At 46.8% G+C, this 218,979-nt stretch overlaps 4 protein-coding genes and 3 non-coding genes across 22 annotated transcripts; 4 read left to right on the top strand and 3 right to left on the bottom strand.

The window, feature by feature from the left end:
* Positions 1–2,301: 2,301 nt before the first annotated feature.
* LOC120223287 lies at positions 2,302–2,408 on the bottom strand. The gene has a single exon (XR_005526263.1). It is a non-coding gene; the product is annotated as a U6 spliceosomal RNA (small nuclear RNA).
* Positions 2,409–52,547: 50,139 nt separating this feature from the next.
* ANKRD13A (ankyrin repeat domain 13A) lies at positions 52,548–89,381 on the bottom strand. Of its 2 annotated transcripts, XM_039241180.1 has the most exons (15): positions 89,034–89,381; positions 77,301–77,433; positions 76,381–76,505; positions 73,670–73,715; positions 72,381–72,524; positions 71,143–71,332; positions 67,257–67,323; positions 65,799–65,880; positions 64,875–64,936; positions 64,072–64,202; positions 63,410–63,567; positions 62,637–62,750; positions 60,552–60,712; positions 55,288–55,355; positions 52,548–54,580 (listed from the first exon to the last, which is right to left on the bottom strand). In XM_039241180.1, the coding sequence occupies exons 1-15, from the start codon at positions 89,127–89,129 to the stop codon at positions 54,385–54,387; spliced, it is 1,773 nt and encodes a 590-aa protein (XP_039097111.1). In that variant the 5' UTR covers positions 89,130–89,381; the 3' UTR covers positions 52,548–54,384. The 2 variants fall into 2 exon arrangements, with proteins under 2 accessions (XP_039097111.1, XP_039097184.1); XM_039241253.1 differs by lacking the exon at positions 77,301–77,433 and having other exon boundaries at positions 89,034–89,116.
* LOC120223533 lies at positions 71,826–71,888 on the top strand. Its single transcript, XR_005526329.1, has one exon. It is a non-coding gene; the product is annotated as a U7 small nuclear RNA (small nuclear RNA).
* Positions 89,382–92,464: 3,083 nt separating the features above from the next.
* GIT2 (GIT ArfGAP 2) lies at positions 92,465–144,080 on the top strand. 14 transcript variants are annotated; one of them, XM_039243781.1, is made up of 20 exons: positions 92,465–92,640; positions 96,548–96,681; positions 98,209–98,321; positions 99,177–99,282; positions 101,267–101,353; positions 101,463–101,593; positions 104,033–104,127; positions 111,065–111,110; positions 112,228–112,276; positions 116,315–116,387; positions 116,640–116,737; positions 117,760–117,871; positions 121,860–122,002; positions 124,274–124,423; positions 128,113–128,361; positions 130,051–130,140; positions 134,319–134,401; positions 134,940–135,128; positions 140,031–140,094; positions 140,784–144,080. In XM_039243781.1, exons 1-20 carry the CDS (start codon positions 92,589–92,591, stop codon positions 140,994–140,996), a joined length of 2,277 nt encoding a protein of 758 aa, XP_039099712.1. In that variant the 5' UTR covers positions 92,465–92,588; the 3' UTR covers positions 140,997–144,080. The 14 variants fall into 14 exon arrangements, with proteins under 14 accessions (XP_039099712.1, XP_039099785.1, XP_039099631.1 ...); XM_039243854.1 differs by having other exon boundaries at positions 112,225–112,276; positions 124,274–124,378; XM_039243700.1 differs by having other exon boundaries at positions 112,225–112,276.
* LOC120223582 lies at positions 118,089–118,150 on the top strand. The gene has a single exon (XR_005526345.1). It is a non-coding gene; the product is annotated as a U7 small nuclear RNA (small nuclear RNA).
* Positions 144,081–152,848: 8,768 nt separating the features above from the next.
* On the bottom strand, positions 152,849–168,418 carry LOC120244680 (trichoplein keratin filament binding). 2 transcript variants are annotated; one of them, XM_039251398.1, is made up of 13 exons: positions 168,298–168,418; positions 166,313–166,506; positions 165,153–165,363; positions 164,505–164,561; positions 162,781–162,849; positions 161,930–162,103; positions 160,700–160,812; positions 160,487–160,553; positions 159,385–159,557; positions 158,453–158,534; positions 156,032–156,217; positions 155,321–155,464; positions 152,849–154,180 (listed from the first exon to the last, which is right to left on the bottom strand). In XM_039251398.1, exons 2-13 carry the CDS (start codon positions 166,504–166,506, stop codon positions 154,148–154,150), a joined length of 1,503 nt encoding a protein of 500 aa, XP_039107329.1. In that variant the 5' UTR covers positions 168,298–168,418; the 3' UTR covers positions 152,849–154,147. The 2 variants fall into 2 exon arrangements, with proteins under 2 accessions (XP_039107329.1, XP_039107410.1); XM_039251479.1 differs by lacking the exon at positions 155,321–155,464.
* A 19,139-nt stretch (positions 168,419–187,557) lies between these two features.
* On the top strand, positions 187,558–209,948 carry LOC120222140 (glycolipid transfer protein). Its single transcript, XM_039219875.1, has 5 exons — positions 187,558–187,795; positions 203,192–203,250; positions 204,224–204,357; positions 206,948–207,098; positions 208,752–209,948. The coding sequence occupies exons 1-5, from the start codon at positions 187,693–187,695 to the stop codon at positions 208,932–208,934; spliced, it is 630 nt and encodes a 209-aa protein (XP_039075806.1). The 5' UTR covers positions 187,558–187,692; the 3' UTR covers positions 208,935–209,948.
* Positions 209,949–218,979: the final 9,031 nt, after the last annotated feature.

Genomic DNA, 218,979 nt, shown 5'->3' with positions numbered 1-218,979 from the left:
TCCATGGCGGCTAGTCCCACAAAATCATCCTTGGGGGCCCCATGAGGCTGCGGTGCCAGTTGGTACCAGCCCTGGACCATACGGCCCCTTTTTTTCTGCTTAGGACCTTGCTGAGAATCATCTGGTCGCTGGGGGCACTCCTGATGGCACAAAGCACACTGATTCCTGCCTAGTTTCCATCTAGGGTGAGACCTTCCTCCTTGCTGCTCTCCTTTCTGGATTTGGCCCTTTCCCTGCGGGGTTTTCTTCTGGGGGTGTCTTGACTGCTCCGCCAAAGCAGCAGCTAATAAATCTGCCTGTTTTTGCATCTTTCGGCGTTCTTCCTTCCGTGCTGCCTGGTCACGGTTAATGAACACCTGGGTTGCTACTTCTAGCAATTGACTGATATTCATGCCAGTGAAACCTTCTAGTTTTTACAGCTTGCGCCGAGTATCTCCCTGGGCCTGGCCTACGAAAGCCGCATTAATCATCCACTCATCTGCTGGTTGGCGGGGTTTCTTCAGGTTCTCCTGTCTGTATGGGCTTTTTAACCTCTGGCCGGTATTTGGAGGAAGCCGTGAGGCGAACCAGGATTACTTTACAGCTCTCTTCAATACAGACTTTTAGCCAAGGAGGTCGGGACAGGACCAGGTCTTGCCAACAGTCAATATAAGGAAATTGGTCAGGGTGGCCTGGGTCCCCTGCAATGACTCTGAACACTCGGCCAACTAGTTCCTTCTCAAGTGAGTCCTCAGAGGGCCAGCCCACCCCATAGGATGGCCAGTCAATTTCACAGAATGTCCGGAGCTTTTCAGGAGTTAATTTTACACCATAATTTCCTGAATATCCCTTTTTGAAATTCCTCAACATACACTCTAGGGGAGTCGGTTTACTCTGCTTTCCACCCATTTCCTCTCCCTAACAGATTACTTTCACGCACAAGAAAGGGTTGATCAGGGATGTAGGGGGACCAGTTTGGAAAGGACGCACACCCGCTTTGTCCGTTTCCGGCCGCTCTCCTCTCAGAGATATTTCAGGCTCCTCTTAGCATTGGCGGGTTCAGTTTCAATCCCTGACCCGGATCAGACTCCCAAGGAAGTCTGACGCCGCCTTAAGCCGTATGAGGTCGCCACGGAACCGCGGATCGGGACTCAACACTTGCTTCGGCCCTTGGTCAGGTCGAAGCCTTCCCGTTGTCCGTCTCAGTCAGCCCATCGCCCTACATCTGGGTAAAAGCCCATCACAGGGGCATCTAGGTGGCTCAGTCAGTTAAGTGTTCGACTTCAGCTCAGGTCATGATCTCACAGCTTGTGTTTCAACCCCAGCATCCACTCTGTAGTCACAGCTTGGAGCCTGGAGCCTGCTTTGGATTCTGTGTCTCCCTCTCTCTCTGCCCCTTCTCTGCTCATGCTGTGTCTCTCTCTCAAAAATAAATAAACATTTTTTAAAAAGTGTTTTTTTAAATAGTAACTAAGAGCTACTTAGCACTGATCAGAGGCAGCTAAGAGCCATATATCTAATTATGGAGCCTGCTGGGGTCCTTGTATCCCTGGTTTCCATGGGTGGCAATTTTTTATACTTTTTTTTAAAGATTTTTTTTTTGAGGGGGAGGGGAGGAGAGAGAGAGGGAGACAGAGGATTCCAAGTAGGCACTGTTCTCACAGCAGAGAGTCCGACCCAGGGCTTGAACTCATGAACCATGAAATGACAATCTGAGCCTAAATCAGACACAACCGACAGAGCCACACAGGCGCCCCTAACAATTTTATTTTTTAAGTAATCTCTACACTCAACGCGTGGCTCAAACTCACAACCCTGAGATCAAAAGTTGCACTCTCCACCAACTGAGCCAGCCAGGCTCCCTGAGAAATTTGTTATACTTTTATGAATACTGATCTTTTGCCAATTTGGTGCATTCATTGTAAATATTTTCTCCTACTCATACTTTCTTTTACTCATACGTTGTAAATATTTTCCCTTGCTTCTTTTTTTTTTTCCTTCTGGGGTGTCTTTTTTTTTTTTTTAGTGTTTATTTATTTTTGATAGGGAGAAAGAGAGAGAGAGAGCATATGCGCGCAAGCGGAGGAGGGGCAGAGAGACAGAGGGAGACACAGAATCCAAAGCAGGCTCCAAGGCACTAAGCTGTCAGCACAGAGCCCCTACTGGGCTCTAACCCACAAACCATGACATCATGACCTGAGCTGAAGTCTGACAGCTTAGCCACTAAGCCACTCAGGCGGGTTTTTTGTTTTTTGGTTTTTTTTTTTTTTTTTTACAAATAGTTTATTGTCAAATTAGTTTCTACATAACACTCAGTGCTCAAAAAATATGGAACGCTTCACGAATTTGCGTGTCATCCTTGCGCAGGGGCCATGCTAATCTTCTCTGTATCGTTCCAATTTTAGTATATGTGTTGCCGAAGCGAGCACTGTTTTTTGGTTTTTTTTTAAGTAAACTCTACCTTCAATGTGGTGCTTGAACTCAGGATCCTGAGAGCAAAAATCACATGCTCTACCGACTAAGCCAGCCAGGTGCCACAGGGTGTCTTTTGAAGCATAGATTTTAAATTGTAATGTAGGTGACTGTCAATCTTTTCCTTTATGATCTGGGCATTTTGTGTCTTATTTAAGAACTCTGCCCCTACCCCCAAGTTCATAAAGTATTCTATAGTTTCTACTGAAAGATTTCCCACATGTAGGTATTTAATCTACTTGGATTAGTTGTTATGTGTGAAAGGAGATAAGGATTCGATTTTATTCAAATTGCATGTGGGTAGACTGATCCTGCATCATTTATTTAATAGTCCATTCTTTCCCCATTACCCAATCATGTAACATCTCCAAAGTTTCCCTATCTTTTTCCATTAAAGGCAATTTTTACTTTTCAACAAGCCCAGTAATATCTTTCCATCCATGATATAACATATCAATGCTCAAAGAGAATTCTATTTGTGACTTTTGCTTCTAGTGTTATATCTATTTTTCATAATCCAGTTTCCATAATTAAATATCAAACCACAATATATCTTACATTTATAAAATGGAATCTGCATTGCCCATGCAATAACAATAAAAGTCTGCCTTTTTACCTCCAATGTTATGAACATCTTTCTGTGCCATTAAACATTCTTCATTCTTCTACAGTATCCATTTTAATGCCTCCTAGAATCCCAGCATCTGGATCTATCCTCATTTATTTGACAAATCTCATGCTACTGGATGTTTAGAATGCTTCCAATTTTTCAGCGCTGAAAAAAAAAATCCTCATAGATAATCTTTGCTCATATCCATGATTATTTCTTTAGAATAAATCCCTAAGAGTGAATCTCTCCAAAGTGTGCAAAAAAATGTAAGGCTTCTGAACCATATTGGTACTTGCCTTTTCTCGAAAGACCATATCAGTCTACACAGGTATGAGTGCCCCTTCCTCACTCCTCTGCCTTGCATCCTTGAAGCCAGCAGGCAGAGACCGAACAGGAGACCACCCAATGCTTACCACATAAATCTCCTTCATGCAGGCTTTGTGTCTCATGATTAATGATCTGTAGCTGCTGCTGACTCCATTTCTTCCCTTTTTTTTTGTTGAACATACCCTCAAATAACCTCAGAGACTTTTATTTTTTTTTTTTATTATTATTTTTTAATGTTTTATTTATTTCTAGGAGAGAGAGAGACAGCGTGAGCAGGGGAGGGTCAGAGTGAGAGGGAGTCATAGACTGAAACAGGCTCCAGGCTCTGAGCTGGCAGTCAGCACAGAGCCCGATGCGGGGCTCGAACCCACGAACCGCTAGATCATGACCCGAGCGAAAGTCGGACGCTCAACCGACTAAGCCACCCAGGCGCCCCTCAAAGAGACTTTTAAACAGACTTGTGCATGTAGTTTCCATGGGGTGAAATCCTTGATCAGTTGTATCTTCTGACTCTCATGGGGGCTTGGTTTCCTATGTGCTTTACAATTTTTAACTGTGAACTCATCTTTAGTGGGAAATTTTTCTTTGGGATTCCCAGGGGCCAAGATCAGGGAAGCTCATGGCACAGCCTTGATATTTAAATTTCTCCCCATGAATCTTTTACCCCCTGTGGTTTGGGGTGGCCAACTTGCCTTCCAGCCATGTGCTTAAGCCAGTGGGTAGAGCTTTCCAGTGCCCCTTTCACAGATGGAAAGCCCTTTATGTTTCCCTGCTTTGGGCTTTACTAGCTCCTGTTCTGTGGATGCAATTCTGCTCTCCAGGCATTGGCATTATGACTTTCTAGGTATATGTAGTTCTGATACCACAGGGACCGTATGGCTCATTTCGTTTGCTCATCCTTTCTGACACCTGGGATTCTCTTTTCCTTTATGTTTATTTTTGATCCAAGCTATGTATTTGAAGCGTTTGATGTTATACTTTGTCCAGCATTCCTATGTGCTTGGAGTGTGGAAAGGGTTCTGATGCCAACTCAGCCACTATGTTGGTCAGCAGTCTCTGAGCTCTTCCTACACCCTTAGGGCTGATTTGATGTTCTTTGATGATGATCAGAAGATGGAGAGCAGTGGAAGCAACACTCACTGCACCTGTTAAGAAGTCAACACAGGTAGAACACGTGAGACTGCATGGATTCACATATACATGGCTTTTTTGCCAGAGTCACAGCCATATTCTTGGGGAAAAAAAAGAAGGATGCCCCATGCCAGGAAATCCTCAAGTTCCTGGTTCAGTGCATCCCTTTTTATCCACAATCCCATAAACAACAACAACAATTATTATAGCAATGATCATAAACACATTGCATGGTTGACCCTTTTAATCGTGAGATAGAAACTATTGTTATCCCTATTTTACAAACGAACAGGCTGGAACAGAGGAGCATCACATAGCTATGAAATGGGAGGGATGGCATTTGAACCCCAGATCTCAGAGTCCTGAATTCTATGACACAGGTTTGATCTTTTCCTTGACTTCTGCATAACATCTTCCCCAATTCCACTCAAAATACTTTCCCTTGGGTTGTCCTTGGCATTCAGTCTATTCTTTATCATTAAGACTTTTCATCTAATTCTACCAATACAATACATTCTATTTCTAGCAACGAGAGCGTACTCAACCACTCCTCTCCTCCTACCCCCTCTCTTTCTCTCTCCCTCACACAGAACTACTTAGAAGGTACATTTACCAATTAACTCAATGCATTCTCCCCTTTGTAATACATTAATTCCCCCTGTGAGCAGTACCACCATCAAGCTCTCTGCAGCAGCTCGGTGAACCCCAGCAGGCTAGTTATCAGGCAGAATTTCCAGGTGTGCTGTGTCCTGGCTACGCTTGCCATGCGTTCTACAAAGAAGTACAGACGCCATGCCACTCAACCATGTCTGTACAGTGGAATTGCAAGGGGAGGTTTAAAAAGATACAGATGCCTTGGCACCATCCCTACAATTCTGGCTCATTTACTCTCTGTGTGGCCCAGGCATTAGGAGTTTGAAAGTCTTTCCAGGTGGTTGTACTGTGCATCCAGGGCTGAGAAAACTAAGATGAAGCAAGTTATCCCCCAGGACTGTGTCATGATTGCTCTGTAGTTGGACTTGGGCAGACATCTCACCCTTTTTGACCTACCTTTATGACCTTAGGACTTGAGGGTGCACAGAATTATCTGGAGGACTTATTAAAACACAGATTTCTGGGTCCTGCTGCCCAGAGTTTCTGGCTTAGTAGGCCTGGGGTGGAGCTCAAAAATATGCATTTCTAACAAGTTCCGGTTGATGGTGATGCTGCTGATCCAAGGAGCATCCTTCGAGACTACGGTCTTAGAACTATTCTTGCTTGTTTAATGCCCTCTATAAGTGCCGTTCGCTGCAATGGCTCTGGATGCCATGCCTGCCTGTTCCGGTTTCCCCATGTGTCCTTCAAGTCTGACTCAAGTCTTCCCCTTGATCGGGTCTTCCTGATGGCCCAGCCAGTGGCACCTCATCCCTTTCCCACATGCCAGGGCTCCTTCTCTATGACACTCATAGTGGTTGGTAGTCACAGGTCATAGACTTTAGAGCTGAAAAGAGTCTCAGCATCCAACAGTTTAGAACTTTACCTTTGAGCTGAAGAATTCTTTTTCATTCACACGAACTCCTACTCCAAGTGGCAATATTTAAAATACATAGAAAGGGTGGGACTAGGAGACTAGAAACCCCACCATATGTACCTCTTTTTCTCCTTTGGGGTCTTGAGGCACTTTGGGGAGCATAATTTGGAGACCACCTATAGTTCAAACCTTTGCTTTGTGGGTGATGAAACAGGGTCAGAAGGGGTAAATGACAGGCCCATGCATTCATTCATTCCATACGGTTGGTCACCAACTCTATGCCAGGCATGGTGGCAGGTCCTGCAGATGGTGCACAGGGCAGACAAGCCTCAGCCCCCATGAGCTCTCTTCCAGCTGGGGAGACAGAGAGTGAGCAAGTAAACATACAACAGTCATAGGCTGTGATAAGAACTAAGGGGGATCCCACCATATGCTAGAGTCACACAAGTTCAAGAGGGTCTTTGTGAAATGACCTTCACTCTGAGTCCTGAAGGATGAGAAAGAACCAAGCTTTGAGCCTTGTTTGTGGGTCATAGAGACCAGCCTGGACTCTCTTCTCCAGGGGATGGGAAAACCAGTGAGGGGTTAACGCAGGGGAATGACCCGACCCCGATCTTGTTCCTCCTATCACTTGTCTCCTTTGAGACACGATGGGTCGCAACCTCTGTATTTCTCATGACATCCATGCAGAGTCAGTCCTGAAAATATGTGCATTGATGGCTGATCGCCTGAAGTCCACAAGGATTTAAAGTCGTCCTGTGTGCAGCTTCCCAACTTCTAGACCAGTTACCTCTTAACCAGTCTTGGGGTTTTAATCCTTTCAGGTGTCTGAGCAAAGCTACAGGGCTTTCCTTGGAAAATATTCCCATGCACACATGCGTACTGTGTTTTGCATAGTAAGAAGTGCCCCGAAGGCCATCTCAGGACCTAGCCCTCTGCTGTAGAAATGACGTCATGATACCTTTCCTTTAAGACCCCCGATTTGGCTGGATATCACTGCTATTCTGGTCTAGAATCAGATTATTTTCATGTTTTTAAGCCCCAATTTTCCTGCCTATTAGATGGATTAGTGCATATGTCACAGGTGACTTTAAGAATTAAATGACATAATATGGAAAGGTGGCTGGTATACAGATGCCCAGTAGATACTAATTACTTTCTCTTCCTCCTTGGCAAGGAAGACAGTAGCTCTTTGGGAGGCAGGGTCCTACAGTTGTTAAGAACCTGGCTCTGGTGGGTACGTAGATGGGAATTTAATCCTAGTTCTCTCTCCTATTTGGTTTTCTCCTCCATAGAGTGGGGATAAATGGGTAAAAACCCAGGAGCCCCTGGGTAAGTCAGTTGGTTAAGCATCTGACTTCAGCTCAGGTCATGATCTCACAGTTCGTGGGTTTGAGCCCTGCGTCGGGCTCTGTGCTGACAGCTTGGGGCCTGGAGCCTATCTTTGGATTCTGTGTCTCCCTCTGTCTCTGACCCTCCCCTGCTCACACTGTCTCTCTCTTTCTCAAAAATAAATTTTTTAAAAAAACATTAAAACATTTTTTATTTTTTTTTAAATTCTTTTTTTTTCTTTTTTATTTATTTCTGAGAGAGAGAGAGACAGTGTGAGCAGGGGAGGGTCAGAGAGAGAGGGAGACACAGACTCTGAAATAGGCGCCAGGCTCTGAGCTGGCAGTCAGCACAGAGCCCGACGCGGGGCTCGAACCCACGAACCGCGAGATCATGACCTAAGCGAAAGTCGGACGCTCAACCGACTAAGCCACCCAGGCGCCCCTAAAACATTTTTTAAATGTAAAAACCCTTCATAAAGTGCTGGTGCCTGGCAAGGACTTTGATAATCAGTCTGATCATTTTGACAATGACAATGGTACTAATATTGTTTTCTCTCTACGACTCCATGCCTCCTTGGGTGAGGAATACCCAGATGGGTGAGACGAATTAAAAACACAGACTCGATTCTAAGGAGGTTAGAATACAAGAGCTGTTCGTCTACGGAAAACTAGAGTGCTGCCCCACGGGAATCACCTTGGCTAAAGACAATACAATGCTTGTGAAATCCATGTCCCTTGGACAAATCTGCCAACTTTCTGAACCCAGCAAGCCAGCGCGGAGAATGACAGTTCTTGGAGATGGAACTCAGGCGTTGGAGACGGAGCCGCTTTTCTCTGGGAACCCTGGGTAACGTGAAAACACCGCAACCCCGAGGGAGAACAGAAAGACCAATGAAATGAGGCCAATGCATAATGCAGGAGCTCGCTTTCTCCCCAACTTAATTCTATTTTGTTAAGTAATGATGGAATAAAAATTCAGGATGGTGGAAGATGAGATTCGCAGCTCTATTTGATCAAATGCCTATGGCTGTGGCTTCCAGCCAAACAGGTCGCTTCATAAACAGATAAATAAATCAGACATCAGCGGGAAATGAAAAGCCATGGCTGAGGATAAAACGAGACAGAAAATCATTCCTATTCCATGATGCTCATCTGGGGCATCGCACCCAGGCTGCAGTGGGAACTCCAAAGTGGCTGACAGAAGATTATTATGGAGTGGGGGATTCAACCCTAGATTTGGAGGATGCAGGCCAATCTTAGGGTGTACCATCTGCCTGAGCCAAGGCCATTCCAGGGAACTCTGAAAAGCTAGCAACTGACCCTCCAACATTAATGCCCCATCTGTGGGATTAACTGGGCTGCGTGGATAATAATTTATGGGGAATCATTAACCTAATGATATTGCTTCTCTGTAAACTGCTTAGTCTGTCTCAAAAGTGGATTTCATAAATCTAGGTGGAAAATTCTGGGTGACTCATGAAGGCTCATTAGTGGGGTGGGGATGGGTCACCAGATGGGAGCACTCTATACTCCCATCCAGCCCACAGTTGAAAAGTGCAGGCTGGAAAATAGGTTGTTGGTTTTCCTTGCCTTGAGCTTTAGATCCCATGTATACCCTGCTCTGAAGATTCTGGAAAAGGAGAAAAGGTAACATTCCCAGTATAGGAAATTCCTGGGCTGCAAAAATCATATCTTTCCTCATCTAGAAAAGAATCAGTGTCCTTTAAACAAGTCAGCTTCTGCATCTGCTATGTGCCAGATTGTAAGATTCACTACTTTGGACAGAGGTGTCAGAGAAGGCTCTACAATTAAGAGACTGAATGATGAGATGAAGCTGGCATGCAAGAGCTGGAAGGAAGGGCACTTAGGGGTAGAAAGGATAGCAAGGTGAGTGCAAAGGCCCTGAGGTCAGAGCAAATTTGACCTGTTTGGAGAACAGAGAATTTATTACCACAATTGCAGGGGGCAAGTCTATTTATTCCCATTTGAGAGTTGAGAAAACTGAGACCCAAGGAGATCAAGCAGATAATTCCCATCCACCCTAGAAGATGGGATTTGTAGGAAGTGTTGATGGATGCCCATCTGTGCCTGTACTCACTAAGTTCTGGGTTCAGCAAACTATGGCTCGTGGGTTAATTCAGGCTTTCACCTGTTCTTGTAAATAAAGTTTTATCAGAACCCAGCCATTCACTGACATATTGTCTATGGCTGTCCCATGCTGCATTGGCAGAGTTGAGTTGTCCTAACAGAAACCTTGTGGCCCAGAAAGCCTCAGATACTTTCTCTCTGTTCCTTTACAGATAAAGTTTTCACGACCCTGTGGGAGACAATGTCTCTCTTCTCTGTCTCTCCCTTTGCCTTTTGTGGAAGAAGACGACAAGTCACATGACTTGGGAATATGTGTCATCCCGTCCACTGTGTGGATCATAAAAGGAGGAAACCAGAGAATTTCTTCCACAAGCAAGTACACAGGTCTGAGGGAAAGAATGTCCCTTTCAAGTGAGCAGTAGGTACTGATGTCCATGGAGAAGCGTGTGACTTTTGGACCCCCGGGATTCTTTCTGTCACAGACAATACAGGGACGGCCACTTCGGATTATGAAAACTTGACATGACTGGAGCCATTTTGAAATGGAGTCAGAGAGGCCGTGGTAGAGAACCGGCCTTACCGGCCTTGTTGGAACTGCTCCAGCAACTCTGGGCAGAACAACTGTTTTGAGAGCCAGTGTCAGGAAAAGTCAATGGGACAGTGAACATCCTGATCATAAGGCTGTCGGCTGTGGGCTTTCTGAAGCCAGAGCAGGGAACTCACACACTCCAGGGAGCGTCTTACTTGTTAACAGCAGGAGGAGAGTCAGTCACTGTGTGACCCGGAGCAGCTCAGCCCTTTAGGATCCACTGACAGTTGTTTCCCTCTTAACTCATGAAGTCACAGACCCTTTTCCTCTTCCTCATAAAAACCTCTAGCCTCCCCACTCCAAGTGGGAGCACCGTTTGGGGATCTACCTGAGTCGGGGCTCCTGAATTAAAAGAGATGCTCATTTGCTTCTAATCTGAGATCATACCGTATGAGCAAGGCGGCCCTCGGGTGAAGAAAGCCAGAGGGAGCCTCCGTCGAAGTGGCCACGCCTATGTGTCCCAGCGAGCTGGGGGACACTCGTCGCATCTTGGCGTTTCCCCTGTGATTGCCAGGGGTGGGTTCACATTGCAGAGCAGCCTACCTCCTCTCCTTCCCGAGCCGGGGCGGGGGGGGAGGGGGGGGTGGGATGGCCAAGTGGTGATGTCTTTCCTCTGGCGAAGCCTTACTAGGGGCTTCCTCCTGCGTCTCCTGCTGGTGTTACAGTGTCACGTGGGGAAGAGGAAGTCACAGAATTCAGAGGAAGCCCGCCTGGGTTTAAGCCCTAACTCTGCTGCGGGGGAGCCATCAGATTCGAGCAAGCCACCAACTCTTCTGAGAGTCAGTTTCTTCGTGGACAGGGTAGAGATGATAGCATGTGTCTTGTGGGGTGTTACTAAGATTAAGATGAAAAAACATAACACGAGCCACTGGCTAGATGAAATCCCTACTCTCAATTTTGAAACGGGGACTAAGGACTATATTTCCCGATCTCCCTTGCAGCTGGACATCACATGAGTATGTTATGGCCAATGAGACCTAAGAGGCACTGGTGCCTTAAATTCTGAGAAAACACCTTCTTCTTCTTCTTCTTCTTCTTCTTCTTCTTCTTCTTCTTCTTCTTCTTCTTCTTCTTCTTCTCTTCTTCTTTACTCATGTCCACATTTAATATTTTAAAATCAGGCTATGAAACAGTGGACACCATATGATCCCACTTTTGCAATCAAAAACATGTTTTAATGTATAATATATAAACAATGAAAAAGATAAAGATCAAAATGAGGTGGTTCTTCTGGTCTATGGATGAGAGATGAAGTCTTCCTTTATTCTTAGTTCCCAGTGGTATTTAAATTTTTTCTATAATGAACGCACATTTCTTTCTTTTTTTTCTTTTGACTAACAAAAACTCAAAATTTCTTATGGACCAAACACAGTACAAACAAGATTTAAAGACAAGGAGTCAGATTGAGAGAAAATATTTGTGGTGTGCATAACTATGAATGTTATACAGCATTAAGAATATAAATAAAATCCCACAATCAGTAAGAAAAATGAATTACATGACTTAAGGATAAGAATAAGCCGTTCACAAGATCTGGAAATTGAATGCCTAATAAACATAAATTGGTAAGTCTCATCAGTGATCAAAAATACAACATAAAAATGAGACACTGCTTTTCTCAAAATATATTGGCCAAAATTTTAAAGGTTGACAAGATCAAATATTTATTTATTTATTTTTGAATGGTATGGTTACTTTATTATTTTTTTAACATAATTTATTGCCACATTGGCTAACATACAGTTTGTACAGTGTGCTCTTGGTTTTGAGGTAGATTCCTGTGATTTGTCGCTTGCATACAACACCCAGTGCTCATCCCTCTAGATGCCCATCACCCATTTTCCCCTCTTCCCCACTCCCCCATCAACCCTCAGCTGGTTCTCTGTATTTAAGAGTCTCTTGTGGTTTGCCTCCCTCCCTCTCTGTAAATATTTTTCCCCCTTCTCTGCCCCCATGGTCTTCTGTTAAGTTTCTCAAATTCCACATATGAGTGAAAACATGATACCTGTCTTTCTCTGACAGACTTATTTCACTCAGCATAACACCCTCCAGTTCCAACCACATTGCTGAAAATGGCAGGACTTCATTCATTCTCATTGCCATGTAGTAGTCCATTGTATATATAAACCACATCTTCTTGATCCATTCATCAGTTGATGCACATTTAGGCCTTTCCATGATTTGGCTATTGTTGAAAGCGTTGCTATAAAGAGAGCACAGGGACAGGGGCAGAGGGAAGGAGAGAGAATGTTGAGCAGGCTCCAAGCTCCGCGCAGAGCACAGAGCTCCATGGGGGACTCCATCTCACAACCCTGGGATCATGACCTAGCTAAAATCAGCACTCAGATGCTTAACAGACTGACCCACCCAGCTGCCCCCTCCTCCTGCCCATTATAAAACCCAGCACAATTCCCACTTCTTCACATGTCACAAGACATTTCAGCTTCTGTGTTTCTTACATTCAGCTACTGTATTCATCCCCTACTCTATGGGAACCTTTAATTTTTTTTATTATGATGACATACACATAATAACTATGCTTTTAATCATTCACAAGCATATAATGGCATTAAGTACCTTCACATGCTGTATACCCATTACTACTCTCCACACACAAAACTTTTTCATCCTAGCCAACGTAACCTCTGTACCCAGGAAGAAATAACTCCACCCCCCTCCAATGTTTCAAGCTCTTCTAAGCTCTGCCTCTACAAATTTGCATTTTCTAAGTACCTCGTGGAAGTGGAATCATACAAGATTGATCTTTCTGTGTTTGCTTGATCACACAGAGCAAAATATATTTTCAAGCCCCATCCATGTGGTGGCATATTTCTAAATTGAATTCCTCTTTATAGCTGAATGGTATTTCAACGTGTGTATATAACACATTTAATGTGTCCATTCATCATTGGACAGACACTGGGGCTATTTCTGCTTTCTGGGTAATGTAATGCTGCTAGGGACACTGGTGTATGGTCTCCTGTAGAATACTGTCATGGTGATACACGACATTATGCATTTGTCAAAACTCATAGAATGTCAAAGCACAAAGAGAGAATTTTAATGTAAGCTGCCATCTTTTAACAAAGGTGTATCAATATTTTTTGCTAATTATAACAACTGTACCACACTGGTGTAGAATGTTATTAATTGGAGAAACTCTATGCGAACTTTCTGTAATATCTGTTCAACTCTTTTTTTTTTTTAATTTTTTTTTTTAATGTTTTATTTATTTCTAGGAGAGAGAGAGAGAGAGAGACAGCGTGAGCAGGGAGGGTCAGAGAGAGAGGGAGTCACAGACTGAAACAGGCTCCAGGCTCCGAGCTGGCAGTCGGCACAGAGCCCGACACGGGGCTCGAACCCACGAACCGCGAGATCATGACCTAAGCGAAAGTCGGACGCCTAACCGACTAAGCCACCCAGGCGCCCCAATATCTGTTCAACTCTTATTGTTGTAACCCCCTGAGCCGAGATCAGTGAACAAAATACAGGAACACAGATTGGCGTCACACACTTCTTTATTCAGCCCTGGACATGCTTGGGGAGCACCCAAATCAAGCAACCCCGAATAGCAGCAGGGGAGAGATTATATTCTTGAGCTTATCACGCTTGACTAGATTCCCAGGCATCTGCATGACTGGACCTGTTTCTTTTTTTTTTTTTTTAAATATTTTTATTTTTTTATTTCTAGGATAGAGAGAGACAGCGTGAACAGGGGAGGGTCAGAGAGAGAGGGAGACACAGACTCTGAAACAGGCTCCAGGCTCTGAGCTGGCAGTCAGCACAGAGCCCGACGCGGGGCTCGAACCCACCAACCGCGAGATCATGACCTAAGCGAAAGTCGGACGCTTAACCGACTAAGCCACCCAGGCACCCCTGGACCTGTTTCTTTAAGACACAAATATTGTCTATGTGGCAAGTAGGCTATAGAGGCAGACGGCACAGTTATTGTGCTTACCTCTGGCTTCCTGCCGAACTTTCTGGTGCAATTCTTGAGAAACTTACTTGCAAGGATGAGGCTAGCTTGCTGTGCACACAGTGTTCTAATCTTCTAGTTCTGTATGTACTGGCCAAAGGTTATAGACAGGGGAGGGAGCTATAACATTCCCCCCTTTTCTTGTGAATAAGTCAAATCATGGACTCATAATTTTTAAATAGCTCCTTACCCAGGGCTGTAGCTAGTCTCATTTGCCTAATGTAGTGTAGTAACCAGTTAAGAATGCAGGGACCCCAAGTGAGCATGAGCAGGAGTATAATCAGGGGTCCAGCCACAGCAATGAGTAGGGTAGTCGGCCAGAGGGACCAATTAAACATTCTATGATACCATGATTCAGAAGTAGCTCTCATGCATTCTCTTTCATCCAAATTTTTCTGAACTAAGCACAAGCCTTTTTTTTTTTTTTTTTTTTTTTGATAACTCCTGAGTTATTAGTATAAAACAGCAGGTTTCCCCTAGGGCAATACATAGTCCATCTTGTTGCAGGTATAGTAAGTCAAGGTCATGTCTGTTCTGGAAAATGACTCTGAAAGGGAGTTACCTATTTTACCAGTTGACCAATGGTGTCTTTTAGAGTGTACAGGTCCTGATCTATCTGGTGGCTGAGTTCTTTCAAGCCAAGTTCACCTCGGATGAGGGCCAATGTGTCAATGGATGCTGAGCCGGCAACGCAATCCCACAAGCAGTGGGATGAGGACAGAGGTTCCTCGTCGGGTTTGGTGACCTTGTGAGGCAAAGTGTAACCTTCCTTCAGGCACATTGTAGAGGAATACCTGGGGCAAGACAAAAACTAAAATACAAATGTTAGTTTCACCCATGTCAAAGCTGCCCAATGAGGTGCATCGAGTAAGGCCATTGTCATAAGCAAGCCGGTGCTGTTGGGTGTCTAATAATACAGACTTGCATTGCCTGGGACAACAATGGTCTGGTTGTAGTTTTCTAGATACCCAGAGGTGTCCCACGAAGTGCTTGATGAGACCAAACAGGCCCCAGTCCCCTGGACATCCCTGAGAGTGAGATGGTGGGGAGTCCCATTTGGATCCTGTATTATTTTTATTGGCTGTTAGGTTCTAGGAAAACCCCATTCCTATATAATAGGGGGGTTTGGGATTTAGGCATAGCCAGAAATCTTGTCCAAGATCAGATGAGCTGGCGTTGATAGCACGATGGACAGTCAGCAGTCAGGGGATCAATTATTCGGGGTACAAGGGGAGAGGGTCTCCCACACATGATTTTAAAAGAGGTAATGCTATTACAATAAGGGGTACACGAACTCATAGTAAGACAAAGGAGAGTAATTCTATCCTAGTTCCACCAGTTCCTAACTTTAACTTAGTTAGGGTCTCTTTTAGGGTCTGATTCATCCTCTCAACCTGCCCAGAGCCCTGGGGCCGGTAGGCACAATGTAATTTCTAATTAACTTTTAGCTTTTCTGCCAATTGTTGGGTCACCTGTGCTACAAATGCAAGCCCATTATCTGACCCTATGGTTTTAGGTAGTCCATATCTTGGTAGTATCTCTTGTAGTAATTTTTTAGTTACAGTGCTGGCTTTTTCAGTTCGGGTGGGGTATGCTTTAACCCAACCCGAGAAAGTATTTATGAAGATTAGGAGGTACTTATAGTTGCATGTGGGAGGCTTGACTTCGGTGAAATCGACTTCCCAATGTTCACCTGGTTGGGTGTCTCAGCTCCGGTGCCCTTCTTCTTTCAGAGCAGTCCTTCCTGGATTGACCTTTGAACAGGTCTGAGAGCTGGAAGCTTTGTGGTCGGCTGTAGATTTCTCTCCTGGAAAAAAGAAATGAGGTCCCAGGGCTTGGAGCATCTTGGTTCGGACTAAATGAGTGGCTCAGTGGAAGTGCTTGAGTAGGGATGCGTACTAAGGCTCGTGGGAGTCCAGCCTGTCCTATGGAGAGGGACCATCATCCACCTTTTCCCTGGGTCCTCCCCTGGAGCAGTAGAGATCACAGTCCTCAGGAGTTTAGGTGGGCTTCTGGGGTAGCTCTGGCAGAGTGAGGGATTTAGCAACTAGGATGTCCTTTCTTTTTGTTGCTTCCTTAGCAGCGTAGTCTGCTCAATGGTTTCCTTTTGTCTCATTGTGTTCCCCTTTCTGATGTGCTTTGCAATGTACTATTGCAAAAGCTTTAGGCATCCAAACTGCTTCCAGCAGGGCTAAAATTTCTTCCTTGTTCTTGATGTCCTTTCCTCCAGAGGTTAGTAACCCTCGTTCCTTATAGATTGCCCCATGAACATTAGCAGTAGTAAATGCATATCGGCTGTCAGTCTAAATGGTAATAGTCTTTCCTTGCTCCATTCGCAGGGCCTGAGTCAGAGTAATGAGTTCAGCTTTTTGGGCTGAGGTCCCCCAGGGAAGGGCAGTACTCCAAAGAGTCTCATTTTAGTGACTATGGCTGCCCCTGCATAGTGGACCCCATTGTCAACAAAGCTACTATTGTCTGTAAACAAAACCAAGTCTGGATTCTTAAGGGGAGTATTCTTGAGGAAAGGGCGACTGGAGTGGAGGGCCTCTAGGACCTCTGGGCAGTGATGTGCTGGAGTGGATTCATCGGGGGTCCGGCAGCATTGATGCAGGTGGCCTTAGAGAAGAACAACCGGGGTTGGTCTAACACCAGTGCCTGATACTGGGTAATTCTGGAGTTGGTCATCCACGTTCCGATGCCCCCCGGTGTAAGGTCTCAACTGCATGGGGGGCAGTGACTTGTAGCTGTTGTCCAAATGTTAGCTTATCAGCTTTCTTATGAGGAGGGTGGTGGCTGCAATGGCCCAGTGACAAGGGGGCCAACCTCCGGTAGCAGGATCAAGTCTCTTAGATAGTTAGGCCATTGGCCTCCTCAAAGGGCCTAGGGTTTGGGTAAGGATTCCCTTAGCCATTCCTCAAGATTCATTAACAAACAGTTGGAAGGGCTTGTTTAAGAAAGCTAAGGTGGGAGTTGAGATGAGGGCCTGTTTCAGGGAGTCAAAGTCCTGTTGTTCAGGGGGGCCCCAGATGAGGGACCCATTTCTCCCAGTAGCTGAATATAGGGGCTTGGCAATTTCTGCAAAACCTGGAATCCAGAGGCGGCAGTATTCTGCTGCCCCTAGGAACTCTCAAACCTGCCTCCTGGTAGATGGGACAGGAATACCAGTGATTGCAGCAATGCGAGAGTTCGAAAGAGTTCTTTTTCCTCCTTCTAAATTATACCCCAGGTAGGTAACAGAGGGGGCGCACAGCTGCGCTTTCTTATCAGATACCCGGTAGCCAAGCTTGGCCAAAGTCTCAGGTAAGTCTTTTGTAGCTGTTAGACATTCCTCCTGGTTGTCAGAGGCAAGGAGGAGGTCGTCTACATATTGTAGCAGGGTGCAAGTGGGCCATTTCTGACGGAAAAAGGTCAGGTCTAAGTTTAGTGCTTCATTAAAAAGAGTGGGAGAGTTTTTAAACCCTTGTGGCAGACGTGTCCAAGTCAATTGTCCAAAAAATCCTCCCTTTGGGTCAGTCCAAAAGCAAAGATGGGCGGACTCATGGGGCCAAGGGCATGCAGAAGCATGCATCCTTGAGATCTAGCACAGTGCGTTCAGATGGTAAGAGACTAAGGAGGGTGTAAGGATTGGGCATAGCCGGGTGGATGGTTTCAACCCACTTATTGACCTCAGGAAGGTCCTGTGCTGCTCTATAGTCCTTAGTTCCTGGGTTCATGACAGGGAGCAAAGGTGTGTTCCAAGGAGACTGGCATGGAACCAAAACACCAGCTTCCCATAGTTTCTGGATATGCAGCTGAATCCCCTCCCATGCTTCCTTAGACAGGGCACTGCCACATGTTTGCTGCAGTAGCGGTGGCTAAGATTGTCACTATTACCAGAGCGAGGTGACTAGCCAGTCCAGGTGGGTTAGTCTCTGCCCACACTAGGAATTTCTTGTTGCAATGTAGTAAGGATATGGCTTTGGTATTCAGACAATGCTTCTGTTAGGAGTAGGTATTCCTGGGAGAGAGAATAGGAAACAGCCAGGATAGGAGCCGGCCCAGAAGGGTGAAACTCAACCTGGGGAGTCTTGGTGGCAGAGGAGACAGTTGCCTGTAATTTCTGAAGCAAATCATGTCCCAATAGAGGGGCTGGGCATTCAGGAATGACTAAGAAAGAGTGGGTAACAATACCCTTTCCCAGGTCCACGGTTCTTTCAGTAGTTCATGGGTACTTTTTAAGGGTCCCTATTGCCCCTACAATAGTAGATTTGTTTTGGAGAGAGGCCCATTCGCCCTCAGCAGCACAGAATGTGTTGCTTCTGTGTCGATGAGAAAGCGGACAGAACGGCCCCCTATCTTCAAAGGTTATCCTGGGCTCCGAGGGGGCCAATAAGGAGCCCAGACCCCCTCAGTCATCTTCATCAGTGACGAGGATCTTTTTAAGGCCTTCCTTGTTGGAATTTGGCCGCTCAGGACATTCACTTTTCCAATGTCCTTCTTTCTTGCAGTAGGCATGCTGGTTTTTTCCTAAGGGGGTCTACTTTCCCTGGCCTTGCTGATTAGGGTGTCAGGATGGGCTCCAGTCCTTTTGTCCTGTTCTGTTGTGCTTTTCCTCTTGCGTGGCTGCTACCATAATTTTGGCCATACCTTTTGTATCATCTGGTGTCTCTCAGTTATTAAACATCTTTTGAGTAATATCTAACAATTGTGAGAGATTCATGCCAGCAAATCCTTCCAATTTTTGCAGTTTTCTGTGTATATCTGGGGCTGCCTGAGTAGCAAAGGCAACATTAATTGTTGCCTGATTTTCAGGGGCCTCGGGATCGATCGGGGTATAAACCCAGTAGGCCTCCTGTAAGCGTTCTAGGAACGTGCCTGGAGATTCCTGTGGGCCTTGAATAACTTCTGTCACCTTGGATAAGTTAGTGGGCTGACAGGCAGCCATACGGATCCCTCCAATTAGAATCTGGTGGTACTGGTCTAATGCCGCACCACCTGGCCCGGTATTGGGGTCCCAGGTGGGACGCTCTGAGGGAAATGTATCCTCAATTTGCTGACGGGTTTCCTCAATTGACCTCCCACCCGTAGCTATTTTTTGGGCCTCTGCCCGAATTCTGCCTCTTTCCTCAGCGGTGAACAAAGTCACCAAGAGCTGTTGGCAATTATCCCATGTGGGGCGATGTATCTGAAAAATGCTCTCTAGCAATCCTGTGAGAGCCTGTAGCTTTTCAAAGAAAGGGGGATTCTGTGCCTTCCTATTGTATAAATCAGATGTATAAAAGGAGACATAGACCATGAAGGGTCTATGCCCAGTTCTTTTGACAGGGCTGCTGCAAGAGAAGGACCAGGCTGCAGCCGATGGGGAGGGAGGTGAGGTAGAGCTGTCCGGGGATGCAACGGACTGCTGGGGACCTTAAGAGTTTCTGCATAGGTGTGTGGAGGAGATAGAGGGCCCTCCCCATTACCCGATGTTCTAGGGTTATATGGGAGAGGCACGTCAGAATCTTCAGGAGGGGATTGTAACATGCTGGGGAACGGCACGGGGATTTCAAGGGAGTTCCCACAATCAACACTCTGGGACTTGCCAAGAGTGCACATTGTTTTAGCCAAGGGGGGAGATTGTTGAACTAGGTTCAGCCATTGGTCAATGTAGGGGAGCTGATCAGGGAGACCAGGATTATCTGTCACAACATCCTGTACCATGTATAGGTCAAAAGACCCAAATGACAGCCATCTGACCTCAAAACAGGGCCATTCCAATTCATAAAACATTCTCAATTTTCCTGGAGTTAATTTTACACCATAATCAACACTTTCCACAAATCCTTCCTTGAAATGCCTGAGCATACAACCCAAGGGGGTCTGTTTTTTTCAATGGCCCACCCCCCATTGCAAGCACTAAACACAGACACTCAAAACACAGACAAACGGCCACAGACCAGACCACAGTTAGCAGAAACCAGAAACCAGGGGCTCAGAGGACGTCCCTCTCCTTGCCGTGGACAAGGGAGTTCAGGCTGCGTCCAGCCCTCCCTCCATCCTTTTGAGTACTCAACAGGAATACCTGGTCCTCAATGAGCGGTCGTCCAAGGAGAGCCAGCAACAGGAAGGGTGTCCAGGTGCACCAGTCCAAGCTCGGTCACTGCATGCCTCACCGGACCCGGGCCCTGGAACATCTCAGGGTGGCCACACCCTAGACCCAGTCAGAGCACAGCGGCTGGGCTGGGAGTGGCTACCAGGATGTTCACACTCAGGACTTTCCTGAGGATCTCACGGGGGCCTCCAAATATTGTAGTCCCCTGAGCCGAGATCGGTGAACAAAATACAGGAACACAGATTGGCGTCACACACTTCTTTATTCAGCACTGAGCATGCTTGGGAAGCACCCAAATCAAGCAGCCCCAAATAGCAGCAGGGGAGAGATTATATTCTTTTTTTTTTTTTTTAATATTTTTATTTATTTCTAGGAGAGAGAGAGAGACAGCACGATCAGGGGAGGGTCAGAGAGAGAGGGAGATACAGACTCTGAAATAGGCTCCAGGCTCTGAGCTGGCAGTCAGCACAGAGCCTGACACGGGGCTCGAACCCACAAACCGCGAGATCATGACCTAAGCGAAAGTCGGACGCCCAACCGACTAAGCCACCCAGGCGCCCCGAGAGATTATATTCTTGAGCTTATCAGGCTTGCCTAGCTTCCCAGGCATCTACATGACTGGACCTGTTTCTTCAAGTTACAAATATTGTCTATGTGGCAAGTAGGCTACAGAGGCAGAAAGTGCAGTTATTGTGCTAACCTCTGGCTTCCTGCTGAACTTTCTGGTGCAATTCTTGAGAAACTTACTTGCAAGGATGAGGCTAGCTTGCTGTGCACACAGTGTTCTAATCTTCTAGCTCTGTATGTACTGGCCAAAGTACATATAAACAGGGGAGGGGGCTATAACATTATGTTCATCTAAACCTCCCGTTCTAATAACATAAAAACAGGGAGGGGACAAAACATAAAAGATTTTTAAATATAGAGAACAGAGGGTTGCTGGAGGGATTGTGGCGGGGGTGGGGGGGGAAGGGCTACATGGGTAAGGGGAATTAAGGAATCTACTTCTGAAGTCATTGTGGCACCATATGCTAACTTGAATATAAATTAAACAATAAATAAATATTTTTTTAATTTTTAACATTAAAAAATAAACCTCCTTTATAAATAACGTCTATTAATTTTTTAAGGTTTTTTAAAATGTTTTTTTAAATTTATTTCTGAGAAAGAGAGAGAGAGAGAGAGAGCATGAGCAGGGGAGGGTCAGAAGGAGAGGGAGATACAGAATCTTAAACAGGCTCCAGGCTCTGAGCTGGCTGTCAGCACAGAGCTGATGTGGGGCTCAAACCCACCAACCATGAGATCATGACCTGAGCTGAAGTCGGACACTTAACCAACTGAACCACCCAGGTGCCCTGTCTATTAATTTTTTTAATCTGGAAACACTGTCTCAGAAAGATATATTTCAGCCAATGTTCAAAAATCAACTAAAAGTCTATACATCAACTAGAAATGTTGTTTACCATTAAACATGCACCCAACCTTGATTTACAAATGTAGCTTGACTTCTGTATAGTTATCTCACAACTGACTGACTTGATCATTTACGGTTGCATACAGAAGAATATGGCTTAGCATTTTTGCACTTTTCTCTTAAATACGAGACACTGACTAAAGTAGAATCATTATCCTTGAATGAACTGAGTCCATTTCCACCATACCTTCAATGGGGTCATTTATAAGGTACCCCCTGTTGTTTGCCAGATGTGGAGTTTTCTGAACCACTGCTTGATGCCAGCTGATAATCTTGACCTCAGGTGAACATATCTTCTAATCCTTAAAATGAGATCCTGGGAAATGCCTGACACTAGAACTGTTGACCTCTTGCTGCAGAAGACCATAGGAAAATTAGTGATGATGTATTCAAAACTCAATCTTTTGATTCCATTATTTACCAGCTGAGCAGCAGAGCTTCTTGAATCCAAGTTGGACTTCTAGAGATCTTGCAGTTGGGTGTGCCCTTAGAACACTCAACAGACAGGTCCTGTGAGCAAATACCTTTATTTCACTGAAGTATTATAGAAACACAAATAGCAAAGTACATTGGCCATGACTGATGGCCAGGGTCCAAACTCCAGTTAGAAGCTACATGTACCTGAAAAAGTTACATAGACCCCTCTGTGTCTCTTTTCCCTGTTCTGAGATATGGACGTGTAAATATGGCCTACTTATTAGTATGATGCTGTGAGGCTAAAAATGATTAAACACAAGTAAAGCCTTAAGATAAATAAATGACTGGTGGGGTGCCTGGGTGGCTTAGTCGGTTAAGCATCCGACTTTCACTTGGGTCATGATCTCGCGGTTCGTGGGTTCGAGCCCCGCGTCGGGCTCTGTGCTGACTGCCAGCTCAGAGCCTGGAGCCTGTTTCAGTCTGTGACTCCCTCTCTCTCTGACCCTCCCCTGCTCACACTGTCTCTCTCTCTCTCTCCTAGAAATAAATAAAACATTAAAAAAAAAAAGAAAAAAGAAAAATAAATGACTGGTGTTTCATAACTGTCTTAAATGTTCTATCACAGAATAATCATAAGAATGACATAGATATTTGGTAGTGGTTGAATCCAGAGATGGGATTTGGATGGATCCACAGCAAGGGAGGATGGAAGCTTAGTATTAGCCTTTGTGTGGGAATGATGCTTCACAGCTGAGAGAGAATATCTGTGATCTGTGATTCCCATGTCAGCCCTATTGAGTTGTGTGGGGGCACAGCAGGGCCTGTAACCCATATTTTAAAGTGGAAGCCCTGAAATTTAGAGAGAATAAGTGACTCTCCACGAGCCACCATACTGAAGAGTGGGGGGCCAGGGACAAGAACGTAGTTGGCTTTCTGGGGCGGGAGATCCCTGGATGCCTGGGTGCTGCTCAGGACACCTGAGCTCATGCTCTGCACCCCTGAACCAGAGCTCCCTCAGTCTCTTTCTAAATCCTCCTACCCTAAGGTCTCTGCGGGAGACCATTGATGCTCTGGACAAGGCGCCTGAGCCAAGAGGAAGTCCAAATCCTAACAGCCTCCCAACTTAGGTTTCAATCCTTGACCCAAAACAGGATGTAGTAGCCCCCAAGTAAAGCCCCTCTGAAGGATGAGGGGAAGCCCAACTATTGCCATCACCCCTAGTGCTTATATAACCCCTGTCTCAGATGGAGCCCTCCTGGTGACCAGCTGACCACCCTCAGTGACCAGTGCCTGTTTGGCTCCCAAGATAACTCAGAACCCAGGACATTCCGAATGAAAACACCTGTGTAGAGAGTACCTGAGCTAGAACCAGATTTTCTGGGTCCCCAGCAGGGTGGGCCCAGCACTCCTGACTTAGCCCAGTGCCCTACTTGGACCATTCATGGTTTCTCGACACTATTCACTGGTGCTGTGGATAGAAATGAAGACCAGATGATAATAAGTAAAGGTGATTTATTCAGAACTTGCTAGAGCAAGAGAGTCAGCCAACATCACTTGCATTTGGGCCAACTCAAATGTGTACAGAAGAGTAGGGAAACTTTGTAGAGGCAGAAGAGAAGGATTCGGGTATGCAGGAGGCTAGTGGCATAAGGACACTACAGAGAGTGGTCTAGAAGCAACAATTCCATGTATTGTTACAAGTGCATCTTTTGTTTTATCTACTGGTCTTAAGTTGCAAGTGGGGACAAAACTCAGGGACACTCCCAGGTATAAATCAAGTCCTAGCCATTTGGGCCAGTCATTACAGAGGTTACGATTTAGCTTCCTTGGCTGGTTGCTTGAGATAGTGATCTGAATTTCTACAAGTTTGACTTCTAAAGAATGGGTTGGAAACTGTAGAAAATGGTTGGTTTCCTGGGCTGGTTGCTGCAGACCTCAGGTCAGAGTCCTATTTTTATATACGGTCAGGCCACCGTCCATTTGTATCTTCCATTCTCAGTCCCCCACTTTGGTCACTATCTCACTTGTGAGAGGTTGGCCCATTCAGAGAAAACCTGAGATTCCACACTTTGCTGTTGGACACTGTCAACCATCTTCACTGTCACCTGCCTTGGAAGATCTTGACCATTTTGTTCTCATCATGGCAGTCATCTGATGAGAGAACATTTTATATAAAAACATTTAAGACTCCAGATAGAAATGCAATGAACCAGCATCATAACCACAATGAAACAGGTAGACAAAGAAACAAACAAGAGCAATTAACATTCCATACTAGGTTCTTCAATGCCAGGAACTCCAATTGCCCAACCCAGGCCAAGAGAACAAATCCCGTAAGCCAAACAGCTTCCTCTTAAGGCACTTCATAGCCTGTTCTGCCTACCCTTCTTTATTGGTCCAAGCACAAAAAGTGTTAGCAATGACACAGATACCACAAAGACCAGCCAGCAGGAAATCTAGGGCAATGTCACTGTCCATTACTATGCATGCCAGTGGGTTGAGAATGATATGTATTCCCACTAGGGTGTCGATTGTATTATCAGTAACTTTTGCCAAAAGTAGGGATAGGTTTCTTTTTTTGTTTTAATGTTTATTGATATTTGAGAAAGAGGTAGAGCACATGAGGGTGAGGCTTGGCCCCAACATCTTGGGGGGAAGCTGCTCACTATTCATCACCATTTGCTTGTTGTTTTATTTAATGCCTATTCCCTTAATGGTGAAGTATGACGGAGCAAGGACTCTGGGATCACTGTGGTTTCGGGCCTGGCTTGTGCCCCACATAAGGAGGAACAGGAGCAGGATTGAAATTATTACTGATGCCAAACTCAGTGTAGAAATTTGGGGTCTTCCCCAGGAATTAGGGGTGTGAGAGAAGGTACTAGGGATTTGGGGTTAAAGGGCCCCGTCTCAGTGATTCCTCCACATCTCCATAGGCTGGGCCAGGCCCTCCATAATTCATCACTTCCTCCAGCCTTCTTTTCTCAGAGACCAATTAGATGCTACTAGGATTCCTTCTCTTTAATCAGGATTGGTCCCATGCCCTGAAGCTAATGAAACAGCCTCCTCAGAGGTGAGGTCTATCATGAACCAAAATCATTATTCACAGAATCATGATGATTCTGAAAACATATTTCCCTTCCAGAATCCTGTGAGCACACAGGATTTTAGGTCAAGAAGGAAAAGTTGCTTCTGAGTGACAGCCCCCTGCCATACAGTTTACAGCCTCCCCCTCCGCCACCCTGAGAAGTGGTACCTAAAACTAAAAAATACATTGTCATGTTGTCATGTCTGAACTCACTAGAAAAAGAGGAAAATTAAGAAATCAACATTTCTATCTCAGGCAAAAACAGAGAAGCTCAACATAGAAATAGAACAAAACAATTCTTCTCCTGTCCTCTCCCTTTGCTCCTTCACTATCCCTAGGAGGTCACAGAGTTACTGTCCGTCCATTGTTGGAGCTGCTCTGGAATTATCAAGCAATCACTGTTGACATGGATACGGGGCAAGACTGTATGGTAGTGACTGGGTCATGAGCATGGACTGAGCTGCTGCTGGGCCATCCTCCTTGGAGGAAAGCAAACAAGAGGAAGAAAAAAGAAGGAGAAACAGCCTTTGAATTTCTACCGTAAGGCAACCCAATCAGTGTGAAAGAGTCAGTCTATACATAGGCAGACTGAATACACACTGGGGGATGCAGTGGTAGAGTTCCAACCCTCTCCCTACCCATTGTGATGTCTCTTCATTTGTCCTGCCAGGAGGAAGCTCCTTCAACTGGCCACCCAAATGGGAGATGATTAGGAGGACACAGAGTGACTTCCAGCGCTTGGCAGTGTACCTCATGAATCACTCAGAGAGCTCTGCCTGCCTTGGACAAGAGAACAATGTAGGTGGATGAGGTTGCTTAAAAAGTATGCAGTTGGCTTTGATGAGCTACCCTTCTTTCTGGAAGGGGATGCCAAGAAGAGGAAAAGAAAAGAAAGGAGAAACAGAGTTGTGGCTTTGCCATCAAAGGCAACCTCAAGTAGCGTGAAATAGTTGATCCACAAATGGAACCAAGGGCACGCTACGATTCGAATGACAGGGTCCCATTGCTCACACTGCTTGCTGTGAAGCCCCGCGTTGCTACCTTCTTGACGTTGTCTATCCACGTGGATCTGTGGATCCACACACACTGCCATCTGTTTTGTAAGGTTTTGCATTTGATTTTAACCTTTTTGTTGATGAGCTCAGTTCAATGCTAGGCAGTTATTCTGTTTTAATGAGTCTATAATTCTATTGTATTTTTCCATCCATCAGTTGTTATCAGGATAATCCATTATGGGAGATATTTAAATACTGGAATTACACCTTTGAAAGCTAGCCATGGTTATGAAGAGGAGTGAGAGGTACAGGCTTCCAATTATCGAATGAATAAGTCATGGGGATGAAAGGTCTAGCATAGGAAATACAGTCAATGGTATCGTCATGGCACCACATGGTGACACACGGTAGTTACACTTGAGGTGAGCGCAGCATGAACACATAGACCTAAATCACTATACTGTACACCTGAAATTGTTCTTCAAAGAATAGATGTCGCCAAGGAAACCAATCTGTACTGATGACCCACTCTTCCAGGTGGCTCACTTGTGCCTGGAGCAGGACTCAGTCATCACTCTTTTTTTATTTTTTAATTTTTAATGTTTATTTTTGAGAGAGAGAGAGAGAGACAGAGCATGAGTGGGGGAGAGGCAGAGAGAGAGAGGGAGACACAGAATCCAAAGCAGACTCCAGGCTCTGAGCTGTCAGCACAGAGCCTGACATGGGGCTCGAACCTACCAACCATGAGATCATGACCTGAGCTGAAGCCAGACGCTTAACTGACTGAGCCACCCAGGAGCCCCTCAGTCATCAGTCTTTTATCACAGACCTACCAGGTCATTCTGCTCTGCACTCAGGACTGAGGGACACAGGCAGGTAAAATGCCAAAAGTCAGATAATTTCTGCCTTTAATGGAGAATCAATGGTGATACCAATGATCTCTGAGTCTTTAGTGAGAAAGGGGGTTGTAGGGATAGGTCCTTACCCTGGAATTTCAGGATCTGTGGGTTTATCAAGAGAGTAGTTCTCGGGTAGAGCTCCAGATCCTCGATCTTGAAAAACCAACTTCTCCCTCTACCAACCAGGGAGAATTTGGGTCCACAGGAGACATTTGGCAAACTCTGGATACATTTAAGTTTGTCAAAGGTGGGGAAGGCGCCACTGGCATTTGGCAGGTGGAGGCCAGGGATGCCGCTAAACATTTTGCAAGGCACCCTGCAGCTCCTCACAAGACTTATCTTGCCCCAGACGTCAACAGCGCCCAGGTTAAGAAATCCTGTCTTAACCCATGTCTATTAACTCTTATTACGAAAAATGAGGATTCCTTCTGATCTCTTTTAACCCAATATTTTTTTAAAAATATTTTTATTTATTTCTAGGAGAGAGAGAGAGACAGCGTGAGCAGGGGAGGATCAGAGAGTGAGGGAGACACAGACTCTGAAACAGGCTCCAGGCTCTGAGCTGGCAGTCAGCACAGAGCCCAACGCGGGGCTCGAACCCACGAACCGCGAGATCGTGACCCAAGCGAAAGTCGGACGCTTAACCGACTAAGCCACCCAGGCGCCCCTCTTTTAACCCAATATTAAAGGGTCTATATCTGTCTATAAGTAATTAGACGCAGACCACACTGACGTAATTTAAATTTAAATATAAATTTAAATTTTATAAAAAGTAATGAGGGGGTGCCTGGCTGTCTCGTTCAGTGGAGTGTGTGACTCGTGATCTCAGGGTCTTAAATTTGAGCCCCAAATTGGGTGCAGAGATTACTTAAAAGTAAAATTTTTAAAAATATGTATTTATTTTTGAGACAGAGACAGAGTGTAAGTGGGGGAGGGGCAGAGAGAGAGGGAGACACAGAATCCCAAGCAGTTTCCAGGCTCTGAGCTGTCAGCACAGAGCTGATGCAGGGCTTAACCTCATAAAACAAGAGATCATGAGCTAAGGCATAGTTGGACGCTTAACTGACTGAGCCACCCAGGAGCCCCGTTAAAAATAAAATCTTTGAGGGGCGCCTGGGTGGCTTAGTCGGTTAAGCAACCGACTTTCGCTTAGGTCATGATCTCGCGGTTCGTGGGTTCGAGCCCCGCGTCGGGCTCTGTGCTGACTGCCAGCTCAAAGCCTGGAGCCTGTTTCAGTCTGTGACTCCCTCTCTCTCTGACCTTCCCCTGCTCACGCTGTCTCTCTCTCCTAGAAATAAATAAAATATTTTTAAAAAATAATAAAAAAAATAAAATCTTTGAACAAATGTAACAAAAAGTGTTTCCAGAAGTGTTCTCTAAGAGTTTACTCTGTGGACACCAGGTATTTCTCCCCGTGATTGCAAATATGTAGTTTCAAGGATTTGTGAAGCCAACTGGAACATGTCCAAAATCACCTGAAACTGGACAATAACATTTCTGGTTTGAGAATTTTGCTAGAGGGTGTAATAGAAATGAGGCAACTTGTATTGCAATAAATCATATCCGGCATCTTTTATCCAAACTAAAATTCATAGTCAGATGAAAATCATTACTGAGTAGCCATGTCACATAATTTCCACCCCTTGTTAACCCTAATAAAGCGTATGAGTTTTGAATCTGTTGGTGGCTGACAAAGGTGTGAACCCAGAGCATTGATAGTCCGTTTAGAAGGATGTCCCTCAGAGTCAAATACAACCACCATTTCTCAATATTGGCATTGTATGAGGTTCATGTTTGCTTTCTTTTGTTCAGCTCAAGTTTGGAAGCATGTGAAAATGTACAAGAAGCATGAGAATTGTAGACTTTACTTCTGAGATAGGAAATTACAAATAATTTTTAGATAATATTTCCCCTTCTTGATGTTGTGCCACAACTCAGGTCAATTTCCTTTGCTTTATTCTTTTTATAGTGTACAATCAAGTTTTATCCCTTCGATTATGTTCTATTGCTTTATATCCCATGCCTGGATAACCAGGAAAGTATAGAGAGAATGAAAGTCAGGAGGCAATGTATAGGAAATCTGATGCATTTCAAAGGGTTGGATAAAATCATTTATCAATCCAATAGTAACTATTTGTTATCTACTTTTTGCTGGATATTCCTTGTATTTGATATCCAAAATCAAGACAACAGGCCCAGCTCTCTTCTAAATTTGTCTCATTAAAGAAAATTTAAGACCACACCCATCCAAATAAAAATAATAACAGATTCTATTGGAAGCTTTGATGAATTGTCCTGGGAGAGCAAAGTAAGGGCTAAATTTGTCTTGGGACAAAAAGGAACATACCCTACAGGTAGGAACAATCGAGGGGACATTGGGTGTAGCGGAGTTTTCCCATGTCATTAAAGATGGATCAAAGTTACCCAGAAAATAGGAAGGCTGAACATGTACCTATGAATTGAAACGGCTACAATTTTTAATAGTCTTGTGAAGAAACAGGTCGTGATAACCTCCTGGTTATCAAGGGACAGAAATGTTTACTGAACTGAACAATTGCAGGATAAGGTGGGTCCTTGCCCTCTGGTGAGCATTTCAGAAGGTAAGAGTGGACACCTTAAGCCTGCATGAGGACAGGGAACAGGGAAGTGCTTCCATCGTCTTTGACATAGCTCCACCTAGCGGGCAGCTGTGTTTACTACCACTTCATTCACCAAACCTTGTTTCGTGTGTCTGCCAAAGAACAAAAACTACAATCCGTCCGGTTTTCTACATTTGAAGAAAAAAGACCCAAACTAAGTGAGACACACACACACACACACACACACACACACACACACACAAAACTCCTCAAATTTCATTGAGGGTCACTAATAAGGATATTTAAAATATTTATAATTTATGAATTGTTATCACCTTCCCGTATTTTGAATCTCAAATCTGTTTAAAATATGCTTTGTAGTTTTCGATACACCTATAATTTTATATTTTACTGTGCAGTAAGATGTGATGAGTGTAAGAGATTTCTACTTTCTAGCCATTGAGTGGCAATGAAATCAAAGCGAAGAATCTATCTTCTAAGATTGGAACTAAGCACAGCCAAATCCCATGCTCCCTCAGCTTGGTACCCCATGATTCCTCAAATATAAGTTCTGTAATCCTCCTATATGCGCAAACATATGGTAGCTGTTCTCTGCCTGACTTATTTCGTTCAGCATAACACCCTCAAGTTCCATCCATGTTGCTACACATGGCCAGATTTCATTCTTTCTCATTGCCATGTAGTATTCCATTGTATAGATAAACGTTTGTGGGCAGACTTCTTAACCTGATGCCCCGACTCATGACATCCAAACCTATAGAAGTGGTCAAAATTGTACAGACCATGCTGTGGCAGAGTACCTTCCTACACTTCCCCCTTCCAGAGCAGATGCACAAAGCTTCAGCCACCATCATTGAACCAGCAGGTGAGTCAGACAACACTTTGCAGTTTACATCTGGGTTGGTTGTGGCCCTGGATGTTGAGGCAACCCTGGAACACGTGCAGGATCCTCAGAACACCCTGAAGATCCAGGTCTTATATCTAGATGGCCAGGCTCAGATGATTTATCCTAAGCTGGCAGATTTCCGGAATCCTGGCCCAGGGCGTCACCGGCTTATCACTCAGGTGTACCTCTCGCACACTGCCTGGACAGAACCGTGCCAGGTGGAAGTCAGGCTGCTGCTGGCCTACAACTCCAATTCCCACCTTCCAAAGTCCCCCTGGATTGAGGGTGGTCAGGTGTCACCCCAGGTGGAGACCAGCATTGAGGGCACCATCCCCTTCAGCAAGTCTGTGAAAGTTTATATAATACCCAAACCTGCAAGGCGCTGAGGCACAAGCAGTTTTTAGAGCTGAGGCTGGAAGGCCCTTCTTAGGTAGCAGAGTGAGCCAGAAGCCTAGAGCACTTCACCTGGAAATGGCATAAAGGTGTAAGGAGGACGTGACCCTTTTAGTCTTGTCTGGTATCAAATACAGGATAAGTTATTTTGCATTAAAAATCCAAAAACCTTCAAATCTACACCTCCTCCTTCCCTGTCCCCCCATTCTTCCAATAAAGTTGAGAAAAAAATATTAGTGAAGGGTATTAATTGGTAAACCTGAAGATTTTAATTTTTAAAAAATGAGTCAAAGTGAAATGGGAATTTTATGACACATTGTGTGATTTACTGATGAAGCACTTTTTTTAAACAGATATATATGGAGTATTGCATATACAGAGTAATATTAATGAAATTAAATATACAGGTCTAGTTTCGTCTACAAGACAAGGAAAAATTATATTTATTAACCTCAGGTAGTTCTTCATATTTATCAATACTCAAATTCAAAATTTCTGAAACTACTGCTCCTTTTGAAATTTTGGTTCAATGTGGAATAAAAACATATGTGGCAATCTTTTGTCATCAGTAAATCTCACTTCTCCCAGAATGAAATTAAAATATAATCATGGGGCTCCTGTGTGGCTCAGTCGGTTAAGTATCTGACTTCAGCTCAGGTCATGATCTCACAGTTTGGGTTTGAGCCCTGCGTTGGGCTCTGTGCTGACAGCTCAGAGCCTGGAGCCTGCTTCAGATTCTGTGTCTTCCCTTCTCTCTGCCCCTCCCTTGCTTATGCTCTGTCTTTCTCTGTTTCTCAATAATAAATAAATGTTAAAAAAAATTTTTTTAGGGGCGCCTGGGTGTCTCAGTAGGTTAAGTGTCTGACTTCAGCTCAGGTCATGATCTCATGGTTCATGGATTCGAGCCCCACGTTGGGCTCTGTGCTGACAGCTAGCTCAGAGCCTGAAGCCTGTTTCAGATTCTGTACCTCCCTCTCTCTCTGACCCTCCCCTGCTCATGCTGCCTCTCTCTCTTTCAGAAATAAATAAAACATTAAAAATTTTTTAATTAAAAAATTAAAAACATATATAATAAGATGATAAAAGAGGTAGGTCCTGGAATGGTAGGCTGGCAAGAAAATGCTTTAACATAGGGAGCCCCTTCTGAATCAATCTCATTTCAGAACTGAAACCAGAGAAGAATCCTGTAGAGGAGGTGTCCAATCTTATGCAACCTCTTTGTTACTTACTGGTCAGGGTTCTTCAAAAGGCAACTATGAGACAGCAAAGTCCAGGGAATGAAATATTTTATGAATACAGCAAACATTACTGAGGCCAACTCAATTCCAAACACAGTGTATGCCTCTAGGGACGCTGGGTACACCTGGGCTCTCTGCTCTAGGAGCTGTGGGCGGGACTAGATTTGTCAATACCCAGGCTGGAGAGAAGACCTATTCTTCCTTTTCCTTTTTTTTTTTTAATTTATTTTTTTATTTTGAGAGACAGAGACAGAGTGAGTGGGGGAGGGGCAGAGAGAGAGGGAGAGGGGCAGAGAGAGAGGGAGACACAGAATCCGAAGCAGGCTCCAGGCTCTGAGCTAGCCGTCAGCACAGAGCCCGACGTGGGGTTTGAACCCATGAACTGTGAGATCATGACCTGAGCCGAAGTCAGATGCTTAACCTACTGAGCCACCCAGGTGCCCCCATTCTTCCTTTTCCTTAATCAGATCATGGCTTGGACTGTTCTACGAGATGCTGAATTGAGTTTCCCCCATTGACTGATTCGACCTCTCAGCTGCTGCTATGGGTCAGAGTGAGGGCCAGGCTAGAGCAGTTCTGCGAGCTGGGAGGCTCTCAGTCGAGACTGGCAATCACGGGCAGGAATAGAATGGGACCCACCTATGTCTACTACAGCTTGTCTGGGAGTTACATTAAACATGGTAAACGGAAACAAGTCAAAAATTCATTGTAATTGACAAAATGGCACCACTTCAGCATGTGTTGATTTCAAAAATACATTGTTTTAAAAATCTCAACAGGAGAATTTATTTTTCTTCTGTCTTCAGAATCAGTGTGCATTTTACACTCAGAGCACAGCTCAATTCAGAGGAGCTGAATTCCAGGAGCTCAATTGCCATATGTGGTTGGTGGCTACAATATTGGACGCCCCAGGTCTGGTTCATTTTACCAGCTCAGGTCAAAGCTGAATGGCCAATTGAGTCTTTTATTCTAATTAGCATCTCAAATATCAGATCAGCACCAAGAGTCCCTTATATTTATATTTGTAGTGTATGTCTTTTCCTAGTATAGGGATGACACATAGTAAGTATATGACATGTCTATGAAAGCAAAGAGGATAAAACTCCATGCACTCCTGTTGATTTAGGCCAGTAGGAAACTCTAATATCATGCTCATTTTCCACAGAGACTAGGTATGGCTGAATATTTTAAAGAAGGATGTAGATGTCTCATCTACCTCAGTTTTCTGTTGCACTGACAATGTCTCATTTAACTCCTTCTGATCTAGAGTTAGGTGTGTCCTTCAGTCCCCAGTTCAGGGGGAAAGTTGATACATTATGGTCTCGAGGAAAAGACAAGCACTTGTCGCAGCCCCTGAGGAAATACTGAACATCCAGCAAATGTAAATATCAGGATAATTTCTTCAACTATCCTTTCCCCCTGCCCTGCCCTCTCCCTGGGCAAGAGCCTTTCCACACAAACTGCAAAACAAAGAGAATGAAGCAAATGAACTCACGTTTGCTTCCTGCTAGTTGAAAATAAGTGTCTGGTGACAGATTCCAAATGGTTTACTTGTTGTTGGTGTTGATTCCGGAGTCCTAATATCAACTTTGAAACAGCATCGTTGGGGGGGCGGGGGGGAGGGAATGAAGGTTCATTTTCACAGAAAACTCCCTGGCCAGAAACATAAGTCTCTGGAATACATTATGACTTGGCATCATCAAACAAACGAAATATATAACTTTAGAAGTGCTCAGAGTAGGCTGTACTCAAATTGATGGAGGGCAAAAGCTGCCAGAGTTGATGGTTTTAAAATGAGACTGTTCGCAGGGCACCTGGGTGGCTTGGTTAAGCATCCACCTCTTGATTTCAGCTCAGGTCATGATCTCACAGTTTGTGAGTTCGAGCATGACATCAGGCTGACAGTGCAGAGCCCACTTGGGATACTCTGTCTCCCCCTCTCTCTCTGCCCCTTTCCTACTTGCTCACACGCTCTCTCTCTCTCAAAATATAAATTAAAAAAAGCATAAAAAAAATAAAGATAAATAAAATGAGATTGTTCACAGAAGTAAATTTTACCCTGTCTCGGGACACAACAGCATACACATGACTGTGTTTAAGGAAAATTTTTAAAAGGCAACCTTCATTAACAACAGAAGGGGCAGGCTGTCCGGGAGAAGTCCCTTGCTTTTTTGCTCCTAATGTAGCTGCAAAATGTATGCTAAGTTTTTTGGACGTCAGTCCCCTGTCGTCTCTGACACTCCACTTATGCTGGAGTTTTAACATTTTTGAACTGTAATCTTCAATGCCCAGTAAGAAAAATAGTCAAAAAGGACACGAAGGCCATATCAGGGATTCCCATTTCACGACAACGTGCACTGAGATAGGCTGCCCAAGTCAGAGGGAGGAGATGGGAATGCAGACGGTTGTGTCTTGTTCCAGCTGATGCGACAGGTCAAGTATCCAGACAGCCATTCCCTCTGCTAAGATAACTGGAGTACTTCTTCAACTCGGGCTTCTCCAGGGTCCAGCATGTTGGTGGACCTTTCATCCTTTTGGGTGAAAGTCACAGTCACCCAACTCAACAAATAAGCCAAAGCAAAAAAGTGAAATTGACTGGCTAAAGTGACTGCATGACTGTAAATGAATTTTGCAAAATCTAGCAAAGTGACTGCAAAATCTAGCCCAGCGGTCCCAGGCTAGAGGCTCAATTGTCATCGTACTTCCACCATGTCCCACGATCATCTCAGATCTCTCTTTTCTTGCATGTTGGCTTCATCATCTCAACAGCAGATTCCCACAGTGGCCTTTAATAGCTTAGGGGGAGAAAAAAAAGGCTTGGCTGTAATTCCCATTCGTCTAGCTCAGAGTCACGCTCAGGATTGGGACCCAATCACTATAGCCAGAGGGATGGATGATGCTGATTGGTCAAATCTGGTCATGTGTTCACGGGGGGCACGATGTAGGAGATGCATTACCCCATAAACCTGGTAGGATGGGTGATTTCCCTCCCTGTCTCCTCCCCACCCCCGCACCCGCTATAACAGGAAGAAGGGGAATAGATATTGGGCAGGCAAAACCAGAATTCATTTTATCAACACCGTGGGATGTCTGGAGCCTTCTTTAACATCTCCCGTTATTCTCCTGATGTTCACTTCTTGCTCACAACTTCTCCCCATATGCTTTCCTGTTACCCTGGGAGATTGCCTCAACACTCCTAAGGTTGCCGTCATATCTTTAGCCCGAGTCACCCCAAACATGGACACACACCCCCTCCTTTATTCCCCCAAACGCCCGTATTATGCATTATTGTGCATGACCCCCTGCTATGGTCTGAATGTTTGTGTCCCCTAAATCCATAGATTGAAATCCCAACCCCCAATATGATGGCATCAGGAGGTGGGGCGTTGGGAGGTGATTAGGTCATGAAGGTGGAGCCCTCACAAATGGGATTATAAAAGATCCCATGGAGCTACCTTGCCCCTTCCACCACGACAAAGCAAGAAGGCACCAGGTATGAACAGGAAAAGGTGTCTTAGGAGGGGCGCCTGGGTGGCTTAGTCGGTTAAGCGTCCGACTTTCGCTTAGGTCATGATCTCGCGGTTTGTGGGTTTGAGCCCCGCGTCGGGCTCTGTGCTGACTGCCAGCTCAGAGCCTGGAGCCTGTTTGACTGTGACTCCCTCTCTCTCTGACCCTCCCCTGCTCACGCTCTCTCTCTCTCTCTCTCTCCTAGAAATAAATAAAACATTAAAAAAAAAAAAAAAAAGATGTCTCAGGAGATAATGACCATGTTGCTTCCAGCGGGTCTTAAGGGTTAACTTACTTCAACTGAACACACTCCTTACTTGATAACCTAAGACCCAAAATTTGTAACAAACAATTTACTTGCTTTGAGATTTGAGATTTGGCCTTGAGGAGTGAAGAATCAGAGCTTGCCGGGCCACAGAGGCCAGCAAGTCTATTTGAAGCCGCCTTGTCTTTCTTATTAGCCTCACAATTTTTTTAGCAAAATATTTTTCTTTTGTTTAGGTCACACAAATGTGTATCTGTAGCCCATGCCCTCCTTTGCACAAAGAACAGAGTACTCATGCACATTATGAAACAAGAATGAGACCCCAGGGTGCCTGTGTGGCCCAGCTAAGCACCCAACTTCAGCTTGGGTCATGATCTCACAGTTCATGGGTTCAAGCTTCACATCAGGCTCTGTGCTAACAGCTTGGAGCCTGGAGCCTGCTTCAGATTCTGTGTCTCCTTCTCTCTCTGCCCCTCCTCTGCTTACACTCTATCTCTAAAATAAAATAGCAAACATTAAAAAAAAAAAAAAAAGGAGACCCCCCCTTGCTCAACCCCCAAGCACTGAAATAACATTTGTAGCTGGCATCAAGTCTGTATTGATGAAGTAATGTTGCAGACCACTGCACTCCCTTTGCTTATTAACTACCCTAAACCCCTTTTTAATCTTTTTAGGTTTATTTATTTATTTTGAGAGAGAGCAAGTTGTGTGTGTGGGGGGGACGGGGGGGAGTAGCAGAGAGAGAGGGAGAGAGAGAATCCCAAGTAGGCTCTGTGCTGTCAGCATAGAACCCAACACAGGGCTTGACCCCACAAACCATGAGATAATGACCTGAGCAGAGCTCAGGAGTCAGACGCTTAACTGACTGAGCCACCAGGCATGCCACTTAAACCCCTTTAAAAATGCCTGGGCCATGGGGTGCCTGGATAGCTCAGCTGATCTCAGCCCAGGTCTTGATCTCAGGGTTGTGAGTTCAAGTCCTGTGTTTGGCTCCATGCTGGGTATGGAGCCTACTCAAAAAAAAAAAAAAAAAATGTCTGGGCCAGGCAGAAAGCTCAGAGTTGGCTTTTGGACAGGAGTCCACCTTCTCACCTGGTTGCCGGCTTCCTGAATAAACCTCAAATTCCTTTCCAATCAAAACTCATCTCTTGGGCAATGATGAATGATGATCTTTTGAGTGATGAGAGGTCAAACTTGGGTTCAGCAACAACACAGCCTGCTCAACACAGAACCATGAGCAATAATTTTTGTTGTTTATAAACTCCCTAGTGCATAGTATTCTGTCATAGCAGCCCAGGGGAGACTAAAACTTTGGGCAAAGGATGCCTTTGGAGCCCATCACAGGAAACACCCAAATACCAGATAGCACCAACTGTCCGTCTTTGTGAGCTTTCTGATGCCAGAAGGCTAGAGTTGGCTTCTTCCCAGCCCAGCCATTCTCCCACTTGTATCATGCTCTCATCTCAAGGCCTCCACCATGTATATTTTGGGTGTCAGGTGAAAATCAGAAACTAAGATGATTTTACTACTCAAGCAATTTAGTTTCTTTTGTCTTCAATTCTCCATTCCAGACTATGCTCTGGGCTTTGCCTTTTATAACCATAAAGGCCACCAAAGTATTCTCCTAAACCACAGTCACAAAACACCCCTTTCCTAAGTTAAAACTGGCACCTCCCATATCCTGGCTATTGTAAATAATGCTGCAATAAACATAGGGGTACATATTTCTTTTTGAATTAGATACATGCACCCCTATGTTTATTGCAGTGTTATTTACAGTAACCAAGCTATGGAAGCAGCCCAAATGTCCACTGATTGATGAATGGACAAAGATGTGATACACACACAGACACACACACACACAGACACACACACACACAGTATCTATATATACATAAATATATTTGTATCTATTTGTATACACAATATATACACATAGTATCTATAGATACATATAGTATCTATATATACATAAATAATGGAAAATTACTTGGCCATAAAAAAGAATGAAATCTTGCCATTTGCAACATGGATGGATCTAAAGATTATAATGCTAAGTGAAATAAGCCAGTCAGAGAAAGACAACTACCATATGGGTTCACTTATATGTGGCACTTAAGAAACAAAACAAATGAACAAAGAAAAGAAGAGACAAGCAAAACACCAGACTCTTAAATATAGGGAACAAACTGGTAGGCACCAGAGGGGAGGTGGGTGAAGTGATGGGTGAAACAGATGAAGGGTATTAAGAGTACACTTACTGGGGCACCTGGGTGGCTCAGTCAGTTGGGTGTCTGACTTCAGCTCAGGTCATGATCTCACCGTTTGTGGGTTTGAGCCCCACATCGGGCTCTGTGCTGATAGCTCAGAACCTGGAGCCTGCTTCAGATTCTGTCTCCCTCTCTCTCTGCCCCCTGCTGCTCTCATTGTGTCAATCTCTCTTTCTTAAAAATAAAAATAAACATTAAAAATTTTTAAAAATGGAGTACACTTACCACAATGAACACTGAGTATAGAATTGTTGAATTGTTATATTATACACTGAAACTAATACAACACTCTATGTTAATTACACTGGAATTTCAAAATAAATGTAAATTTTTAACAAACCGGTGCCTCTCAATGCAAATCAAAACCACAATGATCTACCACTTTAGACCTACTAGGGTGGATATAATTTTTTATATAATATAAAAAAAAACAGAAAATAGCAAGTGTTGGCAATGATATGGAGAAATTGGAACCCTCCTGCATTTCTGGGGGGGATGTAAAATGATGCAGCTCTTATAGAAAGCAGTTTGGCAGTTTCTCAAAAAGCTAAATATAGAACTAATCATTTGATCTAGCAATCGCATATACCTAGGAGAGATATATACAAATGGAAAGCAGGGACTCAAACATACATTTGTATAATAATGTTCATAGCAGGATTATTCACAATAGCCAAAAGGTGGAAACAACCCAAGTGTCCAATAATGAATGAATGGATACACAAAAGGTAGACAGATAAAGAAAGAAAGAAAGAAAGAAAGAAAGAAAGAAAGAAAGAAAGAAAGAAAGAAAGAAAAAGAAATATATATATTGGAGGGGCGGCGCCTGGCTGGCTCAGTCAGAACAGCACATGACTCTTGATCTCGGTGTCCTGAGTCTGAGTACCATGGTGGGTGTAGAGACTGCTTAAATAAAGAAAACTTTAAAAAAGAAATATAGGGGCGCCTGGGTAGCTCAGTTGGTTAAGCGTCTGCCTTCGGCTCAGGTCATGATCTCACGGTTCATGGGTTTGAGTCCTGTGTTGGGCTCTGTGCTGACAGCCAGCTCAGAGCCTGGAACCTGTTTCAGATTCTGTATCTCCCTCTCTCTTTGACCCTCCCCTGTTCACTCTCTCTCTCTCAGAAATAAATAAAACATTAAAAAAATTTTAAAAGAAATATATATAATAGAATATTATTCAGCCACAAAAAGGAATGAAATTTTGAAATATGTGATCATTTGAATAGACCTTGAGAACATTATGCTTAGTGAAATAAGCCAGACACAAAAGGACAAATATTAGATGATTCCACTTACATGAGGTACCCAGTATGGCTAAATTCATAGGAAAAGAAAGTAGAGGTTATCTGGAATTTAAAAACAGTAGAGGTAATTCTGTTACTGATAACAGAAGAGAGGTTACCAGTGACTGGGGAGGGGAGAAGGGAGAGTTATTGTCTAATGGGTAGAGAGTTTTAATGGAGGTTGACGAACAGGTTTGGTATATACATAGTGGTGATGGTTATACAACATTATTAATGTATTTAATGCCACTGAATTATACATCTATGAATGGTAAAAATGACAGATATTATGTATCTTTAATCACAATACTAATTAATTAGCTGATTGATTATTGGCAACTCCCTAAATTTTGTCATTTTTGCTTTTGTTTATGTTTCTTTTTTTTTATATTTTTATTTATATCTAGGAGAGAGAGAGACAGACAGACAGACAGACAGACAGCGTGAGCAGGGGAGGGTCAGAGAGAGAGGGAGTCACAGACTGAAAAGGCTCCAGGCTCTGAGCTGGCAGTCAGCACAGAGCCCGTCGCGGGGCTCGAACCCACGAACTGTGAGATCATGACCTAAGCGAAAGTCGGACGCTTAACCGACTAAGCCACCCAGGCGCCCCGCTTTTGTTTATGTTTCTATGGGTAAAAATCTATAAATGGAAATGTATTACTAGAAACATAGGGACTTGGATATCACAGATTAATTCTATGGTCTATGATCATACAATATTTATTACACATCCATTTACTAAGTGCCTACTGCATGCAAAGCACCCACCAGGTTAGGAACTTGGGAAGGAAAGGTATAAAAATGAATGAGTTTCAGGTTATGCTCTGAATGTAGAGTTGTCAGATTTAGTAAATAAAAATACAGGAGTCCCAGTAATGTTCAAGTTGCAGGTAAACCACAAATACGACAGCCCATGCAATATTAGGGATGTGCTTTTACTAAATGATATTCATTGTTTATGTGAAATTAAAATTTAACTGAATGTCCTACAGCCCTGATGGAGGAAGTTTACAGTCCAGTTAGATGTTCACAAATCACCAGAGTATAAAGTACAATGAGCTGAGCATCAAAAGGTCAATTTGGAGGTAGAAATTATTATATTTAATTGCAAATGGTCAGCTGTTTTAGTCCTGTACAAATATATGTGATGTAACTAAGTGGAGAAAACAGGCTATTTTCAGTATTTTTATTGTTTTTTCTCCTCTCCTCACCTTTTTGCTTACTCAACATTATTGCTCCACATCCAGTCAATAAACCTTTGGAGAAAACTTTTCTGTTCAAGGGACTGTTCCAGGCACCAAAGGCAGAGTGGTGAACAGACTAGACGTTGCCCTGCCTTCATGGAGTTCACGGTTTAGGGGGAAGACAGGCAGCGATGGGAATAAATGAAAGAAGAAAATCGCTTAAGAGAGTGATGACAACTGGGCCTCCTGGGTGGCTCGTCGGTTAAGCGACGGACTTTGGCTCAGGTCACGACCTCTGGTTCCTAAGTTCAAGCCCCGTGTCAAGCTCTGTGCTGACAACTCAGAGCCAGGAGTCTGCTTCGGATTCTGTGTCTCCCTCTCTCTCTGCCCCTCAACCTGTGCACTCTGTCTCTCTTTCTCTCTCTCTCTCAAAAATAAATAAATAATCATTAAAAAGGATAGCAATGACAACTATACAGAAGAGAAGACAGGCTTGAAGAAGAGTGAGTGTGGAGGCTGTGTTGGGGGCTCCAGAAAGGGCACTCTGAGGAATGAACATTTGGGCAGAGGTCTCAATGGTGGACAGTTGCCTGCCATGCACATCACAGGGAAAAGCAGTACAGGCAAAGGGAACAAAAAGGAAGTCAAATTGCCCGGGGCATAATTACACACAATACGTTCTCAGTAAACAATTTTTTGTTTTTCTCATTCCTTTTTTTGAAGGGAGTGTAAGTTTAAATTGAAATGGTTAAACCATAGGCAGCCAAAGAAAGAAGACCAAGCGAGGAATTCCAATAACCCACAAACTGTTAGACTACAATGATTTTTAGGGTCCATTTAATTTTTAAAAATAATTTTTTAAGTTTATTTATTTTGAGAGAGAGAGATAAAGTATGGGTGGGGAAGGGAGAGAGAGAGAATCCCAAGCAGGCTCCGTGCTGTCAGTTTCTGTGTCTCTCGAACCATGAGATCATGACCTGAGCTGAAACCAGGAGTCAGATGCTTCACCGAATGAGCCACCCAGGCCCCCCAGGGTCCATTTTAAACCTACTTTTCCAAGACATATTTTCGAGAATAGTAACAGTCAACATCTCAATCACTTAAAATGTACGATGTCAGTTGCATGTATTATCTCATTCAATCTTCTAGCAACTCAGAAGCGAACTCTCTTTTTATCTCATCCCTATATCTCAAGCGCTGAGATCCAGAGAGATGATCTAGTGGAAAACAAGACTGGAATTGGAAGCGTTGTCACTATGCTGTACCACCTCTTTCTACTTTTAAAGACATCAGGAACCCATGGATATTAGGATGGGCTAATTGACCTTTCATAAAAAATGAGTCAGTTCCCTGATCTTGCCTAAAGAGAAGCTTTTTCTTTCCTTCTTTCAGGCAGAGATTTGTTGCATGCCCTATATTCCAGTAGTTCCCAGAGCAGATATCTACAAAGGAAATCTACCACCTTAATGGCAATACACCTTGCTGATGCCTAAACTCAAAATTATTTTTGTTATTATTTCTTCTTATGGTATCTATCACAATTTTGAATTATAAAACCTCTGTATGATTGGTGAATATCTGCCTTTCTAACTAATGTGAAAATTACATGAGGTCAGGCGAGTGAGAGGCACCTATTATTGTTTTTTTTTTTTTTTTTTTTTAAGTAAATGAAGACACTCCCCTTTGGGATCTCCTGAATTTGGACTGTTAAGCTTAAGAATAAAATAATCAGATATTTTACCAGCAAAAATGAGTTTATTTGGGATTAACAGAGAATTGCAATTCAGGATATGCAAGCTATGGCAAGACCATAGACAAGTCCAACAAACAAAGAAGAGGAACTTATTTCATGGCCAAGAGGAACAAAGTTGGGAGGGAGTTATTTTGAAGGAAAGTCCATTGGAGAAAAGCAAGAATTTAGGTTGGTGCCAGTTTCTCATTGTCTGGGTTGCAAAGGGTAGTCAATTTCTTGTGGGAGATGCAATGTACATCTTTTCTTGCTGGGGCCAGGAATTGATGAGTCTTTCCCCTTGAGGATTCTTCTGTTGGGTCTGTAATTGACAGTTCTTCCTATAAGTAACATTGAGTGGTGTGCCTCTCCCTTCTAGCATGCGGAGTCCATTTTAACAAGGTCTCTCTTTATTAATTTTCACAGGATAGGACCAAAGAGAGTTAGCAGAATGCTTTTCCATCTCTTTGCAGCCCACATCCATTGTAAGGTAAACAGTGTAACCCCCACTACAAATCAAGCCTTAAAAATGAGGCCAGGCAGTGCCTGCAGTGGTAAAGCCACCCCACCTACAAAGCCAAACACTTAACTAAGCTCTGTGTCCCCATTTATTCATCAAGCATTCACCGAAGGTACCATGTTACTATTCGAGGCTCTGGGACAGAGCGGCGAGCAAGAATGAAACCGCTGCTTTCAGGGACCTGACATCCCAGGAGGGATAGCAGATACTCAGAAAATAATAAAATGTACACTGAATGTATAAGATAAGTGGTGATGAGTTAAGAGGGATGGGGGTGAGACAGGGAACAAGGTAAGGGAGTGTATGTATGTTGAGGGAGTGGGAGAGTTGCAATTTTAGAAAAGCATGTCCAGGTAAGGACTTCTTGAGAAGGTGGCAATCGTCAGATGACAATACAGTGTCTATTTCTTGGACCTGTAACGAAGATCGAAAAAGAAAATGCACAGATTCGTTAAAACAACAACAACAACAACAACCAAAAACAAAAAAACCTTCGATAGACCCACAACGGACCCAGGAGACCTCTATGGAAAGAGGCCCGCGTGGAGCGCACAAAAAAGGGGAACGTTGGTCACGGCGGAACGGTGATCGAGGTGGAATTGCCCCAGACGGACCTGTGATCCCTCTGAAAATTGGCCTCGGGCGGAAACGTTCGCCAAGCAGTTATGCTAATCCCATAGGAACCCCTTACGACAGAGCGACGCTTCGCCCTGGATGTATGGTTACCCTGGCAACGACGCGCGCCGGGTGGGGAGGGAGCAGGGGCGGAAGGAGGCGCGCGGGCGGGGACGGAGGCGAGGCTGGCGGCGGAAGTGAGCGCTCCGCCGCCGCGAGCCTGGGAAAGATGCTGCGTCGTGTGTGGCGGTGGCTGTGCTTCGGAGTGGGCAGCCTCCTGGCGGGGCAGGCGGAGGCCCCGAGCCCCGTGGAGCCGCCGGAGCGGAGCCGGCCGTACGCCGTGCTGCGTGGGCAGAACCTGGGTGAGCGGCAGAGGGCCGGCGGGGACGAGGGAGGGCGGGTGTGCAGGTGCAGCCCTCTGGAAAGGCTCGGCGCCTGGCAGCGTATCCAGTACGCTCTCCTTGTGTGCTGGTTGCGTGAATGGCCTGGAAGTCGGGCCCCCACTTCTCTGGCTGCGCAGGCCCAGGCTAGGCAACAAGGGTGGCTTAATGAGGAAGATAAGGAGGATTGCAGCCCTGTTTTACGGACCAAAGTGAAACTCAAAGAGATGAAGTTAACTGCCCACGTTTACACAGCTAGGGTAGCGGTATTGGAAGCCAGTAGTGATATCCCCCTGCATTTCTAACGTTCTCGTTATGCCCCTTCACTCTTAGGAAAAGACCCAAATTAGTATCTGTTTTCCGCTAACCTAAAGAAATCCGAAGAGGATTTTTCCCTTTTATGGAAAAAAAAAATGCAAAAAGTGAAAATAGCGTGGGGCGCCTGGGTGGCGCAGTCGGTTAAGCGGTGGACTTCGGCTCAGGTCATGATCTGAAGGTTCGTGGTTTCGAGCCTTGCGTCGGGCTCTTTGCTGACAGCTCAGAGACTGGAGCTGCTTCGGATTCTGTGTCTCCCTCTCTCTCTGATCCCCCACTCCCCCCCTCACACTGTGTCTCTCTCTCAAAAAAATGAATAAATGTTTTCAAAATTTTAAGAAAAAGGGGCGCCTGGGTGGCTTAGTCGGTTAAGCGTCCGACTTTCGCTTAGGTCATGATCTGGCGGTTCGTGGGTTCGAGCCCCGCGTCGGGCTCTGTGCTGACTGCCAGCTCAGAGCCCGGAGCCTATTTCAGAGTCTGTATCTCCCTCTCTCTCTGACCCTCCCCTGCTCACGCTCTCTCTCTCTCTCTCTCCTAGAAATAAAAATATTTAAAAATTTTTTTTAAGAAAGAGAAGAAGAAAATAGCATTCGGCAGATTTTCTGCAATACACACCTCTGAGCAACGAAAGTGGCACCACCAAACTCCCTCCCTGGAACTACGCCCCGCATTTTAGCATCAAGCCGTTAGAGCTTTGAGATGTGTCTTGAGGTATCAGAAAAGCCTTAAGACATGTTATTTTTGGGGACTGGGAAGTTCAGAAATGATTCCGTGTAAATTAATGGTAATTGCTTTTTCACTTCGCACCATTTCTACTTACTGAAGATTTCATAGGCATACTGCCTTCAGAGATCAGAGAGCAGGAGAAACCCGTACTAGAACCTAGGTTTTGTGGAGCTTGAAACCTACCTTTTGGGAGGAGCTCTAAAAGACACGTGTACACACACACACACACATACATACATACATACATACATACTTACATACTCATGGTGTGTCTGGCTTTGAAAGGGGTCCTGGAGCTTAAAGCCTGGCCGACTTCTTCAAAGTCTTCCTTTTCCACCATACCTCATTGATGCATCTGATGCCACAATGAATCATTTTTGGATTATCTTGACTCCACATGAACTCCTATTGAACCACTTACTGTGTACCTAGCACTCTGCCGAGTGATTTCCATGTGCTCTGCTCTGTGGCTTAATCCTTTAGGAAAGAGTTTCTCCATCTTGGTACTACAGACATGTTGGGACCAGATGCTTTTTGGTGGGGCTTGGGGGAGGCGAGGTACACTATCCTGAGCACTATTAGGAGGGCCGGGGGCGGGGGGGAGGGGGACTCAGTCAGTTAAGCACCTGACTTCTGCTCAGGTCATGATCTCATGGTTCATGAGTTTGAGCCCCGCGTCTGGGCTCTCTGCTGACAGGGTGGAGCCTGCCTGGGATTCTCTCTCTCCCCTCCTCTCTCTTGGCCCCTCCCCCACTTGTACACTTGCTCTCTCGTTCACTCTCAAAATAAATTTAAAAATATTAAAAATTAAAAAACAACATTAGAAAAAAAAGATGTTGAATGGCATCCCCAGCCTCTGCCCACTAGATGCTAGCTGCTAGAGCACACCCGGCTCCCAATGAGAATAATGAGAATATCTGTGGACATTACCAGATGGCAACGAGGGCAAAACTCCCCTGGTTGAGAAGCACTTCTGTAGAACAGTACTGTTCAGAGAGTGGTCTGCAGACTACTTATCCACAAAGAGAGGACTATGGAAATTAAGTTTTAAGGGATTTAAAAATTTGACGTTGTTGCAGCATCCAAGCAAGTAGAGACCTGGTGTCCCTGAGTTGTAATGCTTTGCAGGTCAAGGGAGCTGCTAATTAATCATGCACATAGTAATGGACTGGAACAGGCTAAAAGTTAACAAAACTAGTCCTTTACCACAGATGGTCTGAGAAACACTCCCCTAAACAGTCCTGTGCAGTGGGAATTTTCGTCTCCCATCTTTTCAGAGGAGGAGACAGACACAGAGAGATTGTGTAACTTCTGTAAGATCACACAGCCTGTCCATGATCTACATTGGGATTCCCATCTGGGAACCAAGTCTGACCCCAAACCCAGATTCTTGACCACTGTGCTGTGTTGTCTGTTTGAGGCATAATAACGGTTTTCATTTACCATGTGCATGTTATACGTTCACACTGTCGTTGAGTGCTTTTCATAGGCTACCAGAGTTAGGTTTCAAGAACTCTGGTGGGGTGGGTTTTATTTGCCACATTTGATAGATGTAGGAAATGAAGCTCGCCAATGGGAAGTAGACCATAAGAACGGACCTCAATAGCCCTAGATTCTGCCTCAGCCTGCCATTCAAGTGGCTAATACCACATGTAAAGTGTGAGAGACGTAAAGAGATGAAGAAGAGAATTTGTCAGGCCCCAAATGGATCGCCGTCCAAATGGATATCGTGTAACTAACAGTTCATAATTTTAAAACCGTTTTTGAGATCCTAGTCTCCACTTCCGGTTTTTACCCAGAGCGCTTCCAACATGTAAAATGCAAGAAAATGGCTTAAATAGGATAAGGCAACCTTGGGTTCAGTTGCAGTCAGAATCTTAGAAATTCATGGAAGTCAGGACTTTGAAAATAAGGGCAGGTATTTAGGAAACAAGGCTTGTTTTGGAGATATGACGTTAAGCTTGTATAAGTTGTAGGTTGTCTTTGTCACCTGTGTCTTTTCTTCCCCTTACACACACATACACACACACACATACACACATACACACAGTTTTTAAATAATAACTGGGTTTAGTGCGGGAGCATTTTTGTAGGGGTCACAAAATAAATATTTTATTTAAATAAAACTGTGGTCAAATCTTGTTTTTCAGTAGCCACACTGGAGAACAACCACGGTCAGGCTCCCAACTGGAGCCTGGCATGGGCCCACGTACTTAAAAACAAATGTATGTTTGCTCGGTGAAGGTGACATTCTGAACTCTCCAAAGAGCTCTAAGGTAGTCTGATGGGATTGCCTTTCCCTTCCTTGGGTTGCTGGTTATGTTCTTTTTTTTTTTTTTTTTTTTAATTTTTCTTTATTTAGAGAGAGAGCAAGAACATGACGGAGGGGCAGAGAGAGAGAGGGAGAGAGAGAGAATCCCAAGCAGGCTTTGCACTGTCCCCACAGAGCCTGACCCAGGGCTCGATCCCACAAACCATGAGATTGAGACCTGAGCTGAAACCAAGAATTGGACACTTAACCAACTGAGCCACCCAGGCGCCCTGGGTTATGTTAAAGCCCGTTCTTATGTCTAGTACTGCACCGATGCTCAACCCAAGTGATGAGTTGGAGGCGCCATTTCTCACCTGAACTCTTGGAGGTTTTAGATGTGAAATTTATTCTCCAGAATGTAATAGGCTTGTGAAGTTAGTTCATTCCTTCTTGGCTCAGAGGGCATCGTCAAGACTCATCTAGATTGAAATGCTTCACTCTTTTTTTCAATCCCCCAGTTTTTATGAATGGCTTTAATGTGGTTGGGGGGCACCTGGGTGGCTCAGTTGGTTAAGCGTCAACTTCAGCTCAGGTCATGATCTCATGGTTTATGAGTTCGAGCCCCACATTGGGCTCTCGGCTGTCAGCACTGAGCCTGCTTCAGATCCTCTGTCTGCCCTCCCCTCTGCCCCCACCCCCGCACCTTCCCTACCCTTACCATCTCTCTCTCTCTCTCTCTCTCTCAAAAATAAATAAACATTTAAAAAAAGTGAGGAGCACCTGGGTGGCTCAGTCAGTTAAGTGACGGACTTTGTCTCAGGTCATGATCTCATGGTTCGTGAGTTTGAGCTCAGAGCCTGGAGCCTGCTTCGGGTTCTGTGTCTCCCTCACTCTCTGCCCCTCTCCTGCTTGCGCTCATGCGCACGCGCGCACTCTCTCTCTGTCTCTCTCTCTCTCTCAAAAATAAAAAAAACATTAGAAAATTTTTTAATTAAAAATGTGGTTGGGCTCTCTGCTTCTGTTCTTGTGCGCTGTACTCAGATAGTTCTGCGTACAGCGGCCAGAGGGATCTATTTTCCCAACTGAATCAGATCATGTCATTCTTTGTGTGCGGTCCTCCAAGTCACCGCAGATCCCCTGTTGCCTTCGTGGTCCACAAAGCGCTGCATGAACTGACTCCAGCCTTCCTCTCGCTTCGTTTCCTGCTTGTTTTCCTCCCTCCTCAGCATGCTTGGCTTCTTCTGCTCATTGGCTTTCTGGGGTTGTCTGGCCCGCAGGGCCTTCCTTTGCTAGCCCTCGGGGCCGCAGTGCTCTCCCTGCAGGTCTTTGCATGGCCGGCTCCTTCCTTCATCAGGTCACCTTCTCAGGTGCTCTCCCTCCTTCCCTCCCTGCTGTTACCCAGCCTCCCCATCACTATCACATTCCTTCAGGCTACGTGAAATGCTCTTATTTACAGTTTCTGCCCCCCATGCGCTGAAACATCCCAAGAGAGAATCTGTTGGTGGCTGTTCCCACACCCCCGGCGCAGTGCCTGGCACTGAGTGGCACTGAATGGCATTTGATAAATTGTCAGCGAACGGATGAGCCACAGAACCTGGAGCGGCCGTTAGGAGGTAACCTGTTTTCCTTTTGCAGTGTTGATGGGAACCATTTTCAGCATCCTGCTGGTGACCGTGATCCTGCTGGCGTTTTGCGTCTATAAACCCATTCGGCGTCGGTGACGGCCGAGCAAACCAGTTCTTCCACGAGTATTTGGGAAAAGAGCAAATTGTGTTGCACGTGGGTCATTGGAGAAGTGGGAATCAGAACCTTCCTGCTTGGAGATGACCTTCGGTCTGGACAGTGGGTAAAATGTGAAATGATAGAGAAAAAACAACTGGCAGTTATTTTTTTTCCTAACACTGTAATGCAAATAATTGGGTCTGCTGCTCAGTGTTTGTTTTTGTATCTGGCTGCACTCACGCTTGTCACAAGGAAGACCTGAAGCTCCAGGTGTCCGTGTGAAGATGGGGAACAGTGACTATGTGAACAGTGTAAAAACCACACGGGAAAGGACTGAATGTTTGAAAATATTCATGAGAAGTAGACTTAATGTGTAGACATTCCCTCCTTAAGAGCCATTTGGTCACAGTAGGGTTAAGAATCACATATGTTTTTAATAATACTGAGCTGGCCTAGAATGCTCTGGTTGCAAAGCCGTGTCCGCTGGGGGGAACGTCGGCTCCTCATGCGGCATCCGGCTCTGCACACACATGCCCTCGTTCAGGTCAGGGTCACATCACATAGGCCCATGACCTCACGCACCCTTCGGCTGGGAGGCTTGGAGTCAGGCTGGGAAGGTTGCTGGTTGGCCTCCCTGAACAAGAGCTCCATCCCACCCCACACATGGATCTCCCTTGGGCTGCACTTAAGTCCTTCTAGGCAGTGGCAGCTTTTCAGATTTGGAACCTAAAAGAAACTCGGCAGGAAGTCTTTAGCCCTGGGTGAGGAGGTTCTTAACCAACAAGCGTGTGTTCATTGTAGGAGGCAGAGTGGCGGGCGGGTGTGTTTGCACAAATTTAATTTTAACCTCGGAAACGCTGCTGTTTTGCACTGCTGAACTGGATTTTTTTTCCTCCTGAAATACTTGTGTACTACAAAGTGGTTGTCAGTATTTATTTTAAGGGTGCTAAGTTTAATTTTTTTGTTATTAAATTGAAATGCTTATCTTGTACTTCCGTTCAGTCACAGCACTGATGTTTTTTAATGATCCGCACTAAATGTGAAATAGCTAACGTGGGATACTGTAACTGTTTGACTTAAGGATTTTGTTTGTAACCCTGACATTGAGCCATGAAATGTTCACTATTCTGTGCTTTTGAGCAAAGCGTCAATTAAAATTAAAGAAAAAAATCTCACATGCTGTTTTCCTCCTAGTAATGATTTCCTAAGCGTCTAAAATGCTGGTGGGTGTTTGATTCCGATCTACTCAGGGAAGCACCGAGTAGGTACTTTTAGGTGAATTGTAAGTTTATATGTGAAATAAGACAGCTGCCCCAAGCGAAGGTATTATCTCAGAAGACTGGGCCGGAAGTAATCTCTCAGGCTGGGCCAGGGGTCAGAAAGACCTGGACTCATGTCCCAGCTCTAATTACAAACAGGCTTAACGTCTCCAGAGCCTCAGTTTTTTTCATCTGTAAAGTGATGTATACACACTTTATCTTCTTATAAATTATGGGGAAGATCAAATGCTGTGAAACCAGTGTAAGTAAAGGCGGGGTCACCACATTTGGCCTGTGCCATAAAAGACCGTGGTGATTGATTGACTGCAGTGGGGAGGAGGGCATGAGATTCTGAGACTGGCACTGACAGTGAAGTCCCAGGAGTGCACATCCCCACCTTGTCTGGAACGCTGTGTTTTGATACGCTATTTTGATGCCTAAAAATGCATAACTAATTTTTGGATTTTAAAGGGAAATAGTAAAAAGTTGGTAGGCCCAGGGTCCCTGGGGGGCTCAGGTGGTTAAGCGTCCGACTCTTGATCTCGGCTCCGGTCGTGATCTCACGGTTCGTGGGTTTGAGCCCCATGTTGGGCTCTGCACTGGCGGCACAGAGCCTGCTTGGGATTCTGTCTCTCCCTGTCTGCCCCTTCTCTGCTTGCACATTCTGTCTCTAAAATTAAAAAAAAAAACAACAGGAAGGCCTGTAAGTCTGGTAACTTGCTGTTTGCTCAGTTATCACCAGCCAGGTTACAGTAGGATCATGTTCCAGCTTTCTGAAACAATCTTGCAATAGTTCTCCCATATACAAACCCAAAACCCAGCCTGCACCTTCATTCCCACATTACCGTCTGTTCAGTGTGAGACTGCAGGCTAAAGTCAGACAAAAAATAATCTTTATAGAAAGAGGCTTTTTACAGAGAGGAGGAAGAATACAAACCTCAATTCTGGGGGGGAGTGAATTTTACTGAAAACATTTATGCATCAGAGACTAACCACTAGTCCTTTCAAGTGGAATTACTTTCTTTACCTCCATCTCTGGGAATACGGGGTGGGGCAGTAGCCCAGACCTCCAAATTGAACGGTGCCCTAAACACCTACTGTATACTCAGACGAATATTCTCTTCCTTTATATTAATCATAAAAATGATTTCTCTTAGTAAGCATTAATCTTAATTTCCTTTCTTTAAACATTTTTTGTTCATTTTTGAGAGCAAGTGAGCACGAGTGGGGAGGGGCCAAGAGAGAGGGAGACCCCGAATCCTCCAGGCTCTGAGCTGTCAGCACAGAGCCCGACATGGAGCTCAAACCCACGAACCATGAGATCATGACCTGAGCTGACGTTGGACGCTTAGCTGAGCCACCCGGGCACCCCTAATCTTAACTTCCTTTAAAATGGAGATGAAGAAATCTGCAAGCACTGCTTGGGACTTAGGGGCTCTGGAAGTCTTAGGGGTATATTACATTTTTTCTGGCTGGCCCTCAGTCTTAAGTCCACACATTTCCAGACACAGCCGGTCCTGTGTGGACTCTGAGGCCCTTCCCGGCACTGCAAATAGTCCCGTGGAGATGCTGTCATGCACTTGGTCTCTGACGCCTTCTGGGTTCAGCAGGAAAGTGGTTACGGTAGCCTCTGTCTCCTGTCATAACTTACAACTTAGCTTCCCTGACCGATCCCTCACGTTATACGTGGTGGCTGAGCGTGCTCCCGGAGCAGTGTCGAGACCTTTGTGGTCCTCAGTTCTAGCACTGTCTTACAGGCCGAAGCTGCTCAGCTGGGCCCTCTAAGCTTTACTGAACCTAGAGGTAAAGAAACCCTTAGTTTTCTAATTAAATAACCCACAGTTACTGCATCTCTTGACTGACGACGACTGAGTTTTCTTTGTGCTGTCCTCCCACTTTGCCCCCACACTGGCTCAGTATTATTTTACCCCTAAAAGCAGAGCAGCTCCCTCACATCTTCTGGGAAACAGCAAAGCCTTGTTTCTGGAACCCAAACATTTTTTTACTGGTCGCTGCCCTGTTTTTGTTATAATCCCAACATAATTGGGTGTAGGATAAATCTGGAAGCCCTAACCCTCACCTCAACTTGTGAGAACACCCTCACCAGCACTTCAGCTTCCAGGGGAGAGTGTGTTCATTCAGTCACATGAGCGAGCTGACGCTGGCCTGGCTTCCCGCTCTTGTCCAGAGCCAGCCCTCCTCCCGCAGGATGCCTGGGGTCTGGCGCAGCCCTGGCACTGACTGGCTTTTAGTTACCGTCTGAAACGAGCAGCGTTGGGCAGTGGACGTCTGGCCGGAGTGGGAGGCTGGCGGGAGCAGGTCACCTTTGTCACATGCGCTGAGTATCGCAAGACATCCTCGTGCTCTGGCCATGTAGGTAACGGCCATGTGGGGAGTGGCCAGAGAAACCCTGTGCGAAGGAAAGAAGGCTCCGAGACGGCCTAGGGTACTGTGCGAGCGCCCTCTCGGGAAGCAATCTTTATTTGCGTTTTAAGAGAGTGGACACATACATGAAACACGCTGCAGCCGGTGGACACAATGCTCAGTCCCTTTTCAACTGACTTCCTGGGGAGCCCAAGACCTCAGGAAGCAGAACAATGGAATGCAAACACGGAAAGTGGTGACGATTCACCTCAGTGGGGAAACGCCGTGGCCTAAATGCAGCCATTCCCAAGAAGCGCCTTCACTCAGGGCGCACGCTGGGTGAACAGGGTGCCAGCTGCGATTTTGAAACGCGTGTGCTGCCGTGGTATACTGGCCTCGTGTGTGGAGAAAGTTTGGGTTGGACCGTGACAAAACAAGGCAGATGGTTATGTGCGATCAGAAGCACGGCTCTTGGTGACTCGGGACGTTTTACTGGCAACGCTCCCCTAGGACACAGACATCACTGCACCAGTGGTCTGTTCCCTTCCTATCCCTAGGGGAGCGCAACAGATCAGAAAGAGATGCACAGCGCAGGAGGCTATTGTTTACCGGGGGGTTTCAGTGCAGCCTTTGGGGATGAAGAGGGGGCCGGAGGGAGGGCACCCCCGGCTCTGTGCCGCGGGCTTCTTCCGGTGTGTCGTGCGATGGTTATTTACAGAAGGGTCAGATAAAATCGTTCACTACTAAAGGTATCCAAAAAGGCCTGAGAAAATCTGGTTAAAATGTATAACCTTGTATTGCTACTGATGGGAGGAGTTGTCTTTATATCTTTTAAAAATAATAAAAAGATTCTGTTAAAAAATATATTTATCCAGAAAGATGCTGATTTGAACTCTAAAAAGCGATGCAGAGTCATCTTCCCTTGGGGACCCAGAGCTCCTCTCCTAACTGCAGGTCTACCCCTTCCTCTGTAGCGAGCCCAGGCCCGCGGTGGGGCCATCCTAGGCCTCTGTGTGGAAAGCTTCCACGAGGGATGGCGCGAACACACCTGCTTCGGCTCGTGCAGTCCCGCTGGTGGCTGGCCCGCCCCATTCGAGAACAGGCCTCGGGCTCTCCTCGCTGCTCCTTCAGGGCCAGGATTAGCTGCCTTGGATTGAGCCTGGAAGATCCTGCTCTCAAAGGAACCACCTTTACAAATTCAGCTCAGACCCTCCGTAGGCGGAGCGAGGTGGTTTGGAACTATTGGTAATTTTTAAGGCGAAGGCAACATCCGTGGTCATTTGTATATCCTAATGTGATGCAAAGGGTTAACCCTAATCTAACACACATCCTGTACATGTCTCCTCTTTAACTGTAGCTGGGGGAGGAAGGAATGGAAGAAGGTGGAGATGGAGGAAAAACAGCGCTAAGTGTCCTAGAAACCCTGTATAAAGGTAAAAACAAAAGAGTAGGTCGGCACAGAGTATCCGTTTCTTTGGTGAACTGTAAAGAAGTGTCTCATAAATTCTCGTAAACCATGCTCTAAAAAGGCTGCTGCTCTCATGTATAAAAGCACCCTGACTCTGCAATAACTTTTGGTTATCACTCCTTGGTAAAAATTGATCTACAAACTCGCGGGGTTGGGGGTGTTGTCTAAAGCTGGTAGTAAAAAAACGTGACCTGCAAGCCAATACAGCTAATGGAAAGTGACGACCCTCTCCTCCCCTTAGCCTGGAGGCGGGGCCTGCCGGTCCCCAGCCCCCGTCCTGGGGGAGGGTGGTGGATGGGCCCCGGAGTCCCTGGTCTTGCACCTCTGAGTAAAGAAAGGGCAGCTGCCGCCTGCCGCAAACCTGCGGCCCCAGGCCCTAGTGACGCGCCACCCTGCAGTGCAGCCCGGAACCTCTGCTCCGCGCAGCTGGGGGCCGGCGGGGGCAGGAGGGGCTACTTGTCCGTGAGGGACAGCTGCAAGACCTGCTGGAGCTCCGCCTCCTCCTCCCGCAGCCGGAGCTCCCGCTCCTCCAGCTCTTTGGCAGAGAGCTCCATGGCCAGCTGCAGGTCGCTGTCAAAACGGCTGGTCTCACTCGAGGCACCAGGGCACAGGCCTTCTGAGCTGGCAAGGAGGCTCTCCTGGATGGCCCTGCGGTAGAAGCAAGAAAGGGGGGAAAAGAAACCGATCAGCGGCGGCATCTATAGTTAACTGCACACTGAGCACCCCAGGCCCGGCACCTTATCGGCCCTCCCAGTGCACCGCGCCATTCAATCCCACGGAACTCTGCAGCCGTGGGTGCCGTGTGCAGGTGAGAAACCCGAGGCTCAGAAAGGCAAAGACACCCACCCAAGTCCACCCAGCTGCTAAGTGAGGGGGCTGGCAATAGAACCCAGATCTCTTTTAAAGCAAAACCCAAGTTCTTCCTCAACAGGCTTTCATTTATGCCTAGAGTATGTGAAAATACTTCATAAACTAAATCTTTCCAGTCTCTACAACCTCCTCCTTTAAAAGATCATCTACTCATCTCAGTAGCTGTTCCCCCAAAGCCTCAGCATTCCTAACAGTGTACAAACTTCCCACTGAAGGGATCTAAGACCCTGTGTGACCATACATTCTTTGCAGATCAGAGCCATCAAAAAGCCATTTCTCAGGTGCCTTTCTGCTAATGGCACTGGCCTGGGACTAGCCAACAACTCTATCAACCGTTCCTGGAAACAAGGCTATCAAGAGTGTAGAGCTATTTTTAGCGAGTAACTGCCACAAGAGGAGGCAGGAGAGCCAACTCTGAAGGCTCCCATGCCGGGCAGGGTGCCTGTGTCCACCTCGCTGTGACCTTTGAGTGTCATGCCAGTCACCTCTCATACTGGGCGTCGTAGGCATCTGTCTGGCTGATCCCTCCATTCGAAGCTGGTCCTGAAAGTTCCTACAAAAAACAGATGTGATGGACATGAATACCTCCTAGAAGAAACAGGTGTCCAACCGATAAGGAAATGGAAGCGGCAAGAACAAAATTGGAAATGTTTACATGCCCACCATTGGTAGCACTGTGCGGAAAAATGAATAGGGAGTTGAGTTATCTCAGAAACATCACCTAAATGTCAGGGGGTATGTGATCTGCTACTGTAATTAACACCCACAGCCTCTCATTCTTGACACAAAACAATCGATCAAAAACAGCATTGGGCAGGGGTGCCTGGGGGGCTCAGTTGGTTGGGGAGCCGACTTTGGCTCAGGTCATGATCTCACGGTTCGTGGGTTTGAGCCCCGCATTGGGCTCTGGGCTGACAGCTCAGAGCCTAAAGCCTGCTTCGGATTCTGTGTCTCCCTCTCTCTGGCCCTCTCTTGCTCACGCTGTCTCTCTCAGGAAAAAAAAAAAATGTTAAAAATTTAAAAAAAAAATAGCATTGGGCAATGTTTAAATGAACAAAAGAGGTAATTCCTTTAAGCAAGATGACACTACATAATTCAATACTTGTCATCTTTGACTCTGGCTACTCCCCTTTGCAAAATTTATGATCAACAAGGTTTATGCAGGTATTAAGGGAAAAAATAAGCTCACTTATGGAGGGAAAGGAGGGTGTACTGGACTGACCGTGATGTCCAGGCACTGGATCCTCTGCCAGGAGGCCTCCCAGAGGGACTGTGCTGGCCCTGGGTGTGGCCCTTGGCCCAGCAGCAACTGAATGGTCCTAAGAAAGGAGCCATGGGAACTGGAGGTGGGTAGGGCTCACATTGCCCAGCCTCTGAGTCTCAAGCATTAAAACCAGAATCCCAAAAATCTGAGCTTTGACGCTGGAGGGTGGGGGCCCCTTTCAAAGCCTAGCTGAGCTGTGAGTGTGGGTGCTGGGGCCGCTTCCCCAAGGAATTCCCACTCTGCTAACACGATGGATGAATGATGGAAGGAAACAAGAGACCAATGAACAGAAAGACAGATAGCAGGAACCTAGGACACAAGTGGAAACAGAAATGGCCCGACCCCTGCAGTGTCAAGGAGAGCCACAGGAGGGCAGGGATGGAAGGACTTGATGACAGCAGAGGGGACCACAAGCCCTGGACTGTCACGGGCAGGGGAGACCTGGGGGAAGACTCCCCTGGAAAGGCAGAGGGCAAGTGTGCTTGTGCTGCTCTGCCCTCCCCTTAGCTAGACACTCTAACCGAGTTTGGGATTATACCTCTCATGATGGAATGAAACACTGGAGTAAAAAACAACACTTAACCATTCTCCAAGACAGATCACATACTGGGACATAAAGCAGCCCTCAGTAAATATAAGAGAATTGAGATCATACCATGCACACTTTCAGATCATAATGCTTTGAAACTTGAAATCAATAACAGGAAGAAGTCTGGATAACCTCCAAAAACATGGAGGTTAAAGAACACCCTACTAAAGAACGAATGGGCCAATCAGGCAATTAGAGAAGAAACTTAAAAATATATGGAAACAAATGAAAATGAAAATACAACGATCCAAACTCCATGGGATGTGGCAAAGGCAGTCCTAAGAGGAAAGTACATTGCACTCCAGGCCTATTTCAAGAAATTAGAAAAAGTACAAGTGCAAAATCTAACAGCTCGCCTAAAGGAACTAGAGGCAGAGCAACAAGAATGCCCTAAACCCAGTAGGAGAAGAGAAATAATAAAAACCAGGGCAGAAATAAACAACATAGAATCGAAAGAAACAGCTGAATAGATCAATGAAACCAAGAGTTGGTTTTTTGAAAAAATAAACAAAATTGACAAACCTCTAGCCAGGCTTCTCAAAAAGAAAAGAGAGAGCACCCAAATAGACAAAATCATGAATGAAAATGGACTTATTACAACCAACCCCTCAGAAATACAAGCAATTATCAGGGAATACTATGAAAAATTATATGCCAACAAACTGGACAACTTAGAAGAAATGGACAAATTCCTAAACACACACTCACTACCAAAATTCACATGGGAAGAGATAGAAAATCTGAACAGATCCATAACTAGTGAAGAAATTGAATCAGTTATCAAAAATCTCCCAACAAAGAGCCTTGGGCCAGATGGCTTCCCTGGGGAATTCTACCAGACATTTAAAACAGAATTAATACCCATTCTTCTCAAGCTATTCCAAAAAATAGAAATCAAAGGAAAACTTCTGGACTCATTTTATGAAGCCAGCATCACTTTGATTCCCAAGCCAGAGACCCAGCAAAAAAAAAAGAGAACTACAGGCCAATATCCTTGATGAATACAGATGCAAAAATCCTCAACAAGATACTTGCAAATCGAATTCAACAGCACATAAAAAGAATTATCCACCATGATCGAGTGGAATTCATTCCTGGGTTACAGGGCTGGTTCAGTATTCGCAAATCAATCAATGTAATGCATCACATTAGCAAAAGAAAGATAAAAACCATATGATCCTGTTGATAGATGCAGAAAAAGCATTTGACAAAATACAGCATCCCTTCTTAATAAAGACCCTCGAAAAAGTTGGGATAGAAGGAACTTACTTAAACATCATAAAGGCCATCTATGAGAAGCCCTCAGCTAACATCATCGTCAACGAAGAAAAATGGAGAGCTTTCCCCCTGAGATCAGGAACACGACAGGGATGTCCACTCTCACCACTGTTGTTTAACATAGTGCTGGAGGTCCTAGCATCAGCCACCAGACAACAAAAGGAAATCAAAGGCATCAGAATTGGCAAAGAAGTAAAACTTTCACTTTTTGCAGACGACATGATACTCTACATAGAAAACCCGACAGACGCCACCAGAAGCCTACTAGAACTGATCCAAGAATTCAGTAAAGTTGCAGGGTACAAAATCAATGTACAGAAATTGGTTGCATTTTTATACACCAACAATGAAGCAACAGAAAGAGAAATCAAGAATCTGATTCCATTCACAACTGCACAAAAAACCATAAAATACCTAGGAATATACCTAACCAAAGATATAGGAGATCTGTATGATGAAAACTATAGAAAACTTATGAAGGAAATTGAAGACAAAGAAATGGAAAAAAATTCCATGTTCATGGATTGGAAAAATAAATATTGTTAAAATGTCATTATTACCCAAAGCAATCTACACATTCAATGCAATCCCAATCAAAATTGCACCAGCATTCTAATCAAAACTAGAACAAACTATCCTAAAATTTGTATGGAAACACAAAAGACCCTGAATAGCCAAAGTAATACTGAAAGAAAACCAAAACAGGAAGCATCACAATCCCAGACTTAGCCTATACTACAAAGCTGACATCATCAAGACAGTATGGTATTGGCACAAAAACAGACACATAGACAAATGGAATAGAATAGAGAACTCAGAATTGGACCCACAAATGTACGGCCAACTAATCTTTGACAAAGCAGGAAAGAGTATCCAATGGAAAAAAGACAGCCTCTTTAACTTATGGTGCTGGGAGAACTGGACAGCAACATGCAGAAGAATGAAACTTGATCATTTTCTCACACCATACACAAAAATAAACTCAAAATGGATAAAGGACCTGAACGTGAGACAGGAAACCATCAAAACCCTAGAGGAGAAAGCAGGAAACAACCTCCTTGACCTTAATGGTAGCAATCTTATTTGACACATTCCCAAAGGCAAGGGAATCAAGAGCAAAAATGAACTATTGGGACTTCATCAAGATTAAAAGCTTCTGCACGGCAAAGGAAACAATCCATAAAACTAATAGGCAACCAACAGAATGGGAAAAGATAGTTGCAAATGACATATCAGACAAAGGGCTGGTGTCCAAAATCTATAAGGAACTCACCAAACTCCACACCCGAAAAACAAATAATCCAGTGAAGAAATGGGCAGAAGATATGAACAGACACTTCTCCAAAGAGGACATCCAGATGGCCAACAGACACATGAAACGATGCTCAGCATCCCTCCTCATCAGGGAAATACAAATCAAAACCACACTGAGATACTACCTCACACTTGTCAGAGTGGCTAAAATGAGCAAATCAGAGGACTCTAGATGCTAGGGAGGATGTGGAGAAATGGGAACCCTCTTGCACTGTTGGTGGGAATGCAAACTGGTGCAGCCCCTCTGGAAAACAATGTGGAGGTTCCTCAAAAAATGAACAAGAGAACTCCCCTATGACCCAGCAATAGCACTGCTAGGAATTTACCCGAGGGATACAGGAGTGCTGATGCATAGGGGCACATGTACCCCAATGTTCATAGCTGCACTCTCAACAATAGCCAAAACATGGAAAGAGCCTAAGTGTCCATCAACTGATGAATGGATCAAGAAGATGTGGTTTATCTATATAGTGGAATACTACATGGCAATGAGAAAGAATGAAATCTGGCCATGTGTAGCAACGTGGATGGAACTCCAGGGTGTTATGCTGGTGAAATAAGTCAGGCAGAGAAGGACAGATACCATATGTTTGCACGTATAGGAGGATTAGAAGGAACTTAACGGAGGACCGTGGGGGAGAAGAAGGGGGGAAATGGGGGAGAAGGAGGGAGGCAAACCATGAGAGACTCTTGAATGCTGAGAACAAACTGAGGGCTGATGGGGTGGGGGGGAGGAGAAGGGGGGTGATGGGCATGGAGGAGGGCACTTGTGGGGATGAGCACTAGGTGTAAATGGAAACCAACTTAACAGTAAACTACTTTAAAAAACAAACAAACATTTAACCAAGAATCAGCTGCCATTTTCATCACATGCTTACTGAGCAGCCACAGCACAGTGTGACTGGTCTTTGGCGGGGAGAAAGCTGGGACTCTAATCCACATGCCGTCTCAGGAGACCTACCAACACAGGGACAATATTCCAGAAAAGTATGATAGTGTGAACTGGCATGGACCTACTACGGTTTTAGCACTAGAAAATTAGCATACTCCGTCTGACATTTACAGGATTATTGGCTGCATGGGTGAACCTGAGGAGAAGGAATGTCTATCGGGAGACAGCCTGTGACTGATCCTGAGGGGGCTGTGCAGATGGTGTCACGTGAGAAGCTCCTGTGGAAGACCAGGTGCAGAAGACATCCCTGTAGACGCAGTGACTATGCCACACTCATTAGGTAGAGTGAGTCTCGTGAGTCAGCTAGAACTGGAAACCTCCCCGGCCCCGCCGCTTGCTCTGGGACAGGCACCTGGCTCCTGCTGGACTCCAGTAAACTCTGCTGGATGGCAAACTGCATTATCTCGTAATCTTCGTCTTGTAAATGCACATTTCTGCCGTTGTCTTGAACATGGTAAGACTCCGGAACTTCAAATACAGACTGATCAACCTCAAAGTTTGTGACCTGGGAAGCTGAAACACAAAGGGTGACAGTCAGTACCTGGATCAGTAAAATAAAGTTCCACTTTATGTCTATAATTTAAAATTTTTTAAAAAATTATTTAATGTTAATTCACCCTTGAGAGAGAGCGAGAGACAGAGCATGAGAGGGGGAGGGGCAGAGAGAAAGAGAGACAGAATCTGAAGCAGGGTCCAGGCTCTGAGCTGTCAGCACAGAGCCCGATGCGGGGCTCGAACCCACATATTGTGAGATCATGACCTGAGCCGAAGTCAGACATTCAACTGACTGAACCACCCAGCCACCCCCCCATTTATAATTTAAAATTTATAGGGGTGCCTGGGTGGCTCAGTCGGTTGAGTGTCTGACTTCAACTCAGGTCATGATCTCACTGTTCATGGGTTCGAGCCCCGCGTCGGGCTCTGTGCTGACAGCTCAGAGCCTGGACCCTGCTTCAGATTCTCTGTCTCCCGCTCTCTCTGACCCTCCTCTGTTCATGTTGTCTCTCTCTCTCTCACTCTCTCTCAGAAATAAATAAAACATTAAAACTATTTTTAAAAAATAAAAAATATAATTTAAAATATATAAAAACATTTTTAGTTTAAAAAATGAGAGGATTAAAATTATTAAAATCAAGGCTTGCTACTATGTGGGAGAGATTCTGAGGAAGAATAACCTTGACAGAGAAAAGTACCAAAATACTGCCTTTTATTTTGGCTTGATTTTTTTTTTTAGTAATAAAATTAACTCATAGTCATAAGAAAAATAAAGATCTCTCTCCCTCCACCCTCTTTCTCTTATTCCAAAGTCCAGAGGTAACCAGTGTTTACTTGTATGTCTTTTGAGGAATGCAGTATGTGTATGTGTGTATACTTGGACACATCAAGATCTCTTGTATTTTTTCCTTTCTATGAAATATTGTAAACACATGAAAGAATGTCTGTAAACTAAAATAAAAATGATAATAAAATATCTGTGTATCCCTCAATTAGCCCAATACACAGAACACTATTTTATCACAATAAAAAGAAAAGACAAAAACACTAAAAAAAAATTCAGTTATGTTTCTACAAACTACCAGTGAGTAACTAGAAAATAAAATTAAGTAACTAATCCATTTATAGTAGCATCCAAAAGAATTTGGATGGAAGGCAAGAGAACCTGAGGAAATTTTGTGGGGTAACAGAATTATTCTACATCTTGATTATGGTGGTGGTTACACATATCTGTCAGAATGCACTGAACTAGGGGCACCTGGGTGGCTCAGTTGAGTGTCCAACTCTTGATTTTGGCTCAGGTCATGATCCCAGGGTCATGAGGTCGAGCCTCTTGTCAGGCTCTGCACTGACAGCCTGGAACCTACTTGGGATTCTCTCTACCTATCCCCTGCTCACTTTCCCTCAAAATAAATAAAGTATAAAATATATAAACTAAGGGCTCCTGGGTGGCTCATGGCTCAGTCAGTTAAGCGTCGACTTCGACTCAGGTCATGATATAGTTCTTGAGTTTGGGCCCCACACTGGGCTTTCTGCGGTCAGCACAGAGCCCACTTTGGATCTGCGCCTCTCTCTGCCCCTCTCCTGCTTATACTCATTCTCTCTCTCCCTCTCAAAAATAATATATAAATTCTTACAAAACACACTGAACTGTCACATTCATATACCTCATGGGAGCATTCATACACCTCAGTAAAGTTGGGTCTTAGGACTATGCTATTCTTTTCATACAAGTGGGCTCATATTTTACAAGTTGTTTTTTCACTGACTCTAAACGAAATCTAAACTTTTCTTTCATTCAGAGAAGAGATCTACTTAGGATACTCCAATGTCAAACAATAATTAGTTATAATAACTGAATGTATGTATGTGTGTATGCACGCACACGTGTGTGTGTGTGTGTGTGTGTATTTTTAATCACAAAGCTCCAACTTTTTTTTACCTAAATCCGCCTGGGTCCCCTCCACATTTTGAGATCCAGTTTCTTCAGCAGTGCTACAGCCATTAACGTTTCCAAATGTAATCCGTGCATTTAAGACATGAAACAAAGGAATTTCTAACAAAATAAAAGCTTTTATAAATAAACGTTATGAGAATAGTAACAGCAGTCGTCATTTCCTGAGCGCTTACAGTGCTAGTACCATGCCAAGTACTTTTTATAAGTAGCACTTCACTAACATAACAACCCTTCTCAATACACAGGTGGGGAAACTGAGATTCAGAGAGGTTAAGCAACTTTTCCTAGATCGCAGTGAATACGCCCTGAAGAATGTGTCAAGAATATGCCACTGTCCAAACCTGAAATTTCTTCATAGGTGTAGGTGTTATATACAGTGTTACACATTCCAGTGCAGGCCCCAGAACATACTCATGGTGTCCACAGTCTTCCTCAAGAAACTATCTAATCTGATGCTCACCTTAAGGTTTGACATGGAAACAACGAAGGTGTCACATTTTTATGCTTTTTTACATCTGTTAGCATCGTCGGTAAATAGAACTGGTGGTCAGGACATGTGATTTTGACATGCAAACAAGCCAAGGACCATGCCACTTCTTCCCGCCATAGTAAGCGAGAGGGTAATCGTGGTCTCTTCCATCAGGCCTACTGTCTGCTACCTTGGCCTCACATGTTCCAAAGCCCTGAAGCAGTTCTGTCCCCCACAAAGGCTACAGATGCAGAAGTTATAGAGGCTCCTGTGGTTTATGAGACGGTACCTATTTTGACAGGAAATCCAGGTGGGAATTCCAGTTTGATGAAATCTCTCAGCCGTGCAAAGTGAGCGCTGGTTCGGGCCATGAGGTCAATGATGGGGATGACCTGCTCCACAAGAGAGAGCGGGAAGTCCTCGCACATCCACAGCATCGCTTTAAACCTGCGGGACCGACCGAAACAAGGCTGAGGCTGTCGCCCCCAGACACAGAAACTGGACCGCTTCTACGCCAGCTGGACTACACCAGCCTCCTTACTGCCCCGTCTTCCCAGTCACCGTACTTCTCTTAATGTGGAGCAAGGGCAGGGCTGGACCTGTGAAGAATTCAGATCACTGTGCAGCCTGGCGATCAGGAGAAATGACCTGCACTGTGACCTCCCCCTGCAGCAGCCTGAATTTCCTGCAAGCATGAAGAAGCTGATCGCTGGTGGAATTATTTCATTTGATCAGCTGAAGCTTGTTGGCAGCAAAAACACATAAGGAATTCTTACATCCCCTCTCTATTCTATTTGGAGAAGGGCTTACTATGAAGATGGGCAATCTACTGTTAGCTTTTATCAGGTGAAGTAACTTCAAATTATTTTTAAAAGAAGGGGACACAGGACACCAGGAAACAGAACTTCTGAGACAAGAATCCATAAGCTGAAAATGGCCGCCGAGTCTTACTTTTGCGTTCTAATTGTCAGCTCCTTCGGCCTCCCAATGTCCCGGTCTTTCAGATCAAACTCTTCATTAAAGTATTCGTCTGGCGTGATGGCCGTGGGGTTGTTGGCGGTGGCACACTCTGTGGTGAGGTCCTGTCGAGCCAGAATTCAGGGGAATCAGAAATGCCAAACGGTGCTCACAAGTGGAGGCCTATGGGACTCAGTGGACATGTTAACCAGCTACAGATCAGGAAGTTCTAGTCATTTCCCCTCCCTGTTATTTTAAGTTACTGTGCTGAAAATCTATAAAGGTATCATGAAACCAAGTTGCAAGCCTAATGGGTCTCCCCATGTCAAAACATTTCTCCACTTTGCATTTTTATCTCCTGATTATACAGAGAGAGAAATATCTGAAAGCTAGGCAGATCCGGAAGACATGGAGTTTAAGTTCCAAAATCTGTCATGCTCTCGCTCAGGACACTGGAAAGGGAATCTCATTTCTCTGACACTCTGCCATCCACTGTACCAACTTCATATATTACAGTCAGAAACTGTCTGTCAAGGCACTTGGTGGAAATATAAAGGCCTGAATCCTGTTTAAGTTTACAGATGAGAAAGCACCCCATTTCTATAGTCACAACCCTCTTCTAAAATTCTTATCTGTAAGATCCATCTAACTCGCTTCTAAAAGAGCATCTCGAATTCCATCTTGGGAGAACTCTTCAGCACAGCAGACAGTGGCCTGTTCAGGATTCAGTAAATACCATCGCGGCACAGAAAAGTCATGTCCTTTCTTGAACCTGAGAACTTGCTGCTTCCACTTACCCCTTGAGCACCAAACTGATGTTCCACAGTTCCCAGCAAAGACTCCAGGGGGTTCCTGTCCGCTACAGAGGGGGAAAGGGTCAATGGCTAATATTATACTTTACTTAGGACTACAGAAAGAGATTCTCATGCTATTTTAAAGTTTTGGATCCCAGCTACCTATATCAGAAAGTCCATTTATGGATAGGGTGGTAAAATCTGCAGTCAACCATCAGCTAATTTATGGCTTATAGGACACTTTTTATCAGGATCTCTAACCTAGATGAAAAACAGTTACAAGAACTAAAGCAGAAAAGCAGCAAGAGTCTGGATTCAGGAGTGAGTGTGACAGGGCCGCAGGGTCCTCATCTGTCCAACCAGAGTCCCGGGGACAGTAGTGGGGGTAGTGGAGGCGGCGAACAGTAACTGTGTGCTTGCTTCACTGAGGGAACATCCCAAAGGTTTGCATGAGGGAGCTCATCTCATCCTCCCAAGCACCCCATTTCACTGCTGAGGGGCCCGAGCCACAGAGGGTACAGGGAACTTCATAAGGCCACACAACTGGCCACTGGTGGGGCTGGGCAATGCGTTGGGCACGTATTGGCAATGCTTTGGCTCACAGCCCCACTTCTGTCCAAATCTTTCACGGTGAGAGTTTGGACTAAATCACTCGTTCTAGTGAGAACTAGTCTTCAATATCCTTAACTACGTTCTCTGCCTTCTCGTTTCTTCCCCTGAATGGCTTTAATGCTCCTTGAAGCCAGCTACAGGTAATACCTTCAAGAATAGGTCAGACTAAAGGAGGTTTTGTAAAAAGAAGTTACTAGGAAGGGCTTACTGTAAAAAGGAAGGGCTAGGATTAGCCTGACCTGATCATGTCAACCCCAAAACTGAACGAAGCCAACAAAGGCTCTCTCGAGACTAAGGAGGAGAGGGGAGGATTACCTTTGTATCTCTTTTTTTCTTCCTCAGTCAGGTGTTCTGTCCGGATTCTGGTTATCACACTCACATTGTTTACTGTGTAAACCTTGGGAGATGTGTGCAAAAGAAAACAGTGACACAGGGAATCAAAACTCAAAAAATAAGCATAGCAAGAGCAAGAATGCTGAAGCCAAAATAAATAAATAAATAAATAAATAAATAAATAAAAGAAAAATATTTCAGCAAAATAAAAATGAGAAATGGGTGACAATCATTAGGCTCCCTCTGAGAAAATATACAAGCTAATCAACTTAGAAATGCATCAGCAGCTACTTGGCATCTCTGACAGTTTTAAATACCGAGGAGTGAACAGGGACAGGGATAGGGACGGGGACAGGGATGGGCTGCATCTCCCTGGCTGCCCTTTGTGTTGCTAAACACTCTCAGACAAAAGTCCTGATATTTAGGCTTCCCAGCCAGGTTTCTAGCGCTAAGGCACCCAAACTTGTCCCCTGTACTTCTCTGCTGATTCGTGGTGATCTTATGACAGGACTGACTTAGACAGCCATCTGCTGGGCAGAAGGAAAACAGTATGAACACAAGGTTCTTTCTCCCTGTAAGACTTCAGAGGAAACAGCGAGTCATTACTTAAAAGGGATTCCATCTATGGACAAAAAATTATTTTCACTGCCAGAGTGAATGCCCTGTTGTCAAGGTGACTGAGGAATCTGGGGGCCTGGAAAATCAAAGCTCGCGGTAAACAGAGAATTAACTATATGCCGTATGTGGATTCCCAACGTGCAAAGACGGAGGAAGCAGTGGAACACCTGTGTCCACGTGTGTCTCGCTGAGCATGAAGTAAGCCTCTGCCCGCTCCGAGGTCACCGGAGGGCCCTGCCGCGCTCTGGCCCCGGGAGCCATCAGTCCCTGCTCTGCTGCAGGCTAACGGAAGGCCAGGAACAGAGCCTTCCAGCTGACAAGATGCCAGATGACTGGACTGACAGCTGTCTGCACTATGACAACCACGTTCCTAATGCACTGGTGCCACGTAGGTGGGCTGCAGGGCCACTGGTTACAATTAGGCCGACTATGAAAATGGAGGCTCATTAAAGCTACTTTACTTTTTTTTTTTTTAAACCCATTCAGGTTATTAAAAAAAAAGATCAACATGCAGGTTTCAGTCTAAACCTTTCTTTTTCTGCTTAAAGAATTAAAGGAATGGTCACCCCTCTGGGGACAACTGGCACCCGTACTCAATTCTCTATGACATCGTTTCTCTGCATACCTAGGGACCTCCTCAGGACATGCGAGCCCATTTTCTGTACATGACATCAGATACAAATCCAAGTGAGAGACACTAAGCAGCATTTTTCCCCCAGAGCATCTCCATGGCACAGATGCATGAAAAAAATCTGACAGACTCCTCGTTTGCATAGAAGCTAAATAGCTATATTAAATCTTATTTTAAGAGTTTCCTTTTACCTTTGCTTCGTAACCATTAACAACTTCTGCTTTATCTGTCCTCCAGCCCCAGAATCCGGATTTAGTTCTGATAAAAAGTGAACACCACAAATTTCTACATGTACAATATGCCATTCAGATTTATCCCTGCAGCCTTTACAGTTTATTTCCCCCAGCTTATGGTGGTGAAGGACACTTGGAGATTACGGTCCTATTGTCCACAAAAGGATGCTCTCAGCGACAGATGGCTTAAGAATCCCCACCCCCTCCCACGGTTATTAATCAGTTCGCCTCACCCCAGCATAGAAAGCCTCCATTCTTGGCTTCTTTACAAAAGCTGCCAGCATGGGCGACAAAGGTGGCGACATGGACTGGACAGCTGTCCTAAAGAAATGAGTGGAGATGACCAGTGTCCAAGGGCTCGCCACGGGGGGGAGGGGGGGATCTGGGTCAGAGCATTTATCTGGATCACCATAACTGTGGGCACAGACATCAGTGGCTCTGCCCCCACGAGCAGCCGCATCTCAACTGAAGAATTCTTAGAACCACGAGGCACAGACCATCCTGCCCCTCAGGAGAGAGCAGGTGGAGCGGGAGCTCCTCACGGGGGCAAGCTGCTTGGAGAAGCCATTCCTGCCTGCAGAATGGCTTGGGAGTCACATGTCTTATCAGGTTTGGTGCAGCCGGGGAAAGGATGTTGAAAGCAGTTTTTCAGCCCAGACAAGGATTCCAGGGCTGTAGCACTGCTTTTAAAGTAGCCTAGCATCCCAGCAGCAGCTACAGCACTGGTAAAGTGTCTGAAAACCCAGTTATTCAACTCAACACACTCCTGGAAAAAAGAAAATGCACTTGAGAACCCAGAGCAGCCAAGAGGTTCTGGTTCTATTTCCAAACAGCACATCCTGGGACACACTACTGCTCACAGGGGGTCCTGACAAGCCTGGTCTGCCCTTTTGTCTAGGACATCACATCCTAGCTCCACTGTGACTGCTGCACTCGGCCCCGCGTCGGACAACCGCCTGCCTTCTGCTCTGGCCCCAGAGGAGAGGGGACACCATGCAGGATGCTCAGGGAACTGGCCGGTCAGCCAGCTCACAAAGGACGTATGTTTAATTTGCATCTCGTGTGTCCAAACAGTTTCATTAGCCCAGACAGGGTATACAGAGTTTTGTGTGTATGTTACAGCTCATCAGAGAAAGGAAGGACCAGAGCTTTAATTTTCCAATTAGTTGCCCACAATTAGTGCAGCAAGACCCACGGAGGGAGAGAAACGCCAAAGGGATTATACCAAATGCTAGCTATCTCCACTTTACATTTGAGAAACAAAACCACAATCCTGGGGGTGGAGTTGGGGGGGGGGTGGGCAGGGTCCGCACTGATTAATAAACCAGAGTCCCCTCTTAGTCATCAATGATGGAAAATCAAGATTGTCCTTTTAGAGTTAACAGAGTCAGCCCTCAGTTCCTTGCCTTTCACCCGGTCACTTGCTAGTCTGCCTGGGACAGAACTGTTTTCTGGCACTCGGTCTACCCAGGTGCCCAAGGATGACTCTGTGGGCCCCGTCTCATCCTGGGAGCACCCTGGAGACCACCATGCTGCTCGCCCCTCTGCAGCCACTCAAATAGCAATTCGGGCTGCTCCGCCTCCCTGCCCATCCCCACGCTGACAGCTTGGTTATGAAATCCAGCATCCTATTTTAAACCCAAAATTCTACTAACTCCTCAACCCTTGACTAACTTGACAGCAGAGGCACCTGAAGATGACAGGGCAAGCCCCAGCCCCCCCTGCATTTTGACCTTCGCCGTCTCTACAGACACTGCTGCCCCAAGAGCCGCCGAGAGAGCCACCGAGCAAGCCCCGTGGCTTGGAGCCGCTACGCAGTTCAGAGGGAGGCTCTGAGGGCAGCAGAGGACTTGTTTGGGGCTGCCAGAGCACGCTCTTTCAGAGAAGAGAACCACCCAGACTGCAGCCAGAGGGGGCGTACTGGCAGGCCAGAAACTCACCCAGGAAGCAAGCATCAGGCTCTCAGCCACGGAGCAGAAGAAAGAAATGGATGAAAACGATTATCCTAGGAGAGCACACCTTCCAAGTTCAATCAAACACATGCTCCCACCCCCAGCAAGAAGGAGGTGTGCACTTTCTCTACCAGCAAATCTCACACTCAAGCAGCTCAAAGCCTTGCTTGATGCATAAGCAGCTCACTGACTGCATAGGGAATTCTGGGCACCACAAAAAAAACAAACAGCTATCTTCCAGAAATCCTCTCCCAGAGACCCACTGTCAGTTGTGAAAGGAGGTTAACCTGAACTGTCTGAAGACCTAGGGATCCTATGAATCCCAGACGGGCCGCAGCCCTCTGTAAAAACGGATCATGCTGTCATTTCCCATCTACCCTCCGTGGGGTAGGTGTCGGTAGTCGGCATGCTCTTTGTGAGGTACAGGTCAGAACAGTGACCCCAGCTACTCTGCCGATGAGCTAGAGGGAACGGTGGCCTCCTCATAGCATCGTAATGTCACCTCGAGATTCACTCCTTTCGTTCTTCCAGGTAAGGAAGCAGAAAAGTGGAGAGAGTGAGCCCCCTCCCCAAAGCCACAGGTTAGTTAGCAGCCCTGCCTATGGCACTCAGTGCTCCCAACTCCTATCCCTGCGGCCGGGCTGTGGCACTGAGGGCAGGCCCGCTCTTTCCCAGCTCTGCGAACAAGCCCTTGGCTGCATGGGCCCTCACTGTCTACAGAGGCGAGTGCTGGAGCCTGAAGGTGGCTTCCCAAGATGCTACCAGGAAAAGCCACAGCTAATCCCCGACAGTCAGCTGTCACCTGGCAAGGCCGGTGCCGGGAGGCTGGTGACAGGAGACTGAGCTGCCTCCCAGGGGTACCGCTGCCGACACAGCAGCAGTACTGGACACCACACGGGCTGGCATTTGGCTTTCTCTTCTGCTGCTACCAGATGCCCTAATTCCACTGCTCCATCTAAATCTGAAGAAAAGGGCACTTAAGTCTTATGTTTGACTCAACGGAAAAGTCTGTCTCACTAACATAGTTTATGGAAACAAAGAAGAAAAGAAAAAGACAAAAGAGGAGAGTTAGTATATTCTTAAGAGTAAAGAACACCTAGATCCAGGATAACAGGTGTCCACGTTATCAGCTCAGGTTATGCTGCTTTGGTTTACAGAGAGCTGGATGTGACATCCCAGGCAAACACACAGGGGTCTGACAGCCTCCCGCAGCTCAGCGCGTTCTGGGGGAAAAACACTCTGGCTAACAGATCTGACGGCCTCTGCTTCCCTTACATTCAGAAGCTCTTCATGCCTCTGCAAGGCCCAGAGGCAGATGACTAGAGACAGTGTTCTCATCCAGGTGAACCAAGGCACAAACCTCTCCCGAAGTTTCTTCTGGTAGAGTCTGGAATGTAATCACAATTCCTCCAGCCTCTTGCTCTAAACTATTAGGCCTCACAGGGGAAGAGAACCACATTTAACTGTATGGTAAGTGTGAATCTGACTAGTATCAGTACAACCACGATCAATACTGGGTCAATTCTAGCTTCCAGAAATTCTCAAAGCTCCATTGTTTGGGACTAGGGAGCCTTGTGGATCCCCAAACACCAAAACAAACAAACAAACAAACAAAATTCAAGTAAAATCCATTAGACAGGGCCCATAAAAGAATATGAAGACATTTCTCCAAGACTATATCTATGTTAATGTCTATAAAAATGATCTATGAAAGAGGATGTCAGCTATGGCTTCTTTTTGGTTAGAACAAAGAGCTCTTTAAAATCCACCAGTGCTTATTATGCCATATTAGAAAAATCCCAATCCACCCATAATTTCCAATTCATATCTACATGCCACTAAAGACGGCAGTAAAGGGATCAGACATTAAAATGCAAAACCTGAATGTGTACCTTTCAAAAGCGATATTTTTAGTATCGAGGCTGGTGTTAATGACTGGGCTCGTGAGCCGTCTCTCAACTTCCCTGCCTTTTGGCTTCATCAAGTCCAGAGTGAGGCGCTCCATTTCTTGGGACAGGTCAAAGTGCTCGGTGGTGACCACCCTGTCATCGTGGTTGACTTCCATCAGCTCCGCCCGGTTGTCTGTTAATGGAAATAAGAGCGTAACTAAGGGCCATGCCAGCAAGATGCAAAAGCAAGAAAGCCTCAAAAGTTAAAATGCATCGTCTTTCACACTCTCCCTCCCCAACTGCTATCTATCAGTTAAACCTGAAGACTACTGATTACTGACTACCTAATCTGGCCAGTTTGCAACAACCCACAGGATGCTCTAGGCCGTCTTCCCCAAAGTTGCAGACACTTAAAACAATATGCATTATTCGTTAGCAAAACATCTGTGTACCTTTTAAAATATACCAATTACGCAATTAACATAAATTACTTATGCATAGTGGACTGGCAATGCCACTTTTCTCCCCCTCAAATAGGGGAGGATCATGCCTGCTTACAAAGGGGATATAAAGAGATAAAAGACAGTCTCAAACTCAGGGTTTAGGAATGTGGGACAGACACATGTCCAAATGGTAACAGTGTTGGGGGTAAATGATACAGGCAAGAGAATTAACAGAAGTAGCCAAAGTGTTACAGCTCCTTTAGAATTTGTCTAGCAGGTTTTCTGGTCCTTACCAGAAGAACCCTAAAAAAAAAAAACAAAAAACCCAGAGAGAACTATCCAAAAAAGAAACAGAGGAATTAAGAGCTGAATAATTAACAAGAATAACCAAAAAACAAAACAAAACAAACAAAAAAACCCAAAACAAAACAAAAAAAACCCAACCAAAAAAATCAAAACACATGCCCCAGGATCAGATAAGGTATAGGAATGCAAACACATTTTGATGGTTAAAAATCACTCTGTCATGGTGCCTGGGTGGTTCAGTCAGTTAAGCACTGGACTTCAGCTCAGGTCTTGATCTCATGGTTTGTGGGTTCGAGCCCTGCATTGGGCTCTGTGCTAACAGCTTGGAGCCTGGAGCCTGCTTCAGGTTCTGTGTCTCCCTCTTTCTCTCTGTCCCTCCTCCACTCATGTTATGTTTCTCTCTCTCTCTCAAAAAGTAAATAAACATTAAAAAAAATTTTTTTATCACTCTGTCACTTAGTGTGAACAGTGATTATGAATGGAATCACTCACCTTCTCCCTTAAATATAAAACTGCGCCTCCCTCTTATCCAGCTCATGTTCTCAAATCCCAGCAACGTGATATCCACACGCAGTTTGGCTCCACTTTTCCAAATTCGACAGACATCATTCGGGCATATTCTGGAAACCAAGGGCACTGGAGAAGAGAAGCGTACTGCTGAGGAAAAACCTGAGGACCAAGCGGAGCATGTAGGCCCAAGGAATGAGGATTCCAACTTTAGTAACAGAAAGACAGGAGAGGTGTGATGGTGACCATCAGAACAGGGCGTGGCTCCCATGCTTACAATAGGGGAAGCCATTTTTCAAAAATAAAAATGGACCTTCTGTTCTGAAGCTCTTTATGAAAGTGCAGATGTGCCTTGTCTGAGAAAACCCTACGTGAATTTCCCAGGGGCATCCCTGATACCCACATGGACCTCTTTTTGACCATCATCAGGGCTACCGAGCGTGTCCATCTGGCTTTTCGCTCACATATGCTGCTCCTGCCATGTGGCTGCGCCCTAACACACTGTCATATCCGCCTTTCAAAATATCAAACCTAAAATATCTGAAAGATGTGGATATTTGCACTAGAGAAGACCTTGTAAGTTTTCCAGAAGAACCTGACGTTCTCTTCTTTTACATACTTTTTCCTTTGTTTAAATGTTTCATTATGAATATGACTTCTTGCCTGGCAGAGAAGTCAGAGTGGAATGGCTGGCAGCCTGGGGGTTAGGAGCTGTTATTAACTGATCTACAAGGAATAAAAGCAGAACATCTATGAGAATTACTGTCAGTCACTTTGCCTTACATAAGATTTTGGAGAAATACATCCACTTTGTGAAAAACCAAGCAATTCCAACATCCATCTCCTCCTCTTCCTTCTAATAACAAGTTTAAAAGAAGCAAGTTGAACCATGTAAGGAAATGAGTAATAATAAATTATGGTACATATTCTTACTAAAATTGTAGCTGTTTAAAGTGACATTTTAAAAAACTAATAAGATGGACAAGTGTCTAAGTGACAAAAAGTGGAGAAAAAACTGTGTCTATATTATATTTACAGATGCTTCTGAGAAAAATCTCTATGCATGGGGGAAAAACGAGAAGGAAAACATCCAAAGCATTAATAGTAGTTGTGCTTAAATGAGATTATAGGTGACAGTTTTTCCTTATTTTTTTTCCATGCATTTCTTAGACTTAAAAATATACATACATGAAAATTTTATAAAGGAAAAATAAACTTCTATTCAGGCTCAATAAATCTGGAAACAAATAAATTATAAGCCCAGAACCACTCACCCCAGCTGGTGAATTCCCATTTCATCTGCACATAGAAATCCGGAGCCTAGAGGACAAAGGTTTAAAGTAAGTGACCCTGGGCACTATCAGCTAAATGCAGACACAGTAAGAGTTCATGAGGTCTTAGAGGGGGAAGGGGAGAGAACAGAGACAATAAGAAGAGACATAAAATGCAAACCCATCCAAAATGAGTGCTTATTTTATATGCAGGCTGTTATTTTATCTCGATATAAAATATGTCTAGACAGTCAATAAAGTTAACTGAAAGCAACAAGGTTAGAGGGAGGTAAAATCAAATCTGATGTAGGAAGCAATCTGGTTCCTAACATTAGCAGAAAGATGAGCCTGGAAATTGGGCTTACGTGCTGCCATGTGATGTGGGTAACAGACTGTCCTGAACACAGAGAAAGGAATGCCATGTCCACCTATTCTACAGGGAACTTGACTGTAAAAGTTTTGTGTGCTGGCAAGTGCTTCATATTCACTGGACCTCAAAACCAGAAGAGGCTGCCAGACATCACTTCCCCAGGAAGTTGATTTTCCCTCCAGTTAATAGACTTCTGCCCTCATTTTCCTCTTAAACTTTTAGTATTTGGCTTTATGAAATTTTACATCACCAGAGCAACCCTGTTTAGGATGACTTTCTGACCTGCCATGAATTCTTTAATTTTCTTTTAATGTTTATTTTTGACAGAGAGCATGCACACAGGTCGGGGGGGGGGGGGGGTGGGGGGAGGTGCGCATGAGGGGACCGAGGAGGAGAGAGAGGAAGATAGAGAATCCAAAGCAGGCTCGGTCAGCACGGAGTCTGTGGGCTTGAGCCCACCAACTGTGAGATCATGACCTGAGCCAAAGTCGGATGCTCAACTGACTGAGCCACCCAGGTGCCCCTGTCCTGCCAGGAATTTTTAGAGAAGGTCCTTGGAGAGCTCTTAAGAAGTCCAGCAGTTACCATCCAAGAAGAGAAGTGCTAGAAATCCCTGATTTTGCTCTGTCCCTTCCCACTCCCCTGGCTCTGTCATGGTTTTTACAACAGCACAGGACAGGAAGGCTAAGGACCTAGTCTAGAGTAAAACAGGATTCCAGTGATGGGCAAAGGCCCTCCGAGGGGCAGCACGTAAGAAGCAGTGGGCTTATTTTAAGGAGATAAATAAGCGGTGGGCTTATTTTAAGGGCACTGTTGAAAGACAAAATGTCAACCACAGCATCTGGTGCCACCAAGCACACAGGCCATTCACGGGCTGTCTGCAGCTTCAAGACGAGAGCACAGGACAGTGCGGTTTACTGCTGTGCATCAGTACAGGCAGGAAAAGAAAATCCTTCACACTGAATTTTTTAAATGAAGGGTGAGCCCACATTCAGTCATTTTCTGCTTTGCCAAGTGGGCAGATGTGTTTTTAGTTCCTCCTCCAGTAAATTAGATAAGAAAACAATAAACCCACTTGGTCTTTGCACACCAGGCACAACACTGTTTAAAAACAACTATTTCATACTTCATGGAAGGTTTCACGCAGTCCTTGAAAACGGAGTAGCTCCAGGAATGCTTTCGCGTGAGTGTCACACAAATGTGCCTTGCAAAAAGAGTGCCCAGATAATGGGCAGTGATCGTCTTACTCATCGCAAAGCTGTTCCTTTTCTCAACAGAGCTGTTCATTTTTCTCAATAAATACGTTGACTAAAGTTGTGCAGCGGATTTATCTGGCAAATATCTTTGGAGATATTTTGAGAGGCTCACTTGTGTGCTTAAACTGAGAATAAATGACAGGCAAATCTGAGCACGGTCACTTTCTCGTCTCCTCCTGCCCTGAAAATGCTGCACAACTGACTCCTAACACGGTTCTTGCAGGTGACAAACCCGGTCTGACGAGTGGCAACTGTCATGCAAAACAGTCCATGAGCCTAGAGGTAAATTGCTGTAAAAATGACCCTCGAGGATCACAGAGCCCATGCACCTTAATTCACAGATAACTGTCTTTACTGGCCAAGAACCCCTGGGCTGTCCATTAACTAAGCCAACAGATTCAAAGTCACAAAGTGCTAATGGCTGGAGTCGACAGGAGTGGCAAGGAGAAGGTGCACACAGACTTCGGAGCCTGAGCAGGCCCTGGAAACCCCTGTATAGTAACCGATACTCAGCACAATTTCCTCAGAATGACCTGTGCTCAGAAGGCCACCGTTAAGAAGACAGGCACCCACGGGCGCCTGGGTGGCTCAGTCGGTTAAGCGTCTGACTTCGGCTCAGGTCATGATCTTGCGGTTTGTGGGTTTGAGCCCCGTGTTGGGCTCTGTGCTGACAGCTCAGAGCCTGGGGCCTGTCTTCGAATTCTGAATCTCCCTCTCTCTCTGACCCTCCCCTGCTCACGCTGTCTCTCTCTCTCTCTCTCAGAAATAAATAAAACATTAAAAAAAATTTTTTTTTAAAAGAGAAGCAGCTAGGCACCCAGATAAATTAATTGTTTGATGTCTATTTGTCTTAAGTTATTGTGTTTAAGCAGCACTTAAAAGGGTAGGGCTAGTGACCCAGAAACGTAATTTGTAAAAGAACTCTTACGTTTAATAGATCAGGAATAATACCATTTGGTACTAAACAGAGCATACTGACTACTCGTAAAACTCTCACGATGAAGGTATACGTGGAGGCCCAGTTGTGGCTCTGGCTACGCTGTCCGCAACTGGCTCACATTATGGCGTCGCCAAATTTTTACAGATACCTCGAGAATCCTCTGGAGCAGCTCAGGCACCCCTTCCAGTGCCATGGACGTGTTGTGGTAGTCCCGGTGCTGCAGAACGGCGCACACCATCTCGGGGTCACCGGTGCTCACCGCCTCATGTAAAACTGGAAATCGAGACAGTGAAATGTCAGGCTCTCTGACAAATCCCTCAGCCAGTCTGAAAAGAATCTATAGACCAAAGACCAATATTTTCTTCAAAGAGACACAGAGGCTACAGTCCCACCTTACTTTTATAACCATGGCTGCTTATTTCTAGCTCTTAACAATGGAAAGAAAATACAGCACTTGTAGCCTCTTGATCAAACCAGATTTGATCTCCCCCCCACGCCCCTTCTCGGACCACTGGTTCTGAAATCCGGGGTGTCTTCAGAGAGCTGAGAGCTGGCTTTCGCTGTGAGACCACACGGCTGAGGTCAGGTGTGGATTGGGCAGGTAGGGCTTAGGTGCTCCCTTGCTCGGCCAACATACAATTACTCAGACCAACAACAGCTTGCAGACAAGTGAAACGCCAGGGTTTCACTGGAAAAGGCTACTTATAGCCATAATTTCTGTTCGATTTTGCCTATCCTGACAGATTCACTGGAGTTAACATCACATTCCTCAGGGGGAATCTGGCCTCCACACTCATGTGTGGTGCAAGGGTTTGCACTGAGAGCTGCTTTCTGGATAGGAGTCACCCTGTACGGAGGGCTGCTGGCCCGGACCATTGTGCTGCAGGTCAGCCAGCAGCCCCCAAGGCCCTCATCAACTCACCCTGGTCCCTGGTCCCAAGAAAGAAAAAGAGTCTTAAGGTAAAGATAACTTGAGGACAATTATATTTGTGACTGGGCTTTATTCGGTCTGGTTTCAGATGAAACCAAAACAGAAGGCTTTCAACGTGATTTTAAAAGTATACTTGCCTGTCCATCCCTCACGATTTTCTTTTGTAACATCTGCTTTATGTCGGAGCAAGACTCGAGCAGATTCCAAATGTCCCAGAGAAACAGCAAGGTGCAGTAAGGTTCGACCGCGTGGGTCCAGAGCCTCCACATTCTGTGAAATAAACACTAGTGTTTGTAGAATTGTATACTGTATATTACATCAAAACATGGAAATGCGTTTGAGAGAGAAAATTTAGTATAAAAATAGGGGGACCTGGGTGGCTCGCTCAGTTAAGTGTCTGACTCTTGATTTCAGCTCAGGTCATGATCTCATGGTTCATGAGTTTGAGCCCCGGGTCAGACCTGAGCTGACAGTGCAGAGCCTGCTTGGGATTCTCTCTCTCACCCTCTCTCTCTCTGTCCCTCCTACTCACTTGCTTTCTCTCCCTCAAAATAAATAAATAAACTTAAATTTTTTAAATTTAGTATAAAAATAGAAAACAGTATTTACGCATTAATTATAGCAATACATGGAAAAATGAATGCTTGCACATGGGAGTGGTTGAAATATTAATCTGGCCATAAACAAAGATAATAATTCCTGAGTTCCTTTTTCTATAAAGTTAAATGCCTAATAAATAAACGTTGGCTATAGGCCTCAGATAATGAAACACATCTGCTCTCAGTAGCGCTCACAGTAAGACTGAATAAAGACTAGGGGCTTTCGTGAAAGGCAGCCACCCTCTGACACGGAACATGGGGCATTTCTCAAGCATATGTAAGCATTCAGGTCTAGAACAGGAAGTGTAGACTTTAAGCAAAACTGAAACTTCAGAAAATAATTTGGGTCAGAATAAAATTACATTCTTTAGCTGGGGTCCCACCGGAACGCCACTCGTAACTCTGGACGGATTTCCAAGCCCTAAAGCAGCAGCGCACACAGGCCCCGCGGTGCACATGACCTGCCAGGCGTGCGGGCGAGCATATTTAGAGGGGGATGTGAGAACACGCACGGGCCATTTTGGTCCATTTCCCCTGGACGGTTTTCTTCCCCATGCTAGCTAGACACAGCCGTTCGGCTTTCACGCTAATTTATACCTATTCTGGCCCACCCTCCGCCACCTGTGTTGGGTGGCCAGAGCTGAGTGGCAGTTTCTCTGGTGTGAGCTCAGTCTGAACGATGAATGCTGCCTTCCCAAGATGACACTTAATGTTCGTCCAAGGACATAGTAAACTGCCATGGGACTTCTGGGATATAAAAGTGCCATCTACTTCTTAGAAAATGTGCTTTCTCTTGATTTGAGATGCTAGTTGTTATGCAGCCTCCGAAGATATGCAGAACATGCCACTTATTGGCCACAGGGGAGGAAGGCAAGCAGAGGCAGGCAACTGCTGTCCACCAGCTACTGAAGCTCCCTGCTTTGCTCATTGCATCATGGCCACTCTGCGGCAAAGACAGGAACTGTTATCGAGGAATAACAGCAGTGGCTGAAGGCATTTCTCTCCGGGCGCTGGAATACCAACACATCTCCTGGAATGGGGCCCACGGCACCTCCCAGGATTCCCTGGCTTTTCCCAAGGGTACGGTTTGTCTATCTCCCCAGAGACTGAGGATTCCAAAGGGCTGGATCCAAGTCTTATATTTCTTAGCTTCTTCCACCACCTTATTCTCTACTTTGCATTAAATCATTGTTTTTGAAAAAAGTAATACACCTAAGACTTTTAACTGAGTTGAAGTTTAGCACAGAAGAAATAATTAGCAAATTCATTATCTCCTTGCACATCTGTTATATAAACTGTTTTCTCACCCAACAAGTTCAGTCTACAGGAAAGGTGCTGCGTTCAGGATACTGCCTGACATATAGGAAATGCTTAACAATATTTCTCGCAGAAAAGGGGAAATTCAATTTCATGCAGTTCATGCCCCAGAACAAAACTAATATCTCACACTAACGATTTACACCTAAGATCCTGGGCAACCACTAGATAGGATGTGTAACATCAAAGCCAAATACACTAAGCTGTTGACATTCTATTTTGGACCACAGAAAAAACCATACATACGAGCCAGACGGCAATGTGTCGTGTGACACTAAGTGTAGCTCTGAAGAGCCTCACTGCCCCTTTCTCATTTGGAAGGAGAGACAGAAGGACGAACACTATATTATGGTGACAGTTATTAAAAACAGTGGATGATTGGGGCGCCTGGGAGGCACAGTCGATTAAGCACCCGACTCTTGATTTCAGCTCAGGTCATAAACCCATGGTTCGTGGGTTCAAGCCTCACGTCTGGCTCTGCAATGACAGTGTGAAGCCTGCTTGAGATTCTCTCTCTCTCTCTGTCCCTCCCCTACTCACGCTCTTTTTCTCTCTCTCAAAATAAATAAGCTTTAATTTTTTTAAAACAGTGTATGATTAAAGTAAAAATTAGCAAAACGGAGGATAGCAAATGAATATGGAAAAATCAACAAAACCAAAAATTGGTTTTTGGTAAATATCAACCAAATTGAGAAACTTTCAGCTAGTTTGACCAAGAGATGAAAGAGAGATGACTCTAGTTAGCAAAAGTGGAAGGAGGGGCTATCACTACCAACTCTACAGAAATACGAAGTATTTAAAAGGAGTGCTGTGAACAACAGTATGCCAACCGAGTAAGGGAACTTAAATGAAAGGCACATACTCCTAGACAGACACAAACTAACAAAACTGACTGAAGAAAAAATAGAAAATCTGAAAAATTTCTTTAAAAAAATTTTTTTTAATGTTTACTTTTGAGAGAGAAACCTAATGGGAATGGGAGCGGGGCAGAGAGAGAGGGAGACACAGAATCTGAAGCAGGCTCCAGGGTCTGAGCTGTCAGCACAGAGCCCAACATGGGGCTCGAACTCACAAACTGTGAGATCGTGACCTAAGCCAAAGTCGGACGCTTAACCGATGGAGCTACCCAGATGGACCCTGAAAATTTGTTTTTTAAATATTTATTTATTATTGGGAGACAGAGAGAGACAGAACAAGAGCAGGGGAGGGGCAGGGAGAGGGGGAGACACAGAATCCAAAGCAGGCTCCAGACCCTGAGCTGTCAGCACAGAGCCCGATGCGGGGCTCGAACCCACGAACTGTGAGATCATGACCTGAACTAAAGTCGGAAGCTCAACTGAGCCACCCAGGTGCCCCAGGCCCTGAAAATTTTTTTTTTATTTTTAATTTTATTTATTTATTTGTTGTGTGGTTTTATTTTTTTTAATTTTTTAATGTTTATTTATTAATTAATTAATTAATTTTTTTAAATTTTTTTTTATTTATTTCTAGGAGAGAGAGAGAGAGAGAGACAGCGTGAGCAGGGAGGGTCAGAGAGAGAGGGAGTCACAGACTGAAACAGGCTCCAGGCTCTGAGCTGGCAGTCAGCACAGCGCCCGACGCGGGGCTCGAACCCACGAACCGCGAGATCATGACCTAAGCGAAAGTCGGACGCTCAACCGACTAAGCCACCCAGGCGCCCCATTAATTTATTTATTTTTACAAATAGTTTATTGTCAAGTTGGTTTCCATATAACACCCAGTGCTCATCCCCACAAATGCCCTCCTCCATGCCCATCGCCCTCCTAACCCCCCACACCCATCAGTCCTCAGTTTGTTCTCAGTATTCAAGAGTCTCTCATGGTTTGCCTCTCTCCCTCTCCCCCACTATTTCCCCCTTCTTCTCCCCTTTGGTCCTCCGTTAAGTTCCTCCTAACCCTCCTATACGTGCAAACATATGGTATTTGTCCTTCTCTGCCTGACTTATTTCGCTCAGCATAACACCCTCAAGGTCCATCCATGTTGCTACACATGGTCAGATTTCATTATTTCTCATTGCCATGTAGTATTCCATCGTATAGATAAACCACATCTTCTTGATCCATTCGTCTGTTGATGGACACTTAGGCTCTTTCCATGTTTTAGCTATTGTTGAGAATGCTGCTATGAACATTGGGGTACATGTGCCCCATAGCATCAGCATTTCTGTATCCCTCGGGTAAATTCCTAGCAGTGCTATTGCTGAGACCCTGAAAATTTTCTAACGAAAGACTGAATCAGTAATTTTTAAACTTCCCAGGAAAAAAGTTTCAGGCCTAGATTGCTTCACTGGTGACTTTTACCAAGCATTCAGAGATTTAATATCAATTCTTCACAAACTCTTCCAAAACAATGGAAGATAAAGGAAAACCTCCCGAATCATTGTATGAGCTCAGTATTATCCTGATGACAAACGCATCACAAAAAAAGAAAACCACAGACCAACACCTCTTACAAATATAGATGCAAAATCCTCAACAATATATTAGCACAACAAATTTAGCAACACATAAAAAGGGCTGTTAAAAACACCAGGACCAAGTGAGATTTATCCTGAATGCAAAAGTGGATTAACCCCTGATGATTAATGTAATCACTGTATCAATGTAATGTATCAATAGGATAAGATAAAAAATGCATTATCATCTCAATAGATGCATGTGGTCTGAATGTGGTCTGAAATCCTAACCTTCAAGGATGATGGTATTAGATGTGGGGCCTTCGGGAGGTGCTTAGGCCATGAGGGTGGGGCTCCCATGAATGGAATTAGTGTCTTAGTAAAAGAGACCCCAGAGAGCCTGCCAGCCCCCCTTCCGCCATGTGAGGACACAGCGAGAAACTACTGCTATGGACCAGGAAGACAGCCCTCTCCAGCCACCACATCTCATCTGCCAGCACCATTATCTCGGACTTAGAGCCTCCTGAACTGTAAGAAATCAATATCCATTGTTTATAAGCTACACCGTCTATGGTATTTTGTTACAGCAGCCCAAACAAGACTAAGCTCTAAACTAATCATAAACCCAGGGCACCTGGCTGACTCAGTCAGTTAAGAATCCGACTCTTCAGGGGCGCCTGGGTGGCTTAGTCAGTTAAGCGTCCGACTTTCGCTTAGGTCATGATCTCGCGGTTCGTGGGTTCGAGCCCCACGTCGGGCTCTGTGCTGACTGCTGGCTCAGAGCCCGGAGCCTGTTTCAATCTGTGACTCCCTCTCTCTCTGACCCTCCCCTGCTCATGCTGTCTCTGTCTCTCTCTCCTAGAAATAAATAAAACATTAAAAAAAAAAAAAAAAGAATCCGACTCTTCAGCTCAGGTCATGATCTCATGGTTCGTGAGCACAGAGCCTACTTGGGATTCTATTTCTCTCACTCTCTCTGCCCCTCCACCACTGGTGTGTGTGTGTGCACGTGCATACGCAGATGTGTTCGCTCTCTCTCTCAAAATAAATAAACTTAAAAAAATAAATTGATCATAAACCCAAATGTTAAGAGCTAAAACAATAAAACTCTTAGAAGTAAAACAGGAGCACATCTTTGTGACCTTGGATTAGGTAAAACCTTCTTAGATACAATACCAAAAACATAAAAGACCAAAGAAAATACAAACAAACTGCACTTCACCGGAATCAAAAACTTTTGTACCTCACATGATATCATAAAGAAGGTAAAAGGACATCCCACAGAATGGGAAAAAGATAGTTGCAAGTCATTTATCTGATAAGGGGCTAGTATCCAGAATATGTGAAGAACCTTAACTTCTCAAGAATAAAAAAGACAAATAACCCAATGCTTAAATGGGAATAGAACTGGAATAGACATTTCTTCCAAGAAGATATGCCAGTGCCAATAAGTACATGAAAAGAGGTTCAGTCTCACTAATCACCAAGGAAATGTCAATCAAAGCTACAATTAAGTAACACTTCACACCCACCAGGAAAACTGCACTCATAAAGAATAGCAAGTGTTGACAAGAATGTGGAGAAACTGGAAACCCTCATACACTGATGGTGGGAACGGAAAACGGGTGCAGCCAATTTGGAAAAACAGTTGGTACTTCCTCAAAATGTCAAACACAGGGGCAGCTGGGTGGCTCAGTTGGTTAGGCATCCAACTTTGGCTCAGGTCATGATCCCGCAGTTCGTGAATCTGAGCCCCGCGTTGGGCTCTGCGCTGACAGCTCAGAGCCTGGAGACTGCTTCAGATTCTGTGTCTCCTCAGTCTCTCTCTGCCCCTCCTCTGCTCTCTCTCTCAAAAATAAATAAACATTAAAAAAAATATTAAAAAAATAAATCAAGTGTGGGTTAAAAAAAAAGTCAAACATAGAGTGACCATATGATCCCCCAACTCCTCTCATAGGTATTCACCCAAGAGAAAGAAAAACACACCCATATAAAAACTTATACACAAACGTGCACAGCAGTATTATTCATACAGTAAAATAGTGGGGGGGGGGCCGGGAAGGGCATATCCATCAGCTGGTAAGCAGATAAACAAAATGTGGTGATGCAGACAATGGAATACTGTTCAGCCACAGGAAAGAATGAAGTGCTGAAAAATGCCACAATGTGGATGAATCTCCAAAACATGCTAAATGAAAGACACAAAAGGCTACCTACTGTTTGATTCCATTCACAGGAAGCGTCCAGAATAGGCAAATCTACAGAGACTGCAAGGAGATTAGTTGTCGCCTGGAAGTGAAGAAGTTGAGGGGAAATCGGGAGTGATTCGGGGGGATAGGGTTTCTTTTTGGGCTAATGAAAATGTTCTGGAATTTAATGGTGGTGATGGTGACACAACTCAGTGAATATACTAAAAACCACTGAATGATAAACTTTAAGGTATGAAATGTATCTCAACAAAGATGTTTAAAAAAAAGCCCTACATGTGTATGTGCTTGATATAATATATAAAACTAATCCTTCGTCTATATATCGTTTGATGAGGTGCTTAATTTCTGTTGGGCTTCAGTTTGCTTCCTTGTAAACTGGGAACGATAAAAAACACCTACCTTCCAGAGTTCTTATAAGAGTAAAGGCTCAATACTTAACCCCGTAAGAAGCAGTGAGAATTAGCTCTTATTATCATACACCCACATATGGAGTTTCATATAAGCAGGCACTTTCTCCCTAACAGAGATCTGTTCAAATTTCATTACACTTAATAGTGGGGCTTCGGGCCTCCAACCAATGACATTCGCTCAGTGGGCGAGAGTTTTCAAAATTAACCTGGAATTCATGTTGGAAACTGATCATTTTGGTTTTTCCTTTAGCTTTCTTCAATCATGAACTGTATCAAATTAAAAATACCCAGCCCTTTAAATTATAACAGTACCCCCAAAGAGGAACTGAGATTTCTGCACATCTCCTTCCTAGGTGCTAATTTAAGCCTACCAGCTCTGCTCGCTCCAAGCCTCATTCACATCCTGCGGCCCTTGGGAGGCAGAAAGAGGCCCAACTTTGAGTGTGGGCTGTCTGGCCAGACCACAGGCCAGCTTCCAGACCCCATCTCCCTCAGGTGAGCTCCTCAACCCTTCAGGACCCTGGTATCTAGCACGAGGCGAGTGCTTGATAAACTTTCACTGTGCCCCTTGGGGGATCTCCCTCCAGGAAGAGGCTGCTAATTGGCCTTCCATTCTCTCAAGAGTCAACCACCCTCATTCCTGTACATCTCGGCCTGCCCTGGTCCTCCAAGGCTGTGGCCCACACTGACTCGCCCACCTCAGGTCAGGCAGGGAATGGTACCCATGAGTGTAGTTCCCTCAGGTGAGCCTGAGCCCCCAAGGGCCAAGGAAGATCACCCGAGAGCAGGCCACCCCTGCATCTTGGATGCTTGGCTCCTGGCAGGCCTCCAGCCAAAAGGCGCCAACCTGAACGTGTGCCCAGGGCCCGATTTGGCCCGCTGTAGACTGGGCAGAGAACCCCAGGGTGGCTCGCTGTCAAGCTCTGAGCACTGCTGCTGCCTAGAACATCCTCTTCCTTTTGCCCTGATGGTGGCGGACTTTCACCTGCTAGCTTCCTAACAGGGGGCTGACCTTCGAGTTGGGTCTCCTCTGCTGCCCTACTTGATCCTGGGTTCTCTCCCTACTATCTAAGGCACACTGCTGACCTTTGCATATGTCCCTGTCAGTGTTCCCTCATTCTCCCAGCATCTGTAAGAAGGCCAGAGATGTTTAACAGACATCTCTAGCTAAATGACAAACATCATAACCATGACACAAATCATTTCCACTGCACCAACCAAGGCCCCACAGAATATTAAAGACCACAGAGCTGAAGCGTTAAGAGGCACTTAATAAAGTGCTTCTGCTGAGCCAACATGGAGAGCCTGAAACTACTGCAGAGTCGGCAAAGTCCACACCCCGGCTCGCAGCAAGACCTTGGGGTGGGGGCTGACTTGCACACGCTCACAGACATGCCTGTCCTCTTCCTCTGGATGAACTTGATTCTTTCTGTGCTGCTGCTCCTAGAACAAACTACAATTCTTACAGCCACCAGCATGCCTGCCTCAAGTCTCACTCGTGGGATGCAAGGAATGAAGGAATGGCCAGCAGAGGCTTCCTGGCAAACAAAACACTAAGTGAAACAGCTGCTTGTATTGCTGGGGCGACAGGACTTTGTTTTTAATTACGCAGCCAGGACAGGTTCCTTGCAGCAAAACTGGAGCATACAAAAAGGAAACAGTCGTGGCAGCAATGATGGTACACAAGATTACTCCCGCTTACTATGTGCCCGCACCCTCCGATTTGTTCTCTGCCTCGTTGTCCACAACTGTGAGATGGAGGGACTTTTACAGAGAGAAGCAGAAAGGAAGGGTTAAGAATACAGCATTAGGGCAGAGTCCAGCTTTCTGGTGACGCCACACTGGCTGAGCATGCAACTGAGCCAGTCTACCTTATCTAGTCTCCTCATCTGTAAAATGGGGGTCATGACAGCAGTCACTCCAGGGGATTGGTGGGAGAATCAAATCTAAAATTGCACAAAAAGCACTTCACCCCACTGCTTGGCAAAAGAGGAGGTTTACAGTGCTCCTCTCTGTTTTTACAGATGAAGCAATTCAGCAAGGGTAAAGAGCTGGCCCAGGCTCATGACATAATCAGCATTAGTACTGGCCATTAGCTGAACTGCCTTCAAGTCACAGAAGTAGGTAGCTGTTTCATCATCAAGAGATCTTGACAAATAAGAAAGCAACAAAGTATCTCCTGTCAATGATGGCAATGATCAACTTCTTAACCCTGAACCGGTTACATAATTTGCAGGGCCCAGCAGAAAATGAAAATGCAAGGTTCCTTTTCCAAAAAAACAATGAGGAATTTCACAACAGTGACAGCAGAGCATTAAACCAAGCACAGGTCCCTGCTGACCACAGGTAGCACGCACACCCTTGAAGCCAGCCAGCTCCATCTCTACTCCTTCAGTGGCCAAGTTTCAGGACTGAGATTAGATGATGCGGTCATGACAGTCAAGCTTTCAGGGTGAAGATGTTCTTTATGAATACATTTAACTACTTCTTACCCAGAGGAAACTGGTATACTGTGAAATGATCTACAGTGATAACCAGTAACAGAGGCAAAACCAAATAATTAGCAAGAATGAATACTCTTCCTTTGACTCCCTTGACAGTACAAGTACACTCCACGAAAATCTGCTGCAAAATTATAATTCTCTCATCACAGATGTCCTTAACATTTTCAAGGGAAGAGACACACAAACTTTCAATGGACATTTTTTTTTTACAGCTTACAAAAAGAAGAGATAACTATGCCACATTTTAAAAAATGTTTATTTATATTTGAGAGAGAGAGAGAAACAGAGCATGAGCAGGGGAGGGGCAGAGAGAGAGCAAGACACAGAATCTGAAGCAGGCTCCAGGCTCTGAGCTGTCAGCACAGAGCCCGACACAGGGCTTGAACTCAGGAACCACAAGATCACGACCTGAGCCAAAGTCCAACACTCAACCGACTGAGCCACCTAGGCGCCCCCTGCCACATTTTAGGTTATAAACCAAGACCATGTTCTTATTGAACAAGTTTTTCTATAAAGAAAAACTGCACTGCACTCAAACTCTTTTCTTTACCTCCAACAAATAAAAATCCTGCCATTTTCAGGAATCAGTATTGAAAGAGTATGTGGTTTATTTGTATTTATTTTTAATTTTCTTAATGTTTTATTTATTTCTGAGAGAGACAGAGAGACAGTGTGAGCAGGGGAGGGTCAGAGAAAGAGGGAGACACAGAATCTGAAGCAGGCTCCAGGCTCTGAGCTGTCAGCACAGAGCCCGATGCGGGGCTCGGACCCCCGAACCATGAGATCACGACCTGAGCCAAAGTCGGATGCTTAACCGACTGAGCCACCCAGGTGCCTCAAGAGTATGTGGTTTAATGGTGGTGATGAAATTCTCTAGCAAAAGGGAGCTTAGTTCTAGGATTTTCTTTGTACTTTATTTCAATATTTCACAAGAAGCTGGGGCAGCCCCAAAACTGAGGAAGTGCAGGTGCAGAGCACAGCATGATTGCCTGGGTCGTTTTTCAACTGTCCAAGGTGAGACACTTTCAGCTGAGAGCAAAGATGATGAAGGAGTCCCTCTGAGCCACGACCAGTAAGAGAGGGAATTAAATCACCAGGTATGCCAGGACACCTAATGGTGAATCATTTACTCTGGGGGCATGATCTAATTAAGACCAATGACTCTTCCAATAACAGTTTATTCTGTCTGGACTGAGGCTTTAAATGAAAAAAGAGCAACTTTCAACTTCCAGTAGGTGCTCAAAATTTTTTAAAAAATACAGCAGCGTGCAAGAACACACTCAGCAGTAACCATCCCCCAGACGAGCTGATGCTGACCTGGCTCACAACCAAAAGAAACCACTGCTCCTTTTCCAGCACAGTATCTTGACAATTACAGCATCGATTTTGAGCCAGTCAAAAAATCAGGACTTCAGCACACTGGATGAAATGAAGTCAACAAGAATTACACCAAATAATTACACATCCTTATCCTAACTGCTAAGTACGCTAGCTTGTCACTTGACGGCACCAATCACTCCCAGAATTGCTGAGGTGCCTTTAAAATCCGGGGTTCTCAAGCAAAACACGAGTGACATTTTGGGCCAGATAATCTTCCCTTGTAGGGAGCTGTCTTGTGCAGGGCAGGATGGTGGGCGGCGCCCTTGCCCCCTACCTCTTAGATCCCAGTAGCTTCCATTCCCTACTTGTAACAACCAAAAATGTCTCCATGCATTACCATTGGGGGTCAGGAGGTGTGTGTCAAAGTCACCTCCAATTGAGAACCATTGCTTTAAAGAGACGGCAATAAATAAAAGATGAGGCATCAAAGCACTTTAGGACAGGAAGGGATTTTAAGGATCCTGTGTACCAGGGATTCTCAAACTTTGGTGGTATCAGTCTCCCTGGGCCAGAGAGGAAAAATGCCTTGCCCAAGGTCACAGGGCGAGTTAGAACCTGGGCTCCAAGCCCTTTCATACAAAAAGGGTGGGTGGGGTGAGCGGTCTGTGCTGCTCTCGCCTCGCCTCTTCGCCTCTTCGGGAGAGGCAGTGGAGCCTAATTGGTTAAGACCGTGCACCCCGGGGCCCGTTGGCCTGAGTTAAAATCTCGACTTGGTATTTATTAGGTGGGCGACCTTACTCAAGGCACAGAACCCCTGAGATCCTCAGTTTCCTTCTCTGGCAAATGTAATAAAGGTACCTACCTCTTGGACTGTTGAAAAGGCCATACAGATGGTTTATAAAGCCCTAGGCACGGGGCCCGGCACACAGCACTCCGATATATGTCCTATTATTATTACTGTCCCAAGGCTACAGAGGTGAAGAGGGGGTCTGCGGGGCCCCGAAGGCAGAGGGATAGAGATGGGCTCAGGGAGGCGAAGCGACCCCAGACTCCCCTCGCCTCTCCCGTGGGCGGACCCCCGCCCCGCCCCTCACCTGGCCCCGAAGCTCCTTCTCCAGCTGCCGGTAGTCGTTGTTCCAGACCAGGAGGTGCAAGGGGAAGTGGCCGCTGTTGTCGCGGCTGGAGGACATGGCGAGAAGGCCGCAGCCGGGCCCTCACCGCCCGCTTGGCAAGCCTCAGCCTCGGCGGGGTCTCCGGCGCCCGTCCGCCCGGCGGCCGGCGAGAGGGAAAACGCAGCAAGTGAGGGGCGCGGTACGCGACGGGGCGGCCTAGGCCGGGTGAAGGACGCGCGGGAGGTCGGGGGTCGCGGGCCGGGTCGGGGACGGGGGTCGGCCGCGCCCACCCCGCGCCCCGCCGCGCTCCCGCCAGCGCTGACAGCTAGCGAACCGACTTCTGCGGGCCGAACTGCCCCAAACTCGGAAGTGCACGGGGCGAACCAACGCAAGCCTCGGCGGGGGGAGGCGAGGCCAGACACAGGGCCCGGGGTCGGTCCGATCCCACCTACCCCCAGATGCGCACCGGAAAACACAGTACAATCCCAAAACAGAGCGAAAACTCTCTCCCTTAGCCCAGGACCTCGACGTGGAAAACTCGGCCTACCCTTCACCAGCCCCTTTCTCCCTGCTCCAGCAACCTCACATGGTTCGGCCCACAACTGGGCCTCTTCCATCGACTCTGAGTTCAGGGGGTGACAGCGGAGGCCCGGACCAAACCATTCCAGTTACTGACTCCCTTGCAGCCTTTTTGGAACTGGGCAGTGCATCCCTGATTGGCCAGAAGCCATTTTGGAAGTGGGCAACACCAAACAAACCTAAAGGAAGAATTCTAAACTCTGGAAAAATGGCATTAAAGATTTGCATAACAAGGAGATAGTTCTTTCTCAGGGTTTCTCAACATCTGCACTTTTTAGAGCGAGCAATTTTCTTTCTGTGGAGGCTGTCCCGTGCTTTGTTGGATGCCTTTCTATCCACTGGATGCCTGTAGCACTCCCCCCTCCCACCCCACCCCCCCCCGAAAAAAAAACCCATCTCCAGACTAGGCCAAATGACCCCTGGCGGAGAAAAATCATCCACAGTTGAGAACCACTGTTCCATCTGAACTCTGCACTGGGTTACGATTCAAAGTTAACCTATGGCAGTTATTCCACATATGCAGCTCATTTGTTTTTGAAGCTAGCCAGTTGAATTTTGGATTATGGCGGAAAAGACTAATTGGTAATACCCAGACTTGACCACAGCTTGCAAATATTAGTTCATTCTTCGGGTTTCAACCTAAGACACTACAGCTCTTTGATTCAATGAAGAGCCAAGTCAACTGACAACTACTCACCAGCATAAGCTATTTGCACAGTTGTCTACAGCTAGACCACACAGCTGGGCAAAGTTATTTAATGTATCCTGAAAGCATGCCCTCCGCCTCCCCTGCTTATGCACATCCAGCTTTTCAGATGCTTGCAACAACAGCTGTTCAAGAAGCCTGGCCTAATCCATTGTCCACACGTGTTGAGTCCAGAAGATTTGTGAGTCTGCAAACCAAAACAGGATGCAGGAGCATCAGGCCGGCACCCAGAGGCTCTCACTATGGAATGTGTGGGAGTTATGCAGCTATTCCTATGCCACACATTTATAAAAATGGAGAGATGCTGGGGCGCCAGGGTGGCTCAGTCGGTTAAGTGTCCGACTCTTGATGTAGGCTCAAGGCATGATCTCAGAGTCATGAGATGAAGCACCACCAACAGATTGCTTGGGATTCTCTCTCTTCCTCTCTCTCTGTGCCGCTCATACTCTCTCCCTCTCTAAAGTAAATAAACATTGAAGGAAAAAAAAAAAACAAAACAGAGAGATGGACCAAAACCAGGGCTTCTATGACCTCTTCCAAGACTTCCTATCTTTTCAGATGCTTTTTGCAACTTAATCTTCTTTCTGCTCATTGTTCCATGTTTATTAAACATCTCTCGGGGCGCCTGGGTGGCTTAGTCAGTTAAGCGTCCGACTTTCGCTTAGGTCATGATCTCGCGGTTCGTGGGTTCGAGCCCCGCATCAGGCTCTGTGCTGACTGCCAGCTCAGAGCCTGGAGCCTATTTCAAAGTCTGTGTCTCCCTCTCTCTCTGACCCTCCCCTGCTCACGCTGTCTCTCTCTCTCCTAGAAATAAATAAAAAATATTTTTTAAAAAATCTCTCCTATTCATAAGTTGAGGAACTCCACAGAGTATCTAAAGTCAAAACAGTGTCTGGCCCTTAATAGGCATCCAGTATTTGTTAAATGGAGATCATGATTGCATTTACGTACAATACATACAATTCATTAGCATTAGGGTCACATCTCTTATCTCATGCTGACTAAACTCTTCTCACTGTGCTTATTTCACACCATCCCATAAATCATTGGAAGTTGTCTATTCTTCTCAAAAACAAAAAAATTGAGATTAGAAAAGAATAGAAATACTGAATATCAATACTAGTGGGCACTACTATTATTATTATTGAGTACTTACTCTGAGGCAGGCACTCCACACTTTTCTGTAAATTATTCCATTTGTCCTCAGTCAGATAGTAAATATTTAGCCCTGCAGACTATATATGACTTTTATGGAATATTCTTCATCCACTTCATCTTCTCCTTTTTCTTCTTTACAACCCTTTAAAATGTAAAAATCAGTCTTATGTAGCAGAACATGCATAAAAACACAAAAAACAAAAAACAAAAAATCCGCTCCATCAGCTCCATTTTGTGGATGGGACTAAAATTGCATTCAGAGAAACACCTAACGTTCCTTAGTTTACATATTTTATTGTAGATCTACCACAACATAATATAAGCTCCATAAGGACAGGGAATTTTGTCTTCTTTAGTCAGTTTTTTTCTCCAGCGCCGGGAGAATAGATCTCAATAAATAGATTTAAAAAAATTTTTTTAACGTGTATTTATATTTGAGAGACAGAGAGAGACAGTGGGAGCCTGGGAGGGGCAGAGAGAGAGGGAGACAGAATCCGAAGCAGGCTCCAGACTGAGCAGTCCACACCGAGCCCAAGGCAGGGCTCGAACTCACGAACCGTTGAGATCATGACCTGAGCTGAAGTTTGCTGCTTAACCGACTGAGCCACCCAGGCGCCCCGCAATAAATATTTATTGACCAAAGGAAAGAATAAGTGAGTGAACTTGACCAGTTATACTAAATGACCTAACTATTGATTGCCTCAGGAAGGCTGTGGCTGCAGGGCTCTGGCCACTAGATTTTGCTGTTTCCCAGTAGTATTAATCAGTGCTTCCCCGTAGTATTAATCAGTGCAGAGACCAAGAATCTCCACCCGAGAGCGAAACCCAAATTGAAGACAACTTGTTAAGTAGGACAGAAGATGCTGCCCTCACTCAAGATGGCGACAAGGCAGCGTGCCCTTTCCGGTCACGTGATCTGCCCCTCGGTGAAGGGCACCTCCCCGCGCGTGCGTGCTGCGCCCGGGCTGCGAGGCGCTGAGGGGAGAGGCGCCGCCGCCAGCGCCGCCGCGGGGACCCGTTAGAGCGGAAGCGCTGCCGCCGCCGCCTTCGCTATCCCGGCGACCCTGATTCCCGGCAGGTGGGAGGCGGGAGCCATGTCGAAGCGGCTTCGGAGCAGCGAAGTGTGCGCGGACTGCAGCGGGCCGGGTGAGTCCCACCGGCTGGGCCCGCTCTCCTCAGCTCTACTCAGAGGGACCCCTGCCCCGGGGCCGCCCCCTCGGGTCGGGCGGGTCCCGGCGGCCGAACCCCACACTTGGGGGCGCGGGGAGGAGGAGCCGGGGAGGCCTCGGAACGGGACCCGTCCGGGGCCTGTCAGAGCCGGGCTAGCAGGGGGGGCCGCCGCCCTCCCGTCCCTCCCTCCCCTCTCATCCTCTCTCGTCCCCTCTGTCCCAGGCCGGGCGGGGAGGCTGCGGGGTCGGGGCCGCTTCCCCAACAGGAAGGGGCTTGGGCAATTCACAGGAAGGCCAATTACATAAGTAAAATGCGAGCGTTCTCCCGGCTGCGGCCCCCGGAGGCTGCAGGTGTTGCCCCCCTTCCCTCGCAGTCCCCCAGACCTCCGCCCCGCGAGGGGCCCCTGCTCAGGGTGGGCGCCCTCGCCGCTTCCGTCCACCAGTACTCTCCAGGGGACTACGGTGGACGATTTTCCTGCTCCTAACATCCCGGTTCCCACTCCACCTCCACCGGGGAGAATCTCCGGGACGTCCGGGGTCTTGCGAACACATGCAGCGCTTGGGAGGCAGTGCGCGTCTAGAGTTTTGGGATCTGGACGGCCTGGGTTCAACCCAGGTCCGCCTGTGGGTGACCTTGGGCTGGTGATTTCATTTGGCCCAGCCTTAATTTCCTTCTTTTTTCCGATGGAGAGAATTGGGAGAACCATATTTCAGTGGGAAGAAAGAGTCAATGAATGTACTTAGCATTATCTCACCTAAGTTTTTTTTCTCCTTTTTGTATTGTGGTGTTTGGTACAGAACCTTTGCAGTCTCTTAAAGCTAGCGTTGAGTTTCTAAATCTTACATTAATTACAGCGTACAAAATAAACAAAATCACTGGCAAATATACACACTTGGGCGTTCAGGGAAGCTAGGCAGGCATATGGGTGCATTGAAAGCCCAAAACCATTCTTCCCTGCGTAATTTTCAGATTTAGAACTCAGATCCCTCTTAGCAATTGGCCCTGAATTGACAGTCTCTCTGCTTTTTTCCGTGCTTGGATTTCAGTGCTTTGAAATTAGAAGTCATTCAAAGGTAAGATGGCCTTCTTTGGTACATCTAGTGTCCAATCAACAATCGCAGCAGAATCGTTGAACGGCAGTGTTTTTGCAACCGTTCTGAACTTCATCTGGTTGTATGGAAGTGGAGACTGATTTTAACTAGTGCTGTGATAACTCAGACCTTGTGTGGTTGTTTCATGGCCCGTGTAGTGCAAGTGGGGTTACCAGTTTCCTTTGAAGGTGGGGAGGAGGGTGGAGAGCTGAAAACAGGACCTCAAGTTGGTGTGGGTTATACAGACTCCATCGTATTCTCTAAACATGTTATTTGTTCCACTTCCTTATTTTCTTACTTGTTTTCGGTTGAACTTTCTGTGATGTGTTTGATTCACATGAGTCTAGATTCAGACTTCCTCTTGGAACGTATGTTCTTTACTCCCCATGAGTTGATGGGGGACAGGAAACCTGAGGTCCCCATTTGCCGTGCTAATGACCGCCTTGCCCTTGTGCAGCATTTCATGCGTATTTCAGACCGTTTTCTCTTCCATTGTATCGTTTTAGTTGTCTCAAATGCCTAATCTACAGAGACTTGAGTCATTTCCTTCCTGTTTTGAATATAATTAGGCTACCTTGAAATGTTGTGTGAACTTGAGCAGCTAGGAATCTGTGCTGCCCTTTCTACAGTACCCTGGTCAGAGTCGTCTCTTTCTCTTTGGGGTCCCTTTAAAAATTCTGATGACTGCTAAAGCCTTCTGCCTGGAAAATGCACATGTAGTCACTCTTTGACACAGGATTCATGTTATAATTTCTTCATGGGGTCACAGACATTTCTGAAGCCCATCTGTGGTGTTCCTAGAATCCTGGTCAAGAAGCCCCTGAACAGAACATTTAGGTAAACTGGAAAGGTTTCACCCAACAGAATCCATATGAACTTGGTTTTGATTTTACTCTATTGTGATCACTAATATTTTTTCCATGAGATTCTGATCCATGATGTTGAAGTGATTGAGGACCTTGCTTAATGTGTGTTAAAAATTTGTCGTCTTACTCCTATTTAATTTTCTCCAAGAACACTGAATCCTCTGAGTGATCTTTGAAAACCAAAGCTGTGTTTCAAAATGGTCTCCCCCCCCCCCAATAGTAGTAGTAGTATCAGTCCTGTACTACAAAAAGAAGTGTTCTTGTGTATCTTTGTACGCATCCTTTGTCTTGATATTTTCAATCTTTGCTTTTCAGGATTATATGGTAGTACTGACAGAGTTCTACTTCATTGAGTTATTTTGTTTCTGTTTTATCTCCTGACAAACCCTTAACCATGATCACGTCTTAGCAAATATTTTACTCTTTTTTTCCTAATGAATCTAGTTCATTCTAAATAGCTCCTCCTCTGCGCTCAACTACCCGAAAACTCCGCTGAGACTTTTCGCTATAGTAGTTGTGATTATCTGACACATTTGATGTTTTAAGTATTGACAAAAACTTTTTCCTGTCCTCGTGAATTTCAGTGGCCTCTTGACAATATCTGAATGTTAGGTAGAAAATAATTTAGATAAGTTATAACTGTTGACGTTACTAAGTACTTAGTATATACGAGGCACCTTACCCTTGATGTCCCCCTTGCCTGAGGTATGCTATTATTCCCATTTGATCCGTGGCAAGGATGCTCAAAGAAATTACTTGCCTGAGACAGTTGTGCAAGAAGTGGCAGAGTCGGGGTTCCAACCCGTGACTGCTTGTCTGCAAAACCACCCTCTCAACCTCTCAACCACCACACCCTCTGACTCCCAGGATTTGTCTCTGATTGAAATCTCAGAACTTTTCATTATATGGTCGGAAAGGATTTGAATAAACTGTTAAATATGGTAAAGATGGTGTATATGCATTTCAGAGATTTTTGTGGACATTGAAGAATTTTTAAATATAACTCTTAGACCAGGCAGCTCGAGTGGCACCTATTGTCACCCCGTTGTGAGTCTGACAACATGTAGAAAGTCTGATTTTGTCTGGAGTTTCCAGATATGTGTTCAGCTTATTGCCCAGTGTGGACTGTTCTTACTGCCTACCAAGTGCGAATTATTCCTGGTCTCAAAGGATGTCTGCTGGAGTTCTGGGGGACTTCGTGGGAAAAAAGTATCTTACCCGCCCCCAAAATATTACTCGCTTTTATTTTACATCTTTGCCTCTGTGGAACTGCTGCCTTTACAGCTTCTCTTCCTTCAGATCAACTGCAAGGGGGAAATTGGCAGTTTATCTGAAACGAGTAGCGGATGTCATAGAATATTTCCTAGCAGAAAAGGCCAGGTTCCTCAGTCTGTCCTTCGAGCCACCATAGCCAAGCAGTTTCGTCACTGTGTCTCTTGCAGCTTTCTGCTAAGCACAAAGCCAGAGCCATGCGGAGGTATGGCAGTAGATGAGTAGATTTGCTTCGGTGATGGTAAAGCGTGTGGATTATTCACTGATATGATTATGTTCTCTTGCTCTTGGTGGAGATGGATTTGAGATGATTCATCTGTACCCTCTCAGTGTGTTTCTCTTAACTGGAATGAAGGAGCGATCATCTGAGATGGTAGATCCCATCAGGGCTACAGACTGTGACCCTGGACTAGAAAGGAGACAGCTGCTTATTCAGGGCTTCGAGTCGTGTTTAGTCTCAGTTCATGTTGTGCCCAGTCAGCCAACATAGGCGGCACCATCAGACAGGCTCACCAGTGTGGTGTGTCAGCCAGCATTCTAAAACAGCAGAAATGCCTTGTTTTTCTGAAAAACCAAACCTCGGTCACCTGGGGCCATCTGGCAGCACAGCAGCCCCCTGTGTCCTCGCCACTGAGATGTCATTCTTCCTTCCAGACCCTTCCTGGGCATCCGTAAACCGGGGGACTTTTATCTGTGACGAGTGCTGCGGTGTCCACCGGAGCCTGGGGCGCCACGTCTCCCAAGTAAGGCACCTGAAGCACGCGCCGTGGCCTCCCACGCTGCTGCAGGTAAAGAGTAGAAACTCGCACAGCACATAATTGGAGCTTTCAGCACTCTTGGTTTTAGCAACTAACATCCCTTCACTGTACTTCTGGAATCTTATAACGATGTTTGAATCACAACTGAATAGAAGTGCCATGCCTATCGCTGCCATATAAAGGACTGAATTTGTCATTTAAGATTTTTCCCCCCTCTGAACAAATCCAAAAAACCTCAATTATAGATAGATAACTGATTTTTAAAGTTTGTTTTTGGTAATGTTTCCCTGCTGACTTTCTAGACTGTCACCAGGAAGTGTCATTAAATGGCTCGTCTTTTCCCTGTGCCGTGATAAGTGTTCCTGAAGGCTGCGGTCTCAGAAACTTTTCATTACGTCTCCTGCTTTGATGGGAAGTCTCCTGCTTTGATGGGAACGTGGACTGAAATTCCTCAGAAATTTCTGAAACATGTGATTTAAGCTTCCTTGAAGTTCTTCTTAACCAGTTAGAGACCAAATTAAGTTAACATGTTTCAGTTGAATGCCCAGCACCCTGCCAAGTGTTAAAGTGAGCCCTTTGTTTTATTTGAGGTTGAATGTCACATCACCTGTACTTCTATTTTGGGGTACACATTTTTCAAGTTCCATTGGAACTCAGAATTAAACATGTGTTTTGCCTTCATTTGCCTTGAGTACATATTTTACTGAATCTGTGGCAGCTGTACAGCATGTCCCTTAAACTTACCCGCATAAACCAAGGGGTCAAAACAAGTGGGTTTGGGTCTCTTATGTGATGGTATCTCCACTAATACAAAAAACAGATGGGGCTGTGTCAGAAGTCGTGCTGTGAAATGCAATTAGGAAAGTATGGTTTATTAATAACTTATGCTGAGAAGTTCCTAACAGCTCCATCTCATGTGAAAGTAGGTGTTTACCGCCCTCAGGTCTTTGTTTACAGATTTCATTATAGGGCCTGAAGAAAGTCCAGAGATGAGTTGTTTAAAATGCCAGGCTTGACCCTAAAAGAACAATTCCGAAAGTGTGGCACATGATCCACCAGTGGTACTCAAGACAGATGGAGGTGATACCCAGATATTTGTTTTAATGGTTGCGTCATTTTAATGTGTATAAGAGAACTTTAGCACATCAAGCCATAATTCCTAGAAGTTTTCAAAAAAATGAGTAGATTTAAAGAAAAATATTAGGCAGATAGTCTAGACAGTAGACAGTACGTGGGTTGTTAGGAATCTTGAAAATAGTATTTGGATGATCTGGCTTGGGAGATACTGTGCTAAAGTGCCAAAATACTCTTCCTCTATAATCTATAAAAGCAATTTAATCAAACCCTCTTAGGTCTTTACTATCCTCCTGGTCAAACCTGAATCCTGCATACAGATTCATTGTTCTCCTTCTAGAATCAGAAAGCACTGATTTGAGGGACATCCCCATCATGCTAGTATTTGTCATGGGTCTTGGTTTTCCCAGTTCAGTCACTACAGCTCCCAGGGAATATTTGTGGAAGGAAATTACAATGTGATTTTATACTGCTTGGTTTTAGATGGTTGAAACCTTGTATAATAACGGTGCTAATTCTATATGGGAGCATTCATTGCTGGACCCTGCCTCTGTTATGAGTGGAAGACGTAAAGCTAATCCACAGGATAAAGTACAGTGAGTGGAATGTTTAATACTTTTATTTCTTTGTAACACACAGGGCCCACTAAAAGGTATGCGGTGACTTTTGACCAGCCTCCACAAGGGCAGCACAGGAAGTGTGTACACCCCAATTGTGCATTGAGCCTTTTGCTTTTAGAAACGCAGAAGACTGGGTACAGGACCATCTCTTTTGCGTGATTGCGTAGCACCAGTCAGTGGCTTCTCCAGTTTGAGACAGGTTCGGAGGCTGTTCATGTAATCAAATTTAAGCTTAGGTGCCCAAACAAGAGGCAGTCAGACCAGAAATCTCGGTTCTGGGCTCCAGTCTGCCTGATGCCTTACCTATAGGATGGGACGAAATGCCCCTTCCTCTCAAGGCCACTAGGTCAATTATGAAAATTACAAAGAGGAGCCCCTGGGTGGCTCAGTCAGTTAAGTGTCCCACTCTTGATCTCGACTCAGGTCATGACCTCACAATTCATGAGTTTGAGCCCCACATCAGGCTCTGTGCGCTGTCGGTGCAGATGGAGCCTGCTTGGGATTCTCTCTCTCCCTGTCTCTGACCCTCCCTGACTCATGCTCTCTCTCATTCTCTCAAAATACATAAATAAACTTAAAAAAAATTTTTTTTTAAAAGAAAATTACAAAGAGAGGAGAGGTGCTATAAAAAGCAAGTCCTCTGCAGCCCTGGCCATTAGAATGACTAATCGATGTTTTGCAGGTCTTAAACTCATGCTGGAACTTATTTTTCTATTGTTCGTTTTCTTCTTGAGTGGGGCATACGGTCACTTCCTCTTCTTTTTACAACCTGAAGAATGGGGAATGTCACATCTGTACTGCAAGTGAGCTGTTTTCTTTGTTTTTGAACAGTCCTAATAAAGCGGAATTCATCAGAGCCAAGTATCAGATGTTGGCATTTGTGCATCGCTTGCCTTGCCGGGATGATGACAGTGTAACTGCCAAAGACCTTAGCAAGGTGGGCCACACCTTTTACAATCCCTACTGTTGCTGGAGGAAACAGTGTATTGTTTTGCTTGAAAAAAAATTTAAAGAAGAAGGAGGGAAAAACAACACAAGAACTTTCTGTACTCTAAATAATTAATAACAGCCTTTTTTGGAATTGGTTTCATCTTTAATCTTAACTCCAATGGCAGCCATTCATGTTAGTGGAGGTACAAGGGCAAAAAGGAAAAATAAGTACGTATCTAGAAAACGATTTATATTTTTCAGATATGGTTTTAAAGTTGTATTTCTAGGGATGCCTGGGTGGCTCAGTTGGTTAAGCATCCAAGACTCTTGATTTTAGCTCAGGCCATGGATCTCACGGTTCATGAGTTCGAGCCCTGTGCTGACTGTGTGGAGCCTGCTTGGGATTTTCTCTCTGCTCCTCCCCTGCTCATGTTCTCTCTCTCTCTCAAAATAAAACTAACAAAAACAAAAAATAAAATTATATTTCTACAAGTTTTTTTTATTAACTTTGAAATGGGAACCATTCTTGAGTTTGTTTCTAGAAGGGACTAGAAAGTTTGAGGGACTTCTTTAGGTATCTAGGTTGTACACTGAGTAGGATCTTCAGGGGGCAGGATGACTCAAAGCTGTAGTACTCGGGATTCTTTAATGTACTTGTAAAATGAGTAGATAGCTTTTTTTATGTGGGCCTCTGCATGTTTTTGAGAGTTGCCATGAAAAATATGTATCTTTATTTTCAAAGCACTGCTTTTAGGAAATGTTCATGCAGAGCATGGGCACTCACAACTCAGGTTTTAAAAGTTTGCATAGACGCATGTATAATTGTTATTTCTGTTAATTAATAATGCTTGGCAAGGTGTTTTTTTTACCAATTTAAAAATATTAAATAAATTTTATTTTTTTTATTAAAAAATTTTTTAATGTTTCTTTATTTTTGAGAGAGATACAGAGTGAGAGCAGAGGAGGGCCTGAGAGAAAGGGCGACACAGAACCCAAAGCAGGCTCCAGGCTCTGAGCTGTCAGCACAGAGCCTGACACAAGGCTCGAACCCACAAACCACAAGATCATAGCCTGAGCCAAAGTCGGGCACCTAACCGACTGAGCCACCCAGGAGCCCCCTTAAATAAATTAATTTTAAAAGCAAGACATGGACATAGATGCTGCAGTAGATACCTGCTTTCTCAGATTAAGAGTTACGTCATTTTGAACAATTCTAGGTTGGACTTGAAGGAAAGCAGCTCATCTTCTGCATGTATAAGAGCTTTTCTGCAGTGGTACGGAATTTGGTATAGACAGGCCTACTTCCCACCCTGAAAGACTTGGTTAAAGTAATGTATGTATACAAGGGCGAGAGTGATGTTGTGGAGAGGGTTTGCTGTAAGGCAGAATCCTGCAATTTCTGCGGTGTGGGATATGCGGTCTTTGGAGCAGACCGATAACAACAACAGATGATAACAGTGTCAGAACAGCAGCAGCTGTATTCTTTGAGCATTTCCTATGTACCAGGCTCCATGCTAAGAATTTTGTTATATCACTGACTTCTTACAGTTACCCTCTACATAAAGGTGGCATAGTTATCACCATTTTCGAGATGAGAAAACTAAGGCTCAGTTTGCTTAAAGAACTTCCACAAGGTCATACAACTTGAAGGCTGTATGGTTTGAAATTCAGGTCTTGGAGACCTCAGAACCATGTTCAACCACCTTCTCATACTGCCTCTCATTCCAGGGCTGGCTGTGTCCCCTAGACAGATCATGCATCTGGGCACATCAGCCTTCCCAGCCCTGTTTCCTTCTCAGTAAGTGCACTTGGCCCCAGCGGAGGGCCCAGAGGTGGTCGTGATCAGCAAGGGAGAGACTGCTTCATCCATCTTACTAAGCCAAACAAAGATGATTACTAACATAATGTATATGAAAATGATCTGCCAGCTGCTCCAGTACACCACTCTTTACACCTTTAACAAATATTTTTTTGGTTTGTGTGTTTTTCAGCAACTCCATTCAAGCGTGAGAACAGGGAATCTCGAAACCTGTTTGAGGCTGTTATCTTTAGGAGCACAAGCCAACTTCTTTCACCCTGTGAGGAAAGCATGAATTGATTGAGATATTAAGTTGAAACTAAGTGGGTTGTGTTTGTGTAGCCTTTAGTTTTATTTAATTTGCTCGTTTGCCTCCTTTTTGTTAATAGGAAAAAGGAAACACCCCACTCCATGTTGCCTCCAAAGCAGGGCAGATTTTACAGGCAGAATTATTGGCAGTGTATGGAGCAGACCCAGGCACACAGGATTCTAGTGGAAAAACTCCTGTTGATTATGCAAGGTAAGAGACCTAGATTCTTGTCGCTCCCTGGGTTAGGGATTATTTATGTTGGGTGTGATTCATTGTTAGGTGGCTAAATAGTGTATGATTAACATTTAACCCCTTTAAGTTAAGGATTTGCATCCTATTATTTTGCAGATGAAGACATTTCAGATATATATGAGCTTAGAAGCTGGCAAAGTCATAGAGAGTAGAGCCATTAACCAGTTAGCTTTCAGTCTTTCACATGACTTATAATGTAGTAGTATTTGGGCCATTGGCAGAGTCCAAGTCAAGTATCAAGAATCACAGAACCCACCCCTCAGTTTTTTAATATGTTTAGTCATTGCTTGAACTTAAAAACAGATCTATGTAGATAGGTATGTGATTAAACAAGTATAGTGTAAAATGTTAATTATAGGTTTTAGGTAGCTGACATCTGAGTGCCTGCTATAAAATTCTTCTTGGTTTAAAAACTTTGTGAAATGCTGGAAGAATAAACAAGTCCATAAGTTAGTCTTGAATATTCTTTAAATGATAGAAGGTGGCTTATCTTTCCTTCTTCTTGCATGTTAACTTTATTAACTGCAAACCACCATACTCTTTACTGCAGAGGATAAAATGGGTGAAATGACAAAGCTGTGCCTTCTCAGAATTTATTATCTTGTAGAGGAGATGATTCATAAATGCATGAAAGAGTTAAATGAAGCAAGATAACATGGAATTCATTGCCAGAATGGATAACTCATCTTAGAAGGCATGTACAGGGTTTCTTAATTGTGGCCTAAATCATTAAGAAATTTCTTTAGTTGGACTTTGAAAAATGGGTTGGATTTGGGTGTGTGAAAGAGGACCTAAGACATTCCAAGTGAAAAAGAAAGGCCTGAATCAAGTTCAGGAGGGACTGATGGACAGGGAGTGTTGGGCCCAGCAGAGTGCTTCACTGGATAGAATAGGGTGAGCTGAGATATTGAGAAATATAGTATTTCATCAGATCTGAGACTTTGCCGATTGTACAGGTCATCATTATCTCATATACCACTAAAAAATGAGGAAAATTCGGCCAGTTAAGTGATAAATGGGGGCGCCTGGGTCAGTTGGTTAAGCATCCCACTCTTGACTTTGGCTCAGGTCATGATCTCACAGTTTGTGAGTTGGAGCCCCACATTGGGCTCTGCACTGATAGAATGGAGCCTGCTTGGAATTCTCTCTCTCTCTCTCTCTCTCTCTCTCTCTCTGTCCCTCCCCTGCTTTCTTTCTCTCTCAAAATAAACAAATAAACTTAAAAAAAAAAATGATGGATGTACCATCAATTGTCAGATACTACCTGATTTCACAGATGTTTAAAAAAATGAGGAAAAAAAGATGCGTATCTCAGAAATCAAATGTGTGGTATGTTGGAGGAATATTTTGTAGTGTCTTGAACAATGAGAAGAGAAACTAGCAGAAACTAGGCTTTATCTTTTAAGAAGAAGAGAGCACTCAGTACATGGTACTTACTATCACTTATGTTAGAATTTCCTTACGTGTACCTTGCATATACAATAGTCCCTCAATGTAATCATTTTTTTAATGTTTTATTTATTTCTGAGAGAGAGAGAGAGCGTGAGCAGGGGAGGGTCAGAGAGAGAGGGAGACACAGAATTTGAAGCAGGCTCCAGGCTCTGAGCTAGCTGTCAGCACAGAGGCCAACACGGGGCTCGAACCCACGAACCGTGAGATCATGACCTGAGCCAAAGTTGGACGCTTAACCGACTGAGCCACCCAGGTGCCCTATCTCAATGTAATTATTTATGTACCTTGTTACTAAAAGGATTTCAAACAGATTAAATATTTCATAAGTGAAGAAAGGCAAACCTGATGTTTTCTGTTATGGAAATTGAAGTTAAGGACATCAAAGTAGTTACAAGTGCGAGCTGTGCGTTCTTTTGGTCTCTCTCTCCCTGAATTAAAGACCTTGAAGTGGTTACTGAACTCATCCAGAGTCAGACTGGCTGCATCAAGAGCCTCTTGGGGAAGGACCGTCTTCATAATACTGATGTTCACACTCATCCCATCCTTACTGATTCAGAATTTCCAAGGTCAGGGCATGGATATCTATATGTTTTCTAAAGCAGTCTAGTTCATTTTTCAGAACCTCTACTCTAGACCATTTATTAATTTTATTTTCTACTTCCTTAGATGGAGTTATTCTTCATTTCCTCCCATAAGTCCATGATTTCCTTATTAAGTATTCTGTTTTGTAAATTAAAGGAAAGGGAGTAGTTTAGATTACAAAACGTTTATAGAGTTGGGAATAAGAGTAGACCTGGAAAGTTTATCTCACACAAAAGGTTGATTATTCCGAGAAGTTGCATTTGGTAAATTACTCAGGTGTCTTGGGAGACATTTCTGTCCTTTTTTATTCTAGAGCCAGTGACTGGTGAGGAATATAACTGGTACTTTGTTTTCTCTCGGTAGGCAAGGAGGGCACCATGAGCTGGCAGAGCGTCTTGTAGAAATACAGTACGAGCTGACTGACAGACTCGCCTTCTATCTCTGTGGCAGGAAACCGGGTGAGTGAAAGGCTAGTGGCTTCTCCACACCTTCAGTCAATCAGCCCCTGCAAGAACAAGTTGGGACACTGTTACCCAAGACTTCTGCTTTAACATTTCCTCAAAAAAATTGCGAATGAGGATTTTTATTTGAAAATAAAAATTTCAGTTTCATGCAAAAGATATAAGGGTAGTCAAATCTCCTTGAATTTTAGTCTTTAAGATGTTATCTTAGCTCCAGAGGAGTGACTGTTTCAAGAATCAAAGAGCACAATGGAACCAAAATCGAACGTGTGCCATAGTTCTTGCACACGATGGGACTAGGACTGGAGGAGCAGAGCAGTAACCTGTGTAGTTATTCGAAGAAGAATTTTGCTATCTGAGGAATGGAAAAGATTCCAAAAGTAAACTTTTTCATTAGACAACTTTATTTATGAAGTAGAACGGGGATTGGCGGCAAATCATGGTCTCTGGGCCAAATCTAGCCTGTCCCCTGTTTGTTTAAATAAAATTTTGTTGCAAGATAGCCATGCTTGTTCATTAACATAGTGTCTGTGGCTGATTTCACATTACTACAGCAGAACTGAGTAGGTTGAGGGGCACCTGCCTAGCTCAGTCGGTAGAGTATGTGACTCTTGATTGGGGTCATGAGTTTGAGCTCCACATTGGGTGCAGAGATTACGTAATTAAAGAAGGAAAGCAAGGAGTAGGTTGAGTATTTGCAGGAGATACCATATCCTGAATAGCCAAAAATATTACTGTCTGGCCCTTTACAGAAAGTTTGCCAGTTCCTGATTAGAATATCCATGTACACATATACAGTGCTTCCCTAACCTGGTTGTATGATAGTGTTAAGAGCCCCTGGTGTGGTTCCCAGACCTTTCTTTTCCTCTAAACACAATTAAAAACCCTGGACCAAATGCATGGAGTAGCTATCTGAGGACCCTGGCTGGTGGATTAGGAACTCAAAGTACCATGGAGCTAGTGGTGAGTGTCCTGTTTATTTTACTTCTATTATGGCCTTTGTGATTGCCTGAAACCTGGAACTGCAGAGCAGGTGCAAGAATCCTTCTCTGATCTAAGGAGCAGTAAGTGGGATTCCTGCAGCACAGGGAGTTGGGGGATTCCCCTGGGGTTTTTTTCTCCTCTGTCTCCTTTTTTCCCCCACCCAAACCCCGAGGCAGTCTTGTGGCTGCAGCAGTGGCAGCACAGCTGCCTGAATCTCTGACTAAGAGCGTGAGAGGAATTCTGATTGCTTTTATTTTTCTCTCTGTTCTCTCACCACTTGGCCCAGGGGGCAGAGCTTAACCTGGGTGTTGTCTGCTAAAACAAAAATATTAACATTCTCCATAGAATTTAAATAATACTCAGAGTCTCACAATATAATATTCAAAGTGTTCAGGATATCAACCGTAATTACTTGACACATAAAGAACCAGGAAGATCTTAAAAGACTTGTGGGGGAAAAGGTAGTCAACAAAGGCCATCCCCAGATGTCACAGATGTTGGAATTATCAAACACTAAAGCAGTAGGAACATCATGCTTAAAGAAGTGTGAATGTTCTTGAATCATATAGAAATATAGAAGGTCTCAGTAGAAAAACAGAAGATCTAAAAATGAACCAGATAGAAATGTTGAACTGTGGGGCACCTGAGTGGCTCAGTCTGTTGAGTGTCCTACTTTGAATTTTAGCTCAGGTCATGATCTTGCTGTCATGAGATTGAGCCCCACTTCGGGCTCTGTGCTGGCAATGGAGAGCCTGCTTGGGATTTTCCTGTCTCCTTCTCTGCCCCATCCCCTACCCCTGTTTGCACCATCTCTTAGTCTCTCTCTCTCTAAAAAATAAATAAACACTGTTTTAAAGAAATGTTGAACTGAAAAATACAGTAACTAAAATTTTAAAACTCACTGGATGGGCTTAATAGCAGATTGGAGATGGCAAAGAACGACTCAGTGAATTGAAATAGATCACTAGAAATTACCCAGTTTGAGCAACAGAGAGAAAAGAATGGGAGGAAAAAGAAACTGAATACAGAGCCCCAAGGATTTAGGGGATAATGTCAGAAAGTTAAGTTTGTATCTTCCAACTCCAAGAAGGAGATCAAGCGTGATGCAGAAAAAATATTGAAGAAACATGGGTTCACAACTCTAAATTTGGCAAAAGACAGACTTACAGATTCAAGAAGCTCAGAGAATCCCAAATAGGATAAACTCCATGAAATCCTCACTCAGACACATCAAAGTCAAATTGCTGAAAACTAAAGACAAAACATTTGAAAGCAGCCAAGAAAAAAAATCACATATATAAAAGGATAGTTATTTGAATGGCTATGGATTTTTATTGGAAACTGTGGAGACAAGTCCTGAAAGAAATGAACTGTCAGCTCAGAATTGCATTTCCAGTGAAAAAAACCTTCAAGAATGAAGGCAAGATATACATTAAGAAGAAGGTAAGAGAACTAGTTGCTCTAACAGAAATGCTAAAGAAAGTCTTTTGGGTAAAAGGGAAATGATACCAGAGGAAATCTGGAACTTCCAGAGTGAAAGAAGAGCAACTGAAATGACAAATATCGGATAAATATAAGAGACTGTGTATTCCTCCTAAGTTCTTTGAGATATGTGTGACAGTTTAATGCAGAAGTTATAGCATTGTCTAGTGGGATTTTTAGCATATGTCACTGTGATACCTTTGATAGCTATGACATAAAAGGGGAGCAAGTAAAAAAAATACAGAGATAAGGTTTCTGCATTCATCTTAAAATGGAAAAATATTATTTTTAAGTAGATCAGAAGGTTATGTATACTATAATGCCTAGGACAGTCACTAAAAACAGACTATATGGTGATATGTGGTCAAAACATATAGGGATAAAATGGAATGTTAAAAATTACTCAAATAATCAGAAGATACTTCAATTCAAAACATTCCAGAAAAGAGAGAAAAGGGGAGAAAGAGAGGAACAAAAAAACTGAAGCCGAAACAGAAACTAATAAAGTCATAGACTTATATCCAGATATATTAATAATTACGTTAAATGTTAATGATCTAAATACCAATTAAAAAGCAGAGATTATCAGAACAGATTTAAGACTGTAAGTTCTAACTTTATGCTGTCTACAAGAAACATTTTAAATATAACAATAGAGGTAATTTAAAAGCAGAAAGGTAGAGGCGCCTGGGTGGCTCAGTCGGTTAAAGCGTCTGACTTCAGCTCAGGTCATGATCTTGTCCATGAGTTTGAGCCATGCATTGGGCTCTGTGCTGACAGCTCAGAGCCTGGAGCCTGCTTCAGATTCTGTGTCTCCCTCTCTCTCTACCCCTTCCCCGCTCATGCTCTGTGTCTCTCTATCTCTCAAAAATAATGTTAAAAAAATGTTTTGAAATAAAAGCAGAAAGGTAAAGGGGTGCCTGGGTGGCTCAGTTGGTTGAGCATCTGACTTTGGCTCATGTCATGATTTCATGGTTCAAGAGATCAAGCCCTGCGTCAGGCTGTGCGCTAACACCATGATTCTCTCTCTATCTCTTTCTCTGCCCCTTCCCTGCTTGCTCATACATTGCAGTCACTCTCTCTCTTTCCCTCTCTCCCCGCCTTCCTCCCTCCCTCAAAATAAATAAACTTTTTTTAAAAAGTAACCAATTCCTTGAAAACCATGAATTACCACCCAATAAGAAATAGTATAAATCCATAATCTTACATTTTAAAGAATTTTAATTTGTACTTTATTTTAAAAAATTTTTAATATTTTATTTTTTTTTTTTTTTGAGAGAGAGATAGAGACAGCGTGGGTAGGGGAGGGTCAGAGAGAGGGAGATACAGAATCAGAAGACAGGCTCCAGGCTCTGAGTTAGCTGTCAGCAGAGCCCAATGCAGGGCTCAAACCCACGAACCGTGGGATCATGACCTGAGCTGAAGTTGGATGCTTAGCTGACTGAGCCACCCTGGTGCCCCTTAATTTGTACTTTAAAATACTCCATTTAAGAAAACCTTAACCCATGGGGCGCCTGGGTGGCTTAGTCGGTTAAGCGTCCGACTTTCGCTTAGGTCATGATCTCACAGTTCGTGGGTTCGGGCCCCGCGTCGGGCTCTGTGCTGACTGCCAGCTCAGAGCCTGGAGCCTGTTTCAGTCTGTGACTCCCTCTCTCTCTGACCCTCCCCTGCTCACGCTGTCTCTCTCTCTCTCTCTCCTAGAAATTAAAAAAAAAAAAAATTAAAAAAAAAAACAAAAAACCTTAACCCATGTGATTTCAATATAAGTATTGTGAACTAGCTGAAATAGTGTTGCCATATAATAATATAACAGATATGCTTTATGACTCATGTGATTTGCTAGCTTTGCATTTTTGATTCTTAAGTTTTAGGAATTCACTTTTCAGGTTTTGCACAATTAAGTTATTCTTACCAAGTATTTGAGGAAGAAATAACATCAATTCTGCATTATATTTAGAAAATAAAAAGTAGGAAACACCTCTGAAGTCATTTTGTGAGGCCACCATTACCCTGATACCAAACCCAGCAAAGACAGCACAAAAAAATAGCCCTCATTAACAGGGACACCAAAATCCTTAACAAAATGTTGGCATGTCAAATCCAACTGTATATACATCATAACCAAGTAGGGTTTCTAAATGCCAAAACTGATTAAATATTCGAAAGCCAGTTGATGTGATTTATCACATTAACAGACAGGAAAAACCATCAATCTTATCATTTGGTGCAGAAAAACCATGTAACAGAATTCAAAATTCTTTCACAATAAGAAAAGAAAATACTTAGCAAACTTGGAATAGAAGGGACTTCCTTAACCTGATAAAGAATATTTATCTGTAGAAGCCCACAGCTGACATCTTCCTTAATGACGAAAGATTGAATGCTTTTGCTTGAATATCAGAAACAAGGCCAGGATGTCTACTCATACCACTCTTATTCAGCATTGCTCTGGAAATCCTAACCAGTGCCATAAGACCAGAAAAAGGCATACAGATTGAAATGAAAGAGATACAATTCATCATAAATGAGATGATTTCTATATTGAAAATCCCAAGGAATCCACAGTTCTTAGAAGTAGTAAGTGGGTTTAGCAAGTTTGCAGAGTGAATACAAGGGAAACGATAAAAAATCAATCATATTTCTGTAGATTTGCAGTGGGTAATTGGAGACTGAACCTAGAAAAACAGCACCATTTATAATAGCTCCAAATTGGAAGCTTTGGTAGAAATCTAGCAAGATATTCATGGAATCTGCATGCTGAAAACTACAAAGTGCTGAAAGCAGTCCTCCAGAAGACCTGAATAAGTGGAGAACTCTTATGGGTTGGAACACTCAATAGAGTTAACCTGTCATTTTTCCACTAATTAATTTGTAAAGTTAGTGCATTTCAAGGACCTATAGCGGACTTAGATGTGCCGATTCTAAAATTTACAGGAAAGGCAGAAGAACTGGAACAGCCAAGAGACCATTTTGCAAAAGAAGAACAATGTGGGCAAAATCACACCATCCAATTTTAACTCTTACTGTAAAGCTCTGCTGTACTCAGATGGTGATTATGGTGAAGAGACAGACATACAAGTCTCTGCATCCAGAAGCAGACACACAAATATGTTCACTTGATTTTGGACAGTTGCAAAGACAATTCAGTGGAGGAAGATGGTCTTTTCACTCTATGGTGTTGGAGCAACTGGACATTATCCATGTGCAGAAATAGAAACTTCAGTACCACCCGCACTGCCATAAAAACTAACTTAAAATAGATTGTAGATCTAAATATAAAACTATAAAACATCTAGAAGAAAACAAATCTGTGATCTTGGATTAGGTAAAGCGTTTAGATGTAACACAAAAGCACAGTCCATAAAAGAAGACACTGATGAATTGGACTTCATCAAAATTGAAAACTTTTGCTCTGCAAAAACTACAATTAAGAGAGTGAAAAACAAGCCACAGACTGGGAGAAAATACTACGAAATCACATGTCCAACAAAGAACTTGGACCCAGGATATTTATACCTACATATATGAAATTCAAATGTAAGAAAACAAACAGCCCAATAAAAACTGGGCAAAGACCATATCCAGATGACAAATGAGCACATGAAGTGAAGTACTCAACATCATTAGCCGTTAGGGAAATGCAAATTAAAAGCACAGTGAGGTACCACCACACACCCTTTAGAATGACTGAAATTTAAAAACCCCCAAAGAAACTGTCAATGTAAGTGGGAAGATATGAAGTGACTATAACTCATACACCACTGGTTGGAAAACAAAATGATGGAGATACTCTGCCAAAAAGTCTAGCAGTTTCTTACCAAGTTGTGTATACATTGACCTAATACCTACATAAGCTAACAGTCCCATTGCTGGCTATATAGCCAAGAGAAATAAAGACTGATGATTACCCAAAAACCTATATGTGAATGCATAGAACAGCTTTTTATTCATTGGCATGTGATCAGCATCCTCCAAAAGCTAGGTTAGGACTGGGTCAGTAAGACCTGCCTGGATCTGCCAAGACTGCCTGCCCCAGCCCTGATGGTTTTATGCTAATTGATTAATTTGAAGGTGAGCCACAAAACCCCAGGGGTGCTCGCCCATCCCACATGGACAGGTGGTGGAAGCCTGCTCTGAGCTAATTCAGCTCCTGACAAGTTCTGTCCGTAACTAAAGGTCATCAGTTATACTGGGGATAAATGAAATGTACGATTAGTGTGAACACAGCCTTGCTGCTTTATGGTGTCTGGATCTTTGTACCAGTAGAAAATGAGAATATGATTCTTGCTACCGGCCAGTCCTTAGGGAGTTTGTAGACAATCTGGCAAACTCTGTCCCCTCCCACATAATTCCTAATTATGGGAAAATACTAATTGCAAAATGTAAATTGAGAAAATAATGATGGTGTTTCTTTATGTAGCTTATCAGTGTTTATAGAAACGAAACTATGGCTTGATTTCTGTTTCAGATCACAAAAATGGACAGCACTTTATAATACCTCAAATGGCAGACAGGTAAGGCCACTGAAATACCAATTTTATCTGTCACTGTTATTTCCTTGGTTGTATAGTGTTTAAGTGTATAATATTTTGTATTTAACAAAGCCCATACATTTTTCTCTTTTATGGCTATACAATTTGGAAATAAGACGGCTGTAAGTAAACCACTATGTAAAACTTAAGTTTGAAAGAGTACAAGTAACAAATTTACTAGTAAGAAAATTGGAGTTAGTGATGTTCCAGTTTTAGTCAGTTGTGACAGTGTATTGTGTCTATAGATGATATCTGAGAATATTTCTGTTTTATAATAGAGAATATTCTTTATAACCATGATTGAAAAAATTTTAAGGGCTGAATAATAAATATTTTGGGCTTCGTGAGCCACGCCTCTGTCACAACTACTCTGCCAGTTGTAGATGTAACCATCCATGAACGTTATATAAATGAAGGGCATATCGGTTGCAATAAGATTTTATTTCTAGACACTTAAATATGAATTTCACAGAATTCTTCATGTTATGAAATATTTTCCTTTTGCTTTGGGATTTTTTTCCGCCCAAACCAGTTAAAAATGTAAAAACCACATTTAGCTCATGGACCAAACTAAAAAATGGACTATAATCTCCCTACCCCTGGTCTGTGAGGTTAGATGAGTTCACAGCTGCAGGAATGAACTTGAAATCCTTATTTATCCAATTAGCTTTGCACAGGTACTGTCAAGAGTTTATGAAATGATAAGCTGCTATTCTAGATGTAATCTTGCCATTCTGGTTTTTCACATTTTGCTCTTTTCATATTTCCTTCTGTCGTGCCTTTTTTAATACTTTAAGAATTGTGGCTTCTCACGTAAAGGGGCTGGTGACTAGCCTGGCAGTAGTTTTTGTCTTTTAGTTACTCAGTGATTATTTTTCTCCTTACTATGTTACATGAATATGATATTTCTAAAAGGAGTTACAAGTTCTTCTGTTCAAAGTTTTCTCACTAACTCTAATGGGCTGTAGAATTTTTGTTTCTGATCATGTCCATGAACTGTAATAAATGTCTTGATGCCTTGACTATCTTAATCTTCTACAAAGCTCACAAAAATGGTTTTTATTTATTTGCTTATTAGTTTTGTACATTTTCTTAGCAGCCTGGATTTGTCTGATTTGGCAAAAGCTGCTAAGAAGAAACTTCAATCTGTGAGTATCTCTGTTTCCTAGTGAAGTTCAGTGTGGGGAACCATGCGTCCTAATGCCTGTCCTCAGCCCGTTAGCTGTTGCATCAGATCACTTTGTTTCATACTCTCAGAGGTTGTTAAAGCAGAAGCAGAGCATTGAGTACGTAGAGAAGAAGACGGGAAGTACTGTTAACTTTAGTAGTAGATCCAGGGGCGTCTGGGTGGCACAGTCGGTTAAGTGTCTGACTTCAGCTCAGGTCATGATCTCACGGTTCGTGGGTTCGAGCCCCGTGTCGGACTCTGTGCTGACAGCTAGCTCAGAGCATGGAGCCTGCTTCAGATTCTGTATCTCCCTCTCTCTCTGACCCTCCCCTGCTCATGCTGTCTCTCTCTCTCTCTCTCTCAGAAATAAATAAAACATTCAAACAAACAAAAAAAAACTTAGGTAGATCCAATTTATTGGCTCTACTTTAAGTAATGGCACTTTACTCTATTATTTTGAAACTGAAGCCTGTGCCTTTGATATTAGGAAGGGGTTTCTCCTCATTAGAGTTCCTTAGTTTCTCTCTATGTACAAGAGTAAGTGGGCCACACTTCTTGGGATTCCTTCTGGTAGCCTCCTAGCATACTAGGGAATGGCACAATTTGATGCTGGAATGGTGAGTACTGCAGTTCCACTCGCTGCCATCTGGGACCCAGCCACCAGTATCACGGCCTTGCTTAGCCCACATCATTCACCAGAGCTTTGTAAGTGTATGCTTTCAAGGGCTGGTGGTCCCGCCCCGGGTGCACGCTCGGAGCTCCCCCAGCTCTGCAGGTCACAGCCTCACTTCAGTCTGTGTACTTCTTTCCAGCCTGCCTACCTCAGCGCTAGGCAGGACCCTGACCAGCCAGCTTCTCTGGGAGTGCTTTCCCTTTGTTGGGGCCCCACAGTGAAGCCTCACCAGCGTGCTTCCCCACCACTGTAACCACCAGATTGCCTGCCTTGGGCTGTTCTTAACAGCCCTCTGGACCAAACCAAGATTCCTGACTTCTTTTCTTAGCCTTGAAGGGCGTCATCAAGTTCTCACTGTTCAGTTTTTGCCCTGCTTTCCATCCGGTTCCCACTGCGTGCCTGCACAAGCACACGCATTTCTTTCTTTTTGAGCTTACACTCTCTAAGGCCGCCTTCAGGTCCTCTTTCGGGAATCCTCTCTTTCTGCAGTGTTCTCCTTTCCCAGTGTCCAGCCATTTTGTCATTCAAGTAACTGATACCTGACCACCTTGACAGTATAGGTGGGAGTTTGCCCACACCTGACTCTGAAGCTGCAGCTCCCCTAATGTATGACTTTCTCCTCGTCCCTCTTCACTAGCGCTTCAAATAATCCTAAGTACTGAATGTGATATGAAAGTGAGTCTATCATTACTAATATTTAACTGTGATACGAAATAAATGTATTTTATGCAATCTGGTGTCTCTGTGTTCTGTATCTGTGGTTTTGTGTGTCTGTGTTTTATCACCTTTCTTAAATTAAGGAGGTCATATGGTAGAATGATTAAGATGATAAGCTTTGGAATCAGGTAGCACTAAATAGTCTGTAATTTCATTTTAATTACTTAAGAGTATATAAGCCAATTTTTATTTTAAATAATTCAAACAGTGGCACCTGGGTGGCTCAGTCGGTTAAGCCTCCGACTTCAGCTCAGGTCATGATTTCATGGTTCATGGGTTTGAGCCCCGCGTCGGGCTCTGTGCTGACAGCTAGCTCAGCGCCTGGAGCCTGTTTCAGATTCTGTGTCTCCCTCTCTCTCTGACCCTCTGCTGCTCATTCTCTTTCTCTCAGAAATAAATAAAACATTAAAAAAAAAAGTTCAATTTCATTCATCATTTAAAATTGTGCGTTAAAATAATAAATATTTATAAATAATTCAAACCTTATACATAATACTCAGGCTCCCTTAACTAACCTACATTTGCTAGGCTGAAAACTGCATAAAGGTGGGGTTATGTCTGTAATATCTCTAGCATGTGGCAGGCACTAGATAAATATGGAACAAAGTTGAGTACAGATCCCAAGAACCTGGGCTGTTGAGACCGGTCAGGTAGAGAGCTCATCTCTAACAAGCTCCTTGGCCTCTCTGGGCCATGGTATCCTCTCCCGGAAAGGGGGCTAATGATTCATCAGTGGCTGCAGCTCTGAACTGCTAAGGGAGACAGGCTGCTGCCCTTACATTGACAATCCCCCCCCACCCCCAGTGGTCTCCTCCTCACAGGGCACGGCTTGATCATCCCTCCTTAATAAGAAACTGAGAAAAATATAATGAGACTAATGTGTTTCTTGACTTAGTAAGCATTAACATTTGGAGAGACTTAAACTTGGATCTCAGGTCTATCACTTGCTGCCTTTGTGACTTTAGGCAAGCTGCTAACTTCTGGGCCTCAATTTCCTTGTCAGTAGAGTGGGATAATAGTAGTTCCTGTCTTCATAGAAGTGTCATGAGTATGAATATGATTACAGTAGACAGTACCTGAGGTGTAAGCCCTCAGTCATTATTGCTATTGTAGTTACTATTAGTAAAAATAACCTTAGCTTATAGCCCCTTGCTGGAAAGAGATTGGATGTTTGTGATGCAAATTCAGGTCCCAAGGCCCTCATCACCTTATCCAGAAAAATGCTTTCAGAGCTTGTTTTCAATTACAAATATAAATTCACCACACTAGAAAAAAATTTGGAAGATGGACAAGGGGAATCATTTTCATTCACTGTATTCTTAATGGATTCAGGCTCAGTATTTTGATATGTTTCTTCTAATTCTTTTTTTTTTTTTTTTTTATAAACAGGCTTTAGATTTTCTGGTTTGTTTTAGTTTTTTTTTTTTTTTTAAATGTTTTATTTATTTTTAGGAGAGAGAGAGAGAGAGAGAGTGAGCAGGGGAGAGTCAGAGAGAGAGGGAGTCACAGACTGAAACAGGCTCCAGGATCCGAGCTGGCAGTCAGCACAGAGCCCGACGCGGGGCTCGAACCCACGAACCACGGGATCATGACCTAAGCGAAAGTCGGACGCTTAACCAACTAAGCCACCCAGGCGCCCCTGTTTCTTCTAATTCTTGTTTCATATGCCTATCATTTTTTTGAATGGAAGCTCAGTCATAATTATAGGATTTTATATCCTGCTTCTTTCACCCAACAATTGTATTCATTTTAGCAAGCTTTCATGAGGTCTGTGTAGCCAGTGTTTTAAATTGCCACATAGACTACCTTCTGGTCAATGTGTTCTAGATATATTTACTAGGCCCATCTCTGTGCCAGGTACTGTGTGTGGACATAAGTAATACAGTTGGGAATGAAAGTAATTCAGTGTCAACTAAAAAGGGACCAAGCAGTTCAAGCAAAGAGCAGAGAACTAGAGCCACCCTGGCAGAGGCTTAGCCTCACCTGGATTGGGGATGACCCTAAGTGTCTTTCCCGTCCCAGCGGCTGCCAGCCAGGCAGTGTGGACATTGGTTTGTTGGCCACCACTGCACAATGTACTGAGTATAGACAGGCTGTTTTGGGGAGGGGGCACTCGGTTCTTTTTGGGATCGGAGGCCTGCTTACTGAGGAATATAGCAGAGACTTGCTGAAGTCTGGGTGGTAGCTTGTGCAGTGTCATGTTTTATCTTTCCAAAATGGCATGTTTGGGCATGTCCGTCCCGTCAAGGGTTAGGATCCTTTCTGTTCGGAGGCACTGGCAACTACTCAAGAGCAGAAGGGGAGGACCTTACAGGGTGATGTCCCGTGAAGAGTGGAGGACTGGACCCTACTTCTGAGATTGTTCCCTTCGAACACCTCTTACCTCCTTTATATGTAGCACACCCCTTTCTACATGTTACATCAGAGTGAGGCTGCTGTGAGAGGCAGAAATTTCTAGCAGAGCTGTACTGTTCTGGAAATGTTATTGTCTGTTTAACCGTGGGTATTTTACTAAGCACTGGCTTTAGATAAGACATTGAAGATAAAAGGGTGAATAAGTCACATGCCCACTCATTCTCCTGGTGTTAATCCTTGTCCCTTGTGTTCCTGATATTTTTTTACTTGCAGCTAAGTAATCATTTGTTTGAAGAACTTGCCATGGACGTGTATGATGAAGTTGACAGGCGAGAGACTGATGCAGGTGACTGAACACATGGCTTTTTCTAATAAGCTTCTGTTGTCAGTGGCCAGTGACAGGCTGCCCACTTCAGTGTTTTACTTGCCTGATTTCTCCTGTCCCGATGATGCGTGTGTCGTCATTTACATTTGTGTGTGTTGGTTTCGGAGTGTGCTTCCCCGGGTCTTCCTCGTGACATGGGAGCCGCGGCCATCAGAGGGGCAGTGGCGCACCCGTGGTGATAAGATTCTATCTCTGGCTCTTTCCTCTGGCTAGTCTGGCTTGCCACGCAAAACCACAGCACCCTGGTAACCGAGACAACTGTCGTCCCCTTCCTTCCGGTCAATCCTGAGTACTCTTCAACGCGGAATCAGGCAAGTGGCCGAGGCTGAGGAGGAACTAGTAGTGTTATCTGGGGAATGGCTGATAACATGGTATTTCATTTTCCCAGGACAGGTATTTTACATTTTTTGTTTGACTTAAAATGTTAACTGTCCTTTATATACACACACGCCCAAGAAATTGGTAAGAAAAGCAACAAATGCAGATAGAAGCCTGTCAAAGAATATAAAACAGTTCACAGAGGAAATATAAATGGCTTACAAATGTGAAAAAATGTTTAACCGTATTAGCAATCCAAGAAAGCATTAAAGAAAAGGCATTAATGAAAATTTCATCAATCAAATTACTAAAGAATGTAATAAAGGATACTTGAAGCTGGTAGGGGTATAGTGAAATGGGTTTTCTAATGCTACAGGTTAAGTGTTTACATTGCTGTAGATTTCAGAAAATCAGTTTTTTAACTGATTTTAAAAGCCTCAATATTTAGTCCATCCTTTCATATCAGAAATCTTTAGTTGGGTATATATGTTAGTAAAATAAAAATACAAAGATTTATGCACGGTGATTTTCTTCAAAGCACTGTATAAAATAGAGAATTCAAAACAGCCTAAGCATCCATCAGGAAGAAAAAGTTGAGTAAATTGAGAAGGCCTTTTAATGTTTATTGATTAATGGCAATTAATGGCAGTCCCAGCATTTATAACTTTATCTTGAAATTTTAAAATTTTCTTCCAAATTAATTTTTCATTATTGGGTCTACTTTAAAATTGAATTGATAATGGAAAAAAACGCATCAAGTAGAAACATTCTGGTTTTGTTCGCAGAAATAAACACACACTGTGAGATTTAAATGGTATCTGGTTCTCTTATGTAGATGATTCTAGACTACTTGCAAGGAAAACGTTGATGTGTGACTCCATTAACCTGCAGGGGTACTTTGATCATGCTCAGAAGTCTTTGCTGAAATCTGATGATAGTGTAACTGGTTTTATGTGAATATTGATGCATATGTTTTCACATATGGGAATGTGTTTCCAATTATTTTCTCATTCAGGGCAGACAGAAACTAGCTCGGTTTAATGCCCATGAGTTTGCCACACTGGTCATCGACATTCTCAGTGATGCCAAGAGGAGACAGCAAGGCAGTCCTCTTTCTGGTTCAAAAGGTAACTGTTTAAAACCACTAAATGTTTGCTTCTTTGGTCTTCTAAACTCGACACACATGTTAAATTTAAAATTATAGGTTAAGGCAATCATAATGAACAGTTTATCTTTTTTGAGCCCTGATGAATGATAAATATTTCAATGTTACTAACTGCTATTCAGATTTATCCTATGTGTTTCTTCCTCTTAGATCACCTATCTTCCTATAAATTGCATCCAGAGTGTTACAGCTGTTTTAGAATTTGTCTGTCAGGCTTCCAGTCCTTATTGGAAACACCCCACCCCTCCCAGTTAAAACAAATTGTATCCTGAAATTAACCCAAAAGTCTGACTTCGATGTTATTAAAGGGCATAAGAAGATCAACTCTCTTGATTGATATTACAGCTTACCTGCTGTTGCTTACATACAAAACAAAGCTCTAAATAATTAAAATTTATTGCTATAAACTTTAGATGTCTACAGTAAGAATTATTGTGGTTTAAAATTGTAGAGCGCACCAAGCCCAATTTCCAAGGTGCCCTGTTGCATCTAGTTCAGTAGTTCAGCGTCCCGAGTCTGTGCTTAGGAACACACTTTTCCCCTATCTCCATTACTCTATATTTACTGGGTGTTTTTTTTTTTCTAATTATAATACTTTTTTTAAGTTTACTTATTTTGACAGAGAGAGAAAGTGCATGCACACAAGTTGAGGAGTGAGGGCAGTGAGAGAAAAGGAGAGAGAGAATCCCAAATAGGTTCAGTGCTATCAGTACAGAGCCTGGTATGGGGCTCCATCCCACAAACTGTGAGATCATGACCTGAGCCAAGATCAAGAGTAGATTCTCAACTGACTGAGCCACCTAGATGCCCCATTATATGTTTTTTATTATAAAGCATTTAACATTTTTTTTAATGTTTATTTATTTTTGTGAGAGAGAACAGGGCGGGGCCGGGGGGGGGGGGTTGCAGAGGGAGACACAGAATCCTAAGTAAGCTCCAGGCACTGAGCTGTCAGCACAAAAGCCGATGTGGTGCTCAAACCCACGAACCGTGAGATCATGACCTGAGCCAAAGTTGGACACTTAAGTGACTGAGCCACCCAGCTGCCCCTAATATAAAGCATTTAAATGGAAGAAATATGGACCATAAAAATTAAGTTTTCAGTTAGTATAGTATTCCCTAAAGACAGTAATCATCAACTGACATCAGTTCTTGATTTTACTAGTTCAACAGGAATAAGCAAATACTAAAATTTAGAATTTTAGAAAAGTTACTAAATTTTGGCAAAGGTGCAGTGATAAGAGTCCTTTTACGTAAATTTGAAATGTCAAAATGTACACACTCTTCTATTTGGTGGCTCCATTTCTAGCTAATTTGAGGGTAAATAATCAGAGATGTTACACATATGCATAACACTGAAAACATTAAAAACAAGAAACAGAGCAATGAGAATCACATATTTGAATAGTGCAGACTTTTTTCCCCAAAGAATATAGAACAATATAAAGTAATAAACTAGTTATTTAAAAAAGGTTTAGTATAATTGCAGTTTTGTAAGGAGAACATTTATACACACACACACACACACACACACGTGTACAAGTGGATACATCACATGGTAGTACTGTGTAAATACATAATTAGTCCTCATTATTTGCAGATCCCATATTTGCAAATTCATCTGTTAAATGAAATTTATCTGTAACCTCAATATCAGTACTCTCAGGACTCCCCGTGGAAACTTGTGGACATGTGCAGAGTGACAAAATATTTGAGTCACCCAAAACACACATGCCCAGCTGAAACTGAACTTGGCCATGCTCTACCTTTTTATCTCAGTTCTCATATTGTTAACAAGTGTCCTTTTTAGGTCTACATAGTGCCACATTTTTACATTTTTGTGCCTTTTGTTGATGATTTTGCTGCTTAAAACGACCCCGAGGCATGGTGCTGACGTGCTGTCTGGGGCTTCTGAGCACATGGAGGCTGTGATGTGCCTCATGGAGAAAACACTGATGTCAGATAAGCCTTGTTCACACGTGAGTTGGATAGTGCTATTGGCTGTGAGTTCAATGTTAATGAACCAACAATGTGTGGTTGTTTTTTTTTTTTTAACAAATAGTTTATTGTCAAATTAGTTTCAGCATAACACTCAGTGCTCATCCCCACACAATGTGTGTTTTTATGGGGCGACTGTGTGGCTCAGTTGGTCAAGTATCTGACTTTAGCTCAAGTCATGAACTCATGATTCGTGGGCTTGAGCCCCGCATTAGGCTCTGTGCAGACAGCATGGAGCCTGGAGCAATTTTTTTTTTTCGAAAGGTGTTTTTAGTGGCACCTCAGTGGCTTCGTCTCAGGTGTCTGACTTTTGATTTTGGCTCAGGTCATGATCTCATGGTTCATGAGTTTGAGCCCCGCTTTGGCTCTTCACTGACAACACAGAGCCTGCTTGGGATTCTCTCTCTCTGCCCCTCTGCATGCACACTCTCTCTCTCTCTCAAAATACATAAATAAACATTAAATAAGTATATATTTATTGTTGGAGAGAGAGAGAAAGAGCACAAGTTGTGGGGGTGGAGGAGGACAGAAGAGCCGAAGCAGGCTCTGTGCTGACAGGAGAGTCTGATGCGGTGCTCAAACCCACAAACTGTGAGATAATAACCTGAGCTGAAGTCAGATGCTTAATGGACTGAGCCACCCGGGCGCCTGTAAAAATATATATATATATTTTTAAAAGGTGCCTTTAAACAGAAACACCCATAAAGTAAGGTTCTGTATTGATTGGTTGACAAAAATGTTGTGAGCAGAGGCTGGCAGGAACCCAACCCTGTGTTTCCACAGGAACAATGGTCAGTGGTTCAGATTTGCTAATTTAATCTTCATGGCAACTTTCTATATCAACCTTATATAATGAAATTGACTCTTTGTACGTATATGTTTAGGGAAAAGACTGGAAGGGTATAGACCAAAATAAATTAATGCCTAGGAGTGATTACCATTATTCTATATTGAGTATTGCTTCTTTTCCATTATTATATGTTTTTTAGTTAGAATGAGTGGGGTAGAGGGGTGGAGAAATAGAGAGAGAGGGAAAGAGAGAGGGAGAGAAAGAATCCGAAGCAGGCCCCAGCACAGAGCCCAACGCAGGATCCTAGGATCATGACCTGAACTGAAATTAGGAGTCAGACGCTCAACTGACTAAGTGACCCAGGCGCCCCAGCATTGAATACTATTTTTGTAGTCAGATGATACATATATTTTAAATATTAATTTGAAAATTTTAAAAAGTTAAAATTCTTTTTGAGTAACCATAATTTATCACCCAGAAATAAACCAGAAGCAACATTGGAAATCAGAGGTCAGCTTGAGTTGCCTGAGAGAAGTTGGAGTGAGTTGGAGAATTTGTGAAATCTTTTCTTCAAAGCGCGTTAGAATCTGGAATCAGTCTGCTTTCTGTAGCTCATACCTTCCTGGGATGGGGGTTGTGTGTCTCTGGGTCCTTTTCTCCTCCCTGGCAGTCATCTGACTAAATGCCAGGAGCCTGCTCTTTGAGCACCAAGTTTACTAGGCTCCATTTAACAGTTCCTTTTCCATGACATTACCTTGTAAACAAGTTACAATTAAAATGGAATCATAGTTAATCTTACAGTAGTTATAGTTTTATTTCCATGAGCTGGAACTAAGCTTTGTGCGCTGTCTCTTGGAAGAACGAGAAACTTGGGAGCCTGCCTTCTCAATCTGAACAGTACTTTCCTAAGCTGCCTAATTAATTTGCCCACATTTACTAAGTGGCCTGCAGGGATGCTTAAATACCTCCATGTGGTTGATAGTAAGGCCCTTTCTGGTTGATAACCTGCTGTGTGATTCTTACTTTGGTGTGAATATAACATTGCTATTTCTGCCATTTTCTTTTAGTTCTTTGAATGGGTAAAGCCAAAAATCCTCCTAGTGGATTTTGGGGGGAGGAAGGTTTTTTAAGCCTAAGAAAAGTTATTTGCTTCTATTGATAGACAACGTGGAGCTCATCCTGAAAACAATCAGTAACCAGCACAGCATTGAGAGTCAGGACAATGACCAACCGGATTATGACAGCGTGGCCTCAGATGAAGACACAGATCTGGAAGCGACTGCAAGCAAGGCAAACAGGCAGAAGGTGAGGTGACATGTTGCACACAGAATGGGAGAATGTCTCTTTTTTAATCTTTCCTCCTGCAAAATAGCCTTATTTGTAAGCCACTGGGAAAAGTGCTCTGGAGGTGATGTTAGGCTCACCACCAGCTTGGACAATGAGGTAAATAGGGGGTCCGTGTCCCTAAGTCCATTGCTGAATCACAGCTTCAGTTGTGACTTTATAAAACTTGTGAGGAGAGACCAGTATGTTTTATTCTGCCAACAAATGTTTACTGAGTGACTTCTCTGGATAATACTCTCCCGAATGAGGCCTGGTCCCTTTCCTGTGAGGCTGTCCCTGCCTGGTAGGAGAACTGCTCTCAGTGGTACAGAGTGTCAAAAGAAGCATAAACAGAAGCCGGGGAGTAGGGGTGTGCAAGGAGACACAACTTGTTGCTGAGGACAGGTGTCCGGAGAGGCTGTGTAAGTGGGGTGGCAGTTAATATACATATGCCTTAAAGGATACATGGGGTCAGGCATGTGGAGAGGCAGAGAAGGGGGTGGTCTAGGCAGAAGGAAGGTGAAAGAGGTCATCTGGGGGGATCCACTTGTGTGTAGGGACAGCCTAAAATGAGTGGGACTCAAAGCTGCAGTGGAGGGCAGGGCTCACACCACGGAGGAATGTGATGCCAGACTGAAGAGTCTACACCTTGGCGGTAGTACAGAGCCCGAGAAGCTTGTAGGCAGGGCAGGAGGGCTGAGGTCAGCAATTTTGGTTCCTCTCTTTGGGGAGGAGTGAGTGTTCTCGGTGGGTCAGAGAGTGGAGGAAGAAGAGAAACCCAACTGGGGTAGTGCTGGAGGTGTCGACGAGAGCTGATGCAGGCCACTGTGGGCCCTGTGCTGAGAGAGTCTGGGTGGAAGGGAAGCCATGGTAGCAGAGAGAAGCGCAGAGGTCTTGCCGGTCCACCCACTGCTGATTTGCCAGGAACTTGCCCCAGATCTGGCCCACAGAGGGGCTCAGCAAACGTTTGAGACGGATACATAGGAAGACAAACAGGTCTCAGCGATAAGTTGGACGTGTGCGGTACGGGGATGGACTTAAAAAGGATGTGCCCAGAGCTGTCCAGCTCACATGACTATATGAAGGGTGGTGCCACTGGCAGATGCAGGGGTTGCAGAAAGGACAGCAGAGGTCATTTGCTCCATCTGATCTGCCTCTGCCCAGTATCCCTGAAGCACCAGGTTCAGTCAGAGCAGAAGCCAAAGTCAAGACAGGAGCCTACCAACTGGCCTCCTCCTCTCTGCCTTGCACATCCGCGCCCTCTAGCTGGGCTCTGCCGCTGGCTAGAATGTTCCTCCTCCAGACAGCCACTCGACTAATGTCCTTCCAGCTGTTACTCGTGTCTCATCTACCCAAAGGCTTATCCCACCTGTCTCATTAAAACGCACCCAACTTCACCCCTACATCTCTCCCCGGCCCCCCACCTGCTCCATTTTCTCTCTTTTCCATAGCACCTTTCATCTTCTGTCCCTCTCTCTGCTGGGGTGTAAACACTGTGGAAGTAAGAATCTTTGTTTTCTTTTTTTACATATCCCAAGTCCCTAGAACACTGCCTGATGCTCAGTACAAATAGATTAGAATGAAGGAATTACTGAAAGAATGAATTTTTTTTAATGTTTTTATTTCTGAGACAGAGACACATACAGCATGAGCAGGGGAGGATCAGAGAGAGAGGGAGATATGGAATCCGAAACAGGCTCCAGGCTCTGAGCTAGCTGTCAGTACAGAGCCCAATGTGGGGCTCCAACCATGAACTGTGAGATCATAACCTGAGCCGAAGTCAGACGCTTAACTGACTGAGCCACCCAGGCGCCTCTAGAATAAATTTTTAAAAAAGAAAAGGAAGGCACTTGGCCAATTCAGTTGGATGAGGATACGACTCTTAATCTTGGGGTTGTGAGTTCGAGCCCCACATTGGGTGCAGAGATTACTTAAAAATAAGACCTTTCAAGGAAAAGGACCGGGCAAGAGAAAGGCAGGCAATACCAAACAAATGCACTGAGAGAGTCATTCTCAGACTAGATTTAGGGCCACACCTCCTGTTCTGTTAGGAAATATTGACTCTAATATTTTTCAAGTATTACGGTAACCCTACCTTTATGTTTTATTTTTGCATTACTCCCCAAAGGCTTGATTTGGTGTGATTAACTTTGCAGTCCAGCTGGCATGGTCAGACTTAGAAATTCTTTAGCTGTGAGTCTTGAATGTTATCATCATCTCCGATTGTGAACATTTTCCCCAATTTATTTTTAGAGCCTAGATTCAGATTTATCAGATGGACCAGTCACTGTGCAGGAATTTATGGAGGTCAAAAACGCTCTAGTGGCTTCTGAGGCCAAGATACAACAGCTAATGAAGGTGAATAACAACTTGAGTGACGAGCTGAGAATTATGCAGAAAAAGGTAACATGTCAATAAATGCCAGGATGATTGACTCTTTAACCCTGTAGCATAAGGAAGAATCCTAGGCACGGTGCTTGTGGGCAGAGGGGGAAAAAAGCAAGTTATTGCAACAGACCTAAAATCCTTTGGGCCAAACTGTCTTTTGGGGAAGCAGTATGTATTTGGATTTCAGACGAAGTGGTTTTGATGGGAAATAAATCCAGAGTGAGTTTCCCAATAGTTGACATGTAACAACCTAGTTGCAGCCACCCTTGCACTATTCCATGCTCCCTGAGAATCTGCATGCCCCTCCAGGGATGCAATCCTTGCTATTGCTCATTCTAAAGAGTAATTGCACCGTGAAGACAGAGCAGACAAAATCCCTGGACAGGTGTCTGTGCTGACCAGCACTCCGTGCAGGGGCTGCCGTCCCTGCTCACTTACTGTCAGTTGTTACCCACCAGCTCCAGCAGCCCATCCCGCCCCCACCCTCCCCTCCCCCCGACTGCTCTGTTTTCCACCGGTACTTCTGATTTCTGATGTCCTCAGAGCCTCAGAGCCTACAGCAGCGCCTGCCCCAGAGTAGGCACTTGGTAAATACAAGAAGACATTTTTTCATACGCATGAGCAAGAACTGCTCACTAGTAAGAGACAACCCTATTCGTCTGTTCGCTGCTTTTGGGGAGAGTGAGAGATATATGAACATATTAATCCCTAAAAGGGGTGTAGTTAGTAGTAGCAAGGAATTTGCTTAAGTGGGGGATTATGTACTTAACTCTTTACGAGAAGGCTGAGAAAAGGAAGTTTTAAAAATTCTCAATTCTGCCCAAGACTTTGTGGATGCTGTCCCCATCATTCAGTTCTCTACAAGATGAGGTTTTATACACTTCCCTTAAGCAGAAACAAAGTATGTGTCTGTGACTTAATTCTGTCATTTGAAGAGGAGTGTTTCAGAATCATTATCAAGAACAGAAGACAAGGCTTGCTCCCTTTGTGGCTGGGCCCTTTCCAGTGATGCTCCCTAAAGGAAGGCCGAAGAAGCAAAAAGCCTGTCCTGTCTGCCTGTCAAGGACAGACACCGCAGTGCACTCTCACCTGGGGCTTGGTCTAGGATTCTTTTGATGTTGAGATCTAGACCATTGTTTTTAGATAAATGGCTCCGAACCTACCATACTGCCTCAAGATCAACCAGATTTCAAGCCAGCACGTGTTCTGTGCCAGCCTGGCCCTGTCTAGGGCTGGTGTGCAGCCGTGAGCAAGGCCGACCAAGAGCCCTTTTGCTGTATAATCATACAGGGCTTGCACTTCCTCTGTCTTTTCTGAAGTATTTTCTGCTTAATGAATTATAGTTTGTACCGTTAACTGAACTAATGATTTTGTTGAGGTGACTATTTCTGAAACATGTCGACTTTGCCAGTGTAAGTCAGTCTGCTAAGCATCACCTTTTTTTCTTTTTATTTTTTTTCCTAAAATGCTCCTTTAGTATTTATAGAAATCACCAGAGATAAACCTCGTATCTTTGAAAACAAATGTCTTGAACCTTAAGAAATGCAGAGTGAAATTATTTGCCATTGCTCATGGATTATGTCCTCAATTCTTAGAAATGCTCTTGATGTCTGGAACTATTGAGTTATCTATAATTTTTCATTATTGTTATACTCCTTCCAAACAAAAAAGTGTGATCTGATTCATATTAAGATCGCATCAATCAAATTTATTCTAGAACATCTCTCTACGTACAGAGGGCTAAAATTTTTTGAAATCGAGACAAGGAACTTGTGCTTATCAAAACACATTCAAGTAAAATCCATGCTGGTTGTTTTAGAGGCATGAAAAGCATTAAGATGAAGTTTCAGGTTTCAAGGCCTTGTCTAAAAAACTCGGAGGGAAGGTTTTTACACAGACAGGCACGTGACCAGACACCCCAGTCACTCATCGAGGGGCATGTGTCTGTTCTCATTCCCTGCCCTGTGTCCATTTCACTTTAGGATGTAGGCTCCCAAATAAATATTTGGCCAGGCACCTTATGCCTGTCTCTGTCCTGGAATGTAGGGATTTCCAATGGCTGCTTATCACTTTGCAGCTGTTCTTTCTTTGCAAAATGAGTCGCAGATAGAAGTTATACCCTGAAAGCCTTTGTGGTTTGGAAGCAACCTGTGTGTCATTCTTTAGGGGATCACACATGGAAAAGAACATGAAATGAGGGTGTTTCTGTGGCTGAGGCAGTAAGTCAGACTGTCACAGAAATTTGGCACTATTCCTATAAAGAACGTAGAATTTGCTTATTTTGCAAAGATGTGTTGGTTTTGTTTCACAGTTAGGTAAACGTTCTTATATGTTTGTAGTTGACCAAGTAGCATGATTTGTATCTGATCTTTCATATTTAACAGTTGCTTGGAAAAGATGCTAATTAATGAAGAGGAGCAGCCACTATTGGTGTATTGTTCACAGATCGGTGCTTTCTAAATAAAAATTGAAAGTAACTCCTAACACTGAATGGGCTTGCTATTGAAAAAGTAAAGATCTCCTGGTGCAAATACATTTGCTTGCGGACTTAACCCTTGGCCCTGGTGGGGAATTTGGTCAGAGTTTACAGTCTCTGTCAAAGAGTAGACAGCTCAACTTACACCACCCCCAGCTTATAAATTCTCGTGGACAATGAAGGAGCACCAGAGAGGAAGGATACGGTGCAGGACTGGACTCAATTAATTGTGTTTGAAATGCCAGACGCTAAGGAGTAACACGATTCCTTGCCGATCCCCTAACTCTAATTCAGCAAACACCATGAAGCAGCCTGCATGTGAGGAATGGAAAGAGAAATCAGGGTCTCCAAGTGACAGCCTCTAACTAAAATAGGGTGGTGCCAGGCAGATTAGAGTGTTTAAAGCTGACACGGCCATGGTCGCGTTTTTGAGTGACAAAAGCCAAAGGAGAGCGAGGCCAGATACCCCGGCCCTGGCTGCAAGATGACCGGTCACCAGAGGGAACACGTGCTACGTGGAGCATACAGACGAAGATGTTAACGTAGTTTGATAGGCCTCCAGTTTTCTTCGTGATATGTTAATATAGCAAACGTCCCATGATTCGCTTCCCTCTCTTTTTTAAAAAGTGCTAAATTGTTTGGAATATCAAGAGTATTCTGTAATAAAAATTTGTTGATCACAATTTTCCTTGTTGGCTTTTTGGGAAGCAGTAGCTCATCTGACTTTTCATAAGCTGAACTTCCCTGTCTTTCTTGCTTTGCAAAGCCCCCCAGTCATCTGTGCTGCTTCCTTGGCGTCTGCTGGCATCTTGCATTTGCACATTGCTCAGGGCTCATTTGAAAAGCAAGTTACCTAAGGGACATCTTAGTGATCTCAAGCTCTTGCTTGAAACAAGAATACCCCAGAGTACAGCTTGCCCACAGACATTTCCCAGGCCCACCAGACCAGTTTCTAAGTGGTTAGACATTTCGTTTTTGAGGAGTCCAAACTGTAACTTTGCCACAGTGAGAAACTGCGCTGTTTAATTTGCTGAAGTGATGAAGTGAATTGATTGCGTGTCCCTCATTACGGGAGAAAGATTCTTGTTTGTAGTTGCCTATAACTTTCGACCCAGCTAGCTGTTACTGTTCTTACTGTTTAAAGCTGGTAGTTGTATGCGTTTACTTGGTGTTTGCTTTTTTGCTTGCTATAGAAAAACACCGTCCCACTGCCAAACATTTCTTTCAGCTTCAAACACTCCAGAGTGAAAATTCGAACCTCAGGAAACAGGCCACAACCAATATATATCAGGTGCAAACTGGTTCTGAGTACACAGACACTTCCAACCACTCTTCCTTAAAGCGACGTCCGTCTGCCCGGGGCAGTAGGCCCATGTCCATGTACGAGACGGGATCAGGTCAGAAACCGTATCTCCCAATGGGAGAAGCGAACCACCCCGAAGAGAGCAGGACGAGACTTCAGCCTTTCCCTGCGCACGTAAGTAACAGCACTGGCGCTTCCGCTGTTCACTCTCTGTCCAGCCTGACCCCGGCTCTCTCTCTTCTAAACCTGCACATGCTCGTGCCTCTGCTTTGCCAAATTGGGCTAGGAGAGTGTTCCTTGTGTTTGCTGTATTAACATGTCAACAGTTGCTTGTTGTATTCCCACAAGCAGACAGGGCCATTGGCCAAAGGTTTCCCAGCAAAGTTCGGGATTCTGGCTCTTATTCGGCCCCCTCCCCCGACTCCTCTCTCCCTCATGTCCATAATATCTTTCCCAGCCAGCCAGTACTGGAACGTTCTTTGTAACAAGCTTTCTTCCCCACTTCTAAAAACAAAAACAAATCGTGAAGGTCACCAGCAAGAGTGCCGTCTTCTTTGAGGTAGACAGGCACTTGCCCCTTTATGAAATGGAGCCCTTAGAATTCAAGGTACCTTCTCTGCTCCTCCCAGTGGGGAGGTCTGAAAGCCTCCCGGCCTCCACGCAGGCTCTGCATGTGGTCAGCCTGCCTGCTTAACTTCTGCACCCCCCTTGTCCCCTTGGTGGAGAAAATGTGGCTTTGTCATTTCACACAAATGAAATGTAAAAATTCTACACCGATTTTACAAGGATTGTATTCCAAAGATTGTGTTCCATTGCAGTCTGTTAACATTCTTATTTTACAGTGGGATGAGTATTGTGTTGTGAGGTTTTCAAATATCACATTTGTCTCAGATTCATTTATTTTTTAAAATCCCATGTTTTGACAATATGCTATAGACCTGTGGAACTTCCAGTTTTTCAGAGAGTAGTATTTATCATTTTTGAATGTGGAAGTCTTTCTTCAAATTTTATAGGAGTTTCCAAAAAATTCTCAGAGCAAATGCAAAGTAAAGGATATGGTCTAGGAAATTAAGCCCTAGTTTAATTTTGTCAAGCTTTAGTGTGGTAAAATTTCAGTGTGGTTGTATTGTAATTAGGACTCCTTTACTTTAGCTTTTTAAGTTGTTTGGACCAAAACATTCTAAGGCAATTGATTTGATACATTTGGTGTAACGGAAATGCCATTGAACTAACCAAAGAATTTTCTATTTGTTTAGCAGAAAACAAAAGCTAGGAAAAGCAGCTTTGTCAGTTTTCATGCTACACATTTTTTATTTTAGAAACACTTAGAATGTAATGTCACTTTATTGCAAAAGCTCTATATCTGTACTGAAGAATATATTAATCACATAAACCAACTTAACCCTTTATAAAGTTTCTCATTTCATATATGTGTGTCCTAATTAAAAAACAAATACTTGTTGAAGGCTATCCATTAAAAAACTATTGACAAGAGCACTGAGTGTCATGTAGAAACTAATTTGACAATAAACTATTTGTAAAAAAAAAAAAAAAAAAAAAACTATTGACAAAATTAATAAATTATGCTAGCTGTTCTCTTTTCTCTTATAGAAAAGTAGCTTTATAAATTTTGAGTAATTTTGGGGAGACATCTAACTAAAGGAATAAATATTTCTGAAGACCTGTCATCAGCTAGCATGTCAGTCAGCCCGCCTGTCACAGAAATTTCAGCACTGATCTCACTTAGTGAGTTGCTGTTTAGAATTCTTTGACCCAGGAAACCCCAGGCTGAAGCCAGGGTAGGAGGCAGGGATTTTGTTTGTTTTGTATTTTCCCCGAGCGTGTTTCTTTTTCCCCTTCCAGATCGGGAGGAGTGCGCTTGTGACCTCCTCTTCGTCTCTGCCTTCCTTCCCCTCCACACTTTCCTGGTCGAGGGATGAAAGCACCCGAAGGGTTAAGTACACTCTCACCGGTCTGCTCTCTGGAGGAGGGGCAGTGCTCCTGGGCGCTTTGTGCTTCTCCTGGCCCTCCTGGCCCTCCTGGTCCTCCACTAACTGCCCTTCTGTCCTGCATGAGGCAGTGCTCCCCTGGGTGTCAGCTCAGCGGCCCGCGGGCTCACGCACACACGCATGTCTGTCCGAAGCTGTCTCCCTCTTGTCTAACCCCACGTTGCTCAATTTTACTTCATATTTAACAGTGTTCGCAGTTCACCATATAACATGTATTTGGAGTGTACGGTCTTTTGAAACCTTCAGAAAATTAGCTGGCTGCTGGTTAAATATCGTAGCAGGGCAGAAATGTCAAATTTGTCCAGAGCAACAGTTATCAGATATTTGGGCCAACTAAGACAGTAAGATATCGTCATGCTTTACTTTTTTCTTTTAACCTATTGACATTTTTTATGTGAACGCCGTACCTGACGCACCCAGGTTTTGCAGTCCCTGTGTCCTACATCAGGGTTGCAACACGTGACAGCATTGGAGGTGTAGGCAGCTGTTAGTATGAAGCTGTTCACTTGGTGAGTTGGTCTAGTCCAGCTTGCTAATGTATAATTTACATTCCCAATAACCACACATGATTCAGGTAAACTCCTTTTAGAATAGGCAGGCAGCAGTGTTTATTAAGCACCTCCTCCACACCCAGTGTCTTGGTAAGTCAAAGGGTCCTAGGGACTCCCCGCTCCCAAAGGCACTGTCAGTTTACAACATCCTTTCCTGGGCTACCTGGCTGGCTCAGTGGGAAGAGTGTGCAACTCTTGATCTCAGAGTCATGAGTTTGAACCCCACAATGGGTGTAGAGATTACTTAAATTTAAAAGAAAAAAAAAACTTTAAAGAAAAGTCCTTTCCTGCACAGAGTACAGGATGGCAAGCTGGTATCGTGGTGGAGAGAGTACAGGCTTTGGTGACCTGAGTTCAGGTCATGGCTCACTCTTTCTTTAACAGAAGGATAGTGTAACCAGTCGGAGAGGAGGGAAGGTGGCTGTGCGTGAGGCGCCACCCTCACAGACAGGGTGGAGTTTGCACTGGGCCTTTTGCCATTCCCTCCACATCAGTAGGAATGACAAGAGACGTTCTTTCCCACTGCCAGTGCCATATGGCTGGCTCTCTTCCGCACTTGGAGGTAATCTATTGAAAAGAATTCTTAATGTACAATACTGAGTCTTTTGAGCAATTCTGAAGTTTTTATTATTTTTTTTCAGTGAAACTAAGGGACAATTAAATAGAAATGAAACCTCACCATTGAAAATTGTAAATAAGAGTCAAGTAAACCTCTTTTTCCCACTGGGAGATTTGTCTTAAAAAGTCTGTCTTCTTTAGTAGTTTTGAGAATCCTTCCAAGGACTGCTTGCTGAGACAGCGTTTTATACAAGATTAACAGTTACGTCATGGAAACTGATAATCTTGGTTATTCCTGACTGCTTTATTATGAGATGAGGTATTTATGGCATGTCTGTATTCAGAGATGACTGCACATCTGTTCAGTACACTGAACCAGCACCAGCTAGAAGGTAACTTTTCTATTAACAGCTTTGAGAGAGCAGCACTTTGAACTAATAGGTCTTGATCTTAGCTCTGCATGTGTACAATAATTTTCATAAAATCAAATGCTGGCTAATTTGAAATCCTGTCCTATGCTTTTGTTGACAACGATGAAAGATTGAATCCGTAAGTAACTGATTTCCTGGATGGTTATTGCCATGTGTTGTTTTCTGTGCTTGAGGAACATTTCCTGAGTACTTTGACTAGATATATGAGTTGTTACTCTTCTAAAATGTTTAAATGAGACTTGGTGCTTTTGATAATCATGGGGTAATGCATTTGATTTGTAATTATCACATTTACCTCAAGGAAAGCAAAAGGATTGATTATAAAAATGTGAGATTTTCTGGGTTTAATTCTGTTTTCTAGATTTTTCCACTGGAGCAGCTCTGGATGAATTTTCTAGAATAATTATTTAAATGCAAGTTTTTTACATTTATGTATGTGCGTGCGTATGTGTGTTTACAGACACGCACGCACATACACCCATCCTTGTATGTGCATATATAAAAACTAAAGGAAAAGAAATGTAAAGATTTAAACATTCCCTGTAAAAGGTAAGATGGGGTATCTTTGTTTTGGGGGAGCTTTTTTTAGATCACCTCTGGAAGAGCCTGGTGTCCCCGTTCCCGGCACTAGGTACAATGTCTAGCTCTGGTCTTCCAGCTACACTCGTAGTGGTCAGTAACTCACTGATGGATTCATAAAGCCAGGTCCGAGTAAGGCAGCAGTTGAAGGAGAACTGCTTACTGGTAGGAGATGTAAAACCAGGGATCTGGAAGGTTGCAGATCTTCTAGAACTTAGCTTTACAGACTCCCCATATGGCTCCAAGCCAGTACTTTAAATCATTTGCCAGATGTATTTTGAGTGGGAAAAGTGAGTTCACGTTGAATTTTAGGAGCCTAGCAAGTGTCTTATGTTAGAGTGGCTAGAACCAAATAGAGCCCTCAGAAAAGTGGGAAAACCTCAGCACACAGAGGAAGGGAGCCCTGCCCTGGGAGGGGGAGGAGAGGCCATGGGGAGAGTAAAGCGAAACGTGGTGTGAATAAGGAGTCTTCTGGGGCTGGAGCCCACCCTGGGGCTGGCGGCCTTGCCTATCTGCATCTGGCCTTCAGAGGGCCAAGCAGCATTACCAGCAAGGAGCAAATAATTAGACTTTTTTTTTTTTTTTTTTAATGTTTTTATTTATTTCTAGGAGAGAAAGAGAGACAGCGTGAGCAGGGGAGGGTCAGAGAGAGAGGGAGTCACAGACTGAAACAGGCTCCAAGCTCTGAGCTGGCTGTCAGCACAGAGCCCGACGCGGGGCTCGAACCCACGAACCGCGAGATCATGACCTAAGCAAAAGTCGGACGCTTGACCGACTAAGCCACCTAGGCGCCCCATTAGACTTCTTATAGACTCTTAAACTGGCCTATTCTATGGTAGCCATTCTTTTGGATGAAGCTATAAGGTCTCCGTAGGTGCAAACAAGGCTCTTAGCTTACAGCTGAATCTTTAGCCACATTTTATTGCAGCATCGATAAAATTCCTTAGTCACATGATTGACTTGGATTAAATTCAAGTATAAAGGTGGAAATAGCTCATATTTGTATTTTGCAAGGTAATCAGGTTAGGTTTTGAGTCAGCTTCCACTGACTTCTGTTCTAGATGAAGAAATTCTCAAGCATTATGGATAAAATGAATACTGAGGGAAAATTATGTTTATTAAACACTCCAGAACTAACCTAGTCTCCTTCAGAGAAATGTGTTCTCCTTCAAATTCTGTCACCTTGGAAGGCTCTGTACTTTGCCAGGCTGCCATTTGCCCAAAATTTTTTTAGGTTTCTTCTTTTGAATCTGTGCCCCGTTTTCTAGTCTCCACAATTGCATTAAGTATTTGTATTCTAAGGGATAGATATTTTTCAGGAAACATAGAAGTGGCTGAAAACCAAGTGTCGTGCCAGGTTAGCCTGTTTTCGTTCACAAACAACAAGCAGCAATAAGTTAATGATACTGGTTTTCTTGTGTGGCTCGTACAAACTGTCAGTGAGGGCAGCTCTTGGAGAGCCCTAAATGTTTGCAATAGTGACAGTCCTCAGGGCACCAGGCATGGAAGAGTGCAGGCAGTAGGAGACAGGACCTAGGTTCTCAGTGCTGGCTTTCTGCTGACTCTGTGGCACTGGCTTTGTCCCCCAGCTCGTTGGCCCTTCATCCTCTCATCCGTATTAGACTAGACAGTCTACAGCAGGCCTCCAGCACCGGCAGTCTGTAGGTATGTAAGTGCCGGCCTGTGCATTATGTCATAGTCCAACTCCGTGTTCCTTAGAGAACTAAACACGGGTCTGCTGCCTTGCATGTCTGTGCTAGTTTATACCAAAGATCTGTTTATGGTGTTGCCCCTGAGCTAAGAAGAAAATGGTGCCAAGAAAGAGAGAACCCATTTCTGGATCTACTATTCATCTTTTACTAAATTTTCCATAAAGAGTTGGCTCCTGTCCCAGGTGAGACCTGGGGCACCAAGGCCCCGTGGCCTAACAGGTAATGATTCCTAGGCAAGGTCCCAGATGTCTTGTGCTCAAAACTAATGGGCGTTGCCTTTCTCTCTCTCAGGCATCCAGGCTGGAGAAGCAGAACAGCACGCCTGAAAGTGACTATGACAACACCCCCAATGACACAGACCTGGACGACACGGGGTACAGCTGTGGGAGGACTGCCCTGGGCGGGCTCTCGACCCCGAGACCTAGCAGGCATGCCCAGGGGACACAGTTCATCCCCCGCGAGTCTCCTGTGTTCAGACCCATAAGGTCATGAAATGTGGATGCATGAGTTCATAGTCTAGCCTCTTACCCGTATTACTCCAAGGGCCTGTCACACATGTCTCTGAGTGTCTGTAATGTGATTAAAATCAGTACTTTATGTCAATATTAGGTCACATTCTACGCTTGTACCCAAAGATACGAGCTGGGTTAGGGATGGCTTTATGACAGCACCTCCTCCCTGCTGCCATCTTTACCCTTTCTCTGGGAGTCATAATTTCCAGCCCCATGGTAGAATGAAAGGGCCACCCCGTGAGCTGTGGCTGCCTGTTGATGACACGGCCTCACCGTGAGTCCTCTGCAAGACAGGATAAAGGAAACCACAAGAGCAGCCAGCTCATGCAGCAGCAGATGCACATGCCATGGCTCCTAGGAGCAGAGCAGCAGCTCGTGAGCACTTCTTTAATGTCCGCAGGTCAGGCAGAAAGGGGAGGCAGAGGAGTGTGGTGTGGCAAGGCGATGGCTCGGTACCAGACACGGCAGAACCCCATGGAGCCCCAAGCCCCCTCCTCCCCAGCACGGAAGATGTCATCCGGAAAACTGAACAGATCACCAAAAACATACAAGAGCTCCTACGAGCAGCTCAAGAAAATAAACATGACAGGTAAAGAGGTTTGAAAATCCTGCTTAGAAAAATGGATGTGCTTTGCAAGAGAGACCACTCCATGGGGAACAGAGATTTTTCTTTTCTTTTTAAGATTTTTTGAAAATTTCGGGTTTACATAATAGGCATAAGAGCAGATTTGTAAACTTAGGTGGTGAGGTTTTTTTCTTTAACGTGATACATTCAATTTTCTGCATTCTCACAAAGTGCTCTGGAAGCAGACGCCTCTAGAAGTAAAATTGCAGCATGGTCAGGGTAGCAACCTTGTCTGGGCTGTGTGGGAAGAGCACGACACTGCCTCTCAGAGCTTGCAGTTGACTCTTCCAGCCACTATGTCCTCTGTGCTCGCCCTTGTAGGTTGGAGCTGGCTGACATTAAGAGGTACCTTGACATGAGCTCAATTTCTTAGGTCTCCTCGTGTGCACGTATGTGTGTTCATACATACACCGAGCGTAAACGTTTAAGAAACAAGTACTTTACAAACAACAGTTGATCTAGTTGTTGCCCAGATAATTCTAGGCTCCTGAAATAAGACTCATCTTACTCTGAGCAGAACCATATCCTGCAGAGTTACTTCTTACGGTGGAGAGGGACTGGCTCTTGTTTTAACTCATCTTTTTTTCCCTGAGCACGGGCTCTCTGAGAACTAGCTGTGGGTCATTAACTGTTCTGAATGACATCCTAGTTTCACATGGCCAGCCCCATCTGGACACACTGGTGAAGCCTTTAACATCCGCCCATTGGGTTTAAAAAAGCTGCAGAGCTCCATCGAACAGATGGAACCCCGAACAATCTCACTGTTTTCTGCAGGTTGGCAAAGTTTAGTGCTCGGGTGAAGAGGTCTGTTGCGTGCGGCGCACTAACAGACGTTGTTCAAGGCATACAGGACACAGCACTGCCCCTCCTTGGTTCCCTCTGTTCTCTGCCCTGCTCTCCCCTTTCCCTTTTTTCTCTGCAGCTCTGACTTTCCCCAGTGTCACTGTCTCCCACTTGGTGAGAGAGTAGTCAGTGATCAGTTGAAGGATGAGCATTCGTCTTCCTGAACGGACTGCTAGAGGATCCTCCAAGGAAAAGGGGCAGGCTGTTGCCCAGCCTCTTTCCACAAGAATTACGTGGGTGTTTAGCTCCCTCCTTCCCAGGCAGCCCCTGAATCACACCCCCCACCCCCACCCCACAGACTGTAGGTGCTCACCAGTTGACAACAGGTTTACTACAGTTCAGAAGTGCCATGCTTGTATGTCAAACAAAAATATGTTTATACTGCATTCTCAGAAATAGAAATATCTGCTCGGAGACCATTTCGTCCTTAAAGAACCAAAATCCCCTGCTTGGCACAATTGGGGAAGTCCCCCCCCCCCTTTTTTAAGACATACAAATCCATGATCTGATTTTTTTAAGACCCTGAAAGGATGATGTAGAGTTGAATCATTAGTTCTCTTTTCTTAGTTTAAATCAGAATTGATCTAGAGAATTTATGTTTACAAATCGCTCACTGTTCTCCTAAGTCTCTGGTTACTTACATATGTGAGACACTTTTATTTATTTATTTATTTTTTAATTTCTAGGAGAGAGAGAGAGAGAGAGAGACAGCATGAGCAGAGGAGGGTCAGAGAGAGAGGGAGTCACAGACTGAAACAGGCTCCAGGCTCTCCGCTGGCAGTCAGCACAGAGCCCGACGCAGGGCTCAAACCCACGAACCGCGAGATCGTGACCTAAGCGAAAGTCGGACGCTTAACCAACTAAGCCACCCAAGCGCCCCGAGACACTTTTATTTATAACTCTGAACTGTACTGATTAAACCCACGCCTTTTCCTCCTGTTTGCTCCTCTCGTTCATCTGTCGCCTGTGCTCATGCTGAGTAGACCAGCGGCTCGTGCGGGCACATTCAGGCTTCGCCCCTGTGCATTGGGCCGAGCAAGCAGTCCCCGGCTTTCTCCGAGCCTGGCCCCCACCCTGGGCCTGCAGCCCCACTCCCGGGCTATCTCTGTCTCTCTGTCTCTGTCTCTCTCTCTCTCGCATACACATGCATGCACACACTATTAGATCTCACAGTGTGCACACAAGCGTTCTTTGAGGAAAGATAACAGCTGGAAGCTGTGAACGTGAACTTTCCCCTTAATCCATGCATGCTCGCTTTTGTGGCTCATTTGAGGATGTCCTAAAGTATTTCATACTGAGCGAGTCTGGGAGAGGTATCCTTAGGAAAAGCAAGGCTTCTGTGTAGCAAGGGGAAGTTTGAATTATATTTTGGGGTCAAAAGAAGATGCTCACCAGCGTTAATGTATTTTTCACGGGCACGTTAGTTTGAGAAACGTACTCCTGAAGCAGTGGTGCTGTGACACGGCCTTTTTCTCTTACTGAACATTTGTGTGACCAGATGGGTTGTTGCCCCTTCATATTTACACGTGAACTAACCCCTTCTGTGTGGACTGTTGTTACTATGTGGTGTATGATTCTGATTGCTTGCAAAGGTAAAGTCAGGATTTCCCATTGGAAAGTATTTTGGGATAATATAAACCACTTCCTGGAAATGTAATGATTTAACTAAAATGTAGCCAGTCTTAATTAAAATAGTTTTGAGACTAGACTTCTTACAAAGATGAAGTACAGAGGTTGCATATGACAATCTTTAAGCAGAAGCCAACTTCTTGACAAAAAAAATGGGGAAAGAATGTTAGTTGAGGGCTTTCAGTACTAGACTGGATGCTGAACAGGACTTGGTTCCGTCTTGGAAGGGGAATTTTTAAACAGCCACATGGGTGCTTGTGGAATGTTCACAAGCCTGAATGTTCGCACCATATTTCCTAACATGCCACAAACGGGCTGCCAGAGAGCTTTTCCCGGATCACATTTCCCTTCCGGGCTCTGTGGGTCAGCTCTCCCAGAGAAAAAACCCAGGCCTGGTGGCAGTGTGCTATCTCAGAACTGTCGCTCAGTCCCATCTTCACTTTGTCTTTTCTCTGCACCTTGTAAAGCATATTTCTCAGGGCAGAAGCTTAATGTTTTTAAGGCACAGGAAACTAGCCCCACATGTCGCATGTTACAATATCGAGAATAAGAATCCTGAATGAAAGTGAAGTCTCCATTCTTCCGGTTCTCATCACCTGAGAAGTCGGAATCACCAGTCACAAGTGGAAAGAGGCTTGCTATAAACGAAGACCTAAATCTGTCGTGTCTCTGATCCCAGGAGAGGACTGTGGTATGGCGGTGCGAGGCCCAGGCCCAGGTGCTGGACAGCCTGGTTTGAGCTCAGCTCTCTCTCACCATCGGTGGGACCTTAGGCAAGTTCTCTGCTTCTCCAGGCCTCAGTTTCCTCATTTGAAAAATGGATGTGTTAATAATACCAACCTTATAGGGCCGTTGAGAGGAGCACATGAGTTTCTGCAGTGTTGAGAAAAGAGCTGGCACTCCATCAGTGTTCCTGAAGCTGCAGCTCACAGACTGTCATCTAGGGGGCCCCCAGGAGGCCAGGCGGCCTGGCAGAAAGGATGAGGACAGGCAGAGTCAATGCACTGTGTCTTAGAGCTCGTCAAGCGAGCAGAGAAAGTGCAGGCTGTGTTCATAGCCGCCTATACAAAGTCCTCGTGGCTTCATGAGAAAGTGGGTAAGGGTCTGATCAAGTAAAAGAGCTGACCTCAGTGTTTTCTTTTTACCCGAAGTAAAGCTTTCTATTCCCTAACAGTCGAGATGCATTTGAATAGAAGGAATTTAGAAGTGTCTGTCGGGTTTTTTTTTTAATTAAAAATTTTTTTAAAGTTTATTTATTTATTTATTTTTACAAATAGTTTATTGTCAAGTTGGTTTCCATATAACACCCAGTGCTCATCTCCAGAAGTGCCGTCCTCCATGCCCATCTCCCCCCTCCCCCCAACATCCATCAGTCCTCAGTTTGTTTCTCAGTATTCAAGAGTCTCTCATGGTTTGCCTCTCTCCCTTTCCCCCACCTCCCCCCATCTTCTCCCCCATGGTCCTCAGTTAAGTTCCTCCTAATCCTCCTATACGTGCAAACATATGATATTTGTCCTTCTCTGCCTGACTTATTTCGCTCAGCATAACACCCTCAAGGTCCATCCATGTTGCTACACATGGCCAGATTTCATTGTTTCTCGTTGCCATGTAGTATTCCATGGTAGAGATAAACCACATCTTCTTGATCCATTTGTCCATTGATGGACACTTAGGCTCTTCCCATGTTTTAGCTATTGTTGAGAGTGCTGCTGTGAATGTCTATCGGTTTTAACCAACATGTGGGTATTGAGGTGTAGGCTCCGGTTGTAATTTTTTTTTTAATTTTTAATGTTTATTTCTAGGAGAGAGAGAGACAGCGTGAGCAGGGGAGGGTCAGAGAGAGAGGGAGTCACAGACTGAAACAGGCTCCAGGCTATGAGCTGGCAGTCAGCACAGAGCCCGACGTGGGGCTCGAACCCACGAACCGTGAGATCATGACCTAAGCGAAAGTCAGACGCTTAACCGACTAAGCCACCCAGGCGCCCCGCTCCGGTTGTAATTTTAAGAAATGTTTTCCAGTCCTTTATTTTTAAGTTCTGTGGGCTGTGCATGGGAATCCTTGTTTCTCTTTCAAGAAATGAGGAAGATGAAGCACATGAAAAACAAATGACCCACTGGAGAAAGTGTGAATATCTTTATAGACTGTTCTATGGCTTCCTGACTGGTCATGTATGTCACCTACATCCCATACATGGAGACTTTTTATCAGATTGAATGAGCTTTTGAGAAAGGATGGGGACCCTGCTTCTGTTGTGGTGGCCTCCACAGCGGGCTGTCTGCGGTCTCAGCCCCTTTCTGGGGGACATATAAATGGAACCCATGTTAGCCCCTGAGTACTCTCCGTCTCTGCATTACTTCTGCTGTCTTTGAATAACGTCTTCAATGTTCTTGCAGTTATATTCCCTGCTCAGAGAGGATACATGTAGCTGTTACTGAAATGGCAGCATTATTTCCCAAAGTAAGTCACTTCCTACTTTGTTCAGATCCTTTTTTCTTTTAATGTTTATTTATTTGGGGAGAGAGGGAGTGCACAGCAGGGGAGGGGCAGAGAGAGGGAGAGAGAGAACCCCAAGCAGGCTCTGTGCTGTCATTGCAGACCCCACCATGGGATGGGGCTCAGTCTCTTGAACTGTGATATCATGAATTGAGCCGAAATCAAGAACCAGATGCTTAACCAACTGAGCCACTGGGTTCAGAACCTTTTAAGTGAACTGAAAGAAACTTTTTCAGGACCTTTTATATTAACCTCTTTTTAGCATAAGTTTTAAATATGCAGACATGGAAATAATTTTGTCCAACATAAATCTTGGTTTTAATAAGACAAGAATGTGTGAGCACAGTGTAAAGGTAAAGGACTAATAGATTAAAATTGTATCTGGAATATTTCACCCAAGTGGATTAATATTTTTCAAAAACTACCTCTGACTAGGATATGCTACTAAACTGACCCTGCATGCACTTTGACCTTTGAGTCTAAGCATGTGGGCATCTCTCACGCTGTGGGCCAGGGAGCTTGCGGTGTCCCACGCACTCCCTCTGGGGAAGGGCATGACAGAGCTGCCGTTCACTGTGGGACAGCATGAGCTGTTCTCACGAGAAGGTGTCCACCCTGCAGTTCACGGCAAATGACTGTATTCTTCTGTTCAGAAACCCAAGTCTGACACGGTGAGGACTTCCCTGCGCTTGCTGACGTCCAGTGCCTACCGACTGCAGTCAGAGTGCAAGAAGACCCTCCCAGGGGACCCCGGCCCACCCACGGACATCCAGCTGGTCACACAGCAGGTCATCCAGTGCGCGTACGACATCGCCAAGGCCGCCAAGCAGCTGGTCACCATCACCACCAAAGAGAACAACAATTGAGCAGCTCCGTGCCAGCCCTTCCATTTTCTAGGCTTTTTAAAAGTCCAGTTTCAAATTTAGACATGGAATTCTGGCAGTTTTTACAGAAACAGACATTCAATGAGAGTTTGAGACTTTTTTTTAAAAAACTCAGTATTATTTTTGCATGTTTTCTAACAAATTTTCGACTATTAATTTAACCCACTTGCCTTATTTTGTGCCTGTGCCAGTTTCCTCTCCAACGTTCTGTCGTGCTGTCCGTGACTGTTGTTGAGTTGATGGTCATAGCCATTCAAAAGCATAGCTTCATTGTTTCAAGTTTGTTAGAACTCTTCCATCCCTTTAAAACTGCCTGTCTAGGGTTAAAACTATAAATGAAATTTTTAGTGAAACATTTTCTGGAGAGAATTGGGTAAAAAAAAAAAATTCCACCTCATCTGTTCCCTGCCGAGCATCGTGCAATAAGCGATTTTTTCCACCCTAGTACAGGAATCTTTAAGTTTAGGGTGTTTCCAAACATGTAGAGGAAGAACTTTGCCACTCTCTAAAAGTAGTGTCACAGTCTCTCTCGGAAACAGGGATCTGCTCCATTTCTTTTACCTATTCTGTCATGGTAGATGTTCTTGTATTTCATGTTTCTGTCTTGATTGTCTGTCTCTATTTTACTATTATCCGGAAGTCTCCATGGTGCCAGATAAGTGCTCATCCCCATGTCATATGTCATTTGGCCCTGTCCAGGTAGGAGCTGCCACATCAATACGCGTGGTTCAGGGCTCTGCCTTCCCACAGGAAATCAGATGTGTCATTCCAAACGTGCGGCAAAGAGGAGCCACGTCCCACAAGCCATCACTTCCTCTCTGCCACCCCATTCAGATATCACTGCTGTAAACTGTGGGAAGAGAATCACCCGCTCCCTGAGTGGTAACATATCTCTCCCCCCAGAACTCGGTTACTCCTCTAACCGCGGAAGCTTCGTTACATGGCCTGCTGGCCATAGCTCATCACCCTTAAGGACCCCTAAGGTAAGGTGTCTGAGGTCATCTGAGTTTGTTTCTCCTCCACTGTCCGGCTGGTTCTTAAAAATGAGACCTCCTCTTTCATTAATTCCTTAGAGAGTATGCTCTAGCTGACCGCTGTCCCAGAGCTACGAAAGTACAGGTTTAAGTTCTGGAACATACTGACATTGGTTTTTAAGCTACTAAAGAAAAGACCTTTCTTGTTCTGGATGCAAAAGCACATTGCTGTCCCTGCTTATTGCGGCCATTGTATGGGTGCAACTCAGACCCTGACCTAGACCGCAGGGGCCAGGTGGCATTGATGGAAATGAATGAAGTGAGCCAGGAGCAGAGGCAGAGGACAGTCAGGAAGCAGTGGTGCCCCTCATGGGGACAGTAGCTCCCTAGCCTCACCCAGGCTGCCCTGTGGAAAAGGGCCCGGGGTTGCCAGAACTTTGATTTTTTTAAGAGACTCCAGAAACATGGGTATGTTTTGTGCCGTTTCTCTGTTTATTAATGTTGGTGACTGAACATTCTCAGAGCACACGTGTGGGGAAACTGTGAGCTCTAGGCTGCCGGCTCACAGCCTCTGTGCAGGGGTCCTGTCCGCTGCAGCATGAGGTCCTGCCTGGTTTACCTCTGAGCCTTACCTGTAATGTGGCCACACCCACCTTGTGTTAAGTTGCTTTTAGTGCTCATCTCACCCATATATTCCGTCCCGTAATGCTCATTCATGCACGTGAAGAAGTCAAAGTAATCACAGTTGCCTGAATACATGCTCTATAAGCCTGTATTTTCACAGAACTGTTTGATACACATCTTTATAGCTTGACCGTATGCTGTCATGAAGGAAGCACCGTGATGGTGTTTGGTTTACTAAGGCCCAGCATGTGGATGCTTTTGCCAGATTTTGCTACACTGAGTAGTGCGGGGAAAGGGTCTGCATCTCCAAAAGACTCATCCACGTGTCTGCACAATCCTAAGTGCCGTGTTCCTGTCGGATGCTGAGGGGATGCCTTCTACCATAAATTAAGCCCCATCTGATAACTTTGTTGCATGCTGCACATACTTAGCTGTCCCCCCTCTTTCTTGCAAACACCTGCCCTCATGCGGGGGCCTCGGGGAAGGCCCAGTGGCAGTCGGAGTTGGTGCCGCGGCCTCCCAGGGAGGACAGGCTTCTAAGTAATGGGTTGTCTGCGGTGGGTGTAGCGGCGTCTTCGCTGGAACACTTGAGGACGGGACGGAGGACCTCGTCTCCATGCCCCTAGGCAAAGTCCAGGAGCGCAAGGCCCAGAGAGCATCTCCGATTGTAAGAGCTGCACAGATGTTTGCTCTGTCAACCCAGAGTGCCAGCGCCCCAGAAGGAAGTTCTAGGTGGAGTGACACGCGGTGACAGGGGGCTGCCAGCCTCCCTTCAGTGCTCCGAACATTTCCTTACCTCTTCTGAGACCCGGTCCTGTTGTCTGAATGGCTGCTCACCACCTTTTTGCATGTGTGTCCCGTAGCCTTGCACTGATGTCTGCGTTCTCTAAGGTCATTTTTCACTCTTAGTTCTCAAATCTCCCCCACCGCCCAAGCTGAGAGGACGGAGGTGCACTTTATGAAACTGGCGCTTGCTGAAGAGAAAGAGACCGCTCCGCCCCGAAGCTCCGTTAGCTGAAGTCCTCCTCTGCCTCAGAATGCAAATAGTTCTTATTTGCCAAAGAACAGGGAATCGGGCCCAAAGATCAAATACAGCATTTCATAAAATTGGAAGCGTAGGTGCGCACCTCGGGAGCTGTTACCCCATGCCCCAGTGGTTGATGCTGCAGAGCCAGGCATGAGGCCAGCGTGTGTCTGTCCACAGCAGTGTGAGCTCCCTAATCAGAGAATGTTCCTTCTTTCCTTGTCCCCGTGAAAGGCACCCTTGTTTTTACAAAAGAAAATGCTGCATAGGAAAAATGAAATGCCTTTCGTTCATAGGTGTTTTATCCATGTCACCCGTTATTCTCTACTTTTTGTGTTTATTGTACATTCTATTCCTGTAATTATTGTACAACCCTGTAAGCGTTGTAAAATCGTTTTGGAATTTGTGCCTGCTAGTTATGCAATAAACAGGCTCTATAGTGTCTTTGTGTAATTCGGTTTCACCTCAATGAGGTGATGTTTTTAGATTCTCTGTCAAAGTTTCAAGAAAGTTCTCCTGTGGGTGCCTGGGTGGCTCAGTCAGTTAAGCGTCCGGCTTCGACTTGGGTCATGATCTCACAGTTGGTGAGTACGAACCCTGCATTGGGCTCTGTGCTGACAGCCCAGAGCCTGGAGCCTACTTTCGATTCTGTGTCTCCCTCTCTATCTGCCCCTCCCCCTGGTCATGGTCTATCTCTCTCTCTCTCTCTCTCTCTCTCTCAAAATAAACATTTAAAAACAATGGTAAATTTTTAAAAAGTTCTCCCATAACTTAATCTTTAATGAGACAGTAATGAATATGTTTCTACCCTGGGGACTCTTATAGTTTATAGGAATTAACGATCTTTCTCCTCCGTATGCTTAGCAGGTAGCTTTCTTAAAAGAAATTCTGCATCAGGATATCTGCTCCATTGATCTTATCATGATGTGTTCACTCCTAAAGTTTAATTTTTCAAATTTAGCAAAAGCCAGCTGGGCGCAGTAGCCCTCACCTCTTTTACCAGGTCAGGGGGTTATGGGGTTAGTTTGGTCTCTTTAAGGCCACCAGGCTTTTCTTTGAACTGTCAGAGCAAGGCCCATTATGTAGGTTTCCACAGGGACAATGGGATACATCTGGGTTCATTGGGGCCACCCTTAGTCCCCAACAGTTGTCCTCTGGGGAGGTGACTTGGGTCTCTTGTCTCAAACAGAAGGAGTGGGGCCTGGCCATCACAGTGCCTTTCCACATAACAAGACTGGGGAAAACGGAGCATCCTGCCTATGTGCGCCAGCTTGTCTGAGGCCCCAGACCCAGCAGCTCACACCTGGGAGGCGCTCAAAGACATCAGCATCACGGCCCCTGGAGGGCTGAGGAGTTGGCATTTCTGATGTTCCCTGGAGGTGCCGCAGCCACCAGGCTGGGACCCACACTTGAGAAGCACTGCCATAGACCATCTACAGCCTCCCACCACGCACCTCCTCGCCTTCTGCTTTTAGTAAGAATTCTAATGGCAGCTAACGTACCAATGGTTGACCCTGCGAGGCGCTGTGCCGGGGTCTTCCCGCGTACTCCCGCATTTAAGCCCCTCGCAGCCTGGTGCAGCTGGAGCTGTTCCATTGTGCGGTGGGGAAGATTACCCCCGAGGAGCTGAGGCCCCATATGCTGAGGAAGAGCACGTGACTTATCGTTAGTCCCTTTGCTCTTCCTCTTAATCGGCCCAGTTGGGTTTTCCTGACCGTGGCCCGTTACTGCAGTCTCAGGAAATGTGGAGAAGCCAGGGTCGAAATCGGAAATGAGAGGGGAGCCGTTGCGTGACGTGAGATTGTGGACAAATGGGGCACAGTCGGCTTGTGACCCCTAAGACAGGCCCCCCAAGCAGGGCTATATCACCTTTGAGCCGTGGGTGCTGGGATGCCTCTGGCATTTGCCAGATGACTCGAGGACTGTCCACAGGCTCACCGCTCCATAAACAGCGCTTTCTCATCTGTGGAGCTGCGCAGTGGCAGCCTCACCACATGGACAAGGCAGCCACCCGGTGACCCGCTGCCCCGCACACTGGTGTGCAGGTGTGTCCGGGAGTTGGGCCCTGTGGCCCACAGACGCCAGGCAGAGGACACTGTGGTCCATGCCTCTGCCGCCTGGCCACCGCCAAAATCCAGGGCCACACAAGATGGGATGGACTCCTTCACTGCTTTACAGGGGCTTGGTCAGCCCACCACGGAGCGGGTCCCCAGGGGAGGGACTGCTGGGTACAAGAAGAGGCGTGTATGAACCTTGCTTCTTCCCTCCTCACCGCCATCTTCCTTCCCACCCAGGCTCTTGCTGCACAGCTTCCTGACTGCACTCCCTTCCCAGACCCCCAAAACTGCATCAACACACCGAAAACGCCTGCCCCGATTCCCCCAAATGCAAATTCTCTCCTAGGACCCACCTTTCCTCCTCCAAAATCCCTCCTCACCCCTCCTAGTCCCTTCCCTCCCTAAGACTCCTCTTTCCCTTCTCTTCCCTCTCAGCCCTCCCTCCCCCATTCTTATAGCAGGAACCCCTGCGTCCTGCCCTCCCCTTGGCCAGCTCAATACCCATCCCCCTCAGAGCTCCTCCCAGGCCATGGCCTCTCCCCATTGATTGGTCCCACAAGCCCCATCTGGTTCATGGGCCCAGAACACCTTACGGATAGGGAACTTTTGAAGTCTAACTTGGACCCCCATTCGGTTCTCAGATCTAAGATTGGCCTGGTCTTCCCCTTGCGCACACTTGCTACCTGCATCCCTCTTCCAGCCCTCCCCTTCCCAGGCCCTGAGGAACAACACCTCTTCATGAATGCAGGGGCTGAGTGAATACTAGCACATACTGTGTGTGGCCACCCTGCTGGGTACCATTTCATAAAGTAGGAACAGAAACTATCCCCATTTTGCAGATGAGGAAACCGAGGCTCAGATGTCAAAGCCCAGTTGGTGTTGATGCAGGAAGTTAAAGCACAGGGCCTGTGCTCTTAATTACGGGGCTCTGCTGGCGCAGTGGACCATCTGAGGAAGGCGGCTGGAAGAGTGGGCAGGTGGCAGAGCCTCTGGAAGCAGAAGAGGAGACCAGCCGAGACCTTGGCAGAGGTAAGGTGGGAGGGAGATGTGCAGCAGGCTCGGTGGCCCCCGTCTCCTAACATTCCTCTTGCCTGGGAGTGTCAGAACAGAAAGACCTATCGATGCTGGTCTCTGTGTGGTCCTCTGCCCGCCTGGCAGGCTTGGAGGAATGGAGTATGGGTGGCCGTGTCTGTGTTGAGTCTTTCCATTCCTTACTATTGCCACAAATATTGCCAGTCTTTTCGGTCTGCTTCAAATTGAGACACTCGGGAACCGCTGCTCAAGTGAGACTGATCTGTGAGTGGAGGACATTGCCCATTTCAGTGGTTTCAGCGATTGGGGACCTCACAGATTCCACATGGCACGTTGACTGCCCCAAGTCACCCAAGCAGAAGGGCTCCATTCAGGGCGTGGCACTGGGTGGAGGGGTGTCCACCCAGCCCCAGAACAGGGGGACAGCTCCCACTGGGGATGGAAGCCTGAGCCCAGCCTGCTTCTAACAATTAAAACAAGATGAAAATCCTGCCCAAGTCCAACAACAGAGACAAGGGCGCTTCCACAGTAGGGCTTTTTCCTAGGGGGCAGGGAGGCACCCGCTTGGCAGGAAAACAGGTCCGTTTGTCCTCTGTGCGTTGTGTTTCTCTTACCACACCTACACATCGCTGTCCTCCACATTTCACAGATGAAGGACTGGGCCCAAAGAGGGGTCACCTGACCTCCGTGGTGGACCGTCAGGATGAGAACCCAGGCCAGTCAGAGCCAGGCTCTCCGCTCTTCACCCCTACACTTTGCTACCGCCCCCCATGTGAATCTAAATACAGAAATAGATCTGCCACATCCCCGTAAAATTACAGTGACCACCTAGGAGTTCCTGCGGGCCCCTCCTTCCCCTAGACTTTCGTGCACATTGTTTCCTCGTTTTTCGTTCCACGCCCTGTGTGTGCCCAGCCCTAAGAAAGAGCTTTGTTTTGCCTGTTTGAACACATAAATGGAACCCTATGGATGTACTCTCTTCTTTCCCTCAACGGTGTGAGTTAACTAGGTCAACATGCATGCCTCTGCTTAGCTTTTCCATGCTGTGTAGCATTCATGGAACGTATACACACGATTTATTTATCTAGTATTTTATTGACGGATGTTTGAGTTGTTTTTAGTTGTTGGCTCTTATGAAGAAAATGCTTTGAAATGTACATCTTTTGGTACATGTAGGACTCTACTTCCATAGGGGATACATATATGCCTGGGTGTGGAGCCTCCCAGGTCATTGAGAATGTGCATCTCCAAAAGTAATGCTGTTTTTATTCCTTTTTCCAAAGTGTTGTACCAGCAGAGTGTGAGATTCCCCATTGTTCTGCATCTTCATGAACACTGGCATAAAAGGCTCTGCTAACTTTGCCAGTCCAGGGTCGCCTGGGGCTGGCTCAGTCGGTGAAGTGTGCGACTCTTGATCTCGGGGTTGTAAATTCTTTTTGTTTTTAATTTTTTTTAATGTTTTATTTCTTTCTGAGAGAGAAAGAGATACAGTGTGAGCAGGGGAGGGAGGGTCAGAGAGAGAGGGAGACACAGAATGTGAAACAGACTGCAGGCTCTGAGCTCGTTGTCAGCACAGAGCCCAATGCAGGGCTCGAACCCACAAACTGAGATCATGACCTGAGCCGAAGTTGGACGCTTAACCGACTGAGCCACCCAGGTGCCCCTCAGGGTTGTAAATTCAAGCCCCAAGTTGGGTGTACAGATTACTAAAAAATAAAATCTTAAAGTTTTTTTAATTCAGTGGGTTATGGTAGTATCTCCTGGTTTCAGTGTGCATTTCTGTGATTATAATATGGTCATGTGCTTTTCCATGTTATTTGCCATTTAGATTTCCTCTTTTGTGCAGTGCCTGTTTTGAGTGTTTACCCATTTTTCCAATAGATTCTATTTATTATTATTATTATTATTATTGAGTTTTCCTTCTCTTTTTAAGTTTGTTTATTTTGAGAGAGAGAGAGTGAAAGAGGATGCAAGCATGAGCAGGGGAGGGGCAGAGAGAGAGTCCCAAGGAGGCTCTCCCACTGTCAGCCCAACGTGGGGCCCAATCCCACCACCCTGGGATCATGACCTGAGCCAAAATCAAGAATCAGATAGATGCTCAACCAACTGAGCCACACAGGCACCCTTGCCTTTTTCATTTTTTAAAAAATAGTTTCCCCTTCATTTCAAAGATGAAATATAAAATATAAAAAAGCACCCAAAATGAAAAATAGCTATTATCCCAACTTTTTAGAAATATCCACAGTGTTTTGTTTCCTTAAAATAGGAATTTTGTAAATATTGCTTTTGGGCTTTTTAATTCTTTTTTTTTTTTAAATGTTTTTATTTATTTCTGAGAGAGAGGGAGACAGACAGCATGAGCAGGGGAGGGTCAGAGAGAGAAAGGAGACACAGAATCCAAAACAGGTTCCAGGCTCTGAGCTAGCTGTCAGCAGAGCCCAACTCAGGGCTCAAACCCATGAACCGTGAGATCGTTACCTGAGCCCAGGTTGGACGCTTAACCGACTGAGCCACCCAGGTGCCCCATGGACTTTTTAATTCTTTTTTTAGCTAACCTCTGTACCCAATGTGGGGTTCAAACTCATGACCCCAAGATCAGGAGTCTCACACTCTACTGAGCCAGCTAGGCACCCCACTTTTGGAGATTTTAACACAGCATAAACATTTCTGCAGAACTTGAAAAAAATAAGCATTCCATTTCATTTTAATGTACTGCATAATATCCTACACTCAAACAGCCAGCCTCCTAGTGTTGGACATCCAGGTTATCAGTGTTTGCTCTTGTAATTAATGCTGTGAGGAACATCTTTGTACCGATCTGATTGTTATATATATTTCCTGGGCCAGGACGTAGCATGGCACCTACATCCTGGAGAAGAAAGTGATGTGGATGGGTGACTTTAGACAGAAGTCAGTGGTAGCCATGGAAGATAGGGACAGAGGGAGCAAAGGAGATGGAAGTTACAGGGGGTCAAAGTGACAGGACTCACTGCCCCTAGGCTTATGGCTTCTGCAGCTGGCAGGAGGGATGGTGGTGCCATTCACTTACCTGAGAATACTGGAGAAGAGCCAGAGGGTTGTTGCTGTTGCTTTACTTAATGATAGTTTAGTAGGAAAGATCATTTGATAGTCTTGTTGTGCTGAGTTTGCGGCACCTTTGAGATGCTTATCAAAGTGGTGGTGGATATAGGAGTGAGTCTGGACTGGAGATCCAGATCCAGGGCCTACTGATGCGGAGATGGCGCTAGGAGCCAGAAGCCTGTAGGAAAGGCCTGTGCGGTAGAGAGATGCCCAGACCGAAAGGCTGGCACTCTGCAGGTTACAACTGGCAAAAGCCAGAGTGACTCTCCGTAAGTGCCCAAAGAACCCCATTTGTATTGTCAACCCAGATGGAGCAACAAATGTATATGTTAACTAGAGCAGAATCAGAAAACAGAAAATCAATAGACCAAAATCAACAAAACCAAAAAATGGTCTTTTGGGAAGATCAATAAAATCAAGAAGCCTCTAGCCAAAAAGAGAAGATACAAATTGCTAAGATCAGAAATGAAGAGGGGACATCACTCTAGGTCCCATGGATATCAAAATCAAAACAATAAAAGAATACTGTGTCAATTCTATGCCCACAAATTGATAACCTAGATGAAATGGACCAATTCCTTGGAAAACATAATCTGTCAAAATTCACATTAAGAAGCAGCAATCTGCACAGGCCTATATCTACTTAAGGAATTCAATCAATAATTAATAGCCTTCCAAAACATAAAGCACCAGGCTGGCCCCAGATGGATTCACTGGTGAGTCTACCAAACATTTAAGGAAAAAGTATACCAGTTCCTTATAGTCTTTTTTAGAGGATAGATACAGAAGGACTATCTCCCAACCCATTTTGTGAGGCCAGTATTATCCTAATGCCAAGCATAGGCAAGGGCATTACAAGAGAAGAAAACTACAGATCATAAATCCTCAACAAAATGTTAGAAAATCGAATCCAACAGGGCATAAAAAGAACTGTTTATCAAAACTAAGTGGGATTTGTTCCAGGTGTGCAAGGCTCGTTCAACATTCAAAAATCAATTACTGTACTCTATCACGTCACTAATCCAAAAAAGAAAAAATTACATCATATCAATAGATGCAGAAAAAACATTTGAAAAATTCAACACCCATTCATAGTAAAAACTTTTAGCAAACTAGGAATAGAGAGGAACTTTTTTTTTTAATGTTTTATTTATTTTTGAAAGAAAGAAAGAATGAGCGGTGGAGCGGCAGAGAGAGAGGGTGACACAGAATCCATGAAGCAGGCTTCAGGCTCTGAGCTGTCAGCACAGAGCCTGACACGGGGCTTGAACCTGTGAGCCACAAGATCATGACCTGAGCTGAAATTGGATGCTTAACCGATTGAGCCACCTAGGCACCCCTAGGTGAACCACTTCTACTTGCCCCCCCCCACCCACCAAAAAAATCTACAAAAACCTACAGCTAATATCATATCTGTGGTAAGAAACTCAAAGCTTTCCCACTAAGGTCAGATACAAGGCAAAGATGTCCCCTCTCATCACTCCTTTTCAACAAAGTACTTGAAGTTCTAGTACAGGAACTATACTTATAGTATAAGAGCTATATGAGGAAAACTACAAAATTCTGATAAATGAAATTTTGAAAAGAAATAAATGGAGAAATATTCCATGTCCATGGATAGGAAGGTTAAGATGTCAGTTCTTCCCAACTTGATCTACAGATTGAATGCAATCCCAGCAACTGGAGTGCCTGGCTGGCTCAGTCAGTGGAGCATGCAACTCTTTATCTCAGGGTTGTAAGTTGGAGTGCCACGTTGGGTATAGAGATTAGTTAAAAATAAAAAATGTCTTAAAAAATTCCAGCAAGTTCTTTTGTGGATATTGAAAAAAAAAAAATGATTCTAAAGTTTATGCGGAGAGGCCAAAGACCCAGAAGAGCCAATACAATATTGAAGGAGAACAAATGATACTACCTGACTTCAAGACTTACAATAAAGCAACAGTAATCAAGACAGTGGTATTGATTATAGAAGTTTGTGGTACTGGCAAAAGAATAAACAGATCAATGAAACAGAATAAGGAGCCCAGAAATACACTGACACAAATACAATCAACTGATCTTTGACAAAGGAGCGCAGTCGATGCAACAGATGGTGTTGGAGCAACTGGACACGTACAGGCCAAAACACAGGAATCCAGACATAGACCTCCTGCCCTTCCCAAGAATTAACTCAAAATATGTGCTGAATGAGCAGAAAGAGTGAAAATACAGAAAATAAGCATTTTATATGAGTAGTGGCTTCAGCACCATCTGTTCTAAAGACCTGAACTGCGTAGAAAAATCTGTGAAGAATCTAAAAATCACTAGTTTTACAGGGAGTAGAAAAAGGTGCTTAAAAATAATAAAGCCAATATACTTACATAATCACAGCACAAGCTATACGTGAGACGAGAGGACTCTGGGCTATACTGAGAGCTCTAAACTTAGAAATAATTATTTTGGCCGAGTTTAGGACTTTTTTTTTTAAGGAAACATTTATTTTTTAAGTTTATTTATTTTCAGAGATAGAGAGCAGGGGAGGGGCAGAGAGAGAATGCCAAGCAGGCTCCCTGCTGTCAGCCTGGAGCCCAAACCAGGCATCGCTCGATCCCAAGAACCGAACCATGAGATCATGACATGAGCCCCAGAGTCTGATGCTTAACCAACTGAATTAGGGTACAGAACCAACGTAACAGAGATTTTTAGTGCTAATAAGGAATATTACCAGCAGGCTTCAAAAACAAGATATTCAAAGAAAGGCACATAAATATTTACTGAATACTTTTTATTTCCCCATCATTCTGTCCACATCGACTCTATACTGGAGCTCAGACAGGATAGGATTCCTAATGATTCCCTGTGGTTTATTTAAAAGAGGATCCTGTGGAAACTGGAGGGGAGACACCACCACTTTCACAAGAAAAATGAGTAGACCCTAGAAAATGTGAGCAGCCATAGAAAATACGCAATGCTGTAAGAGAGATGGATTAAATCAGTAAATATCTATCATTCTATACAACCCACTTTGCAATAATTAATAAAAGCAACAGAGCCTGGAAGCCATGCTGTCAGAACAGAACTTTATTTCATAATAAACGAACATCTGAAACAGAGGAAACAAATACGAGCAAGCATAATGAAAGTAGTGCTCAGGGGGTCATAGCCAAAGAAATTCAAGACAAGAAAACGAAAAACAGATTAAGGATGCAGTTTGCTGCTCCATTTGTTTTTATAGCACAATGGATGTGAAAGGCAATGCAGCCTTTACACTCAGGATTTTTTTTTTAATAAACTCTGGTTTTTAATAACCTGGCACACAACCCTATCTATAATTATCTGTAATTTACTGAAATGTGGAATCTTAAATACAGTATAATGAAAACTAAAACCTCAGAGGAAGAATGTGAAAAAAATACAAATCATAAAAATATGATTATTGCTACAAGGAACTTATAGCTATTTGTAGAGATTAATCTAGAACTGTGTCACATGGATAGAACAGTGGGAAGAAAAAGTTCTGGCCAATCCGGTTGAGTTGAGTGTGATCTAGTTTCTTCAGTCTTCATGCCCCTTCCTCTGGACACATAAATCCTAGAAGGCTGCCTGTTGCTGAGACCTTCCCAAGACAGAAGAGCTCCAAGGTGTCATGCCAAAATGGTAGCCAACCAGGTGACCTTCCGAGGTCCCCTTTTGGGGCTCAGTAACATACATGTTGGGATCAGGACACACAGTGCTCCACGGAAATTCTACCATATATTTCCTAAAGGAGGAAAGACCCATTTCTCGACAGCTTTCCGGAAGGCATCTGTAAAGCACACCAGACTGTCTCGGGGTTCATAGCTTTTTTGCTTCCAGAAAATAAGACGTGCTCCTTCTGGGACCACTACATTAATAAATCCTGAAATAAACTGCACTGAAACTTAGGAGTTTGTTGTCAATAGAATAAAGAAATAAATAAGTGGCAAATTTAAAAACTGAGCAACTTTCCTCCTCTCTCTAGCTGGAGTCTTTACTGGAGGTTGACAGGGGGAGGCAACAGGAAATCATATATCCTGCCCTACTCCTCACGTTGATGTAGAATCTGCCTTTATCGGTCTTTAAGGGGACTGTGACAGCACTGTCCAAATGCGACTGTGAGAGCCCCTTTCTTGGATACAAGAGGCAGGAAAAGGCCTCCTGCTGGGTGCTGCGTATCTACAGCATGCCGGCTGGCCTTGCTCTGTTTAACTGTGGACCTGAACAGGCTCACTGAACTGTTACACAGTGACCCGGACCCTCAAACAGAACACTGTATAACTGTCCAGTGCCTGCATATCAAAGGCCTCAGCGACCTCAGTCTCTGTGCTCATGATACCAACAAAGTCAGTTCCAAGCAATTCGGGGACGTCCGTAGGGCTGAGAAAAGAAAGAAAACAGAAGCCTGATCAGATCAGCAGTCTCTGGAGCACTGGGAATTAATCCCAGCTTAAATAAGAGCTAAAAGCATGGTATAGATGGCTGTTTTCATTTACAACAGAGAAAGCTTTGACCTTAAACCACAAATGAGGTACTTTACTACCTTTTCTAGTAACAGTTCCACAGGTGCTCTGTGAAAGCCTGATCCTGAGGCACTCACTGGTCCACGGTTGAGTTTACAATTAGGGTGAGGCAACAGGAAACCAAATATCCTGTCCTAGGACACACCCCACAACTCCTCACGTTGATGCAGAATCTGACTTTATAGGTCTACTATGGGACTGTGTGTCGCTAAGACCTTCCCAAAACACGAGAGGTCCCAAGTGCCATGCCAAAATGTTAGCCTGCACCTGGAGAGCCCCAGGCAGGCAGGACAAGGCGGCTCTGCAGCAGGTGTAGCACCTGCTCTGTCTCGTCAGCTTCCCAGAGTTATCTGAGTACAGGGGAGCCAGCCTCTTGGCCTCGTAGCACTTCAGAGCACCACGGTGGCCGAGCCGCCCTGGTCAAGGAGGGGCAGACGTGACATGCCTGCTGGGCCCTCCCCCAGCTCTCAGGTGCTTCATCAGTTACCAGCTCCCTGGGAGTAGGGGGACAGCCTTTGCTTCTCTGTGAGTCATGTGCAGGGCCACTCACGTACTTCCAAGGACAGGGAAAGATGGAAGGAGAGAGGATCGGAGAGGGGACGGACAACCAGAGGTACTGAGAGGAAGGGGAGCCAGGCCCCTGTTCGCCCGGGCCCCGCTGTCTGCTCTGTGAGGACCTAGCACCGCTGCTCCTTCACTTCTTCCCCGCCGTGCCAGAGCTCTCAGATGGCTCCTGGTCCCCAACAGGGCCAAATGGCATGCAGCTCAGCAGTCAAGACCTAGAGCAAAATATCCTCCAGGGCTGTCTGAGGCCCAAGCAAGGACTAAAACAGACATGCACGGAGGCTCCCGACGAGTTGAGAAGGGAGAAACACAAAAGAGGCGCGAGGAAGAATCTGACCTGGCCACGGACAGGCCTGGGGCGGGGCCATGGGCAGGCCTGGGACAGCAGAGGCCAGGCTGGGCGCTGGTGGCCCGTCCCCTTCAGACCCCCTACCTTGGGCCAGTAGCCCTGCATGGCCATCTTCTTCGCCTCCTCCTGTAGCTGGGTGTCGGTGAGCTGCTCTGCCTGCCTGGCCTCCTCTTCCTCCTCCTCCTCCTGCTGGTCCTCCTCCCATGCCTGCAGCTGGCGCTCCGCAACCTGGCCGCCAAGAGCAAAGTCACCCGGGACCGAGCTCCCTGGGTGGAGCCCCGCCGTGGGTCACGAAGGGGGGCCTGGGGGTGTACCCCAGCCGGAGTACAAGCGCAGGCACGGTGATGGAAGTGCCCTCAGAGGGAAGGCTGCTTATGAGACTGGAGAGGCTGCACGTGTGGGAATATGCAGCTCGTGAAAAGCTCTGGGTGGGGCCACGTGCTTGGAAGATTACGCGTCCCTACCAACTACCGAACAGAACAGAGGCCAGTGGCCCAGCGCACCACGTGCCAGCGGAGGCGGATAGGAGAGGGAGTTCAGGCAGGCACAGCAGCCTTGCGCCCGCACACACGGAGGACCTGGATGGAGCCGGCACTAAGCAGGAGGGTCGGGGTCTCAGCTGGACATGAAACGGGCGCCCTGAGCTCATGGACACGGTCCTAATGCCCAGCTGTGGAAATATGTCAGGGGTCTCGGCATCCAGTGCCGTAACAGTGCAGGGGCCGCAGCAAGGCCTGCGGCCTGCAGCTCACATCCCCCCTGCGGAGGCTTCCTCCCCGACCAGGCTCAGCCCACCTGGGCCTCCAGCTCCTGTTTCCTGGCCGATTTCAGTTCTTTGCTCTCCTCTTTCTCGCGACGAGCAGACTCTCTGACCTCCTCAAGATTCTGAATAAGTTGCTCCCGGTGTCTCAGGGATTCCTCCTGTGCCCGTCGGTTTTGTTCAAGCTTTTCTTGTATCTGTTGTTGTCTCCCTGTCAGAACCTACCCTCAGCAGGAAGGCAAAGGGCAGATCTCAGTTCGACTTCACAGATCCCTGTTCCATAAGCTGTGGACAGGCTGAGCTGCCCCGAGACCCAGTCTCAGCTTCAGGCCTGAAGGCAAGTCTAGATCACGGTACTGGCAATGGCAGCCCCACTTGCCACCCTGCCCCACCACACACAAAACGCACAGACTACGCGTTAGGGAGAGACAGCTAGGCACTGACAAGATCTGAGGAGGCGGGGCGGAGCTATCTCCCCAGGGCACAGAAACAGAGCAACAAGCTTGTGAGCTTCACTCCCTATCAGTAGGTTCTAGAAAAAGAAAAACCACAAGCCACGCAGATGACCAGAGGTAGACTTTGGCTCATCCCCTCAATATTCTGGATTTAAATTTACTGCTTAGAGTGGCAGAGACCTTGCTGGGCTTGAGACCCAGCCACAGCACAGGATTACACCCAGAGCACGGTCAGGACTCAAGAACCAGGAACGGTGGGAAGCCACCTGCCTTATCCAACAGTTACGCCCCTTGGACAGGACACGTCAAGTGGCCACAACTAGGAGGAACTTTTTTTTCCTGTTCAAAATTTTATTTAAATTCTAGTTAGTTAACATATAGTGTCATATTGGGTTCAGGAGTAGAATTTAGTGATTCATCAATTACTGATCACACCCAGTGCTCAACACGAGAGGAGGAACGTCTTTAATAGGGCAAATCCAAAGGTGCTGCAGAGTATCGGCATTCAGAAGAGGGGCAGGCGACCCACTGGGACTGGACTCCCCACGGATTCCAAAATGACTTGCACAAAATATTTCCATTTTAAGCAACCTTAATTTTCAATACATGGATAATGAAGGATTTTTTTTTAAAAGATTTCTTTAAAAAAGTTTATTAAGTAATCTCCACACCCAACACAATGCTCAAACTCACGACCCCGAGATCAAAAGCCTCACGTCCTAACAAATGATCCACCCAGGCACCCTAAAAGATTTCCTTTTATTTTTGTTTATTTTTTATGTTTTATTTATTTCTGAGAGAGAGAGAGAGACAGCATGAGCAGGGGAGGGTCAGAGAGAGAGGGAGACACAGAATCTGAAGCAGGCTCTAGGCTCTGAGCTAGCTGTCAGCACAGAGCCCGACACAGGGCTCAAACCTACGAACTGTGAGTTCATGACCTGAGCCGAAGTTGGACACTTAACTGACTGAGCCACCCAGGTGCCCCAAAGATTTCCTTTTAAATGGGATATGTCTTAATGCATTACTTAAATACTGACAAGTGTGTTCTTTCAAGAGTCCACTTCTGGTTATGCACCCCAAGGAAAAAAATCCTAAATACGAAAAATGGAAAGCCTTATGAACCAAGATGTTCACTGCAGCGTTTCCTGTAATACCTCAAAATCAGAATAGAAAGAACACCCACAAGAGGGGAGTAGGAAAACAAACCACAGTATACCCACGTGATATATTAAGCGGTCATCAAAATATCTACACAGGAGACGGAATACTGCATTAGAATGCTGGTAACCAACAGACAGTATAATAAGGAATATGCAGAAGGATGTGTTTGCACAGACACAGAGTGGAAGGAAATAAAGTAATGGCGACTGTGCAAATGATGGGGACCTGGGTGACTTTATTCTTACTTCCTATACTCCTGAATTTTCTTCTAAAAAGCTGATACTACTTTCATAATGACATTAAAAGTCTACTTAAAAGGAGTGCCTGGGTGGCTCAGTTGCTTTGGCTCAGGTCATGACCTGGCGGTTCGTGGGTTCGAGCCCTGCATCAGGCTCTGTGCTGTCAGCTGGAAGCCTGGAGCCAACTTCAGATTCTGTGTCTCCCTCTCTCTCTCTGCCCCTCCCTTGCCCATGCTCTCTCTCTCTCTCTCAAGAACATTAAAAAATGTTTTTATTTTATTTTATTTTTTTTTTTAATGTTTTATTTATTTCTGAGAGAGAGAGAGAGAGCATGAACAGGGGAGGGTCAGAGAGAGAGGGAGATACAGAATCTGAAGCAGGCTCCAGGCTCTGAGCTAGCTATCAGCACAGAGCCCTACGCGGGGCTCGAACCCACAAACTGTGAGATCATGACCTGAGTCGAAGCCGGACGCTCAACCAACTGAGCCACCCAGGCGCCCCCCCAAAAAAAATGTTTTTAAATAGGTCTATTTAAAATAAGCAGAGAGGCCTGTTTCCAGAACATTTGGCAGGGTCAGTATGCGCTCGCAGCCAGGATTACCTCGCTCATCAGTCGGTCTCGTGCGCTCCTCTCCCGGGCCCACTCCGCCTCTCTCTTTTCCCACATTTCCTTGGCCTCCTCCCTGGGAACACAGAGCGGATGACAGCAGGCTCCTTGCCACCACCAATGGCAGAAGAGAACTAAAGAAGCGACAGGGCTCCAGCACATCAGGCACACACATGATCTGTGGGGTCAACCTTCAAACCCACTTCACAGCTGACAACTCTGGACGAGCTCAGGGAGAGTCTTCCCACGGGAAGTACTTTAAGTTGCCTGGGTTATGCTCCCATCTCCTTACAAAACGCAACTGTGAGGGCCTGCACCCAGGCCATTTAGACACCTTGGCGAATGAAGCCATCAGGACTCTGGAGAGGCAGAGGAGCCCCATGGTGCCTGAGCTCTGTCACCTTCCTCCTGGGGTCACTGCTGGGTCACCCTGTGGCCTGAGGCAAGTCAGTGACCTCCTCAAGTCCTGGTGACCTTCATACCTACCCCCCGGCTGGACGTCAGGAGTAAATAAAAGGAGGAGGGCAAAGCGCTCTCTGCACAGTGTCTGGCCCACAAGAAATGACCAATAAATGTGACGCGTTATTCAATGTTTTCAATCTACTAGATTTTTAGGATCCAGACCCATTTATAAAAGACCTAAGAAGCATTCAGCATCTCCAGAATTTATAACAATTTCCTTCCAGATTCCTAAGATCTTAAATGAACAGATCCTTACTCTAAACCCTAATGATTTCCACCTTAAATAACTTAAGGGAAACGCCCCTGCAAGCCAGGTCCGCTAGCAAACGTGCTCCTCCCGATGGGCAGATTAACAAGGACAGATGCTTCAGTGACAACAGGAGACTCTCGTGCTGACCTGTGGGGACGTAAGGGACCAGAGCAGAGGCTGGGAGTGTCCAGCCCGGACAGGCGCCATCTCTCACCTCAACAGCAGCTGCAGCTCTGCCTCCCGCTCCCTCTCCAGCTGCAGCTGCTCCTCGATGGCCTGCTTCATCCACGCCGCATCGGCCAGGGCCTGCTCCCGCCTGGCCAGGTGCGCGCGCTGGTTCTCGTCCTCCGTCTCCAGGAGCCCCTGCAGGATACGCTTGTCCGCCTCCTACAGGGTGGAGCAGGAAGTGCAGTGGGTGCCCTTCGGCGGCCACAGCCCTCCTGCCCTTCCCCTCGCCTCCCACAGCACCCCCTTTCTGCACTCAGCACTGACGGCAAACATTCGTGATGCTTCCAGATCTTCCCTAGATGGAGCTGGGAAGAATCAGGGTATAACCACTTAGGAGTGGAATAATGCAGGAGAGGCCCCTTTGCCACCACGTGCATGTCCCTGCCCTTGGACATGCCTGGTAGCACAGCTTTTGAGAACACGGTTGGACAACAGTTTCACTTCTAAGAACATAGACTAGAGACCCAAAGGCACAAAAACATATGCACAAAATGCTCACTGCAGCGGTCCCATGGGGGAAACAGAAAACGACCCAAATACGCATGGGTAGGGAACTGGCTCTAGCGTACATCTCCACAGGGAGGCGCAGTAGAAGAAGAGGGACTGGGGAGGTCCTGCGACGGGAAAACGTACTCAGGAACAGCAGTGGCGTTGCCACCCCGCACCACCCCGACGAGAGCAGGCAGGGACGGAGGCAGGCAGGTTCGCTCATTCACCAGCCCTGTCCCCGTGTCACTGGAGAGCCCACCAACGTGCCTGACAGCCATGCTGAGCAGCCAGTGAGAAAGAACAAGCTCATTCCGAGGGTCTGAGGTTCACTGTCGGGTGAGCGTGCTGAGGGATGCCCCTTTAGTTTTTAAAGAACCCCACCGCCCCCCTCTGTGTGTGCTGGGTAAACATATCTAGAACACACAACAAAGCAGACCCCCCCCGGGGAGGGGTGGGGGGTCCCAGGGCTCATCAAGGGCAAATCTCCCCTGGTGTTTTATTCTTGCAAGAACACACTCGAATGCACTTCCATTACTGAGCAATGGAAAGCATTTTCTTCTAAAAAGGGTGAAAGAAATGCCAGGCTGACTCAGACTTACCAGTTCCTCTTGGATCTGCTGTGCACGCCTATTAAGTTGCACATTATACTGATGTCTCAAAAAACGTCTAGAAATGAGCAAAATACGGGCTGCCTTCAGTGTCTTATGAACAATCAGTAGGGGCCAGACAGCTACTTACTACAGATCTTTTTGGTTTGGGACAGCAGTGCAAGTCTGAGAAAGCACAAGGCTTGCCCGCCCAGGCGCACACACCCCAGCTCTGCCTTCTGCCGGAAGGCTGCCATTTGCTTCCTCTCTTCCTCCAGCCTCTCCAGCTCCCACCGCTGCTTCAGCAGATTCTCCTGCTCCTTCTTCAGTTTGGTGGCCTGTGGTGACAACAGTGCATCCAATTAAGGTAATCGGAATCAGAGCTTCCTTCATTCTTCATGTGTGTGCATTTTCATAAGGTGCCAAGCAATACGGCTGGCCCGGATCAGAGCCCCCTCTCACCTCTGGGCTCTGAGCCCTGAGTCCTTGGCCCAGCTCACTCTCTTCCTACAAGAGCCGTTCCCAACATGTGGACAGGATGAGACCCATGCTCCATGCTCCTACAGGACCCTGTACTTGCCACACCTTCCTATAACTTAACCCTGCCTCCCGCACCTGACACAGGTCCTGCCATGAAGGCCAGGACTGTGGGCCTTGCTCACACCTGTATCTCTACCACCCAGCTCAGTGCTCAGCATCTAGCAGATACTGGGCATTAACGATCTGGTTCCGGAATCATTTGGGCCTAAGGACAGGCTTCCCCTCATCTGAACGGGAAAATCTAGCCCAGGCATCTAGCTCAGGGAAACTGCACAATATTCTCAGAACAGCCTCCTGAACCAAAGACCCTCACAGTTTATGCCTTGAGATCCAAAACATGCTAGCCGGGGAGAGCTGTAGCAGTGTGCTAGAACATCAGACTAAGTCAAGTCTACTTAGTGCACTGGATAATCCAAGTTCCTTTTTTTTTCTTAAATTTTGAGAGAGAACAATGTGAGTTGGGTATAGGGTCAGAAGGGCAGAGAGAGAGAGAGAGAGAGAGAGAAAATCCCAATCAGGCTCCACACTCAGCACAGAGCCTGACATAGGGCTCAATCCCACAACCCGGGATCGTGACCTGAGCCAAAATCAAGAGTTGGACACTCCACCAACAGAGCCACCCAGGTGCCCCAGGAAAATCCAAGTTCTAAGAAGGCTCTCACATAGCCACTCTCAAAGCACACCTAAGAGAATAGGTATTATCTACATATCGTGTACATTCTAGAATCTGCATATACAACCTAGGAGAATGGAAAAACCACAGCTAGGCGGCTAGGAATATATGTCAGAAGGGAAAACCCAGCACTGTTGCATTTCTTAGAGTCACCCCTCCCCCCACATGGTCTTTCTCGTGCAGCTTTCTAATGCCTACTTTATAGTGACAAGCGGCTGCAGGAGAAGTGGCCGTGCCCTCACCTCCATCTCCTTCAGCTTCAGCTCCTCCATCTGCCGGAGCAGCGCCTCAGCCTGGAGTCTGTCCTCCAGCCTCCTCCTCTCCTCTTCTGCTTTCATCCGCTCCAGCGCTTCCCTTTGGGCCTTTTCATATTCGTTTTCATATCGTTTCTTCTCTTCCTTTTGGGTGGCTTCTTGCTACATGGGGCCAGATGAACGCAGGAGGTCAGAATCTGTCACACAGCCAGCAGGAACCCAGTTCCCCGCCGCTGTTCCTCATTCCAATGTGTCTACACCACAGTAGGTCATGCCACTTTTCAGCTGCGTGACCCCGGGTGAGGGTGCATCTTCCCTGGCTCTGTTCTCACGGTGGGAACCATGGGAGTGATCCTTCCCTCAGAGGCAATGCTGGGGAAGTAGCACAGTGCCTGGCACAGAGGAGGGACTCAAGAATGTCGGGGTTCCTTCCCTTCCAAAAGTCAGCAAAATACTCTCTAAAATTAACCCAGAGGCAAAGCTGTGGGTTCGCAGAGGTGTGGCCTTTTGTCCCCAGAGGTGCTGCTGTAAGCCGGGGTTGAGAGTTTATGACGTGTGCTACATCAAGAGACTGCCAGCAGCAGCGACCTTTAAGATGCACCTTCCACCTGCCAGTGGCCGGCCACTGGGGTCATTCTGCCCTGGGGATGATCAGAAAGGGCTCTCGTACATGCAGGAGCAACAGACGTCCACTTGTAATGTGTTAAAGGTAACTGAGATAGTAAAGTCTGTTCCTAGATTGGACCCACTAACATCAAAAACAAGAAAACTTCAGAGACCTGGAGACAGAGCTCTCCCACCACAGCATGGAAGGCTATTTCCAGAGTCAGATACCACACCTGTTTTTTTTCTTCTCTCTGTACTTTCCAAGAGCTTATCACATGCTCCTTGTGAAGGGCTGATTCAATCTGAGGGTGAGAAGGCAGAGAATGTTCATTTCCCCACTGGTTCATCTGACGGATGTACACTGCAGATCATGGTGCCACGCCCTGGCAGGTGACCGGAAGTTCCCTAGGCAAGGACTCAGAGGGGCCCAGGTGTCTTACAAGGGGGCACAAGGTGACCCCAACATATACAGTCTGAACGCACCAAAGGACCAAGTAGTGTGAAACAGATCTGAAGAGCTGTAACAAAGGAACACACGCTTTTCTCCCAGTACCCTCAGGGTCGCAGGAGCAGGTGAGCAGATGCTGAGATGGAAATGCAATCTCAGAGCCAACCTGGTTGGTCTAAAGCATGCCAGGGCCCAGGGCAGCAGGAGCTGGGTGAGGAACTGACTCGGCCTTTTGCCAGGCTCCTCAAAACGTCCTCTGCAAAGCTGTAGCTGTGTAAACATGTACTCCCCATAGCAACAGATGTAACACATTTAGGGTGGTTAGGAAGAGAGATGGGTTTAGCGAATCTGTTGGATCAGAAAATGAGTTGGAACTCTATCCAAAAGCTTTTGTTTGGGAAATTGCTTATAAAATTTTTTAATCTCTTTCTCAACTTACAAATGTAAACATCTGCAACTAACTTGAGTGTTCTAAATAAACACTGCTGACTAAAAGACTTTGGAGCACCCACCTAAACGCTCGAATGGCCAGGGAAAGGAGGCCCTCCCTCCTTGGCTGAATGCTAACTGCACAAGACTCAAAGGCACCAAACTGTTCTATTACTCAGTGGCTGGCAAGTTCTAAGTATAATTACAAATCAATTAAATGCCACCAAACATAGACACAAAATTTAAGTGAAAATACATCAATGAAATCATCACGGATCATTTTCTCTAGCCCAGTCTCCACAGAACAGGGTGCCACCCAAGCCAGACCGCCCCCCATCTGCCCCCAGATCTTGCATATTTGTCCTCCTTTCTCTTGCCACCCTGTTCTGGCCTCCACTGTCACTGCCCTGGCCTCACTCCCTCCTGCCCACCTCCACGCTGCTGCCAAAGCTACCGCTTCCCGAAATGCAACCAGGGTGTCACCGTATCCCTACTTAAAACCATCCAGGTGCTCCCCAGCGCTTCCAGAAGGCCACACAAGGCTGGCCGGGGTCCGGGCCCACCTGCCTTACCAGTCTCAACTCTTGCAGCCTCCGCTCACCATCTGACGTCCTCTCAGCCACTCGTCACTCCCCGAGTGCACTCTGCTCTCGTGACTCCCGCCTGATCCTCGCTCAGCTGCCTCAATCTAGAATGTCCTTTCCTCACCTCTACACCATCAAGTTAACACCAAGTCCTTCCAAACTCCTCCATCCTCGCAGCTCCTCTGAGGTGCCACTCTGACCTACAACTGAGCCGAGGGCACTGCCCCAGTGCCCATCCTCCTGGGCCTGCCCAGCCCACTGCAACCCATACTGAACCATGAGCTGGGGAGGGGGGACCCCATCTAATCTCCACGTGGCAAATGTTCAGTAAGTACTGGCTGAGCACCCAACAAACCAGATCTGCAAGGGGCATCGTTCAGGTGGCTGGGGTGTTCTCTCCTCTGTTCCACCCCAGCAAGAGATGCAAGTTCAAAAACAAGAAGGGAAACGTGATTTCATCTACTTAGGCAAATCAAAGGATCTCATTGGCTTTCACCTCTCGAAGTTTAGGGTTGTTCTTTTTCCAGTGTTCATACAGAAGTTGTTCGGCAATCTGTCAAGAAAACACAGAGGGAAGCCTGATGTCACTTTGCAGATCCATCCACATTTTGGATAACCCACACTGGCGGTCCGCTGAGGCAGAGAGCCCCTCAGCCGGCATGCTGTCACTGCGCCTGCCCTTCAGACCTCCTGCTGCCTCGCACCCCCAGCTCTAGGAGACACCAGAGTGGAACCAGATAGCCCTGACAAATGACTCCCACAGTAGTGATGGACGGATGCCAAGATTTGATGCTACAGATGGGTCCCAGATGTGACAATCTGCTTCAAAATATACAGCAGGCTTAAATACACAGACTGGGGCTCCCCATTCCCCACAGCCACTTGGAAGATCAAAGACACCAGTGCGCAGCCCGGTGGGGCCACAGGACTGACATAAAGACAAAGGACTCGGATGTAACGACATGAGGTGACTCGCGTAAAGCACATGTGAAGAACACCGTGGCACAGAGTACCTCTCCCTGCTGGCCCTGGAGTTAACTGTTGTCTCATCAGACCAGCGTGCCCAGGGCGACCCCGCATGTGTGGCACTGAGGGGTTGGGGACACTCCCGCCCCGTAGGCTCCTGAAGGGCTAGAGAAGTTACCAGCTTCCTCTGCTCTTCTCGGGCCGACCTGAGATCGCCATGCCGCTCCCGGATTCGGCCTTCCCGCGCATCCATGCTTAGCCTTAGCTCCTCCACTTCTTTGGCCAGCAGGGCCTGCTCCTCCAGGAGCAGCTGCCTCAGTCTCTCCCGCCTGGCTTCCAGCTGCTTCCGCTTCTCCTCCTTCATCTTCTCACGCTGATAGGCATGCATGCTGGGTGAGAAGGAGCCCTCCCCACATCAGTCATGCTACAGCCACACGTGGCACGCTCTGCTCTGCTGTGCGGTAAAAGAGGCTGAGGTGGACATGACGTGGTGACACGGTAAAGTGTCTTCCGGCTAAAGTGAAGACAGCAGGTCACAGACCACTATGCGTCACAGAATCTTGTTTTTGCCATAAGAAAAGGTACAGTGGTGGGTGCCTGGGCGGCTCAGTCGGCCAAGCATCCGACTTCAGCTCAGGTCATGATCTCCCTCTCTCTGCCCCTCCCCTGCTTGCACACTCTCTCTCTCTCTCTCAAAAATAATAAACTAAAAAAAAAAAGAAAAGATAAAGAAAATGTACAGTGGGCTCATATATGCATGTGATAACAGTATTAATATTACTTGAGCAATTACTATGTACCAGGTACTCTATATAGGGATAGCTTTCTATTACTCATACATCCTACAAAGTAGGTTCTGTTTTAGCCCCACTTCACTGATGAGGAAACTGAGGCTCATTCATACAGCAAGTGACACAGTCAGGATTTCCATCTAGGTCTGTCTGACTCCAAAGCCTATGCTTTTAACTTTCATGTTTTTTACGTGTATTTCTGCAAAAATGGATATATGTGTGTATGAATATTTATCACACATGGGGAAAAGTACGGGAGGACACGTGCATCAGACTGTTCCTTGTGATTCTTTCTGGGGACACAGGGTTACAAGGACACTTACAGATTCTACACATATTTCTTCTTGTTTTCCCCTTTTCAATGCAAATGTATTATTCACTGATGATCTTTTTTTTTTTTGTTTTCAGTTGGAAAACATCACCATGCCTGTCATCTATGCAACTTCCTCAAGAAAACATGCTGTTTAGCCACGGGGTTCTTAGAGCCACATCCCCCTGACCAACACGTGGCTTCCTGCCTCCAGTCCATCAAGGCCACTGCAGTTACCTCCGCTGGTAGGACGTCTTGGAGCTCCATTCCGCCTGCTTGGAGCTACAGATATCAGACATCCGGAAGTAGTGACTGTTCTGGTCCCACTGCTGCCGAAGCCGGGCCTGCTGCTCTCGGTGTCGCTGTCGGGCCGCCTGCTGGTCCAGGAGCCTCCGGCTGCACCAGTGGAAGGGCAGCGTGGGGAGTGCCATCTGAGAACAGCAATGGTAGGAAAATGAGCCTGCTGCAGCCCCCTAATGAGGGGTCCACAGCCCTTGGCTGCCCCCTGAAATCACCCCACTCCAGACCAGTAACATCAAAGAGGTGTTAGCACAGGTTCCCAGGCATCAGCATTTTTAAAAATTTTATTTGTTTAAGTAACCTCTACACCCACCATGGGCTCGAACTCACAACCCTGAGATCAAGAATCGCATGCTCTTCCACCTGAGCCAGCCAGGTGCCCCAGGCATCAGCATTTTAAAAATCATTTGCCGAGGCGCCTGGGTGGCTCAGTTCGTTAAGCGTCCAACTTCAGCTCAGATCATGATCTCACGGTTCGTGGGTTCGAGTCCCACGTCAGGCTCTGTGCTGACAGCTCAGAGCCTGGAGCCTGTTTCAGATTCTGTGTCTCCCCCTCTCTCTGACTCTCCCCTGCTCATGCTGTCTCTCTCTTTCTTTCTCAGAAATAAATTTTAAAAAACATTAAAAACATTTAAAAATCATTTGCCATCAAGGCTGCAAATCATCACTTTGTTGTTTAATTTTTTTTTTAGAGAGAGAAAAAGCGTGAGTGGGGGAGGGGCAGAGGGAAAGAGAGCAAGAATCTCAAGCAGACTCCATTCTCAGCACGGTTGTCCATCCCACAACCCTGGGGTCATGACCTGACTGAAATCAACAGTCAGATGCTCAACTGACTGAGTCACCCAGACACCCCTGCAAAGCACCATTTTAAATATGCCTGGGCTCCACTCAACTGTGAGCCAGACATCAAGGGCTCTGCAGATGAAGACTAGAAACCAGTCCTAGCAATGCTGGCCCAAGCACTTGGGGCCTTCTATGCTCCCCACAGAGTAACAGGGATAATAATTGCAGGAACACGTGTATGTGGCAAGCTCTTGACATATATGATCTTTCTCATTGTTACAATCACCCCATTATTTGGCAAGAGAGGAAACTTAAGTTCAAAATGGTAAAGTGACTTGCCCAAGACCACGGAGCCAGGAGGAGAGGAAATAAGAGAGCTGGAATCCTAGTTCATGTCAGCCTCAGACCAGGGCCCAGGCAAGAGGCTGCCTGTTGGGACCCACAAGCCCTGGCTCTGGCAGCCCCCAGGGGGGTGGTCTCGCCTGGTTGTCATACCTGGAGAGGGATTAGCATGGAGGGCACTTCCCTCATCTTACAGATGGAGAAACTGAGATCCAGGGAGAAATCGATCTCCCCGGATCGCGGAGCAACATAGGGCCACAACTGGAGATTTGAAAGCAGAGAGCAGTCGTACTTCCTACGCCTTCTTCCCTGACCCTAGAGCTGCCCTCCCGGGCAGGTCTACACTGTGTCTAGCTACGACAGTGCTAACGGAACGTCTGTGTGGGTCCAAGCCAAGCCTCAAACTCCGTGCTCAGACCTGGGGGAAGATAATCTACGTCTATGGACCAAATGTGGCCCGCGGCTGCCCGCTTATAGCCTGTGTTGAACTCGTGGCGCGCCTGACATAATTTTTTCCTTGCCCTGCAAGCCGCCCGCGGAAAAGCTTTCCACCGGGAATTAAGAAAAAAGACTCTGGTCCCGCATCTATCGCAACCTTCACGCAGCCTTAACATCCCCGTGCGACAAAAGGGGTTGCAGAGCAAAGCGTCCGACCCAAAGGGCGCAGGGAGCAGAGTGGGGACGCGACGGCGGGTCCCCGGCGCCCGCCCCGGTTCCCGCCATCAGGGCCACGGCGGCCGGGCTCCGCGGGTCCCGGCCCCTACACCGGCACCGGCCGAGCCTAACGCCCGACTCACGTTTCTCCGCGCCCCGGAGTTCCCGAAGAGTCCCCTCGCCGAGCTCCCGCATGCCCCAACCAAGCCCGATCGCTCCCGCGCCCACGCTCCCGGGACGGCGCTGGACCAACTCCGGCAGTTTCGCCGCTCGTTGCCGGGACAACGGACCGACGACGGAGCGCCGCGAGGGCCAAGCCGCCTCCAAAGCGATACCGGCGGCGCAGACAGAAAGGAGGTTGTGATTTTTCTCCGGCGCCCTCTCACGGGGGGGCGGGAGATCTATCACAAACGTCGCTCGGCCCGGAAACCGGGAAGGAGGAGGGTAAAGGCGTGCAGTCACTAGCACGCAAAATCAGGGTGGTGGTTACCTGGAGTGTGTATGTTGGGGGGCGGGAGGCGAGGGAAGGGGGGATGAAGGTGAGAGTGGGGGGAGTCGGGAGGATAAGATAGAGGTGGAGACCATAAGTCAGTGGCTCTCAAACCTGGCTGCACACGAGAATCACCTGGAGGGCTTAAAGCTTAGATGCCGATAAGGAAGAAAAAGTAAGTGCAGACGCCCAGACGAGTTCCATCATGTTCTCAGGGTGTCAGAGGTGGTCTCAGCTCCCCAGGCGCACTCACTGTGCAACCGGCTCGGAGAACCGCTGGCCTAAATAGATACAAGTTCCTGGAAACTATTGTCTTTCGCTTGGTGGTGGGTCTCAGAGGATTGGTTCTATTGGTATTTTCTGACCCACATGTGTTACACGTATTATTTTATATATGAAGAAGATAATTAAGGGGCACCTAGAGCTCATGACGCTTCAGGGTCGTGAGTTCAAGCCCCACGTTGGGCATACTTAGTTTAAAAATTTTTTTTTTATTTTTTAAATAAGTTTACAAAAAAAACACATAATAAACCTCACTCATTCATCTTCTTTTCTTTCATTTCCCATTCTTCATATTTGATTCCCTTCATTCCTCCCTTCATTCTTATTCATTTGTCTGTTTTTTTCTGGGTGCAGTGAAGTATCCAGTTGAACACTCTGGCCTCTGTTCCAGTCTCCGCCAAGCTAGTTGTGGGGTCTTGGGCAGGTCACTTCATCTCTCTGTGAAACGAGAATATGAAAGTAATTGAACAGGGAGACCAATAGATGAGGACAGCCCTGACGCCTTGTTAGCCTAGCAAGCAAACCAAAACCTAAGCCAGAATCAAGGCTCTAAAATCTGAGAAAATTAACGTTTATTCATTTTTGAGAAAGAGAGCGTACGCACAAGTGGGGGCAGGGCAGAGAGAGAGAGGGAGACACAGAATCTGAAGCAAGCTCCAGTCTCTGAGCTGTCAGCACAGAGCCTGACACAGGACTCGAACTCACAGACCGTTAGATGATGACCTGAGCTGAAACTGGACCCTTAACTGACTGAGCCACCCAGGTGCCCCTAGAATCTGAGAAAATTAAATGTAAGGACGACCAATCACAAACAGCCACCTAGCCTTCCCAGATAAAACAACTGCTTAAGTGGTAGCCAATAAAATTATTTCCTTGCTTTGCTTCCTCATCTTCCTTTATAAAGAAAGGTCTCCCTCAGCTCCTGCCTGGTGGTGGAGGGCTCCTATCTCCTCTTGGTTTGGCATCACCCAGTTAAAATTGACATATGCCCAAATAAACTGAAAACTTTGAACGTGCTTCAGTTTACCCTTGAATAAGAACAACAGCAGTGCTGTTGTTGAAGGTTGGCCCTGTGAGACAAAATGAAGTTTCGGTGGAGAGGACCTGGTGCATCTCAGTAAGTATTCTTTCTATACGTCTCCCGTTACTTAGTCGACTCAGGGTCTGCATGACATTCCCCAGGGATACCCTTCTGTTGGTCCCTACCCCTTTGGCCAAGCTCACGGTCACTCTTCCATATCGTATCCCCAATGGGCTGGGGAGGCAGCTACCCACTGGGGTCAGCAAAAGAGCCCAAGACATAAATGCTTATTGGTGGGTCTCTGCCAATATGGTAGGAACTTCAGAAATCTGTGAATTGGGTACGGGGAGACCTGGCCTCGGGTCCTGATTTTGTGAGTCCCCTTTGTGACCTGGTCCTCAGTTTTCTTATCTGTGTGATATGGCCTTAAAGGATCAAACAAGCTCTGCCAGTGAGACTCCAGGGCCTAGGCTTGACTAGCCTGGTCCCCAGGCCCTGCTCTCTGGGCCTCTTCTGCTCAATAGTCATCCCCACCGGCCCCCACTTAGTCAACCTCCACCCTCGTGATTACACAGCTCCCTGTAGCTGCTTATAGCTCATTAAGCATCTTTATTATAAGTATCTTTTCCTTTGATCCTCCCAGGACCCCTTGAGATATTTTATTATTCCCATTTAATTTTTTTAAGATTTTATTTTTTTACACCCAACGGTGGGGCTCAAACTCACAACCCCAAGATCAAGAGTCTCATGCTCCACCGACTAAACCAGCCAGGTGCCCTTTATTGTCCCCATTTTATTTATTTATTTATTTTTTTTTTTTTTAAATGTTTTATTTATTTCTAGGACAGAGAGAGAGAGAGACAGCGTGAGCAGGGGAGGTCAGAGAGAGAGGGAGTCACAGACTGAAACAGGCTCCAGGCTCTGAGCTGGCAGTCAGCACAGAGCCCGAAGCGGGGCTCGAACCCACGAACCGCGAGATCATGACCCAAGCGAAAGTCGGACGCTTAACCGACTAAGCCACCCAGGCGCCCCTATTGTCCCCATTTTAAAGTTGTCTAAACTGAGCTTCAGAAAGTGGAATCCCTTACGGGGCGGGGGTGGGGGGGTGGGGAGGTGCTCTGTCTGACTTCGGAGCTGAGGCTTCCCTGCTATCGTCTTGGCACCCAGCACAGGGTAGGCGCACCATATTTGTTGAGAATGAAGGAGTAGATGCCCTGCTTTTGAATCCCTTCTTCTTCAAAAGGAGAGGTGCCCGGGTGGATCAGTCAGTTAAGCAAGCATCCAACTCTTGGTTTCGGCTCAGGTCACGATTTCACGGTTAGTGAATGTGAGCCCCGAATCAGACTCTGCGCTGGTAGTGCAGAGCCTGTTTGGGATTCTCTCTCACTCTCTTTCTCTCGCTCTCTCTGCCCCTCCCCTGTTTGTGATCTCTCTCTCTCTCTCTCTCTGAAATAAATAAACTTTTAGAAAAAGGTGAGGGGAAGCGTGATGTCAAAAGGAAGCAAAAAGAAAGACAAAATGGAACTCACATTATTGGAATACCATGTGCCAGATGCTTGGGGATGTATTCCCTCCTTGAAGCCTCCCTCCCGCCTGTGGGAGTCCTGTCTCCATTCTGTATCCTGGACCCTGGAGAAGTCAAGCCACTCTCTTGAGGTCACGCAGCAAGGACTATGAAAGCCAGGATTTCCAGGCAACCCCCAGAGCTTATGATGGCCTTTCAGATGCTTTTCCAGGAGCCTGTGACTTGCAGGTGTAGCTCTAAGAGGCCAGCAGATGTGGACCAGCTGGGCCATTTAAGGAGTTCAACAATATTAAATATTTAGTGACAGGTTGATGACTATGGCCCACAGGGGGCTGAGAGGGGAAGTCCAGGCAGGTGGATGGCACACACGCTGGGCCCTGGGCCAGCACAGTGCGGAGGGCTGTCCTTGGACTTGTGCCTCCGGGTGTCCCAACAAGTCAGGAGAAAACAGGACCCGGGACATGGCATGGACACATGGGAGCAGCTCCCCGTTGGCCAAAACGTGACAGCGCTGGAGGCCATGCTGTGCCCTCCCTTAATTAGCAGGTGTCATTGCCAAGGTGCACATGGGTCTGTGGTGGGGTTTCACGGAATTTCAACATCAGCCACTTAGGCTGCTCTCTTCTCACTTGGGCTGGGCTTCCCATCCTCCCAGATGCTGAAGTAGACCGGCAGCTCAGAGACCCTGGGGTTAAGGGGCTGCCTGCCGGAGCCCCAGTTTTGTGTTTTAATAATAACAACAACAGGAATAATCATAACGTAGGTCTCTATGAGAAAACAAAAGTGCAAAAAAGCATTCACCAGAAACAGTGGATATCACTAGGGGCCAGGATTCAGGGTGATTTGAATTTTTATTTCTCTCCAGGTTTTTAAATTTATGATGGTTGCTGTTACTTGTGTAATTAAAAAAATAAGGTATTGGTTGGTTAATCGTAACAACCTGCACTTCCATCGTGCTTTAGACTTTATGAGGTACTTTCAATGCATGAGTGGCTCTCAGCCTTCACTGCAGGTCTGGATCCTCATGCTTAATCCTGGAGACAGAGGTTCTGATGTAATTGGTCAGGGAGGGGGCTGCACATCTGTATTCTTCCCCATTTTTGGTAGTTTATCCCTTTAATTAAAAAGTTTTGGGGGGGCACCTGGGGGCTCAGATGGTTAAGTGCTGGACTTCGGCTCAGGTCATGATCTTGAGGTTTGTGGGTTTGAGCCCCACATTGGGCTCTGTGCTGACAGCTCAGAGCCTGGAGCCTGCTTCAGATTCTGTGTCTTCGTCTCTCTGCTCCTCCCCTGCTTACTCTCTCTCTCTCAAAAATAAGCATTGAAAAAACAGTTTCGGGGCACCTAGGTGGCTCAGTCATTTGAATGTCCTATGCTTGAGTTCAAGTCAGGTCATGATCCAAGGGTCGTGGGATTGAGCCCAGAGTCGGGCTCCGCACTGAGCAGGAAGCCTGCTTGGGATTCTCTCTGTCTCTTCCTCTGCCCCTCTCCTCCTCTCGCATTTTTACTCTCTCTCTAAAATAAAAAGTGTATCAAAAATAAAAAGAAATAAAAATTTTTAATGTTTATTTATTTTTGAAAAACAAGCACAAGCGGAGTGGGGATAGAGGAGGGCAGGCAGAGGATCTGAAGTGGATTCTGTGCTGACAACTGAGAGCCCAGTGTGGGGGCTCAAACTCACAGACCGTGAGATCATGACCTGAACCTAAGTCGGACGCTCAGCCGACTGAGCCACCCAGGTGCCCATAAATTCAAAAAGTTTTAATTGAAGTATGGCCGATACAGAATATCATGTTAGTTTCAGGTGTACAGCATAGCTCCAGGATTGGTATATGTAAAGAAATGCTCACCACAATGAGTGTAGTCCCCATCTGTTGCCAAAGTTATTACGATTATATTCCCTTTGTGTACTTATCATCCCTGTGACTGACTTATTTAACTGGAAGCTTATCTATACTTTTCATAAACTTTATTTTTGATACTTTTAGATTTACAGAAAAATGCAAAGATAGGCCAGAGAGTTCCCTTCTACTTTATACTCCTTTTTCCATTACTAACATCTTATGATCGTTAGATACTTCTGTAGAACAGAAGTCTCATGGGGCACCTGGGTGGCTTAGTCGGTTAAGTGTCTGACTTCAGCTCAGGTCATGATCTCACTGTTTGAGCCCTGTGTCGGGTTCTGTGCCGACAGCTAGCTCAGAACCTGGAGCCTGTTTCGGATTCTGTGTCTCCCTCTCTCTCTGACCCTCCCCTGCTCAAGCTGTCTTTCTCTCTCTCTCAGAAATAAATAAAAAACATATTAAAAAATTAAAAAAAAAAAACAAAAAACAAAGGAAGTCTCATGAGGTTGAGTTCAAGGAGTCAAGTTCAAGCTGCCAACAGGGCTACATTCCTTCCCAGAGGCTCCAGGGAAGAATGGGTTTCTTTGTCTTCTTCAGCCTTCCAGAGGCTGCCACGTTCCAAGACTTTCTTCCAGCTTCACAGCCCACAGCCTAGCATCTCCTTCTGACTATTCTTCGCCAATCACATCTGCTAGACCTCAGCTGGGGAAGCTTCTCCACTTTTAGGATTCATGTACCCACCCCCTCCCGAATGATTCAGGAAGCTTCCCCATCCCGAGATTTTTAACGTTAACCACCTAGCCAAGATAACATGTTCACAGGTTCTAGATTTAGGAGGTGCACATCTTTGGAGGTCAATATTCCACCCACTACAGCAGGAAAGGGGGACCCTTTTAATTATTGTCATTCAATTTCACTTGGTTTTGGTTTTTACCATCACCACCACCTCCCCGCCCAAATAGTACATGACTACCACACCACTTATCCATCTGAGCCCTCCTGGCCTCTGGCACAGGCCTACCTCCTTCCTCCCGGTTTGGAGGTCGTCACCCTGAGAGATACCTGTACAGGTAAGCCTGCCCTCTTCAGGCACAAGGCCGGGACCTCCCATTACCGTTGATGCTCTATTTGTAAATCAGGTGAGCTCATCAGACCCTATTCATATAGCCCTGTTCCTATGTGCAGAGGAAGCTGAAAAATGGAATTCTCTTACAGAACCTCCTATTCAGAGCCCTCAGGTAGTTCAGCCTACATCCATCTGCTGGAATACATTTGTCTGATGGACCGGCACTAACTTTTTTTGGTATTTCTTTTGTTTTTCAAGGCCAGCCCCATATGAAGGAAGGCGCCTCTGTGTAGTTCTGAATCATTTGGTATCTCTGAGCTTTAATTTTCCTATCTGCAAAATGGGAATGATAGTACAAACTTGTTATTGACAACAGCCATAGCCCAGGGTCAGGCACATCATCAGGACTTGATCAATGATAACCATTGGTGTCATAATTGCCCTGATACTGACAATTTTATGCGTAGCGCCTCCCTCTGTAAGTGCTGGGTTCTTTTCCCCCCTCTCCTAAAGGAAGGTGCTGGGAAATTGTTACTTATTTGCATACGAGGAATTGATAAACTCACCACCATTCCCCCCAGTTTCCCTGCTCAAGCTACACCCTGATTGGGGTTGGGGTATCATCCTCTCTCTGTGGTTCAGGAGGAAATCCTGACTGGTCTAAACCAGCTGCAGTGGACCCACACCCTTGTGTGGGAGTGGGTCTGGGGCCCAGTTCTATCCAAAGACACTTCAGGGGATGTCTGCTGGAGGAGGGAAGGCAATTGCTGGGTGCTGTCATTTCTGCAAGAGACCCATGGTACTGCTGCAGCCATGACTCTAGCAGGAGCACGCCACCTGACACAGCTGACCGTGACCTATCACAGGGCAGGAGGAGAGAAGAATCTGCTGCTTGATGGTGACATCAGAAACAGAATCAACCCATCATGGGCCCCAATCCCAGAGCTTGGTCTGGCCTGCCTTTCTTTTTTCTTTTCTTTTTTTATTTCTTTTAACATTTTTCTTTTCATTATTGTTTTATAGTAAAAAAACCATACCTTGAAATCTACTCCCTTAACAAAGCTTTAAGTATACATTACAGAATTGTTAATGGATAAAGAAGATGTGATACATACAATGGGACTCCTTTTTAGAGGATAAAATAGTCTTCTTGCTTTAAGTCATTTTTCAGTCACCAGGAAACACTCCCATTGACAGACTTTTCTGAGTAGAATCACTCACAGTGCAATACACACACATGTGCGTGTGCATGTGTGTATGTGTGTATATGACCTTTGGGGAGGAGGGCATTAAAATACACTTATAAAATCAACCATTCTAAACATTTAAAAATTTTATTTATTTTTGTTTTAGACAGAACATGTGTGCAGGCAGGGGAGAGGGGCAGAGGGAGAAAGAGAATCCCAAGCAGGCTCCAGGCTCAGTGAGGAGCCCGACACGGGACTCAGTCTCACAAACCATAAGATTATGACCTGAGCCAAAACCAAGAGTTGGATGCTCAACTGACTGAGCCTCCCAGGCTCCCCAATTTTAACCATTTTTAAGTGTGTGATTCAGTGGCATTAAGTACACTACAATGTTGTGCAACCATCTCAGAGTGTGTTTCAACTATTATTTAATTATACACAATCAGGTCATGGAAACAATAATAATGATAACAGTCTCACGGCATATACAATGCTGCAGGTGGGGATGGGCATTTCCATGGTCCAGGTATTTCTGGCCAAACAAGACGCTAGAAAACAAAATATTCAAGTATCTTTCCCCAGGCGGGTTGGCAGTTTGCTCCACACACAGCAGCCGCTGCTGAAAGAATGTCCCCCCACCCCCAACTCCAGGGGCCTAGGATAGAGCTGGAATCACTCAGGCTGGTGGCCTTTGCCACGCCGAGTTTCAGAAGACACGCCTGCACCGTGTGCAAACAGCATGCTTTCTGGAAAACAACGTGAGGTGCGAGGCCTTCAGTGTTAGAGCGTCATCCTTGAGCCTCCACAGCAGCTGGAGAACCGATGTCATGGTCCTCCCATGTTCCCACCGCCACCGACGGGGGTGCAGGGCCCACGACCACAGCCGGAGAACCGCCTGACCCAGCTTGGTGGAGTTCACCCCTGACTTAACGCGGAGATGGGGAGAGCGTGACCAAACAGGGTAAGTGGCAGAGCCTGTGTGTCTTGTGAGAGCAGCTGGTGGCCTCAGTGAGCAGAGGCAGAAATGCGCTGCAGAGAAGGGGAGACTCGGTTGGTAGCTGCTCAGCACCTATTGAACACCTATTGTCCTGCGCCCGTGACTTCCCTTCTCACTGTGTCTCCAGGAAGAATGGGTTATCGCAACCCCACTTTTCAGATGGGGAAACTGAGGCTTAGTGAGGTTGGGCAGAGGACGCTCGTGGCCAGTGTCATGAGCTGGGGTCCTGTCCCAAAGTCCACGCTGGTTTCATTCTTCTGGGCTGTTAGATATGGGCGCCATCCACTGAGATGGGGGATCAAGCCAGTCTTGTGTTTTCCATGACTCTCCTGGACATGGGCACCCAGGGGCCATCCCTGGAGGGTAGAGAGCTTCCACTTCCTGAGTTCAGGGTGAGTGGTGAATGGTGTGAGAACAGCTCCCTTCTCTACTCACCTATGAGCCTTCCTGGGCTCCCCATTTCCCTCCATATGAAGCCCACATCCTGAGCAAGCCACTGGACCCAACAGTGTCTGGCTCTTGGCCAAGCTCGCCCACCACGCTGGCCTTTCCTTTAAGCCCTGAGGCCTGCGTTTCTGCCATACTGTTCCCTCTGCCTGGAAGGCTCTGCCCTGCTTCTAACTCCTCTTCATCCTTCAGGTCTTGTAAATGCCACTTCCTCTGGGAAGCCCTCCCTGATCTTCTCTAATGAGATCAAGTTGCCTGACCTCAGGCCACCCTGCATTTTCCCCATAGTGTTCACTGCAGTGTGAAATGATTGTTAAAACTTAATAATCTGGGACACCTGGGTGGCTCAGTCGGTTAAGCGGCCAACTTGGGCTCAGGTCATGATCTTGCCCTGAGACAAGGCAAGATCGGTTGAACCAAGATGGGTTCGAGCCCCTTGTTGGGCTCTGTGCTGACAGCTCGGAGCCTGGAGCTTGTTTCAAATTCTGTGTGTCTCTCTCTCGGCCCCTCCCCATTCATGCTCTGTCTCTCTCTGTCTCTCAAAAATAAATACATGTTGAAAGAAATTTTAAAAGTTACTGACCTGTCCACACCAAACTCAACTTGGTGAGGGTAGGGACCTTGCTGCCTTCCTCCTGCTGTTTGTCCCAGTCTCCTGGGCTCGTTGGTGCCCTATGGCTGCTTAAAAAATGCTTAATGAATGAGTGAGTGAAACTCTGGCTAGTGGAGCACTAACTTAAGCACACTAGTAGTCAGGGGCATGAGGGCATGAGCATGAAGGCCACACCTTTGCCAGAGAGGTGTGTCCCTAAACCTGGGCCATGTGCCAGGACCGGTTCCTGAAAATGAGTGTCATCTCAGCTGAGCAAGCGCCTGGGGTGTTCCCAGACTCCTCTGCTGAATTTCAAGAGTCTTTGTCCCTGGGAAAACTTCAGCCCTTGTCCTGTCTCCTCAGGTGTGCCTCTCCAGGACGATAAAGTGCTCCTGTTACTGGCCTGGGTCCTGGGGCAGCAGGAGCGATAGACCCCCCCCCCCCGCCCCCCCCCCCCCCCCGCCAAATCCACTATTGGAATTAGAGATGCTCAGTGAGTTGAGCATCCAACTCTTGATTTTGGCTCAGGTCATGGTCCCAGGGCTTGGGCTCCAGCTCCATGTCAGGCTCCATGCTGAGCATGGAACCTGCTTGACATTCTCTCTCTCCCTCTCTCCCTCCCTCCCTCTACCCCTCTCCCCTGCTGGCACACTCTATGAAACCTGCTTGGGATTCTCTCTTCTCTCTCTGACCTTCTCTTTCTCTCTCTCTCCCTCTGAAACAAATAATAATTTTTAAAAAATTTTAAAAGAAGGGGGATCTGGGTGGCTCAGTTGGTTGAGCTTCCGACCGTTGATTTGGGCTCTTGTCATGACCTCACAGTTCATGGGATTGAGCCCCACATTGGGCTCTGCACTCATGGCCCAGCGCCCGCTTAAGATTCTCTCTCTACCCCTCCCTGCTTGTGCTCCCTGTCTCTCTCTCAAAATACATAAATAAACATTAAAAATAAAACTTAAAAAAAAGGATGGTAGAAGGGTGTAGAGAGCAAGAGGTAGTCACTGGTGTCAAGCAGAAACCTGTGCCAGGTGATGATGCAGTTAGGGCTCTGCAGCTACCAGATAACACCAGTGCCAGCACCAGCTGAGGACACCCCAGAACTGATAATGAGCAGAGGTGGAGGAGGTGTGCAGCTGCCCAAGACTGATTGATTCCCTTTAAAAGCAGGAGGGTTTGGGGGCGCCTGGTGACTCAGTGAGTTAAGCGTCCCACTTGGGCTCAGATCATGATCTCACAGTTCATGGATTTGAGACCCACATCGGACTCTGCACTGTCAGCTCATAGCCTGGAGCCTGCTTTGGATTCTATGTCTCCCTCTCTCTCTGCCCCTCCCCCCCCTCAAAAATAAACATTAAAAGAAATTTTAAAAAGGGACACCCAGTCTTGAAACCAATCAACAGAATTGGAGCCAGATCCTGGGTGCCCTGACAGGTAGACTTGGGTGCTTTCCACTTCACCAGGCTCCTGGCGTTTACCCAGAATTTCTGAGAGCTGGGGAGGGCATATCAATCATCAGCAAGGTCATCTGGGCATCCCCATGTGACTTGTGTCAAGTGCCAACCTGTGTCTTGAGCGAATCTGTAAATATGCCATCTCCTTAGGGCACCCAAGTGTCTCAGTCCAGCTTAGAGCCTGGAGCCTGCTTCAGATTCTGTGTCTCCCTCTCTCTGCTTCTCCCCTGCTCATGCTCTGTCTCTCTCTCTCTCTCTCTCAAAAATAAACATTAAAAAAAAGTTTTTAAGTATGTCATCTCCTTGAATCAACTGTCCTCAACATTTTGAAGGAGGTGCTCCTAGGATCCCCATTTCACAGATGAGGAAACTGAGGCTCAGAGAAGTTGTGTCATTAGCTCAAGGACACACAGCTAGTAGTAGGGTTTGATACCATGTCTGACTGCAGAGCCTGTGCTCCTCTCGGTTCCCTGTGTCCTCATTCACAGATGGCTCAGATTCAGTGCCTGATTCATTCCCGTTAACATACAAGGTTCTGTGAGCTCCAAGTCGGGGTGCCATCTTGGCGCCCACACATGCCTAGCGGAACCCAGGCTACGGGAGAAGCTTAAGTGATTGTGGAGTTGAGGGGCTCCTGGGTGGCTCAGTCGGTTAAGCATCCGGCTCTCAGTTTCCACTCAGGTCATGATCTTGCGGTTCATGAGTTCAATCCTGCATCGGGCTCTGCACCAGAGCCTGCTTGGGATTCTCTCTCTCTCTGTCTCTGCCCCTCCCCTGCTCACTCTCTATCTCTTTTTCTCAAAGATAAATAAACACTGGGGTGCCGGGTGGCTCAGTAGGTTAAGCGTCTGACTTTGGCTCAGGTCAAGATCTCAATGTTCGTGGGTTAGAGCCCTGTGTCGAGCTCTGCACTGACAGCTCAGAGCCTGGAGCCTGCTTCCGATTCTGTGTCTCCCTCTCTCTCTGTTCCTCCTCTGCTCATGCTCTGTCTCTGTCTCTCTGTCTCTCTCTCTCCCTCAAAAATAGTAACCATTTAAAAAACCATAAATAAACATTAAAAAAAAAGAAGTGATTGTGAACTTGAATGGAATGAAGAAGACCAGCTTTCACGTTCTCTATTTCTCCCATTGACTAGCAGTGGTAGTTTGCTGTGACGTGTTGGGTCAGGCACACAATGGCTGGGTTTCCTTGCAGCGAGTTCCCGGAACCCCCAGCCCCGGCCCCTCCCCACACCCCATAGGGACGCGGGGATGACATGGTATTCCTCCCTTTGCTCTACTCTGTGCTGTTTAAGTGCCCAAAACACTATTTTCATCCAGACACTGAAACAATGTTCAAATATTTAGCTGCAGCGTGTGCCGTGCCGTCTTCCGGGGATGGCAGTGACGGGCCTGCTGGCGGGTGTCGCCTTTGCCTTAATTAGGGAAGAGCAGCAGACGGGCCCTGGGAGCGGCAAGGCGGGTTGGCATGGCGGCTCTTCACACCCAGAGGAGTTGGCTCAACAAAGCCCATTTGGCACATTTAATCCTGCTGAAAACCTGGCAGTTGGAGAAGTGACATCACTGGAATCAATTACCCCCACAACTGCCAGTCCTGGGTAGAAATAACTCAAGAAATCAATTCATAATAACCACACCATTCATTGAGGGCTGCCTGCCCGCCAACTGCCTGATTTACATTAACCCGTTCAACCTCCATCAGCCCTGAGAGGCGGTGACAGTTACTGCTACCCTCTTTGCACCGATGGGATTGTAGGGGCCGAGGACGGGCCACCCTAACACCGGCCACTTGGGCATGAAGGTTATTTTGAGTTAAAAAGCCATCCAAACTCAGCAGCTTCGGGAAAAGCTCCTTACCTCCCCCTAGAACTGTCTAAAAAGACTTAAAAAAAATTTCTTAACATATATTTATTTTTGAGAGACAGAGACAGAGCACGAGCAGGGGAGGGGCAGGGAGAGAGGGAGACACAGAGTCTGAAGCAGGCTCCAGGCTCCGAGCTGTCAGCGCAGAGCCTGATGTGGGACTTGAACTCACGTACCGTGAGATCATGACCTGAGCAGAAGTCGGACGCTTAACCAACTGAGCCACCCAGGCGCTCCTGAAAAGTCTTTAGATAGAGGACCGGCTCCGGGGGAAGGAGCTAACACCAGATATAACTACATTAGGATTATGAACAAGGCATGGTGGACAGGGAGGGGCCACTTTGATCAAAGTCCTCTCTTGCTGGAGGGGAGGTGGGGGGGATGGGTAAATAGGTGACAGGCGTTAAGGAAAGTACTTGTTGGGGTGAGCACTGAGTGTTCTACGTAAGTGATGAATCACTGAATTCTACTTCTGAAACCATTATTACACTGTATGTTAACTAACTTGGATTTGAATTAAAGAAGAAAAAAAAAGTCCTCTCTATGTCCCATTGTTTCCAAGTGACCCTGAAAATATTTGTTTACCAACTCTTTACTCTTTTTCATCTTCCTGTGAATTGCATTCCTTCCCTTTGAAGTCCCAGACCCCCCTGCCCCTTCTCCTTAGTTCGGCATGACGTATAGATCTCATTTTGCCTGTCTTTGGAATTTCCATGTCTGTGTGGATTCCCTGTACGTACAAAATTAAATCTGATTTTCTCCTGTTAATCTGTTATACATCAATCGAGTCTTGGTCCAGTCTCCTGTCCCTTGAGGGGACAGGAGACGCTTGCTTCCCAACAAGGCCACTGGGGCTTAGAGAGAGGGATGTGTGGTAGGCTGAGTAATGGCCCCCAAAGAGATGGGCTCCCAATCCCTAGAACCCCTCAATCTGACCTTATTTGGAAGACGGGGGTCTTTGCAGATGTGATTAAGTTCAGGGTCTTGTGGTGGAGGGTTTATCCTGCATTATCTGGGTGGGCTCTACCTGCCATCACAAACTCCCTTACGGGACAGAGACGGGGAGACAGTGCAGACACAAGGGAGGCTGTGGGAAGACAGGCAGATACCGGAGCCATCCATCCACAAGCCGAAGGACCCCTGCAGCCCTCAGAAGCTGGAAGAAGCAAGGAACCGATTCTCTTCTAGGGTTTTCCAAGGTCATGTGCTGTGCTCACCTTGATTTTACCCTGGTGATGCAGATTCATGCTTCTGACCTCCAATACAGAGAGAATCATTTTTGGTTGTTTTAAATCACCACGTGTGTGGTCCTTCATTATAACAGCCACAGGAAACTCACACAGGAAATGACTCGTCCACGGCCACCCAGCTAGAAAGTGGAGTTGTGGGGCTTTAAACACAGCAAGTGCTCAAAGAACGTTACCTGTGATTATTGCTATGTTGCATGTGGGGAGGTGGAGTCATAGGATAAAATGTCAGAAAGACCATGAATTTGGCCTACTTTGTCCATCCCAACAGATGGTGTTGGGCAGACAGTCTGAGTAACCAGGATTTGATGATTCAGTTTGGGAAGAAGCTACTAACAACGCTGGGTGGGGCTGGCTCAGGAAAATGATGAAATGCTGTTGGGTGAACACCTCCCTCCCACTGAGAGTCAGTTCCGACCATGAGAGTCAACTCTGCTGGCCAAGCTGGTCTTGCCGATTGGCTTGAGGGGGGTTTGCAACCAGTAGAGACAACAATCCAAGAAGATGAGATGGCTCCTCTGCATCTGCCCGCATCCCCCATAATACTTTATTCGTTGATCCTCTGTTTCTCTCTGGTTCAGAGTAAACACTCAACACGTACTTACTGAATGTACGAATGTCTGCCCCACCACAGTGAGCTAAGGCCAGCTTGCCAAAAGTTTACGTGGCTTCTCCCCTGTTCCTTCCATATCTCCTCCTTTCTCTTCCTTTCCCCTCCCTTCTGATCTTGAATAGTTCAATCCAAGAGCCATGGAGGGTGGGGGGGAGGCCCCAGCAAGGTAAGCATCAGCGGCAGGGGAAGGGGGCGAAGGGGTATGCTGGTTCACAGAGGATGTCATAGCCCAAATGGGATGAGTTGGGTAGCCCAGCATGGGTATGGCCATAGCTCATGTGAGTGAGGAGGGCATCCTCATGGAAAGGCAGCTGAGCTTGAGTGGGCTGTGAAGGGCATCCTTGTTGGGGAGAAGGTGACGTCAACAATAAGAAATTGTTGCACGTGGGGGATTGGCCAAATGAATGAACACATTGAAAACAACAAGAATATACCAGGTTTCTCACAGTTGGACAAGGGAATCACCAATGTGGAAACGGGAAAAAACTGGAATTAGCCCTGTGGACTTCAGTCATAATTGGATCTATTAAGATGAACTCATGATCTTTTTAAACTTTTTTCTTAATGTTTATTTTTGAGAGAGAGAGACAGAGACAGAGTGTGAGTGGGGGAGGGGCAGAGAGAGAGGGAGACACAGAGTTCAAAGCAGGCTCCAGGCTCTGAGCTGTTAGCACAGAGCCTGATGTGGAGCTCAAACTCATGAATTGTGAGATCATGACCCGAGCCAAAGTTGGATGCTTAACCGACTGAGCCACCCAGGTGCCTCTGAACTCATGATTTTTAATGTAGCAGAGGACCATCGACACAAATATAGACAAGTATTGATGTAAATGTGTGTGCATATGTGGGTGTGCACGTGTGTATAACTCTGTCCACAGAGTGGATCTGGGAGCAGTGAGATCCCAGTAACAGGAAGCACATGTAGATCTTGGTGTCTGAATACCATTCTCCATTAAAAGGAGCCTGGGCTCTTTGGAGAAATGGCTGCTTCCAGAACTAGGGCAGGGAAAGGACAAGATAAGCCTGGGATGCGCTGTGCCAGAGAGTAAGGAAGTGCTTACAGACTGATGGTGACATGTCAGAAGGACAGGAGCCCGTTGGAAGGGACCATCACAGATATAATCCAAGATCATTTAGGCACCCAAAATAAAGAATAACAGTAACGTATCTGTTAGCCATGGAATCACTTACATCCATCTGTACTGACACAAATAAGTAAATGGAAAGTTTGATTAGAGATGGACATTTATCTGGTCTCACTGTACCTCCCTCAGAAATATCTATTGATTCAAGGAAGAAAAGGGCAGATGCACTACACAGTGGAGAAGCCCAGCAGATACCACCTCATACAAGTGATCGAAGTTAACATCATCATTAGTGGGACCAACTGAAGTCACATATCACCTGTTAAGATGCAATGAGAGACACCGCATCACTTCTGTGATAGTTTGTGATGTGTAGAATCCACAATCTGCATCTAATCTAAGATGCATTGCCCGAATCTAATCAAGAGAAAACATCAAGGATGCCTGAGTGGCTCAGTTGGTTAAGCATCTGACTCTAGATTTCGGCTCAGGTCGTGATCTCACAGTTTGTGTGTTCAGGCCCCGCATTGGGCTCCTCACCGACAGTACAGAGCCTGATTAGGATTCTCTCTCTCTCTCTCTAGCACTCTCTTTTTCTCTCTGCTGCTGCTGCTCCCTCTCTCAGTAAATAAAAAAATTTTTTTATAAAAAAGAGGAAACGTCAGACAAACATAAACAGAGAGATATTCTCCAAATAACTGCCCTACCTCTTCCTAGTATCCAGGTCATGAGAGCTAAGAAAGACTCGGGAATGTTACAGACTAAAAAAGACTCAAGAGACCTCACAGGACAACTAACTACAGGCAACGTGAGATCCTGAACCTTTTTGCTACAAAAGACATCATTTGGTCAAATGGTGAAACTTGAATAGGTCTGAGTGTTTAATGGTACTAATGTATCAGTGTTAATTTCCTCATTGATGGATGTACATATTGTGATTCTGCTGGAGAATATCCTTGTTTGGAGGAAGTATACACTGAAATATTTAGGGTGGTGGGGCATTGCATCAGCAACTTGTGCTCCAATGGTTCAGAGATAAAAAGCTATTTGAATGGTACTTGTAACTTCTCTGTAAGTTTGAGAATGTGAGAAAAAAAAGAAATGTTTTCTGTGGATTACATAGCGTTTTTATTTTTATTTTTTAGGTAGGCTCCATGCCCACCACGGGCTTGGACTCATGACCCTGAGATAAGGACCTGAGCTGAAATCCAGAGTCGGATTTCACTTAACCCACTGAGCCACCCAGTTGCCCCTACGTAATGTTTTGTTTTGTTTTTTAATTTTGAATTAGTTGCCAACATCTAAAGATCAAGAGACTTTACCCCCAATCTAGGTTTCTGACTTTTTGAACAATCTGAAATGCTAACAATTCTGGGCAATGAGTGGCTAGGTGAGTAGCCACAGTGCCTTTTCGATGGGCCAGGTGACCTCTTCTCCACAGCCCCCACCACTCCTTACTGTATAAAACCTAGCCCACAGAATCCATTTATGCTACCAGCCTGCCCCTGGGACCAGCCCAATCCTATGATAAACAATGGAAATCACCATGGAGCAGGCACTTAAAACATTTGTTGGCTGGCTGAATGGGTGGGCAGAGAGGATGAGTAGATAGATAAACTTTCAAGATAGTCTATTAACCCAGAGCAATGACCTTTCTCAACACATTAAATGTATGTTCCGTGGAAAGAAGGTTCTTACAGACTTGAATTTCTTTTTTTTAACATTTATTTATTTATTTTGGGACAGAAGGAGAGGGAGAGAGAGGATCCCAAGTAGGCTCCACTGGAACTCAGCGCAGAGCTCGATCCTACGACCACCGTGAGATCACAACCTGAGCCGAAATCAAGAGGCAGATGTTTCACCGATTGAGCCACCCAGGTGTCCCTAGACCTGAATTTCTTGTAGTAGCCACAGTCCCTGGATGGTTTGGCTTGGATGGAATAAGTTGAGAAATCAGGGTGTTGCTTGATGCTGGAGGTCCTCAGAGTAGGTTGTGATCTCTCTGTGGAATTGATGGAGGTGTCTGGAAGGTGGGTGGGGTACTGGCACTGGGTCACGGTGCTGGGCGGGATGGTGAGGCTTCAAGGAGATGGTATCTTAAAATGCCTGAGGTGGGATGTTGGGTGGGGTGAGAACAAGCCAAAGTTGATGGCTTGGGCTCCTATCAGTGGGAGATCTGACTTGATGGGGCCTGTCAAGGTCTGTGTCATGAGCAAGAATGATGATAGCTTTGTCTCCCTCAGACCCCCTCACTTCCTGACTGTACTTGGGTTATAGCCTTGATGTGGAACAGTCTCTTCTCCCATCTGCCTCCTAAAAGACTAATGAAATTATTTAACATAGTTTAGCAATTATTTTTCTGGCACTAGTGATTTCTCACTGCCCTTAAGATAAAATCCAAACTCTATATCACCCCCTACCTAACACAACATGCCCCTGCTCACCTCCCTTAGCTAAATAAGCTCCTATTTCTCCATTCTCATACCCTCCTCTGGTCCCCCCCCCCCTTGCTTGCACACACCCAAGCTCTTTGTCATCTAAAGGCTTTTGTACCTGCACCAGCCAATCTGGGTGTCTCCTACTTCACCTTCAGATCTCATTGCCCAAACCTCCTACATCCTCTCTCCCTAGTCACCCTCTGATATTCTGCTGTTTGATTTCTTCAATTACAGTTATTAGTGTCTGAAGTGGTCTTACTTGTGTATCGTATTGTCTCCTGAACTAGAAGCCCAGCATCACAAAGAGCAGGAACTGTGCTGTTCAAAACTTTCATCCACAAGTCCTACCTAGCATAGTGCACGGCCCAGACTGGGCACACAACGAATATTAGTTCCAGAACGAATGAGAAACTCTCAACAACTGTGTGCTAGATTTTTGGGGGGAAGATGGGCATTGGGTTTTAGGACACAAGCATCTAGGTGGGCTGTGGCTGATGTGAATGGTGCTGCAAGTTGCGACAAGCATGTATCCTGGGCTATTGGTCTGAGGTTAGGTTTGGGGAAACAAGTGTTCAGTCAGGTGGCGGTTGAGTTGGGATTGTAAACTGGGCCAGGTCCCTTAGGTAACATCAGACTGTACAGGCCAGAAAGGACCCCAGACTTCAGGCAACGGAGTCTCAGCTAGGCATGGCCAAGTTAAAACCCTGTGACTTGAGCAGGTCCAGTGTCCAACAGGTATAAGATCATTGAAGAATCAAACGTCCCCATTGCTGCAGCTAAAGAGAACTGTGACCCGAACAGCGTCCAACAGGTTAGCTGGGGCAGTTGGAGGACAGGCTCTGTTCTTGGGGAAACAGGTGTCCTCAGGGGCGCTGGCTGCGGTGGGCTGTAAAGCTGGGCTGGTCGGTGGGTTGAGTTGTGACCTGGGCAGCTCTACGCCCCCATTAGGCGAGGACCCGGCCCGAGCCGGTCTGTCCGGGTTGGGGGCGGAGTGGGAACAAGCCGCCGGGGCTGCAGGAAACGCCCGCAGCAAGTTCACCTGGGAGCGGCTCACCTGGGCGGACCTGGACTGGCGGGTGCCCGCGCTTCCAGGCCTCACAGGCCGGCCCCGCCCTCCGACCAATGGCGGCGGGGAGGCCGGCGGCGGCGGGCGCGGATTGGCCGGGCGGGTGGGGGCGGGGCGGCGTGTCCGGGCGCTTAGGCGCTTGGCCGGCGGGCGGCGCTGAGCGCTCGTCTACGCGGGCGCGGCGAGGGCGGAAGTGGCGACGCTGGCGTCCCCTGAGTCTGCGGCGGGCGGCAGTGACGGCCCCGGCGCTGACGGCGGCGGCCCGGGGGGCGGCGTGGACGCCCGCGGCGCCGGCTGGGGCATCACCGCCGGCCTCGACCCCGAAATGGCGCTGCTGGCCGAGCACCTGCTGAAGCCGCTGCCCGCGGACAAGCAGATCGAGACGGGGCCCTTCCTCGAGGCGGTGTCCCACCTGCCGCCCTTCTTCGGTGAGCAGGGGTGAATGGGGAAGGCAGCCCGCAGCTCTCCTCCAGAGCTCTCTTAGATGCACCTGAACCTCCCTTCTCCCGAGCATCCTCCAGCGATCCCTCTCCTGGACACCCCAGATCCTATTTCCCCAGGCACCCCAGACTCCCTCTCCTTACAGGCACCCCAGATTCTCCCTACACCGGACCGCTCCCAGGTCCCCTCTCCTTCCAACATGGCACATCCTGCATCCTTCCTCTCCAGGCACCTCACATTCCACCATATCCTTAAGAAGCTCCCCGCCCCCCTACCCGCGCCAGTTCTCCACTTTCTTGAGCTCCCCCAATCATCCCTTTCCCCCAGACACCCCTGACACTTCCAAATCCTCAATTTCCCAACCCTCCCATCTCCCCGAAGGCATCTCTCCCCCCAATCCTGTGTCCCTCACCCCATCATTCCCGTCTTCCTTTTCAGAATGGCTTTCAACTCCCTCCCCTTAAAATAATCCTCCCATTCCATAAGCCCTCTCTTTTCCTTACATTCTCCAAGCCTCCCCCTCACAGGATCTTGTGAACCCTTCTTTCCTCACAATTCCTCCATTCCAGATCAAAGACACCCCACTCCGGCTCCAAGGGAAGAAGTATGGGGGGGGAGTTGAAGAGGGATTTGTGAAACTCTGGCACCCCTTTCTAGGAGGAACCACCTAAAGTTTTTCCTCCATTTAGAAACAGGGGTCAAGTCAGGGGAAGCTGCTCTGTGGGGTGACATCAGACACAGTGCTTGGCCTGGGTTCTAAAAAGAAGCCCCCCTGCCTTATATGTCAGGTCCAGGAAGGCCTTGGGAATATGAGGAAGGCAGTCCCTAAGCCAGTTTCAGAGCCTCTTTCCTGCCCTCCCTGAGCCTGGCCCAGGCCCTGGATGGAAAATCGGAAATAGAAGACAATACAATCCCTTTGCCTTTCGGGTCCTGGCTGAAGGGTGCAACTTGACCCTCTGCTTTCGTGTCTTCCATGTGGGCTTGCCCAGCACCTTGTCCTGCTCATTCACTCAGTGGCCTTGCAGGAAGATACCAGGCCCCAGGACAGAGTTCAGCTGTAACCCACAAACTGACAGGGCCTTGACACTGACTTGGGGGACTGTCACTCCCATTACCTCTGAGCGGGTGGTCCCCATCTGTGAAATGGGTTCTCGGATCTCTCAGGCTAGCTGCGAGGGGTAAATGTGTGTAAAGCTGTGAGGCCTTAAATGCCAAAATAGATCTTCACTGTGGGAGGGGGAGAGTGGGGAGAGTGGTTATCACATCAGTTTCTGGATCCAGTTTTGGTTCCTTCACATAGCAGACAGTTAATCAGTGTTTGAGCAAGTGCAGCCACCTGGCTGGTGTGACCCTCAGACCTGGGTGAGCCACCCGAGAGCACAGTCTGGGGCTTTTATGTCCACAGCCGCATCCTCAGTACCCAGACCGGTGCCTGGCACATAGTAGGTGCTTCATCCGTGCTCATGGGATGTATGAAATGTTCTTATCAGTTACCTCCGTGTTGAGAGAACACGGCCTCTCCTGGTGGGGGGCTTGGGAACTCACTGGCTACAGATTGAGGAATGTGTATTTGCATGCCCCCCCCCCCCCCCCGCCTCTTGTTCTGTGAACATTGGCAGGACCCAGCCAGCTTGCCCTGCACGAGGATTCAGAATCTGTTTAGGCTAATGGTTCTCCACTGAGGGCAGTTTTGCCCCTCCGGGGACATCTGGCAATGCCTAGAGCCATTTTTGTTTGTCACAGCTTGCATGTGTGTGTCGGGCAGGGGTGGAGGGGTGGTGTCGGGTGGAGGGGGGTTGGGGTGGTGTTGTGTAGGGAGGTACTGCTGGCCTTCCACAGGTAGAGGCCAGGGATATGCTGCAGAATTCCCTATGGTGCAGAGGACCACTGTCACCACAAAGAATTGATCCAGCCCCAAATGTTAGCTGTGTTGAGATGGAGAAACCCCAAGTTAAGCTCTCCTTATCTTCAGCGAAGGTGCCTCTACTATGGTTCTGCTGTTGGGGGCACCCTCATGGGATGTGATTATCTGGCTGCTTTTAGAGGAGAGGGGACCGTGGCCGCTGGAGCCAGCAGGGCCAGGATGCCAGGGCTGAGGAGCATCCCCTCCTCCCTTTCTCTGATCTCAAAGGACCCTTGTCTTCGCTGTGCGCTGTGTGCTGTGGGGCATCACATCTGTTGACAGAGACGCCACTCACACAGAAGCCTCGGGGTGGGGGAGGCCCACCCCGAATAATTCTTAGCGCTCTTAAAAAAAATCTGGTAATCTGTTTCGAACTGTTGTGGTGGTCCAGGAGAAGAGTTTCTCCTGAGGGTTTAGGGTTTAGGAGGATGCTCCCACCAGTGGCTTTTCCCTGGTCCATTGAGATGCACTGTGGGCTCCAGCACAGGGGCTCTGTCTAATCTTGGTCACCTGGGTGATGCAGGTGGCTTGCGTGCATCTTCTTGAATGGGGCAGGTCTGGCTTAGTGGACGCAAGACATCTGAAGGAGGTTGCGAGCACTCTTGCCTCAAAATCGGGCTTTCCCCGCCAGGGCACGGCTGGTGGTTGAGGCTGGATCACTCTTCATGGTGGGGGCGTCCTGCGCATTTAGTGGCATCCCTGGCCTCTCCCTGCTAGATGCCAGTAGCACCACCCTCCCCAAGTTGTGACAACAGCTTGTACAAGGAGACAAAATCTGGTTGAGAACCACTGTTCTTGGTATATATAGGGCAGAGGCTGAAAGCTGTTTTGCTTTAGATGTTCGTTTATTTTTGAGATAGCGCAAGTGGGGGAGGGGTAGAGGGAGGGGGACAGCAGATCCCAGTGGGCTCCAGGCTGACAGCCCAATGCGGGGCTCAAACTCACAAACTGCGAGATCGTGACCTGAGCCGAAGTCAGGTGCTCAACTGACTGAGCCCCCCAGGTGCCCCAGAAAGCTGTGTTTTTAAAAAAAGTATTGACTGCTGTAAGGAAGATCTGTTTATTGAAGGAAAAACTTTGCAGGAAGAAATGATAAATAAAAATCTCCCTGTCCTCTATAGAGCACTTACGACCTGCTAGTTCTCTTAGGGGCTTAGTCCACATACCTTCTCAACCTTTTGAGGTCGGGTTTGTGGTTTGCTTGTTTTTGTTTTGAGAGCATCTCTGTTGACATTCTGGACTTTCCCATCAGACTCATTTTTATCTGTCTTTAATGGAAAATGCAAAAGCTGCTTCCCGCCGCCCCCCCCCCCCCATCCACCCTGGCCAACTACACAGCATGACCATCTTCCCATGCCGGTCATCATTTGTCATGGCTGCTTCGAATTCCTTTGTTTGAACATGACCATCCTGTAATTAACCAGTCCCCTGCTGTTGGCTTCTCTCCCTGTCTGCTCTCATAAACAACGCTGCAGCGAACATCCTTGCCTAAGTTTCTTTGTGTACTTCTTTCATTATTTCTAATTTTTAGAAGTGAAATGGCTGGGTGGACGGACATTTTAGAAGTGAAATGGCTGCGTTGATGGAAGGAAATCACGTTTCTTTCACTTTTGCCGGGTGTGGTTTGTGGCAGAGTTGGTCAGCCGGTGAATGCTCATTCTTTGGGCTGCAGATGGGGTGTGGCTTAGAGCATCCACATCTCGGGCTAGCCCTCCCTCCTTATCTCCGGCCTGAATCTCTGGCACGGGACAGGCTTTACTGTGGCCACCCAGAGGCCAGCCCCTTGTCCAGCTCCTTCCTCCACCTTGACCCAGTAATTGGATCTCACCACTGAGTGATCAGCTTCCAACTGACTTCTGTGAGGCCTCTTCTCTCATCTTTTAGGTCAATTATGCAGCAATGTTCTACAGCACTAACAATTAGCGGGCGGAGGTGGCGGGAGAGGGGGAGGGAGAGACTGTGATGGCATTTCATCTGGTCACTCCCTGCCTAGAAGCCTCAGTGGCTCCCTATTACCCTACCTTGAAATCTGGGCTGTAGCCTCTCTGGATGGCTTGCAGCCCCACCAGTGGTGCCATGCTGTCACTTGTCTCTGCCTGGCACACCCTCCTCCCCAGGCTACCACCTTTTTTTTTCCCGGCTGGGCTCCACGTACCACTACGGGAAAGTCACCTCATCCAGAAAGTCTTTCCCAAGGCCCTTAGACTACCACAGAACCTATCCCATTCTGTGTGACGTTGAGCTGTTTCAGCGCCTAGCCCCGGGTAAGCTGCTCAGATTTGCTGAGTGAATGCTGTTGGTTCCATTCCCGTGCTTTGTTTTGTTTTGTTTTGTTTTGTTTTGTTTTTCTGGGTTCTTTCTAGAAGCAGTTTAGCTTTTCTCTCTCTTCCTGAATTAAAACACAAAACTCATGGGGCGCCTGGGTGGCTCAGTCCGTCAGGCGTCCAACTTCAGCTCAGGTCATGGTCTCACGGTCATGGGTTCGAGCCCCACGTTGGGCTCTGTGCTGACAGCTCAGAGCCTAGAGCCTGCTTCCGATCCTGTGTCTCCCTCTCTCTTTGACCCTCCCCTGCTCACACTGTCTCTCTCTCTCAAAAATAAATAAACATTAACATTTTTAAAAATAATAATAAATGAATAGATTTAGCAACATGCATAGCTCATAAAGCACGCCCATGGCAGATGTTATTAGTCAGTCAACGCCCTGTTCCAGGTCAGTCAGACGTGGTGCATGAAGTCACGCCTGTCTGTCCTCACTGTTGAGGGAGAAACTGAAGATTAAGGAGATGAAGGGAATGATCTCCATCTCTCGGTTCTTGAAAGCCAAGTTCCAGGGATGATCTTTCTTCCTTCAGATCTCTCACTTAATTACATCCAGAGAATCAGGCCTTACAGGTATCTGATGCCCATTAAATAGGCGGAGGGAGCCCCCTAGAAAGAGAGATTGCCCATCCCTTTGGTTCAGTTCTCGCCCTATTTGGGGCGGGGAGGGGGGCGGGGCAGCCCAGAAGCACAGAATTATCTTCTTGTTACACAGCCAGAGAAACCGAGGCCCAAGAGGTGAGGTGACTTGCCCAGGGTCACACAGCCACGGGGCAACCAGTAGAGTCCAGCCAGAGCTCAGAGCTCAGGTCAGACCAGAACTCGGGCCTCGGGATTCCTTACGCAGTGGTCTTGGCATTGTGCCTGCTTGTGGTCCTGACTTCCTGTCCCTCGTGGAGCCACCTGCATGGCCACTAAGGAATCCGGGGGCACAGTAGAGGCTGGAAACCACAGGCCGGATATACAGCTTTCCTCCGAGGTGCGCGTCTCGTACTTGGCCCTCCGAGCTGGGCCCGTAACCCTTGCTCATTTGAATGAGGATTTGAATGACTGGGACATAGAAGTCATCGTCATCGCAGACAGGCCAGCTGCTCCTGTAATTGGGACACGGCGTTAACCGCCCGGGAACCAGCCCCACTGACAAGTTCCCCTTCTTCGAGGGAAGTTAGCTGCCCCATTGCCGCAAGTGCCTCCCGGGCCTCAGGACCACCCATCGGATCCCGGCGGTGTTTTGTTTTGTTTTTTAAGTTTACACAAGTAGATGTTTATTTTTGGTTTTCTATCGAATATTCCAAGAAAGATGAGCAAGAAAATGGATGTCTTACTGTAGCAGGTTAGTTATCATTTTGGTTGAGTGTCTGTTGAAGGCTGGATTCTGTAGGGATGTGACATAGACTGTGTGCCCAGGAGGGACACTTTTAGAAGGAAGAAACTGTGTCCCTGTGGGAGGAAGAGGCCCAAAACACACTTTGTGCAATAGGTTTTTGCAATTTCGAAACTGTGGACTCTCGTTATTAGCTGGTGGTGCATTTGCAAGTAGTTGGTGAGGGTCCACGAGGCTTTAGGGGCACCTCCTGTGTGCCTGGTGTCCCTCTGATGTGTCCCACTCGGTGGGCCCCAGGAAGATCTGAGTAACCCCTGATGGGAGGGCTGCTGCGGGCCCCAGTGTGTTAGCCGCTTGTCTCTGTAACAGCTGCAAGTTGGCCGCTTTTGAGGCTCAGCCGGGAGAAGCCAGTTTGAACTTGGGTCTTGTCTGCTGAAGTCCTTGCTCTGAAAATCCTAGGTGGTTGGATGGAAAGAAACATGGCCAAGCCCACCCGAGCTGGAATCTGGGTTACATGGTGCCAAGGCCGTGTCCACGCCTAAGTCGATCCCCTCTCTAGGCCTCCAGCCCCGACTGTAAGGCAGGGAGGCTGGGCCTCCCTGGAAGGACAGGGACGATCTTCCCAATGATTTTGGCGCTCAGTGCCCAGAATCGCTCCATCTTTGCGCGGGGAGGACAAGTGGCCTCAGGCCTTCAGACAGTGCCGCACAGCCCTTGGGAAAGAAACGAAGATCTTCCAGAAAGAAGCTGTGCCTCTGCCTGGTGGGTCTGGTGACTGATGGCCAGGGCCTGGAGCCAGCTGCTGGTCTGAGACTGCTCCAGCACCCTCACTGATGGCATCCAGAGGCCAGCACGGGGCACAGACCACTGATGCCCACCTGCTTTGTCCTCCGGGGACTGCGAATAGATCCTCCTCGTCTCCATGTTCAGAAAAGTCTGGCGCTGAGGTCAAGGGCTGAAGTCTGGCTCCTGCTCCCGGAGGGACTGAAATGGAGAAGCAGGAAGGAAAAGACCTAAGTGTCCACCCTGTCTGTTGCCAGCTCACCCAGACCCTCCTGGGCACAGGGCTGCTTGGAGGAGCGGTGCCCCACTGTGAAGCCCGCAGGGGCAGAAGCCGGGCCATCCCAGGGCTGTGCAGTGCGCCCAGCAGAGTGAAGTTGCCCAGCCGGTGTCCAACTGACCGGGAATGGAAAGTGTGAGTGACACAGAGGGCTTTGCAAAACATAACACACGACCCCGATCATAGCTAGCGTGACTTCTGTCTTGAGTGGCCCCCACGTGCCGAGCTTTGAACGAGCCGCAGTCTCATTTCCAAACCTTCTCATGACCTTCTGGATTTGGAGGAATTAGCACCATTTTACAGAAGAAGAAACTGAGGTTCCGAATGGGGAAGGGATTTGACCAGGTCGCACGGCTGGAAAGTGGTTCCCAGGGCTGAGACGTGGGCTGGCTCTGCAACAAGGGAAGGGCAGCCCTCGAAGACCTGGGGCAGAAGCAACCCTTTTCCTGGCCTTCCCTGCCAGTGGGCAGGGGAATGCCAGGAAATCCCTGTCTGGCCCCAGGGCGCTGGTGTCAGTGAGCCACCTGGAGTGGCCGAGCTGGTTCTGGTCTTAGGTTTCATTGTTTCAGTTTAAAAATCGCCTGGGTGGATGTTCAGTCCTTTTGTTGCCTTCGAACAGTGTTGCTTGTATGGGGCCTTTTTTTTTTTTTTTTTTTTTGTTAGCGTGTTAACTGTAGCCGAGCTTTTAAGTCATTACAGCTGATCAGCCCTCTCCAGGGTCCTATAAAAACCAGCTGGCTCACACTTTCCTGTGCTCGGAAATGATTCATTTTCTGTCCTGCCGTTCCCCCAAGTTCCCTTACTCCACTCTCGTCTGAGAGCCCGTTTTTTTGTTTGTTTGTTTTTTTTTGTTTTTTAATGGTCTGGAATACATTTGAAGTCCTTATTTTATGATAGGAGGTTTCCTGCTAATTGTACCCATATCCATCAGCGGCCCCACTTTCTCTCCTCCCTCCCTCCCTCCCTTGTTCTCTTTCTCCTGTGGTTTCTCAGTCATTGGGAGCGTTCTTTTCTGGATTTCCTCTCCGAAGGAAGGCTTTGCCTGTTAGGAAGGATGAAAATGATGTTATAAATAATAATCATAATAAGCATAAAGAATACTTTTTTACGTGAGCACTTACTAGGTGCCAGAGACCAGGGCAAAGCCCTTTATACAAGGCCTCATTTAAGCCTCCCAGCGACCTGATGAGGTGAGGTCCTGAGGTGGGGTCCGTTATCAGCCTCATTTTACAAATGAGGAAACCGCGGCTCAGAGAGGTTGACTAATTTCTCCCAGGCCACACAGCAAGTAAAGAAAAATGAGTCTCCCAGCTACATCCCCACCTCAAGGCTGGCTTTTACCGAGGGGGACAACTATGGACAAAGAGAGTTGGCATGCCATAGGGGTGATTTTTAATTTAAAAGCAGTGTTTTGGATTGTTTCTGTTTTGTGTTTAAATGTTTAGTTTTGAGAGAAAGAGGGAGGGAGCGTGAGCAAGTACAAGTGGTGGAAGGGCAGAGGGAGATGGAGGACCCGAAGTGGGCTCTGCGCTGACAGTAGAGAGCCCGACATGGGGCTCGAACTCACGAACCATGAGATCGTGACCTGAGCTGAAATCAGGAGTCAGACACTTAACCCTCTGAGCCACCCAGGTGCCCCAGGATTGTTTTGTAAACCTTCTTTCCTCTTTCAACAGTAATATATTTAAAAATGGCAATTCACAGGACAACAACAATAAAATGCCTTATCTTGGTAAGTTTTAGGAAGGTGGGCATTCTCAAAGTAGGCCTTCTTGCAGACTGAGCTGTCTCTCTCTCTCTTTCTCTCTCTCTCTCTCTCACACACACACACACACGCACACACACACACCACATACCTGCAGATTAATAAATGATTAATCTCCATCAGCAGTAATTTGAGTGCCTCTCTTTTTGGTCCTTGAAACCCAGGACCTGTAGAGTCAATCTGCCCCAGGACTTTAACAACAGAACCTTATTATCCAGCTATTGGGAAAAAAAATTGAATTTGAAATAGAACCTTCCCAGAGAAGGCCCCCAGAATCAATGACACGGGCATCCTGTCCTTCCTTTTTGAAGTAAGTACTTATGAGTTGGGGTAGGTGTTTCCATCCTGAATCACACAGGCTGAAAGCGAAGACTTGTGTCTAAGAAATGGAGTGCTTTTATCTCTGTGTGAAAATTATTCCTACGCTGGAATGAGAGGGGGGGTCCAGGCAGGGTGGCCCGGTCACCCCGGTGCCTGGCAGGGGTCGTGGGCAGCTTGGGTACATGCCGCGGTCTTGCTCAGAGCGTGCGTAATAACTGCTGCTTTCCAGCCACGTCGAAGCCAGAAAAGTGAGTCTGGTTCTGGGTGGTGGGTAGTTGGGTGGTGACTGCTGGCTCGTGGGGCCTTCTGCTCTCCAGGCAATCTCCCTCATGTGAACCGTGGTGGAGAGCCGGGTAGGAGGTTGTCCAGCCAGAATCGTCACAGAGGTCATGCACAAAATGCTTGCTTGGGACCTACACCCTCTTATTTTGCAAGGGGCACTGACCCCCTTGGCTATTTGTTACCCAAGTGTCCAGCAGAATGAAAGCACCGCAGAGAAAGCAGGAGGGAGTGACCTTCACCCATCAAGAACAGTTTCTTTTCAACTATGCAATGTGGTCCTCAAAACCTGAAAATGCCGGGGCGCCTGGGTGGCTTAGTCAGTTAAGCGTCCGACTTTCGCTTAGGTCATGATCTCACGGTTCGTGGGTTCGAGCCCCGCGTCGGGCTCTGTGCCGGCTGCCAGCTCAGAGCCTGGAGCCTGTTTCAGTCTGTGACTTCCTCTCTCTCTGACCATCCCCTGCTCATGCTGTCTCTCTCTCTCTCTCTCTCTCCTAGAAATAAATAAAAACATTAAAAAAAGAAAAGAAAGAAAAGTCTGTCATTTCCCCATTCATCTACAATGTTTCCTGTGGTCATACATCTAGGTTTGACATATGGCAGGTCTGTTTCTGGGATTTCTTTTTTATATGTTTATTTATTTAGNGGGGCGCCTGGGTGGCTTAGTCAGTTAAGCGTCCGACTTTCGCTTAGGTCATGATCTCACGGTTCGTGGGTTCGAGCCCCGCGTCGGGCTCTGTGCCGGCTGCCAGCTCAGAGCCTGGAGCCTGTTTCAGTCTGTGACTCCCTCTCTCTCTGACCCTCCCCTGCTCACGCTGTCTCTCTCTCTCTCTCCTAGAAATAAATAAAAAATATTTAAAAATAAAAAAACCTGAAAATGCCATGTAGAGCCATTTAGTGAGGGGTTGAGGGAGGCTTGTGATATTACTGGGTCACACCTTTATCATCATCCCTATTATTGGCGATGGCCCTATTTAGAAAACTATGCATGGCTTGCTGTACGAAAGCAGGGGCGTTTGTGGGGCATTTGTGTTACATTTTGATGGGTTCCATCCAGAGCAACTGAACTAGAGAAGGCTGGTTCCTTCACAAATTTAGGTAGCTAAAAAGTATTTCACTGTTTTAATTTTATCTTCTTTTTATTGTCAAGATAAGGCATTTTGTTGCTGTTCTGCGTCATGCCATTTTTCTATTGGGTTGGGTTTTTTTTCTCATTGCTTTATTAGAGCTCTTTACATATGAGGGATAACTATCTTTCGTCTGTGGTTTGTTTCACAGACTAGCCCTCCAACTATCAATTTGCTGTTTGCCTGTGATTGGTGATGGGATATCTCCTCATGCCCCAGAGGTTTCTGGGTTTTGTTATCAGATTTGTGGTATTTTCCTTATGCCTTCTGGATTGAGCAGCATGCTTAGAAAAACCTTCCACACCAAATGGCCATTTGCCACATATTCCAGATAACCAAGGCTTATCTGTATTTAGAATCTGCCCGTTAGGGATGGTCCTGGGGGGTAAGACGGTGGAGTTAGGGCTGATTTTTCTTTCCTTTCCTTTTTCCCTTCTCCTTCTCCTTCTCCTCCTTCTCCTTCTTCTTCTTCTTCTTCTTCTTTTTTTTTTTTAAAGACAACTTCCTTTCTCCCTGAGGTAAGATGAGGAACTAGGCAACCATCCAAGCCCCCCTTCCCCCCTACCCTTTTGGCAGAGGGCTTCTGGGTGGCATTTTAAAGAGCCTGTTTGCTGACAATAAAAACCAACTTGGAGGCACCTGTAAAACTGGTAAAACAAGAAAGGTAATTTTGGGGCACGGCTACATTCTGTAGGAGAGGTAAGGCTGGAGAGTGTCACACTCTATGCAGAGCAGGGGCCGGCCCGAGTTTAAACTATTCTAAAGGCCACCGTGTGCTTGGTGATTAAAATCATCCTCTGCTTCTACTGTCAGAATACTCTCCTTTCTGGCAAGTTCACATGGCTGGGAACATTCTAGAAAGAACGACGAGGGAGTAGCGGAACCAGCCCTGGTTCTATAGTTACGTCTGAGTGCCTGGCTTCCTCTTTGTGACCCTAGGCAAGTCCCTCAGCTTTCCTGGGCCTGGTGGCCTTGGACGGCACCAAAGACAGACGAGCCCGGAACCTTCAGTGGGCCATGCTGAAGCAGGTGTCAGCCTCAACTGCACCTGTGGCACTTCCTGTTCACGAGGCACCTGTGGGCGGGGCCAGTGGGAGACCTGAGCCCCGAGCAGCAGACCTCAGGGCACAGGAGGCTGCCCCCAGGCGCTCCGAAACTGACCCCAACGTGCGCGCGCGTCTGTGTGTCCACGGAGACGCCTTCCCTGCCAGCACCGCCCGCCCCTCTCTCCCCATCCCTCCCGGGCCATCGCTCTCAGCCCCTGCCCTGCTCCCCGCTCCCCACCCCAGAAGTGCGCTGAGGCCCTGCATTCCTACCCCCGTGGAGCAGAGGCTGTGTCCCTGCGCGGTGGCCACGACACACAATACCCACTGCTGTCAGGGCCCGGCCCCTGCGGCCTGCGGCGGCCTCGTGACCGCGACCGCGTAGCGCTGTGGGGGAACGCGGAACAAAAGGCCTTTCTCCCTGGCGGCAGGGCAGGGCAGGGCGGCGCAGAAAGCGCAGAAGAGCGGTTTTCAGAGCTGGCGAGGCCCCGCCAGGGCCTCCCGCATCTCGGGAACGCGCGTCGAATGGCCTGCGTCGCGGGCACGAGCCCGTGAGCCGCCCACGCATGGCTTGTCCCCAAGCCCCGGGTCTGTATCTTCGCCCCTCGAACTCGGCCCGGGGCAGAGAAAGCAATCGTCGGGGCACCGAGCACTCACTTTGCACACACGATGCCTATCCCTTCACAGCGGCCCCCACCGGGTCAGGTCTTACTCGGTCTCCTTTGTCAGACAGAGAAACAGGCCCCGTCCGCTTCCCGTGTTCTCCGCCATCTGGTTGTCTGGGCGCTTAGAACCATGGGTTGGGTCCATCTGCACCTCGAGGAAGCAGATAGAAAAGGAGCCTGGAGGGAACTTTCCACCGTCTGGTCGCTCGTTCGGGCCCAAGATGCCACCCAAGTGCCTGATGGGGTCCAGCTCCGGGCACTCTGGGCACCAGGCGGGTCCCTGCCCTCTCAGAGCTCAAGTCCAAGGGGGAGATGGGTGGTGAATAGCGGAACCGAGTCATGGTGAAATGGACTTGGAAAAAAAGCAAAAGAAAAAAACCCCCACAAACCCTAACTTCCCCCCCAGCGTGTTAAATATGACAGTTTTTTTCCTATTTTTTTTTAATGTTTATTTTTTTGAGAGAGAGACACACACAGAGTGTGAGCAGGGGAGAGGCAGAGAGAGATAGAATCTGAAGCAGGCTCCGGGCTGTCAGCACAGACCCCAATGCAGGGCTCAAACCCACAAACCGTGAGATCATAACCTGAGCTGAAGTCGGACACTTAACCGACCGAGCCATTCAGGTGCCCCGACAATTTTCAAACCTAAGGTAAAACTGAAAGAATTTTACAGTGAATACTTGTACACCCACCACCTGCATTCTGCTGTTAATGTTTTACTGCACCTGCCTATCCATCCATCCGTTCACCCTGTATCTTTGGACATTATACATTGTGGAAGACGATGACATGAAGCCGTCACCCAGAGCTGAGAAGCAGCCAGTCCTCGCGGAGACACCAGGGGACCTGCCTGGCCCCCGTGAGGGTCAGCATTGGTGACACCTGTCTGCACCATCAGAAGGGGATCAGTCACTGCGACTGGCCTGCTTGCATTGCTATTTAAGTCCCCAATGGGGGCCAGTTGGAATGTGCTACAGGGCTGGCAAATCCCACGACCTCCCCTGCTGGATGGAGGCGGTGCGTCAGGCAAGATTAAAGAGCATGATGGAGTCGTCGGGGGGCGGAATGCTCAGGATTAAGTGGGCGGCCGCCTGGACCCCCAGCCCAGCCCCTCGGAGCTGCACTGCACAGCCCGTGGAAGGAGGTTCGGCCCCGCAGGCCCGGGAGAGAAGCCCGGTCGCTGACAGAAGGCTGGCCATCAGCCTGAGGGCCCTGTGCCTGGAGCCTGTGGTGGGGCAGCCGAGCTGGCAGCCCTGATCTGGATGGGGCCTCAGGAAGGCAGAGAATAGAGGGAGCGAGGGTGCAGGCCAGTGTACTCCCACTCTGCACAGATTCCGCAGGGCCTGGTGGCTTCTGAGCGCAGCTGGCTGACATTTGCTGGACCATGGAGCCTGAAGTCATGAGAATGACCAGAGTCCATTTTATTGGGTGTTCGTGCATTGGGCACTCTGCTAAATGCATCCGGTATGTGGTTTCTGAACTCCTGTGACAGTCCTAGGAGTTAAGTACTAGTACTGCCCCACTGGACATGAGAGGAAACCGAGGTCCCCCGGGCTTGCTCAGCTGGGCTGTGTCTGGGGCAGGATTCAAACCTGCCTTCCCCACTTCCTTTCCACTGGCTTCAGGGGTGTTTCATGTATAGTGTCTAAGGCTGTTTCCCCAACGCACGTCTTTTAACAGCTGTGCTTAGACTGTTCCAGATGGCTGGCCAGGTGTGCTGGGTCACCTTGGGTGGAATCCAGTCTGCAGCCGCCCCTCCCCCACGCCTCTGCTCCTGCACGGTCAAGGTGGCAGGCACACCGAGGCCCTGCCTGGCCTGCCGAGAGAGAGAGAGAGTCTGGCACTGGCATTTCCCTCCTGTGGGGGTGGTGCCGGCAGTGGCCTGCTCGGGCGTCTTGTCCCCGGGGCCCTGTGGTCTCTGGACACAGCAACGAGGACGGGGAGAGTGTTGGGGGTGCAGAGCTGGCTTCAGGCTCTGAGGCTGAAGGTCACGCTGAGCCTGCTCATGAGAGAGCCAGTCCTTGCCTGTGTGTGTCCTCCGTGCCAAACCCTTAGCAAGGGGCTCGACCTGTGGGCGGTCTCAGGTCCTCACGACAGTGCCAAGGGGTCACAAGAGAGGGAAAGGAGGGGGGCAGGCCACAGGCTGATCAGAGTCCCAGGCCCCGCCAATCTCAAGGTCTACCTTTCATCGGCTTGAAGGTGTCACGGGTGGGGGTGCCTGGGTGGCTCAGTCGATTAAGGGTCCAACTCTTGGTTTCTGCTCAGGTCATGATCTCAGGGTTTGAGTTTGAACCCCAGGTCTGGCTCTGTGCTGACATAGTGCAACCTGCTTAGGATTCTGTCTCCCCTCCTCTCTCTGCCTCTCCCCCAACTTCCTCAAAATAAATAAACTTAACAAAAAAACACTGTTACCAGTATCACCAAGAAGGGAAAAACCCCTCCAATTAAGAACATTCCTATTGCAGACATAAACAAAACGTGTCTTGGAAGTGGATTGTTTCTTTTCTTTTATTTTTCTAATGTTTGTTTATTTTTGAGAGATAAGGAGACAGAGTGCTAGCGGGGGAGGGACAGAGAGAGAGGGAGACACAGAATCTGAAGCAGGCTCCAGGCTTTGAGCTGTCAGCACAGAGCCCGACATGGGGCTCAAACCCACAAACCATGAGATCTGACCTGAGCCAGATGCTTCACCGATTGAGCCACCCAGGTGCTCCAGAAGTGGATTGTTTCAAGTCCTGCCCACAGCATCTCTGATCAGTCCTGTTGACCCATTGGCTAGATGGGAAAGCTGAGGCCAGTGTGTGCAGAGCCGGGTGGAGGTGGAGCCCACGTTCCTCATGCTGTGTTAAGTGGCTGGGGCCCCACTGCTGACGTGTTCTCCCGGCTCTGAGGCAGGATCTCCGAACCACGCAGTCTCTGCGGCGCCAGTGCATTTCTTTCTTACAAGCTGGTGAACAAGAAGGTCATTTTTACTAAAGCTGGCCCTTCTCCTGCCTCATATAAGATTCCTCAGTCTGCTACCTGGCCAGCTGGTCAATTAGTGGTGATCCACCTTTGTGGCTGGGATGGGTTTCTCAAAGCATTAGTTCTGTAAGGTACGGTGTACAGCTGTGCTCAATGTGGTGGCCACCGGCCACGTGTGCTGTTTACATTTCAATGAATGAAAGTCAAATGAAAATACAAATTCAGTTCCTCAGTGACATCACATTTCAAGTGCTCAGTAGTCTCATGGGGTCCATATTAATGCAGATATAGGACATATCCATCACTGCAGAAAGCTCTGGGCAGGGCTGTCCAAGAAGCAAGGGTGCTGTGGATAAAAGGGTCTGCCTCCTAGATATTCCAGTTGTGTGTTAAAGGCTCTGACAAGTCCTGCAACAAGAAACTGGTCTCTCCTGGAGCCCACCACTCCAAATTACCTTGCCCACAAGCCTTCTTACCACCTATAAACAGCTCTGCTTTCCCCTAAACACACCAAGTGACCTGCCTTCCTGTTCCCAAGCCTCTGGCCTATGGAGTTCCTGAATCTCCTCCTTGTTGGGAATCTGAACCCCTCTTCTGGTTTTGCCCCCAGATTGCCTCGGGTCCCCAGTGTTCACTCCCATCAAGGCAGACATAAGTGGCAACATCACGGTACGTACTTAGCCCGGCAGCCACAGCCCAGAACCTCCCAACGGGAAGCTGAACCTGCATCAGTCACCAGGGCCCTGCTCCTTGCCACTTGCTCTCCAGGTTGAGGAACAGGGAGGAGACGTGGCCCCCAGATCATCTGGCCCAGAGCTCTTGGTCCTCCTTTGAAGTCATATACCCCACAGTCACAACCTGTCGGGGATGACAGTCTGAAGGGTTGATCTGAGAAGCAACCTCCTGGTTCTTGTATCTGCCCCGACCAAATAAGACGTAAACTCCAGAGCCCACGGGTGCATTGGCTTGGCCCTTCCCCCTCCCCATTCCTGGGAATCCCCTGGACGCCCGTCGTCCAGCCACTGACCCCCGCATGAAGATCCACGTACAGCCTGGCCTGCACCTCGGGCACACTGCATTGTCTCATTCTGTCATCCCAGCAGCCGCTGAGGCTGGTCTGTCACCTTCCCCATTTTACAGATGAGGAAGCTGAGGCCCAGTGGGGTGGAAGGAGCCGAGGTGAGATTCAGATCCAAACTGCCCGGCTTCGACTCAGGAGCCCTGTTCCTGGACATCTTTGAGTCCCAAAGTGACCGTCCACTTCAGATGCTCAGTGTCTGAGGTGCCATCGATAGTGGTCGGAGAACATGGACTCTGGAACCAGTCTATGCTGGAGCCCACCCGCACCAGCTCTCCCTTCCCGTCTCTGGGCCTTGGTCCCCATCTGCAAACGAGGATAATGACAGCAACATCGGGATCACTGTGAGGATCAAGTAAAGCAGTGCCCATAAAGTGCTTTGCCCCGCCCGGCTCTCGGAAGGCACTTAATAAACATGAACAGTCATGGATGTTACTGTCACAAGCCCCTGCTGCTGGTCCTGGTGTGGGTGGGAAGGAGAGGGGGGCTCCCCGACTGGGCGTGGGGACAGCCATCTGTGGGAACAACCTTTCCAAAGGGAAAGTCCCGTGTGCTCTGTTTCAGAAAATCAAAGCCGTGTACGACACCAACCCAGCCAAATTCCGGACGCTGCAGAACATCCTGGAGGTGGAGAAGGAAATGTACGGGCCAGAGTGGCCCAAAGTGGGGGCCACGCTGGCGCTGATGTGGCTGAAAAGGTGATGGGCTTGGGTGGCAGGTGGTGTGGCCGTGCAGCCCCGGGGGCCCCGCTCTGCAGACTAGGAGTGTCCAACCCTACTGTCCCCTTCGAGGCCGCCTCCGTTCCTTTCACATATGTGAAATGCTGAGATAAAGTGCCCAAAGAGCCAAGGCCTGCCTGCTGCTGCGGCTCCCTTGCTCCAGTCCCATCAGAGGCATAGCAAGTGAGTGCATACTCTGGGCGTCGTGCTAAACAGTTTATATGCCTGGTCGTATTTCACGTGCTGTGAGTTAGGTGTCGTGATCATCCTCATCTCATGGCAGGGGGACGGGGTGGGGGGGGAGGGCACTGGGGCTCTGCAGGCCAAATAATGTGCCCAGGTCACAGGGTCAGAGCTGGACCCCAATGGTCAAGCACAGTTGTGCAGGTTGTGCACTGCACAAAGTTGTCCTATCTAGGGCTGGTTGCATCATGCACGTGCCTGATTTGACTTTATGACAGCTCCTTGACAGAAATGCAGCGTCTTGAGGAGAAGGTACTCTATTTAATTTGCACAGATTCGTCCCCTGGGCTGGAGGCAGTGTACCCTGATAGGGGATTTGAACCCAGACAATCTTAACCCAAACCTAAGAAAGCTCATAATCACTATGTGTATCGTCCTTCCAGCAAATACTCGAAGCCGCATCTGGTTGTTCCTATCTTACAGATAAGGCCAGCAAGGCTCAGAGAGCCCCAGGCACTTTGCTTGCTGAGCTCACACAGCTCTCATTCTCTTTTAGCTGTGCAGACACCCCTGGTGGCCTCTATGAGGCCAGGCACATACTCTGTCCCCCAGGTGTTCCCGGTGTGGCCCTCTCTGGGCCTGCAGTCGGGAGTCAGGAAGGGTGCTCCTCCCCGGTCTGTCTCCCCGCCCCAGGAGCCACCCGCCTCTCCCCACCACACATGTCTTTGGTGAAATGGAACAGAGAGGGTGTGCTGCCCAGAGGGTGCACTACCCAGAGGGTGCAGCGAGTGGGCATCAGGGCGCAGGTGGCTACCATGAGCACCCTCACAGCCTGCTTTCGGGACCGCCCCCACCCACTTTTGTCTATGACGAGAGCCTCACAGGCCTGGGCGAGGACCGCTCCCGGGTCCATCCATTGGCAGGTGCTGTGGGCTTCTCAGGAGGAGCAAGGCGGTGGTGATGGCCAGCTCAGTTAGCCTGTTCGTATCCGGATCAGACATGGGCAGAGCCAGGTGACTGGGAGGGCGGGTAAAGGGAGGCGCCGAGCGCCTGAGCACGTACTAAGCACCTGCTGTGTGCTGGGCGTGTGGGATGCTGCATTGAACAAGTGGGGTCCCTCTTTAGACACCACAGCCAGGGCAGGGTATCTGGCTGGTGGGTGGATCCTGACAGCAGGGTAGCAGTGCCCAGAGCGGAGAGAGGTCAGGGAGGGCTTCTTGGAGGAGGGGTGCCAGGCAGAGTCTCTGGGACTGAGCAGGAGGAGTCCCCGGAGGACGAGGCCTTGGAGAGGTGGGAGGGCAGGAGGGGCCCGGTGTGTCTGCTTCTCTGGGTGGGTCTGATCGAGCAGGCTCTGGATGTAAGGTGGGAGCAGAGAGAGACCAGGCGGGATTGGGTAAGGGTGGGTCCCAGCCTGATTGGAGGTGCTGGGGGGCCACAAGGTCAGATGGTGCCTCATCCCAGCTGCTGGGTAGAGGGGCGGTCATTAGGGCTGCAGGAAGGCAGGGGCTCAGGAGAGGGGGCAGACCAGGGCAGGGCTGGGCTTATCCCCTGGGCTCAGTCCCACAGCCCACGCTGATCCCTGACAGTCAAGGGCTCTGATCCAGGCATGGGAGACTTCCCTTTCCCTCACAAGTGATAAGGACACCCTTTAGGCCCAGTGCTCCTGCCCCTAAAAGTCCCCCACTTCCCCTACCAGCCAGATCCCCCCTCTCTGCAGGGAAGGAGCAGAGCAGGTCATCCAGGGACCCCGGGGTTAGAGTGAAGGATGGCAAGGAAGGAGTCCGGCTCGGGGGTCAGACAGTGGGGTCCGCATCCTGGCCTTTGGCTGAGCCTTCTGGGGGCGCCTCGATGTTCTCCTCTGTGAAGTGGACAGGTTGTGCTGAGCCTAGCCTCCTGGGGCCGAGGGAGCAGGAGAGGAGATGCTGTGCATTGCAGGGCCTGGAGAAGGGGCTCAAGTGGCCGCTGGAGGGCATAGACAGTGGCTCGGGGCGGAGGGGTGGGGTGGGGTGGAGGCGGGGCGTCCAGGCACAAGGCCGGGCGCGTCCGTGTGTCCACAGTCCGTGGGCCGTGAGCCCTCTGAAGGCCACGCAGACAGAGACGTGGTCAAGGCAGGCCCGGACCCGGCCTCGTAGACCTCACAGCCCGGCGGGGAGGGCGGCCAGCGGCAGGTCTCCCTTAGCCACGGGGCTCGCGAGACGCTGCGCTGAGCAACGTTACACGGAGGCGAGGTCAAAGCCAACACCGGAGGAGCGAGCGGCACCGTGTGCGCGTGCGCATTCGCCCCCGCGGCTGACAGGCGCTTCTGTCCGAGAACGTCAGGGTCTGTGCAGGGGTGCGGGCAGCGGCGCACGCGGGCCTGAAGCGCCGTCTCTCTCCCGGGCCGCAGAGGCCTCCGCTTCATCCAGGTCTTCCTCCAGAGCATCTGCGACGGGGAGCGGGACGAGAATCACCCCAACCTCATCCGGGTCAACGCCACCAAGGCCTACGAGATGGCCCTCAAGAAGTACCACGGCTGGATCGTGCAGAAGATCTTCCAGGTGAGCCGGCCCCCGTCCTGCCCCCGCGTAGCCGCGGCCCTGGGAGACTTGGTTGGGCCCAGCCGGGCTCCAGGAGGGGCCCCTTCGTGTTCGGGGTGAGGCTGGTGCACTGTGGGGCCCTACCTATCGCGTGTGCTTGCCCAGCCGCCTCTGTGGCCATGGTGGGTGTCCTGACAGATGCCCCGCGGTGTTTCTGTTGCGTGTCCCGTGGGGCCGGACCGAAGGGCCTGTGGGAGCAACCTGGCTGGGGCTCTTGAAGACCTGGGGTCCTGTTTGGCCCCTGGGATCCGAGGCCTGGATCCTCACCCCGGGAAGGGAGGGCAGGAAGGGCACCAGGGCAGCTGCTGAAGCGACACTGGTCCACAGGGCTCTTGATGCCACTCTTGGGGTGACATTGGCCAGGGTTACTAGAAGTGGGGCTTCATCACTAGCCCGGTTGCCTGGGGGCCTCCAGGATCGCCGGGCTGAGAGGCCCACTGGCAAGATGTCAGGAGGTCCTTGGGGTGCCCTCCATGCTGTCGCTGGCTAGCTCTCGTCCCTTGGTCCCTGGTCTCACCCAGCCTGACGTGGCCACCCTCTCCTGCAGCCCATCCTCAGTCCCCTGACAACCAGGGTCCAACAGGCTGGCCTCTTCCCCACAAGACACAGGCTGGGTCCGGAACCAGTCTGGGTACAGGCAGGAGGAGCTGGGCCACCTCTGGCTGCCCCCCTCCCGGGGGGACCTGGGGGCAGGGCCCTTCCCAGGCAGGTGCCACAAAAGCGCTGCCCTCCCTACACTGCGTTGCCCCCTGCAAAGTTGTCGCAGCCCGCACCTGAGTGACAGCAGCGTGTCCCGCGTGCCTGGTGTGCCGGGCCAGGGTGGGCTGCCCTCGCGTTCTGTTCTTCACAACCACATGTCCTTAGTCCGTTTCACAGATGAGGCATCTGGTGCTCAGAGAGGTTAACTGTCTCGCTCCAGGTCCCACAGTCAGATGCCGTCTGGGACTCCAGAGCTTGTCAGGCTCCTACCAGGCTTCTGGCCCAGCTGCAGCCTTTTCTTTCTGGCTCTGCAGTTCTGCACGCTACTGGGTGTCTGCGCTTTTCAAGTGTCCGGGGAGCCTTGACATTTAGGGACATGTCACATCCCCCCCAAAGGACAGAAGAGGCCCCCATCCATATTAGCAGCCTTCTCCCCTGGTCCGAAAGTGCCATCTCTGGAGAAGCAGTCTACCTTCTCCAGAGCAGGGGACCCAGAGGGAAGAGGGTCGTCCACACTGAGCACTTACTGTGTGCCCCGTGCCACGCTGAGTACTTTGCACACCCCCCTTGATCCTTATAAGAGGCCCCTGAGGCTGGTGGATGCCATTATCATCCCCATTTTACAGATGAGGAAACTGAGGCTCAGAGAGGCTAAGTAACTTGCTCAAGGCTCACAGCTAGTCGGCGGCACAAGCTGGAATTTGAACCCAGGTCTGTCTGTCCCCAAAACTGGTGTCCTTCCTGCTGTCCCTCACGGGGGTAGAAGGGAACAACATCTCCCTCTTCCTTTCCCTTCTGACGCCATGAGTAGCAGGGACCTCAGGGACGTCCCCTCCCAGGACCCCGCCGCTCCCCACCAGGTGGCCCCTGCCGGCCCCCTAACTCTGTGTCCCCTCCCCTCTCACCCATCTCAAGGCAGCACTGTACGCGGCACCCTACAAGTCCGACTTCCTGAAAGCGCTCTCCAAGGGACAGAACGTGACAGAGGAAGAGTGCCTGGAGAAGGTCCGTCTCTTCCTGGTCAACTACACGGCCACCATCGACGTCATCTACGAGATGTACACCAAGATGAACGCCGAGCTCGACTACAAGGTGTAGGTGTGCCCCGTGGCCACGCGCACCCCAGCACACGGCCACGCACGGCCACGGGCTAACCCGAATCACTGTGAATCCAGCTGGCTGGCCGCCCGCACCGGCCCGCGTCCCCCCGACCCCGGAGTGGCCCGGAGCCTGGCCTGGGGTCTGCAGGGGCCAGCCGGCCCGGGTTTTCTTTTTTAAGTCATTTTTGGGGGTGTATCCTCACATAGCAATAAATAACCACCCTACTTCCGAATCTCCTCTGAATTTCACAACAGCACAGACTGACTTTATCCCTTCTCATTTCAGTGTGGTAAAGATCAATTAATGTTTCTAATCAAGTTCTAAGGTTTTTTTCTCCCCGCCCCGTCCCTCCCCAGAGCATAACCCTTGGGGAACTGTGTGTCATACCCCTCACCTGAAGAAGAAGCGTGTGTCCTGAGGATCTGACTGAATGACGTTTTGGGTATTTTAAGGACCGTGAGGAGTTTGATTTGAAATGACACAGGGCCCCTGTTGTGGGATTTTTTTTTTTTTTTAAAGCAAACTGGTGTGTCTTCTCCTGTGGTTTGCACAGCCCGACCTCACAATGGTCATTATAGATACTGCTCTTTCTTACTGTCTCTTGCCAGACAGTTTTTTTATAGCCGAAACCAACCAGCACGCCTTTGATGGCCACGGGGAGGGTTGTTTTAAAGCTATCAGGCACAAATAAGTGGCCCTACGTGACGCTATTTGCAATTCTCTGCATAGTTATTTTCTTCAGGGACAGCTTTTCCAACCTAAGAAACTACGTACCGTGTGAGTTCTCTCACTGGGGAGAGGGTGAGCCCTCCATCTGCTGGGACCCAAGAACACTGCCTTGCTGCCTTAACGTCCTTCCTGGCGCTAAAAAGAGCTGTATTTTTTAAAGTGTTGGGGGCAAACAGAGCAACCCCAAAAGAATCGATGTGTGTTAAAAACCCAATGAGGAACTACTGGTGATTTTTATGCAGAGACTAAATGATCCTTAATAAATAAATCTCTATTTTGGAATCACCTTGGTGTGTTGGTTTTGGTTCTTGATCCCTCCCCGCCCCCTGCTCCCACCCCTGCTTCTGGAAAGGAGGTCACAACTGGGGACCAGGCAGGGACCGGCATTCGGGCCTCCGTGGCTTACCAAAATAGAAGTGGTTGCCACATTGAGAAACTGGAGAAATTTCACACACACACATCTCGATTTCTAGCTTCTTTAGGAAAAAAAATCAGACTGCGTGGCAGGAGCGGAGGAATAATTGCCCCCTTGGCTGGGGAGGGCGGGTAGACAAATGACTTCTCCGCTTTGCCCCCGCCCCCAAGTCCACACCAGTCCCTATTGTCTCCCTAACCTGTGACCTGAAGTTATTTGCTTGCTCATAGGCTGATGCCTTTTCTGATACTTGGGTTAAATGGAGATAGAATCTTTATTTTACTTCATTCCCCAAGTTGGGGGTCCAGTGGACAAAATGAACCAGTAATCATCAGGGATGATACAGAGTAGTCCGTGCCCAGAGGGTGCCCGGGGCCACGTCTCATCCTGGGATGCCTCTTAAAGAGTCATGGCTTGTACCGAGCCTCCATGGAAGTGGTGGGGTGGGGAAGGGCCCTGCAAGGAGGAGGGGCAGGGGATGCTCCCGGGCACGCGCAAGGAAACCCCCAGGAGGCTGCATGTGTGTGAAATCATGTGAGGAAGGGATTTGAACTTGACCCTGAAAATTATGGAGCACCTTCAAGGCTCTTGCGTTCGGTCCAGTCAGGTATGCAGTTTGGAAAGCTGACCAAGGGTTGGACACCTGAACTAAGATTTTTACCGCCTCTTATTTCATTCCATTTTCCAGCGTTGCTGATGGTAGGAACGCTACCGAGCTCTGCAAGCTCCAACTGCTTTTAAGGCTTCCCCTCCGTTCCCCATTGGGTTTCCTAGAAACAAAATTCTGCCACAATTAAAAGGAATTCTGTATCTTCCTTTTAAAAACAACCTTTCTAGGGGCGCCTGGGTGGCTTAGTCTGTTAAGCGTCCGACTTTCGCTTAGGTCATGATCTCGTGGTTCGTGGGTTCGGGCCCCGCGTCTGGCTCTGTGCTGACTGCCAGCTCAGAGCCTGGAGCCTGTTTCAGTCTGTGACTCCCTCTCTCTCTGACCCTCCCCTGCTCACGCTGTCTCTCTCTCTGTCTCCTAGAAATAAATAAAACATTAAAAAAAAAACCAAAAAAAAACAACCTTTCTAGGGGCGCTCGGGTGGCTCAATTGGTGGGCATCTGACTTCAGCTCAGGTCATGATATCACAGTTCATGAGTTCGAGCTCCACATTGGGCTCTGTGCTGACAGCTCGGAGCCTGGAGCCTGCTTTGGATTCTGTGTCTCCCCTTCTCTCTGCCCCTCCCCTGCTCATGCTGTCTCCCTTTGTTTCTCAATAATAAATAAACATTAAAAAAATTTTAAAACCAAGGGCGCCTGGGTGGCTCAGTCAGTTAAGCATCTGACTTCGGCTCAGGTCATGATCTCACAGTTTGTGAGTTCAAGCCCCATGTTGGATTCTGTGCTGACAGCTCATAGCCTGGAGCCTGCTTCGGATTCTGTGTCTCCCTCTTTCTCTGTCCCTCCCCTGCTTGTGCTCTGTCCCTCTCAAAACTAAATAAACATTTAAAAAAATTAACAATTTAAAAACAACCTTTCTAGAGGCATCTGGATAGCTTAGTCGATTAAGTATCCAACTTGGCTCAGGTCATGATCTCATGGATCGTGAGTTTGAGCCCCACGCTGGGCTCTGTGCTGACAGCTCGGAGCCTGGAGCCTGCTTGGGATTCTGTGTCTCCCTCTCTCTGCCCCTTCTCTGCTCATGCTCTGTCTCTGTCTGTCTCTCAAAAATAAATGTTAAAAATTAAAAGAAATAAAAATAAAAACAGCCTTTCTTGGAGTGCTTGTCTGGCTCAGTTGGTAGAGCACGAGACTCCTGATCTTGGGGTCATGTGTTGAAGCCCCACATTGGGGCTAGAAATTACTTTTAAAAAAGAGAGCCTTTTCTTCGTGTCTCTGACATAACACGATGGGGCCAGAAAGCAATGTGTTTGTGGAAGGTCAGCGTTTTCCAGGCCAGCCTCCTTCCCTCCTGGCACCTGCCGGGCCCCTAGGGGCACCCTGGGTGCCCAGAGACAAAGCTGGCAGTGCGTCTACATCCTCCCATTTCATTTTTGTCAAAGTGGGACTGACTTCTGCCCTGGGGCCAGGGAGGAAGGAACACACATTGAGCACCTGCCGTGTACCCACCCCACCTGGTACCCCATTTCACAAGCACCTGGACTGGCATCAGGAGCCCCATCTGTCAGATGAGGAAACTGACCTCCTGAGGACAGGGTGACCCGGCCAGGCACTGGGTTTTCACATCTGAATTCGTACTTCCCCTCAGCCTTGGCTACTTCCGTGCCAGCTGACAGTGGGCCCGCCTCCCAGTGCATCTTCCTGCCAGGACATCCCACTGTGGGGAGTCACTTATCTGACCCAGGCTACCCTGATAGTGCACAGAAACCCAGAGGAGCCCAAAAGTTGGACAGAGGTTGACTGGTGTGTTCACCTTTTGGTTCATTCCACTAAACTCCACTGAGCAATAGTTCAGGCTTGTAATGAATATTTCAAACACATCACCACACATCCCTATTATAGACAAGGAACTGAAACCCATTTCTCCCTAAAAAAGCCTGTTTCCTTTTCTGTACCACAGGTGTCTTGCTAATGCCCACCTCACAGGTTTTGAGGTTTAAGTTAAATGTTATTGGTGTGCCTGTGCGACTCAGTCCATTAAGCCACTGGCTCTTGATTTCAGCTCAGGTCACGATCTCAAGGCTCAAGCCCATGTGGCTCTGTGCTGACAGCCTGGTGCCTCCATGGGATTCTGTCTCTCTCTGTGCCTCCCCCGCTTGCGCACATGCTCTCTCTCAAAATAAATAAACTTCAAAAATAACTTAAATGTTACTATTTGCAAAGCAATTAGAAGTGTCTGAAGCATAGAAAGCTGTCTGAGTGTTAAATAAAACTGCAAAGATGTATTTATGCAGCGGGGTGTGTACGATGAGGCCATAGAGTAGGGAGTCCTGGCTCTGTAGCAGCCGAGTGGCCACAGAGAAACCACTGCACCTCTCTGAACCTCAGTTTCTTCATCCATACAATGGGGATGTAATAGTTCTCAGCTCACTGAGAGTTAATGAAACTGCCTAGTAGGGCGCTGGGCTGCGTAATCATTTACGGAGAGTTGGAGAGTTACAGGAGAATAGAGGGAGGGGTATTCCCTTGCTCCGGTTTGGTGGGTTGGCTGTCGAGTTCCTAGGATGTACACCGCCCTCCCTGGCCTCGGGCCGCGCGCCTGCGCGCTGACTGCCTGCGGCTCCCGCGGGGCCCGGTAGGTGGCGCTGTGGGCCCCGCGCCCCCCGCGAAATAGCCGCGAGTCCCGGCCAGGCCCCGCCTGGACCTCCCTGCCTCCGCTGCGCCCCGCTAGCGTCATCCGAGTGGCTTCCAAGGGCCAAATGAGGAGCCCCATCTGAATACTGGTGGGAAAGTTTGGAGCCTCTCAAGCGAATGCCTTGGGGTTCTGACTTCATTCAGCTCAGCCTTTGTGTCAAAGGTGTATTTTGCTGCCTTTACTACTTACTACCACTGCTGCTACTACTACCACTACTACCGGTAGCACCGCCACCATATCCGCCACCACCACCTCCGCCACCACCCAGCACATCTGGGGTTCAAGTCCAGGTTTAACTTTGTAGCTGTGTGATCCGGGGGAGTCAGTTCACCACACTGAGCCTCAGTTTCTGCATCTGTAAAATGGGGCACACACACCTCTAGCAGGAGTCCATAATATAATGTGTGTAAAGTGCCTGACATGTGTAAGATGTTCAAGAAATGGCCTTTATTAATTTTTAAAATTTATTATGATGCTATGGCATTATAGCATTTGAATACAATAGCGTCTGGATACACACCACGGGCTCGGGGGGGGGGGGGGGGAGGGACAATCTGGCCCTTAATGCAACTACCCCATAGCATGTACTCACACTCCTTGTTCTTAAAGATACAGCAAGACCCATGTGAAACCCCCAGAAACCCCCAGAAAACATCGTGCAGTCGGGCTGCGTTTCTCACTCTGCCCTGATCTGCTGTGGGACTTTGGGCAAGTTCCTTCTTCCCTCTGGGCTTTAGATCATCATCTGCACTCTCAGGAGATTAGGTAGTTCAAAGCTCCCTCCGCACTCTGTCAATCTCCACCTTGTGTCACCCTAAGGAGCCTTTGGTAGGTATTCATAATTCCTGTGAAATCACCACTAGGCCTTCAAGTGAGGACATCAGTCCTTCCTTGTGATCTCTAGGGGGATGACATGTGCAAAGCACTTAGCACAGGGCCTGGCACTTACAGGGTGCTTGATAAAGGACAGCTATGAGGATGATTCACCCTTAGGCAACCCATGATCTAGCCCAGAGAGGATTGTCTGGAAGGCAAGTCATTCAGCTGTTGTTTGCTGAGAACCTACTATGTGCAAGGGCCTGAGCTAGGCCCAGGTCCTCCTGCAGGACAGGGGCAGATAAGGCCTCATCCTCCAAGAGGCTCATGGACCCCCGGAGGAGATGGAGATGGGGGAGGCCAGGAAAGGGCTCTCTGGAGAGGTGATATTTGAGCTGAGATCTGAAGGAGGAGAAAGAGCAGGCCATGAAATGGGGCTGGCCACAGCTGATGCAAAGGCCCTGAGGTAGGAGAGAAAGCAGCACGTTCTAAGCAGGGAGAGAGGGCAAAGGTGGCTGGAGCCTGGAGGTTAAGGTGGGGTGTGGCTTTTGTTTTAAGAGCAAGGGAAGTCACAGCCTCTGTGAACAGAGGGTGACAAAGCCAATTGACAGTTTACAAAGCTCTTAGTTAGGATCTCCACGGGTTCTTTTCCTGGGTTCAGAAAAGAGGCTATCTCCTCACCCCCACCCCATGCCTCTTCCTGGCTGAGAAAATGGTGCCCTCATCACAAGCATGTGTGAGGGCGGAGGGGTCCCAGGCCTCCACGACAGCCTGGGGCCTCTCTCCAGAAAGTGCTAGTTGACTGCGAGGATTTCACTCATCACTCCCTCCAGGGACTTTCACGGACCCCCAGCAGCCTACCCCAGGACCCCCGCTGGGAAGCCCTGAATTACTCAGACCACGCTGGCACCGAGGCCAAATGTCCCCTCCCTCACCACAATGCAACTTCAGATGAAGGCTATCTTTGAAATGCCAGTGGGCAGCTGTGACCCAGCCACACCCACAGGAGGGTGGCTGTGCCCATGGCAACGGCCCTCTGAAGGGAGGGGCTTCCTTCCCACCGGCTCTCAGGTTTCTGCCCCAGGGAGAATTCCAGAAGAGCCCCATTGAAGGTGCAGGGCAGGGCCGGGCCTCCAGCCTCTGGACCAGCCACAAGCAGGACTGAGGCGGACAAACCAGCTGACTGGTCGCCAGCCTCTTGTATCCCATCTCAGTGGCTTCCTGGCAAATGTGAGAGGATGTGATTTCACGGGGGGGGGGGGGGGGGGGGGGCTGCTGTGGGGCAGGCTCCGAAGGGAAGGGACTATCAGATGCAGCCCTCTGGGCTGTGTGACCTCAGGCAGGTGCCTTCACCTCTCTGTGCTTCTCTCCAGCAGCTGGGAGGAACCCATGAGGATAGAGCTCTCCATGGCACCTCGCACACGGAAGGGCCCCAGTACTTCCTCAGCGCCTTTCCCTGGCTCTCCTTCCGTCCTTTCTTCTCGTTGTGGGGTGGCCCTTTCTTCTCGTCGTGGGGTGGGCCCACCCACGCCTTGCGCTCACTGGAGAAATAACAAAAAGGCCAGCAGGATTTCTCACTCGGACGGCCCCACACTCCCCAGTCTCATCCCGTGGCTGGGGCAGTGCCACGTGGCTGCTGTAGGTGTTGTGGGGGGGCTGTCGTTTGCATTTGGGCAGTGGCCAGGTCCAAATCCTGACCGCATCACCGGCAGGTACCTTAGGCAAGAGGTTTCACCATTCAGAGCCTCGGTTTATCCACCTGCAGAAGGGGCTGGAGAAGACTCACCCCTCGAGGCCACGGGGAGGAGGGGCCTTGGGTCAGCAGGAATCCAGCCCCACGTGGTGGTCTGGGCTGCATCTGTCCTTGGGGATCATGCCAGGCCCCCTAGGACCCCCCAGCCCCCCGCTGACACACGCTCTGGAGCCGTGAGGCCACCAGCTGGGCTCAGGCAGCGCTGTGAAGAGAAAGAAGGATGAGATGGGGCTGTCGCAGCAGGAGGAAAGAGTCCTGCCTGGGAGTGTGGGGACGGCTGTGCTGGCTGTGTCCGGGGCTCCTAGCTGTCACCCACAAATTCGAGAATTAAAATGGGAACAGCAGTACCATCCTGACAAGATTCATGAAGGAATCACAGGAGGAAGGTGTCACGTAATGTAAGGGAGGGTGTTGGGGGGAGGTCAGAGTGCTTGGCTGGGGATGGTAAGTTGCTCTTACTGGGGGCAAGTGTGGCGACCTCAGGGGACTATTTACTGAGCAACCACAACATTCCTGCGCTGCCCAGCCCTCAAGAGCAGCCCGAGTTGAATCCTCCCAACCGTGAGAGGTAGAAGCAGTTACTGCCCCCACTTTATAGATGAAAACGTGAGGCTTAGAGAAGCAGGGTCATCTGCTTGCAGTCACACAGCTAAGACACGTGGGGGAGTTACACCCAGATTCTTTTGACCCCAGGAACCACATTCTTTTCTTTTTTAATGTTTATTCATTTATTTTTTAGAGGGAGAGGAAGACACAGAACCTGAAGCAGGCTCCACACTGTCAGCCAAGAGCCCGACGCAGGGCTTGAACTTACGAATCGTGAGATCATGACCTGAGCCGAAGTCAGACGCCTAACCAGCTGAGCCTCCCAGGCGCCCCAAAGGACCACATTCTTAAAAAAAAAGTTTTGTAACAGCTTTATTGAGATAAATTTCACACACCGTGCAATTCACCTGTTTAAGGCGTCCTAGTCAATGGCTTGGAGTATATTCACAGTGAGACTGTCACCCATCAGCTCGAGAACATTGTCATCACCCCAAAAAGAACCCAACACGCTTTGAGTAACACCTTCCGAGGCTCCCTCCCCGACCCCCTCTGGTGACCATTCATCAACTTGCTGTCTCTGTAGACTTGCTTGTCCTGGACATCCCTTACAAACGGGATCACGTGACATGTGGCCTTCGACGTGTGTCCGACTTTTTCCCTTTTGCAGGCCCATCTGTGTTGCGGCCAGTGGCGATGCTTCATTCTTTCTATTATTGGATAATATTCCACTGTGTAGATCCGCCACATCTTATTTATCCAGTTACTGTCTGAGTTGTTTCTATTTGGGGCTATTACGAATAGCGATGCTATGAACATTCATATTCAAGTTCTTTTGTGTGGACCTATGTTTTCATTTCTCTCGGCTTTATCCCTCGGAGTGGAATTGCTGGCTCCCGTGGTAATCCTGCATTTAACAGTTGGAGGAACTGCCAGACTGTTTTCCAAGCAGCTGCACTATCTTATATTCTACCAGCAGTGCGCAAGGCTCCCGCCTCTCCACAGCCTTGTGGACACTGATTACTGTCTTTCTTCCTTTTTTTTTCTCTTGAGAGAGAGAGCAGGGGAGAGGGGTCATCAGAGAGAGAGAGAGAGAATCTTTTCTTAAAATTTTTTAACATTTATTGATTTTTGAGAGAGAGAGACAGAATGCAAGAGGGGGAGGGTCAGAGAGAGAGGTAGACACAGAATCTGAAGCAGGCTCCAGGCTCTGAGCTGTCAGCACAGAGCCCGATGCGGGGCTTGAACCCACGAACCATAAGATCATGATCTGAGCCGAAGTTGGACGCTTAACTGACTGAGCCACCCAGGTGCCCCGAGAGAGAGAATCTTAAGCAGGCTTCATGTTCAGTGTGAACCCGACACGGAGCTCCATCCCACGACCCGGGGATCATGACCTGAGCCAAAATCAAGAGTTGGATGCTCGGGGCGCCTGGGTGGCTCAGTCGGTTGGGCAGCCAACTTCGGCTCAGGTCATGATCTCACCGCTCGTGGGTTCGAGTCCCACATTGGGCTCTGTGCTGACAGCTAGCTCGGAGCCTGGAGCCTTTTCAGATTCTGTATTTCCCTCTCTTTCTGACCCTCCCCCACTTGCACTCTATCTCTCTCTCAAAAATGAATAAATGTTAAAAATTTTTTTAAAAAAGCATTGGACGCTCAACCGACTAAGCCACCCATGAGCCTCATTATCTGTCTTTTTGAGACCATATATTTTTTTAAATGTTTATTTATTTCTGAGAGAGAGAGAGAGAGAGGGTACACATGCCCATGCACAAGCGGGAGAGGGGCAAAGAAAGCACGAGAAAGAATCCCAAGCAGGCTCCTTGCCGACAGCACAGAGCCCGGTTCGGGGCTCAATCCCACGAACCATGAGATCATGACCCGAGCCAAGATTAAAAGTCTGATGCATAACCAACTAAGGCACCGAGGCACCTCATTGTCCATCTTTTTGAGACCGTATTTTTACCGGCTGTGCTACCCCGAGTAGAGTCTGCTGGGCATGGGTTCAAATCCTACCAGCTGGGGGATCTCAGATGAGTGATCTGTCTGTGTCCTTTTCTGGCAAAAGGCATAAGAATCCTTCTCTTCCAGGCTGTCAGGAGATGAGCTGGGCTGGAGGCATCATCAGAGCCATGCCAACTGTAAAGTGAGGTGCACACATCTTGTTTTTATAACTGGGCACCTCCCCACCCCCACCGGAGGTTGGGGGCAGGTGCACCGGGTATAAAGTCCCTGAGATGCTGACCCATCTGGGCTACTGATCTCTCCCTGGCACCTGGCACTGAGTCTGGCATACAGTAGGTGCTTGGTAAGTGCAGACCCTGAGTGCAACCAGGGACTCCCTTTGTAGTAGCGGCTGAAGCCCCTTGGGGCACTCCAGACCTGTGTGGGCCAGAGGGCTGGGCCGGCCCGGGCCGGGCTGTAGAGTCCTGTAGGACTCTGCTTGCTCTGAAGGCCTTGACATGTTTCCTTCCTTCAGAAGTG

This window comes from Hyaena hyaena, unplaced genomic scaffold (assembly GCF_003009895.1).
Source record: "Hyaena hyaena isolate Hyena2069 unplaced genomic scaffold, ASM300989v1 scaffold_0, whole genome shotgun sequence".
In the NCBI taxonomy this organism is placed as follows: Eukaryota; Metazoa; Chordata; class Mammalia; order Carnivora; family Hyaenidae; genus Hyaena; species Hyaena hyaena.
The sequence above is the reverse complement of the archived record's forward strand: the minus strand, read 5'-3'. Positions and strand labels throughout refer to the sequence as shown.

Excerpts from the sequence above, each read along its gene's own strand:
- LOC120222140 (XM_039219875.1), top strand. The coding sequence starts at position 187,693 with ATGGCGCTGCTGGCCGAGCACCTGCTGAAGCCGCTGCCCGCGGACAAG. Across the intron at positions 203,251-204,223 it reads ACATAAGTGGCAACATCACG|AAAATCAAAGCCGTGTACGA; the intron begins GTACGTACTTAG and ends GCTCTGTTTCAG. Across the intron at positions 207,099-208,751 it reads TCGTGCAGAAGATCTTCCAG|GCAGCACTGTACGCGGCACC; the intron begins GTGAGCCGGCCC and ends ACCCATCTCAAG.
- LOC120244680 (XM_039251398.1), bottom strand. The coding sequence starts at position 166,506 with ATGGCACTCCCCACGCTGCCCTTCCACTGGTGCAGCCGGAGGCTCCTG. Across the intron at positions 160,813-161,929 it reads TGAAGCTGAAGGAGATGGAG|GCCACCAAACTGAAGAAGGA; the intron begins GTGAGGGCACGG and ends TTGTCACCACAG. Across the intron at positions 156,218-158,452 it reads GAGACCGACTGATGAGCGAG|GTTCTGACAGGGAGACAACA; the intron begins GTAATCCTGGCT and ends TGCTGAGGGTAG.
- ANKRD13A (XM_039241180.1), bottom strand. The coding sequence starts at position 89,129 with ATGTCCTCCAGCCGCGACAACAGCGGCCACTTCCCCTTGCACCTCCTG. Across the intron at positions 76,506-77,300 it reads AAATCGTGAGGGATGGACAG|TTTTACATGAGGCGGTGAGC; the intron begins GCAAGTATACTT and ends CTCGATTTCCAG. Across the intron at positions 60,713-62,636 it reads GGGGACCCAGGCGGATTTAG|CTTCCCAGGTCACAAACTTT; the intron begins GTAAAAAAAAGT and ends TTTGTGTTTCAG.
- GIT2 (XM_039243700.1), top strand. The coding sequence starts at position 92,589 with ATGTCGAAGCGGCTTCGGAGCAGCGAAGTGTGCGCGGACTGCAGCGGG. Across the intron at positions 112,277-116,314 it reads CTAAGAAGAAACTTCAATCT|CTAAGTAATCATTTGTTTGA; the intron begins GTGAGTATCTCT and ends TTTTACTTGCAG. Across the intron at positions 135,129-140,030 it reads CAAGAAAATAAACATGACAG|TTATATTCCCTGCTCAGAGA; the intron begins GTAAAGAGGTTT and ends ATGTTCTTGCAG.